Raw genomic sequence first — 284,911 nt, 5'->3', positions numbered from 1 at the left:
AATTGGTATAAGATCCCTTGCCTTTTCAGTGGGTAGGGGAGGAGCAGGTGGGAGGTAAAGAATTTGGAATTAATTTTTTTTTAATTCGTATTAAAAATAAATAATAAAAATTTTAACGGAGAAATTCTCCAGCCTCACTTATTTTACAAAGAAAATTAATTGGTTCAGTGGCACTCGTCTAATAAAGAGGAGACTATCCACTTGTAGAGAAAGAGAACTTGATGGACCCTTAGTGAAAATTGAAGGATAATTTATCACTTTTTCCTCTTTTTTTCATAATATGGCTAACGTGGAAATTACATTTTGCGTTGTTTCACATTTATAATTGATATATCGTTTGTCTCTTCAATGCGTGGAGAAGGGTGAGAGGAAAAAAAAATCTGAAATTCAAATTTTTAAAAGAAAAGTGTTAAAAAGGAATAAAATTCTTAAGAGCTATGAATGTTTTTATCGGTCTGCACCTGGTCCCTTGCCCTTTCCCTTCTATTTTCACCCTGTTGAGTGAAATGTATTTCTGTACCTTATTCTCTATATATGTACATTGCTTCTTTTGACCACTTCTGATGAGGATGCAATTCAAGTCTTATTGTCTCCTTTTGTATCCTAATTAAATGGCAATTTTCTAAACCTTTTACATCCCCCCTCACCCACAATGTGAGTTCTTCCCTTCTCTTTCCATCCTTTTCTTACATCAATACATAACAGAACTACTCCCAGACTTTGTCTAATTGGAATCTAGGGTTCAGAAGGGGCATACGTATCATCGTCCTATATTTGAATATCAGGAGTTGATAATCCCTCTTTTGTCCTTTATCATTGTGAATTTATATTTAGTTTTTTGGTTTGTTTCTTTTCACTTCTGTATTGGAACTGTAGAGTTTTTCTGCAGTTCTGGTCTTTATCTCAGGAATGCTTGGAAGTCCTCTATTTCATTAAGATTCCTTTTTTTCCCCAACCTTGTAGCATTATAATCAGTTTCACAGAATAAATTATTTCTGGCTGCCTTTGTTTTCTGGAATAATTCAATTTCAACTTCTCTACTCCTTCATAGCGCTATCATATGGGATCCTGCCAGTGACTCCTCAGTTCTTCAATTCTTTCTGATTGCTTGGCAGTATTTTTTTTTCCTTTGATCTAGAAGCTCTAGATTTGGATTATTCTGTTCCTGAAAGTTTCACTTTGGATCTTAAAGGAGGGAAAGGGACCCACATGTGCAAAAATGTTTGTGACACCTGTCAGATTGGCTAAGATGACAGGAAAAAATAATGATGATTGTTGGAGGGGATGTGGGAAAACTGGGACACTGATGCATTGTTGGTGGAGTTGTGAACGAATCCAACCATTTTGGAGAGTAGTTTGGAACTATGCTCAAAAAGTTATCAAACTGTGCATACCCTTTGATCCAGCAGTGTTACTACTGGGATTATATCCCAAAGAGATCAGAAAGAAGGGAAAGGGACCTGTATGTGCACGAATGTTTGTGGCAGCCCTTTTTGTAGTGGCTAAAAACTGGAAACTGAATGGATGTCCATCAGTTGGAGAATGGCTGAATAAATTGTGGTATATGAAAATTATGGAATATTACTGTTCTGTAAGAAATGACCAACAGGATGATTTCAGAGAGGCCTGGAATGATTTACATGAACTGATGCTGAGTGAAATGAGCAGGACCAGGAGATCATTATATACTTCAACAACAATATTATATGATGACCAGTTCTGATGGACCTGGCCATCCTCAGCAACGAGATCAACCAAATCATTTCTAAAGGAGCAGTAATGAACTGAACTAGCTATGCCCAGAAAAAGAACTCTGGGAGATGACTAAAAACCATTACATTGAATTCCCAATCCCTATATTTATGCACACCTGCATTTTTGTTCCTTCACAAGCTAATTGTACAATAATTCAGTCTGATTCTTTTTGTACAGCAAAATAACGTTTTGGTCATGTATACTTATTGTGTATCTAATTTATATTTTAATGTATTTAACATCTACTGGTCATCCTGCCATCTAGGGGAGGGGGTGGGGAGCTAAGAGGTGAAAAATTGGAACAAGAGGTTTGGCAATTGTTAATGCTGTAAAGTTACCCATGCATATAACCTGTAAATAAAAGGCTATTAAATAAAAATAAAAAAAAATGTTTGTGACAGCCCTTTTTGTAGTGGCAAGAAACTGGAAACAGTGGATGCCCATGAATAAATTAGGGTAGATGAATGTTATAGATTATTGTTCTGTAATGAAAGACATGGATGATTTCAGAGAGGCCTTAAGAGATTTACATGAATTCATGCTAAGTGAAATGGGAAGAACCAGAACATCATTATGCACAGCAACACAAGATTATACCATAATCAATTCTGATGGACATGGCTTTTTTCAACAATGAGATGATTCAAACCAGTTCCAATTGTAGATAGCTCTCTGATAAAGAGCTTTTATATCTCTTGCTTTTTTTTTTTTAAACTTGCCTAATTGGTATAACATTCCTTGCCTTTTCAGTGGGTAGACGAGGAGCAGGTGGGAGGTAAAGAATTTGGAATTAATTTTTTTTTTAAATTCATGTTAAAAATAATAAACTTTTTAGCGGAGAAATTCTCTAGCCTCACTTATTTTACAAAGAAAATGAGGTGCAGAAAGAAAATTAATTGGTTCAGTGGCACTCATCTAATAAAGAGGAGACTATCCACTTGTAGAGAAAGCTCTCTGGTAAAGAGAGCTATCTACACCCAGAGAGAAGACAGGGAACCGAGTGTGGTTCACAACATAGCATTTTAATTTTTTTGTTGTTTGCATTTTATTTTGTTTCTCTTTTTTTTTTCTTGTATGGCCCAATAATTGTATAAATATGTATATGTGTGTATATATATATATATATATGATTTTTTTAAGTGTATAAAGCCACATTTTTGATGTGTTCAATAGGCATTCTGTTATACCAACTTGGTGTAAATTATAGAAATGGTTTCTAAAAGGGTGTAAGTAATAGAAGTATCTTGTAAACTAAAAGGTACTAGGTATTGAATATGGTTTAAGTACTTTTACATAATCTATTGTGAAATAATAACAATTTTAAAAAGTTTCATTTTGGGGGTTTCTTTTAGGAAGTAACCAGAAAATTCTTTCTGTTTCTACTTCACTGTCTGGTTCTAAGAAATATGGGCAGTTTTCTTTTAATATTTCTTTAAATAGAATATGAAGGCACCCCAGGGTCTGCAGATGTCTCTGTCTCTGTGCTAGACTGGACTAGACAAAGTACTCACTGTGACTTTTTCTGGATTTCTGTAATGTTCCTCTGTAATGTTTAGAAATATAAAGTTCTCTGGGAGCCCTGGGGGGCTTCTGGGAGCAGCCTTCCTTTAAGTTCAGTGTAATAATCACTTCAAATGCAGCCAAGAGTTAAAGTCCAAATCCTTTATTGTTTCCATCGAAGTCTTGTCCTTCCTTGGGCCCAGTTAGCTTTCTTAGGGGCCTATCCCTCTCCCTGGTTCCAAGAGCTCCTGTCACTAGTCCTTTGCCGCTGCCAGCTTCAGCCTCTGCCCAGCACAAAGGTGGAATATGGAATGAATCTGACTCAGCCTCCAAGAGGGCTTGTGTTCTCTGACTTGTGAATCTCCTCATCTGAATCCTGGCTCTGAATCTCCCGAGGTGCATCCTGGTTGAGGCTCCTAGCTTATATATATGGTCTCTTAAAGGTGTGAATCTTGTGGACCTGTAGTAAGTACTAAGTACATTTAGAGAATTGTTAAGCACCCTGATAAACAATCATTGTCTCTATCAATTCCACTGACTTAGCACCTTGTAAGAATTCTAACAGATTTCCCTATCACAATTCCATTTGGTGAATTTGTTAAATATGTTTAGAGGAATTTGTGGATAGAAACTCCCCACATTGTTTCCCATTCTACCATTTGATTCCCAAGACCAAAATTAAGAAGTTTGACATCTTTAAAAGGCATAAACTAGTTGGAAAAAATCAACTTGGGAAGAATGAAGTGATTTGATCATAGATTAAATCAAATGGCATTGTGCTGGGATTAGAGAAAGAATCAGATGTACATCTAGATTTATTTATAATGACCCAGAAAATTCCACCATGAGTATTCCAGCAGCACATCAGTCTAATGCTTCCCTCCCTTTGAGAGTGGGAAGAATTGAGTTCCCTCTCCACTTTTGACCAGAAGACAACTTTATGAATTTTAAAATTATAAATCAAAACAGTCATTGGGTATCAGTAGCAATATCCCAGAACAGCATAGGACATAATATTCATTAAGAATTGACTTACCAAAGACAACAAAATTCAACAACAGCATCAACTCTTGAAGCCCCAGAGTTATACAAAAGGAGAACTTTTTGAAGTATCCCAGGGAAAATTATCTTGATGTAAAAAGCAAACATCAATCAAAACTCATGAAAATATGTAATTGTGGAAGTGTCCTAGATTGGAGAGGTGGTGTTCTTCTTTGTAGCAATTTTGTAGCAATGTTGTCTCAGGAACATCCTTTTCTAAAGCTAATAAATTCTAGCCAAGTAATTGATAATCAGCGGGGATGACAACAGATGCAGGTTTCTGAACAACAGTCCTAGAAGATCATAAATTTTTACCGTTGAAGAAAAAGAAGTCAGCTTTGTAGGGATTCAACCTGTTCATCCAGTTTGAGGTGGTAAAATGAACCTAGAGGGAGTGCTACATATTTATCTGCATTTATTTGTGGTATCCTCCATTAGCATATAAGCTCTTTAGGAGTAGGGATTGTTTGATTCTTTGTGGTTACATCTTCATTGTCTTGAAAGTAGTAGTCTCTTTTTAAAAAAATAAGTATTTATTGTTTTTTTATATCATCATAGATATCCCCATTTTCTGTCCCCACCTCTCCCAGAGACCCTTTCTATATAATGAATAGTATTATTTTAAAGAGGAAAAAAATTAACACAACTGACAACTTGGACTCTTTTTAAAAGAGTCCAAGAACATGTGTTATATGTAATACGCATGGACTTCCGAGTTTCACAAAGTGCTGAAGAGGTGGGAAGGGGGGTGGAATTTTCATATCCATTTAAATCTTATTTGATCTTTATAACTGTTACATTCACTTCTGATGGGGGTAGGGAGGAGATACTTGTTCTATGTACAATATCAATGTAGAATAAGGCAATCCTGGGTATCCAATTTGTCTTTCTGAATTCACTCCTTTAACTTTAAAGATAAGAGCTATTCAAATAGCATTATTCATAATGAATAAAAGACAAATTATCAAATGGCAGTAGTCAAACTTTATTTCAAGCATTTCAAAGATGAAATTATAAAGCTAAATTAATAACCTTCATAATCAGAATTTCTTACACATACATTTTTTTTTAAAGAAAAAAAAATCAGACTTCCAGTATTTTTGAGAACAAAATAAACAATTCAATTCAGGGCTGAAGAGCCAGCAGAGGACATAGAGAAAAGGAGATTAAAGATGTAGAAGGAATAAGAGTGTTTAAAAAGTAAAAGGAAGAGATAGAATCCAAAAGAAGAAAGGTGATCAGTAGGGGCAAATGCCCCAAAGACTCAAAAAAAAAAAAAAAAAAAAAAAAGACCTTGAGATTTAAGAACTTTGAACAACACAATGATCAAATATGATTCCAAATGACTGCTGATGAAAGATGCTAATCACCTCCTAATAAGAGCAGTGATGAAACAGAAGGAGACATTCTTTGACATGACAAGTAGGAGAATTTGGTTTTGCTTGACTATGCTTATTTGTTATGAGAGTACTCTTTTCTATTTATTTCTTCACCCTCCTCACCCAGTGAGATTTACTATGAGAGAAAAAAAAATGTTGGAAAATTTAAAAGATATATAATGTTGATACAATAAAGTAAAAGATCATGGGATCAAGTTGGAATCCTTTCAAATAGGGATTGTTTCTTTCACTGTATTTGTGCCCACAGCATGTAGCAGTGCCTGGTCCACAGTAAAAGAAGACTGATTTTTATCTTTTGGGAGGAGTTCCATTAGGCAAGTTAAATGGAGTTAATGAGGGAAGTGATGAGAGAGTTGTTCAACTTTTCAAGAAATCTAAGGGACAAAAAAGCTGAACTGTAGCTAGCTAAGATGGGAAGATCAACAAAATCAAAGAAGTAATGAGAAGGAAGGGGATGATATATCTAGAGAGAGCCTAATTCTTAGAATAAGATTACAGAAATGAGTGAGATTGGGAACAGAGGAATGGAGTTTTGAAGAGTGGAGGGCTGGAGGAACATGGGTCAAACAGTCTTTCTCAGAGTATTTGCTATAAGCATGGAGAACAGGAGTGAGGCAGGGGACTTGAATAAAGAAGAAAGAGTTTGTAACAATTACTCTAGGGTATGAAATAAGGAATCAATAAGATTAAAGTAAAATTTACTATCACTCCTAAAAACTATATAAATATTTGGAGAAATCTAGATTTAACAAGGTAAAATGGTATATTCAAGAAGATCAATTTGTCACTCCTTATTCATTATTCTGACTTGAGTTAACAGATCCATTACACTGTGAATAATCAGCTTCATCTTCCTCATCCAAAGCTAAAATGTCTGGAATTTCATAAGTCTCAGAAGATAAGTCAGTGATGGTAAAATCTGGCACCTGAAAGAGAAGAAACAAATATTAAAAGTAATGACAAACAAAAAACTGTAGAGAATGAAAACCTGTCTTACAAAGACAATCTATCTTTGAAACTTTCCAAATAAGAATACTTTCAAAAATTAAAAAATGTAATTTATTACACAAATATAGATTTTTATGTACCAGATTTTCTTAAAGTATAAAGCATTCCTATTGCAAATCTATAGTTATAGGATAAAAGGGAGGTAGTAGTTAGGTAGTTCAATGTAGAGTACTAGGCTCAAGTCAGAAAGACTCATTTTACTGAGTTTAAATCCGGCCTCAGATACTTATTAGCTGTTTATGTCGAGATAATTGGGTGCCAGATGCTTGGTCTGGAGTCAAGAACACCTGAGTTCAAATCCAGCCTCAGATATTTACTAAATGTGTGACCCTGGGGAAGGTCACTTAACCCTGTTTGCCTCATCTGTAAAATGAGCTGCAGAAGGAAATGACAAATCATTCCACTATCTTTGCCAAGAAAATACCAAAGTCACAAAGAATTGGACACAACTGAAATAACTGAACAAGAACAAGGATAAAAGTATCAGAGATGTAGAGCTGATTAAGACTGAAACTGAGTCCCTAATTGACTTGCCCAAAGTCAAAGTAATAATAATGGTTGCTAAGAGCTCTATGATTTTATCTTATTTGATTTTCACAACAACCCTGGGAGGAAGGTGCAATTATTATCCCCATTTTGCATTTGAAGATACTGAGAGAAACTAGAGCTTGTGACTTGCCTAAGAGCACAAAGCTAATAATGGAAGATCGATAATTTGAACTTAGTACTCATGACTTTTAGCACTGAGTATTAACTTGTTTATACCTTAAGGTAATAATGTAATAAAGTAAAGTAATAATCCCTAGGCAAACTTCCAGCAATTGCAGTCCTCTGAAACATATCCACAAGCAAACAGAAGATAGAAAAGGCCTTTAGTATTTTTTTAATCTGTCGTAAAGCTTATGAATGTTGTTCTATAGGAAAAACTCTTGGATAATCAAAACCTTACTTCTCCTTCAGACACAATTCTAATAATCTTGGTAATGTTTTCCCCATCCCCTAGCCAATTAGAAGAAGCTAATTCTAGGAATAATAGTAAGTGTACCTACCAGCACACTAATAGCACCAAGAAGTTATACATTAAAGAAGGCAACAAACCATTACATCTTACACAGTGGAAATGTAATAAATGGTTACTGGATTAATTATTTGAAAGCAATCTGGAAGAAGTTTAATTTGCTGACTCGGGGGCTCAGTCTAGCAGGTTGATCTCACAACTCTATTTTTTTCTCTTGATCATTTATTTAAAAGTGTCTGTTTGCTAGGCAGGCAAAATCCTATAGGGATAGAGAGTCTTTGCCTATGATTCTCAACATGGAATGCTCCAAAAGGCTCAAAGCCCTTCATGAAAGGCCCACTTCTTGGAGAAGCTGACCCTCTCTATAATCTCCAAGAACACCTGAAATAGTTTCAAAAGTCACCATTTTTGTACATAGGAAAACAGGTAGGTATTTAATGCACTAGATCAGTTGTGATTTGACCCAACTATTCTGGAAAATAATTATGCTAGAAAAGATTCAAAAAGTTCAATACCTCAGACCCAGTGATCTGACTGTGGGATTTATGCACTGCAGCGGCTAATGATAAGAAAAGACCTATAAAAATATTAAGAAATGTATGATTTGTTACAATACCACCACCACCCCACCAAAAAAAATAAACAAAATTCTATGACTAATGATTGGAGAACAGCCAGTCAAACTGTGTTATATGGATATGACAGAATATTATTAGAACACAAAATAGACCTTGAGGAATTCAAAGGAATATGGCAAGAGTTCATGAAATGAGACACACTGAACAAAAGACAGTCAAAAGTACAATGTGAACGCTACAACCTTAAAAAATAAGACAACTTTCAACAGTAACAAATCTCAAATCAAAAACTACAGGAAACATTGTTACTACCTTTAAAATATGCAATTTTTCTTTTAAGAAATGGAAAATTGTTAAAGATGAAAGTTGCATGTACATATCAAAATCACTCAGATATTTAATTTAACTATTTTCAATGACTTTTGCATTGTGAAGGATTCAGCTGGGAACAAGATGGGAATTGTCATGTGTTGAAACACAATTTTCCACAAAATTTTCAAAAAAAAAGTTAATTTCTCAGAAGAACCACTCAAATCAGATCAGCTTCCCGATATCCAGTCCTTGTAGACAATTAAGATCAAACAATGGCATCTAATTTATAGTTAAAGTCCCCAAAGGTCTCCAACAAAGCTTATTTGAGTATAAAGAAAAAAGTGGATGAGAAATTATACCCTGAAAGGAATCTATAATAGAAGCCCTTGTCTAGTCTGTCTTCAAAATAAACTTCCCTCCTTTATTTGCAGAGGTGTGGGACCCATATATGTTAGATGTTGAATACATTGTCAGACTCAATAGAAGTGTTGGTTAGTTTGTCTCATCGGCTTTTTTTCCTCCTTACCTCCCCCCCCCCTCATTCTGGATCAATAGATAGGGAAGGGGGTTAGCTGAGGCAAATGGGGTTAAGTGACTTGCCCAGGATCAAACATCTAGGAAGTGTTAAGTGACTAAGATCAGATGAACTCAGGTCTTCCTGACTTCAGGGCTGGTGCTCGATCCACTGTGCCACCTAGATGCCCCAGGAGAGATATATTTAAAACTGATATCAAAACAAAAGATTTAAGTGAAAATTGGGTTTAGAGAAATTAAAATTAAAACGAACTAACTTCGATCTCTCTATAAGAATCCTAAGAGGAAAATGCAATAAGTGATTATTATTTAAATGATTAGAATTGTGTAGCATAAGAATATTGTAGTATATGGTTTGAAACCCTGTCTTTAACATTTATTCCGTGTGCAGCTATGTAGTAAGTCAATGAAAGCAGTTTGGCCCTTTGTAAAATGGAAGCAGTAAAAGCCATAGAGCTTATCTCTTAGATACCAAATGATGTTATGTTCATAAAGTGCTTTACAAATCTTAAAATACTATGAAAATTTCAGCTACTGATACTAATTTAATAGCATCATCAATGAAATAATCAAACATGATTCCAGAGGAGTGCTATCCATATCCTAGCACAGAGGTCACTAATTCAAGATGCAGAATAAAACATGGTTTTGGACATAGCCAGTGTAGAAATTTGTTTTGCTTGAGTATGCATAGTTGTCACAAGGGTTTTGTCTTTCTTTTCTTTTTTTTTTTTTAATAGAGGGGAATGGTAGGATGAGAAAATCAATTTCTGATTATCAAAAATAATTAATATTCTTGAAGAAAGAGCTTACTTAATTCTTAAGAAGATTCTGATTCTTTCATATGCCCCAATTTCCTCTCAAATTCTGAAAGCAATAACATTAACTTTGGGTAGGGGAATCCTAAGTAGATCTTTAGGAAAGAGACTACTATTCTCCTTTCAAGTTATCCCACTTTTAACTGGAAGAATCAAAATTTTTTTGATAGCCCTATAGAGTATGAAAAGTGCTCTACATCTCAAAAAACTCACCATTATATTGCATTATTAAATTGACAAAAAAAAACTTTCCTGACAATAAAAAATAGTAATAATAGCCAACATTTATAGAATGTTTTAAGATTTGTGAAGCACTTTATACACTTTAATTTGATCCTCACAAGTGCTCTGTAAAGAAAGTCCTATATTACCCCCACTTTCCAGAATAAAAGAGGAGACTGAGAGTGAGGTTAAAAAGTGACTTGCGAATGCTCTGAGATGATCAAGCCATAAAAGACTGCTATTCTCAGCAATAATGAGGTTGTACATGATTCTCTGAAAGATTTATGATGAATAATCCTATCCATACCCAGAGAAGGAACTAATTGGGTCTAAATACAAATTGAAGCATTATCTCTCTCTTTCTGTGTCTCTCCTCTACTCTCTCTACTGTATGTGTCTCTCCTTTTCTTGAGGTATTTTTTTTTTACTTTTGTTTTTAAGGATGGGAGATTTGTTTTCTTTCATAACATGACTATTATGGAAATTTTTTGCATAATTTCATATGTGATTTCTTAATGGGAGCTGAAGATGGAGATAAGAGAAAGAATCTGGAACTCAAAAGTTTTAAAAACAAGTGTAAAAAATTATTTTTAATGTAACTGGGGGAAAATATTAAATTAAAAAAAAAAAGTAATACCACACAACTAAATGAAGCAAGATAGAAACCAAAGTATATAACAATTTTGTGATTTAAGTAATACAAATTTTAGAATTCTCATTATAAAAAAAATGAGGAAACAGATTCAGAGGTAAAGTGACTATCATTACCTCAAGGTTTTAGAGCTAAGAAATATTAAAGGCAGGATTCAAGACCAAGGCTTCTGTCTCCAGGTCCATTGTTCTTCCCATTATGCCAAGATTTTTCTAAACAAAACAATGGGCTACTCTCATGGTATTGTGCCTCCACTCTCTATTTTCCGTAAGTTCCCATTTTGTTCTCCTGTAACTACATTTCTACCTCATCCTCAGAATCAAATTGTCCTGTTATCTTCAGGAACCAAAATTCCCTTTCCCACTAGAATTTTTTTTTATGCCATCTCAGGAAACAATCATTTTCCCAGTACTGAGTCCCCTATACCTGTTGCCAGCTCTTTCTAAAGCCAGTCACTTGCCTGGACCTCTTTGCAAGTGGATCAATCCTCCATTCTTCACCTGTCTCTGTGTAAACAACCCTAAATTGTTAACACGGCATAATAGCCAGAAAGTCAGGCTTCAAGCCAAAAAGACCTAGGTTCAAGTCTCACCTTTGATATATGATGATGATGTAAACCTGGGCAAGTCAACTCTCAGTGTTGTTAGCAACTCTATATTACAAAGAAAGTACCTATTGGTAGTGGGTACTTCCTCATCTGGGAGTTCCCTATATTGATGAAATTTTAGATTTAGTCCCTATCCCTTATTCCACAGAGGTTAACTTAAAAGTACATAGACTCAGTAAGAGCTTGGGCATCACTGAAAGAACACTGCATTTGGAACCAATTGTTTTCAATTCCTAGTTACTTAACAACCTATCTGATTTTGGATCAAGTCACTTAGATCTCTCAGTTTCCTCATCTGTAAAATGCTCAACTATACGACCTTTTGGTTCTAATTCGTTTGATCCTTTTATCCTATGACTGATACTGTCGATATTTCCTCAGATAAGTCCTAATTTTAATCTCTTTGGGCCAATTGACTGAGATGTTTAAGCTACTTCCTAGAGAGATTGGGGTTATCTATGTCCACAAATACCAACAAAGTAGAGGTGCCTATCATCAGAGGCAGCAAGGTACTGAAGACCTGAATTCAAATGCAGTTTCAGACATTTTCTAGCTTTGTGACCCTGGTCCAAGTCATTCAATCTGTCTCTTGGTTTTTTCTATTGTAAAATGGGATAATAATACCATCTGTGGATCAAATGAGGTGGTTGTAAGTGCTTAGCACTGAAATAGTGTTTAATAAATGCTTATTTCTTTTCCTTCCCTCTTTATAGTTGACTCCTCTTCCCCCACCACCCCAGAAACCCAAAACATTAAAAGTGGTCTTCCCTGAAATATCCAGAATAAAAGGAGAAAGGAACTATCTACTTGGGTTTAAATAACTACCCTCCCTAAACTCATCACATACTCTCCTCTCAGTTAAATTATATTTACTTAATTGTACAAGTTGTGTCCCACTGAATAAAATGGAATTTCCTTGAAAGCAAGGGCAGCTTTTTCATTTTGTCTTTCTATGTTTTAGTACTGAGCACAAATTCTTTATATACAATAGGGCCTAAATGCTTATACATGCCTTGTTAGTCCATGCGATGTAAATATAGGCAGTCTTGGTCTTAGCCAGTTAGCAAAGATCTGAGGAAGAATTAATTTCTGGACTCATATCTGAGACAAAGCTAATCTAAAACCTAACTTCATCTCTTCACAATAAGATAGCATCCAGAGGATTATTTTACAAAAGCTGTTAAGTGAATACTGTGAATTTTTGGCATCTCCAGGTCTCCTCTTTCTTCACTCTGGAAAGTAAGTACTATTAGTCTTCCTGACTCTATGCCTGCCACTTTATCCACTGTGCCACCTAATGACCTTGAAAATAGAGATGATTTAATGGTTGTGGGTTTGTTGTTGTTGTTGTTTAGGGGAAGGAGGGGAAGCTAAGTGGTATAGAAGTTGTGGAATCAAATTCAACTTCAGAAACTTATTACCTGTGTGCCTTTGGCCATGTCTCAACTTTTCTCAGCCCCATTTATCCTCATAAAATTGGGATAATCATAGCATCTAACTATTCCCAAGACTGTTGTAAAAAAAGAAAAGAATATTTGCAAAGCAATTTTCAAACTTTAAAAGCTCTATTTGAATGCTAGCTATTATCATAGAATTCTAAGAATTTAAATGTTTTGCCCAGAGTCACATAGGAAGGTATGTGTCAGAGGCAACACTTGAATCCCAATCTTCAAGGTTTCCAGGCTATTTCCATATCTCAGGCAGCCAGGTAGCAAAGTGGACAGAGAATTGTGATGGAAGAAAACCCAAGTCCAATTTAAGCCTCAGCTCCTATCTATGTGACACGAGGCAACCAATAATCTCTCTGCCTCCAATTCTTTATCCATAAAGTGGAAACAATAGCACTTGTCTTCCAGAGTTGTGAGAATCAAATGGGAATATGAATTCCCATTTATTATGGAAGTGCTTTAAGAACATTAAAGCACTATATAAATACTATTTCACTTTGGATATCATCCCCAGAGAAGATGAGGTATTTTCTTGTGGCAACATAGCTACTGAGGGTCAGAAATAGGATTCAAAGTCTCCTCCAATCCCAGGACCATTAAGGGTTCAAAGTGAAGAAAAGGGAAACACTACATAAAAGGAAATTTCACTCCTGGGAGGAGACAGGAAACAAAGTGAGAGCTAGGTAACTTTAATTGTTCAGTGTTATTTAAGGCATGGAAGAGTGTTTGTTAAGAAATTGTTTTCATTGACCTTTGTCATGGTAGAAAAGGTAAAAAGCTAAAAATTGTATTCAATATTATTCATCTGAACTGCTGATCATTATCACTGATGCCTCATTACCTTGATTAGTGCACATATGTACCATTAAGTTGTTTTGTGAAAGCCATCATAATTTTTTACATCACTATGCTTAGTGTTTATGCACCATGGTCATTTGCTCACAATTTAAAGATAAGAATACCAGTCACCAGTCCCAGCCCCTCTTCTTTGTAATTTTTATTCAAGTAATTTGGCACAATTATTGTGTATGTATTTATGTGACGGAGAAGAGAGGCCTCTTCCTTTATACTATGATTTGGCCTTACAATTAGACTAGGAAAAACTAGAAGATAGAGTTTACAAGAATTAAGTAAAATTAAAATCATTCACCAAACTAAAGATTTAATTTTTAAAAGATTAACTTCAATTCTATCCGAAAGTTGCATTCATTCAGATATTCAGAGGTACATTCTTTAAGTTAACATTCTGGCAGGCCATAAAGATGAGTTTTTAGGATAAGGAAATCCAGTTACCATATTGGGTTTCCTTTGTGAATAAAATATTTAAAATACAAGATATACAGAAGCTTTAATAGCTTAAGACTTCACTGAGACTTTTGGGATATTATTTTTTTTTTTCCAGGAATCATAAGACACAAAATTTTGGGATCTCCATCAGACTTCAAAATAGGAAGTTAGACAGTGCACTGGATAGAGCACCAGCTCTAGAGTCAGGAAGGCTGCTTTCATTAGCCTAAACTTTTTTTTTTTTTTTTTTCCCCGAGGCAATTGGGGTTAAATGATTTGCCCAGGTTCACACAGCCAGGAAGTGTTAAGTGTCTGAGGCCACATTTGAACTCAGGTTCTTCTGACTTCAGGGCTGAGGCTGTATCCACTTCACCACTAGCTGCCCCAAGCCCAGACTTTCTGAATTCAAATCTACCTCAGACACTTAACTGTGTGACCAAGTTACCTAACCCTATTTACCTCAGTTCCTCATCTGTAAAAATTAACTGAGGAAGGAAATAGCAAAATACTCCAATATCTTTATCAAGAAAATCCCAAATAAAAAGTCAGACACAAATGAAATGAAATGATAAAACAAATCATACTTCAAGTGATTTTTTTTTTCATTTAAACAGAAGTACTGGTTCATCTTTTAAGCTCACCTGGCTCAACCAGGGATAAAGAAATCCGTTAACTTTATTAAAAATTGATGACACTGATTACCTGGTAATCTGATTTACTCTAACCCATATGAAGTACGTATTTGCATTATAGATACTCCTCTTTATTGGGGAATTTGAACAATTTACTGTGATGTTAACTTTAACAAATTGTCTCCTAGAAAGTAGATATTTGAATCTAATCATACATTCACCTAAACTTTCCAGGTTCTTTTAAGTTAGAAAATGCCCAAACTTTATCTCTTGACACTTGTATATAGATAGATTTTTTTTTAAATCCTTCACTGATTTATGAAAAGAACTGCAGGTAATTAAGAAAACTTGGATTCTCAATGACTATATATTCTGGGGACAAGTAAACAGAAAAACTTCATTGCTGGTTCTCTTTCCCTTGTTCAAAGCCAGATTAGTCTTCTGCTTATATAAAACAAGTTCTGCAGTTACAAGAAAAAATTAAACTAAAATCATTTGAACAGCAAAGTCATGAAAAACCACGAAGGTTTAATGTATAGTAGGCAAATGTTTGAGTTAAGATAATATATGCTACTTTTCTCATTTTCTACCCACTCACTCTCAGCTCCAGGCTTTATAGGTACAGCAGAAATCCAATCCTGCTTCCACATGCCAAATTCTTCACATATGTATGTTATAATACACATAATATATATATTATTTATATGTGTGTGTGTGTGTGTGTGTGTGTGTGTGTGTGTGTGTGTAATACACCTGAGCAGACATCGGCAGTTCATTCAACCATTCCTCATGACAATCTTTAGTGCTCTACCATTCTGAATATGTTCTAACTCAGAGGCTAACTTGGGGTCAAATGAACTTGAAAGAGAAAAAAGATCACATCTTTATTATATTTATTTTATTGATTGTAGCCTTATGAAGTTTATTTTATATTTATAAAACATTCTAACAAGGCATCTATAAGCTGCAGAATGCCAAAGCATCCAAGATAGAAAAAAGGTTAAGAACTCTTTCTCCAATGTCTTGGTCTCTTATTTGCTAGACTAATTCGAGATGAAAACTTCTCGCTACTAAGGAATAAAAATCAACTGTTTACAACTAGACCTGTGGGTTTTCTTTAAAAGAGGAAGACTTAAAAGGTCTTTCCAACTTCTACCAGTTGTTAGTGCCACTTTCAACATTACATGGTACATTATTTTGCTCTTCACATCTATCTCCCTGTAGAATGTAAACTGCTTAATGTTGGCACATCAATTCATGTTCTATTTTGCTCCTAAAAGTCTGACTTGGAATTTTAGTTTTTTATGCTAGCTAAAATATACTTGTTTATAACAAATTTGTGAGAGATACACTATTAGCCCCATCTTACAAGGGACAAAGAGGGTCAAAGAAGTCATTTGCCCAGTATCACTCAGATGTTCCTGACTCGGTCAGTACTGACAAGCCAAAGGTATTGTGCAGTAATGTCAAATTAAAATTCATTAAACTGTACATAAAGGATTCCTGAGAGTTACACATTGACTTAGAAAACCACATATCAACATTGCCTATGTTCAAATGTATTTTTGTTTCTTTTAATGTTTCACAAATACAGACTTAGGCTGCAATCTGGGCCTCATGATCAAAAGATCTATTATAGCAAATACAATATTAGACTTGGGAATCAGTAATAACTAGATTCAAATCCACTTTTCATTTATCAGCTGTATGTGAGCTCCTGAAGTAGTATCTTCACCTGGGTGGGATACAGTTGATGACCTCAAAATTTAACATTCCCTTCAGCTCTAAATCCATAATCAGCTCTGACCTCATAATTATCCACTAGACTGTATGTAGCTCCAGATTAAATATCAGTCTTATAAAATACACAAAACATGTAAATACTAGTCTGTATTTAATATCTAGTCAACATTAAATCCCTATTTAAAATACTGCTAACGATTCAAATGATAGTGGCTATCACATGAACAATTTGTTTTGTTCCAGTTCTGTCACCTGGGGGCTCAACAAATTTAAGTTTCATGTAAAATTCAACTTTCCAATTCAGAAATCTCTATTTTTAAGAAAAGGATGTGTATGAGAGAGTACTATTATATCTACACTTTGAGGTCACTTTGACATTCATTCACCCTGTCTACCTATATAAAATATCATAATGCCTTCCTAATTTTGACATGGCAGGCACCTGAAACAAGAAAACACAAATCTTGGAAGACTACTAGGAACAGAAGACAGACTGCCATTATTCATGAAAATGTTAAATAAGCACTAGTATACCTAAAGATTTTAGCCAACTTTTTAATTTAATTTTCCCAAAAAGTCAATGAGGAAGGTATCGCTGTATTACTCTAGGTCAGAAAACAGGGGCAGAAATTTACCCAAAGTTAATGGCTCATGAGTAGACTCTGAACCTAGATCTGATCCCACAGCAAAAATTCCTTGCTATTATATCATGCTGCCTTCTCTCCATAGTTAAGAGTTTTCATTAATCATTTTTTAAAAGAACCAAAATGTTTTCCAAGGAAGAAAGTCAATCTATTCACTGTTCATTATTTAATGGCAAGTTAGTTTTAGTCTTCCAGTGAAGATAGTGAATAGGTAATGATGAGTATTATTGAACAGAAATAGGAAATTAAAAATGAGTAAGAAATAATGAAGTAGAGAAGTGCTTAAGGAGACCTTAATTTCCATAAAAATGACTGACCCCTTACCACTCCTACTCCTGAATGAGATTAAGTACTAGAGTACTAATTAATTTCTGGAATTCCTCTCAGTACTAAGTCCCCTTCCTTTCTTTTTAGGATGCTAACTCCCCAATTCCAATGGGAAGTCAGGTTTGACATCTTCTTCCTTAGGTCTGAGTAAGAATGACTCATCAACCACAAAGAGCCCATCTCATAAATGAAAAGGTGAGGAAAAAGAAGTTAAGAAAGGGTCAGTGAGCTCTAGCCACAAACTACATTTGAAATATTTCCAACTTTTCATTTTTAAAAAGCATTTAAATAAGTTTTTAATATGTAGCTATTTTTCCTATAATTTAACCAGCCAACTTCATGCTTTAACAGGTATGTGGCACAAGAACAAATCTGATAAACTTGATAGAAGGCTAGACACAAAATACCTAGAACAAACAGGATGAATCTGAAGATAGATGCTAGTAAGAAACTTTTTATTAATTTTCAATATTATTGATAGAACAAAAAAATTTTAGGTCAAAATAAATTGTCAAAGTTCTCACATAAATGGAAGAGGAGAAAGAAAGAATTAAGAAACCCCAACCTAAAAAGGGCCCCAACAAGTTTACTAGTTATGGAAATCACTTTTTATGAAGGTTTATTTAATACAGTTGCTTAGCCAGAATATATTGTAGGGCTACTTCTAGCCCTAGCAAACCCTCAAGTAGTTGCACTGTTCAGGACGTTCTAATCAAACTTTGACATTCAAGTCTCCCTTTTTTGCCTATCAAAGAGAACTTGACAGCCAGCCAGATGAGCAGTGGAAATTCCCTGTGAACTGCCAAAACCATTTAAAATTTAAAATCCATCCTCCCATTCTTCAAGCAAGATTTAAGGCTGAGATTTCTCTAAAACTGAGAAAGGATGCGGCTCATTAGCTCTCCCCTCCCCAATGCAGCATGATACTTTTAACTTAGAAGAGTTATAGTGTCTAGATGGCAGAAGAAAATAATGTCATGTAAAAAGTTAAGCTGTGCTGCGTTCAAGCTGTTTATCCTCGTGGCTGGGTATCTCTCGCCATTGATTCTGGTGCTCAGCAATCCGTGATTCAGCTAGCTGAGGATAAAAGGGACCTACCAGCCAGTTGAGAGGAGTGTTGTTAACAAGATAATCCATCACATCATCTAAAGACTCCTTCATTTTCTGCAGCTGCCCTTTGCTGGAACTGAGGAGACCATCTGATACTTCCTTAAAGGAAGTGGCATTTCGAAATACTGTGTAGACTTCACCAGCCATTGCTCCAACATGGTGGGCTTGGTCTTGAATATTCTGGGGTAGTCCCTGGATACTGGACATAAGGGTAAGGCAGGTAGTCTGGAGCTGCTGTGTCAGGTTCTGAGCTATAGCTAGAGTCCGGGATTCAATATGCTAGGGGAGGGGAGAGAGAGAGAGAGGAAGAGAGAAAAAGAAACATAGCTCAAATTAATCTCCCATAGATCACTCTGTTATTTGGAGACATGAAAATGATAATACATATTATAAGGAATATATGATTACATATTATAAAGAAAGCCTGGACTTCCTCTTTAACAAATGAAGACAATAATCCATAGAGGAATGGAAATAAGCAGAAAGTTAGCTGTTGAGCCCATAGAACCATTATCTTGTATGTACAGAAGACCAAAACTAAGAGAGAAAACTCCAAAGTGGCAGCAAAATTACATGAACTTTTAGTATTAAAGTACACAAAATGCCAGAAAAGGCAATAGATAAATTAGGTTATATTTATTATATTATTTACTCAATAATTTTTAAATAAATATGACATCTTTGCTTTAGTCCAAGTTGTCATTTACCTCAGCACAATGGGATTCATCACTGTCATCATGTCCTATACTCTTCTTCAATTCCAGCCAAGAGAGATATAGCTTATCCTGGGCATCCTGTAGTTTTTGATTGGCACTATTAACATTCTTCCTGGCAAACTCGATCTATGTTGCATAGAAATAGAAACAGCCATGTTAGAGTAAAAATAGAACTATCATGAACTCAAGAATCTACAATCTAAAAGGTCAAACATCATGCTTATGAACTTTTAAAATGATTTAAACTAAGGTTAATTAATCCATTTATTTTCAATTTTGATTAGGGCTTTTTTTGGGGGGGGGGGGACGGGAAGAGAGAAATTCCATGTAATCTGAGCATAAATACAGTGGTTTTCTAATTAAGGGATATAAAGAATTTTAGTGTTATAAGAAGCCTTAGAAGTCTAGTCTAACTTACACTAGTGATGCAGTTGAGGACTCTAAGAGAATTTTATAGATAGGGAGGATTAATTTCCATTCCAATTTTATTTCTGCTATGCTTCCTCCTACCTGTATCTTCTGAGGTACTCAAAAGTACTTTACCAATCTAATATATTGGTAAAATAATAATCCATTAAATTTATCTCTATCATTTACATAGATTAAGGAGACACACAAAAATATTAGCATACAAAATACAAATTAAAAAGACATATATTGACATAAACTTGAAAAAGTTACAAGTTTGTCTAGAATAGTTTACAAGTTGTCTAGAATCATGATTAGGATTCATCAATTATTTGTAATATGCCCTATTCTACAGTTTAAAATTAAATTTGATAGAGTGATAACAATTTGATAAATATGTTTTAAGAAGAATACCATTCATTATCAACATATTTAACATTAACTTGGGTAAAAAATGTATTCCAATCCAGTTCATAACTATTTATTCCAATTGGCACAGAACAAGAGCATGTCATCTCTTTAAGCGACAGAAGTACCAATTGTACCAAAAAAAAATCTGATTAGCTAAACTATGTAACACAATGAGCCATTCTCCAATAGTTAAAATGGTCAAAAATAGGAGAAGCTGATATGCATGCAATCATGTTTTTCCATTAAGTGTTCCAACAAGTATTTAAATAGCATCTAAGATGTGCTAGCCTTTCCGAATACAAAAAAAACCCAAAAAACCCACAAAACTCCTAATACCTGCCTTTAAGAAATCTATATAATAAAGGTAATATGGGGAGGGGAAATGTAAAGGATCCCAGGTAGCAGCATTTGAGCTGAAATTTGCAAGAGACAGAGAGTCTAAGAGGAACAGAAGGAGGCAGGTAGGGGACACAATGGACAGATGAGTTGGGGAAGGCAGAGAACCTTTCATGCAGATACTGTGGGATGAATGAGAAGGAACAAACTAACTAAGCTTGGCTGGTCTGCAGCACATAAAAAAGAGGAGTGGACTGAGGCTAGATTGGGGCTAGATTATCAAGTGCTTTTAGCATAAGAAAAACTTTCTATTTGATCCTAGAGAGAACAAAGTTGAAAACAAAGTTACCCATGTTAGTGCTTCCATTCCACTCCTACTCTTACCCCACTCTCCCAACTAATTTTATTCATCACAGTCAGTGAACTTATTAAAGAAAGTTTTGGGGTTTTTTTTTGTGTGTGTGTGTGTGTGTGTGTTTTTGTTTTTGTTTTACCAGATTCACAGTGGAATGCAGTTGAGAAATGGTCTCTTGGCCTTTGTGTTTGGCTTCTTTAACTCTGCTTAAGGCCTGCTGGTAGGCACGTGAGCGGAGTTTGGTGGACAAAGATCCCAAGCGAACATAATAACTTGGTTTCTGAACCACATCAAACCCTTCAACTTTCTTTGCTTCTTTTTCTGAAATTTGAGATGGGGGAGAGGGAAGGAAGAAGAATCTGAATTAGTTTCACTATCAGTTTACAGGAACTGTGTATAATTAAGATCACAGGACTGAGATGTCACTGTGCCCTCATTTTAGATCCAGAAGTTAAATGACCATCACACTCACTAAACACAGGCCTGGAAACTGATCCTAAGTCTTCTAACTTTATAATGCCAACAAAAATGATACTTAGCATTTATAAAGCACCTATTATGTACCAGGCACTATGTGCTAAGCACTTTACAAATATTGTTTTATTTGCTCTTCACAACAATCCATTTAAGATAGATGTTATTATTATCCTCATTTATAGTTGGGGAAACGGTGGCAAAACTTACTGCCCAAGGTCACATTGTGCCCAAGAATAGTAAGAGATTTGCTCAAGCTAGTATCTGATATCAAATTTAAAACCTGACTCCAGGCCCAGTGCTCTGTCTAGTTGCCTCACTACACTAATAGTTTAGTTAGACTACTTTTTAATTCATAGAAATCACAGTTTACTCCTATTTTACTCCTCCTACTCCCCCCCCCCCCCAACAATTCAACTCTATTCATAAAATTTGGAGTTTTAAAATTATCCAAAACTTCTAAAAGAAGCTTCTCTAAAGTAGTACCAACAAAAGCTGACCTTACCTAGTTCCTCTTCAGTGAGTGGAAGATACTGATCCACAAGGAACTCTGACTTGCTAAGCGCATTTTCAACTCCATTGCTCACCATCTGTACCATGCGACTTCCCAAAACAGTGTTGATGCTTCCATTCACCACAGACTTGGTCATTTCCACACTGTCATTAACTGCTCCTTTTGTCCTGCCCACAACCCCATTAATAGTGTTAGTCACAGAATCCTTGGCACTGGTCACAGTCGTTGTCACAGCATCCTTTGCACCAAATACCGCACCCTTGGCATTGGCAACAATCTACAAGAGAAGAGGATTTGACTTCAAGTTCAAGTTCAATATACTTTTCCTAAGTATGAGAAGGGACATTAAACTAGGGCTGGCACACTGGAGGTCATGATGGGTAAGGCATGAGAGGAGACTTCTAAGCAGCCAAATTTTAAAGTTAGATTTAATTTGTTACTTTCCCTGTGGGTGACAAACCTACATTCAGAACTATAAAAGAAACTAATAGCTTTTTACCAGGTTTCTTCATCTGGAACCCTTGACCTTGAAAAAATTTATTATTTTGATGTTTTACATGACTTTATATGTATAACAGATATTCTATGTCTTATTTTCTTTTTTTTTTATTTTCTTTTTTATTTTTTTTATTTAATAGCCTTTTATTTACAGGATATATGCATGGGTAACTTTACAGCATTAACAATTGCCAAACCTCTTGTTCCAATTTTTCACCTCTTACCCCCACCCCCTCCACCCCCTCTCCTAGATGGCAGGATGACCAGTAGATGTTAAATATATTAAAATATAAATTAGATACACAATAAGTATACATGTATGTCTTATTTTCTCATCTGAGGCTAGACAGCCACAATTTGGAGTCATCTGTAGACTCCAGACTCCTTGAGATAACTAAAGTTAAGTCTTAGATGAGATTGAGGCAAAAAGTAGAGAAAAGAAAAAGTCAAGAGAGAATGTTGGAAACCCATATTTGTGAGTTTAGAAGTGCAACACCAGCAAAGTAGACAAAAGGAAAGAACTTAAGAATATGATGAGAAGAGAAAGGATGAAAGAGTGGTTCTAAATATCTTACTATCAAGATCAAGGAAGATGAAAGAGGAATAAAACACATTTTATTTAATGCAAGTGATTTTGTAAAAAAGCTAGTGGGCTTCCAGAAATTAAATTTCAAAGGGCTGAAGAATATATGGTGGGGAAAAAGCAGAGGCAATGAGCACAGGCCAGCTGGCCCTTAACAGTGTGCTTTTTATATTTCTATCATCCTAGTGAGTTTACTTTTCACAGGCCTGTACTGGCCCTTTCTAATAGTCCAAGAGCCAAGCCCATTAGATCCAAAATTACAAATGAGCTTTTAGTAAGAATTTGAACAATCTGTGCACAGAAAATACAATGTGTACCCTGCACAAATTTTGTGACCTTTTTTCTGCCTGTTCTGAGGTTTCTTATTTACTGCTAAATTCTGGTTTCTAAATTATATAGAGAATGTCAGGGAAGTGACCTTCATATGAGGAAGATATCATTTATTATGCTTCATTTGGCAGGGAAATCAGGAAAAAAAGCCTTCTTTCTGATATCCCATGAAAACTGAGAAATAGATATAATCTGGCTTGATAGGTTTGGGGTTTATTTTTCTTGGGTTTTAGGGTTTGCTTTTTTTGGGGGCCCCTGAAAACCTGTCTCATTTTATTACTAAAAAATACTTGGGATATTTGTGTACCTTAGAAAGGTCACCTGATTATAGGATTTCTTCATAGTGAGCGAGGGATGGGGGAAATCTTTCATGATCATTCTAAAGATTGTTAGAGGAACAATTAATCTAAAAACAAAAAATTCATCTAGTCCTCAAGACCTTTTTATCTATTTTAGGAAACACTAGAAATATATGGATCAAGAGATGCTCAAAATTATTAGGACAATACACTTTTAGACTTCAACAATGACTTGTGTGCTTATAAGGGCTTTTATTTCTGGCTTGTGAGTGGGGAGATAAGGATATAAATATCAAAGACAAGAGAGTACAAAAAGAGGTTCACAAGGGAAGCACTATTGTAATATTAGTAAATTTATGGAGTCATAGACAATCCTTTTCTGTTCTGTTCTTTGTATAAGAAAATGCAAATATTTATACAGTTCAAAATTTTTTAAAAATTAAGATTTGTTAAGAAGCTTATAAAAGATCATAAAATTAAGAATGGGAAGGAAGCTTGGAGTTCATTTTTGTACTGCCACTTCTTTGTTTTAAGAGAAAACATAACTAAACAGTAAAGAAATTTCCTAAGAACTTTGAGCCACATTCTAATCTAATCTAATCTAAGTCCAAATCAAGTCTTCTACATGGCAATAATACACAAATAAATATGTCATATAAAAAAATGGCACCCCTGGAAATACTAGTTTCATAGTGTGTCAGTCATATTTTTGTCAGGGAATAGTCAAAGTAGATGTGGCTTTCCTATTTAATATTTATATTTATCACTTAATACTTACTGTTCTTTGGGGACAAATAGAATGAAAATATTTAAAGCAAGTTTGTCACTGTTCCAGATAAGAGTTCTTGGACATTCAGTTTCACATGTTATTTTTTTCTTTTTAAACAAGGGAACAACTATCTTCTGTCCTTGATTGCAACACTGCTTACTTCTCCTTTTGACAGATCTTATGAATATTTAATATTTTCCCTTTAAATCTATTAACATTTTCTAAAAATACATTATTGTTGAACAAAAACAAAGTTTAAAGTTGCCGCCATTTAAATTGTAACTAACATATTTGAAATTACATAAGCAGTTACATATAAATTTTTTTTTCAGAGGATCCTTAGCCCAGAGTTTAATGTTCCCTCATTTCTTCTGCTGTTGCCAACCATCAGCCACTAAGTAAACAGGAATCATGGTCATCCACTATCTCACTGAATGGACCTCAATAAAGGTCCCAAAATAACTAAGATCCTGAAATTACACTACCACTGCCATTACAATGCTTGACCAAGAATATCAATTTTGTTAACAATATGACCTATGAGGCAGTGGTACCTGGGGCTTGCCCTGTTATGAGAGGGAGCCATGGAACTAACTGTTAGAGCTCTCTAAGAATATACAAGTAATGAGATTTATCCCCATAAGAGTAGGAGTTCAATGTCCATGTCAAGATGTAGAATGAGGAACTAAGTACTGTCCAAGTTGCTCGATGAAGAACTAGTTTCTTTTCTCTTCACCCCAACCACCCTGTAAAGACTTGACTAATAGGATATAGAAAGCACATCCATCTGAACTGACAAAGGTTACCTTATCAGTTGGCTGATTCAAAATGGGCAGTCTTTCTTCAATTCTATCCAATCCTAGACAAGCATAGTTGTTGGCAACTGCAACTAGATGGAAGAGTTAGTAAAGAGACAGTGTTGAGATGCAAGTTCAGATACAAAAAGTGTTGAGACGCAAGGTCAAATACAAAAAGTATTCATTGAACTTTCATCCAACAATTTGCTAAAATCAACTTTTCATAAGCTTCTCCCTCCCTCCCCTTTCCTCCTGACCTACCATTACTGTCCACCCCCACCATCCCTCCCTCCCATCCCAACTCACCACAAACACACAAGTTTATAAGAGAAAAGGGTTCTATTTGTAAGTCAGGAAAGATAGTTTAATTATCAAGAAAGAGAGACTATGCTAAAGTTTAATATTAGGTTTCATTAAATATCCTGCCTTACAGAGTTCAACAATATTACAAATTATTATCCTAAAGTTAAGTCAGTGTTCACTCTAAGTATCTTGCTCAAAGAATTTCAGAAATCAGAGAATTACTTACTCAGGTTTTCTCAAAATCCAGTTTTCCTAAGTCTGTTTATACTAATGTTACACCAGCCTAACATAAATTATTCATTTAAAAAGTAAAATTTTTTTTAAAAAAGCATTTATTAAGTGCTGTGTGTGGTAGGCACAGTGTTAAGTTCCTGAATATAAAAAAATGAAAACAAAACAAACAAAAAACCTGTCCCCAGCCCTCAAAGAGCTTCTATTGTAATGAAGAAGATGTGGTAAATCATATGTATGTGCACATGTATGCACACATACTCACACACACTGCAGATATTTTACAATTTACAATTACAATATTATAACTTATGCATATGCATATACATGTGTAGTAGTATTTACCATTTGCTATTTATTGCTTTTTTGAGACAAATGGAATGAAAATATTTAAAGCAAATTTGTCACTGTTTCAGATAAAATTTCTTAAGAGATTTGGTTTCGTGTGTGTGTGTGTGTGTGTGTGTGTGTAAATATATTAAAATATATGATAGTGAAAATACAGAGTAGATGGAAGATACTATAGAGGGCATGGCTTTAGCAACTGTGGGGTGAAGGGCATAGAATAGGAAAGGCTTTCAGCAACAAGTGTGTTTGAACTGAATCTCAAAGGAAGCCAAAGAATTCTAAAAGTCATGAGGTTGGGAGAGAGAACATTCTAAGCATGGGGGATAACCAGAGCCAAGGCCAGGTGACAGATGCTCCTAACAGTTTTGAGGAATAGCAAACGAGTCAATATGAGTAAATTGTGAGTTCCTGATGGGAAGTAAAATAAGCAACTTTTAAATGTCAGGAAATTCCCAAGAAGAAGAAATTAGTAAAAAAACAACAACAAAAATAAAACCTTCATGTGTATATGTACCACCTCTCTCTCCTCCCCAAGAACCTCACATTTCTCTAACATATGAAGCACTTTCTTCCCAATTCTTCAGTGGAAATAGGTGTTACATAAGTATTAATTTGAAATATATGTAAAACAGTGAGATGTCATCCTGCTAGTATATCAGTCAAGTCTGAATCTAAGTCTCTTGATTATGTCCAAAGCTCTTTCCAGAAGAACATATCGCTTCTAAGTAATGAAGAATTTTATGTGAGGGCTGAGAATAAGAAAAAAATAATCTAACTCAAGAATTATCATTGCCCAAGTTGACTTGTTTAGTACAATTCTTAACCCCTTCCTTCATATCACTGGAATTCATACAGTCTTAAGCACACAAGGACTTACTTTGAGGTTCCAATTTCTGGATGATGGGCAAAGCACTGGTCAATGCCACTGCAGTGATGGTCTTCATTCCCTTCTCTGCTATTTCACACATTGATTTGAGGTATGGGTGATGATCTTTTGTGCTGATGTAAGCAGATGACACCAAATCATAAGTTGAACTCACCAAGGGAAGGTTGGCCACTCTAGTTACCACATTCTGTGCGACCAAAATGGAGGATAAAAAAATGGTTAAGTCTTCCTAGGGAAAAAAAAAGCCTTCAGAGGGAAGAAGAGGAAACATATCTATTGTCTAATATCATAAGGACAAATAAGTAAAGATTTTAGGAACTCTGACCACTATGATGACTAACCACAATTCTAGGGGATTCATGATGAAATATGGTGTCAACTTCCTCACAGACAGCTGGTGGAGAAGGAAGATTAGATTTTTTTTTTTTGAGTCATAGACAATTTGAGAATTTGTTTTGCTTAACTATATATATTTGTAATAGATTTTTGGTTTTCTTGCTTTGTCTTCTGAGCATAGAAGGAAGAGGAGTTGGGAAAATTTGATAATAGAATTTAATTTTAGAAATACCTGTTGTTGATCAACTGCAACAGAAGCCATTTTAGTGTCTTATCTGTGGAACCTGCAAACAAAAAGCATTTGTTTTAAAACACCAGGTCTCTGCTCAAGATCAAGCTCAGAGGCAACCTTCAATCTTTAAATCTTTTACCTATAGCTTGGTTTAAACCAGTTTTCCCAACAGTCCCAATGAAGATTGAATTTTGAGGAACAATATGCAAAATACCTGGAAGGGCCAACATACTCAATCATGAAAGCATAGTCCCTGAAGTCTGAATAAGATAAGTGTTACTGTTAGGGCTGCACTTTTAAAAAAGGACTTTGGTAGTTATTTGAAGAATAGAGTGGACTGAGAAATAAAATTTAGGTAGTGTTAAAGGCACAAATTAAAGTAGGGTTTATGTGAGTTGAGATAGGAATGGTCTAGATTTAGCAATCAACAAGATTTGCCAATTGGTTGAATATGGAATAAGAGCAAGTTATCATTGAATTCTAGAATCCACAGTAAATCTCTCTCAATATAAGGAGGTATGTGTGCCTATATATGTATGTGTACACATACACACACACACACACACATCCTTAAAATTCAAGCTTACCAGGATGGCATGAAATTTAGGTAGGTAGTGTTAATTCAGAAGAGAGACTGACTCATTCTCATAAGACTAATAGCAAATGCATATCAAGTTCTTGGAATAGTTCAACAGGGCTAGAATATATGTTTTCCCATATTAAGATCAGGTTTGTGAAAAATCCGTTTCATTTGTTCAGATGATTCCAGAGATCACCGATCTCACATATCGACTGACAACAGTGGGGAAAATAGCTCAGGAGGGGGGGAAAAAAAAACTTAAGTAGGTGAAGTACACTTGAAGGCATTTATAATAGCTAAATAGTAAAGATTCTAGGATCTATAAATATAGTCCTATCTTCATCAAACTGTAACCATAAGGAATTAAATTCCTTCAAAAAAGTCATAAAATTAGTATTTTTTTTAAATTAACAGATAACAGATAAAACAATTTCTTCTGTTTATTTTCTGAGTTCTTTTCTGGATAGACTTAAGTTTTTCAGCTTTATTTTTATTTAAATACTCCTTGCCTTGTACTCTTAAGTTTATCATTCTCCATTTATATCATTTTTCCCATGTTTAATCATATAAATTAGGAACTGATAACAAAATATTCCATTACACTGATCTATGTTGCTTTTCTCATGGTATGTAATATTTATAATAGTCAAAAACTGAACTAAACAAGTGTTTTTCCTGCAAAGAGTAGATGCTTTCCTGCCATCTGGGGGAGGGGGTGGGGATAAGAGGAGAAAAAATGGAACAAGAGGTTTGGCAATTGTTAATGCTGTAAAGTTACCCATGCATATAACCTGTAAATAAAAGGCTATTAAATTAAAAAAAAAAAAAAAAAAAAAAAGAAAGAGTAGATGCTTATAACGGTTTGTTATATGTCCCAGGTACTCAAAGCACCTCCTCCTTTGCTTCTCTCCCTTGAGGTTCAATTTGTAGAATACACTATCTTCCTTAAGATTTAACTAACCTGACTAGAGAGAGAGGGTAAGAGAAAGGGAGGGGGGGGAAGGTAAGAGAAAGGGAGAGGGGGGGAAGGTAAGAGAAAGGAGGGAGAGAGAAAGAGAAAGGGAGGGGGAAGAGAGAGAGAGAGAAGGTAAGAAAAAGGGGGAAAGAGAGAGAGACAGACAGAGAAAGAAAAACAGAGAGAGAGAGAGAGAGAGAGAGAGAGAGAGGAAGAAAAAAAGAGAGAGCACTCTAGATATGTCTGTCTCTTTTTAATAATTGAGGGGTTGCCCAAATCTCCACTAACCTAAGGCTCCACTAACCTTTTTAACTTATGTCAGTGGGAGAACACGGTAAAGCTTTTGTTCCAACATTCTCTTAGAAGGTGGAATCTCAGCTACAAGGCTTGGGAGCTGTGTAACCCTCAGGGATGAATGAAAAAAATGATTCACTTTACTAAAGCACTTAGCAAAAGCAAAGGTATAAGACAAAAAACAGACATTTAAATTGCAAGGACAGATAAAAGCAACTTTAATGTTCTAACTATGGTCACTGAAACCATAAGACATAAAACATATAGACAGCTCAGGGGAGGAAAAACCAGTTTGGCTCGAGCCCTCTCCCTCCCCCCCCCTTTTAGACCCTAGACTTCGAGGATGGAGCGAGGTCTCCTTTTCCAAAACTTGGCATTTTCTTCTCCATTACAAGAATACTGATGCCCTCCCAAACTCTCTTCTATTAGGCAGTTTGTATTCATATTCCTAACGCTGATCCTGTGCATGTTTATTACATTATATGTGTATGACGTATATAGAGGATTAAAAAAAAGTTTGTATGCATCATTGATATGCATATGTATGCACACAGGATCACTGATATGCATATTTATGCATGCAGGATCCCGAAGAACACTTCTCGTGTGTATTTCACCCTTACACGTGTACTTATAGCACCCTCCCCACACTAGAACGTAGATCCATGACCAGTGGCGCTAGCTTTCTTCTGTATACTTGTGTCCCGGGCCCGGGAATTGCAGGAACTGAGTAACCGGGGGCCGAGAGCCACTTAAGCCTGATTTGCAGAACGGACAAAAGCCGTGCCCACGATCACTCCCGGCTCCCACACCAAGCGAGCCGAGATAAGCAAAGCCGGCTCCAGCACCACAAAAGCGGCCGCAGAGCGGCCTTTCGGGAGCACCCGGAACCTAACCTCCTCCCGTTTCCGAGAAACCCTACCCCTCCCGCCTCCTACCCCCGCTTCCCAATCGGCCACCGCCACCGTCAGGTTGGCAGCCGCGGAACCCCAGCTCCGAAAGGCGCCGCGGGGCCGGGGGCCCCCTCCCCGGCACTCACCTGCGGCTAGGAACGGGCGTCTGGCTGGCTGCTCCCTGCAAAGCGAGAGTCACCGGCGGCGGAATGTCACAGACCACCGAGGCGGTGACGCGCTCCCAAACGTAGGCTAAGCGACCCTCGGGCCGGCTAAATAGGTGTCCAGAGATCCCGCCCCTCCCCCGCCGCCTTCGCGAGACTTCCCGGGGGGGGGGTGGGGGTGGGGGTGGGGGCCGCCTTCCCAGCGGGAGGGGCCCAGGCCGGGCGGTTACGTCACTGGGCGAAGTCTCGGTCGCCGCCCTCGCCTTCTCTCTTCCCTCCGGTGCCCCAGTGTGTGCGCGTCACCGTAGTCCAGCGTGGGGGAGGGGGGGGGGTAGCTAAAGCTACCCTTGCTGCTAAGGCAGTGAGAGAAGCTTGAGGCGGCAGTCTCGGAATGGGCACGTTACACAAATCACGCGAAACCTCTCGGGTCTGAAAAAAACAAGAGGGCTGCGCTGGGGGAGCTCAAAGGCCATTGGGCAGGCGGCCTATTTAAACCAGTGATGCAAATGATGCGTCCCCGTCCTTGTTCCGAAGGCAATTATCATTAGTGCGCTGGTAAAGACAGGACCCTAGTGGGATCAGACTGATGGGAATTTTTGGAAATGAGAACAGATTTTCCCTTCTCCTGTTGATAAAAGAAGAATTGGCCTTGGAACTCTGAAATTTAAGTTTTCAAAGGCATTATTGATATAGTATCAATGATAATCACGCAGGTGTATAGATAATCCCACACCCCCAATAACTTTTTTTTTTTTTAATAAAAATGTATAGATCTGGAAAAGGTAAAAGGCCATCTGGTTTATCCCTTTCTTCCGGCTGGTAAATGTTTATTAAATTGAATTAGGCAAGATCTGTACCTAATTTATCCCCAGAATGATATTTTTGATCAATTTTATAAAATTTAATTTAAGCTTCACCTGGAAAAAAAATATGAAAGCTTTAAAATTTTGTCAAGACCTTGCAGTATTTTCTATGAAATATGTTAAAGGATGAAAAAGAAAAGAGTTCTTGTTATCAAGAAACTTAATGTATAATAGAGTATGTATACTCTATACATGTATACATGTATAATAATATATAATAATGTATAATAATAAAAATTTATAATTACAATAATAAATGTAAAATAGATTTGCAGAAATAAGTATGAAATAATAGAATATGATGATGATGGGGAAAGACACAAAAAAACTCAAGAAAATCTGAGAAGGAAAAATTTACTTTCAGCAGAGAGAAAGTAGAGATGGATTAATGTTAAAGGAAAAGGTTGGCACCTAAGCTGACTGACCTTTGCAAAAAAAAAAAAAAAAAAGATTCCAGATTCCAGGAGGCAAAGATAAGGTGTAAGTTGTTCTGTTTTCTGATGAACTCTTATGAATAAAGAGATAAGAGAATGCAAAGTGCAAGAAAAAAGTTTGACTGGAATACAAGTTGCTTGAATAGGAGTATTGGTTTTTTTTTTTTTTATACACATTTTTTTTTAACTTTTGATAATGTATAACTTCTCAGGAAGCTTGTAATTCTATTGTTTTTAATTTTTTAATAAAGTTTTTTTTATTTTCAAAACATATGCACAGATAATTTGACAACGTTGACCCTTGTAGAGCCTTGTGTTTCAGATTTTCTCCTCCTTTCCCCCACCTCCTCCCCCAGATGGCAAGCAATTCAGTATATGTTAAACATGTTAAAATATATGTTAGATCCTATATGTATAAACATATTTGTACAATTCTCTTGTGCACAAGAGAAAACAGATAAAAAAAAAGTAAAGGAGTAAGAAAAAGAATTGGAAGCTTGTAATTCTAAAGACAACCAGCGTTTAATGAGCATTAAATGATGAAAAGGATGTGAAGGATATGTTGGAGATGGAGAATTTTTGTTTGCTTTTGTTTTTAACAATAAGAAGGAGGAAGAACTATCAAAGGAAGATAGAACACTGTGAAAATTGAGGCAGAACCCACTAGTTCAGGGAAAAGGATAAAAGTATGCTTTTTTTTTTAGAAGGAATTCCCTTCTAAACTCATTTGGAATACTTTTCTTTCTTTACGGCGATTCTTCTTGCCCTTTCAGCTACAAAATATTTCTCTTATTTTCTGCAAAATCTCTGATTCATTTCCCCTCTCTGTAGGAGTCATGTTTTCTGAAAGCATTATACAACACATTGAAAATATAACATATAGTTGCTAGATTTCAGGATGAAACCCCTAATCTATTATATAGAGACTGTGTCTAGTTATACACTCCCTCTAAGTATGGATAACTCCCTGATCTTATGTAAGACCAAGGCCTCCCCATGCTATGAGTTGCTGTACCCTCCAAAATAAGCATTGGTGGCCAACCTGGTGTTGAACTTCTCTTCCACATGAAGCTAGGCTGGTCCTTGTAGCAAAAGTATATCATCTGTTGTGGGCCAGGAAGATGTCTTAGAGTTCGTGCTCTGATGACACAGCCTTCAAGAATATAAGAGTTCTTTGATTTTGCCATGAAATTCCAAAAGAGGTCTTTAAAAAAAATTATATAACTGTTTTTAATGAGGTTTTTTTATTTATAAATTTTATTTTTTAAATTTTTTTCCTCCCTCTCTCCACCCCTCCCCCAGATGGCAAGTAGTTCTATACATGTTAAATATGTCACAGTATATCCTAGGTATAATATATGTGTGCAGAACCTAACAGTTCTAAAAGAGGTCTTAATAAAGAAGTCCTTATAAACAACCTAGTTTACACACAACCTATTTTACTTTTTATCTGGTATGATGAGAAAACTGACCTCAATTTGAAAGTATAACCAGGGGTCAAACTTTTTAAATAGGGGGCCAGCTCACTGTCCCTCAGACTGTTGGAGGGCCGGACTATAGTAAAAACAAAAACTTTGTTTCATGGGCCCTTAAATAAAGAAACTTCATAGCCCTGGGTGAGGGGGGATAAACGTCCTCAGCTGCTGCATCTGGTCCGCAGGCCATAGCTTGAGGACCCCTGGACTGTAAACCATAAGCTTTCCAACAGGACCTATCTGGTTCTTTTTTAAGGGAGTTTGAATTTAACCAGAGAACCCACAATGGAGAAATGTTACAAACATATGTGATTTTGAAGTATAGAGGTCAAAGAGACATTAGAGCTCCTCCAGTACAATTGTACTCAATGTGTTCTGTACATTTAACTGAGGAAACTGAGGTCCCCAAGAAGAAAAGTGAATATTGTCCTCAGACACACAAAAAACTAGAACTAGGATATGAACCTAGATCCTCTCATGCTGTGTGTGTGTTTGTGTGTATCTGTCTGTCTGTCTGTGTGACTGCTGAAATTTCTTTCCATCCTAACAGATCCAGATATAGAAATCCCTACTGTTTGTGATGCAATATACTGAATGCAGTGGGTAGTACAAAGTCCCTGCCTTTAGAGAATCTATAATCAAGTTAGTGAGACAAATGATCTAAATTCTTCGTAATATTGCTCTAATCTAGATTAATAACCTTATTACCCTCTATTCCGTGTCATAAAGTTTCCATGCCAGCCAAACTGAACTGCCTAAACTTGTCCTTTACTTTTCTCTCTGCGTGGGACATTCAGGCTTTCTCCTATTCCTAGAACACACTCCTTCCTCATCTCTGCCTGTTAAAACCATTTTTTCTTTTTACAAGGCTCAATTTTGGTACAAACTCCTCCATGAAGACTTCCCTTATCCTTTCTCCCCTTCTCAAGTGAAAGTACTCTCTAGAATACTCTGACTGGATCTCTCTCTTACTTCTATTTTATTTTATAATATAATTATTTTATAATAGCTTTTTATTTTTCAAAATACATGCAAAGAATGTGGAAATTCATATAGAAGAATTGTGCATATTTAACTTTATTGGATGACTTGCTTTCTAGGGGAGTGGTGAGGGAAAAGAGGATGAAAAATTTGAAACATGATTTTGCAAGGGTAAATGTTGAAAACTATTTTTGCATGCATTTTGAAAATACAAAGCTGTTTTTTAAAAAACTGTAAAATATATAAAAATATATTTAAAAACTGTATACCAATTGCACCTACCTCACAGGGTTCTTGGGAGCACTACATGAGCTAATAAATGTAAAAAAATACATGTGAAGATAGTTTTCAACATTCATCCTTGCAAAACTTTGCGTTTCATATTTTTCTCCCTCCCTCCTCCCCTAGACAGCAAGTAATCCAATATAGGTTAAACACATTCTTCTAAATGTATTTTCATATTTATCATGCTGCACCAGAAAAATCAAATCAAAAAGGGGGAAAAATGAGAGAAAAAAACCAGCAAGCAAACAATAACTACAACATAAGTGAAAATACTATGCTCTGATCCACATTCAGTCCCCATAGTCCTCTCTCTGGATGTAGATGTCTCTATCACAAGTCTATTGGAATTAGTCTGAATCACCTTATTGTACAACATAATTATTTGTGCACTTTTGAGAGTAAGTGATTGAGGGCTTTATACTGTTTTTTGATTTCCGGGCTTTACCCAAAGATAGTCACTTGAGAAATCTTTGTTGAGTTTAATCTGACATGGCGGGAGGGGATGGTTTGTAGGCTTTTGGCATCTACTCCCACACCCTTACCTCCTTCTGAGCATGGGTAGAGCCAGTCTTTTGAAATACTTCCCTTTAGGCATTCCAATTGGCAGGGCTTTCCCTTAATCAAGGACCTGAAGCATCCCTTTGGGGGATGGGACTTTTTTCCAAGAATTGTCCAGGAAAGAACAATGAGGAGAACAGTTGCCCTTTGTCACTACCTTTAAGGGAAAGAACTCCAGCTTTCTTTCCAAGTCTCCTCTCCACCAGAACATAGTTGGCTCAGGGTGTGTCAACATTTTCTATTTGATCTGAATTCATTTAATTTTTTCTCTGCTTTGTGGGACTATAATAATATGTATCAATAAAAATCTCTTTGGTAAGAAATCCCACTCAATCAATAAATATTTATTAAGTTCCTACAATGTGCCAAGCACTATGCAGGTGCTAAGAAATAAGTGCAAAAAGAAAAAAAGAAGCAATCCATACTATCAAGAAGTTTGCATTATTTGAAGTTTTCTTGGCAAAGATACAAGAGTGGTTTGTCAATTCCCTCTCCTCATTTTACAGATGAGGAAACTGAGGCAAACAAGGTTAAGTGACTTGCCCAAGGTTATTCACTAAGGTCTGAGGCCAGATCTGAACTCACAAAGAAGAGCCTTTCTGATTCCAGGCTTAACATTCTATTCTCAGCACTACCCAGCTGTGCCTAATAAATATAGATTAATTAAAATTTTTGATTCACTAAAAATGTATTAAGCACCTACTATGTGTCAGGCACTGGGCTAAGTGCTGGGGATGCCAAAAAAAAAAAAAAAAAGGCAAAAGACAATTCCTGTAATGGGAGAGTCAATATAGAAATAAATATATACAAAGTGATCTATATAAAGGAGAAATCAAAAATAATTAAAAGAAGTAAAGCACTAGAATTGAGAGGGATTTAGAAAGGTAGGATTTTAGTTAAGATTCAAAGGAAGCAGGGGCAGCCAGTTGGCACAGTGGATAGATCACTGGCCTTAGAGTCAGGAGAACCTGAATTCAAATTTGACCCCTGACACTTACTATATCAAAAAAAGTGAAAATGCTATGTTGTGAACCACACAGTTCCCACAGTCCTCTCTTTGGGTGTAGATAGCTCTCTTTATCACAAGATCAGTGGAACTGGCTTGAATCATCTCATTGTTGGAAAGAGTTCCATACATCAGAACTGATTGTCTTAAAATATTAATGTTGTGTGTATAATGATCTCCTAGTTCTATTCATTTCATTTCAGCATGCTAAATTCTAAAAGAGAAAGTAGAAGAGAACCAATTATATTTATAGAGTTAAAAGGGTTTTTTTGTTTGTTAGTTTATTTGTTTAGATCACTGGCTTTAGGGTACTAACATTAAACTTCCTTAGTTTCAAAGAAAGCCGCATTCTACTGATATGCTCATTTTATATCTTAGAGCCCTCATTTATATCCAGAGCCCTCATTTCCATTAGGAAATGCCAGCATTCCCTTGTAGTTAAACTAACACAGTATTCTTAAGGACAAACAACAACCTCCTAAAGCAGACATCTTGGAGTCAAAAAGTATACACTTAATATGATCTAAATAATACAAAGACAACTTGGAGCTGTGGTACAATATTCCTTAGATCACAATCACATCATCCCCCCTTCAAACAGTGTTACTGAAATTACAGTCACATTACTAGTTATACTGCATTCCCAGAGTATGAGTATAAGGGGAAGGGGGAGATGGGGAACAACCCCAACAACTGGTTAATGTAATTGATTCTCATGAATTTTTTAAAAATGAAAATGTTCAAATTACTTTGATATGAACAACTAGGTCTGGTTTCTGTTAGCTTAAATTAACCAAAATTTAAACTCATCATTAATGCCTCATTTTATTTATTTTTAAAATTTTGCATTCCTAATTCTCTCCCTTCCACCCCTACTTATTGAAAAGGCAAGCAATAAAATGTCCATTATACATGTACATCATGTAAAATATTCCAATAATTGTGACTGAACATCAAGATCGATTAATCGACAAGGCCCAAAGTCTGAAAAAGGACCCACTGCAAAGATTCTAGGTCAAAAAGCAATCAGTTTGATTTGTAGGAGTGGAGAGGTTTTTAGATTGGTAAACTCTTTCATAGGGCTTTTTTATTTTTACATGATGACCTTTGTGCTGAGTGATCTGGTCTTCCTTCTGACAAGTAGGCCATAGATCATATTTGCCTGCCCTGGGTAAACTCAAGAGGTAGATAAAGCTAGTTCCCAAATTTGAGATCAATGACACATGATATAGTGAGTAAGAGGTCACTGGATTTGGAAGACCCTAGATTTGAATTCCAGTTTGACTACATGCTTGAGTATGACATTGAACCTCTGGAGTGGGGTTTAGCATCCTCATCTTTGAAATGAGCTCGTTGGATTAGGATCATAAATTTAGCTAGAAGAACTTTCTGCCTCTAAGTCTTATGATTCTATAAATTCAGTTCAAATCAATAATGCTAGTTAAGCACTAATTCTCTCTCTCTCTCTCTCTCTCTCTCTCTCTCTATATATATATATATATATATATATATATACACACATACATATATACACACACACACGTAGGTAGGTATACATATCAGGGATGATGAAAGTACTAATTTGCTGGACTGGAGATACCTCTTATGAAGTTCAACATGTACCCTGGCCCTTTCTACCTTTTTTGGCTCCCAATGACTGAGAAATTCCATCAAAATAATAAATTATCCAAAATGGGATGGGGAATGAAGATAGACTAGTTTTGCTTTTTTTAGAAGAGCCTTTATGATCAACTATAGCTGTTTAAAAAAAAAAAAAGATTTTTTTTTTTTTTTGCTAAACCTCTCCCTTCTTTCAGAGAGAATTTCTCTTCCTTCGCCTTCACACTCCCCAAATGGCAATTTATAGCACTAACACACAATAGATTGGGGAACTTCCCATAGAGATTGAAATAATCCCTGGTTCCCAATTCAGTAAATGCTAGATTTCCCAAATTTCCCATGTTCTATCTAGTGCTAGAAATGCAAAGACAAAATAACATGATTGTTGCCTTCAAGAAGACTGAAATATGGTGAGGAGTGAAACATGTTCACAAATAATTTTAATACAAGTCAGAAAATAATGAATTTCATAGAGGTCAGATGAATTTCTCCTGAAGTATTCAAGAAGGGAGGATTCATTTGTGCTGGGAAGGTAAGCAAAGGTATCATGGAGGAAATGGCACCTGAGCTGGACTTTAAAACAGGGGAAAGATTTCAATAGGGAGGGCTAGAGACTCTAAAAGAATAATTTATTTCAAACATGGTAAAAATTCATGTGCAAAGATAGAGTTGGGAGAGAGCAGGTTAACTGGAAGGTACAACGAGTAAGTAATTCAATTTTTCTAGACTGTAGAAAGTGCCATGAAGTCCATCCTATGGGAAGGTAGGTTAGAAATGTATTGATTGGTTTTGTAGAATTATATAATTTGTTACAGTGGATAGTCTCAATGACTATATTGGTGAATTAATGTTGGTGAGTCTTTGGGTTGTATTAGAAATGTAAAATTGAAGGGAAAAAAAAAGAAAGAAAAGAGCAATAAGGAAATTTAAGGAAATACACAGGAGAAACCAAAAAGAAAAGAGATGAAACAAATGATCACTTTGTTAGCAATTTGTTAAATTTGATATATACTTAAAACTGAATGTAATGAAATTTACATATTCTTATGCCATCTTTTTGTTGTTATTGTTTTATATGTGTGTGTGTGTATCTATCTATCTATATATGTTTTTGTTGGTACTTAATGATTTGAAGTAAAGACTCAAGTTTAAACCAAAACTTCTTAAATTTGAGGGATCAATAAAACTTGGCAATGATAAAAAGTATAAAAAATTCAGCCAAGTTTTAATTCTTTATCTAAAAATAAACAAGTACATCTATCTCAGTATGCAAATTTGTTTCCCTCTTTATATAGAATAAAATTATATCTATGCCAAAAATTGTTTTAAAATAAATTTATGATTTATTATCAGCAAACGTTTGATATGTATACCTATTTTATATGCCTATATACCCAAGGTTGCCTACAAGTTTCTCAGGCAAAAAAGGATTATCAGTGTAAAAAAATTTAAGAAGCCCTGGTTAGACCCTAATCTCTTGTGAGTCTCTGTGCCTCCAGTCTATAGCTTATCCAATTCATTTTTCATACAGCTAAACCATTCTTTAAAGAGAACAGCTAGGTGATGCAATGGATAGAGTGCTGAGCCAGGGTCAGGAAGACATCTTCCTGAGTTCAAATTCAGCTTCAAACACTAGCTATAAGACCCTGGGAAAAATCACTTAACCCTTCTTGCCTAAATTTCCTAATCTATAAAATGAGCTAGACCACTCCATTATCCTTGCTAAGAAAACCCCAAATGGGGTCATGAAGAGTAGTAGATTACAACTGAAACAACACACAGACATAAAACCCAAAACTTATTTTTATTGTTAATCTTTTGATTAGACAGTGATTTTATTTCCAGATAAATCCATCTTTTTCCTACCCAATAAATCACCCTTTGTAAGAAAGAGAAGAACATTGGCCAATGTTCAGCCAAATCAGAACATTAATCATATCTGCCAGTATCTGTGAATTTTTGTGATTATAATAATTATTGTTCATAATAATTATTGTTGTTGACACTAACAAGTATTTCTTTCACATAGAAATACTTGTTAGTGTCAACAACAATAATTATTATGATTTTTTTTGTGTTTTTCACATAACTCAGAAGAGTGATTTGGGACTATCTTGCTCTTAGAGTCTGAAGAGGAATTAGTTTTGCCTTACAGTTCTTAAAGAGTTATACACAGTTCAGGAAAGACATACTTAATATGAAGTGGTATGGATCTTCTAGGCTGCAGAAGCCCAAAACTAAAGAGTTAGATAATAATTAAATCATGTGTTGATGATTAAATCGAGAAGGGAGTTAGAACTTAAAGATTTGCAACTGATCACCTTACCCTCTGAATTGATAATTACATCTATTAGTTTTTCAGTAAAATCATAGATCAAATTCAGAGATGTTATATCTTTCCCAAAATTACTCATTCTAGTCTGTCACTCTTTTAAAGAAGAGGAATAGCTAGCTTTTTCAATCTTTCTCTGTGACCAAGGCAAGCAATATTTTTATTATATACATGATGCTTCTGTTAAAAAATGTATTAATCTTTAATTCTGGCATTTAGGCCCCACTCCTACCCCAATCTGTTTCTATTCTCATCTATTATTTCCTTCATATATTCTATGTATCAGTTTAACAGAACTTCTCTTTGCTATTTATTCTCATTCTGCTCTCTCCTGTTTCTCTGCTTATTTGCATATTGTAGTTATGAAAAAAAATCATTACTCCAAAATTAGTTTTCCAATCTTGGGGTTACACTCTGAAAAATATTAAATTCAGTGGAAGGATGTAAGGAGAATTCTTGAAATAGTCTTTATAGGACTTAAATAACAAATGAGGATGTGGTTAGGAAAATGACCTTTTCCCCATATAGTAGAAGTATCATCATATTTAGACAAGTCTACTATATTTGCAGAGTGAAAAATTAATCAGATCTAGTTTTAGTCATTCCTGAATGTGTTATTGCCTGTTTCCAAAATAATCATTTGAGTCATGCGGGTATTAATAGGATAGGTCAGACAGTCAATAATCACTTTTTAAGCTTCTATGTGCCAGGCACTGTGGTAAGTATTAAGGTTATGAAGAAAGACTCATAGTCTAAAGGAGAAAAAAAAAGATTTGAATATGTGGGTACAAACAGGCCACAAATAAAAATTGGAAATACCATAGGAAAGGTAATAGAATCAAAAGGATCAGGAAAGGTTTCTGCTAAAAGTTGGAATCTTACATAGGACTTAAAGGAAGCCAGGGAGGACTGGATACAAACATGAAGAGAGAGAAAATTTCAGGCAAAGGAACAACAAACGAAAAATGCCCACAGTTGAGAGATTGAGTGTCTTGTTTGAGGAACGTCAAGGAGGCCAGTGTCACTGGAAAGAAGGTGTATGTATGAGGAGGAAGACTATAAAGATAGGGATGGACGGGTCCATGAAGGTATTTGAAAACCAAGCAGATTTTATATTTGATTCTGGAGGTGACAAGTAATCACTGGAATTTACTGAGAAAGGGAGATAATATGCTCAGATCTATGGCGGATAGATGAATTAAAGATGAACTTGAGTTGGGAGGGACCCAAGTCAGAGAGACTTAACCAGCAGGCTATTTCTTTTCTTTTTCTTTTTCATTTAATTGCATTTTTTCCAATTACATGTAAGGAGAGTTTTCAACATTTGTTTAAGTTCTAATTTTTTCTTCCTTTCTCTCTCCTATTCCCTCTCCTCAAGACAGCAAACAATTTAATTTAGGTTATACATATACAATCGTGTTAAAGATATTTCCACATTAGCCATATTGCAAAAAAAGAATCTGAGCAAAAGAGAAAAGCCCATGAGAAAGAAATGACAACACTAACAGAGTAAAAATAGCGTGCTTTGATCTGCATTCAGATTCCAAAGTTCATTCTCTATCTGTGGAGAACATTTTCCATCAAGAGTCTTTTGAAATTGTCTTGAATCATTGTATATCAGCAGGCTGTTTCAATAATCCATTAAAAAAGGCCTTCACTAGAATTGGGACAACATCAGAGGAGAGAAAGATTCATATGTGAGAGATATAATGAAGGCAAAATTGACAGGATTTGGCATTACATTGAATATTGGGAAGTGAGGAAGAGTTATTAGAGAAAATATGAAGTGGAGGATGACAATTTAGCTTGTGAAACTGGGTGACTAGAAGCATGGTAGTACCCCCAATAATAAGGACGTTAGGAAGAGGGGTTTGGCAAAAAGATAAAGCATTCAGTTTTGGCTATGTTGAGTTCAAGATGTCTATAAGATATCCAGTTCTAAATGTCTAAAAGGCAATTAGATACATAAGACTAATAGTAAGGAAAGAGGTTGAGGCTGGACAAATCCAAGAGTCATCTTTGTAGAGATGCTAATTGAATCTATGGGAACTGAGAAGATAAACAAAATAGTATAAAAGAACAAGAGAAGAAGACACAGGATAGAAACTAAGGGGACACACACAGTTAGTGGGCACAATGTGAGTAAACATTCAGCCAAGGAGAATTGAAAAAGTATGGTCAGATAGACACTAAGAGAACCAGGAGAAAGCAGTGTCACTGAAAACCTAGGGATATATTAAAGAAGAGAGTGATTGATGGTGTCAAAGGCTGCAGAAGGAAGAGAATTTAGAAAAATTGTCAAGAAGGAAGAAAGTTGAAAAAAGACCATCAGATCTGGCAATTAAGAGATCATTGGTGATATTGAGAAAAGAGTTCAGTCACAAAAAGGGGAAGAACTAGGAGAGATCATTGTTAGGAAAATGTAGACAGACAATATAAAGGAGAAGAGAATGAATAACTAGTGACTGTATTTAAGTGAATATTTTTTTTTAAGGATGAGGAGACATGGGAGGACTTGTGGGCAGTAGAGAAGAAGCAGGGAAATATTGACATTAAATGAGAGTAGGGATGATTGAAGAGGCAATCTGCTGGAAAGGAAGGAATAGAACAGTAGATCAACTGTGCAGTTAAGGGGTTTGGCATAGCAAGGAGAAAGGCCACCTTTTCATTTGAGACAAGTATAAAGTACAATTCCTTAGTAGAGGAATTCATCTCTGAGTGGTATAAGATGAGGGAGAGGAGAAATTTTGACAAATGTTCTGAATTTTTTTAGTGAAATATGAGTCAAAATTCTCAGCTGAGAGAATGGGGACCTCAAATCATTTAAAATGTTTTTATTTATTGAAGTTTTTTTATTTTCAAAACATATGCACAGATAATTTTCAACATTCACCCTTGCAAACCCTTGTGTTCCAAATTTTTTCCCTGCCTTTCCCCTCACCCTTCTCCAAGACAGCAAATAATCCAATATATGCTAAACATATAATTCTTTTATACATATTTCCACAATTATGTTACACAAGAAAAATCAGACCAAAAAGGAAAAAAAAACAAGAAAGAAAACAAAATGCAAGTAAACTACAACAAAAAAGTGAAAATACTATGTTGTGATCCACACTCAGTCCCCACAGTCCTTCTCTCTGGGTGCAGATGTTTCTCTTTATCACAAGACCATTGGAACTGGCCTGAATCACTTCCCTGTTGAAAAGAGCCATGTCCATCAGAATTGATCATCGTATAATTTTGCTGTTGTTGTGCACAATGTTCTCCTGATTCTACTCATTTCATTTAGCATCAGTTCAGGCCTCTCTGAAATCATCCTCCTGATTGTTTCTTATAGAAAAATAATATTCCATGACATTTATACCATAACTTATTCATCCATTCTCCAACTGATGGACATTTACTCATTTTCTAGTCTCTTTCCACTACCAAAAGGGCTGCTACAAACATTTTTGCACATGTGGATCCTTTCCCCTTTTTTATCATCTCTTTGGGACACAGGCTCCATAGAAATATTGCTGGATCAAAGGATATGCACAATTTGATTGTTCTTTGGACATAGTTCCATATTGCTCTCCAGAATTGTTTAATCAGTTCACAACTCCACCAACAATGTATCAATATCCCAGTTTTCCCACATCCTCTCCAACATTCATCATTATCTTTTACTGTCATCTTAGCCAATCTAAGAAGTATGTAGTGATACCTCAGAGTTGTCTTAATTTGCATTTATTTCTCTGATCAATAGCGACTTAGAGCATTTTTTCATACGTCTAAAAACGACTTTTTTTTTCCATCAGGGAGCAGTTTGGGATTACCGAAAGAATGTAGAAACGTCCAAACAAAAACTAATGTGATCTCTTCAGCCTTCATTTTTGTATCCAGGATGCTCACCCATAGTACTTTTCTATGAAATGATAGATTGACTTTAGAAGATGCAAGTCATAATCTGATAGGCATTTATTGTATCGTATTTTAGAAATGAGGCCTTTATCAGAATCCTTGGGTGTAAAAAATTTCCCCCCATTTATTGTTTCCATTCTAATTTTCTCTGCATTGGTTTTGTCTGTAGAAAAACTTTTTAACTTAACAATCAAAATTATCCATTTTGTGTTCCATAATGTACTCTAGTTCTTCTTTGGCCAAAAATTCCTTTCTTCTTCACAGATCTGAGAGGTAGATTATTTTTGTACTTCTTATTTGCTTATAGTATTCTTTATGTTTAAATGGTGAACCTATTTTGACCATATCTTGGTAGAGGGTCAATGCCTTGTTTCTGCCATACTAATTTCCAATTTTCCCAGCAATTTTTATCAAATAATGAGTACTTAATCCCAGAATTTGGGGTCTTTGTATTTATCAAACGCTAGATTACTATAGTTATTGACTATTGTGCCTTGTGAACCTAACTTATTCCACTGATTGACTGCTCTGTTTCTTAACTAGTACCAAATGGTTTTGATGACTGTTGCTTTATAATATGGTTTTAGGTCTGATACATCTACGCCACCTTCATTTGCAGTTTTCCCCATTAATTCCCTTGAAATTCTTAACCTTTTGTTCTTCCAGATGAATTTTGTTATTACTTTTTCTAGTTCTATAAAATAACTTTTTGGGAGTTTGATTGGTATGGCTCTGAATAAGTAAATTAATTTAGGTAGTATTGTAATTTTTATTATATTAACTCTGCCTACCTATGAGCACTTGATATTTTTCCAATTGATTAGATCTGAATTCATTTGTGTGGAAAATATTTTGTGATTATGTTCATATAGTTCCTGACTTTGCCTTAGCAGGTAGATTCCCAAATATTTTATATTGCCTATCGTTATTTTAAATGGAATTTCTCTTTGTTTCTCTTGTTGCGGACTTTGCTGGTAACATAAAAATGTTGATGATTTGTGTGGATTATTTTGTATCCTGCAACTTTGCTAAAGTTGTGAATTGTTTCTAATAGTTTTTAAAATAGATTCTCTAGGATTCTCTAAGTATAATATCATATCATCTGCAAAGAGTGATAATGGGTTTCCTCATTATCTACCTTAATTCCTTTAATTTGTTTTCTTCTTTTATTGCTAAAGCTAACATTTCTAATACAATATTGAATAGTAATGATAATAGTGGGCACCTTGTTTCAAACCTGATCTTATTGGGAATGGTTCTAATTTATCCTCATTACATATGATGCTTGCTGATGGTTTTAAATGATGCTATTGGGATCTCAAATCATGCAAGACTCGAGGAGCGGTAATAAGACTTTTAAAAGCCACTGTGGTGGGATAGAATACACACAATGCTATTTCAACATTCTCAATCACACCAAATTTGGCATAATTTTAAGAAGGTAGAATTAAACTTCATATAATCAACTTCATCTTGAGATAATTAATAAGAACAATTAACTAATATGATAATCAAATGCAAAGGCATTATATATAGATTTCAATAGTAAACTGAATAATGAAGAGATTACTGACAGTTACAATCCTATTTAGTGTAACTACAAATAATAAAACATACAAGTCACTAATTATTAGTATCTATTAAAAATTGAAACTACTATTTAGTATGGTAGCTGATTTTTTAAAGATAAAATCTTAAACACTAATCTTGTATTAATGTGCCAATACCCATTGGCAAACAACAATTGGAGAAAGGATAAATATATTTTGGATATTACTGCCATAGAATAGTCTTAAGATTAAGAGCTTTCCTGAATGAAATTTAGAGATTATCTAGCATCTCTTCACTTTACAGATGAAACAACTGAAATCCAAAGGAACAAAGTGACTTATATACCAAAAAGAGCTAGTAAGCAGCAGAAATGGTAGTTGAGCCTAGTTCCTCTGAATATGAATTGAATGTTCTTTCCATTACACTGTGTTTTAAATGTACTGTATACAGAGAATATATAGCACTATGGAAACATTTATAAATAAAATGTGGCATGAAAATGTACATTGAGTAAAACTGTATTAAAATAAACCCCTATTAGTATCCAGATGTAAAAGGGATGCTCCTGGCATAGAGAGCAAAAGAAATTATTTTTTGGCTAAAGTTTATAAATATATACATATATGTGAATGTATTTTTGTTTTTGTTTTTATCAAAATGTAGTTTATATTTTGTTATGACCTGGAACTTTATTCTTCATTCTGTTTATTTGGTTTTATTTGTTGATTGTAATTAAGTTTATAATAGAAAAACAGGCTGGTAATAGAAAAAGTTTTGAAAAGTTCATAATTTATATTCACAGAAGTAATCTGCCTCTCAATTTCATGGCCAAACACGGACTATTCCTGGAATAGTTTGAGGGGCAGCATGCTAGTGACCCATTTGCAGTTCCATGAAGTGGTTCATTTAAATTCCAACTTCCTTTGCAAGGGAAGGCCTTCCAATATTTAGAATACCCTTGAAAGTCATCTGAAGAAAGCCAAATCTAATGTTTTCCCTGCTGAACCCTGCTATAGACTGTGTAGAGGTGAGCTACACTCATATTTATGGATACATAGACCATGTCTTTGACAACTGTCCTACTAGCTAATCCATTTGGCTGTTCATTAGGCCTTCTTAGCATTTCAGTGTGTTCCATACTTACCTGTTAAATTCTAACATGTACAATTTCTTGAAATACAATTGCTTAATTTATAACTTGTTTTCCAATGAAAGATAAAAATCAAGAATGAAAACATGTTTAGTCAAGGACTCAGAGTTAAGGCAATTTCATCACACATAGGAAAGCATTTTATATTATATCAAATTGTAAATCTGCTTTCAATAGTATTATTAGGATATTCAAGACCACCCTTCTCTTTTTACTACTCTCTTTTTATTATTAGGAGACACCCTATTTTCCAGAGCTAAGGCCCAGCAAATAAACTATACTCTGAGCTTAGCATAACAATCCTTTTTGCTCACCTTTTGGATGAACACTTTTCTAGCTAAATCACAGAATTGGCTCAAGTCATCCCTAGGTGGTCCCTGAGTTTGAATAAGCTCTTGCAGGAACTGTGTTCTGGTTAAGAAACCCTGCTATGAATAGACTTGTTTTTCCCATTAAGAAAACTTGCCTCATTGTTGCTTTTACCCCTCACTGACTGGCTCTTTTGCTAACTTCACTGCCTTGGGCACATATTACTAATTTCCCTCCTCCGATGGAATAAAGAAGGCATTTTGCTTTAACCTCCGTGAGCTCTGTGGTTTTATTTTATTTTATTTTTCAGAGTTAACAGTTGATTTAACCTGTGACTCTTTGGTCATTTATTTTCAGAATTTGACAGCATATATCATCAAATCAACAGCAAGCAGTTACTGTGAGCCTTCTATGTGGCAGGCACTTTGCTAAAGGCTAGGGATAAAAAAAAAGGCAAAAAAAAAACTTTCTACTTTCTTGGGGGGTGGGGTGGGGATCACAATCTAATGGGAGAGAAAATATAGAGATGGAAGTGTATAAACAAAGCATATATATAGGATGAAATGGGGATAATTTCAGAGGGAAGTTACCAAGATTAAGACATACTAGGAAAGGCTTCTTGCATAAATATCACTTAAGCCAAAACTTGAAGGAAGTTAAGGAGGTTAGAAGGAGATGAGGAGGGAGAGAAGAGTTCTGGGCATGAGGGACAGCCAGGGAAAATGTGACTCATATTCTCTAACTTTCAGAAAACTAACTTGAACCACACGGTTTGACTAGATTATCTTTACTGATCTTTGTTAAAATATCCGATAAATAGAAAATTCAATTGTTAAATTTTTATCAGATTTAAATCGCATCCACTCTAATCTCTTTAAATTTGCCTTTGCCATCTCTTCGTTTGAGCCTTTGCCATTAAGAAACTCCTGAAGCAATTTGGCTCTCTAACTTACTTGCTAATGAATGAGACATTGTATCAGATTTAAACTTGAGAGGAAATGGAAGTCAAACATCTTTTTCTTTAAAGATATTTCCTTATTTTGGGGGTCAGACTATCACCACAGTACAGACTGGACAAATTTCTTTAGACCAAGGATCACACTTCCCTCAGCTGGCAGCCAGCCAACTGATATCTCCTCATCTCTGAACTGTAGGAAAGGTACAACTTATCCCAGAAATCACTAGACAAGGGCCCAATTGCCTTCTGGGTTAATTTATACCAACAATATCCAATCAATAAATAAAAATTTATTAAGTATCTACTATTATGCCAGGCCCTAAGCAAAATTCTGAGGATAGAGTCATTAACCTGCAGGAGCTTACAATCAAATGGGGAAGTTAACAGCAAACAAATGTATATATGCAAGCTATATACAGAATAAAAAGGAAAACCGTTAACAGAGGGAAGACATTGGAAATATAAGAGGTTGTTTTGTGTTTATTTGGGACTTAAGAAAGATAGGAAAGTAAGTAGTCAGAGCAGAGAAGGAAGAGCATTATAGGCATGAAGGCGATCCTAAGAAAGACCTAGAGCAGCCACCAGTGCCACTGGATTAAAGAGTGGAAGGAGGGGGGAGGGAAGAGAGAGAAAGTAAAAGCAAAAGAAGACTGGAAAACTAGGAGACTACATAATGAAGGATTTTTAATACCAGAACATTTTGTATTTGTTACTGGAGGCAATAGGAAGCCACTGGAGTTTGTTGAGTAGTGGAATGACACGATGGGTCTCTAAAGAAAAAAATGTTTGACTTCCATTTCCCCTCAAGTTTAAATCTGACAAAATGTCTCATTCAATCAGCAAATAAGTTAGGAAACCAATCTGCCTTAGGAGTTTCTTAATATCATAGATTCATACTGAAGGAAGTGGAAAGACATTTAAAGAGACAGGAGAATCACTTTAGTAGCTAAGTAAAAGATGGATTGGAATGGGAAAAGACTTTAAACAGGCAGAGAACTATAATCCAATTACTTCAATAATCCATATATAAGATGATGCACTAGAGTAGTAACATCAGAGCTGAGAAAGTGGGATATTTGAGAGATGTGTAATGCCAGTGGCTGCTGGAGGTCTAACTCAGACCTGTTGAATGGAACTTTTCATATGAGCGGATGATGATGATACAAGGAGACTGAGAGGAAGTTGCTGTTCTCAGACCTCTCTGACTGAGTCTATTGTGTTGTCTGACCTCTCTCCTCTTCCCTCTGCCTCCAATTTATTTCATTCCCAATCCACACATGCCTGTGTAAATAAAGGCTGCTTTGCAACTCCTTCAGATGTTAAGATTCAAAGCTGTGAAGACTCTCCGAGAATTGATTTGCCCCTTCACCTAGACATAGTCCTTAATGTTACAAATGTGATACATTGGCTGTGGAGAATAGGAATGGAGAGAAATCTAAGATGATTGCTAGACTGCAAGACTGAGGGATTGGGAGGATAGTATTGCTTTCTACAGTGATAGGTTAATTAGGAAGGAGAGAGGCTGTAGAAGGAAAGATAATAAGTTTTGTTTGGGTACATTGAGTTCCAGATGTCTGCTGGATATTGAGATGTCTGAAACACAGTTGGAGATGCAAAAATAAAGATAAGCAGAGAGATTGAGGTTAGAAACATCAGCATATAAATGGTAATGCAATCCATGAGAGCAAAGGGGATCACCATAGAGGGAAAGGTGAGAGAACTCTGAGGGACATCTACAGTTACAAGATATCAGTTGGAGGAGAGTTCAACAAAGAAGAGAAAGACAACGTTGTCAGGTAGGAAGAAAGTCAGAATAGTAATTAAAAAAAACTGGAGAGCAAAGAGTATCAAGGAGGAAAAAGTGATCAGTGGTGTCAAAGACTCCAGAGAAGTCAAGGAAAATGAGGATCAAGAAAAGCCATAGGAAATCATTAGGAATTTGGAAAGAACAATAATGCAAGTCTAAGCTTAGTCAAATAACTAGTTTTCTTTCATTTGGGCTGTTAGGTAAAATTTTGAATATCCAAGAATGAAAATATTGGAGTAAAGTTAGGAAATGCTAAAAAAAATTATTGTACCTCAGAATCAATGCCCAAATCCATCTTTCTGGGCACATTAATGTGTCCTCACTATACATTTTACACCATAGAAGATGCTGTGAGGGTTACAAAAGAAAAAATTGAGAGTATCTGGCCATAAATAGCTTTCAATCTAGTTAATTTAATTTCATTGTTAGGTGAGTTTATGTGTATATGCTCAAGAATCTTATTCCTCGACACATATATCCCTTCTCTTACATACACACAATGGGAAAAAGCATTGTATCTAAAGTTAAGGGAATTGAGTTTAAATCCTGACTATTTAGTAGCTGTAACCTCTCTCGAGACTCCAATTTAATAAAGTCCAAACCAGTTTAATCCAGTGTAAACCAGTTTAATCCAGTACAAAGCAGTTCAAACCAGTTTAATCCAGTGAAAAATTGTGTAGTAAATTCAAGCCAGTTTACTCCAGTGAAAATAAATTCAAATTAGTTTAATCCAAAGCAAGCCAGTTTGAACAAATTCAATCTAATTTAAAAGAGTTCAAAAGAGTAAAAATCAGTGTAAAAAAATATAAATTAATTCAAAGCAGCATTGATCAGTTCAAACAGCAATGTAAACCAGTTCAAACCAATTTAAACTAGTTCAAACCAGCTAATACTAGTTTGAACTGGATTAAAATAGTTTAAAAAACATTGTGAATGGAGCTTAAGGCTGTATGGAGATTAACCAAATGCTAACAATTAGTCAGGGTACAGCCAAGATATTCCAGGAAAAGAGTAGATGTGAATATGGGCTAGTTCCTACTGCTTTATTCCAAATAGTGCACAGTGTATTCCATTTCCCCCAACCTTACAATGTCCCCATTCTACTATAGTGACATTTTCTCTTGGCTCACCACAACCAATCTTCTCCTGTCTGGAAGATATATAACAGTCTTATATCTCTGTGTGAAAATTATCCAGGCAGAAGGGCTATGGCATTAGCTACTGTGTTTACAAAATTATTAAATAAGCCATAATTGAGGATGTAATTTAAAAAGTAAAAATTACACCAAAACAAAAAAGGTTTTGCTTATAAAGAAAATAGAATGTGACTATGAAATTGAATTTCATGTCAATCAATAAGCATTTATTAAGTACTTCTTTATAATGCAATGGGGATGCAAAGTCAAATTGTCTTTGATCTCAAGAATCTTACAGTCTAATGGGGACAGCAACTTAGAATAATTTCTAAATATGAAAGAAAGACAATGAGATTAATCTCTATTAATAATTGTTAAGAGACAGAGTTGTATGGATGGATGTAGAACTGCTTTAGAACCAGGAGGACGTGGGTTCAAATGTTGCCTCTGATAGATACTGGCTATAGTAGCGTGTGACCCTGGGTAAAACATTTAACTTCTTATTACTCTAGGCAGCTATCCAAAAATATAGATTGCAGAGATGTTACCAAACTGCATACATAGGAAGGAGTTTCTTCACCTGGAAAGCCCCTAGGTCTAGTCCCTTTCCCTCTCCTAAAAGGATCATAGGTTTTTGTTTGTTTTGTTTTTTTGTTTTTCCAAATCCTATGGCAATTTAAAATTACAGGTGACCCAAAGGATGATGAAAAGACGAATGATAAAATTTTAGCACTTTCTCAACAATGACAGACATGAAAGGTACTATAAAAGACTTAATTGTGAAATGTATGACCAGAAAGAAATTTGGGACCCTCCTGTAGTGAGAGCAAGGGATAATAGACAGATAACTAAAGGATAACACAGGAAATACTAAAGGAACCAGAGGAAAAACTTCTAGTACTTTAAGTAGTTCTTTTTAAAGAAGTTTTACAAAGTTATAGATGAAAATTGCATAGGATAAGATGGGTCAGGATATACCCTGATGAAAGAAAGAACACCAAAAAGATAATTAAATCATCTAATTATCATATTAAGGATTTAAAATTAGAAGGAACCTTAGAATTCATCTAGTCCAACTTCCTCATTTTATAGATAAGGAAACAGAAATGGGGTGGGGATTTCAGAGAAATGAAATTATTCAATCACTATCACACAATTAGTACATGGAAGAGCTGAAATTTAAGCTAATGTCCAAATCAGGTATTGTCTGTACCCAGTCACTACTACCTAATTAACCCAAAGTTTTCATTTAGTAAATGGTTCATTGTAGATTATTTCCATGGATAAAGGACAAATATTTCTAATGCTTTTCCCCACTAAGGGTTTCAATGTTTGATTTATTAGCAAAGTCTAATTTAATCTTCTACTTCAGTGTTTTGAACTATCAATATTCAAATAGGTTAAAATTTTCTGATTTGAGTTTGAATCAAAGGTCTTCTATCTGAAGAATGTTTTATAGATAAAACAGGGAAGGAAAACTCACTTTCCTTTGATCTGTTCTTTCCTCTACCTTTGACCTTTATGTGAAGATTGCGTATTTTAAAATCAGCCAGAGTCAGGAATTCAGGTTAGGGGAAAATCATCAGTCTTTATTCTCAGTGAAGAAGGATCAGAGGTGGAAGAGAATGGGCAATAGCAATGTGTGTAGCTGCGTCAAGAAGCTAGCTAGAGCAACAGCCATACGACCAGGAGCCCAATCTCTCCCAGCTTCTCTTCCTGTCTCTCTCTCTTCCTCCACCCACCAAAATCGTCATTTCCTATACAACACATCAGGACTTGCACGGAGAATGGGCGGGGGCCATTCTTTATCCAATCATGTATATTAATAGAGTATAGCCCAATTACTATTTAGCCTCTCATACTCGGGACCTCAGTGCATCAACTCAAACCTCAGCCCATTACACCTTTACCATCCCCTATCCATGCTGGTTTACTGTATGTACTTCAACCCTACAGAACGTGGATCTACTTTTTTTTGAAATTATGTGAGTTAGCCATGATAGAGCTGACACAAGCCTCAAGGAGCAAGGAGTGATTTTTGGGAATAGCCTGTGTGACCTTAATTCAATTAAAAAAAAAAAAATCTGGCAGCAATGGCTCCTTTGGGTATGAATTTGGTGGAACAAAGATTTCTTCTCTTGCTCATGTGACTATTTCTGTATTACTGACAAGTCCTTGGCCCTGATCCTCTGCTATTACTAACTCTCCTCATGGCCTGAGGAAAATCCCCATCTAGTGATGGGGAAAGAAGAAGGAGTCATCAAATTTTGTGGGAGGTAATTTCCTTGTTTTTCATATTCACTTATCTTCATGGCTTACCTTGCTTCATAATTGAAGAATTCCCCTTTGAGAGTTTTTTTTCCCCTACTCAGAGAATCAGTCTAAGTAAATTAAACTCTATGTTCTTCATAACTAATTAGGAAGATTTTTTTTTAAAGTAAGTCCATATTGAGATAAGGAATGAAAAACTATAGCAAATGCCTTTGGTCTCAAGTCCTGAAGGCCTTATGACAATCTGGGTTTTTAACCCAGTAGTCCCCACCCCTAAGTGTGACTTGGTAGAACTGACCATCCACATAATGGTTTCTAAGTTTGTAACATATTTTATGGAATTTATATTCCAAGATCAGACAAATTTTCAAACTTTAATTTAGAAGAGGACTTGAGACCAAAAGCATCTCTTAAGTTTCTCACCCATTGGGTTTAACAGATTCATTTTTTTAACCTTACGAGAAATTGCAAAGAAAATCTTTAGATTCTCTAAGAGTAAAGGAAAATAAACTGCAGTTGTCCATTAAAGGGAAATTCTCCAAGTGGAAGGCAAGGTAAGCTGTGAAGATAAATGAATGTATCAAAATTCAAATAGTTCCCACAAAACTTGATGGCTCTTTTATATTATCTATCACAGGAATCTATAATTTTGGGTTCTGTTGTGGACATAAAGGGAAAAAATATGAGCAAGGGAATATGAGCAGACTGCAAAAGATAATCAAAAAACTTTCAAAGAAGAATCATAGTAATTTATGATAGGAAGAGGAGTTGAACTGGTCAGCTGTCAAGAGAAAAAGCTGACATCCAGATTACTCTCACAACTTCAGAAGAAAGTGAGTAAAATGTTCAACCTGTTTGGAGAATAGCATCAAGAAAAAGTATAATAGGAAGAGAAAATGGGCTGGTGAATGAAGCATGACAGATGGACAGCCAGAGTGATCTACTGGTACACTAATAATGTTGGGAGAAAATGACAAAGGCCTTCAACATGTTGAGTGGACCTTCTGTAGTGAATTTTTGAGAGAGCTTAAGCTACAATCACACAAGGTAGATGCATGAGTGATTTATATTCTTAGAGGGAACTCTTGAATTGATGAGATCACAAACCCATTTGAGTATTTTGTTAAGTGTATACTTGTGAGTCTTCTATGTTTAACATTTGTATGTGTATAGGAAATAAACACTTGTCCCATACGTGATTCATATTGTACATTTGATACTACCTTTTTATTTCCCCACTTTGAGGAATCTTTAGATGTGAACCTAAACCTAAATTTTAAATAATTTGTCCCCTGGAGGTTTAACAAACTGATTGATGAGTGTGAGAAAAGGATCCTACCCTTTCATGAGGGGCCAGACTCTCATAGGAGTGAATCCAGTCTAGAACAGAAGGGTCCTTTAGTGGTGAAAGGAATGGGCACAATACTTAGCCTATGAGGACTAGCAATAGCTCCATAAGATTAGATAAGAAACATAGAACTAGAACTGAGAGACCCTAAAACTCACCTAATCCAATCCCCTCATTTTACAGACAAGGAAACTGAATCCTAGAAAAGTTAAATCTTTTAACCAAGGTCATGCACACAATAAGTAGCAGAGCATGATTTGGTCAAAGCTCTCCTTACCCAAAGCCAGTATCCCATTTCCACTGTATCCCATTGCTTTCCTAGTTTGACATGGATTCCCTGGAAATTCACTGAAGACATCTAAGAGAGATCAGGGCTAAGGGTGTTCTCTAGAATTTTTCCAACTATTATATGAATTAATTTCGATAGTATTGTTTCCTAGGCACTTTCGTATAGGTACATAGTATATGAAGTGATTTGTTACATTCTGTCATTCTGAGTTTCCTTATGAAACCAGGATCCCCCTTTAGATATGTAAATCTTGGCTACTTTTAATCTGTCAGAGTGTTCTAGGTAATCTTAAATATGTGAATATAATTTAAGTTCTTATTCCAATCCAATCCTTATTTTTTATTCACATGCCACAAAAGTACCATAAGTCAAATATTAAAATATTTCATTAAAATAGAGAAGCAAGATAATTCATGTAAGACAACAATGTAATCACTCTACACACACACCCCAGATTCACAATTGATGTAATCTCCTACAGGAGATTGGGCAAACAACCATCTCAATAAATAAACATTTATTAAGTGCCTACTATGTGTAAGGGATTGTTCTAAGTGCTGGATAATGGATAAAATGGTACAAAGTGTTTTTAACATAAACATAAACTGTTCATTGTTAATGATTATTCAACAATTGTTCAGGCTCTCTACTAAGCAGAGAAACAAAATAAGATATATTTAAGATACTATCTTATACACATCAAATAAGCAAATATAATTAAATACAATAAAATTATTGAGGAAAGAAAGGGAAGTGATGAAGCAAGCATGCTATTTTATTGATGGTAGAGTTACATATTGTTGTAATCTTTATAAAGAGCAATCTTGCAACATACAGTAAAAATTGCATAACTGATATGTCCTTTGCCCCAGTGCTACTGCTTTTAGAACTATTACCCAAGAATTATACTGAAACAAAAAAGAGCTATACATTCAAAAATTATTTATTTTACACATATTAGGCACTTAATAAATGTTTATTTATTGAGATGGTTATTACTTTTATAAATCTGTTGATTTGCTATAGGTTCTGGTCATTCTTTTTTCAGATATAGCCACTAAAAAGATTTGTTTCTCAATTTCTTTTTATTACTTTGAATACATTGTTTTTGTTGTATATCTTCCCCCCCTTTTTTTTGTATAACCAAGTCCATCTATTTTGCTTCTAATTATTTTTTATTTTGACGAATAGATAATAGCATTCTTTACTTTTTTATTCCAATTTGCCAATTCCAGGAGAGTCAATATTATATACAAAGTCAATCTTTAACTTAAAAGATTTGAATTTTTAATAACTTAAAACTGCTCTAGAACTTTTGAAATATCTAGCATAAAGGAATGGTAAGACAAGAAGGGGGATATTTTTGGAGATTTTGTGTGTGTGTATGTGTGTGTGTGTGTGTGTGTGTGTGTGTATACATGTAAAAAGAAGACATGAGATTAAACATAAGAGCATATAGATAGATTGCAAGACTGGTAAACAGCTATGTGTTACTGTAAGCTTGTAATTGTACCATGGGCTCCAAAAATTGGGAAATTCTATTATGTAGCTGAAATGTATACATTTTTAACTTTTAAAAAATTCTAATAATGCTTATGAAGTTTTAAGTGTGTGACTAGAAAAAGAGATAGGGTTAGTAATGTAATAAGAGAAAGGAATAAACAAATGTATAATTTTTACTCCAATATTCATGAAATATTAAAATAATCAGAGGACGACTTCCATCATATTTGGTAGATCCTTTTTGGAAGATTTGTGGAAACACATTAACAAAACTGCCATTGGATGAGACACAAAAGGTTGCCATCTATAGCAGTGCAGGGAATACTCATAATGATAAAATCAGGCAGTTGATCAATAAACACTTATTAAATTCCTACCATGTTATAGGCACTATTCTAGGGACTAGGGATATAAGAAAAATCAACAGATAGTCCCTGCCCTCACTTTGCTCACAGTCTAATGATCACAGATCTATGGATATGCTAAAGTATTGAAAGATTAGAAGGACAATACTAACATTAATTTCTGTTATGACATTAAAAGTCCACAACATGTGAGCTGAGCTGAATGTGTAATCACAACCCTTAGCCTGATCAGAATTGAAGTCTCAGTGCCAAAGATGAGTTACTAAGTTATTCATGTGGAATATCATAAGACTCACAGACCTTGAACACTATTTAAGTGGATACAAAATTTAAATGGGAAATGATTCAAAACATTAACAAGCTTTTTCTCACGTACAATGGAGAGTTGTGTAAGACTGAAATGACCTAAGTTAATTTTTAACACATGACAGAGGATGTTGCTCAAGGAGATGAACTGTGTTATCAATTCTTATAGTAAGTAGGTCAAGCCAACCAGTGGTTCGACTTTTTATGTTTGCCTCAGACAGACGTTTTGATCCCTGAGGTTACCAAATGGCATTTACCTTTTTATGACAGCAATGAAAATCTTACCCAAAGTGCTATGCTCATCTGATTCCACTTTTCACAATAGCCCTAATTCAGGGGTATTCAGAAGGTATTGGAAGTCTAACTTCCTTAAGGAAGTGAAAGTGTTGCTTCAGCTTCTGTGATGTGAACAGTTAGGAACTGATATCCTTAAAAAGTTAAAGAATAAGATCCTGCCACAGGTTTAAGAGTAACTAAGAACCTGTCTGTGATACTGAAAATCTAGTCTGAAGTAAGAACCTAGACAGGTAAAGAAATCTGGACAAAGTTCTTCTGCAGAAATGAGGAGATGATGGGCCCTGGAAAAAAAAATGAGGTAGTCAGAAGTGTTCATATGTGAGCAGCAAACAAAGCACTTCAGCATCAGTTTCCTCAAAGTCCCTACATCCATAAGAAGCATCCTGAGACCATGGCTGAGGTGAACTGATTGTTGCCGTTTTCTTTCTTTAGAAGTGATACTTGCCTGTTCTTTTCCACTTCCTCCCAAGGGGAGAGCAGATGATAAATCCAAAGCATTCTTTTTTTCCTATTTACATTGGTTTCTAATTTGTTTTGAATACTTGTTTAAGATGGAAATCAATAGTTTTTTAGTTCTGTGTTTTGTTTTTATGAATACAGCATCTTATTTATTTTTAGTTGTCGTTTTTCCTATTTACATGGTTGGAGACATTATGCATCTTTTACAATGTCTGTTTCATTGAGAAGTATTTTACAGAAAGCTGGTGTTTAAGCCAAGAAAACCCATGATCAAGTTTCATCTCTGACATATAGATATGGTGGTGTGAACCTGGGAACTAAATTTAATTTCTGAGTGATCTGGGCAATTCTCTCAAGTGGGAGTTTCTGGGTTTTATTAGGAAACAACATTCTTCCAGGCACCTAAGTACAATCCCAGAGTCATCCCTGATTCTTTCCCCTCTCTCATCCTCCCTCCCCTACCCCTACCACATTCATTTAGTTGCCAAGGCTTGTTGATTCTATTAGACCTCTGATAAAGGTATAATATCTAAATTATATGAAAATCCAACACAAGTATGTAAGAATTTGAGCCATTCTCCCAAGAGATAGACAAAGAATGTTAAGTGGCAGTTTTCATGTAAAAAAAAAAAAAACTACCAAATTTCTAACACAACATCAATAATTAAAGAAATATAAAATTTTTAAAACTCTGAAATTTCACATCTTTTCCATCAAAATGGCAAACATTATAATAAGAGAAAAATAGATATTATTGGAAGCATTATGGGAGAATAGGCACATTGATGCAACTATGATGAAAACAATTTAGAACTATATCTCAAAAGTCATCAAACTGTATGTACACTTTGAATTAAGATTTTACTATTAGAGAGATCCTGAAGAGAAGGAAATAGGGGAAATAAGAATAAGTGAGTAATGATAAATGTTAAAAATAGAATCAACAAAATATTTCTTTAAAAATTCATGGGAAGGGGCAGGTAGGTGGCACAGTAGATAGAGCACCAGCCCTGAAGTCAGGAGGACCTGGGTTTAAATCTGCTCTCAGACACTTAACACTTCCTGTGTGACCCTAGGCAAGTCACTTAACCCCAATTGCCTCAGGAGGGAAAATTCATGGAGAAAAACAAAAAAGTTCAGAAGAGGAAGCAAACAAATAGGACAGTTTTTTTTTTTACTGCCTTGTTAAATTATATATACACATACATATGCATGCATACATGTATGAATATATACATGTGTATTCATATATGTCTATAGAGACAAATATATTTGTAAGTAAACTGTAATTAATAGTTCATAGTTTCTCATACTGCTTTTTTTTGTTTATTGCTTATTGAAATGTTTGAATTGAAATGACCACCTCATACCTCTCAGATTGCCTAAGATGATAGGAAAAGGTAACAATAAATGTGGGAGGGGATGTGGGAAAACTGAAATGCTAATGCATTGTTGGTAGAGTTGTGAACTGATCCAACATTCTGGAGAACAATTTGGAACTATGCCCAAAGAGGGATAAAAAACTGGATTTTGATTCAGCAGTCTCACTACTGGGTTTGTATCCCAAAGGGATAATAAAAGAGGTTTCTTATTCTATTAGACTTCTGATAAAAGTCCAATACCTAATTATATGAAGAACCAATAAAAATATTGTAAAAATATGTGCAAAAATATTGTAGTAGTTCTTTTTGTAGTGACAAGGAACTGGACTTGGCTTTTCTCAATAATGTAGTGATTCAAAGAAATCCAATGGGTTTGGGATGGAAAATGCCAGTCAAATTCAGAGAGAGAACTATGGAGGCTAAATGTGAATTGAAGCATAGTATTTTTACATTTTTATTTTCTTGCTGTAGTTTTTTTGTCCTTTGTCTGATTTTTCTTGCACAACATGATAAATATGGAAATATATTTTAAAAGATTGAACAGATTTAATCTATATCAGATTGCTTGTTGTCTTAAGGAGGAGGAAGGTAAAAGAGGGAGGGAGAAAAATTTGGAAGACAAAGTTTTACAGATATGAATGTTGAAAATTATTTTTGAATGTATTTAAAAAAATAAAATACTACTGGAGGGAAATACTAAAAATAAAGAGAAATGTTTTTGTCTGTTAATAATTAAATTCACAACAAAATAAATTCACAAGTCATACTTTTTAAAGACTTGAAGGGAGAAAAATCTAGATATAGGGAGAATAATTAACAAGTTGTTGCAAAAATCCAAGTTATTTCATAAGGTCCTGAATGGGAATAAAAAATAATGTATTCAGTGATGCTTTGAAGAAATAATCAATAAAATTCACATCCCCCAAACTACATTCTTATTTCATTCAAATCTTTACTTAAAACTTATGTCCTCTATTACGTCTTTCCAAAAAGAAATTTTATTGTCATTACCTAGGTTTCCTGTTATAACCTTCCCCTTTTCCCTCTCAGAGAGACTTAAATGAAAGATTAAAAAAATTAGGATTAAGATTTTAAAATTCAGCAATTCCTCCTCCCCCCCAAAAAAACCTGCTAACAGTCATCCATACCTATATATCCTAATCTCTTCAAAGGATATTTATTCTAATGTCTGTTTTGGGGGTCAATGTTGTACTTCATAATTTCATAACATTCAGTTTTGATTATTTTGAGCTTTTTATTCTTTTCATTTACATTGTCATTGTAAACATCGTTTGTTGGGAACAATTTTGCTTTACCTCTGGTATTGTGAGAGGATGACGGTGATTCCAGGAGACTGAGAGGCAGTTGCTGTTCTCCAACCTACTCACTGAGAGGCCATTGTGTTGTCTAACCTCTTTCCTCTTCCCTCTACTTCCAATTTATTTTCCCAGTCCACAAGCAACACCTGTGTCAGTAAAGGCTGCTTTGCAACACCTTCAGATGTTCACAGCTGTGGAGGCTTTTGGAGAACTGACCTGCCCTTGCAATGCACTTAGGCATGGTCCTTAACAATTGTTTTTCTGGATCTGCTTGCTTCATTTTGTATTAGGGTAAGCTTTTCCATACTTACCTATATTCATCATGTCCATTATTTCCTACAGCACAGTAATATTCCAAGACTTGTATACCCCATAATTTGGTTAGCCATTATTCTAACGGACAGACATCTCCTTGATTTCCAGTTCTTTGTTAACACACAAAGTTGTACTATAAATATTTTCGTGTATATGGAGTTTTTCTTTTATGGTCAATGATCTCTTTGGGGCATATGCCTGACCATGGAATCTGTGGTTTAAATGGCAAGGAAAGTTTAGTCATTTTATTCACATAACTTCAAATTGCTTCCCAGATTTATCGTACCAATTCACAGCTCTGCCAACAGTGCATTAGTAAACCTGTCATGTCTCCAGGTGGAAGGTAATTCAGAAGACAACTGGTTCAATTGAGATGTTAGTATGGCATAGGGGTGGGGTGAGGAAGTTCTGACTGCAGTAAGAAAACCTGGAATCTTTCATTTTACTTTCTGTGTGACTTTGGGCAAGTCACTTAAACTGCATGGGCTTTTTTTGTAAAATTAGGTGGTTAGTATAGCTGTAGTTTTTATGGGAAAGACTGGGAGAACTATTGACATGAAGTGAGGTGGAATTCTACTGAATCGATTTTACTTATATGACATTTCTTGAATAGAAAATATCCCATCAGGCACGATGCAAATTGGCTATCTACACAATTTTTGCCAATAATTTACGTCAAAATAAAGGCACACTTTCCCTTATGTCCCAATTCTTTTATGGCTACTAACATGTCATAATCATATCAGCTGACAAATATGAAGACAATATTAAATCTTTATCTTATATAAGCTAATTTTGGGAGCACATCTGAGTTACTATATATATGGTATATATGTAGTGTTCCTATTCAACCCATTCCTAAGATGCTGGTATAAGATTTGAGTTATTTAACTTAGAATTTTAGTCCTTTGAATATTACAATTAAGTACTTTGCTTTGATATCTGTTACTAGCTATATATTCTCAGTTAAAATCCTTAATTTCTCAATACTATGGCAATAATTAAACAAATAATGCATAGATTTGTGATGTCAGGATATTCTGTCATTTAGTTAAGATGAAAATTGTATGTTCTGTGTTAAGAAATATCAGTGTAATTTTTTTTAGAAGAATATCTTATGTTTGATCTTATAAGATTACTTTTGTGAAGGAGGTATTCATTTGAACAGTGCTAGAAGTATGTATCCATCCCAGAATCTTTTATTACAATTAAAGTTAAATCTGGCAACTTTTAAATGAATTAATTTTTGTATTAGAGTTCATTTTGTAAAATTAGCTTCTGTTGTAGATTATAGACAGATAGAGGTAGAGAGAGATGGAGATAGATGAGAGAGATGGATGATAGATATAGATAGTATATATATATATATATATATATATATAGAGAGAGAGAGAGAGAGAGAGAGAGAGAGAGAATATAGAAAGTTATAAAGTATGTGCATATATATGTATCAATATGGAAATTGTTCAATCAAAAATTGTGAATTCCCTTTTCTAAAAGATTCTACATTTCATTTTCTAAATAGAGACATGAGGTTTGAGCTAACTTTCATTAGTTTATCTGGTTACTGGTAAAGTAAATTTAAGAACCAATTTTGGGGGTGTGTGAAATGGAAAGATGAAGAACTTACAAGATAAGTATTGTATGAATTCTTCCCCTTTTTTGTTATTTCCCTGTGTCCTACATATACAGACATATTTACTTAATTAGTCAGCAACTTTTATCAGTATTTGACACTTATCAATATTTGACATTTATCGGTATTTAGTCTATTAGCTTGACCACTGTTGACTCAATTGTCTAAGCCTGAAGGCCTAAGCTAGAATCTTTCCATTCCAATCTCTCCAGATAGCAACAACCAATTAGATGCCCCACTAATGCTCTCTTGTTTGTGATGTAATCTCTTGTAACAAAATCTATAAAAGCTGTGTATATTCATTGACTTTTGAGCTCTCCTGTTGTGAATACTTTCACTTCCCTTTATCTCTCATAGCTGGACTGCCTGCCTCTCATGAGAAGTTATAATAAATAACTTTCTACTTTCTGCTTCAAGTGCTCTCTGAGTAATCAATTTGAGTAGGGGTCTTCTGTTTCCCACATAGGGGGTTAACTTATTTATTGCATTAAATACAAAATAAGAAAAAACAGCATAGAAAAAAAGAAAGACAGAATAGGAAAATAAAAATAAAACTGTCATGTATCCAGCAGGATATCAGGGAGGATTCAAACTATATAACAATAAATTTCCATTTCAAGAAAGCATATATAATAATAGAAGAAATTATATTCGTGAGTGTCCATCATTTCTTTGCTTCCTTATAGGTTGATCTTTTGTTCTCTGCTGCACACTTTTTAAATTTTATTTTCCCCCCTTTCATCCCCATCCCCATTTCCTCAAGCAGGCTAGTTAAACACAGATATATAATATATATATATATATATTATACACACACACACATACACATGCCTTTATCCATATATAAATATGCATCTAAAAGAATATTAGTGTGGCTAACATATAATATAGCTTTCTCTCTTGGTTGAATGTTTAGGTTTGACTTTTTCTAAGATCAATATTAATAGTTTGACTTTTTTTTCCTAAAAAATTCTACTCCTGATCCTTACTGTAATGTTTGTATATATCTCTTCTTTCCTATCCCTGCTAACTCGTCTACTTTAATTCTGCTCCTTAACTATTACTTAACCTCCCCTACTCATGGATCCCTCCCTTGTCTTCTTGCCAAACCCTTTGCTTCCCGGTTTGCCTATCCTTCCTCCCTTATTTCATTATAGATTTTGGAGGATGTATTATCCTTCATGGTATATATGTGGTGTTGCCTATTTAACCCATTCCTAAGGCGAATAGGTTTTCAAAACTACGAGCCCTCCTTCCCCTCTAATGCCTCTCTGTCTATTCTTTCTCTGTACCTCATTTGTATAACATAATCACTGTTTTTAACCTTTTCTACAGTTTTGCTTTTTTTAGAGTCAGATCATACTCAGCCTTGCCCCAATCTTTCTTTCTTCTCTACCAATTACTAAGGTCAATCTTAAACATATGTTATATATTTCCATGTAAAAAAATACAAAGTTTATCCATGTTAAGTTCCTTAAAATTAATCTTTGATATTGGTTATTATATGTTAAATTTTCTATTACGTTTGGTTTACAATCCTGAAAATTTGTAAGTTTGTTGAATGTCTTTTTATTTTTCATTCAGTATTATGGATAATTTGAATATGGTATTTTTGGTTGCAAGCTTAGTTCTTTTGAGTGCTAGTATATATGATTCCAGGACCTGAAGTCTTTTATTGTGGCTGCTGATAAATCCTGTACAATTTTAATCCAGTATATTTAAATTGTTTTTTTTTCTTGTTTGTTACAAATTTTTCTCTTTGATCTGGGGGTTTTGAAATTTGGTAATAATATTCCTATGTGTTTTCCAGGAAGGATCTCTTTGAAGTGGTGATTAGTGGATTTTTTGTATTTTTCTTTTTCTTTCATGTTCTATCACTCCAGGATATTGGCCAGAACAATTTTCTTGGATTATTTCTTGTATTATTGTGTCATAGTTCTTTTTCTGGTTACATCTTTCAGATAGTCCAATTATTCTTATATTTTCTCTTCTTAATCTGTTCTCCAAATTTGTTGTTTTCCTTATAACATGTTTCACATTCTATTTTCTCATTCTTGATATTTCATTTTGTTACTTCTTGGTCTCTTGTAGCTTCATTGGCTTCCTCTGACCTAATTCTAATTTTCAAAGAATTAATAAAAGATCTGAAGAAAGACCCCAAGCTGAGGATTAACCAGTTTCAAAGTGTAAATATCTCTAGGCTAATTGCACGGAAACACCAAATAGTGATTCCTGAGGCTAGCTGGGTTTAATGGTAGTCTCAGCAGGAATCACAGAAACTTTTCACCTCCCAGACAGTAGGATGAATCTGAATCCAGGAAGACTGAGGGAAACTTGCCAGGCCCAACTATACCACAGAAACTTGGCCTTGGGTAAGAGGGAATCAGTATACCCAATGAGCACAGGAGTAGTGGGGCAGGGATGCTGCTGGCTGTGAACACCTGCAGGAGGGGAGAGTTTTTTATTTGGGATTCTAGGTAAGAGGGGAGAGCTAAAGTAAAGCAAGAGGAACCATCTCTCCTCCCATAATTAGAGATGTTTACACTAATACTTCTCATTTAAAAAATAAAACTGACAAAGAAGAAAGAACTCAACTATAGAAATTTACTATGGGACTAGAGAAAACAGAAGTTCATCTTCATATGACACTGAGATTAAAAAAAAACAACTTCTACCCCAAAGAGTAACATTAAATGCCTCCTTGCCCAGAGAGAATTCTTAGAAATTTTTAAAAAAACCTTTAAAAATCAAATGAAAGAGATTGAGGGAAAAGTAGAAATAAAACAAAATAAAAACCATCCAAGAAAAATAAAAAGATTATGAAAAAGTCAACCAACTAGAAAAAAAATACAGACATTTTTTTCTTTTTTTTATTATTATTACAAAACATATGCATGAATAATTTTTCAAATATTGACCCTTGCAAAACCTTTTGTTCCAAATTTTCCCCTCCTTCCTCCCTTCCTTCCCCTAGCTGGAAGGTAGTCCAATACATGTTAAATATGTTAAAATACATGTTAAATCCAATATACATTGACATATTTATATAGTTATCTTGCTGCATAAGAAAAATCAGATCAAGAAGGCATAAAAAGAAAAACTGTGAAAGAAAACAAAATGCAAGCAAATAACAGAGAGAGTGAGAATGCTATGTTGTGGTCCACACTCTGTTCCCACGGTTCTCTCTCTGGGTATAGATGGCTCTCTTCATCACTGCACAAGTGGAACTGGTTTGAATCATCTCATTGTTGAAGAGAGCCACATCCATCAGAATTGATCTTTGTATAGTCTTACTGTTGCTATATATCTCCTAGTTCTGCTCATTTCACTTAACATCAGTTCATGTAGGTTTCTCCAAGCCTCTATGAAGTCATCCTGCTGGTCATTTCTTACAGAACAATAATATTCCATAGCATTCATGTACCATAATTTATTCAGCCATTCTCCAGTTGATGGGCATCCATTCAGTTTCCAGTTTCTTGCCACTACAAAGAGGGCTGCCACAAACATTTTTGCATATGTGGGTCCCATTCCCTCCTTTAAGATTTCTTTGGCATATAATCCCAGTAGAAACACTGCTGAATCAAAGGGTATGCACAATTTGATAACTTTTTGAGTATAGTTCCAAATTGCTCTCCAGAATGGCTAAATCCATTCGCAGTTCCACTAACAATGTATCAGTGTCTCAGTTTTCCCACTCCAACTCCAACATTCGTCATTATCTTTTCTTGTAATTTTAGCTAATCTGTGAGGTGTGTAGTGATAGCTCAGAGTTGTCTTAATTTGCATTTCTCTGATCAACAGTGATTTGGAGCACCTTTTTATGGGGCTACAAATAGTTTCAATTTCTTCATCTGAAAATTGTTTGTTCATATCCTTTGACCATTTGTCAATTGGAGAATGGCTTGAACTATTATAAATTTGAGTCAATGCTCTATATATTTTAGAAATGGGGACTTTATCAGAGCCTTTGGATCAGAGCCAGTTTATTGTGTTCCTTCTAATCTTGTCTGCATTAGTTTTGTTTGTACAGAAACTTTTTAACTAAATATAATCAAAATCATCTATTTTGTGTTCAATAATGATCTCTAATTTTTCTTTGGTCATAAATTCCTTCCTCCTCTATAAATCTGAGAGGTCAACTATCCTATGTTCTTCTAATTTGTTTATAATACATTCTTTATGTCTAGATCATGAATCTATTTCGACCTGATCTTGGTATATGGTGTTAGGTGTGGGTCTATGCCTACTTTCTGCCATACTAGTTTCCAATTTTCCCAGCAGTTTTTGTCAAATAGTGAATTTTTATCCCCAAAGCAGGGGTCGTTGGGTTTGTCAAATACGAGATTGCTATAATAATTGACTATTTTGTTTTGTGAACCTAAATGGTTTTGATGACTGCTGCTTTATAATAGTTTTAGATATGATACAGCCAGGCCATCTTCATTTGCTTTTCTCCTCATTAATTCCTTTGAAATTCTTGACCCTTTGTTCTTCCAGATGAATTTTGTTGTTATTTTTTTCTAGATCAGTACAATAGTTTTCTTGGGAATTTGAATGGTACAGTCTAAATAAATAGATTAGATTAGAGAGTATTGTCATCTTTACTATATTCACTCGACCTATCCAAATGCACTCGATATTTTTCCAATTGCTTAAATCTGACTTTATTTGTGTGGAAAGTGTTTTGTAGTTTTGCTCATATAATTCCTGATGTTCCCTTGGCAGATAGATAGATTCCCAAATATTTTATACTATTGACAGTTATTTAAAATGAAATTTCTCTTTGTATCTCTTGCTGTTGGATTTTGTTAGTGATGTATAAGAATTCTGATGATTTATGTGGATTTATTTTGTATCCTGCAACTTTGCTAAAGTTGTAGATTGCTTCTAATAATTTTTAAATTGATTCTCTAGAATTCTCTAAGTATACCATCATATCATCTACAAAGAGTGATAATTTGGTTTCCTCAATACCTACTCTAATTCCTTTAATCTCTTTTTCTTCTCTTATTGCCAAAGCTAGCATTTTTAATACAATATTGAATAGTAATGGTGATAGTGGGCAACCTTGTTTCATCCCTGATTGGGAATGGTTCCAGTTTATTCCCATTACATATGGTGCTTGCTGATGGCTTTAAACAGATGCTACTGACTGTTTTAGGGAAAAGTCCATTTATTCCTATACTCTCTAGTGTTTTTTAATAAGAACGGGTGTTGGATTTTATCAAATGCTTTTTCTGTATTTATTGAGATAATCATATGGTTTTTGTTAATTTGATTATTGATATTATTAATTATGCTAATAGTTTTCTTAATATTGAACCAGCCTTGCATTCCTGGTATAAATACTACTTGGTTTTGGTGTATTATCCTAGGGATTATTTTTTGTAATCTCTTGCTAATATTTTATTTAAGATTTTTGCATCAATATTCATTAGGGAGATTGGTCTATAATTTTCTTTCTCTGTTTTCATCCTACCTGGATTAGGTATCAGTACCATGTCTGTGTCATAAAAGGAATTTGGTAGGATTCCTTCATTCCCTATTTTTTCGAATAGTTTATATGGTATTGGAGTTAATTGTTCTTTAAATGTTTGGTAGAATTCACACGTAAATCCATCTGGTCCTGGGGATTTTTTCTTAGAGAGTTGATTAATAGCTTGTTCTATTTCTTTTTTTTTTTTAAATGGGACTATTTAAGTAATTTATTTCCTCTTTTGTTAATCTGGGAAATCTATATTTTTGTAGGTATTCCTCCATTTTACTTAGGTTATCAAATTTATTGGCATAAATTTGGGCAAAGTAACTCCTAGTTATTGCTCTAATTTCCTCTTTGTTGGTGGATAATTCTCCCTTTTCATTTTTGAGACTAGCAATTTGATTTTTCTCTTTTCTTTTTCTAATCAAATTAACTAAAGGTTTATCTATTTTGTTGGTTTCTTCATAAAACTAAGAATTGGTTTATTTATTAATTCAAGAGTTTTTTACTTTCAATTTTATTGATCTCTCCTTTTATTTTTAGAATTTCAAGTTTGGTATTTGATTTAGGTTTTTTAATTTGTTTTTTTCTTGCTTTTTTAGTTGCAAGCCCAATTCATTGATCTTCTCTTTCTCTATTTTATGCAAGTAAGCATCTAGAGATATAAAATTTCCCCTTATTACCCACAAATTTTGGTATGTTGTCTCATTATTGTCATTCTCTTGGGATGAAATTATTGATTGTGGCTATGATTTGCTGTTTCACCCATTCATTCATTCTTTAGGATGAGATTATTTAGTTTTCAATTACTTTTTTGGTATATTTTTCTCTGGTCTTTTATTGAATGTAATTTTTATTGCATCATGATCTGAAAAAGTGCATTTACTATTTCTGCATTTCTGCATTTGATTTTGAAGTCTTTATCTCCTAATATATGGTCAATTTTTGTATAGGTTCCATGAACTGCCAATAAGAAAGTGTACTCCTTTATGTCTTCATTCAATTTTCTCCAAAGATATATCATATCTAGCTTTTCTAGTAGTATTCTATTTATTTCTTTAACTTCTTTGTTATTTATTTTGTGGTTTAATTTATCTAGTTCTGAGACAGAAAGGTTGAGATCTCCCACTATTATAGTTTTGCTATCTATTTCTTCTTGCAACTCTCTTAACTCCTCCTTTAGGAATATATGTTTAATATTGATATTGCTTCATCATCTATGGTACTCCTTAGCAAGATATAGTTTCCTTTTTTATCTCTTTTAATTAGATCAATTTTTGTTTTTGCTTGAACTGAGATCAGGATGGCTACCCCTGCTTTTTTTTACTTCACCTGAAGCATAATAGATTCTGCTACAACCTTTTACCTTTATTCTGTATGTATCACTCTGCTTTAAATGTGTTTCTTGTAAACAACATATTGTAGGATTCTGGTTTTTAATCCAGTCTGCTATCTGCTTACATTTTATGGGAGAGTTCACTGCATTCACATTTACAGTTAAAACCACTAATTCTGTATTTCCTGCCATCTTATTAACCCCATATTATGCTTTTTTCTTTCCTTTTCCCCAGTATTTTACTTATGAGCACTACTTGCCTCAAGCAGTCCTCCCTCTTTAGAGGCCCTCTCCTTTTCTTATACCATTCCCATACTACTTCTGTTTTCCTTTCTATTTAGCCTACCCTTCCCTTTTCTCCTTTCCCCTCCCTCTGGTGAGAGAAACCAAATATATCTAAAATTCCTTCTTTGAGCCAAATCTTATGAGAATAAGATTCACACAACATTCATCACTCTCCCTTGTCTGAGGGTTGTACTGAAGTGCCCACGCAAGAGAAAATACAGGACAGCCAAAATATGAAAATTTAAGAGCATTTATTGCTAGCTAGTGACTGAACCCCACAAGAACAGAGAAGTCAGCGAATGAGTGGTCTCAGGGCCACATATTTATAGAAAGAAGAGAGAGACATCAAAATGTTTCTTGATATGTTTGTCATAATAAAAGGATTTCATCCTAGACAGAAGGCAAAGGTTATCACACTAAGGATGCCATTCCCAGATGGCACTAAGACAGTATTTCTTTATCTTTATCAAGTTGTCAAGGTCTTAAGGTTTTTGTAGGGCAGCACATCTGGGAGTGTAAAAATACCATCTTTATTAGGGGATGAAGAGCTAGTAACAAACTTCTAAGTACAGAGTTTCAAGATTATGTTTCTCATGGTTCCATCTGGGGTACTTTTCCACTTCAGTCCAGAAGATCAGAAGTGTCCTCTCTGCCATCTTGACTGCATCCTGGAAGTGATACAAAGTCTTAAAGAAGAAAATAATTCTTTGAAAAATGAAAACAAAAAACAAACTCTTGTAGTAAATATACATAGTCAAGCAAAACAAATTTCCTGCTGGCCATACCTGAAGTACATGCCTCTCCTTCATATTAATCCACTGACTCTCTGGCAATAAATAGGTGAATATCATTCTTGAGCATTGATCTTCTGAAAACATGATAAATCATTATGTGCCTTGGAGTTTTCACCTACAGTAGGATCTTTGAGTCAAAATGTTTGAACATTTGAGTCATTTTCTTAATATAATTCTAAAAGTCTGGAAATATAATATAGACAGACTGAAATATGGCTCCACAGAGAGAAATTCTGGTTAGCCAGGGGCAACAGGAGAGTTATGAATGGGGGTGAAAGAGTGAGGGTGGTGGGTGTGGATCAGAGCTTCACTTAGACTGAAGTTTGGACAAAGACAAACCACCTAATGAGAAATTTTGTCGAAGGACAGTTTTGACTTTTTCTAAGTTTTTTCAGATTGATTCACTTCAAGAGCAAAGTGAAAAAAGTTTTGAGTCATTATAAAGAGAATCAGATGGTCTATTATATAAAAGAAGTCCTATGACCCATTCGGGTCATAGAATGAATCAAGGGGTAAGGAGACACTGCTTCCCATCACTAAAATAGTATCTGCATCATCTTTCTCTCAAGCACAGAATCTTAAGAGCATGTGATAACAGACCTCAACTATTTTGTGGAGACAATTCTTGTTCAAGACTAGGCTGGACTAGGGACTCTGAAATCCCTAGGACCAACTATGATGTTCTGTGACTGAAGTAGTTAATGAAGGTGTTTTGCAGCCTCTGGTTTCCAACTACCAACAGGGGGCAGTGAAGCAATATACCTATACTATGGTTATAGGCCCCTAGTACAAGGGAAGGAGTTGAGGAAAAGAGGAAAATGGTGACCCAAGTGGTGATCTCCTTAAAAAAAAAAAAAAAAAAGAAAGAAAATTACCTGGGAGCCAGTTATACTTCTGTTACAATAATTTTAAGTGAATGAAAATTTTTAATTGTGTTAAATTTAAAAAAGGAAAAAATATTGTTTGAAAGAGGCAAAGGGAGAATCTGGAATTTAACATGAGGAACAAAAAATATTCTAACTCTTCCCTAAGATCAATGTGACTCTTTCCTTGGCACCTTGACACATTTGCTTCTCCCTGTCTATGTTTCCGTGGTAGAGGCTTCTTCATGCTGTTTCTCCCAACCCTTCTGGTAGCCATTGCCAAGATCTTTCATATTTTCCCAAGGTCTTTTGCTAAAAGAAAATACAAGACAACTTCCCTTCTATATTTGAACAAATTAGTTTCTGATAATGTCAAAAATGGGTTTTTAGGGGCTTAAAATATTCTTTTTCACAAAGAAAAATAATTAAATTAACATTTGAGGGATATAAAGTAACCCTCCCCTTTTACATGGGAACATTTTTTTTTTGAGAAATCATTGATCTCATTTATTTAGCTATGTTCTTATATCCTGAGAACTGAAAAAAAAATATTCACAGGTTTGAATGACCAAGTTTGAGTAACATAACCAACAAGATATAGAATTAGAAATTTTCTCAGTTGTTATAAATTCTCAGAAAACTCACAAAAGAGAAATTATGTGTCAAGGGTAGAGCACTTAAACATTTTTCTCCCTACAGGCCAAGAAAGCAAGAAAACCAGTGAAATAGTATTGGAGAATACTTAGCCTAATATAAACCCCTGGTCCCCATTCCTCTACATGGGAACAATTTTAAAATAATATTTTATATGCAAATACATGTAAAGATAGTTTTCATCATTCACTTTTGCAAAATCTTGTATTTCAATTTTTTTCTCCCTCTTCAAGAAAGCAAGCAATCCAGTACAGGTTAAGCACATCAGGATCATTAATACCTCCCCCCTCCCATCCCTCATTTTACAGATGAGGAAGCTGAAGTCCTGAAGAGCTATGTAGGTGTCTGAGGCCAGATCTCTGACTAGAATTTCGAGTCAGGGTATATTACCCTGCCTGTCTTGTCATCAGGCAATTTTAGAGCCTGACTTTAAAGTCCATTATTTGATTGTGTGTCATTTAAAACTGATAACAGGAGTTTTAGTTGAGGTACACCACAGAAACATTGACTTGTCTCTTTTTTTTAAAACTTGTTTTGTTATTTTTGTTTATAATCATCTTAAAATGAATAATCCTACAAAACAGAAACATTTTAAGTGTCAGTAAAACTTGGTCTTGACATGCATCTTTGTATTTATACTGAACTAACAGTATGTAAACCTACCAGCACCAGAAATTAAATAGTTATGTCAGATTTTCAAAGTCAAGACTGAAGGAGATACCTATGTTTTCTCTCTGCTTTACTAGGAATTCTAATTTGAACAATTGCATCAAGTCTAATCTTAGCTGCTTAATTTTGCCTGTCAGATTCCCTTTGTCCCAGGCAAATGGATGAAGAGGAGAAATTATAAAGTTTCTCTTTAAAGGTGATAATAGATAATGTTGGGAGAGAAAAAAAAGAAATCCTCAAAAGCTCATTTTCATTTCTGGCAAGCCATATTTAGGTATTCCAGGACTTTAAATATGTGTTATTTCATACTTGTACTGGCCCAGATCCACATCTTCAAAATTCAGATTGATCAGTCATGCAGGAAGGAAATATCTGAAACAGAGCTAGAATGTAGGTTGTCTAGACTCTAGACCTAGTGCTTTTTTTATATTACATGTCTTTAGAAGCCACTTTAGAGATATCATAGACCAACTCTGCTATTTTTTAGAGGAGGAAACTGCTTCACAGAAATCAGTTGATTTCATAAGGTCACCCAACAAAGCAGTGACAAAGTCTTTTGAGTTATACCCAGTGCCCTTGCCTCTACACTCTGCTAATTTATTAGATTTTGAGTTATTTGAATGGGAATTGTGTTTTTTTAATTAAATCTTTTTATTTTTCAAAACAATGGACAATTCTTTAACATTAGCCCTTACAAAACCCTGTGTTCCAATTTTCTCCCCTTTCTTCCTTTTCTCCCCTAGATGGCAAGTAGTCCAATATATGTTAAATATGGTAGAAATATATGTTAAATACAATATATATAAACATATATATACATATATTTATACAAATATTGTGCTACACAATAAAAAAGAGAAACAAAATAAAATGCAAGCAAACAACAACAAAAAGAGTGAGAATGTTATGTTGTGATCCACACTCAGTTCCCACAGTCCTCTTTCTGGGTGTAGATGGCTGTCTTCATCACTGAACAATTGGACCTTGTTTGAATTATCTCATTGTTGAAGAGGGCCACGTCCATTGATCGCTGTATAATCTTGTTGTTGCCAGGTATAATGATCTCCTGGTTCTGCTCATTTCACTTAGCATCATCATCCTTAGCACTTAGGTCTCTCCAAGCCTCTCTGTATTCATCCTGTTGGTCATTTCTTACAGAAATTTCTTACAGAAAGAAATTTCTTACAGAAATTCTCCCTTACAGAACAATCACATTCCATAACATTCATATACCACAATTTGTTCAGTCATTCTCCAATTGATGGGCATCCACTCAGTTTCCAGTTTCTGGCCACTACAAAGAGGGCTGCCACAAACATTTTTGCACATGTGGGTCCCTTTCCCTCCTTTAAGATCTCTTTGGGATATAAGCCCAGTAGAAACACTGCTGGATCAAAGGGTATTATGCACCGTTTGATAACTGTTTGAGCACAGTTCCAGATTGCTCTCCAGAATGGTTGGATCCATTCACAGTTCCACCAACAATGTAGGTGTCCCACTTTTCCCACACCCCCTCCAACATTCATCATTATCTTTTTGTCATCTTAGCCAATCGAAGAGGTTGTCTTAATTTGCATTTCTCTGATCAATAGTGATTTGGAACACCTTTTCATATGACTAGAAATGGTTTTAATATCTTCAGCTGAAAATTATCTTTTCATATCCTTTGACCATTCAGGAGATTGTTTTTAAAATATATTCATAGATAGTCTCCTTTCCATGTCAAATGTTTGTTCAATTATTATCATTGACTGACTAGTTAATTGTCTTATCGAAAGATATGTTTTGAGGTATTGTCTATAACTAATAATACTTTCTTTTTTAAAAAAATTCAATTTTATTTTATTTTCAGTTCCCAATTCTCTCTCTCCCAATCCCCCAATTCCTCCCTTCCTGACCCATTGAGAAGTCAAGACAACAAAACCCCTTACAAATATATATATATTTATATGTATATATATATATATACATATACATACAAAACAAATTTCTGCATTAGCTATGTTTGAAAAAAAGAAAAAAGGAAGGAAAAGAAGGAAGGAAGAAAAAAAGCTATCAAAAATGTTTCACTCTATACTCTGAGTTTATTAGTTCTCTGTCTGAAGATTGTTCGCATTTTTTTATCAGGAGTCCTTTGGAATTGTGATGGATCATTGTGTTGATCAGTTACTAAGTCTTTCACATTTGATTATCTTCACAATATTACTTAGATTGTGTAAAGTGTTCTTGAAGTCCTATTTATTTCACCTTGCATAAGTTCATATAAGTCTTACTAGGGCTTATAATGTTTTTAACAATTCCACCCAACTCATGGGTTAAAATAGAGGAGTTGGAATATTCTTGGCTCCTGATTGTTACTTTTCGATTTAACCTTTACCACCATCAGTCAATAACCTCTCTTTTGATGTTTATTCAATCCAAATTTATTACCAATCAAAATTCTTTTATCTATTGTTTATCAGTCTCTAAGATATTTCCTTTATTTCCTCAATGAGTTCAGTGCCTGGCTCAGTCTCTCTCCTCTCCAACTCCTAGCCTTTATATTATGGAAGTTCAACATAAATATTTATAATCCCTCAAACACTCTAATCTCACAATTCCTCAAATTACTCATTTCCTATGGTCTCTTTCTTCATTCCACTTCAGCTACACTCAAGAGATGTACTTCTATCTCTTGTATATACACTGCCCTTAATTAGATTATATTTTACTGAAGGGAAATGATATACCCCAGGATAAGTATACTATTGTTTCATGGAAAACTCTTCAGTTCTTAATTGCCAATAAAGCAGATTATTTAACATGGATGACTAATTTGACAGATACCTGAACTCTTTTTTCTTTTCTTAAGTTTTGGACTCTGTTTATAAATTGTTCATTTCTCTTGTGGGTAATAAAGCATAAGTGGATTTTTTTTGAAAGCTTTTTATTTTCAAAACATATGCACATTTTTCAACATAGCCTTGTGCTCCAAATTTTTCTCTCCTTCTCCCCACTCCCTCCCCTAGATGGTAAGCAATCAAATATATGTTATACATGTTAAATATATGTTAAATTAAATATATGTAAACATATTTATACAATTATCTTACTGCATAAGAAAAATCAGATCAAAAAGGAAAGAAAATGAATAAGAAAACAAAATGCAAAGGAATAACAAAAAGAGTGAGAATGTTATATTGTGATCCAAACTCAGTTCCCACAGTCCTCTTTCTGGGTATAGATGACTCTCTTCATCAAAAGATCATTGGAACTGGACTCAATCATCTCATTATTGGAAAGAGTCATGTCCATCAGAATTAATTGTTGTATAATATTGTTGTTACTGTGTACAGTGATCTCCTGGTTCTGCTTATTTCACTTAACATTAGTTCAAGTAAGTCTTTCCAGGCCTCCCTAAAATCATCCTACTGATCATTTCTTATAAAACAATAATATTCCATTACATTCCATAACTTATTCAGCCATTCTCCAACTGATGGGCATCCACTCAGTTTCCAGTTTTTTGCCACTACAAAAAGAGCTGCCACAAATATTTTTGCACATATGGGTCCCTTTCCCCATTATTTTTTTAATATTTTTATTAAAGATCTCTTTGGGAGAAAAGCCCAGTAGAAATACTGCTGGGTCAAAGGGCATGCACATTTTGATGACTGTTTGAGCAAAGTTCCAGACTGCTCTCCAGAATGGTTGGATCTGTTCACAGTTCCACCAACAATGTAGGTGTCCCACTTTTCCCACACCCCCTCCAACATTTGTCATCATCTTTTTCTGTCATCTTAACCAATCAAAGAGATTGTCTTAATTTGCATTTCTCTAGAACACCTTTTCATATGACTAGAAATGGTTTCAATTTCTTCATCTGAAAATTGTCTGTTCATATCCTTTGACCATTTATCAGTTGGAGAATGTAAAGCATAAGTGTTAAGATTTTGTTGTTTTTTTCCTCATAGGTGAAATCACAAAGACGTTCTTGGGTAGGGTTTTAGGAGGAATAAAAGAAAATATCTTGAATTTAGCATATGTTTAGGACTGTTAGCAAAGAGTACGCTTTTATCAAGAAGTAACAGAAAGCTGAAAATTTTCCATCAAATCAAGGCTAGAACAAAGTGTCTTTTACATTATCACAGAGAAAAGAAATGTAGCTACAACTTTTGATCACATGGAATTTACTCATTGAAGTAGATCGTGAGACATTTAAGACACAAAGAGCTAATATTTCTCCTAAAATAACCAAGTTGATAAAAATAATAACTTTTACAGACAGATAACTTGAGTAGGAAACAGAAAACATAACTTTTTTTTAAGTGACAATTGTTTTATGAAGAAAGTCAGTAGAGAACACAGAATTCAACTTATAAAAATTTAGTATCTCTTGATAGATGGAAGACTTATAGTCAATTTTTTTCAAATTGCAAAATTCTGTATATATAGGGCTGCTTTTACATGGTCTTTTATTTCTGTCCTTGGTTATCTTGACTTAAGTTTGGAATTAATTTCTCAAGTTGTACATTTGAATTGTTGACCACATGATGGCATTTGGGGAATATCTCCATTTGTTGATGCTAATGCCCTAAATTGTTATGTTACTTTTAGCTAAATGAGCATACAAAATGTTCCTTGGCCATCTTTTTAGATATTACAATTCACTTCAGGGCAGCACTTTTTTTTAAGCTTCTAGTATGTGCCAGGCACTGGCAATAAAACTATTTTTAAAATCCCAGTAGATATCAAAGGTTAGTCCAACCAATGGCTGAAAAATAATCTTTTCTAAGATACAACCAGCAAAGAATCAAAACAACTTTTTCTTGAAAACTTCCATTAAGGATATGAAAATAGGATACACTGACAGTTAGCTTCTCTGGATGCAGTCCCCTCATCTAGAAATGAGTCTTGTCAGTTAGTCATTAGGCCATAGCAATTTAAGTGGTCTCAGGTACTCACCAAATTACATGATTTCAGATCTTTTATTGCCCTAGACCAGCAAGCTACATCTGGGAATCTGGGATCAATCAAGTTGCATGGGAAAAGGAAGCTATATCAGGATTAAGGAAGCTATGTCAGAAAATCATTGGTAGAACCAGCAAATCAGAATCTTCTCTGCTACATTAAAAAGACATAGGAAGTGCTCAGTAAATGTTCATTAATTGTCTGATAAAAAGGGATTTATAAGATAAGATTAGGGACTCATTAATAAAAGACAATAATGTATAAAATAGCACAAAACAACAAAAGGTTGAGAAAAGATGGAGGTAAGGAAAAGTAAATGAAAATGAATACCAAGGAGAGTGGTAGAATTCTATAAGAATAATATCAGTAGCACTAAGGATCTAAATATTAATGGAAATAGCAAATGTGTTTTTTAACATCTAATATGCAACTGGAAGTAGCAATAAAACAATTTTTAAAATCCAAGTACCTACACTCTAAGAGCTTACATTCTACTGGACATGTTCATTCTAATGAACATAGACTACCATGAAGATGATCTCAAGTTACTAAATGGTCAATAAAATGGATTAATAATAATAACTAATAACTAATAAAAATAATAACTAATATATATTAGTATTTTTATTCTTTTTTATTTTTCTATTGTAGAGAAAAGAGAAGGGTCAAATAAAATTCAGGATCATTGCTCAGAATGGCTAAGACAATGTAATTGATGACAGAACAACAGAAAAAAGGTTCAAGTACTCTATTATTATTTGCTTCTGTTTTCTCTGCCTAGAACAACTTTTGGATTAGAAAGGGTCACATGAAAATGACAAACAGGGAATTGAAATGCAAGGTAAGTAGAGAATTAGAGAGGACTTAGCTGGTCTTGAAGAACTAAGTCATCAGTCCCAAATCAACTATATCCTAGGAAATTAAAAAAAAACAAAAACAGATAGATTTAATGGTCAATCAACTATTAATTATCAAACAACCACATAGAAAAGAATAATAAGGGAAATCATTTTTATGATGTATGTCTGATATATAGGACATAACCCAAGATACATAGGGAATTAACAAATATATAAGACCAAGAGCCATGGCCTTGTCTTCTTTGAGAAACTGTTGTAGAAATCAACTTGTTCTGAGAAAGGTCTGACTCAGATTTTCCAGGTGTTTCAGGTTTGGAAATAGAACAAAGGAGGTATTAGAAGACTATTTAACATTTAGTGAAAAGAGATTTACTTAATAATATCATGGAAAGGATATTTGTCAGGAACACAACCTTGATTCAGGGGGTATAGTACTCCCCTCCACATTTGCTATTGTGGCTTATCTACTCAAGCCAGTGCCAACCTTGAAGAACCTCTGACTCCCAAGAGAAGCTTTGCCAGTGGCTTAAGCCTTAGTTCCCTGCACCAAATGTCTTAAAGACAGTTTCATAAATTTTTAGGAAAAAAGTTTGAGTCTACATGTCAGGGCCCTTAATAAGTAGGTGTTACTTCTACTAATTAGTTATTTTTCTACTGGGAAATCAATTATCAGTCTCCTAAACTTAAGAGCTTAGTTACCAGACTGAAAATAACCATTTCTCAGGATCAATGTTTAATGACCAGAGGTTAAAAAAAAAAAAAAAGAGACACAAATCATAAAAGATAATCAAGGACTTGAGGCCTGTGCTGAAAATTCAAGGAAGAGCTTGCATTGTTTTCTTTTGAAGAAATTGCTTCAAGAAGAGCCAGAAACCTCTTCTTCCTTCTTAGAGCCCATAGAATGGGTAGCTCTTGCTGGCTCAGTTGATAATCCTTTTTAATACAGCCTTAAGTAATGGGGGCATGTGAAAACCAGAAGAGCTACTGGTCATACATGTTATTTATCAAAGGGTTGAAATATGTGTCCCTCCCCAAAGACCCAAAGAAGACATGTCCAGATGTATGAGAGGTGCTCCAGCTCAACAGGTCAAAAAGGTTCTCCTAACCATATGTTTGTTAGAAAGTACGATTCACTAGGTGGAGAAGAAGGAAAGAACGTACTCAGAAATAAAGAAGATATACAAAACTAAAGATGTTGATAAAAATAAGATTTATTTAAAAAAGAAAAATCACAAAGAATAAGAAAGATGCTGCAGAAAGGAAATATCCTTTTATTTTTTTCTAAATTAAAAATCGTATTGATATTTTCTATTTGACATCTGGCATCTATATTTTCAAATATGCTTCTCCTTCATGTCCTGTTCAGAGACCTTTTCTTATAATAAAGATGTAAAAGACAGGAAAAAAAAATTTTAATAAAACTAACTAACACATTGACCGAGTCCTGAATGATAATTCAGGGTTCTACAACCTCCTTCTCCCACCTCTGAAAGAAAGGAGGAAAAAGTATCCTTTATATCTCTTCCTTTGGACCAGGTTTGGTCAATATAATTTTATGACATTTAAATTTTTTTGTTATTTCCATTTCCATTATAGTCATTGTGCATATTATTTTCTTGGTTTTACTTGCTTCACTTTCTATTAATTTCACATATCTTCCATACCTCTCTTTATTCATCATATTCATTGTTTTATATAGCATAGTAATATTATATTCTATTATATTTGTGGACCATAATTCATTTAGTCATTTCCCTATCATTAAACATACATTTTATTTCCATATCTGTTACCACAAAAATGTTTCTATAAATATTTTGGTGTATATGGAACTTACATTTTTTCCTTCCTTCCTTCCTTCCTTCCTTCCTTCCTTCCTTCCTTCCTTCCTTCCTTCCTTCCTTCCTTCCTTCCTTCCTCCCTCTCTCCCTAACTTCCTTCCTTCCCATCCTGGATTAGTCCAAGTAAATTATGTCTTAAGTGTGAGTTCTTAGTAGTTTGAGTCCTCTATAGCAATCATAATGTTAGGATTATAATAGGAGATCTGGTTATTATTTGTGTTTATCAATGACTTTTGATATTACAGCTAAGTCTGTAGGAAAAGTCATTATCGGTGAAGATATTCAGATGACTCAACCATGGCTAGCTACATGGGGAAAGTCTTCTCAGGGTCTAGGCTTTTCCACTTAGAGGATTTTGAGCTCCCTCTTATGGTCAAATAGAAAAATAGTTGTGATTTGGCAATAGTTCAGTTTTCTAGTCAACCCTTTGTAGTGTATAAGGATTTTTTAAGTAAAGAACTGAAAAGATTATCTTGTCCAAACCATTTCTTTTACAGGTAAGAAAATGAAGCACAGAGAAATAAATAACTTGCAAACTTTAGTCCTCTAACTTCTAACAATACTCTTCCCACTGCAATTATATATACTCAAACACATTTATTTTTGTTTTATTTCAAAATATATGCATAGTTAACATTCATCCTTGCAAAACCTTGTGTTCCAATTTTTTTCTCCCTCTGTTCCCTCCCATCCCTTCCCTTAGATGGCAAGTAATCCAATATATATTAATCATGCACAATTCTTCTATATATATTTCCACAGCTATCATGATGCACAAGAAAAATCAGATCAAAAATGGAAAAAAAAATAGAAAGAGAACAAAAAGCAAGCAAACAACAACAAAATGGGTGAAAATACTATGTTGTGATTCATACTCAGTTCCCATAGTCCTCTCTCTGATACAGTTGGCTCTCTCCATCACAAGTCCATTGGAATTGGCCTGAATCACCTCTCTGTTGAAAAGACCCATGTCCATCAGAATTGATCATCCTATAATCATGTTATTGATGAAACATTGTTATATTTAAAGGAACCTTATAGACCATCTAATTCAGAGCTTCTTAATTTTTTTTCATTCACAACCTATTTTTACCCAAGAAATTTTTATGTGACCCCCGGTATATAGATATATAAAATAGATAATACAAATCAAACATTTACTGATAAAAGTTCTCAGCCTCACTGTTTTCTCCAGAGTCATTGAAATCTAATGGCAAGACAAAAATCAAGCTGCCTAATGATTGCCTGGGATGCAGTAGATGACCTTGGACTTTCTAATTAAGGTCTTTCCCCAGCCTCAGTTTATCTCAGGGATGCCCATTCATACCATGGCTAGTAAGTGTCTAAGGTTAAACTTGAACTCATGGAGATGAGTTTTCATGTCTCTAGACCCAGTATTCTGTCCACCACATTACCTAGCTGTCCCTTTACCTTATGGCCCTACTTAATTCATCTGTAGAAGACAGTTGTATTAGATGACCTTAAAGTTCCCTTCTGGAGGAGTCTGTGGTAAGGAGAAGGGACAGGAAAAAAAGAGACAGAGAGAGAGAGAGAGAAGGAAAGAGAGGGAGAGAACAATGTTTAATACAAAAGAATGTCATAGAATCATAGATCTAGGGCTAAAAGAAACCTCAAAGATCACTTAGTCCAAATTACCCACTTTACAGATGAAGAAAATGAGAATTTTTGGCATCCAGAGATCATCATAGATTTAGTGCTGGAATAGTCTTGGATTTGAATTCTTCCTGGAGTCGAAGGGTAAAGTTAAGGAGAATAAAAACTACAAAGTTGCTTATTTTATTTTCAACACATAAGACCTTTCAGCAACTCTATCACACTATTATAAAATCAGTGTTTACAAAGGATAAATGAATTTTGCATGTTTCATAAGTTGTATTACGTAAAATTAAAGTATATATTGTAGGCATGGAAAAAAATCTTGGCAAGTAAATAACTACCATAGATATTATCTTTGTTTTTCTTCTATTTGTTCATATCTAAATAGAACTTGCCTAAATCTGCCATATATAGAATGGTGGAAGATATCTTAGAGATCAGTCCCAAAGTGAAGCTCACTTTCTACAGACACTGTTATATGATTATGTGGCAAAATTAATAATTGATTCTAGGTCGTCTGACTCCAAGCTCTCATTTTCTCAGTGCCGCCAGAGAGGTGCCATTCATTCTTCTTCAGAGTAACGGGATCTTTTAGTATAAAAGTCAGCAAGTTCCAATATGTGCGCCAGAGAGCAAACAGCAGAAATTCTTCCTGAGGCATTATGTAGCTAAAACTTGACTTCTAATGCTTGTGAGCCAATATAATTTTCTCCAGTTTTACTAATCTCCCCCAGACTCCTCTGCCTTTGATCAGGTAATTGGCAAGAATATGAGGTGAGAATTTATCCAATTAGTTGATATTTACATCTTCTCAGTTCATTTATAACCACCAGGTGTCACTGGCAAGGAAGAGAAGCTGAGTTTTCAATCACTCCTGAACCTACATTGCTGCCTGTACATGTCCAAAGAATTCCCTCCATCCTCTCTTTCTATCTATAGACCCTAACAGCCTACTCCCCTTCTGGTGTGTGAATTTCCCTTCAAACTCAGTGTACTGCCTCAGGAAAAATGAACAATTACCTCAGCTTGCTTATATGAGTCTGTGACTATTGGCTTACCCTTTCAGATCGTCCTTTCTTTCATTCTTATCTTTCTTAAATGTGTTAGCTCTTAATTCATAGCTAATTTACATTGAAAGAATATAAATTGAGATTACAAATTCTCAATGATTTAGATTTCCTAGTCCTGATCTGTTCCATTTCCTTCCAATCTTCCTGTATGAAATCAAGTCAGTAGTGCTAACACATATTTGATAGTTAGCTATTTAAAACAGTTTTAAATGAGTAAAAAGGAAGAATTTATCAGCTGCCCTTTCCCTACCTAACTCTTAGGTCAGAGTCTGAACTCCCTCAACATCACTGAGATCTGGGAAGAATCACTAGATGGCATTAGTTATACTCTGTCTACCTGTCAGTTCTCTAGTCTTTATTGGACGCAAAACATTTATTGCAAGAATTTTAGTGTGGATATTCTTTAATTCCTCCAGCTATGTATCAGCTTATTCTTCGGAGAAGAAAGAGGTTACATGAAAAATAATAGCATAAAATTAAAATTTGTAAATGAGCTTAAATCTGATTAACATCCTTTACCATCTTTTTCACACACTGTTACCATTGCTGCAGAAACAGAAGGCAACATAAAACTGGTGAACCTGTTTCATGGATTGCCCTTATCCCGTTTCTGTAACTGTAATCCCAGTAACTGGAGAAAATAAAATATCTGCCCTAAGATATGGTAAGAGACACTAGAAAAGAAAGAGAAGAGGAAGGGCCTGCAAGGAGAGCACTGATAATTTCAAAGAACGGAAGGACTCTGGAGGGTTTTGTTTTCTTCTAATACAGGTAGATGATACAAAAAGATCCTTTCTTTACCTGAGAAACTTTTGGATTGGGCTGGTTTAATGCGAGACATCATGCATATATTTGGGTTGAAAGTACCAATAAAAAGATTCTTGACACTGTCTGGAGTTTCTGAGCAACAGTAGAATACTGAGTAAGATATTCAGAAAAGAGGACAGTGAAAAATAAAAGGGAATCTATATGTACAAAAATATATATAGCATCAATTGAGCAATGGTTGAATAAGTTTGGGTATATGAATATTACAGAATACTATTGTACTAGAGGAAATGAAGAAGTAGACTATTTCAAAGAGACTTAGAAAGACATATGAACTGAGACAATATGTGGAGAATAAAAGGGTTAATTGTCAAGGTACAGGAAAGAAAGGAGAATGGTAAAGCCTGGAAAAACCTTATTATTAGTCCCCAAAAGGCAACATACAGAATATGAAAAACTGCTATCCAATATAATCTGTATACAAATAATCTAAAGCATCCTAGATGAGGATATTTGAAGAGCAAGACATTTGTGAGCAAAAGACTACAGAAGACTACATTTTTACAATGGCACAACTGACTGAAAGGTATAGAGAATACAAGAGAACACTGTGCTTATTGTTTGATTAGGAAAAAAGCATCTAATTGAATAAAGTAAATTTCTATTTCAAAATCTCTCTTTCACAAAGTATCTCTCATGCATATGTCAAAATCATATGTAGGGGTACAGAGAGTGTTGATTAAGGACACCTGGTCAATTGAGTCTCCAATTCATTTGATCATGAACTTTTATCATAAAGAAATCTCTCCCATGAAACTAGGGATTAGGTATTCACTTTAGCGGCTTCCTGAGGCACATGCTTTTTTTAATTCAAAATTTTAATAGTGTTTTCCCCAAATACTTGAAAAGATAGTTTTCAACATTCACTTTTGCAAAGCCTTGTGCTTCAATTTTTTTCTCCCTCTCTTCTCCTGCCCCCCCCATCCTAGATAGCAAGCAATACAATGCAGTTCTTCCTAACATACTTCCCTATTCATCATGCTGCACACACAAAAAATCAGATCAAAAGGGAAAAACACAAGAAAGAAAAATACAAGCCAACAAACAACAATAACAACAATAAAAGGTGAAAATTCTATGCTTTGACCTTCATTCGGTCTCCATATTTCTCTCTCTGGATGTGAATGGTACTTTCCATCACAAGTTTATTGGGATTGAGACACTTGCTTTTTGAGATGATGATGCAACATCTGATTGGTCTATTTGAATCCCCTTAAGTAAAGAATTGTGCATGAAATGATTGGACAATGTAAAAAGGATGGACTTTGAACATAAAACTACTGAAATGATGTGTTTGTCTTTTTAGGCTCTTTTCTGATGGGACTCTTGACAATGCTTTCTCCTTTTTTCTGCAAATGGACAATGTGCTGAGCCTGAAATTGAACAGGAGGGAAGGAATGTGTTGGATTGCCTTTTAATTATAGAGTTATCTCATAATCTTCTATTTTTGTTATTATTATTTTGCAAAGCAATTAGGGTTAAGTGTCACATAACTAGTAAGTATTAAGTGTCTGGGGCCAAATTTGAACTCAGGTCTTGACTTCCAGATTCATTGCACTATTTAGCTGCCCTCATAAAGTTTCTCTTGGTTCAACTATCTCTCTGCAAGTGACTCCCAGATCTATATATGCAGCCATATTTTCCCTCTTAAGCTCTAGTCCTTTATCAGGAACAATTTATTAGACAATTTAATATAGATATTCTATAGGCATATTAAGCTCAATATGTTCAAAACAAACTCATTGCCTTTTCCCAAAAACGCCTCCCTTTTTCAGTTAAGGGTACTACCATCCTTCAGTTTACCCAGATTCATAACTTCAAAGACATTTTTGGCTCTTTCCTCTCCCTCAACTTCCATATCTAATCAATTAACTAGGCTTATCATTTTATATTTCCACAACATCTCTACTTTACATTCTTTTCTCTCCAGTCATACTATAAAGATAATCAACATATTTTGGGTCTTTATCTTTTCTCACTTGGTCTACTGCAAGAGCCTCCTTATTGGTCTCATTGCCTCAAGTCTCAGTCCCCTTCAGTCCCTTCTCTACTAGCTGTCAAATCATTAACAGGTCTGACCTTGTCATTCCTCTGCTCAGGAAGCTCCAGAGGCTCCCATTTACCTTAAAAAATAAATTCAGTTTTCCCTTTACCATTTAAAATTCTCCACAATTCAATTTTGCAAAGTAAATGCACATTCCTTTGCTTCATGTGCTCCACAGATCAAATTGGTCTATTTGTTTTTCCTTACATATGATATATCTCATCTTTGTGCCTTTCCATAGATTATTCGCCATACTTGGAAAGAACTTCCTCTTTCTCTTTCCCCCTTAGATTCCTTCACTATCTTCAATTTCAATTCAAACATCACTTTTTCTATGAAGACTTATCTGATTTTTCCATGCTAGTGCCTCTCCATACCCATTCTTACCCTTCTTAAAGGCTCAAATCAAATGATACCTCCTTCCCAAACTCTATCCCTTTCATTTTCTAGTGCCCTGTTTTATTTATTTGTATGTGTATGTGTTTTTTAGACACACCTATGACATTACTGGTACAGGAAGTTTCGAATGAGAAGACTGATCAGATAATTGACCAGTATACCTATTCAAATGACTACGAACTCTGAAACATAGAAACTCAGAGTTGCCTGGAGTTGTGGAAATAAATTAATTTATCATACATCTAGCATGAATACATCTATCTATCTATTTATCTATCTACTTTGCTTACCTGTGTCCATGCTATTCCCTCCACTAATAAAATATAAACTCTTTGAAGACAAGAATAATTTCATTTTTGTTTCTGTATTCCTAGTGCCTAAAACAGTGCTTGTCACGTGATAACCACATAATGCTTGTTAATGCTTGTTAAATGAACATATAAATAAAAAAAATTTAAGTGACCCCCTAAGTTTCTCTCTGAAACAAAGCCTCATAATTTTAACATCAATATTCTTTGGTGGATATTGCCTAACTATGAGTCAATTAAAGTAAGGAGTTATGCAGGAAAAGTATTGTGAAGGATATAATCAGAGGAATTACCCAGAAAAAGACAGGCTAGACAAGCAGTGAGAATAAGAAGCAACTAATAGATAACCTTTATGCTCCAATGGCATGCTTACAATTTCAGGAGAATGTGAGGAAAACTGTCAGCCTGTTAAAAAGAAAAAGAACTTTTATGGACCCTTTATGGGAAGATATAGAGGAGAGTTGCTTTAAGACAGATAAGAATAGATAAGTGATGATCTAATTGTTGTAGGGAATACTTACGTTGATGAGATTTGATTCATCAATTGTTGGAGGGGATGCAGGAAAACTGGGACATTGATGCATTGTTGGTGGAGTTGTGAACGAATCCAACCATTTTGGAGAGTAGTTTGGAACTATGCTCAAAAAGTTATCAAACTCTGCATGCCCTTTGATCCAGCAGTGTTACTACTGGGATTATATCCCAAAGAGATTATAAAGAAGGGAAAGGGACCTGTATGTGCACGAATGTTTGTGGCAGCCCTTTTTGTAGTGGCTAGAAACTGGAAACTGAATGAATGTCCATCAGTTGGAGAATGGCTGAATATATTGTGGTATATGAATATTATGGAATATTACTGTTCTGTAAGAAATGACCAACAGGATGATTTCAGAAAGGCCTGGAGAGACTTACACGAACTGATGCTGAGTGAAATGAGCAGGACCAGGAGATCATTATATACTTCAACAACAATACTAGATGATGACCAGTTCTGATGGACCAGGCCATTCAGCAACGAGATCAACCAAATCATTTCCAATGGAGCAGTAATGAACTGAACCAGCTATGCCCAGAGAAAGAACTCTGGGAGATGACTAAAAACCATTACATTGAATTCCCAATCCCTATATTTATGCCCATCTGCATTTTTTATTTCCTTCACAAGCTAATTGTACAATATTTCAGAGTCTGATTCTTTTTGTACAGCAAAATAATGTTTTGGTCATGTATACTTATTGTGCATCTAATTTATATTTTAATGTATTTAACATCTACTGGTCATCCTGCCATCTGGGGGAGGGGGTGGGGGGTAAGAGGTGAAAAATTGGAACAAGAGGTTTGGCAATTGTTAATGCTGTAAAGTTACCCATGCATTTATCCTGTAAATAAAAGGCTATTAAATAAAAAAAATAAATAAATAAATAAAGAGAGATTTGATTCATCAGAGCATTAGAATGTCACAGATGTGACAGATGATGTCATTATATCAAAGTCTTAATAATAACTTTTTATTTTCAAAATACATACAGTTTTCAACATCCACTCTTGCAAAACCATGTGTTCCAAATTTTTCTCCCAGCCCCTTCCCCTAGATGACAAGTAATCCAATAATCCTATATTGGATTAAACACATGCAATTCTCTAAAACATATTTCCATATTTATCAGGCTGCACAAGAAAAAATAGATTAAAAAATGAGAAAGAAAAAGCAAGTGAACAACAACAACAAAAAAAGGTGAAAATACTATGTTGTGATCCACTCTCAGTTCCCATAGTCCTCTTCCTGGATGCAGAAGGCTCTCTCCATCACAAGTCTTAGTGGAATTGTCCTGAATCACCTCATTGTTGAAAAGAGCCACATCCATCAGAGTTGATCATCATATAATCTTATTGTTGCTGTGTACAATGTTCTCTTGATTCTACTCATTTCACTCAGCATCAGTTCATGTAATTCTCACCAAGCCTTTCTGAAATCATCCTGCTAATTGTTTCTTATAGAACAATAATATTCTACTACATTCATATACTATAACTTATTCATCCATTCCCTAACTGATGGGCATCCACTCAGTTTTCAGGTCCTTACCACTACAAGGACTGCTACAAACATTTTTGCATGTGAGGGTCTTTTTCCCTTTTTTATGATCTCTTGGGGATATAATAAGCCCAGTAGTAACACTGCTGAATCAAAGTATATAGGCACAGTTTGATAGTCCTTTGGACATAGTTTCAAATTGCCCTCCAGAATGGTTGATCAGTTCTGTCATCTTTGCCAATCTGAGAAATGTGTAGTAATTCCTCAGAGTTGTTTTAATTCACATTTCTCTAATCAATAGTTATTTAGAGCATTTTTCATATGACTAAAAATGGTTTTAATTTCTTCATCTGAAAAATGTCTGTTCATATCCTTTGACCATTTATTAATTGGAGAATGGCTTGTATTCTAACAAATTTGAGTCAATTCTCTATTTATTTTAGAAAGAAGGGCTTTATCAGAACCCTTAGATGTAAAACATTTTTCTCAATTTTCTGCTTTCTTTCTGTGTTGGTTTTGTTTGTATAAAATCTTTAAAATTTAATGTAATCAAAATTATCCATTTTGCATTTCATAATGTTTTCTAGTTCTTCTTTGGCCATAATTTCATGATGAATTTGTAAACCTTAGTCTAAAGAATAATTTTAGATTTTGTGTGAAACATTCTCCTGGTTCTATAGGATAGTTTAGAACACATATTAAAACTATGAGACCTGCACCAATTATGTATAAATGATAACAATAACTCAAATTTGTATAGGACTTTAAAGTTTGCAAAGTTTTAATTCACACCATCCTATGGAAGGTTAGTTAGTACAAGCATTATCATTATCACTAATTACAGTTGAGAAAATTGAGACTCAGAGAAGAAGAATGATTTGCTCATGACCACACAGTTTATTTGGAGAGCATATAGTAGGAAACCTTTAGAGCTAGTGTGCTAGACTTCATGTTTTTATGGGTGGGAAGAGGAAAGAAAAAGGGATGAGAATAAACACTTATGTAACACCAAATATATGCTATGCACAATGCTAAGCACTTTACAAATACTAATGTAAAAACCCCAGAAAACCCCCATTACTAATTCATTTGATCCTCACAACAATTCTGCAAAGTAGAGACTGTTATTCACATTTTACAGTTGAAAGGACTCACATAACTACTAAAAATCTGAGATCAGATTTTAATTCAGATATTTCTGACTCCAGACCCAGGGTTCTATTTAGATGTACTACCTAGCTGCTCAGAAAGATCAAAATGACTTTTAAGTATAAACCACAGTCTGATAGTGATTGAATACTTTATCTAATAAATATTGTAGGTACCCAATCCAGAATCAAAGAGCCTGCAGGCTGACCAAAGTATTTTGGGAGCAATAATATGAAGTTTCCCTATTAGGATTCATGTCTGGTCAAGGCCAGCTAAGATTTGGAGTATAGCTGTTGGAGTATCTTTCCCTTTTGAGTAACTGGGAAAAATGAAGTGATTTTTGTGATAAAATGTGCATGGGGATGGGTGGAAACTGAAGAAAAAGAGAAGAGGGGCTTTAAAGCACAAGTGTCAATCACATGCCTATGGCATCATATATCAACTAACAACATTTCCAAGTACAGCAAATCAGATTAAAATCTATTTGGAAATACGTATACATACATACATACATACATACACACACACACACACGCACATACACATAAAGATACAGGAAAACAGACAATATTACATTTTAAAGGTAGATTATGCATCTGGCAGATATCCTTACACACATGATTATTTATGGATTAGGTTTCTCTTTCTGTTTGTGTTAGACATCAGTGCTGTAGAGTAATGGGAACCTAGGAAGAGGTCCTCTGAAGAATTTGCTTCTCAATTTTGCATAGATAGATGGCCGAGACAGGTAAGTCATCCTGAGCCTACCTGTCAGTCTTTGAGGTAGTTGGGGGAGTAATATGGGTCTATCCTGGAGTCAGGAGAACCCAATCTACTTACTAGCTGTGGGACCCAGGGAAAATCACTTAACTTGGACTTCCCCCAGTTTCTTCAACTATAAAATAGGAATAATAATAATAGCACTTACCTCCCAGAGTTATTACAAGAATCAAATGAGATATTTGTGAAGTGCTTAGCACAGTTCCTAGTACATGGAAGGCACTTCATAAATGCCTTAAAAAACTGTGGGAGGTCAACTCCCACTGTGGGACTGGCTACTAGTGCTAATACTATCACAAAGAGTAGACATTCATGACACAGAAGGGCACTCTGAGGGAATGACAGGATGCGAATTCCTGTATATAAGAATGTTAAACCACTGTCACCACCTTGAACACTACTCCCCCTCAGTCTGTGATGGGATTTGCCCAGGAGGCTGAAACCAAGGACCCTGGGAAAGAAGTCTTTTCCAGTAAATCAGCCCTACTTCTAGTTACTGATAACTTGGAGGAGAAAGGATCATAAGAGGATCACTTTTCACTCTAACACCAACTATTTACCAACTTCTACTGACAAAAAGTTCAAAAGCCCTAGAAATATCTTTGTTCCCCCACCAGTGCTCCTTGTTTTCAGCCTAGCTTTCACAGTCATTATCTTGGGAAGTAACATCTGTGAATATTCAACCCAGCAATTGCTGATGCTGTAGCCACAGCTACAAAGGAACTAGAAAAGAAAGTTTACACCACCAGAGTCCTTGGCATTATCAAAAGGTTCAAGAGCAGATTCGTGATTTTTATCAATGGAAACAACATTAAAGAAGATGCAGCATCAGCTGCTTTACTGCTGCCTACCCTCCTGAAGAGGATCGAATTTTTCCTTCTGACTTGAAGTTGAAACCTTTTCTGTGTTGTTTCTTCTATTAGAATTAAGCTTCTAAAAAGCAGGGACTATCCCTGTGATTCCTCTTGTGTCCCTAAAACTTAGCTTCGTGTTTTGTACATAGTAAGTGCTTAATAAATATTATGTTAATAAATAATAAATAAACAAATTGCTTAATAAATAAAAGAATATTAATAAAACATTAAAAAACACAGAATAAAATACATTCAAAAGGAAAACAAAAATACAGCAATTTTATTACTATGGGAATAAGTTTAATACATACTTAAAAAAACAAATTGTATATAACAGAAGTTCATGGTTTTATGTTCAGTATTTATTTTGGTTCTTTGTATGCTGAAATGTTTGTATTTGCTAATTTTTAAGTTCATAGTAAAGAAAGTTTTCAAACAAGAAGAGAAAAGAACTAACAACAACAAACAAACAAATAGCTGGAAAAAAAGAGAGTGAGGTAAAAGAGAGAGGAATAAGAGAGTGAAAATATAAAGAGAGAGAAAGAGGAGGGAATGAAAGAGGAAGAAGAGAGAGACTGATAGAGACAGAGACAGAGAATCAGAGAGAGAGAGGCCTTGTGTTCTCAACAGACCATCAACCACCAGTACCAAAGCTATTGACCACATAATTCCCATTGAAGTCAAACCCTCCCTAGCTGAACGTGTAACTGAAGAAGTGATTTTGAATGCCATTAGTGCCTGGTATTGATTCCATCCCAGCAGAGATTCACAAAGCCGGGGTCCACTGCTTATACAAAAACAGACCGAAATCTTCCAGATTACATGGCAAGGAGAAGTTAGTCCATAGGAGATCAAAGATGCCTCTACTTTCCACCTCCATAAAGGAAAAGAAAATAGGTTGACCTCTGACAATGAGGGGAAGGTCTCTTAGTCATTGCTGGCAAGAGTCCTTAATCTGCTGATCTTTCACCTGGAAAATAGTCATCTACCTGAGAGCCAGTGTGACCTCAGAAGGGGCCAAGGAACAGCTGATGGGTGTGTGCTGACTGACAACTCCGAGAGAAATGCCAGGAATAGAACAGAGGTCTATACACACTATAGATCTGACCAAGGTCTTCAATACTGTCAGTCAGGAGGCTTTATGGATTCTGATATGATCTTTGTTGTCAGTCTTATTGGCCTTCACTTTCATTATTTATGAAAAAGGGGGAGGTTAGATAAGAGGGCCTCAGAAGTCCCTTCTGACTGTGCCATGTTTTAGATAAAAAGTCTTGTCAGAGGTATATTCCTTTACGAGAAATGTGTTTGGACAATTTGGCCAATAGAACTTTTTCTGCTAATCACAAAAATTGCTGACATTTTCAAATCATATTTATTGAAACTGTAATAAAGAAATAGAATGTAACAAAATCAAAATATTGGCCTAAGTGGCTGAGGCACTGCGCCCTCTCCATTTCCATAAATGGTTTCTGTTCTTTGGCTCACACATTCATTTTGGGGTGAGTTCAGTCTGGCTTTTAGGTGATAGAGATTTGTCTCCTTTCATTTTCTGGTTCGTTATAGTCCTTACTTCTTGGGGAAGAATTACTTAATGCTGAGATTTATTTAATATCTAGGATATTTTCCAAAGCAGAGGTTTTGCTGGTAGAGAGCTCCATGTACAATATGAATCAAACATGGGACCACTGTTTATTTCCTATACATAAAAAAATTAGTTAACTCACTGAAGGTCTACAAACATATATTGACAAATAGAATTAAAACAGGATTCAGTAATTTATAACTATTGTTATATTTTCCTGGGAAGTTAATACTTAAAACTCAGGACATGAAGTGATTTGTCAGACTGCTGAATAGGCATTGTTATGTTTCACCTTGGCTCAGTACTGCTCAAATGACTCCGAACAAGAGCATGACTTTACGAAAGCCAGGTCAGAACTTGAGACTGTTCCAGCCAGTGGCCGTCTCTGACAAGAAGTAGTGGGGTAGTTGCTGGGACTTCACTGCAAGTGCTTAGGGCACTGATTAAAGACCACAGAATCTCTGGACTTCTCAGATCCACAAGGTCAAGTATAGATACATGCATCTCAAATTCAAATTTTGGTTACCTGTGATTAGGTAAAGAAACACAAAGCAGAAGACACAGCCAGAGCCCCAAGCTCACGTTCATCTAGCTGAGCCCTCCTGTTGTAGCTGCCACATGGGAGGAATCAATATGCTGCCAGGGTACTAGTACCTCTTCTGTCCTCCCAGTGAAAAGCTCCAAGGGTATTCACAAATCTGGCTGATGGAAAGGGAAGTCAAAGGCAAGTCACTGCCTAATAAAGGAATTATTTCATCATTCCCCAAGTCAGTCCACATGGTTCGCTAGAAAGTAGGCAGAGCAGCTTTTTATGATGCAAAGGATGAAGAAATTCCATGGCAAAAGGAGAACAAATTTACACATTTATCAAATTTCTCATCTGTCAAAAGAAGGGGCTGAACTCCATAGCATATAGGGGCCTTTCTAGCTCTACATGTATGATTCTGAGTCAATATATAGCACATATTGGGTCTGCACTTACTCTCGCAACCCCACTACTGGTGGGTTGGATCTTTATAAGTCAGCTTGTATTTGTTCAGTTATTCAGTCATATCTACCTTTCCGTGACCCCTTCTAGGGTTTTCTTGGCACACATAAAGAAATGGTTTGCTGTATCTTTCTTCAGTCCATTTTACAGATGAGGAAACTGAGGCAAATGGGGTTAAGTGGCTTGTCCAGGGTCCCACAGCAAGAAAGTATATAAAGCCAGATTCGAACTCAGAAAGATGGATTTTCCTAACTCCAGACCTAGTACTTTATCCACTGTACCACCTAATTCCCCAGCGCTTTGCTACTTCTCCCTAAAGTTTCTAGGGACAATCCTGAGGGATTGGGGTAAACTTAATGCAATCATTACTGAGCCTCCATCCAGTGTGTTCCATTTGAAATGTATCAACCAGTTCATATTTCTCTAGTATCACCTAAACAGTGATTATTTACCAGGATAAGCATGGCCATTTATTCTATCCTCAATACCAATTATCATCAATTAGTTTTTATGAAGGAACTTTTACTGGGAATATATAGTAATACTTTAAGTCTAAAAATATCTGAAACCAGGAACACACTGTTCTCTATCTTGGTTTAAATTTAAAGAGGTAGCTACTAAATATTTGCTTTATCAGTAAATAAATAATGAAATACAGCTTATTTGCTTTACAAATATTAAAGCATTTAGCATAGTGCTTGGGGTTTAATAAATGCTTACTCCACCACCACCACTACAACCCCTCACTTTTGGTTGTGGCACAGCCTACATGGATAAGTTGATTCTATGCTTACAGGATGAGTTATCTTGGCCATTAGGTCAATTCACTAATTTATTTTTTTAAAAAAGCTTTTCCAAATATATGCATAGATAGTTTTCAACATTCACCTTTGTAAAACCTTGTGTTCTAAATTGTTTTTCTCCCTCCTTTCCCCCATCCTCTCTCCTAAACAGCAAGTAATCCAATATTGGTTAAACATGTACAGTTCTTTTATACATTTTTTCACAATTATCATGCTGCACAAAAAATGATATCAAAAAGGAAAAAAAAGAAAAACCAAAATGCAATCAAATAACAATAAAAAAAGTGAAAATACAATGTTCTGACCTTCACTCAGTGCCCACAGTTCTCTCTCTGGTAGAGATGGCTCTCTCCATGGTCAATTCTTTTATGGACTGGGTCAAGCAGGTTGGTTCTTAGCATTGTCTCTTCACTGGTTTCACTGCAGTGGCTGTGACAGGCTCTGCTTTTGCATCTCCATTGCTAGACCTCAGGTGGATCTCCTTATTGATAGTCACAAAGGGATGTCTTGGTTTTCTCCTTCTCCAGTATTCATTTACCTAATATGAGGGAAAAAATAAGTGCACAGGGACAGAAGAATAGCAGGACTTTTCACATGACAGTTACAAGGCAGACAAGGAAATAAAGCTACCATTCTCCCCATCGGAGGTTTATCATGGCTCTTCCTCATTTGAAAACTTCGAAGGAAGGGAGCAATCCTTTTGACCACATATTCAATTCAAGCTCAGTACTCAATTATGAATTTTTCATCATCACAAAGTAAGCAGGCAGGAAATAGTGGCAATAACTCTAAATGCTTTGAATTAGGGATAAAGTATCCGTTAATCACCATCACATATTTCTTTTTTTTTTAAATAATTATAATTTTTTATTGACAGAACCCATGCCTGGGTAATTTTTTACAACATTATCCCTTGCACTCACTTCTGTTCTGACTTTTCCCCTCCCTCCCTCCACCTCCTCCCCCAGATGGCAAGCAGTCCTATACATGTTGAATATGTCACAGTATAGCCTATATACAATATATGACCATCACATATTTCTTAAAACAGGCTGGCCAAGCCTCAACTCAGATTGGCAACATACAAAGCATAGTGTATATCATTTAAGACTGGATAGCCCCCTTATTACATATTTTTAAAAATGTATTTACTGAAGGGAATAATAGTATACACATGCTTGGGTAGATCTAGTCCTGGTTCCTAACTTCTAAGGGGATAAAAAGCATTCCCAATTTTTAATTTGGTCAGTGATTCAAAAGAGATAATGACATTAGATAAGATATTATAACACTGAATCTTACTTTTTGTAATATAATGAAGGTCTTGGGACTATATACTTCCACAGTTCAGTGTGAATTTTGGTATATGAGAGAATAGCAATAAATATACTAAAATAGTATTTAAAATTAAGAAATGAAAAAATTCAAAGGCTTGTAGACTATTTAATAGTAAAACACCTACATATTGTGTTACTTTCAAGAATTAGAAGGTACTGATGTAAGCAAGCATTAGATAATATGCAGCATTAGCCAACATGCAAAGAGTCTTGGAAGTTTTCTCAAAGAAGTAAGTTATAGAAAATGCTTTTCATAGATGCAGGAATAGTGATAAGGTTTTCAGAAATCCTCTGAGTGTCCTCATGTTTGAAAATGATGAGTTTTGGCGCAGAGCAGAGAATTGTGGGAACCCCTTCTGGTTGGCACAGGTCCTTCATAAAAGGATTTACAAACCCAAAAAGTTAGACTGGCAAAAAGAAATTTATTGTTGGAACCGAGAACTCAGCCTTTGCTAGGGAGACTGACTTCCTCGGTAGCAAGTAAAATTTCTAGCAGAGAAATCCCAACAGAGAGGTAAAGAGGGATGTAGTCCTGTTAGGGAAATAGCTGAAAAAGGTAAAGAGGGGCTGACACAGAGAAGAGAATGCCTTCTGAGTGGGCAGAGGGTCCTCACAGGCAGCTATGCCAAGGGAGGTCCCTGGTATGATTCCTGTTTTGGGCCTCTGCAAGGAAGGCCCCAATTTACTCCTTTTTATAATTTGAAACTTTGGCTTGGGGCTGGGGACAGTTTGAGTTGAAATTAGATGGAAATCTTCGAATTGAATAGAAGTTTCAATTGAATGAGGTTACTGCTCCCAGGCCTAGATTTCCAGTAGAATGGGACAGCTTATGGGGAGTGGTCAAGACAATTTTCAGCTCAATTGAGGTAGATAGAAATCTAGATCTCCAGCTTGGGCTAAGTAGTAATGGTCCTGGACTAAAATAGTCCCACCAAGATAACAGAATGAAACCACTTTATCTTGATTCCTTTGACTCCCAGGAGAATTCAAGGAGTTTCTCTCCTTCAAGGAGTTCTCAAGCATTTACCCCAAAGTCAGGACAGTTTCAGGGTCCCCTCCCCATCAAAAAGACATGTTGATATCAAATTCTGGCAAAACCTCAGAGCCTCTTCAATGAGATCCACAAACACTTAAAAGACATGAGTTTAGCAATTCACATAAATAAAACAAAATATATGAAGAATGTATATGGCTGAAATTGTTGTCTGATAAGCAGCATATATCTTGAACAGACACTACAGATGGACAGTGAATTGGGCCTTGATTTGAATAGCAGAAGAGTGGCTTAGATAGTATTTGAGGAATACTATATTTTTAGTCATCTCATATTTCTACCTTATATAAAAAGTTATCTTTTAATATCCAATATTTTTCAGTCTTCAATGGTTCCTCAGTGTCCAACAGTATTCATTCAGAAAGAGCAAGATAATCTATATAGCTCAGTGATGAGCAAATCTGGGATTTGAACAAGACCATTTTTTAAAAAACAATTTCTTTTTCAAAAAAACTTTTTTTCCTATTTCCCTCCCTTCCCCCACTGAAAAAGAAAAAAACCAATATGTAGAATGGAACAAAACAAATTCCCACATTGGCCATGTAAACTGAGAAGGGCAACCTAGGAAGTTTAAATTGTCACCACCTGCCTGGGTCTTGCCAACTGCTTATGCTGTATCTGAAGAAAACAATGAGGTATCTGGTGGCTCCTGCATTCAGTAGTGCAGTTTCTAAGACTACCTATTTGTAAGTAAATTGCCCTTTGCTCAGCTCAAGGATGAAAGCAAATTTCCTGGTTCTAGATTTCTTTATTGCTTGGGAGGTTGAGGGTAAGGGATGGAGAGAGGAGGGTTGTAAAGGGATTGGATAAATATCTTAGGGTGTGATACCTAGAGAAGGTACTCTGATACAAATATACCTACATTTTCTTTTACTCCTATAATTTAGTGTTTCAAAAGTAATGTCCTTAGTAAAAGGAAATTTGATGAAGTATATACAAGGAGTAGGAAATTATGATAATTGCCAAATTGATAAGATTTAATTGAAAGATAAATTCTGGTTTGGTTGTGGGTAGACTATACTGTTGTCTGAACATATAAACAACAGATAATTGGCAATAAACTGCCCTTCAGATTCCTGGTGAACAGGCAGCTTGGCTAATACAGCATCTTCTACTGTATGAATGAATTGAGAATTAGATTGATAGGAAAAGGTCAGTTAGCAAGCTTTTTATTAAGGGGCTACTACATGCCAGACTCTGCTGAACTGATAAAACAAAGAAAGGCAAAAAATAGTTTCTGCTCTTAAGAAGCTCACATTATAATGGGAGGAGACAACAAGCAAAAAAACTGTGTATATAGAAGCTATATACATGTAAACTAGAAATAATCTCAGGAGGAATACTCCCATCATTGAGATCCTTGAATTAGTGAATTGCTGCAACTGTCAAATGAGTCTTTACTGATCTAAGATTGGAATCTGAATTCATCAGTATGTGAAAAATGGTAGGAGTACAATGGAAATTCCTCAGTTTCCCTGAATTGTTCTGCCTCAGTTTCCCTGGTAGCCAACCCCTCCCTTCTTTGCCCCATTGGGACTGAGAATTTATTCAAACACAAAGTCAAGTTGAGGATGCTAAAGGAAACAAATAAGGAATAACAAATAAGAAGTTTTGTTGCTAGAATAGACCCTGACCGGTGACTCATCAATAATTTGAGGACCATAAGACATGACAACCATTCAAACTCCCCTAGTTCATAGGGAGGGAGGACATGTTACATGTGAGACTTCTGAAGGGTCTCCTTCAATGGCAACTCTGAGAAGGAGGAGGAAGGTGAGTTAAGACAGGAGTATAAGATATAATTGTTGGCTCTGATACCTGTAAGATGTGTGGGTAAACTCATGGATTTTTCCACACAAGCTTCTGCAGGAGTATATTAAAAAGTTTAAACTGCTTCAGTAATCCTGAAGTTGCTCATTCACTGAGCTCTTTTTGGAGTTCACAGTATTATTCCTCACAAGTATCTGTGACAAGGAACTGCAACTTTTGTCATATTTTAAAATACATCAAGAATCTATTATTTTATGTACAGTACATAATATTTACAGTATCTCCCTGTATTTCTATTATATTAATATTTTAATTCTTTCAATGGATATTATATTACTTAAAACCACATTAATATAACTCTCAATGGTAATTTTGTTTTTCCTCCATATTTACACTAAGGATTATACAAGAAGCTCTGAAAGTCCAAAGACAACTTTTTTTTTTTTTCATGGCTACCATTCTGTGTATTCTTTTTTTTTTTTTAATTTAATAGCCTTTTATTTACAGGTTATATGCATGGGTAACTTTACAGCATTAACAATTGCCAAACCTCTTGTTCCAATTTTTCACCTCTTACCCCCCACCCCCTCCCCCAGATGGCAGGATGACTAGTAGATGTTAAATACATTAAAATATAGATTAGATACACAATAAGTATACATGACCAAAACGTTATTTTGCTGTACAAAAAGAATCAGACTCTGAAATATTATACAATTAGCTTGTGAAGGAAATAAAAAATGCAGGGGGGCATAAATATAGAGATTGGGAATTCAATATAATGGTTTTTAGTCATCTCCCAGAGTTCTTTCTCTGGGCATAGCTGGTTCAGTTCATTACTGCTCCATTGGAAATGATTTGGTTGATCTCGTTGCTGAGGATGGCCAGGTCCATCAGAACTGGTCATCATCTAGTATTGTTGTTGAAGTATATAATGATCTCCTGGTCCTGCTCATTTCACTCAGCATCAGTTCGTGTAAGTCTCTCCAGGGTCATTTCTTACAGAACAGTAATATTCCATAATATTCATATACCACAATTTATTCAGCCATTCTCCAACTGATGGACATTCATTCAGTTTCCAGTTTCTGGCCACTACAAAAAGGGCTGCCACAAACATTGGTGCACATACAGGTCCCTTTCCCTTCTTTATAATCTCTTTGGGATATAATCCCAGTAGTAACACTGCTGGATCAAAGGGTATGCACAGTTTGATAACTTTTTGAGCATAGTTCCAAACTACTCTACAAAATGGTTGGATTCGTTCACGACTCCACCAACAATGCATCAATGTCCCAGATTTCCCGCATCCCCTGCAACAATCATCATTATTTTTTCCTGTCCTCTTAGCCAATCTGACAGGTGTGTAGTGGTATCTTAGAGTTGTCTTAATTTGCATTTCTCTGATTAATAAAGACTTGGAGCATCTTGATAGGAGATATCCAATGGATGCGACCAGTGTTAGGCTTGACTACCTATCAGTTACAACCGTTATATGACATTTTAAGGGGAGACAGTGCTTTAAATTCACCACGCCAGCTTACAAAAGAAGCTCAAGAGGCTTTGAGAGAAGTTGAACTGGCTTTATCCAATGTGGTTGAAAGAGTCACTCAAAACCCTTGGAGATATCAGTTTTGCCACACAAGAGGCACCCACAGCAGTCCTTCATCAAGGACACAGTGTGATAGAGTGGGTGAACCTCCCAGCACAACCAGATCAAAGCCTTACACCCTACCCAGTGCTTGTGGCTAGAATTTTATTAAAGGCCACTAAGCGAGCAGTACAATTATCTGGGACAAGACCTGATAAGATATACACCTTTTATACCAATACACAAATTAATGTGTGTTGTGAGACCATCCCAGAGTGGCAAATTTTATTAGCCATGGCTCCAAATTTTTTATATGGGTCTCCATTAAAGATAACTAGACTATTACATAATTGGCGATGGACTCTTGAAGAAAAAGTTTCTAAAGTTCCTCTTCAAGGACCAACAATCTTCACGGATGCATCCAAACATAATATTTGTGCTGTGTACTCTCATGATCTAACTATAAAGAGAGTAGTCAGAACTCCTTTTCAGTCCACTCAGCAGAATGAATTGTACGCGATCATTCTAGCTCTTACTTATTATCCAGGAGACATAAATATAATATCTGATTCGCCTATTCAGTAGGTGTGGTACAAAGAATTGCCACAGCCCAAATAAAATTTGCAGCCTCTAATATATATCAGCTCTTTAAGAAACTTCAAGAGCAAGTGAGAAAGCATCCAGGTAAGATCTATATATTACATGTCCATTCTCATAGTGGACTTCCAGGTCCCATATTTGATAGGCAATTCAAAGGCAGATAGCCTTCTAACTATGTTGGTCAATACCCTTTGTTCCAAGAAGCTCAGGCATCTCATTCTAAATATCATCAGGCTGCCGAGCTTTACGTTTACAATTTGGAATAACAAAGAGGAAGCTAGGAGCATAGTAAAAGCCTGTACTGGCTTGCCTTCCTTTCCACGCTCCTACACTGCCCCAGGGAAGAACCCTCGTGGTTTGAGACCCAATGAAATCTGGCAAATGGATGTGACCCATTATAAATCTTTTGGTCGTCTGTCTTTCATCCATGTTGTGGTAGACACCTTTTCAGGATTCACTTTTGCAATGCCAGCAGCAAAGAGACAGCCAGTGGTCACTGAATTCCTCATACAAGCATTTGCCATTATGGGTGTGCATAAGCAATAAAACAGACAATGGTCCTGCTTATACTTGAAACATTTTGCACACTTTTGTGCACAGTATAAGATTTTACACACCACAGGCATACCTTTTAATCCTCAAGGACAGGCAATAGTGGAGAGGAGAAACAGAGATATTAAGACACTACTCCAAAAACAAAAGAAAGGGGGAGCCACAGGTAACCCTAGAGAACTTCTAAATCTAGCTCTTTATACTATTAACTTCTTGATTTTTGACAAAGATGCACTGGCTCCTGCTGACAGGTTTTATAACCCACGGAAGGTCAGTGTAGTCAGTGCACAGCTCCACTATCTTTAGATAATCGCCAGGTGATGTGGAGAGACCCAGAAAGTGGTGAATGGAAAGGACCAGATAGGCTAACTGCTTTGGGGAGAGGGTTTGCTTGTATCTCTACAGGTGGAGAAGGAATCAGATGGGTGCCAACGAGCCATATTCGCCTTGTCCATCGCAGAGAGACGGAGCAGACCTTTGAAACAAAGGAGAAGACCCAAGAAATATCGGGTGGTGCTGTTGCTGATTGTGCTCACCATTGAAAGAGCGTGGCAGTTATGGCGTTTGACTCATGGACATCAAAGATTGTCGGATTTCAAAACCCTCAGGAATCATTGGATTCTCTGAGACATAGGACTTGAAAACTCTCAGGAATCATTGGATTCTCTGAGACATAGGACTTGAAAACTCTCAGGAATCATTGGATTCTCTGAGAAATGATAAGACTGTTACAACACTTCAAAATCTGCTGGAATCATTGGATTCCTAACACATAAAAGACTTTTCAGGACTTCAAAAACTCAGGGGGATCATTGGATTCCTTGACATGTGAAACAATGGACAATAGATTGGTTTTGGACTATCTCTTGGCTGCTGAAGAAGGTGTATGTGTGACTGTTGTTTACATACCCACCTTCTAGGACTTCTGGTGATCTTTTCCAACACCATGTTGATTTATATTGTTTGCTATTCCGCTACTTGTGTGTACAATTCATGTTTGTTACACCACATCGAGCCTGCACTGACTGAGGGGAGGGTCATCCCTAATAGCCTCTGCGTTATTGCTGTGTGCTTGTGTAATACCTCCCATGCTGATGGGTTTGTGCATAATAAGACCCTTCAGCCCAGAAACCCTAGCAACCCCATTTCCCTTTGGTGCTTTTCATCTCCCTTCCTGAGATGTCAGGTAGGGCGTGATCATCTCCTTTTTAGTGCTTTCACCGCCTTTTCTGAGAAGTCAGGGAGGCTGTGATCACCTCCTTTTCGGTGCTTTCACCGCCTTCCCTGAGAAGTTAGGGAGGCTGTGATCACCTCCCCTTGGGGGCTCTGACCTCCCTGAGGAGTCAGGGATGGCATGACCACCGGTGTTCTAAAATAAAAGAAAGCGGGAAATGTAATGGGCTGAGGTTTGAGCTGATGCACTGAGGTCCCAAGTACATGAGGCTAGATAGTAATTGGGCTATACTCTATTAATATACATGATTGGATTAAGAATGGTCCCTGCCCACTCTCCTTGCAAGTCCTGATGTGTTGTATAGGAAATGACGATTTTGGTGGGTGGAGGCAGAGAGGGAAGAAGACAAGCTGGGAGAGATTGGGCTGGGTTCGAGACTCCGAGCTGCTGGTTGTGTGGCTGCTGGTCGAGCTAGCTTCTTGACTCAGCTGCACACATTGCTATCGCCGATTCTCTTCCACCTCCGATCCTTCTTCACTGAGAATAAAGACTGACGATTTTCCCCTAACCTGAATTCCTGTCTCGTGCTGATCTTAAAATACACGATCATAACACATATGACTAGAAATAGTTTCAATTTCTTCATCTGAGAATTGTCTGTTCATATCCTTTGACCATTTTTCAATTGGAGAATGGCTTGATTTCTTATAAATTAGAGTTAATTCTCTATATATTTTGGAAATGAGGCCTTTATCAGAACCTTTGACTGTAAAAATATTTTCCCAGTTTATTGCTTCCCTTCTAATCTTGTCTGCATTATTTTTGTTTGTACAAAAACTTTTCAGTTTGGTATAATCCAAAGACAACCTTAAGGACATAAAATTAATCAACCAACAAGCACCCATTAAGTGATTAATATGTACCAAGTACTATATCCCCTACAACATATCAAGTGGCAGAACCTCCTGATATCAAAGAACTTACATCCTATGGGAACAAAAGGATATAGCATGCATCTTGGGTCCTTTTGGTGGGCCACATGCTAGAACTCAACAGTCTGTTCAGGATACTGGTACCTTTGTTGGAAAACGATTGACAAATGAGATAGAAAGAACTGCTCTCTCGGGCTCTATATAAAGGATCAAACTCTCTAGAAGAAACATTCCTCTCACTTTTGAGCATATACCTTGGGGCTCTATCTACACCTACTTTGGACATCCAGTGGCAGAGGATTTCTGCTTTCTGAACCATTGCCTTACAGCCTATAAAGAAACATCGCAACAAGTATAGATAGTTTTGAGACTAGATTTCAAGTTTCCGCCTATCTCTTCTGCTTTGTGTGCACAAATGACCAAACAGCAATTCAGAGAGGTGAACATTTCCAGGCTTTATGAGTAGGAAATAAATAGCTGTCCTATACGTGACACCTACTTTGCATGTTGAATACCTTTTCCACAAGGAACCTAGTTAATTCCCAACTTCTGACCTCATCATTCAACTGAAATTTTGTTTCCAAAGATACCAGTGATCTTATGATGGAATCCTTGTCTATTTAAGCCCAGAGCTAGAGTGACCTTTTTGGAAGTTAGGTAACTTGTCCTTTCTCAATTTCTCTAAATATGCTATTTATACACCTGAAGTCTTGAATATAACTTTCAGTCTGTCCTATCTTTGCTGGTTGGCACCTTCATTATTTTGGTTCAATTCAACAATTATTTAGTGTGCAAAGCACACAGGCACAAAACATTCTGTGCAAAACAAAACCCATGCTCTGTAAGAAATTACATTTAATAGTTGCTGTGCAGTTTTACAATTTTGAGCTTACGTCAACATTATCCTTTGCCTTCCTCCCTTCCTCCTTTTGTTTCTTTTTCTTCCTTTTCCTTCCTTCCCTTCTCTCCTATAAGTGTCTGAAGAACTGGTACACGAGCCCGAGGAGGACGTCTCCTATCGCTTAGTACACCCCAATGGAAGATTGAGCTTGTGACACAAACTTTAATGGACACACCGGCATAGGGGGCAGCGTCCAGCGTCGCCGGGCAGTGACACGGAGATCTTGCGGAGCTCAGACACCTTGCTCGGATTCTCCGCACTTCTCACGCGCTCCGGGGGTTTGGTTTGGTTTTGTATGTACGTTTTGAACTCCAACAATTTCCTAGATAAGCTCTGTAGAACATCTATCTCTTTATTTCCAGCGGGACACGACGCCCCGGGAGACTCCTTATCCTAAACCTTATCCCAATTCCTTTTCTTTCCTCTCCTCCCCCTCCCTCCCTTTTTCCTCAGTCACGGTCCGCTCTCCTCAATCTGCGACTCTCCCCCCCCCCCGCGTCCGTGAGGACGCAGCGCGCAGGCGCCGAGGCCGCGCCCTCCCCCCCGCCCCTCCATCTTGAGGGAGGGGGGCCTCCACACCCTGCTGCGAGGGGCGTGTGCGCAGGCGGGCTGGGGACCGGAGTTTTGGGTTACAGCGGGCGGAGACTGGCCAGGCGGCGGCTAAGACCCGCGGAGCATCAGTCTCCCGGGAGACGGCGGCGGCGGCGGCGGCGAGGGAGCTGCAACCTCGTTCTCTCTCCCGTGGTCGCAGAGCCCGGCGGCGGCACGAGGCCTCCCCATGGATTCCCAGAAAGTGAGTGATGGGAGCTGGGCCGGGCGAGCGCCGCCGCATCCCCGCGCGCGGGGCTGGGCGGGGCGTGTATCCGCGGCCCGCAGGGTGTGCGGGGGGGTAGAGAGGAGAACCCCGCTGTCTGGCCCTCCTCCCTCTCCTTCGGGGGGCGGGGGCGAGCGGCCGGGTTCTCCTCCCCTCCCCGTCCCGGGCCCAGGCTCTGTAGGGGGCGCGGGGCCGGGGCAAGATGCGCCCGGCGAGCTGGAGGCGGCGGCCCGGGCTCCTTCATCCCCCTCCCCCGACTAGCGAGAGCTCCGTTAGCATCGCGGCATCCCGGGGCCGGGCCCGCCCAGCCCACGCCCTCGCCTCTCCCGCCGAACGTCGGGTCCTGTGCGGGGCACGGGAGGAGGCCGGACCCCACCCCTGCCCCCCGGAGCGCGCTGAGGAGGGTTTGGTCCGAGAGGGAGGGGGCGCTGCTTAATCCCGAGCTCAGGCTTTCTCGGCGAGGAGCGTCCGGGCCTGTGAAGGGACGGGAAAGTCCCCGTTCTGAGGTAAAACTTGTGCAGGCTGGACGGTGACCGAGGCCGGAGACCTGGGAATGGGCCCCCACGCCCGAACCCCCAGCATGTGACAGACTCGGCGTTTGCAGCCATCGGTGACTTTTCACCGTTGACCTCCGCACTCGTGAGGGAGTCGGCTGGACGAGTGCTCCTTATAGTGAAGAGCATCCCTAAACCCTGCGCTACCCATCCCCCCACCCCCAACCTCCCATTCCCTCCCCCACCCCCTCCGTCGGAGGGAGAGTCGGATACTGCTCATCGTGATAACGCTGCGGATAATGCTGTCCGTGTGAAACCGTGCTGGGCTAGGGGCTAGGGGCTAGGACAGTTATTATCTCATTTGATCAGACCTGGGAGGTGAATATACGAATAATAAACTAGCATTTATCAGGCACTTTACCCTTACTATTTTTTAGGAGCCTCCTTACCACCCTGAGAGGGAGGAGCATTAGTAAAAATAATTATAATCATGATGATAGCTGACATTTATATAGAACTTTGACAGAGAAGGAAACGGGTCCAGGGGAAATTGTGACTTGCCGACCAAGTCTTTGAAGAATACTTCAAATTGGCACTGTGGTCTTTTTGATGATAGCTGCCTCTTGCATATATTTCTTGTTAGGTTGTGGCTATAAGGAAGATCTAGCGTTTGAAGGGGTTTTCTAAAGTCATTTAAATTTAACCCCCTTAAAATTTTTGATTTGAGGTCCAGACAAGTCTCAAGAGCAGTAATAGCAGAGAGTTGGGATTTGAAATAGGTCTTCTGGCTCCAAATTATGCACTTTTTCTTCTACAAGATATTCCCTCTTTTAGAATCTTCCATTTCTTGCATAGCTAACATTTTATTAAGCACCTGCTAAATACTGTCATACAAAGTAAGGTGAGGGAAAGAGTATACACCTACCGCAGTTTAGTACTTTAAGTTTAACCAGTTTAAGTTGTTACTCATGTTTCTATAAAAACAAAGCTGCTTCATAGAGGTAATAAACATACCAAATCCTAGAGCTAAGATTAGAACCCTGGACTACAATCTCTCTGCTCTTCCCTCTGCACTATTGTGTCTTTCTTTAAATAGAATTAAAAGGGCCCTAATTCATACTGGATCAGGAAATCATAAGTTCCCTATTGTATTTTTTCTGTTTCTAATTCTTTGCCAGTATCTGTGCAATCATAGGAAATAAGCACTATTGACTAATGATTTTAACATTTGATAATTATGTGATTTTTTTTGCTTGAACTCCAGCTTATTTTAAAGTGTTTAGGGTATTGTATTTTAAAATCTGATAAAAACATATTTGAAGCCATTCTGTTGGAAGCTATAAATCGATGGAAAGACATGTTTAAAGAGTTTTTTTTTTAAATTTCAGGCTGTTAAAGAATAAGGTAGGCATGTGAAAACGTAAACATGTTTAACTTCCACATTTACAACGTAGAATTAATGTATGCTTGCATCTTCAGTAAGAAAGTAAGTAAGGGCACATTTCTGATTTCTGCTTTTTATGATTAATGACTAACATTCAAGTATGTTTCTAAATATTCCAGTTTTTGTGCTTTGGATATTTTTATGTCTTTAAATTTTAAACAGTAGTTTTGTTTTTAAACATAACTGTTTATAGTATCAAGTTACTGTAACTTTTTTAGATGAGAAATATTGTGACTTTAAGCGATTGATTATTTTATGCCCATTTTATGTCATCTTATCAGTTTGGATTTAAACAAGGAGAGATATATCTATAATAGTACTGAACTTAAAAGTTAAAAAGACCTGGATTTGAATCCTGCTTCAGACACCTAATAGCTGGGTAACCCCGAGCAAGTCATTTAATCTTTGTAGTCCTTATTTTCCTAATCTCTGAAAGGAGAAATTTAAAGCAATCTCGTAAAATCTCTTCCAACTCTAAATCTAGGATTTTATAAACAGTAAAATATTAGTAATTTTCATTTCAGCACTTTAATTGTGGTTAGCCATAAGCACCAGTTTATCATCATATTTTAGTATAGGAGGATTGAATTAAACTTTATGCATTAACAAACTGTACTATTTAAAAGAATATTTTATATTGTGGCATTAAAATATTTAATATTACTGGAATCTTTTTTTCCATAGAAATTATTATAGAATTATATTATATTCTAGAGTTGTTAGATATGTTTTTCTCTTTATGATTAAACAGGAATGTTAACATTTTGATGACAGATGCATGATAGAATGGCCATGAAGATATATCTCTTCTACTCTAGAAAAGTGAAGATTGTCAGTAGTCAAGCAATTCTTTCCAGTTAAATATTTATTTGGGAAGAAAAAAAATGGAAAGGGTGATATGCATTATAACAAGGATTTGATGTTAATATTCCTTTGGATTCTGCTTTCCTTTGGTGTGTGGCACATTGTAGATAGACTGTTAGAGAGAAACTTTGGAACGGGGAGTTTTGTTGTTCTTTTCTACAACCACTCCCCAAATGAAACCATGCCAAATTCACCTTTGCTCTTAGGTTACAGAGCCTCCCTTATGTTTTTAACAATTGGTTTCCTCGTAATAGAGGCAAATGAGGACTATTAAATCCAAATTGAAAGAGGATTGGAAGTTCTGACTCATGTAACTCCACTGCTCTAGTTATAGGATCTGAGGCTTAACTAAAGACAGTCTTACAGTAACAGGATGGCTGCTAGTCAGCAAATAGATAAGTCTGACCAGCTGCTTTTCTATCCTAGGAAATAATTTGGACTATGGTGTTATGTTACAACAGACACTGTTTGAACAGAGTCGGGGGAAAACTATCGTTTTCGATATATATAGCATCATGGATACAGACAACTTCAGCCTTAGCTTCTATACATAGTAGGATTTTCTTGAGTTTCTGGAACATATTCTTCCAGAAGATATGTTAAATATAGGTTGGCTTTGTTTGATATAAAAAAGCCTTTTCAATATATCCTTAAGTAAATTTGAGAAAATCACAAAGATCTATTTTCTTATGAAGTGAGGATAGAATCAGAGAATATTGTGATACTTGGAGGAATTTGAGGAATTACAGGATTTAAAGTTTGGCAACTAGGAAAGATTATACTTTAATTTTGTTCAGAAGACCCTCCACATGGGGAAATACAATGCTTTACCTTACTAAAGCTGTAGAAGCATACATTAGGGATCACTTGGAAGAAGGACACTGAAAGTATTATATGTGTCCCTGTTTTTTTTTTTTTCTTGAATCTCACAACAATCTTTTGGGGTAATAGCATCTACAAATGATATTAGCTTCATTGTACAGCTTGAGGAAATTGAGGTTACAAAGGTATTGAAGGCAAGATTTCTGCAGTACTGCTCTAACCATGTCTTCTCCTTCACTAAACTCCTTTTGTTCTTTGCTGCCTCCAGAATCAAATACAAAAACCCTATTTGGTATTCAAAGTGCTTTATAATCTAGCCTCCTCTCCTACATTTCCAGTCTTTTTTATAGTTATTCCTGCCATGTACAGTCACGTTGACTTTCTTCTGTTCCATAGATAAGACATTCCATTTCTTTGCTCTTGGCATTTTCTTACCTGTCCTCCAATCCGAGAATGATCTCCTTTCTTATTTTTGGTTTATTGAATTCCTTGACTTCCTTTTAAATTCTGGCTAAACTCCCCATCTTCTACAGGAAATCTTTCTTTAATTCTAGTGCCTTCCCTCTGTTAATTATTTTCTATTTATATCTTGTTTGTACATATTTGTTTGCTTGTTGCCTCTCCCATTTAGATAGTAGGCTCCTTGAGGGAAGGGAATATCTTTTTCCTCTTTTCTTTTTTTTAAATTTAATTTAATAATAATTAAATTTAATTTTAATATGCATAGTGTTTGGTATATAAAAGGATGCTTAATAAATGTCTATTAATTGGCTTACTGACGGAATCTGAATCAAAATCTCTCCTGACTCCAAATCTAGTGTGATAACACATTGGCTTTTTACTGAGGAGACTGAGATTTTTTGAATAAACTTCAAGTTTACAGTTTTTTTTAGCTTTGTCTTGATATCTTTTCTTTAAGTTACTCATCTCTTACAGATGTTTGAGAAACAGCAGGGATTATGATTTGCCTGGTACTCATTCTGCCTTGACAGCCATAAGCAAAATTGGGAATGGATAGGCAAAGTTTATTTTTGATCTCTTGCACTTTGTTGTAACTTCCCTCATTTTTCCTTCTCCCTAAATCTTTTTTTTTTCTTGTCTAGATGTTCAAGTATCTTTTTGATGTTCAAGCTCACATAAGCATACCTATGGAAAGTTTATCTCTAAAACAGAATTACTTTTCTTTGAATACTGCTAATCTCTGCTGTGTATAGCTGGTTAAAGTTAATTCTTAAGAAGGTATGAATACTTGCTCTTAGCAACTCAAAGTTAGTCCATTTCCCACAAAAATGATAAGATTTGTTTATTGGTCTCCAGGTATTATTTAGTATTAGTCCTTCATATCATGCTTTTTCTTATCTTTCAACCTTTTCCATTATGTGAGTGGATGCTTAGCAAAAAACTTTCATATTTGGGAGTATTGGTGAAAAGCTTTATCCACAGAAATGAAGTAAAATGTAGTTAGTTAAAAAAACACAAACCCACAAAAATTTCCTAGTTAATGACAAATAAAGCTACCTTCCTGAGAGGATGAGTTATGATGATAGTAACTGATAGTTTTATAATCATTTATGGTTACAAAACTCCACATAAATACTCATTTGAGCCTCATCACAATCCTGTGAGGCAGGTGCTACAGATGGTATTAGCACCATGTACAAATGAAGAAACAGATTAAGAAATTGTGTCTTACCCATGATCAGAAAGTATTTTTCATAGCTGGGATTTGGATCTTAGTCTTCTTGTTTTTAAGTATAGCAGTTTGCTATACTAAGAGTCATATACCAGGTGAATTGATAATGAACAGTGTTACCTACAAAATTTTTTATCTTTTTCATCTTCCTTTTTCCCTTCTTAATAGTAACCTTTCCAAGCTATTTCAACAACTTTAATTTTTTAAATATCCCCCCAATAAAATTGATAAAGATCTGATATCAGTTATTTATGCTTGTTGAGGATTTTGGATTGATTATACTTTGAATAAAACAGCAACATGAATTAAAGCTTAAGTCTGATCATGTCCCTCTGCTCAGTAAGTTCCATTGGTTCTCTATAGCCTCAAAAATATAATATAAATAATTTTCTCTTATCATTTAAAGTCTCAATTTGTCTTCTTTATTTAAAATACACTATGACTTAGGGACCAATCTTACATTACTCCCCTTTATATACTCTAGCAAGACCATCTTCCTTGCTACTGTTCACATGACTTTTTTTTTTGTTCTCTGTGCTTTTTCACAGGTTATTCTCACTGCCTGGAATGTATTTCCTTACCTTTGCCTCTCAGACCCTAGTCTCCTTCAAAGGTCATTCAAAGACCACCTTCTAAGTAAGGTCTCCCTGATTTCTTTAGGTGCTAGGGTTTTTCTAAGCATATTACTTAGTTTTTACTTGGGGGTAGAGAGCTGGTCATGGAGTTAGGAAGACCTCTGTTTGTCTTACATTTGACATGTACTATTTTATTTTATTTTTGCTATCCTGGACAAGTCATTTAACTTGTTAATATTTTAGACCCATTGTGTCAAACTCAAATTGAAATGGGAACCATTAAACCATATTTAAGGTTCTCTGTGTGTCACATATTGACTTAGTATACCACATATTTTTATAGATATTACATACATATATTATATATATGTATATTAGTAAATCTACACATTAAAATCAGAGAGGAATTACATTTTAGTATGATTCAGGTTATACTCAAGAGTGTGTATGTATGTGTGTCTGGGGGAAACACATGTGGCAATGTTTTATACCTGTTCTAGGCAATTCTATAAGACTATAAATTACAGAGAAAGGATTTTCTTCATCTGGAAACTCCATCTATCAATGAAATCATAAGTTTGGTCTCAATTCCTATATTTTGTATCTACTTATCTGAATGTGTTGTATTCCCTGCTACAATGTAAACTTATTGAATGCAGGGACTACATCATTTTTTGTTTGTCTTCTGCCAGGAATATAAAAGGTCTTTAAATGTTTGCTGATTGGAATGCAAGACCATTTTGTTAAAGTAGACAAAAAAGAATGGTAAGCATATGTGGAGGGCAGCAAAGTAGTGATGAAAGAATATTGGGTTAGCATGAAGAGATCTTTGTTCTAGTCCCAAATTTGTAACTAATTAATTGTATGACCTTCAGACTACCGATTAAGTTGTTATAAAGGAATTCCTTTATAACTGGATTGGATAACTCTTAAGGTATTTTCCAACTCTTGAGATTATAATTTAGAGAATTTATGATCTCATTGATGTAAGAATTTCTTCCAAAATAGCAAAACATTACTCTGATATACCTACATATCCTTGAAATTCTCTTGAAATTTCAGGGACCAAAGAATGTCTATGTCTTACTATTGATTCTTGCTGCTTGTCTAACCCATGTTCTTTTTTTTAATCACAGGTTACAATTGACTGATGATATTCCTTATAGTTCTTATTTATAATGCAATGAGATTTGCTTATACCTGCCATATATTAGATATTGACTAGTGCTAACACATCACTGGAACAATGTTGGGAATAAAATTTAAAAAAAAACCGGGTCTTTGAAGGAGAATCTTAGGGTCATTTTTAAAAAATGTGTTTCTTATAAAAATCATAGAACTAGGCCTAGAAGGGAATTCAGAATCTATATAATCCAACTCCATAATTATATAGATGAAGAATAAGAGAATCTTGGAAATTCAATGATTTTCCCAGGGCCACAGAGGTGGTGTCAAAAACAGATTTTGAATCTAGGTCCTGACTCAAGAAATAATGTCCTTTCCACTGTATCATACCTCCCAGAATATATTTGCTGGGATCTTCTATCTTTTGGATGCTTATGATACTCTTTTCAATTTTTTGCTTAGTTTGAAGGATCTTAAGGACATACATTTGGAGTTATAAAGAACCTAAGAAGTCATCTAGTAAAACATCTTCATTTTAGAGTAGCAAATTTAGGATCCAAGAGGAGGTGAAGTGAGTGGCCCAAAGTCACATGAGTAGTGAGTGGCCCAAAGTCACGTGAGTAGTGAGTGACTCATCTGGGATTCAAACCATGACCTCTGACTCCAAAGTACGAATTCCTTCTGCTGCACCAGCTGCCAATCAAGCATTCTTTATGCCAAATTTCCCTTAACTCTGCTGCTTCTTGTTATATAAAGAAATAGCACTCATAATCGTCCATACTCTTCTCTGTAAGTTTACAAATTCATATTCTAAATCAGTGTTGCCATTGGTTGTCATATCCTGTTTTTTGTCAATGAAGTCAAGCATTAATATGCTTTCTATGGTGGTTTAAGTCCTTTTGTTTTCATTGTTACAGCAATTGGTCTGCATCATTAAACTTTTATGTGAAATGCATAATTAGTTTTGTTGGACTTTTGGTGATGTTATCTAATAATAGGGATTCACATTCTTCAGTAGTATGTCCACTGGATCACTGAAAGTGGATCTGACACTTAGAGTACCAGTAATTAATTTAAAATTAATAAATTTAACGAAAACTTGATTCTTAGCACTCTTTCCCTCTTTTCTGGTATTTTGCCACTTATCCCTGCAGAAGTGGAAGGGATATACACAAGACTGAGGGCTATTTTACATTTTTCTTTGTTCATGGGTTGCCATGGCCAAAGAATTCATTACCAAGGAGCTAGACTGCTGATGATGAACTTCTCCTTATTTAATTCAGCTGTTTTTTTGGAAAGCACAAGCTGTCTGTTGCTGCTTGGACTGTATTTGAAATCTTTCCAGCCTGATAGAATCTGCCAGAACTTGAGCTCCTTTGGCAGAATCTTCAAGTCTCCAGAATCACCTCAGGGCATCAGTAGGACTATGTACATGGTTCCAAAATTATGTGCTTCTAAATTGCTTAATTTACTAACTTTTCATTTTCCTAATTTGTAAAATAAAGAGGGAAGCATTAGATTATCATCAGAATTCAATTTTAAAAATGTTAATATTTATGGGGCAAGGTAGATTTTTCAGAATAATAACTTGAATTTATATAGTACCTTAATGCTTACAAAACACTTTACTCACAATATTGTGAATTCATATGTATTAGATTATTACTTGCTTTTTTATTGTAGGCGAAATGACTTGCTCCTAGTCACGTAGCTAATGTAACTTTGATCCAGGATTTCAACCTAGTACTCTTCGTTGCAAGTGCAGTGCTATGTCTGTTATGCTACATTAGAGGTATTTCTTTGTGTACCACTTTAGAGGAGAGCCGGGGATTGGCCTGGCAGAAACTATTGGGTTCATAGTTTAAGGACTGAGGTAGTGGGAAAAGAAGCCTGTGTGTCATTGCTTGCTTTTTGTAGGATTTTTCTCTGCACTATCACAGATCTTGTGATAAGCAACAGACCTTCATTCCTTTCTTGAGCCTGCATCTTTCCTTCACTATATTTGGATCCCTGACACTCATCCCTCCATTTCTGCCCTAATACTTTCAAGTACATGTTTTATGTTTGGCACATTTATTAAAAATTTATTTTTTGATGTACTGTGCCCTTTTTATCTGGTCTTGGAAGTAGTTGCTCTCTTTGCCTCTGATGCTATTTCTTCCTGTGATAATGAAATTTTTGTGCATTTCTCCTTAAAATTTTTCTTGCTAATAGAACCACTCTGTATTTCTTTGAAATGGAGAATGTATGAGTAAGAAGGGCTCTCCTAAATAGGCATGGAAATGTCTAATTTTAATATCTATTCTTAAATGCATACAGTATTTTTCTCTTCTGTAGAATATGTAGAAATCAAATTGAAGGATTTTCTGAAGAATCATTAGAGTGATTTCTGTTTTTAATATGTGTTCTTTTTCAAGTCATTTATTCAAGTGTTAGCTGAAGGGAGGATATTTTGTATGGACATAGTTATATTTGTTGGGGTTATTTGTAGTATTTATTTTTTCCCTGATAATATATTGTAAGCTTTCTAAATTTATTTTATTTTGGCTCCTATTTATAAGTTTCTTGAGAGTAAATGACAGTTTTTGCTTTTTAGCTCTTTGTGCCTTGTATCTTAATACAGGAACTCAATAAATAAATTTTGGTTGAATTGTTTCTCAAGTTTCTGGTACCCAAAAGATCCAGTAATTTGAAATCCCATTCTAAATAATAGTATGATTTAATTCCTTTTGGAAGGAGCTGAGTAAACTGTTAAAGAGATTTGCTTAGATATGTGACTAAACTTTCCTCCATATTCATTTTTTCTACTAAATTAAATCAGTGAAGAAGAAATGTCTTATTTTTTTCTTTGTTCAACAGAAGTTGAGATGAAAATAGAGAATCTAAATACAGTAATACCTTAAAAGTCATTGGTTTCACATAAATCTCAGAGCAAAATAAATATTTCATTGATATTAGATTTAACATTTAAATATTTTTACAAGTCTTCTGATCTGATGTTCATTTTGGAATACCTAAAATAACTAGAGAAAGGATGATGTTGGATTATTGTACATTGATGTCAAACCCAGATAGAAAAGTAGGCCACCAAACTGTATAGAAATATGGATCCCTGTAGGCTATATATGACTGAGAAAACCACATTTTTAAAAAATTAATACAACAGCGCAATAATCAGAGAGGAGCTTTGGTTTAGTCTGATTCAGGCTGCACTCAGGAATTTTGTGAACCTGTATTTCACCTCTAATATAGTGGATAGTGAGCTAGTCTTGAAGCCAGGATGATTAGGGTTCCACTTTAGCTTCTGACACATACTGTACCTCTTATTTTGGATAAGTTGCTTAAAAGGGCTCAAGTCAATTCTTTTTGTCCCCTAGTTGCACTGGGGAGGTACTAGCCTGCTTTGGTACTGAAAATCCCTGTATTTTCCATTGAAATTCCATTGAAATCAAAGGTCCAAGTGTTTTTTTTATCCTCAAAAGAAACCAAAAAAAAAAAAAAAAAAACTAGTGAGAACTAGAATACATTCCATAGCTTAAATTTTGTATGTTTTACTTTGTATTGCTTTTCCTAATTTTAAAGTGCATAGTATGTACAGTTGTATTTGTATTGTTACTCTGGCAGTAGTTACCAACTGTTTAAGCTTCTTCTCAAAGTTAAAAAAGAAAGTCTCAAAATTGAAACGGACATTGTATTTATTCACTTTCATTCATCTACAAATCTTCTATATTTCCCTAAAGTTAAAACAATTTGGCAGTTGTTTCAGAACCTCAGAGGTAAACTATCTTTGTAATAAAAGAGAAAAGTAAATTGAAAAGGAGTTTTTAAGATAGAATAGGAAGGAATGTATAATTTACTAGCTAGTTATAGAAATGATCTATATGTTTTTTGTATGATGCTCATATTAAAAAAAGATGTTTTCTGGTTTTCATACTAGTATTAGCTGTAATAAAATTTGTTTTACAAGTTATCCAACTTGCTTTCTCTTCCAAATTGGCAAGACCTTACTGTAATTAGAAAAGCTTTTTTTGTCAAGAAGAAGATACTGGGTTGGCTTAAATCTTCCAAGAGTTACTAACTCTGTGCATCTGAATTCAGTTAGTTAATTGTGGGTAGAATTAAGCTGAGTAATTTCCTTTAGATTTTGTAGCTGTGAAATTAGTTAAAATTTTTATTGTTCAGTTGTTTCAGTCCTCTTGGACTCCATGCTACCATTTTGGGGTTTTCTTGGCAAACATAATGGAGTGGTTTGACATTTCTTTTTCCAGTTCATCTTACTGATGAGGAACTGAGACAAATAGGGTTAAGTGCCCAGGGTCACACAAGAATTTAAGTGTCTGACATAAAATTTGAACTCAGGTCTTCCTGCCTCCAGAGGAAGTGCTCTACCCAATGTGCCACCAAAATATTTACATATTTTTCCTAGTATCTGTTAATACTTTAAATGTGTTGTATAAATTGTAGAACATTTGAAGATTTGCAATGGAGGAAATCTGAAGAAGAAATTTTTTATTGAGAAATATTAATTCTACATTAGGGATGAAAAAAATCAGTTTGTACTTTTCAAAACACATCCATATATTGTTTATTGTTCCAGTTCATAGTCAACAAATTTTGTGAGGCTCGTAGCGAAGATATTATAATTCCTGCACTGGGTTCTTCTCCCAGCCCCCACTCACACTGGCAAGTCTGGTCCCCAGTGAGCAGCTGTTGCTTCTATTTGTCCCCTGAGAGTTCTAAGAGGAGTGAGGAGGTCTTTGATTTGCTGCTCACTAGTCTCTATTGCTTTCCCCTTTTTTGATACCAGTTAGTCAGGCAGACTTTATTAAGTTTTAGAACAGGGCATTTGCTGCTAAGGTCATAAAGTAAGAACAAATGATATTAACGTATTTCCTTGTTCTATTTCTCTTTCTCCCCCATTACCTGGAACTTGGTGGAATTTTAAAAATTTTATATATGTAAAAGAAGGGGCCTTTGGAAAATATTTCCCTTCAAAATGAGAAAATACAGTAAGAATTGTGGTAAAATAAGAATTAGAAAGTGAAGTTGTTTGGATTTGATTTTGACTTTCCACAATGAATGTTATACAGTAGTCCCAAATAAGTCATTTTCATTTTTGATATTGCTATTCATGGATATTTATTAAATCTTTTCCCCTTGGTGCTGTAATTTGTATTGGATCATAGCTTTAGATCTAGAAGGAAGCATACATTTGTTGATTATTCTGAAGCCTAGGAAACTTTTAAAAAAGAAAAATAATTGTCTGGATTTCACTTTTATTTTGGTACTAGCAAATGCTCTTTTTTTTCTTGGAAAAGAAAATTGCAAGCTTTTTCATTTTCAAAATACATGCAAAGATAACTTTCAGTATTCACTTTTGAAAAAAAAATTGTTCCCAATTTTTCTCCCTTCCCCTTACCCCTCTCTCCTAGACAGTAAGTAATCCAATATAGGTTTAAAATGTGCAGTTCTTCTATACATATTTCCACATTTATCAGGTTGCGTAAAAAAGAAAAATCAGATCAAAAAGGAAAAAAAGGTGAGAGAGAAAACAAGCAAACAACAATAATAAAAGTGAAAATACTAGGTTGTGATCCACACTCTCCATAGTCCTCTTTCTGGATGCAGATAGCTCTCTCCATCAATCTATTGAAATTAGCCTGAATCACCTTATTGTTGAGAAGAACCAAGTCCATCACAGTTGATCATCATGTAATCTTCTTATTGCTGTGTTCAGTGTTCTCTTGGTTCTACTCACTTCACTTAGCATCAGTTCGTACAAGTCTCTCCAAGTCTTTCTGAAATCATACTGCTCATCATTTCTTATAGAAGAATAATATTCCATTATATTCATACCATAACTTATTCATCCATTCTCCAACTGATGGACATCCACTCATTTCCCAGTTCCTTGTCACTACCAAAAGAGCTGCTACAAACAGTTTTGCACATTTGGGTCCTTTTCCCTTTTTTGTGATATCTTCGGGCTGTAGATCCTGTAGACATTGCTGGATCAAAGGGGTATGCATAGTTTGATAGCTCTTTGGGTATAGTTCCAAATTGCTCTTCAGAATGATTGACTCAGTTCAAAACTCCACCAACAAAATAGTGTCCCAGTTTTCCCACATCCCCTCCAACATTTATCTTCACCTTTTCCTATCATCTTAGCTAATCTGAGATATGTGTAGTGGTACCTTAATTTACATTTCTCTGATCTATATTTATTTGTTTTTTTGGCTGAGGTAGATAGGGTTAAGCTACTTGCCCAGTCATACAGCTAGGAAGTGTTAAGTGTCTGAGGTCATATTTGAACTCGGGTCCTCCTGACTTCAGAGCTGGTGCTCTATCCACTGCGCCACCTAGCTGCCCCATCAATAGTGATTTAAAGCATTTTTTCCTATGACTAGAAATGGCTTTAATTTCTTTGAAAATTATCTTCATATGTTTTGACCATTTATCAGTTGGAGAATGGCTTGTATTCTTATAAATTTGAGTCAATTCTCTCTATATGTTAGAAATGAGGCCTTTAGCAGAGCCCTTGAAAGTATAAAAATTTTCCCAGTTTACTGCTTCCCCTCTAATATCGCCTATATTGGTTTTGTTTGTACAAGAAATTTTAAATTTAATATTATAAAAATTATCCATTTTGCATTTAATAATATTTTCTAGTTCTTCTTTGGCCACAAATTCCTTCTTTCTCCACAGATCTGAGAGGTAGACTATCTCTTGTTCTCTTAATTTGCTTATAGTTTCACCCTTTATGTCTAAATCATTAACTCCATTTTGATTTTAGAGTTGTATGGAGTGTTAGGTCTTGATCACTTCCTAGTTTCTGCCATATTGTTTTCCAGTTTTCCCATCAATTTTTGTCAAATAGTGAATTCTTATCTCATGAGCTAGAATCTTTGGGTTTATCAAATATTAGATTGACTTATTGTGTCTTGTGAACCTAAGCTATTCCATTGATCAACTACTCTATTTTTTACTAATGGTTTTGATGACTTAGTTTTAGGTCTGATACAGCTAGGTAACCTTTGTTTGAATTTTTTTTCCCACTAATTCCCTTGAAATTCTGAAAACTGCAATCTTATCCTCAAATTTGTATTTTTTTAAAACCCAAGTGTGTGTGTGTGTGTGTGTGTGTGTGTGTGTGTGTGTGTGTGTGTTTTAAAACTTGATGATTTTCAGGATCCTGCCACCTTCATTTTCATTTCCTCTTTGTTCCTTAATAGATTTGTCCTGATAGAGCGAGCATCAGGGTTTCCCAGTTTGGGTATGTTTAACCCCCATTAAGCATAAAAATAACTTCCAGTGACTAAATCTGTGACATTTTGATTTCGTTTTAGTGTACTTAAAACTATAAGACGTAAGTTTGTTTTTAAAGATTAAAAAAGGGAATAAAACTGTTAATCCCTTCTTTTGAAATTCAAGGATTTGGGTAAATTTCAAGCAACTAAATATCTCAAGTAACGTTGCCACAGGAACTGAATGTTAGCTATATTTCAGTTTTATTAGTCATATACTTTAAGTGGAGGGTTCATCTTCAGAAGGTAATATTAAGGGTTTGAGAATTTTTTTTTAGTTAAAATATTATAAGGATTATTTATCGTGACTGTCATTTTTATTCAGGGTATGTTTTTATTTTTGTTCTAGGAAGCTCTGCAAAGGATTATCACAACTCTGGCAAGCAAAAATGATGAAATTCAGAATTTTATTGATACTCTAAATCATACACTAAAAGGAGTTCAGGTATGAATCTGTTAAAAACCACTAATATGGCACAGACTGAATGATATTCAGATCAGATCTATAAACATGGTCAACTTTAGGTTTTATTTTTAAGACTATCGTGTTTCTTATATTGTGTACTTCAGGTATATCAAGAATACTAGTATAGTATTTTCTATATATACTATGAAATACACTAATATGATATACATTTTGCTTTTTGGTATGATATCTTTGCTCTTTGATAACTGTATTGTGACTGTATCATTCTTTTTACCTGCTTGTTTCCATCTAGTAAAGTTTATTACTTTTAAACAGGCCAATTCTTCTAGCATACTTTTAGAATTAGATGAGGAATTTGATGGTCTTTATTCTATATTGGATGAGATGAAAGAAAGTATGACAAATTCTATCAAGCAAGAACAAGCTCGTAAATCACAAGAACTACAGGTAAGTTCATATAATATTTCAAAGATATAAAATATTTCATCCAGATAATTTTATGATCTATTTAATACTTTGAAAGCAAATGTGAATAAATTTAGGTAAAAGTATATAAGTATATGAAAAGCTTATTTTAAAATTTTCAAATTGCTTGGTATAATGTATAAATACTAATATGAAGATATGTGCTAATAAATTATTTTATTTTTGGTATAGTTATAAACATGTACACACTAAAATCTGTATATCTCTTAATCTGCCAATTGGAAATTTGCATCAGCCAACATTTTGGTATCTGTACAGATTCATATTTTGGAAACCAGACCATAGGCTTTGTCTTTGTGTGAGCCTTAATGAAAATGGGAAGTTAAATCATCTCTGGGTTCAGTCAAACAATAAATTCATAGGGGAAAATAGAATGTTTCTTTGTATAGTGAGTTACACAGTATAAAGAAGTACATGAGAAATGCAGTGTTTAAAAAGTAATGGTTGTTTAGATATGTGAGATATCAGCCATTTATTGAGTTTGTATAATATCATCAGTACTATATATATATTTCCTTTAGACATTAGTCCTGATCTGTATCTTGTCACTGAACCCAGATGGGTCTGAAGGAGAAAGTGAGGCAGGTGACTTTGCGTAGCCCACTCTCATTTAAATCCATCTTGCTTGTCATGGGCATCACTTCCCTGATGTCAAGATTTTCTTTGAGAACAAAAGACAAACATCAATAACTGTTTAGTTTTATTAAGGAAAAAAGTCTTTGCTATACAGAGTATATAGCTCATTGGAGAATGGAAGGAAAAGTCAATTGACTGTATTAAAATAAAAAACAAAATGATTTAGTTTTTTTTCCTCCGGAGAGTGAAATATGAAATATATTAAAAACATTGAACATAAAATAACATTAAATAAATAAGATTTACTTTATTTCCTTTTTAAGTACATTTAAATGAAAGAGAAGTCCAAAGACAAGAGAAAAGAGAGAGATAAGAGAGAAAAAAGGCAACATTGCCTGCTTACACACACTGCTTGTCCTCAGTGTGAGTATGAGTATTAGATGAGATAATCTCTGATATCCCTTTCGGCTCAAATATTTTATGATCTGCAAAAATGATAACCCCTTAATCCTTTACCATTTTAGATGCTGTAATCACCTCAGTTTTTGCCCTACCAAAACAGATTTATATACTCCCATGTTCATTTGCATGTCCTCTCTGTTCTCCAAAATTCCTGTCTTGCTTATTGAAAAAACTTTTCCTCTCTGTAATCCCCAGGTGACAAAAATTCCTTTTTAAATCAGGCTGTCCTCAGTAGTCATTAGGTCTAGCCTCTCTGTTAATCCCCAATAGCCTTACCTCACCTATCAAGCAGTCTAGTCCTCACCATTACTATTACCAATCTTTCTCCTTTCTACTTTTAGTCCACATTACCTATTGTCTGCTCCTTTGTCTGAGAAAGTAAATTGCTTGAGATGAAGTCACTTTTGAAAGAGGCTATAAGCTGCTGAAACAATTAGACAGAAAATTAAATCTGGTGCTTTTATTTGCAGTAGTGGCTAGGAGTAGCTAAAAGGCATTTAATTTCAGCAAACCTGCCATGGGCCAGATGAAATAAAACTAATGACCTTGAGCCTGATTGAGAATCAGTGGTCAACTGATTCTTCCTTCCATTCTCCAAATACCTCTAAACAGGTATATACTTCTGTTTAGAAAAATATTTTTCAGTTATCCTAGGTAAATTGTGTAACATTGTAATATACTATTATTATGGCTGATTTTTAATTGATTAATTTTTAACCATCTAGTACTCCTTAGTCCTTTGACATGTTGTTGTTTTTTTTAATTGTTACCAGCTGAGTTTAGGTTGGTTTAGAATGAACTACACATTGTTTTCTGAAATATATACTGAAGATAGTTGAATCTGAAAGGGGAAAAATTTTGCTTCAAATTCAGATGTTATAGTCTCCATAAAGTCAGAGTCAGGGAGGACCAGGGTTAAAGTTCTACTTTTGACATTAACTGTGAGACTCAGGGCAAGTCACTTAATTTCTGATTGACCCTAAGCAATAGAAGACCTTAAAACTATTTTTAAATTACAAACTTGTGTCAGTCTGCATTGATAAAAGAAATACTTGATTATCTTTATGCAGATGCTTCTCAGATCTATTTTTCCTACATTAACCTTTCTTCTGATCTCTCTTCTCATCTTTAGCTATCTACTAAATTCTTTTAACTACATGTCTCACAGAAATCTTAAACTCAATATATCCAGAATTTAATTTTCTCTCTCCATCTTTTACTTTCACACCATCTCTTGAATATGTCTTTTCTCCTCTTACTGCCTCTGCCATGGAACATTCCCATTTTCTTACCTCTTGTAGTATCCTTCTAGTTGGTTTTCCTGCCTCAAGTCTCTTTCCACTCTATGCCATGTTCCACAAAGCTATCAAAGTAACCTTCCTAAAGTGCAAATTTGACCAAGCCCTTTATAATCAGGCCTTCCCAACTTTTCCAGTTTTCTTACACCTTATTCTGGTTTTCTATTCCCTCACTTATATTCTGCTATCCAGTGACACTAATCTTCTTTCTGTTCTTCATATAAGAGATTCCATTTTCTACTTATGTGAATTTTCACATGCCTAGAATTTTCTCCCTTATATGTGCCTTCTGGCTTCCTTGTCTTTCTTCAAGTTTAAAATCCCTTGATCCTATTTAATTCTAATGCCTTCTCTATTAGATTATTTCCAGTTTATCCTGTATTTATCTTGTTTATATGTAGTTATTTGCATGCTATCTCCCTATAAGCTTGTGAGATCCTTGGGGGCAGAGAGTGTTTTTCCCTCTCTTTATGCAAGTATTTATTTAACCAATAATTTTTGACAGGCCTACACCAAACAAATCATAGATTTGGACTTTTCTTCTCTCATTCCCCAAAAATAAATGAGAAAATCTCTACTTGGTAGCTAATTCATTGGGATATCAGAAAATTATTGAATGATAGTTATGCAAAAGGTATTATATTAGATTTGAGTTTAAAAGGAAAAAATAAATTATTATTCCTATCATTAGCAGTTGTATCTGAGTTTAGGAAAAAAGTAAAAATACAATTCCTGCTGTCAAAGAATTGAAATTTTGAAGATTACACTATATGTAGACATCAAAAAATGTGTATCTGTAAATAAGTACAGCTTAAGATAGTTATTCTGCATAGTGAAAAGCGATTCTGGGTTGGTAAGTTTATTTAGAGAAGGCTTCCTAGAGAAAATGATTTTTGAGAAGGCCTAAAAAAAGGGAGGAACTTTGTTTGAAAGAGTGAAGGGAAAGGACATTCCAGGTGAAAGGCAATTCAGTATTGAAGATAAACAGGGACCAAATAAATTAGAATTCCTTGAATCGTCCTTGAAGCAAAATAGTAAGATAATGTTAATTCATTCTAACTCTAATGTAGTTTGTCATGATCTGGCCTTTGAGGATAACCCTTTTTAAAATATAGAGATAAAGATTTATTTTTACAGAAGATCAAGGGTTAGTAAATTATATTAACTTGTGTTAGTGAGGTAATATACGATAGTGGGATAGAGTGTCAGAAAGTTTTGGGTTCAAGCTTTGCTTCTGAGACATATTAGGTAGATGACCCTGGGCAAGTTACATATTTAGTACTTGAAGGGATGTTAGTAAAACCATATAGTCCAATGCTTTCATTTTGTAGTTGAGGAAATTTAGACTAATTGAAATTAAGTAACTTGTTCAGAGTTGTACAACTATAAGTGCTTGGGGTAGGACTTACTAAGTCTCAAGTTCAGTCCTTTGTCTGTTATGCCACCATAACCTCTTAGTGCTCTGGGAAGTTCTCTTAAGATTTGTGGAGGTGTCAACCTGCATTAGTACAGGGAGGTTATTTATCAAGAAGTGCCCAATAAAATCATAGATAACAGTCAGTCCCTATATATAATATAGATATAAATCGATAATTTTAGATTTTTAACTGCTCTTAGAAGTGTTGTTGTGATTGAGTATTAAGGTACTGAAACCTCTATAAATAGAAATCTTTAGCCCTTGCTTCATTAAGTGTTATACATATATCATCAGTCAGGTATAATTAAATTATCCAAAGTCTTGTGTTTTGACTAGATTTTTGGTTGAATTTTGTTTGGGTTAATCTTATTTCTTTGAAAGTAAATTATAATGAGAAAATGTGATTACTACTTCTTAAATTAGTCAGTAAACATTAAGTGCCTACTATGTACCAGGCACTGTGCTAAATGATGATATAAAAATGACGAAGCAAAAGATAGTTCTTGGACATAAGTTGCTTACAATCTAATAGGGGAGATAATGTGAAAAAAAGATACAAAGCAAACTATACATGATAAATAGGAGATAAATACAGAAAGTATGCCTTGATTTTTTTTTTTTTTTATTTTGGTGAGACAATTGGGGTTAAGCGACTTGCCCTGAGTCACACAAGCTAAGAAGTGCTAAGTGTCTGAGGCTGGATTTGAACTCAAGTCCTCTTGACTCCAGGGCAATCTCTAGCTGTCCCTATGCATTGAAATTAAGAAGGGCTAGGGAAAGCTTTCCATAGAAATTTGACTTTAGTTGGGACTTAAAGGAAGCCAGGGAGGTCAATAACATGCCAGCAGAGAGAACAGCCAGAGACAGTGCTCACAGCTGAGAGATGTGTGTCTTGTGGAACAACCAGGAGGCCAGTGTCACCGGATCAAAGAGTCCATTGAGAAGTAATATGTAAGAAGAGTAAAAATGTAGGAGGGGGCTAGGTTATAAAGGTCTTTGAATGTCAAATAGAGGATTTGTTTTTAATCTTGGAGGCCATAGGAAGTCATTGGAGTCTTTTGAGTAGGGGGTAGCATGATTGGAGCTGTGGTTTAGGAAAATCATTTTAATGATTGAATGGAGAATGTATTGGAGTAGGATGAGACATGAGGCAGATAGAACCACCAGCAGGCTATTATTTCAGTAGTGTGTATACCAGGTATAAAGTAATGAGAACTTGTACTAGAATGGGGGCAGTGTCAGAGCTGAGAAGTTGTGTTCAAAAGATGTTATAAAGGTGAAATTGACAGGTATTGGCAACAAATTGCTAAAGGAAAGGCATAGTGAGGAATCCATGATGACTCTTATGTTGCAGGCCTAAGAGACTGGGAGAATAATGTTGTCCGTTACAGTAAATGGGAAAGTAGAAGTTGAGGGAGAGTTTAAGGGAAAAGAAAATGAATTCTGTTTTGGACATACTGAGTTTAAGATGTCTGTCTATTGGATATCCAGTTCTAGATATCTAAAAAGGCAGTCGAAGATTTGAGATTGGAGGTCAGCAGAGAGATTGGGGCAGGAAAGGTAGATTTGAGAATCATCAATATAGACATGGTAATTAAATCTTTGGGAATTGATGAAGTCTCTAAGTAAGTTATATGAAGGAAGAAAAAAAAAAGAAGACAGAATTCTATGGGACAACTGTGGTTAGAGGCTGTGATCTGAAGAAGGATCTAGCAAAGAAGATAAAAATAGTGGTCACATAGGTAGAAGAAAAACCAGAAGAATATCTTGAAAATCTAGAGAAAAGAGAGAATTAAGGTAATTAACAATGTCAAAAGCTGCAGAGATAGAAGAGAAAAGGAATTGAGAAGTGACCATTGCACTTTACACTACTAAGAAATATTAGTAATTGGAGAGAGCAGTTTTGGGGCAATGATAAGGTTGAAAACTGGATTGTAAGGGGCTAAGGAGAGAGTGCAAGGAAAGAAAGTGGTATCATTTATTTTAGATAGTCATTTCAAAGAGTTTAGCTACAAAGGACAAAAGAGATACAGGACATTAGTGAAAAGGATTAAATAAAGGTTGTTTTTTTTTTTTTTTTTTTCAGAATAAAAGAGACACAGGCATGTTTATAGACAGTAAGAATTGACCAGATATGCATCAGAAAGGACAAGATCACTCATAAGAAAGAGGTCATGAGGAAAAACTTTATAATATGATCTGGACCCTGAAGCAAGGAAAAGATTTCAACAGGTGGAAACTTATAGATAGGAGGATAAAATTTGCAGATGCTTAAGGGTGGAAGAGATTAGGATGAAATTAGAAAATATTTAGTCATTTATTTTGACCACGTATTAGTGAAAAAAAGACTGTGCTCAAAAATTTTATTCCTTATACATCCTGAGTCTGTTATTTCTTTTATCAGGTTAGCATGCTTTATCTTAGTATCTGGAATCATGGTCATTGCATTGATTCTTAAGGCTTTCAAGTAGTTTCATAATATTGTTAATTGTATTAATTGTTCTTCTAATTCTTATCACTTTTCCTAAATCATTTTATATGTCAGACTAGGTTTCATTGAAGTTGTCTCTTTCAATATTTTTATGACACAATGCCATTGAAATATTATGATGTAATTTGTTTAGCCATTCCCCAATTCATGAATATCTTCTTAGTTTTCAATAATAAAAAGAGCTGCTATAAATATTTTTATGCATATGGGTCTTTTCTGTTTTACTTGATCTCTCCTGGGATACAGGCCTTGTAGAAGTATCAGTGAGCCAAATGGTATACACAATTAAGTGGCTTTTTGAAGTGAAGTGACTTGCTCAGTGTAATAGAAGGGGTAGCCAGATTGTAGATTCTGAGTAAGATGAGGAGTTTTGTACTTTAATTGAACATGGTGTAAAGATTTAAACTTGGAAAAAAATCTTGGAAGTGACCTAGTCCAGCCAGTCCTTTCACTTCATTTGTTGTTCAGTCATTTTTTCAGTATTGTCTCATTCTTCATGATCCCATTTGGGTATTTCTTAGCAGAGATACTGAAATGGTTGTGCTATTTCCTTATTTAGTTCATTTTATAGATGAAGAATTGAGGCAAAAAGGGTTGGCTTTCTCAGGATCACATAGTAACTGTCTGAGGCTAGATTTGGACTCAGGAAGATGAGTCTTGCTGACTCCAGGATGACCATTCAATCCACTATGTCACCCAGTTTTTTATTTTGTAGATGAGGAAATTGAGACTTAGAAAATGATTTACTGAACAGTCACATAGGTAGCCTCAAGGTTGTGGGGAACTACTATACTTTCTTAGCAGAGTGTAACCTGATCAGACCCCCCCTCTGTAATTAGTAGATTGCTTTGGTGGCAGTGTGAAAGATGAATTAGAAGGAGGGAGGGACTGAAGATAGGATGATCATTTAGGTCATTATAGCAGTCAAAAGATGTAATCAGGGTTTGAACTAGAGTGCTGATAGTGAGAATGGAAAGAGAAGATGTATAAATGTTTTGGGGGTAGAATTTGCAGTATTTTGGCAACTGAGAAGAAGAAGACAATGATTCTAAGACTGGAAGGGGATAGTGGGGGGATTAGTTTATTATAGGAGAAAAAGGGGAGGTTTTGGGTGAAAGCTGATAAATTCAGATATGAATATGTTGAGTTTTAACTTCTCACGAGATATTCAAATAGAAAGGACTCTAAGGTAGTTGAAAATATGGGATTGGGCTAACAGGGGAGGATAGAACTAGAAATAAAGGTAATTGAATTCTTGTGAGTGGAGATTGCCTAGGTAGATGTTATAGAGGAAAGAAAAGGCTCAAGAACAGAACCTCAAGGGATGCAAAGATTAGGGAATGGTAGGAAAAAGAAGAACAAAGTAACAGGAACTGGGAAGGAACCTTATATGAGAGGTAAAAGAATAACCAGAACAAAGCAGGGCTGTAGAAACCATGAAAGGAGAGAATGTCAAAAAGGAAAGAGTATGTAAATAGTGTGAGATATTGCAAAGGGGTCAGAGAGGATAAGAACTTTGAAAATGACCTTGAATTTGTCATTTAGTAGGTTATTGGTGGATAACCTTGAAAAAACAGTTTCAGAAGACTGATTGGAACTGAAACAAAATGTCAGGGATTAGAGAATCTTGAAGGCAGTGGAATTTTATAGGCTGCTGTTATGTGGATATCAGAAAGTGTTCATAATCCTTTATGGCTCTTAAATTGTTTTCATGTATGTTATCTAACAACCTTCACAGCATATTTATAGGGCAGACTGGACCTTTATTATTCAGGTTTTATAGATGCAAATAGACAAACTACTTCTCTGAGTCCTGAGTCATATAACTAGCAAATTTCAGAGCTGGTGCTCAAATGTAAGCTTTTGGTTCTGAGTCCAGAGCATACACACATACACACACACTCTCTCTCTCTCTCTCAAATATATTTTATTGCCTCAGTAACTGAGTATCAACTGCATAATAATATCAATATTTTCTTTTGTAAGTATAATAAATGATGGAAAAAATTTGCATTTGTTTATATTGGGACAAAATGTCACTATACCCAGGTTGTAGACATTTTAGAGTTTAATTCTAAACAGTATCATAATTTTATTAAAACCTTCATTATTCGTAGTGATTAAGATGTTCCTGGATAATTTTGCTTGAATAAAACCTCTGAAATGACAGAAAATGAACTGTGCTGTTAAAATTGGCTAGAGTTTTATTGCAACATGATGAATAATCACAATTCCATATGATACTAGAAAAATTTCTTATTTTTCAATTTTTTTCACTCTGTGTACAGAGTCAGCTTAGTCAATGTAATAATGCCCTGGAGAATTCTGAAGAGCTACTAGAATTTGCTTCCAGGTCACTAGACATAAAGGAACCAGAAGAATTCTCAAAGGTAAGAAAGAAAACAAAACAAAAAAAACCTTAAACCTAATATAGAAAAATAATGTAGAAATTTGGTTCTTTCCCCACAAGTTTGGACTGGACCCTTTATCATTAATGTTTAAAAATAAATTAAAACCACTAACAAACTTGGGATTTCTTGATAAGTATATAATGTTAATGTGCTTTTCCCAAAGCAGAATAAGTCTTTGAAGCCATGGACAAATTATATAAAGTTTCATTTTACTTTGACTATTTAAAATTTCAGATGACTAATCAAATGTCTTTGTTAGTAGTTTATTTTAAGAGCACTTCTCGGGGTAGCAGCACATTTTTTTGTGATACATAAACAACATTAATAAAAATGGGAATAAAAAATGAATGAAAGAAAATAGTTAAAAGCTTTGAAAATTTAATTTGGCATTCTTTGTAAGTTGTTAAGAAAATGTTTGATATAATGTACTTGATGTTTGTTAATGCTTTAGAACTATGAACTATTGGAATAACAATGATAACATAATTAAGTTTATATGTTTTATTAAAAAATGTAGACCCTATTTAAAATGTTTTAATCAGTCTTTCAAATATAAAAAAATAAGCATTTAGGTATATTTTAGTTCCTTAGTCTGATGTATAAATTTTTTATTCCAAAATTCCAATTAGGGTAATTTTGACATGTTTAGTTTTTGTATTATATTCAAAATTGAGTGATTAAAACAGTGAGCAATCTGTTAAATTGCTCAATTAGTAAAGTTCAGATCTGTTATTACATTATCTTGCTTATCAAGAATTCCCACATTCAACTTTATTAATTTGTTCAGTAATTTTTCTTTGTATATTAACATGTAGTGAGGAACATCAGATTAAAAAAATAACTTTTGAAATTGCACTGTCCAACACGACTATTCTGTAAAGTAAATTTTTGGTGAATTCTAGGGCTAATAAAACTTTCTGAGAAAAGAGAAATATTTAAAATATCCAATGTTTATTAATGCACTGATGTGGCCACTCTAACAAAGAAGGAAAACATGGAGAAGATCATAACTGCTTGAAACAAATGATTATCTGCACTAACATGTATAGGCCTTTACAATGCAGGAAAGAATTATGGAATATGAACATCATATTTAGAAGTATATATAATATCACATTTTATTATCTGCTATACTCCATTAATAAAATAATCTTTTAAAAAATTATGACATATTACTTCTGTTTTGAACCTCCTTTTTCATCCTTTTGCTGTCTTTTAAAATTAAGATATAAAAAGCAGATCCTATTTTTTGAGGCAGAAGTAATGAAATATTTAATTTTTTTGTCAGTTTAAGAGAATTATTTTTACTTATGCTGTGTCATTAACTTCTTAAACAGGAGAAGAATTAGGCTCAAGTTTAGCTTTTTACTATTGTCAAATAAAGAACTTGTTAAACAAAGGCATTAAAAGAGGTTATTAAAAGACACTCACCTGTGTAAAAAAACAAAAACCTTTTGTTTTGGAGGCACTTATCTGGCTACCTCAGTGAATTGGGAAAGAAGTGTAAAAGGTCCCAGAGTAGCTAAAATAACTCAATTAAAACTCATATACTTTAATAGGAATTTTTAGTGCCTATTTACTATTCTTTGACACACCAAGTTAGTGATCTTGGTTATCTGATTTTCTAGACCTGACCAAATCAGAAACAACAAATTAATTTAGGTGGAAGAAGGAAGAAAACTGAGTCTATTTACATTAGTAAAAAGTTATTGCAGATAGCTTGATGGGAAGAAGCAAACACAAGAAGTTATATTCAGAGCAGAGAAGAGAGCTTAAAAAAGTATAGATTTCTATGACTTTTTGTATAGTGACAAGTATTGTTTCTGTAGTCATAATTGTGTTGCATAATTATGTGGCATAAAAGTGCAGTAATGTTCATGATGATATATCCTAGCCAAAGGAGATAAATATTTTAAAATATTCTAAAATTAAGAGAACAAAGAAATATGCAACATATTTTAGAAAAATCCTCTCCCATCTCTCATAGTTAAAAACGCTAACATTTTTAGTTTAAAATGAATAGATTTCTTCAGTAATCTTTTGAATATTCTATGTAAATAAAGAAACCATCACTAAAATCTTATTGTGATGCTTCATCATGAGAAGTGTCTATAATTATATGAAACTTTGTATCTGTTTATGGTATAGACAGATAACAGAATCAGATATAAATAACCAGACATTTAATTGGTATTGTGATAGAATAAAGATTATTTTCTTATGTGTGTTAAAACTAGATTGGACTTATTAGAAATACTCAGAGTTTTATTTTTTATATATTTTGCAATTTTGATTTGAATAGTTCATACAAGCTTCTTCCCTTCCTTTTCTCCAAATTGTTTTAACTTGGTTTTAATATAGTTTAGTGTTCAGAATTATAGTTTAAATTTTGTTCTCTTGATTTTTCAATCTTATCCAAAGTACGAACATTTTATATTGAAGAAAAATGAGATTTTTAATAGAGAGATTTTCTAGATGTCCTTTGGCTCACACCATCAATAGGCCACTATTATATAGGAGTTGGACCTAATTTATTTGGATAGACCAAAAATTTTTTTTCATTAGCTTTTCCTAAGATGACCAGTGTTATAATGCTCTAGTTAAGCTGGTAACATGGTGTCAATCCTTTTCAGTTTTATTATAATTCCCAATTGCTTAAATGTTATTTTTATATACAATCTACATCTTTCAAATGTTCACCCTGGAGAGTGTTTTTACACAAGAATCCCCACATCTTCCCCTCCACTGTAAAACCTTTTTCACACCTCTTCTTTCCTCTTTCTCTCAATGTTTCCCTCTTTCTCAGTCCTTCAGTTTTTTTTTTGAAAATCATCCCAACACAATTAACTCACACTCATACCCTTTAAAAAGATTATTTTTATTGCCCCAATAATGATAAAGATTCAAGAATTATAAATATTGTCTTTACACAATGGAATGTACAGTTTAAGATTTCTCTTTTTTGCTTTCATTTTTATGCTTCTCTTGAATCCTGGGTTTGAATGGATTCTTTTTCAGCTCTATTCTTTTCTACTCTTTCCCCAATTAGGCAATTGGAGTTAAGTGACTTGCCCAGGGTCACACAACCAGGAAATATTAAGTGTCTGAGGTCAGATTTGAACTCAGGTCTTCTGACTTCAGGGCTGGTGCTCTATCCACTACACCAACTAGCTGTCCCTTGATGTAAACTTTTAAAATGAAATACTAGTAAAACGATTACAGCAGTATATACCACAGAATACATACTGTGACCAGATGGGATTTATACAATCATGGATTCAGTACTAGGAAAACTTATCAGTAAGATTGACCAAATTGATACCAGAACCAACAGAAATCAACATTATCTTAATAGTTATAGAAAAGCTTTTTGACAAAGTACAATACCCATTCTTAGTCAATGCCAGAGAGCATATGAATAAATGAAGCTTTCATTAAAATGATAACAGCAATATCTGTTTAAAGTAATCAGCAAGCATATGTAATGGAGATAATAAGGAAGCTTCCCAGTAAGATCAGGGGTAAAGCAAAGATGCCCATTATCACCACTGTTATTCAGCATTGTTCTAGATAAGCTAGCTAGTTACAGCAGTGAGCAAAGAAAAAGAAATCAGAGGAATTAGAATAGGCAATGAGGAAACAAAAGAATCATTCTTTTGCAGATAATACAATATTATACTTAATGATGAATCTACTTAGAAACTATTTAAAATAATTCAGAAATTTAGCAGAGTTGCAGGATATAAAATTAGTCCGTGTAAATCTTTGGGATTTCTATATATTACCAGCAGAGTCCAGCGGTAAAAGATAGAAAGAGAAATTCCACTTAAAATAATTGTAGATAATATAAAACACTTGGGACTCTACCTGCTAAGACAAAGCCAGGAATTATATGAATACAATTACAAAACATTTTTCATATAAAGTCACATCTAAACAATTGGAAAAACATTAATTGTTCATGAATAGACTCTGCTAATATAATAAAGACAGTCTATCTAAATTTATTCAGTGATATACCAAATTATCAAGAAATTATTTTGTAGAGTTAGAAAAACTAAAAGAACAAAAGGTCAAAAATATTAAGAGAATTAATGAAAAAATTGTGAAAGAAGGTGCATTAATTGTACTAGATCTCAAATTGTATTACAAAGTAGTGATCATCAAAACAATCTGATATTCACTAAGAAATAGTGATGGATCAATAGAATAGATTATGCACACATCACAAAATAGTTAATGACCATTGTAATCTAGCATTTGAAGAACTGAAAGATTTGACCTTTTGGAAAGAGAATGCAATGCTCAAAACATTTGCTGGGAAAACTAGATAATTGTTTGGGAGAAATGAATTATATACCAACATCTCACGTTGCATGCCAAGAAAAAATCAAAATGGGTACATGATTTAGACCATAAACAAATTAGGAGAGCAAGGAATGCTTTATCTGTCAGATTTGTGGATATGGAAAGAATTTAGTACCAAATGAGATAAAGGGCTTTATGAAATATGAAGTAGATAGTTTTGATTATGTCAAATTAAAAAGGTTTTACACAAATAAAACCAATGCAATCGAAATTATGAGGAAAGCAGAAAACTAGGGAAATTTTTTTCTTACAATAAGCATCTCATATAATAAAGGCCTCATTTCTTAAATATATAGAGAACTGAGTTAAATTTATAAGAATACAAGTCATCTCCCAATTGACTTGTCAGTTGTCAAAGGATAAGAACAGGCAGTTTTCAAAGAAATCAAAACTATTAATAGTCACATGAAAAAGTGCTTTAAATCACTATTGATTAGAGAAATGCAAATTAAAACAATTCTGGGATTCCACCTCACAACTATCAGATTGTTTGTTACGACAGAAAAGGAAAATGATAAGTGTTGGAGTGGATGTGGGAAAACTAGGAAACTACTGAATTATTAGTGAAATTGTGAACTGAGCCAACCCATTCTGGAGAGTAACTTTGAATTATTACCCAAAGGGCTTTAAACCTATACATGCTGTTTGACCAATCAATAGCACTATTAGGCCTTTTTCCCAAAGAGATTTAAAAAGTGGGGGGGATGGAGGACTTATTTGTATAAGATATTTATTGTAGCTCTTTTTGTAGTGGAAAAAAATTCAAAATTCTCATCATTTAGGGAGTAGCAATCAAATTGTGATGTATGATTGTAATGGAATAGTACTATGTTACAAGTAATGAAGAGCATGATATTTTTAGAAAAAGCTAGAAAGACATATATGAAGTAAGCAGAATCAGGAGAACATTCTGAGGCCAGCTCTCTATCTGCAGGGCTGGTGTTCCCTCTAATGTCTGTTAAAGCATTTTTTTCCTCTGTCTGTCTCTGTCTCTTTCTCTGACTTTCTGCCTCTTTCTGCCTCCCTTTCTCGCAAGCTGAATGGAATACTTACAGATTCTACCTTGGGAGGTGAATAAACAAAGTGGTTGAGTTGGTTTCATACTGGGTAATGGGAATAAGAAACATAATTTAATGACATGCTTACTTATCTAAACTTCAATTGTTTGTGGTGACCATTAGTAAGAATTTTAGATATGCAGCAAATTATAGGGTTTTGTTTTCTTATCCATTGTACAATTTTCCTCATTTTTTATTGAGGTGTTGAATCCATTCATATTCAAGGGTAAAATTGTAACATTTCTGTTTTTCTTCATTTAATTTAGGGAATGTAAACTAGTATTAAAATTAGTAAGATCTTGTTTCAAATCATGTCACTGAAACATAGGTAGCTGTGTGACCATGGACAATTCACAGAATTGTCAGCGTGTGTCCTTGTGGAATGAATTTTTACACTTACTACACCAATGAAATTTGAGGTCCAAATTGTCCTTTTAAAAAACAACAATAACAACAACAACAATAATACTCTTTCATGTTGATTTTCCCCCTCTCTGCTTGATTTCTAATGTTTTTGCTTATACTTATTTAATCATAGTTTTTTTTTATTTTTTTATTTTTATTTTTTTTATTTAATAGCCTTTTATTTACAGGATATATATATATGGGTAACTTTACAGCATTAACAATTGCCAAACCTCTTGTTCCAATTTTTCACCTCTTACCCCCCCCATCCCCTCCCCTAGATGGCAGGATGACCAGTAGATGTTAAATATATTAAAATATAAATTAGATACACAATAAGTATACATAATCATAGTTTTCTTATAGGTTCTTTCATACTTACTATTTTTCCCTTTCCCTTTTCCCTATTTTCCTTTTCTTATCCACATTTCTTAAGTTTATTTAAATTATTATTCTTTCACTATTCCTTATTAAACATTTTTTCTCTTTTTTCATACCAGATAGGAATATGATTCAGAATTCTCTTTATATATGCTACCTCTCCCTCCAAGCCATTTTCTTAACTTTGAGTAATATTCATTTATGATGTCCTTTTCTTTTTTCTTTCTTTCTTTTTTTTAATAGCCTTTTATTTATAGGTTATATGTATGGGTAACTTTACAGCATTGACAACTGCCAAACCTCTTGTTCCAATTTTTCCCCTTCTTACTCCCACCCTCTCTGCCAGATGGCAGGATGACCAGTAGATGTTAAATATATTAAAATATAAATTAGATACACTATAAGTATACATGACCAAACAGTTATTTTGCTGTACAAAAAGAATCGGACTCTGAAATATTGTACAATTAGCCTGTGAAGGAAATCCAAAATGCAGGTGGGCAAAAATATAGGGATTGGGAATTCAATGTAATGGTTTTTAGTCATCTCCCAGAATTGTTTCACTGGGTGTAGCTGGTTCAGTTCATTACTGCTCCATTGGAACTGATTTGATTCATCTCATTGCTGAGGATGGCAATTCCATCAGAATTAGTTGTCTTATAGTATTGTTGTTGAAGTATTTAATGATCTTTGGCCCTGCTTGTTTCACTCAGCATCAGTTCATGTAAGTCTCTCCAGGCCTCTCTGAAATCATCCTGTTGGTCATTTCTTACAGAACAATAATATTCCATAATATTCATATATCACAATTTATTCAGCCATTCTCCAATTGATGGACATCCACTCAGTTTCCAGTTTCTGGCCACTACAAAGAGGACTGCCACAAACATTTGTGCACATATAGGTCCCTTTCCCTTCTTTAGTATCTCTTTGGGATATAAGCCCAGTAATAACACTGCTGGATCAAAGTGTATGCACAATTTGATAACTTTTTGAACATAGTTCCAAATTGCTCTCCAGAATGGTTGGATATATTCAGTTCCACCAACAATGTATTAGTGTCCCTGTTTTCCCACATCCCCTCCAACATTCCACATTATCTTTCCCTGTCATTCTAGCCAGTCTGACAGGTGTGTTAGTGGTATCTCAGAGTTGTCTTAATTTGCATTTCTCTGATTAATAATGACTTGGAGCATCTTTTCATATGGCTAGAAATAGTTTCAATTTATGATGTCCTTTTCTAAAAAGTGTCATATCACTACTTCTCCTTCTTTGTTTTATTCTCCTCCCAATCTTTTCTGGAATTTTGTCTCTTGTTCATTGGTTCTAAGTTTTAGAGCTAGAAGGAACTTGTGCTAAGCAGGTTTTAAAATTTTTTTTTCTCTGTATACCTCACACAAAATAAGACTCTTTTCTCTGTTCTATTGATCTATTAGCATAGTGGCAAATTGTGTCTGATCTCACTTTATTTTTTGTTATTAAGGTTTTTTTGTACATTTTGAAGAGTTTTTTTTTCTTCTGATGAATTTATACTGGTCTATTATGCACTGGAAATTCTACAGGGGAATGACTACAGCTCATTTGGTGATTTCTAGTCTCCTGCCTCTCCATTGGTCTGTATGGAAGAGTAGTTTTTTGACTGCTGGGTCTTCTTTATCCACATAGTTGCTCATGCCCTGGTTGTCTTCTCTTTTTTTCCTACAGTTTTAATTAATATAATACGTATGTGGCTTATTACTTGTTGGTTCAATGGAGTAAAGTTTGTGAGTTACTCTACTAAAACATCTTATTCTACTATCCTGAAATTTTGGGTCTCAGTTTTCCTAATGTAAAATAGGAGAATGTTATGGGCCAGAACTTGAAATAAGGTGCTAAGTCAGTGGAATTGATAGAGACAATGGTTGTTTAGCATAGTGCTTAATAGTTCTCTAGTTCAGTACATGTACTTAGTACTTACTATAGTTCCACAAGATTCACACCTTTAAGACAGCATATATAAGCTAGGAGTCTCAACCAGGATTCAGTCGGGCAGAACTAGGGAAGACAGAGAAGTGGTGGCATTCCTCCTGCCTCCCCCACAGAAACCAAAACACATTCAGGAGAGGACCTCAAGAAGCTGGCAGAAGCAGAGAAGACAAAGGATTGGTGGCAGGAGCTTAAACTTTCAGAACCAAGGAGAGAGATAGGCCTCTAAGAAAACTAACTGGGCCCCAGGAAAGGAGACAAGCAAGACTTGGAAAGAGATCATAAAGGATTTGGACTTTAATCCCTGGCTGCATTTGGGGTCATTACTGAATTGAAAGGAAGGCTGTTCCTAGAAGTCCCCCAAGAAACCTGCTGCCAGAGAATATTATGTTTTAGAGAAGAATATTACAAGGGAAGATGGATAACTTCTAAGATCTTTGTAGCTCTTAATCTAAGACCTTGTGATCTTTCTCTTTAAAGTCATATAATATCAAATTCCTTAGAATAGAATTAACAATAATAAGTATGTAGTAGAGAACACAGAGTATGAATTAAAATTTATGTTTCATGATATGTTTGGAGTACTGAAGTGATTTTTAATCTATTTTTCAGTTTTATTAAATGAAATAAAATTAATAAAAATAAAATCATCTACTGACTTAAATCTTGTGTTTTACCTATGTTGGTTGGGTGGATGGATGTGCTTATTTCTTCTGTGCTTTTTGGATCAGAAAGCACTTAAAAATTAATTCTCTACATATTTGGGGGGATTTTTTTTCAGCTTGAGGCAAGGTGTGTTCTACAGGTATTATTTGATGAACTTGTTCTTTGGAGTAATTAATTTATAAAGGTATTAATTGTCACATGTGTTAAATAAAATAGTGAGCTATGGAGAAATTTAGTATTTTGCTTGGTTTGCATAGTAAATTGTATTCTTTAGTATAATCAAAATGAAAGTTTCCTTTTTACTAAAAGGTATAATTTTAAAATTTATCTGTTGAGTTTTAGGGAAACTGAAGTATATTTTTGAGATTGAAAAACAATAGATGACAAAAAAGAACATCATAGAAGGAATGAGCTTTTAGGGGTAATCCCTAAACCCTCACTTTACAAATTAGAAAATGGAGCTATAAAGAGATGACATGATTTGCCATAGGTGACACAGTATGTTTAATGGCAGAGTTATGTCTAGACTAGGATTCCATTTCTGGGCTAGTGTTTAGTCTACTACATCATACTTTATCATTATTGTAGTTAAACAAAATGTTTGCTAATTTAATAAAGCATGCAATGTTTTGATCTATAGTGAGTCATCTCTGAGAATAAACTGCCACCTCCAATTCAATCACTTGAAAATATACATACAGCTGAATTTTAGCTCATGTAATTTGTGAACCTGTAAAATGAATTTTAGCTCATATAATCTATGAACCTACAAAATGATTTGAAGACAGTGTTCATTTTAATTGAAATATTTTAAGCTGGTGCACTAACACAGAGGGAACATTATATTAGTCTTGCTATATAATTTTCCTTCATCTTCAAATGGCTTGTGTTGCTTAAGTGGTACTGCAAAATGGGAGTTAAGAATCTATTTAAAATGAACAAACATTTATTAATTTAGGAATAAATTTGTATTAATATCCTTTGCATTTATATCATATAAATTTCCTCCCTTAGCATAATGCCCCCAATACTTATGACAGTACCTGGCAAATAGAAGGCACTTAATAAATATTATTGAATAAATGAATGAATCCCACATAATTTTTTTAAAGCAAAGAGTAGGAGGAAAATTAACATGCACAAGCATTTTTTAAACACTATATGCCAGGCACTGTGCTAGGTACTGAGAATATAAAGACAAAAATAAAATAGGTCTTGTCTTCAAAAATCTCATGTTTTATGGGTAAATAACATGGACATAAATATGCAAATAAAATTATAAATAAAATAAATACAAAATGATTTTTAGTGGGGAGATCAGGAAATGTTCCACATGAGCATCATATAAACAAAGATTTGAAGGAAACAGGTGATCCTAAGAGGCAGAAGTGATGTGGAAGTAACTTTTGGTCATTGAGAAATGTGAAGACTGCGTATTTTAAAATCAGCCGGAGTCAGGAATTCAGGTTAGGGGAAAATCGTCAGTCTTTATTCTCAGTGAAGAAAGATCGGAGGTAGAAGGGAATCAGCAATAGCAATGTGTGTAGCTGAGTCAAGAAGCTAGCTAGACTAGCAGCCACACGACCAGCAGCTAGGAGAATGGAAGCCAGGCCCAATCTCTCCCAGCTTCTCTTCCTGTTCCTCTCTCTGCCTCCACCCACCAAAATTGTCATTTCCTGTACAACACATCAGGACTTGCACAGAGAGTGGGCAGGGACCATTCTTTATCCAATCATGTATATTAATAGAGTATAGTCCAATTACTATTTAGCCTCATGTACTTGGGACCTCAGTGCATCAACTCAAACCTCAGCCCAGAGGAGCAACAAAGATATAAAAACAGGAGATGCAGTGCACTATGTGAAAGATAGCAAGAATACCAATTTTGCCAGATCATAAAATATAAGAAGGGAAATAATGTATAATAAGGTGGGTGTGTAAGAGAGATTAAGAAAAAGTAGTATAAAACAGAGAATAAAGAAGTGCTTCAATAGGCAATAGTTTTGTATGGCAACAGACAAAACCACCAGATTACAGAAGTTCAGTTCAGATTTTGAATCATGATAAGTCAGTTTTCTATAGAATTCCAATCTCTTCTCCTTTACTAATACAGGCCACATGGGTCCTTCCAGCATTGTACTTTTTTTAAAAAATCTCTTTTTTTTTTTTTTTTTTTTTTTTTTTTTGGTTTGTTGATCATTTTCTTTTGATCTGCTGAAAGGTTACAAACCATTTTGTTCTTTCTTTTACCTTTTAAAGTATTGCTAATGATTTACTGATAAATATTTTAGATGACTCCCAGTTTCAGAGAGAGGAGAAATAAATAATTCTAGCCCTTGTTTGAGATACTTTATAGAAACAACACTAAGATACAAAGGAATAAATTTGGAAGAGGTTGACTAGGTAACAATTTTGAAGCACCAGAATTATAAGTGGTTTTGTGAATTTCTCCATTCAGCTTTTATATAAGGTCCATCTAGTTAAATTATCCCAAAGTATAAATAAAGATGTGCTTAGAGTCACTTATTGGTCTAAATTGCTATGCTGACCTCCATTTGAACTGATTTATCTGAGTCCTAATCTATTACTACAGATCTAATATTAAATTAACAAAAATTTGTAAGTTTATAAGAATATTTTCTCATAAAATTTTCTGATAACTTGGGTTTTGGTTAATGTTAACTAAGCTGCTACAGAGTTTGTATTCTAACTTTTCTTGCATGTTACTGCATTTGAAAGTTGCATGAAAGTACTAACTGCTTTCTTTCTCTTCCCCCTGACTTGCTCCAAGGCTGCCAGACAGATCAAAGATAGGTATGGTACATACTCTACATTACATTTTTTTAAAGTATTGATTTCAAAGTCAGAAATGAAACTCAGTTTTTTGCTCTATATTGTAACCTTAGTGGTTGAAATAAAAATATGTAGTTGTAAAATGGGGGATGATAGGCACCATCTTTAGATCTTCTTGGAATATCTAGTGTTTCTCTTCATCTTTAAAAGATTTGAGGAAAAAATGTGTTTCATTTCTGACGTATTTCCCATTTATGTTGTCTGACATATTATATAATTAATTTGATACAATCAATTCTTGATTCTCTTTTCTAATGAAGGGAAGAAGTACTGTGAATTATTTTTAAAATACAGTATTTGTCTTCAAAATGTATTTTTGTGCTTAAATTTCACATTCTGATAATATATAGGATTTTGAACATTCTTAGGAGAAGTACTGGTTTTCCAACATCCACTACCTCTAGGCCATCCCTTATCAACTTCTTTGTGCCTTTTCACTCTATGATGGGTGAAAGAAATTCATTGAATTATAAACTAGTGCCTTCTCTTTCTTCATGTGCATTTCTACTTAGTTGTAATTCATCTAAAAGAAAAAAGAGATAATAGAGATATTTAAATAGTTAGGACATTTTCTGGTAGTAGAACCAGGATTTGATAAAAAAAAAAAAAAACAACTTAGGATTCTGGTTAATAAGACTAAAGTTTTCTAGGAATTTTAGGAAGCAACATTTAAATAATATTAGTGGAAAGTAGAAAAAATCAGTGGACCTTTTAGATAATGATCAAGAATTGACTGTGTTATTGTTGTAAGCCTAAAATGTGTGCTACCCTATTTGTCCTTTTCTCTCTTTCTTTCTTTCCCCTCTTTGCTTTGAATTGTGGAATTCTTTGAAAAATATTGCTGTTCTAAGACATGTCCACCAATCTGTGATATATATAGGATAGTTTTTCTCCATTGAAATGGGCTAATTTTGCTAATCATGGACTATGTAAAAGAATTTTCAAAATCATCCATATATTAATTTTGATTGAGGAATTTAGTTTTCAATCCATATTATTTTATATTGTTAATAACAGGTTAGTTGTTCTCATGCCTGTAAATATTTACAATTATATATTCATTCCAATTTTTGTATTCACATTATTGGTTGTCCTTATAAATCTTGGCAGAACCAAAAAGAAAAGGTAGAGATTTATGTGTAAAGGATATCAGTAATCTATATCAGTGTTAGCTTTCTCATACTGCTGAACTTCCTGTCCCTAATGCATTGTTGACTTACAGCTGAAGATTATCTGGAACTGTAGCCTGACACTTGGCTACAAGATGTAGGTCAATATAGATATTTTCCTTTCTATACATGATCTTGTTACTATATAGTGTCTTAAGGACTTATATTTTGTTGACTACTATCCACTGGATGCAGAGCCCAATCAACACTTAACAACATTTGGACACTTATGGCCATTCCATGACAGCAAATGCTGAACTGGGAAAGAGGATGAAAAGGTGTTTGGCCCCAGTTCCTTGAAATCTTTATAGATATCTACATGGAAGCTGTTAAGGAACTTATTCTGAAGGTCTCAAGTGTTTTAACTTATATGATGATATGTGGGAATCAAAATCAAGGGTGGTTTTAGCCAGTAAGAATTTAGAATTGAAGCTATATATGAGAGGGCTTCAGCCAAAAGATTCATGAACAGAAGAATGAAGGGCATTTGTTCTATTTCTTGGTTGTTAACAGTGGCCAAGATCTAGCTATCGTGTTCACAGTATAGTTGGATATACTGTTGTTGGATAACAGTTGTTGTTATTAGTTATTATATTATTAGTACTTTTCATTTGGAGGGGACCAGCATCTTTGAATTTCTATTCTTAATAATGTTACAGTATTTTTGAAAGTTATACTCACAGTATATATGAAAGTGAAAAGGGAGGTACTGAAGATAAAAGTTCTTTTTGACAGGAACTGACAGGAACTCAAAAAGTTTCCAAAAGGCTATTTGGATACCAGGACTTCTGGCATCTTTATGCTCTTAAAAATTGTTATCCATGATGGTCAAACTGACAAAAAATATGTTATCGATTTAAGAGTTTACCTAATCCAATTACCATCTTTTATTTTAAATTTTTATTGATAATGCCACTTTTACTTCTGAATGTGTCCTACTTTGCTTTCCTTCCTGGTGACTCAGTTTCTTTGAACAAAGAATATAAAAGAGGAGAAAAAAGCAGTTTTTCCTTCTTTCCCTGCCTCCCTCCTTCCCTTTTCTCCTCCTTTTCCTCCCTCCTCTCCCTTACTCTCCTCTTCCTCCCTTTTCATCTTCTTCCCTCTCCCTCCTCCCCTTCCTCCCTCCCTTTCTCCTTTCCTCCTCCTTCCTTCCTTTCTTCCCTCCCTCCCTCCCTCCTTCTTCCTTTCTTCCTTCCTTCTCTCCCTCTTTCTTTCTCCTCTCCCTCTGTTCATATAAGGAATCATACCCTCACCATGGATGCTCTGCCCAAAGAAATATAAATTTTGATTGCCGATACATCACATGAGATCTTGGGCAGATTTCTTTTTTACTTTTTCCTACTTATTTATTCTATCATTTAAAAAAACCTGGGATAATTAGATCTTTTGCCCCATGTAGTTTTATTTCTGATTTCTTGAAACACAGCCTTGGAAACCCAGGCTTTGATCAAGCCCATTGGGATTCAAATGGAGCTACTTGACCTTGCCTTAAATCCAGATCACTCTAGCTCTCACTGATTGACCAATAATAGATCCCAGTCCAAGTCTCACTTGGTTTTTGTCTGGATTTTGTTGGCTCAGAGTATATAAATAACTCTGTTTTGGTAGGAAATCATGAGGGTTTTCTCTTCCCAGATAGTTTTTTTTTCAACTAGGTAAAATAGGCCATTTATTGCCTCATTTCTTACCTATTCATAATCAGTGAATGGGCATTGCCTCAGACAAACTGAGACCTGGGAAAGACCTTAGTTTAAAAAGGGCCAAGGTTTCCCACTGCATCTGGGGCTATCTCTAGTCATCCTGCTATATGTTTTGCCAGTAGACTCAGATGGCTCCAGAGGAGAGTGTGAGACTAATGACTTTGCATAGCTCATCCCCAACAAATCCAATTCGATGTCAAGTCAAGACATCACTTTTCTGATGTCTTAGATCCTCTTTGAGTAGGAAGGACAAACAACTTTCTCTAGAAAAAAAAAAGCCTGATTTTCTTTCTTTTTTTTTTTTTTTTTTTCTTATTTGAAAGAGGACTGCCCATGAACTTCCTGTTTTGTTTCTGCCTGATGGGCTTTTTTTGGATTTTATTTCATTTACACAGCAGGGATAATTGTTAGATTGTTAGATAGTTGATCAAACTTTTTCTGGTCATTAAGTCCTACTGTTATTCGGTTTCTTTGTTTTATTTCGAAGACATCTTTTTTTTTTTTTTCAGAAAACATATGAATGAGTTTTCTAGATGCCTATTGTTGACATTTTTACAATACCCAAATACCAAATTCATGAGACATTATTTCCACCAAGGAAAGAGTTGAGTCATGATCTCACACTTATATAATGACAGAGATTTTTCTGGAAGAATGTTTGAAGTGTTGGGACAGAGAACTGAGTAAAGATAAAGGAGATGTGAGGTAATAGATGATGAGTCAATATTCTAATGTTTATATTGACATAGGATATATGATAAGGGGAAGATGTGAGCATATACAGTTATTTTTACTGTATCTACTAAAAATTGTGTATGTTTTTCAAAGAAGACAGTTTTATTTAAGGGTTAAAGTGATGCATTTCTGTTTTAGCTGAGATCCTGGGTAGGCAAAAAAGACAGCAACTTAAGGTACAAGATATATTTCTTCCCACTAATAAAGATAAATTCAGTTCAGTAATCGTTTGTTAAATGCATACTATCTGCATGTACTATGTGCTGTGTTCTATGGCAAGAGGATATAAATAAGGATATAAGTAAGAAAAAGAAAGTTCACTGCATTCAAGTAGCTTTGCAAGCTGCATTACAAGACAGCAGCCAAAAAGAAGCTGGAAATGAGGAGATGGGCTATTTGGCATGAGGACAGGATGTTTTGTGGAGTTAAACCGAGCTAATGGAAAATGGAGAGTTAGATGAAACAATCAGATCCCAGTTGTCTTTAACGGAAAGCTTAGAGAAAATTATTCCCTACTCTCCAGCTCTCCAATCAGAGAGGAGAAAGAAGGATGAGGGAATTGAGAAGTTGTTTAGTATCCAAAACTTAGCATGATGGTGAGAATTCAGGTGATCGCATTTCCTCAATGGGGCATGATGTTCCTGGAGTGTTAATCAACCACACTATTGATTGTAGATGAAAAGTTGCAACTGTTTTTAGTGCCAGAAGATTCTTTTACTTTCTTGTCCTTTATAACAAAGATTCCAAGTTGCTATTGGACAGTCAGGCAAGGGATGGGAGTGCAATGTTCAGGCTTCAGAGCATAGGAATATTTGTCTTAATCCTGAATGAATAATGGAATTTGAGGGTTAGAGGTGGAGGTAAATTTGATAGAGAAATGTTACTAATTGGTGAAAGGTAATTTGACAAATTTCAATGGGCATTTATATTTGCAATTCTATTTTTAGTATGTGGAAAGCTATTTGGAAAAAAAGTAGCCATTGTTGTATAGTAGAAAGAAAGAAACTTTTAAAATCTATCTATCTATATTTATCTTAATAAAATATGCATATTTTAAAAAATATGTATAGATATAGATGGAGTCAGAGAGGCTTTAGTTCAAGTTTTTCTTCATTTATTTACTTATTTTTTTGCTGAAGCAGTTGGGGTTAAGTGACTTGACAAGTGTCACACAGCTAAAAACTATTAAGTATCTGAGGTCATATTTGAACTCAGGTCCTCCTGACATTAGGGATGGTGCTCTATCCATTGTACCACTTAGCTGTCCCATCTAGTTCCAAGTTTTTAATCAAGTTATCTTTTTCTCCTTTAATTTCCTCAACTATAAAGTGAGTTTGGAATAGTATGTATCTGTGGTCCTTTGAAGGATTAGATCTTTCATTATCCATTAAAACACTTCTCTTCCTGTAAATCACTTACTTCTTGTGTAACGGTAGGCAAGTCATTTGCTCTCTTTGGGCATGAATTTTTCCTTTTTGAATGGGGAGTATAATTCCTATTAAAATGGGGAGTTGGACTAAATGATCTCTGATGTCCTTTCCAATTCTAAGTCTCTTATCCAGTGATCTTCACATTCATTTTAAGGCATTACAAATAAACTGAGAGGCATATTAGTAGACATTTAAATATCAGAAACAAAGTGCTTTATATATATATATATATATATTTTTTTAAGCCTCATCATAGCTAAAACAGGTAAATATGATGAATGTTATCTCCTTACACATAAAGAAATGGAGACTCTGAGAAGTCAAGTGGCTTGCTCATAGTTACATATGAAAGTGTCTTGGGTGGGATTCCAGATCCCAGCACTCTTCATTATATCAGGCTGCTTTTCTTTACAATGAATTAAGCCATAATTAAAATATGAGGTTTAGATATAAAAATTATTATTAAATTAAGCCATAATTAAAATATATAGGATAAAACAATACAGTCTGGTATTAAGGCATGATATAGACAGTAAGTAATATTTTTTAAATGTATTCAACTTGTTCAATATAGTCAAGAAGTTCAAGTTTTGAAAATAATGTGTACTTTGTATATAATTTATCTATATAAAATATGTTACACATATATTTTACATGTTCATATATGTATTTTACAGTCTTTTATAAAGTTTATGCTTTTTCACAAGGTATATATGTTAAATGTTAAATGATACAGTTCTGTTTTTATAGTTTTGGTAATTCTTTTCAATGTGCCTTTTAAAAAATGATTTCTAAAAACACTAAGATTAGCTACTTCCTATGTGTCACAGATTGGTAGATATGAATTTATATGTAAGGTTTAATACCTTTTAGAACATTGTATTGTACCTCATCATTTTGAACTAAAATTTCTAAATAGTGTTAGGTTTGATGGGAATCAATGAAGATAATAAATTATTTAATAGTCTTCATTTATTCAGCCAGGTTTACTTTGACTGCTTTGCACATAGCATTTTCAGATGTCAAAACTACTTCAAAAAATACAGAAATTGTCTACCTATGACTTGATCCACTGTGAGAGCTGTATACTAGAATTCCATTTTATTGAGATAGTGCTTATCAGGAACCTGAGACTGAATTTGAATTCTAGATCCTCTTCTTGGTGATCTTGCCTTGGTCTGTTAAAGCATTTTTTCCCTGGGCTTGAAATTACATAATATAAAGACTATCTGGTTTAAATATCTCTTGATTTCAAGCTTTGATTCTGATCTGATTAGTTAAGTGGATACTTACATTTAATACTTTTTTGGTATTCTGGTTGCAGCTCTTCTTCATGCTTGGTTGAAAGAGTTAGCTTTCTCTGAATTCATCCTGAAAACTAGTTTATCATGCTTGTGGCAATTTATTATGTTCGGAAAAATGAGAATTTTAGAGAAAAATGTAACATTTAGAAAGTATTCTGGGTTTTAAAAGCAAAACACTAATTACAAGTCCAAATAAGGAGTACATTATTTTTCTTTCTTTCTTTCTTTCTTTTTTTTTTTTGGTCCAGGTTTTGATTTCAGTCTTTTTTATTTTTAAAATTTTTTAGCTTTTTATTTTCAAAATTCATGCATAAAATTTTCAACATTCACCCCTGCAAAACCTTGTATTTCAAATTTTTTCCACCTCCTTCTCCCACCCTCATTCCTAGACAACAAGCAATCCAATATATGTCAAACATATGTGATTCTTCTATACATGTCTTTACAGTTGTTATGATTTCATTCTTATAGAAGAACTGGGTAAGCTAATTCCCACTACCAATTCACATTGTGCACTGTTTTACAATTTATAGCTTTACAAAGTTGCCTGGGGCACTGAGAATTTAAGAGACTTGCTCAGATTCACAGAGCTAGTATGTGTGGGAGATGGGACTACATTATTATAACCTATTAATTAAAAAATCCATAGAAATTAAATAGATTCCTATCTAAATCCCATTTTTATATTGGATTGATAAGTAAGCCTTTTAAATGCATCTATACAGGTATTTTGTATATTTAAGATGCTCCACCATAGTCAGATCACATCTAGAATACAGTGTTTAGTTCTGGGCACCACACTTTAAGAGCAACATAAGTTGGACAGTGTCCAGAAGAGGGCAGCTAGAATTGTGAAGGGCCTAACTATTCATGTCATATTGGTTGAAGGAACTAAGGATGTTCAACTGGGGAGAAAGGAGACATGATAGTGAATTTCAAGTATCTGAAGGACTTTGAATTAGACTTGTTCAGTTTGACCCTGTAAGGCAGAGCCAGGAGCAACTGGGTGGATATTGCAAAAATGGAAATGTTTTGTCAGGAAAAACTTCCTAACTATTAAACTTGTTCAGAAGTGGATTATATTGGTATGTTCTTCCTCCTAGGAAGTCATCAAGCCAGAGGCAAAATGACCACCTGTTGGGTCTGTTATAGTGTGGATTCTTTAGATGTGGGTTGGATTATATGGCCACTAAAGTCTCTTCTAACTCAAATTCTATGATTTTGTGAAAGTCTCAAGTTTACTAATCCTTGCTTCTTCTTTTTAAACAATATAACAGTATTTTAATATCTTTAATTTTAAAAACAACCTTAAAATAAGATACTTTTATCTTAATTACAAAGCAGTACAATGCTATTCTACTTGTTGGTCACTTAACTCTTTCACATAGACCCTCTTACTCCTATTTGCCAAGCTACATTCTCTTTTGAGGGTATATTTTCATGTAAACTGATATTAGAAGACAGAGTATAAATAGAAGGAACTATTTGGTTATAATTTTTGACAATTGGGAAAAGAACTTAGACTAGCATTGTAAGATTTTGGTATGATTTAATTAAGTGGTAGACAGTGATTACTTATAAGCATATGAATTTTTATAAGTTTATACAATTATATATTAATTTTTGGTTAAATACATATATATGTATATAATTTAAAATATTGAATGAGATTACCAAATTCATTAATAAATTTTAATTTTTCTTCACATTAAAATTTTTTTTACAATTTTCAGGGTAATTTTAGAAAGAATTCCAAAGCACATTATTATTGGATATTGACAGATTTATCTTTGGAATCAGTTTCTGAAATTATTAGACATTTCTACACTTAATTCATTTTGTGAATTAATTTGGTACTCTTCCATGCTTTCTCCTCCTTTTTAACCATAATACTTTTGTGTTTGATATAGAGTCACAATGGCTTCAGCTTTTCGCCTTTCTTTGAAACCAAAAGTCAGTGATAACATGACTCACCTAATGGTGGATTTTTCTCAGGAAAGACAGATGCTCCAGACTTTGAAGTTTCTTCCAGGTAAAATTAATGTGATGTTCTTATATTAAATAAATTTTCTCCTCTTCAAGTTTTTCTGTAGTGAACAGCAATTTATATGTTAATCTGACTATTTTCATTTAGTTGGAAGAGTATGGGCAAAATCAACAATATGATCTTGTTGTTATTGTTGTTCATTTATTTCAGTTGTGTCCAACTCTCTGTGACCCCATTTGGGATTTTCTTGGCAAAGATACTGGAGTGGTTTGTCATTTCTTTCTCCAGATTCATTTTATAGATGAAGAAATGAGGCAAACAGGGTTCAGTGACATGGGTCACACAGCTAGGTCTGGCACTTTATTCACTACTCTACTTTTAATGTAGTGTTAATTTTTAAAATTTAATATTTTACTTTCCACACAATTATATATAAAAACAATTTTAAAATTTCATATCTTTAAACTTTTGAATACCAAGTTCTCTCCATCTCTCCTTTCTCTTTCCCCTCATTGAGAAGATAAGCAATTTGTTATAGGTTATATGTGTGCAGTCATGTGAAACACATTTCTATGTTAGTTGTGTTGTGAAAGAAAACGTTGACAAGAAAAAAAGAAAAATAAAGAAAAAGAAGGCTTCAATCTGCATTCAGATTCCAACAGTTCTTTCTGTAGAAATGGGTAGCATTTTTCATCATAAATCCTTCAGAATTGTCTTAGATCATTGTATTGTGGAGATTAGCTAATAAGTCATTCATAGTTGATGATCATGTTGTATTACTATTAGTATATACAGTGTTCTCCTGGTTCTGCTTTTTTCACTTTGCATCAGTGCATATAAGGCTTTTCAGATTTTTTTCTGAGTCCTGTTCATCATTTCTAATAGCAAAATAATATTCTGTCACAGTCATATATGACTTGCATAACGATTTAGTGGAATGTTAATTTTAAAATGGCAAAGGTATAGTAAAAAATTTTCCATTAAATAATTCATGCTGTTGTTGTATGCATTATTATTATTACCAAGTAACCAATTAAAAAATGGTTTGTGCTCAATCATGTAGTCAGAGCCATTAAAAAAGTTGGATATTAATGATACAGTTTTAAAAAATGTTTAATGGATGATAGTTCAAGAAATATGTATTTAACTTAGAGTTAAATAATCTATCTTTGGTTATTTTTGTTTTAATTGGAATAAAATTTGAAAGAGATGCTATTAGTAAGGCAGTGTGTATTAGCTTGAAAAAAGTTTTTAAATCTAGCTAGAGAAGTTGATTAAATAAAGTTACTTGTATAGATCTGTCTTACTTGCTGAGCCTGATTCTGAATAATTGGTTTTGTTTTAAAGCATTTTGACAGATTGTTTCTTTGGATAGTATTAGGGACTATGTGGTATAGTGAAAAGACATGTAGATTAGTGTCAAATATCATTTTACAGTTTGACTCTAAATGTGGTAGGACCAGGTATAAATCGCTGAACTTTCTGAGCCTCACTTTTCTCACTTATAAAATAAGGAAGATAAAATAAGTCTAAGTTCTATAAGCTGGAAAATGGTAGCAATAATATTATTACTACTTAATTAAATTAGGATTAAATGAGATGACTATAAGTGTTTAAGGGCTATTTAGACATTCATAGCAATAAAAGTAGTAGTAGTAGTAGTAGTAACAAAATTAATTATTATTATGATAATATCAATAAGTAAGCATTTATTAAGGATTTAGTGTATGTCAAACATCAGTTTAGGTGCTGGAGATATAAAGACAAAAAAAGACTCAGTTTTTTCTCTCAAGGAGCTTTCATTCTACGTGGGGTGACAAAATGTACATTTACAGGGTTTCCCACAAGTCCTAGTATGTTTTTAAACTTTTGTAGCTGGCTTGATTGTATTGGAGCAGCTAGATGACTCAATGAATAGTGTCAGACCTGGAGTTAGGAAGACTCATCTTTCTGAGTTCAGATCTGGCTTTAGACACTTAATTAGGTGTGCAACCCTGGGCACTTAACCCTGTTTGCATGAGTTGGAAATGGCAAAACACTCTAGTATCTTTGCCAAGAAAATGCCAAATGGTATCATGAAGAACCAGACATAACTGAAACTTAACTTGATTTGATTTATGACCTCTAAGAGTTACCTGGCTTTGTAAGTTTTAATCATTTAAAATTGCATTAAGACTTTTGGGACATTCCATATAAGAATATACAGTATAAATAAAATACAGAAAGATTACATAAATAAAGGAAGGTGGGCAATGACATTTTGATGTGATCAGGAAAGGCTTTATATAGAAGCTGGTACATGATCTAAGTCTTGAAGGAAGTGAGAGATGTTTTGAGACAGAAGTAAAGATGGGGTTAAGGTAAAATGTGTAATAAATGCTAATTGAAATTTACCCATTTATAAGTTTTTTTCAAAACAATCATTAAACAAAAATTCTTTAAGTCCTGAAAAATTTGAATTGATTCTCTATTCTTTTAATTAGAAAGCTGAATTTTGTCCACTATTGAAAAACTGCTATGTGTAAAATTCTTGCTTGACACATTCTGAGTAAGCAAATGAGCAGATTTTAAACAACTTAAGCTTTTAGAAACTTGTATCTGAATTCTTTATTTTGCATATGGTTAAGTCAGTTCACTAATTTATATCAATGCCTACAATGTGCTTGTCCCAATGGATGATATATAAGAATTTAAGACAGCCTCTGCTCAAATAGTTAAGGAGCTTGTAGTATTTGGGGAAAGGCAAAGATAATACACATGAGGTTGTTGTGTATCATGGTAGATTTATATACCTTGTAATAGTTATGTTCCACACAATCCAAATGTATGCATATATATATATATATATATATATATATAGATATATAGATATATAGATATATAATATGTAGTACATATTTATATATTGCTGAAGATCACATCTTTTGTACTTTAGCTAGAATTAATCTTTTCCTAGCATTCCTAGTATCCAATCAAATCTAATTTATACTGTTGAATATATGAAGCATATGGAAGAAATAGAAAAATAATCTATATCTTTACTCCATTTCAGCCATAGGGATGGTTACAACTAGATCTTGACACTGTAAATGTTTGATTTTGCTGATTAAAAATTGATATTCTCCTATCTGACTCCTCCTATCACACCACTTCTCTATATGCTTCATCCCTTCCACACTTGTTTCTTAAATCTCATGAAAATTTCCGTTCCCTCTGACTCTCAGTACTTTCTCAGGCTGTTGTCTGTACTCTGATTTCACTTTTCTCCTCCTCCAGTCTCAAATAAATAGATAGCCATTTCATCTCTACATTCTCCTCTGCTCTGGGGTCTCATGTCCCCTTATTGAGCTTCCACTTTTCTTTCTTTTTTTACTATTCATTACTTCTGATTTGCCTCCTACCTATCATCTACCTCCTCTGTTCCTGCTTCTGAACAAAAGCTGAAAAAAGTCTTGAGAAAGTGTTAGGAGTATTATGAATTCATGTAGCCAGGCCCCAAGTTAACCCTCATGCAATGAGCGAGTTCTTTTATTTCTCCCTAATTTATTTTTTTGGGCAAGAGAAGGAGGAAGGCAGTTGAGATTAAGTGACTTTTCTAGGATCACACAGCTAGTATCTGAGGCCAGATTTCAACTTCGATCCTCCTGACTTCAGATCTAGTGCTCTATCTACTTGCACTACCTAGATACCCCCATGAGTAATCTTTGATCTCATACATCACAGAAGCTGTTTCAAAACTCATCCCTCCTCAGGCTTTTTACAGTTATCCATCTCAGCTAAGAACCTTACTTAATACTTTACTGAAAAAATTGAGGTCATTCAATCTGAGCTCCCTCCTTTCCCCAAGTTTCTGTTATAGAAGTGGCATAGAATCTCTAGCAGATTTTAACATCTTTAATAATTCTCTTCCACATTTAAATTTTTTTTTACATATTTCTTTCATTTGTTTATTATATTATCCATTTAGAGCTTATCTTAATATAAAGGTGTGAGATGTTACTCTATACCCATTTTTCTCCAGACTGCTTTCTTTTTTTTTTTATTAACACTTTTTATTTACAAAACATATGCATAGGTAATTTTTCAATATTGACCCTTGCAAAACTTTCTGTTCCAAATTTTCCCCTTCTTCCCCCTACATTCAACATGTAGTCCAATACATGTTAATTATGTTAAAATATATGTTAAATCCAATATATGTATACATATTTATATAGTTATATTGCTGCACAAGAAAAATCAGATCAAGAAGAAAGAAAACAAAATGCAAGCAAACAACAACAGAAAGAGTGAAAATGCTATGTTGTGGTCCACACTCAGTTCCCACAGTCCTCTCTCTGGGCCACACTTAAATTTTCAACTTCCCCCTTAATTACTCTCTTCAAGTGTACCTGTCTCCTTCATTCCACTGTTCTCATCTCTCCACCCTTTTTGAGGCAAAGTTCTTTAAAAAATTCTCTACATTGTCTACTTCTCCTTTCACTTACTATTTAAACCTTTTGCACTTTGGTGTGTGATCTCAGAAACCACTCTCTCCAAAGTTACCAGTGAGTTCCTAATTTATAAAATTGAATCTTTTCAGTCCAAATCTTTCTCTACTTATCTGTTGTGTTTGACGTTGTTGACTACCATCTTCTGGAGACTTGACTTTCAGGTTGCTACTTCCATTCTCTCCTAGTTCTCCTTTTACCTGTGTGATCACTTCTCAGTGTCTTTTGCTGGCTTTTTATCCAAGTATCCAATAAGTATGGTTGTTAGTTACTGTTTTTGTAAGCTATTAGCTTTCATGATTTTAATTCTACTTTTTATGCACATGACTTTCAGATAAGTGCATTCAGTTTCAGTCTTTTCCCTGAGATTTAGTCCTATATCACAATATCCCTAAGAGCATTGAAAGATGAATGTTTCAGAGTCACCTTAAATTCAGCAAGTCTATAACTGAACTCATTGTCTTTTCCATTAAACTCTTCCTTGTTCCATACTTCCCTATTTTTGTTAAATGAACTATTCCCAGTGTCCCTGTTAAGATTCATAATTTTAACATTATTCTGTACTTTGTTCTCCCTTACAACACATTTAATTATAGTTCCCCAACTTGCTTTTTCTTCCTTCATGACATCTTTTGCTTCTGACCCTTTTCTCTACTCACACTATTACCATCTAAATTCAAGTTCTAATCTTGAAGATTATTGAAATGAGTTCCTGAATGGATAATCAGCCTCAAGTCTCTTCTTCCTTCAGCCTATCTTTAACAGTCCTGATAAACTGATTTTCCTTAAGCTCACATTTAACCTCTACTCAAATAACTCCAGTGACTTCTTGTTATCTTTAGGATAAAATATACTTTATCTTTAATTTTTAAAGCTACATGGACTCTTGACCTCTAGTCTCATTGACCTTTACTTCACTTCCCAATTGTACATATCTTATGACTTCTATCATTTATGTTCACATGCTTTTGGGTGACCAACTCATTCACTGCTTTCTCCATGATATTTGAAGGGATGCTGATACAATTCATATGTTAAGGTTTTATCTTACTGCAAGGTAAGGTTTTCATCTTTTCTGTTGAAGGTGTAATTTCCATATTTTTCCACCCCAAAAATTACAAATCTGGATTGAAGAAGTTGAAAATTAATTTCATTTTAAGAAATTGAATAAGGAGACCATTTTGCAATATTTTATTTTTTTTGGGTAGGGATTTGTGATATAGGTCGTACCTCTGCTACAGTGAACCATAGTTGCAAAAAAATTTTTATGACTTGTTACTGCAGATGTTTACAGAATACTTAGAAACACAAAATAGATTAATTTTGGCAACTTTGTAATTTTACTTTTAAAAATATAATGGAGTAATAAAGAAACCTGAGCCAAATGCTTTTCTTCATCATCATCATCTACTGGAAAATTAGTACCAGTGAAGTTATTTTGGCTATCTTTCATACTTTTTGCATGTTATTTTTACATTTTTCTTGCATTTTGAATCTGATTATTTGCATTTTAATGTTTATTTATATCTGATTATAATGTTGTACTGTACTAAACATAGGTTAGAGGAATAAATTGAATCTAGTTGTCAGAGACCTAACAAGCCCATTCTGTCACTTAAAATTTATGTATAAATGTGACATTTATTATGAGGAATTGATTAAAATGCAATATATGACTCTTGAAAATAAAAGATTATTAATGGTCCTTAATGTTAACATTCTATTATTTCTCTCATTTCCATATTAGGACTAATAATTTTTAATTTCTTTGAAATTATTTTTTAATGCTAAAGAATTGGATTGTCTTTAAAATTAAGTTTTATATAAAACATTTTGTATTAATGTCTTAATTCAAAAAAGTATCTTTTTAAAAACAATATTAAAGGAATTGGGATACTTATCTTAACTGAAGTTGCTCATGCAGTTTAAAAGCAGAATGAAAATATATATGTTTGAAACATAAATATTTGATTAGGATTCTAATAGCTGTTTCTTTTCTTGCAGTTCCCAAAGCTCCAGAGATAGATCCAGCAGAATGTTTGGTAGCTGACAATTGTGTAACAGTTGCTTGGAAGATGCCAGAAGAAGATAATAAGATTGATCATTTTATACTAGAATACAGGAAAACAAATTTTGATGGACTTCCACGTATAAAGGATGAGAGATGCTGGGAACTAATAGATTACATTAAGGGCACTGAATATACATTATCTGGTAAAGACTATACATTTTCATTTTCAGAAATCAGTTCATGGTAATCTCCAACTTATAATGAGTTGCTATAAAGGAAAGACTTAAAATTTAAAATGCTATATAAAGCTTAGTTTCAAAATATTCATTATCAGTGTATTTTTTCTGAGTATTTCTGAAGTTTTTAATTTATTTTTTATCTTCCTCTTTTATTGTGTGTTCTCTTTTATAATAAAAGGTACATTTTTTTTACTGATTTGTGGATTTATGATTGTTATTATTTCTTGAGATATATTCCCCATAGAAGTAGGATTATAGATTAAAAATATGATTACCTTCATGATTCTTTTGGTTTCTTGGCAGATTGCTTTCCAGAAGGATTTTACTAATTTTCATAGATACCATATAATCGTGTTTTTAATATTTTTTCCAACATACCACATAGTGTAATTATGTTCGATTAATTTTTACTCAACTGCTTTAATTTGCATTTCTTTAGTTGTTATTGAGATTGAACAAATTTTCAGATGTCTGTATATCTGTGTTTCCTAAGAATACAAATTATCTATGTATTTATACTCAGACCATTTATCTCATACATATTAGATATTGTCTATAGAGATTTGTCTCAGTTTTTGTGTGTGTGTGTGTGTGTGTGTGCAAATTTTGGATGTCCATTCAAGTCACTGTGCATTAAGCACCCACTGTGTACTAGGAACTATACTAAACACTGGGTATACAAAGAAAGGCAACAAAATAGTCCCACCTTGCATGGAACGAAATTTAATGGTGGGAGGAAGGGACAATTTGCAAGTATCCATGTACAGTATAAACATGATAAACTGGAGATAATCAATGGAGAGAAGAAACTTGCATTATTAAGAGGGATCAAGAAAGTTTTTTTTTTTTTTTTTTTTTGGTAGAGGGTAGGATTTTAGTTGGGACTTCAGGGAAGCCTGGAGGTGGAAATCAGAAAGGAGAGAACTTCAGACAGAAGAAATAGCTTGGGAAAATATATGTATTTGGGAGGGTCTTGCTTGAGGAACAATAAAGAAGTAAGTGTCCCTGGGTCACAGTGAAGGACAGTAAGGTATAAAAAGACTGGAAAGATAGGAAGGGACTAGATTATATCGAGTTATAAATGCCAAGGAAAATTTCATATTTGATATTAGAAATAATAGGGAGCCCATGAAATTTATTGAATGGAAGGGTTGACATCAGGAAGTTTAATTTAGTGGATGAGTTGAGGATGGACTGGAATGGGGAGAAACTTGAGGCATGAAGATCAACCAGTAAAGTATGTCAGTAGTCCAGACATGAGGTGATGAGGGTCTATATCAGGGTTGTAGTCGTGCCAGAGGAAACAAGGAGATGTATACCAGAGTTGTGAAGATAGACTTCACATCAGAACTTGGCAACAGAATACTTTGTCCTAGGGGGAGGAGGGAAAAGTGAGTAGTGGAGAAATACACTTAAGTTGAAAACTTGGGTGACCAGTAGGATGGTGATGTCCTCAACAGCAATAGGGAAGTTAGGAACATAGGAGGATTGGGAGAAAGATAATGAGCTCAGTTTTGGCCATATTGGGTTTAAGATGATCTGAAGTATTCGGTTTGAAATGTCTGGTGAAAAATTGGAGATGAGAGAGATTAGAATCAATAAATAGACCTAAGAATCATCACATAATGGTAATGGAAGTTGATGAGATCACTAAACAAAATACTATTGAGGGAGAAGAGAAGAAGGCTAAGATTAGAGCCTTGGAGGGCACTGACAGTTTGTGTGCATGATCTGAATGGAGATCCAACAAAGGAGACTGGAGTGGTTTGATGTGTAGGAGGAAAACTAGAAGAGAACAGTGTCAAAAAATCTAGAGAAGAGATTAAGAAGAAAAGGGTGATTGACAACATGTAAAGAAATCAAGGATGATGAGGATTGTGAAAAGACTTAGATTTGTCATTTAAGAAATCTTTGGTGACTTTGGAGAGAACAGTTTCAGTTGAATGATGAGGTCAGAAGCCAGATTACAGACGAAAAGCAAATAGCTTTCTTGAAGAAATGTAGCCAGAAAAGGAAGAAAATAGTAGCCTGTGATATGGATCTTTTTTTAATGCTATTTTCTTCTTTGTTGATATTGTCTCCAATTGAGGGTTTTTTTTTATAGGAGAAAGGAGATGTAGAAATATTAGTAGGCATTAGAGAAGCAGCCAGCAGATAGGAAGAGATTAAAAAGGTAACTGAGAGAATAGAGATAGTAGAGGAGATAACCTGTTGGAGAAGATGAAATGGGATGGAAACCCACCCTGAGTAAGATGTTCTTTACAAGGCCAAAATGAAGTTTATTTATTGTTACTATATTTTATGTTTTTATTTTCCCTTATGAATGGAGATCATTCATGTTCTTTCAGGCTTAAAGTTTGATTAAAAATATATGAACTTTTGGGTTTGAGCTTGCAACAAGATTATAGCAACAAGTCAACTCCTCAACACTAAAATGAGAACTATATATTTAACCTCCCAGACTTGTTGTGAGGATCAGATGAGATGATATTTGTGTGAAGCATTCACAGTGTCTGGCACATAGTTGCCACTTAAATACTTGTTTCCTTCTTTCCTATTTCATTGATTGTTAAAATAACTAATATGATGGTGATTTAAAGATTAATTAGATTTTATCTCTGGTTAGTGTAATGCTGTATTGTAGTACTTTATTCTTTGTATCTAAAAAGACCAATTTAGGTGGCTTTCATATAAAAATCTTAATGATAATGTCATTGTTGAGAAATCTCTAGTTATTCCTTTGCTCAGCATTAATGACCACCGAGTGCAAAGCACATGTCGACTAAAAAGTTCAATGACTTAATTCCTGTAGCCAGAGAGCTTTAGTGGTATGTAGGGAAAATGGGAATACATATAACTATAATGCAAAGTATAGCATGTAAGCACAGTGAGATAAATAAAAAGAACAAACTAATACTAACTTCAATGAAGTATGGAAAACTACATAAAACTGCCAGATTTATCATGATGTTATTTGCTTTTTTATATTAGATGATAATACTACTACACAAATATAAAACAATTTATTTTCTTCTCATTTCTTAATAAGAGAATAAGTTAATAAATAATGAAATGTTTGATAATGTACTTGACTTGGAGACTGAGAGGAAATGGTATGCTTTTGACTTTTTTATGAGATGAAACTTTCTCACTGTCTAAAGGGCAAAAGGATTGTATTTGTTGATAAAAACTTCTGTTTGTTAACTGAAATATTGCACAAATAACTTACCCTAAAATTTTTAAGAAAAAAATCTGATTGTTTATGTTCTTTCAGGGTTAAAGTTTGATTCAAAATATATGAATTTCCGAGTTCGAGCTTGTAACAAGGCTGTAGCAGGAGAATATTCTGATCCAATAACATTGGAAACCAAAGGTAAAATGAATAGCTACATGTGAAACAAAATTTCTGTGACTTTCTATAGTAATTTTAAGGTTTTATGCCAGAAAGTTAAGATTGAATTTAGGAATATATCAGACTTTACTCCATTTTTCTGTCCTATAATAAGCTCTTAGTAATAGATAGAGGGGCTTTTTTTTTTTTAATTTTACTGAGATGTGTGAAAGATGCAGAAATGACATTGAGTAATCTCTATGGGTACCTTAGTCTCATTTCACTGCAGAATGTATCTCATTAAATTATGAAAGGCCTATTATATAAATTGACTTGAATGCGATGAATGCCCTTACATGTAGCTTCCTTCTAAATTTTAGAATGTTGTCAATAAAAAGTTATAATTTAAAAAATATTTTTAAAAATTAAAAAAATAAATTTGTTTCCAAGCATTTTAGGCAATGATTATGCAATGTCTGCTAGCTTTGAAATTGTCATTTTTAAAAAATTTGAGATCTTTTGTTTTGTATTTTTTTCTATTCAGTGGGGTACCATCTCATTTGATTCTCACAAAAACCCTGGGAGGTAGATGCAAATATTATCCCTTTTATATTTTGAGGAAATTGAGGCAGTTAGCAGTTAAATGACTTGCTAAAGGTCATACAGCTAGTGTTTGCATCCAGATTTGAACTCAGATTTTACTCTACACCAAATTGCCAATCAATGGATTGGCATTGGATATATCTATCTATCTATCTATCTATTTATTTATCTATCTATCTATTTATCTAGATATATCTATTTCTATATCTATATCTATATATAGATATATATACATACCACCTAATTGCTCCAATAATGTTTAATAGCTCTTTCTAAAAATATTTCTTCAGTGTATGATTCAGAATTTCTTTAAGTGTTCTAGTGTACTATACATTACTTTATCTGGGACTATAATATTCCTTAACATGAGATGTTACAACCAGTACAAGAGAATAATTTTTATAACTGCTCAATAGATAAGGTTGCCCAAGGATTTCTGATTTTACATTAGGAGTATAAGGCTAGAGATGGAAATGAACTTGCAGTCAGTCATTCAGTTTCACTCTTTTCTCACCCCTTTTTTATAGATAAAACTGAGAGAAACTTTTAAAATCTTTGGTAGATATGCATTAGTTGCATTTACCCACAGGTTACAATTCTGAAACCCATTATTTTCAGATTTCTCCTAGTAGACTGTTGTTCAGTCTTTTTTTTTTTCAGTTGTTTGACCTTTCCTGACTTCATTTGGGGTTTTCTTGGAAGAGATACTAGAATGTTTTGCCAGTTACAGATGAGGAAATTGAAGCAAAAAGGGTTGTGATTTGCCTAAGGTCATATACCTAGGAAATGTTGGAAGCCAGATCGGAACTCAGAAAGATGAGTTTTCCTGACTCCAGACCTGGCATTCTACTGTGTCACCTTGCTCCCCCTATATTTGTATACTCAGAGCTTAAACAACAGAACTTGACACAAAGTGAATGCTTGATACCTATCTCTCTATGAAATGAAGGAGTGGAAACTAAATTATTTCTGATGTCTTTCCTTTGATTCTGTGTTCTTAAATATGTTGGACAAGGTGCCATTTGTCAGGTTTCATACTCTTGTCTTAGTGCCATTCTTTTTTCTACTCTCCTCAGTCAAATCTACATATACTTGCTCTGCCCTATAAGAATGGCAGGAGATGTGTCTTGTATTGTCATGACAACCCTCAAAATGTCTGTTATCTTCCCCAAAAGATTATCTATGAACTATCATAGATAGTTTATTACATTTAGTTTACAGAAGTTTCTTCTCACAGTGACTCCATGGGAAAATTAATATAAGCACCATGAGCCTCAGTTTCTGGATCCTTTTTTGTCATAGTAAGACCAATAGTGAATTTCAGCTCTCTAGACTTTTTTTTTTTATATTTGAAATTACAAACTCCTGAAACTATGTGTGTGTGTGTGTGTGTGTGTGTGTGTGTGTGTGTGTGTGTGCTCCTTTATTTTTTTTTAACAGTTTAACATGTTGTCTTAAAATAGCACTTAACTTCAATTTGGATAGCTCATCATCCCATCTGAACTTAAAAGTTGAAGATAACTGTGTAGAATGGGATCCAACTGGAGGAAAAAGTCAAGAAAATAAAGTGAAAGGAAAGGAAAATAAAGGCAGGTAAGGAACACTTATTTTTACTTAGATTTTTTAAAATTGAGATTTCATTGTTGTGAGTCTATTTTACTTTAATATTTCATGAACTAGGTCTCCTTTTCATATATGCAAATTAAATATGCATTTAGTTATTTTTTTACATTAATTTGTAGTGATATTAAGTCTTTATACTAATGGAGTAAATCAGCAACACTGCATGCCCACTGTGTGACAAGTACTGTACTAGGTAAGTATGATACTATTTTGCTAGGTATTTGAGTTTTTTGGTTCATGTCTCTTCATCACCCTTCATAACTTCCCTTTCTTCTGTTTATCTTTGCTGTTTATTTCCTTTTAAAATCTTTAAGTATTTTGCTTTTTAAGATTGCTTTACAGTTCAGACTGTTTAGAGCAAAGTTACTTGTATCATTCTCCCATTTTTGGATTTTGCAGTTATTACCCTGAAAACTCTGCAGTGAATAAGACACTATAACACATATTAATGTGATTCTTATTCTTAGGCCAATTGTAGAAGCAAACGGTATTTATAACCTTCAGGCTACATATCATAGTATTGTCACAAGTTGCTTGAATATTTTACAGATAGAGGTTCCTTACTCTCTGATATGAAAATAAATGTTGTTTGAACTGAGATAACCTTCTATAAATGCAGATTTTAGTTTTATTAGTAAAACAATGAAAATAGTTCTCTGGAAGGTGGCCATCAATTTTATTTTTTTGTAAATTTTACATTTTTTAAAAGTAGTGATATCAGTCTCTTAATAATTGCCTGTTTCTGTCTGACAGTGTCCATGTTACTGCACTGAAGAACAATAAAAGGTGATGACATGTATCTTTATGGTTCTAGGATTTAGTATGTCTAGCTTGGCTGAAAATGTTGCAGTAATTTTCTTTTTAACACTTAGCACTGTCTAGATTAATAAGCAAATGCCAATCCTAGCAGCCTTTATCAGCCAAAATAATGATCTAATGGATGTGTTGATCGATTGTTTTATAACTGCAGCTTTTGGTTTTGTAGTACAAAACTACATAACTAATTACTTTAAAATCTTATAATAGTTTCTTTTCCCTAAACCTCCTGATTTCTTGCATTCATTCATTCGTGCCTGGATTTTGATCATTGTTATTTCTGGAATGTCTTTTGTCTCATCAGTCAATGTATATAATATAGCTTTTCCTAGTATGTTAAATTTTTGAAAGATTAAAAAATTAAAATTTGAAAGATGAAAAATATTTTTAAAGTTTTATGTGGATAATATTGGCTCAGATGCAATTTTTCAGAACATAACATTTTTCAAAATAAAGGGACAATATCCTAGATTTCTAAAGAATAATTAAAAAACAAATCTAAAGAAGAATGATTTTCAAGCAAATTGCAACATATCTCTGAATTATTTGCAAGCAAATTGCAATATATCTCTGTGGTAAAACAGATTGTTATGTTTTTACATTATCTTGCCAGTTGATTTCTTTATTTTTGGTAGAAGATATTTTTCATTTTACAAATTTTCTATTTATAAATTGTTATAAACTGTTAAAGGCTGTTAGATTTCCTGGAAGATATCTAGTCTGAATTGGTCACAAATTTTTGGATAGCCAGAAATTAGCATTTCAGGCTGTATTATTTGCTCTTTTTTAAAAAACATTTTTGAAATGCAAATGGTTTTCCAAAATCTTTCTCTTCTGTTTTGTCTGCCAAATCTTGCTTAACATAGTTGTCTATTGTATGAAGTTAATTGAAAATGTCTTTAAAGAAGAAAACAAATCTGCTTTTTTTTGTGTCAGAAAGCAGAAACGGGAAACCTCCAGCATAGGTACACTGTGGGCAGAAGGATGATATACTGAAATGGGAATATTCTCTTTCCCTTATTTTCACTGAGATTAAGTCCTAATTCTGAGTTACATTTACTTTTCATGCTTTCCCTAATTTTGTTTTCTGCTGGTAAGTACACTGTTTTCTTCTGATTATCAAACACCACAAGCTTGTTCTTCATCTAATGCTAAATGAAAATTTACAATTGATTTGTATGATGTTGTCTCACTGTTATATTCTCGTAGTCTTTGAAGCTGAAGGTTTCTTAGAATTGTCATTTTCAATCTAGTGACTGTAAATAGAAGTTGTGATATCTGATTTATTAACATCTAACCTGTAGACATCTTGCATGTATAAACTTCTCATTGTATTTTGCATTATTTCTCCTTCCCCTTTCCTCAGCTGTTTTCCTTAGGCACTTTGACCCAGTCTACTTGTCGACAGCAACAAACTGTTTAAATTAGTGTCACATAGAATCCCATAGGGATTCTTTCCTCTTATCTTGTTCTTCCTCTCTCAGAAAATATGTATATACCCCTTTCCTTTTTCTTTTATTACTCATAGTTTAGTTAATTTTATCTTAGCCAGCCTTTCTCATGAAATATACACATCTTTTTAAATTCTCTTCCAATTCTTTATCACTTACCTTACTCAGCCATCAGTCAATATAGATTTATGAAGTATTAACCAGGGAATCAAAGAAAGGTAAAATATAGTCCCTACTCTCAGGGAACTCAGTATAATGGGGAAGACATGTGCAAGCAACTATTTACAAGCAAGATATATAATATAAGTTGGAAATATTCAACAAAGGGAAGGCATTAAAATTAAGGGGGATCATGAAAATCTTTTAAAAAGGTGAGATTTTAGCTGGGACTTGAAGAAAGCCAGGGAAGCCAGAAGGCAGAGGTGAGGAAGGAGAAATTTCCAGAAATAAGAAACATCTAATGAAAATGCCTGTGTTTGGGAGAGGGGAATGTCTTGTTGAAAGGATAGCATGGAGCTCAATGTCATTAGATTGGTGCTTATATACATATAGCAAATTATGTAGCAACAAGCAATCCTTAAAACAAATGAATAAATTAATCCTCATATTACCAATCCCAATTTAGATGAGGTACCAGGTTTAGAAAGATTAAGCAGATTTTCCTAGACAGGAATATCAGAGGCAAGACTGAGAATTTTTCACTTCAAGTCTAGTGCTAAAATGCTTTAATTTAATTTTGTTTAATTGCCTTGTCTGTCAGTAATATAATTATATGGTATTTGAGTTTTCTGTTATATTTTACTGTACTGATATATTGCAGACTAAATAGTCTTTATGTATTATGTCCTGGAAACCTATCAACCATTTTTTTCCATATAGAATTAAAATAAGAGACTAGGATGAAATTTATTTTGCTTCAGCTCTAGTAAAGATGGATTTAAAATTTTTATTTTATTTTTTTACATGTATATTAACTTTTTTAATACATATGAATCATGTTGGGAAAGAAAGATCAGAAATGGAAAAACCATAACAGAAGAAAAAAAAAAGTGAGCATAGCATTAGTTGCTATTCAGTCTCCATAGTTCTCTTTCTGGATGCAGATTATCAACCGTTTATAACAGTATTTCTTAGGAAAATGTATTTGAAGTTCTGGCAAACAACATATAGCCAAACTCCTTCATACTTTGAACTCATTCTGCTGCTTCCTTTTAGAATCCTTAGCTTCCTGTAGGGCTCTGCTTAGATTTCGCCTTATTGAAATCTTTATGGATCCAATAAATTGTTAGTGTTCTTTCTCTCCCTCTTTAAATTATCTTGTATTTAATTATCTGTGTTATATCCTCCCAGTAGAATGTAAATTTCTTGAGGTCAGGGATTGCCTCATTTATTGCTTTTGTATTATCTTTATAGCTTAACATAATAACTTGTAGATGGTAGACTTTAATCACTTTTTGTCAAATTGAATTAAATTCTTACAAGACAGCTAATGTTTATTAAGCACTTAACATGGACTATATATTACACATCTACTACACTGTGAAGAAGATATTATAAGGATTATCCCACTGTTACCAGCAGTATGCAACTAGTTCTTACTTAATATAAACTGACCCTTTCCACATCCCTCCTGATCAAAGTTTTGCCTAATATCCCCTCACTTTTGGCTCTTTGACCTTTTTAGCCAATGTTGAGCAGAGGACCCTCTGGCACAGGGCTGCCTTAACAACCTCACCTGCAGTCTGCTAGGAAATCAAATTTGCCTAATGCAATTGTCTACTCATATCAGGGAAAAGAGAAGCTGTAAAGCTTTTGATTGTTTTTTTTTTTTTTAAACATTTGGGTTGAGGTCAGAGAAACCTGCTACTAAACAGTAAAATAGAAATCAAGGGAATGCTGGGGTTTCAGAAAAAGAATCCAGAGGTCACAGCCCAGAGAAACAACCCAATAGTGATTCCATGTAGTTTACATCTAAATTGTCCAGGGACCCTTTTCCAACAATTTCTTCCTTCTAATACCTTGGGGTGTTGGTTCCCTTCTCCATTTCCTACCCCTAGGATCCACTGCTGTCACTTCCTGGAATAGAATCTCTGTCTAAGGCTCTAGAGTAAGCATTATTAAAATTGGTCGTAGAATTAGTTGATTGTTTACAGGGACTCCATGAACTTAGATGAAAAAAAAAACTTTATTTCAGTATTACTGGTTTTCTTTGTAATCTTATGTATTTTATTTGTCAATTTGAAAACATTTTGAGAAGTCCATAAAACTCACTAGACTGCCAAAGGGATTTATGATAAATGATATGATAAATTTCTTGTGAAAGAACTACTATATCAAACCCTGAAGTTACTATTTTATCATTAGGGCAGGAAGTTGGGTCAAATATATTTTTAGCACCCCAAGTTAAAACTTCAAACACATTTTCCCATTGAAACATTGTTAATTATAGTGAATTGGTTTTGTTATACTCTTAATATAGTAGGATATATAAAAGTGTTTATTAATACTGTGCTAGTCATTGAGGATACAAAGATAAAATAAGTCCTTCTAAGAGTTTAAGTTCTGTCCAAAAACAATATGGGCATATATTCAACTACATAATGATGTAATTAAGGCTTTTATTAGATGACATGGTCCAAAACATTTTTACCCAGAAGTTAAATCTCTGTTGTTGAATCTTTTTAGAATTAGCTAGGCTGGTGGAAGGAAGAGCCAGAAGGTGAAGTAAAGACAGCAACTGAGACAAACTCTTCTTGAAACAATTTTGTAATAATGCCTAAAATCAAATTCTAGAGCGCAGAATCAATAAAAGGTCAGGCTGAGACGTTTTTTCATCCTAAGAAAACTTAAAAGATCAGCAAGAAAGGTCTATGATACCTGAAAGGGGAGCTAGCCCAGAATACATGTAACAGCAACAGCAGCAATAGATTTTTTTGGAGTCAGTTGAAGAAGCAGCAGCAGCAGCATCTTAGGAAACTCTCAGCCTAGAAATGGTAAAAAGATTGGCCAAATATTAAAAAACAGCTTATAGAGGATCCTTTGATGATATTTGGTTGACAAGTCTGTTGCCCAATCACAGTTCTGAGTTGAGAGTAGTGCTTGTGGTTGGACGTGAGGGAACAGGGGTCTTAGTTGGAGTTCCAAGGCAGAGAGGACATTAGCACTTAGAGCTGTCAGAGAGCAGAGTACATAGTTATATGTGGTTCCAGAGCTAAGAGGAGCTCTAGCACTTGTGGCTACAGAGAAGCAGGAGCCATTCCTATGTAAAAAGCAGAGAATATACCACAAAAGTAGTGACCACACCTTTCCCCAGATCATACCATATTTGAAGCACCAAATTACAGACCACTCCACCTATCTCAAATTAGGTCTGAAAAGAATACAAAAAAGGATAAAACTTGAGATGTTGGTTTCCTACTCCAAGTTGAGCAGAGCTCAAATTTAATGTAAAGTTCAAAGTAAGAAGAAAGGCTGGGAATTATGAGCAAACACTAAAAAAGGAATTTGATTATAAAAAGCTACTACAGTGGCAGGGAAGATCAACACACACACTCTTGGAAAGAAAGACAGCAATGTGAAAAAAGCTATAACAAAAGCTCAAAGAAAATAAGTGATAATTGGCCCTAATTCTAAGAAGAATTTCTGGTAAAATTAAAGAAAGAACTTAGAGTCACAGAGGAAAAAATAAGAAAAGAAATGAGATAGATGCAAAAAAAAATATGAAAAGAGAATTAATAGTGTGGTAAAAGGCATAAAAAATACTGAAGAAAATAATACTTTTTAAGTTTAATAGACTTGGCCTAATGGTAAAGAAAAACTCCATGAAAAGCAAAACAGGCCGAAAAGAAACAATAAAACAAAGTTAAAAGAATGAAAAAAATACTAAAAAAAAATGTGAAACATCTTATTGAAACAAATAACTGGCCTTTAAAGTAGATCTAGGAGAGATAAGAATTATTGGCCTCTAGGAAAGGCATGACAAAAAAAAAAGAGCCTAGACATGATAAGTCAAGAAATTATCCAGGAAAACAACTCTCATATTTTTTTTCTTTTTCTTTTTTTTCATTTTTTTATTATAACTTTTTATTGACAGAACATATGCATGGGTAATTTTTTTTACAACATTATCCCTTGCACTCACTTCTGTTCCAACTTTTCCCTTCCCTTGATGGAAGGCAGTCTTATACATTTAAAATATGTTATAGTATATGTGCAGAACTATACAGTGCTCTTGAACAACTCTCATATTTTACAACCAAAGGATAAAATGGAAATGGAAAGAATCCTGCTGATCACTTCTAGAATGTGATTCCAAAATGAAAACTTCCCAGAAATATTTTAGCTAAATTCCAGAACTTCCAGCTCAAGGAGAAATATTACAAGTAGCCAGAAAGAAACAGTTCAAATATTATGGCAGTACAGTCAAAGTAGCACAGGATTTGAAGCTACATTAAAGGATTGGAGGAATTGAAATCCAAATTTCCAGAAGACAAGAGTTAGGACTATGATCAAGAATTATCTAGAGTGGAGGGAGAGAGAGAAATGAATATTTACTTATATGGAGGATTTTCAAATATTCCTGTAAAAAAGGTCAGAGATGAATAGAAAATATGATATTTACATACAAGATTCAACAGAAGCATCAAAAGATACTCATAAAAGAGATAAGGTACTCAATAAAGTTAAATTATGTGCATTCCTATATGGGAAGACAATACATGCAATTTTCTTTTTAATCTGGTCCAGAAAAATTGATTAATTGACTTAAACTTTTTTTTTAAAGTTTTAACTTCTAAATTTCCTCCCTTGTTCCCCTCTCTCTTCCCTAAGCTGGTAAGCAATTTAATGTAGATTATATATGTATATATGTATGTATATATGTAATTCTAAAAATTTTTATCATTATTAGGGCAGTTAGAAGTAATCTACATAGAGGATATGTACGTGAGTCAGTTATGTTGAAATAATCAAGGAATAGAAAAGGGGATTCTCTGAGAGAAAGAGGAAGGAAGAGGTAGAATGGGGAAAATTATCTTACATAAAAGAGGCACAAAAAAGTTTTTTTACATTGGAGAAAAATGTTTGAACCTCATTCTCATCCAGAATGGTTCATAAAGGTCAGACTACACTAATTTGTACATAAAAATCTGTTTTTCTTACTTACCAAGGAAATAGGAAGGGAAGAGTTTAAGAGAAAGATGAAAGGGAGGCTGGATTAAAAGAGGTAGTGGTACAAAACAGAACTTTGAAGAGGAACAGAATAAAGAGAGAAGAAAACAGGATAAAGAGAAATAGTAATAATAACTGTGAACATGAATAGGATGAACTTACCCATAAAATGAAGGTGGATGGCAGACTGCATTTGAAATAAAATCCAACAATACTTGTTTAAAAGATACCCACTGATACAGAAAGATGTAGATTTAAAATAATGAGATGGAACAGATTCTATTATGCTTCAGGTGAAGTAAAAAAGGCAGGGTAGCAATCATGATCTTAGACGATGCCGAAGCAAAAATAGATTTAATTAAAAGAAATAAGCAGGAAAATTATATTTTGCCAAAATGTATCATAAATGAAGTAATGTCAAAATATTTTACAGAGAGTTTCTATGATAAAGGGAAATTAATCAAATTTACAAAAATAAGAACCATTCCCCAGTTGATAAATGGTCAAAGGATATAAACAGGTAGTTTTCAGGAAAAAAATGAAAGTTTTCTATAATCATATGAAAAAAAATGCTCTAAATCATTATTGATTAGGGAATTATAAACTAAAACATCTCTGAAGTACTACATCATGACTATCAAAAATCACAAATGCTGGAAGTGATATGGGGAAATAGGTACATTAATTAACTTTTGATAGCATTGTGAACTGATCCAACCATTCTGGAGAGCAATTTGGAACTATGTTCGAATGGTTATAAAATTTGATCCAGCAATACCAGTATTAAATCTGTACACCAAAGAGATAAAAGTAAAAGAGAAATGACCTACATGTGCAAAAATTTATAGTAACGTTTTTTTGTGGTAGCAAAAAATTGGAAATTGAAGGGTTGCCCAGGGAATGGCTAAATAAGTTGCAATGTATAATTGTTATGGAGTGCTGTTGTACTATAAGAAATGATGAATGGGATGGGAAGACCTATACGAATTTAAAGGAAAGTGAGCAGAACCAGGACATCATTGTACATAGTAACAGCAATGTTATAATGCTGATCAGCTAAAAATCTTAGCTACTTTGATCAATATAATGATCCAGGATAATTCTAAAGGACTCGTGATGAAAATATTCACCTCCAGAGAAAGAACCAATGAGTTCAGGCCAAATTAAAGTATAATTTTCTCACTTTATTTTTCTTGCTTTTTATGATTTACATAATGTGGGAATATGTTTTGCTTGATTTCATATGTGTAATTGATGTCCAGCCTTCTCAGTGGTTGGGGAGGTGGACTAAGAAGGAGAGAATCTGGAACTCAAAATTAAAGAAAAATAAAATGGGAATAATCATGAAATAGTACATTGGAAATGGGGAGGAGGTAATGAGGAGAAAAAATAAGTTCTTTTTTTAAATTTTTTTTTATTTAATAGCCTTTTATTTACAGGATATATACATGGGTAACTTTACAGCATTAACAATTGCCAAACCTCTTGTTCCAATTTTTCACCTCTTACCCCACCCCACCCTCTCCCCTAGATGGCAGGATGACCAGTAGATGTTAAATATATTAAAATATAAATTAGATACACAATAAGTATACCTGACCAAAACGTTATTTTGCTGTAGAAAAAGAATCAGACTCTGAAATATTGTACAATTAGCTTGTGAAGGAAATAAAAAATGCAGGTGTGCATAAATATAGGGATTTGGGAATTCAATGTAATGGTTTTTAGTCATCTCCCAGAGTTCTTTTTCTGGGCATAGCTAGTTCAGTTCATTACTGCTCCATTAGAAATGATTTGGTTGATCTCGTTGCTGAGGATGGCCTGGTCCATCAGAACTGGTCATCATCTAGTATTGTTGTTGAAGTATATAATGATCTCCTGGTCCTGCTCATTTCACTCAGCATCAGTTCGTGTAAGTCTCTCCAGGACTTTCTGAAATCATCCTGTTGGTCCTTTCTTACAGAACAGTAATATTCCATAATATTCATATACCACAATTTATTCAGCCATTCTCCAACTGATGGACATCCATTCGAAAAAATAAGTTCTTAATAGTTTTTTAAATGTTCATCAAGAAAGATAACAACAAAAAAAGGATTTGGTAGGCTTCTTCTTGGATTATCAGACCCATCTTCAAGACTTGTCTTGCTTAGTAAAATAGTAAGATTTGCTTTATCTAATATAACTGTTGAGAATCCAAGATTACTTATATACCATTGAAGCTTTGAGATAGGAATCTAGTGGAGAATTTTTTTTTTCTAAGAAGGAGGGAAGGTTTAGATCTCTTTCAGAAAGAGTAGGCAGTTCCATATGTGGAAACTTTCCCCACTAATGCAGGTCAGCAACTCATCCATTTATAATCTTACAAATGAATCAGGATTTCTGTGAGACTGAGTGAGTTGCCTGTATTCCCACCTGTATTTGGCAGAAGTAGTACTTGAAAACAAGGCTTTCTGGAAGACACCAGGATGAGTATCTGCTATACTATACTACCTTTCTTAGTGGATGATATTATTAAAATGTTTTTACTTTAATTTTTCTTTGACACAACAATTGAAAACCCTCTCAATGATGTTTGTAAGGGAAAATGCTATCACTTTAAGTTAAGCACCAAGAATATAGAATTTGAAAGTGATGTTGTATAATCTAAGGTAATCATGATGAATAATACATTTTGAAATTGTTTGGAAGCATTAACAAATTTATTTTCTTTTTAATATTGTAGGCTTATATTTTTTGGATAATATCAGAGTTTTGGAAAGTTAGTAAGAAGGTAAAAAGTAAATTACATTGCTCCCAGAACTTTGAGAGATCTTAAATTGCCAGCAAACCGTTATAGAATAAAATTTAAGATGCTTTGCATCTTATTAGCTATCTGATTCTTAGGTAGAATATTTTCATCTTTCTGGGTCCCAGTCTTTTCATTTGTAAATGCTTTCTAAGGTTTACTTCAGCTCTACATTTTATGAATATTTTTTAGATTCTTATTTTACATGTTGCGTGCTTCTGCAACATGCAGGGAGAGCAGTTGTTTATAGTTGTTTTTTTTTTAACACCTTAAAATTAATTTGACTAAGAATTGCTTATATATATCCATAATGATAAAGAACCTGGTACCTTCTTACTTTGATGGCTCTGTTATCTCATCCATTTGTGCACTCCCTCTAATTGTGCAGGCAGCCATCGTAATGTCTTGATACATACCCAGTCTTATATTATTTATTTAAAATTCAATTGCCAAGGAACTGTCATTAGCTATTATTATTCAATTTGAAAGTGGAATTGCCAATTTTTTTAGTTTTGTTTTTCTCTTTTCTCATCTTGTTTCTTACTTCTTCTTTCTGTTACAAATCTAATCTTTGTTTAGCCTGCATGATAAGTTACTTTTACCTGCTTTTTTTTTTTTTTTTTTTGGAATGATTTTTATTTGGATGGTTATCATTGTTATGTTAACAATTCTGACCAACTAAAATGATGCTATAATGTTTTGGTATAACTGAAAACCTTTCGTGGAGAAAGTTTTATTCTGTGCTCCTGACATTTTGATATTTTATGCTTTATCAAGTATCCTTATCCTGGAACTTTTTTTCCTGTTCTGTTTTGTAGAAGTGGTACACCATCACCTAAACGTACTTCAGTGGGCTCTAGACCATCATCTGTAAGAGGCAGCAGAGATCGTTTTACTGGTGAATCATACACAGTATTGGGTAGGATAAAACTTCAGATTTCATCATTGTTTTAGATAGATTGGAAGCAGTATAGATAAACTAATGGGCTTTTCTCCCCGGTAAAGACCTAAATACTTGGATGTTGAATGTATAGCTTTTTAGAAATGTTACATTAAAAATTCTCAGATTATTTCATCTTTACATTTTATTCTCCCAAAGTGACTTAATATGTCTTCTTTAAAATATCACTTCTGGAAATTATACAGTCTAATACATGTTTACAAACTAATGTTCAGGTATTACTTAATTGAGTATGATTTTGCATTTGTTGATAGTAGAAGAGTTCTTTTGCAATTATTTGTAGGAAAATATAGTAACGAAAGTCAAATGGTTGTTTCAAGGGGGTGTTCTTTGATAGATATATTTAGTATCTATGTATTGCCATGGTTCTTGCCCTCTAATCAAGATTATGCAGCTAGAATATTTAAGTTGTATTTAAGGAAAACAAGTACTAGCAAGTTTTCTTCTGGAAGATTTTTATTTATTTTTTTTTTTTTTACTGTAAAAAGACAGATCCAAATTCACCTTCTTAATGTTTTGCAGGAGACACTGCCATCGAAAGTGGACAACACTATTGGGAAGTCAGAGCCCAGAAAGACTGTAAATCCTACAGTGTGGGACTAGCATATAAAACTCTGGGGAAATTTGACCAGTTGGGAAAGACAAACACTAGTTGGTGTATCCATGTTAACAATTGGCTACAAAGCACCTTTGCAGCAAAGCATAACAATAAAGCCAAAGCTTTAGATGTTATTGTTCCTGAAAGGATAGGAGTGTTCTGTGATTTTGATGGAGGTAATTACAACTTCATAATCACTTTTTTTCAGAGCAACTGTCTTAAATTACTTGTAGCTATATTTACATTACTACTATGGCAGGAAAACCTGCATCCTAGTACAAACTCCAAAAGAATGTGTTGGAAGAGTCACTTCTAGAGATGGCAGGAAAAGTGGTGAATCTCCCAGTATTCTATACTTATTCAAAAAATGTCTGACCAAACAAGTCTTTTTAATTCAGAGATGCTGCATGGCATGGGTGGGGAAAAAAAGCATTGATCTTGGAATAAAAAAGGATAGAAGTTTTAATTTCTGTGTTAACATTTATTTTTTGTGTGACCCTGAATCACTCTGGGCCTTGGTTTCTTCAGCCACAAAATGGAAATAACACAGCCCATTCTTCCCTTATAGAAGTCTTATTCAACAAATGCTTTGTAAAGTATAAATTGTACTAATAGCAAGCTATAAAATTTTAAGAGTTAAAAGATATTTAAGGGTTCATCTAGGATAGTCACTCATCCTGTGAAAGCATTAATTCTGTAGTCTTTGATAGACAATACTTTTTCTGAACCTCTACTGCTAAAGCACTTTCTGCTATATAATACAAACAAAATATAATAAGGGCTTAGAAACATGACTATAAGGATCAAAAGAGCCAGAAATGTTTAGGCTGATAATGAGTTATTTTCTACCTACTTCATATGTTTATAATTGTTGTTAATAATTCAGGCCAACTACTATGGTGCATATGCCTTAGTGTATTTTAAAGCATTACATCTATAGAATTTTTTTTCATGTTTTATTATTTTATTATTTACTAAATATCATTGGGCCAGGGTCAGGGATTATAGCATACATTGCCTGCATTTCATCTACTATGTTAATTTCTCATTTACTCACCCTTACTTCCTCCCTAGAGGGCCCACCTAAAATATACTGGGAAGGACTTAGCTTGAATTCAGAATCACCTCTTTACTTTCTCTCATTTCTTAGAAATATCTTTGCAGTTGTGTACACACCCAACTACCTCCCCCCGACATACACCCATACATACACTAAAGGAAGTTCTCAAGTTGGATTTATAACTTCAGTATAAGAATTGGCTCTAAAGTATGGGTGGGTGTAATATAGAACTAGGCACATTCTTTGCCAAATGTACCACCCTATCTCTTTTTGGAGGGGGAAGCACAATCTTTTGGGGGAGGGCTAGTGGCTACAATAATGACACAGTTTGAGAGATGGTAAATATATATATATATATATATATATATATATATATATATATATATATATATGCCATTTTCATCCTAACAGTTATTTGTAAGATATTCTCTTTTATATACAGGAAATAAATATAAAGTTATGTAAGGAGTAGAAGTAGTGACACCTAGAGGGAAATCCGGAAAAGGTCTCTTAAAGTATTTGAACCTTAAGGGAGCGAAGAATTCTAAAAGTCAGAGATGAGAAGTAGGGAGAGTATTCTGTCCAAGGAGTCACTCTGTGGAGACAGATGATGGGATGTCTTGTTTTAGGTAGGCTGGCAGTTCTTTAGGATAGTTAGATATATGATTCATGGGTGAGAAATGGGGTTCAAAATGTAGATTTGGAATTTGTTAGTTTGAAGTCATGAGATATATGAAGTCATTCTGATAGAGTAAATGTAGGGAGATGAGAAGGTAGAGGACAACTTTTGAGGGGGGGAGGAAGGCTAGGCACACTCTCAGAGGCCAAGAGAAACAAGAAAAGCAAAGGAAATAGAAGTACTAGCTTTCAAATGAGGAGAAATGGAAAAATACAGTATTATAAAGCCAAGGAATAGAGAATTTCAAAAGACCTAGGGAGTGGCAGTCAGTATCATATGTTCCAGAGGGGTTGAATATACCTGCATGCCAGCTAGAATCATAAAAAATAAGACTTTCCATCTTGTTTCCTTCCAAATGAAATAAAAAAACTTTTGAATACCTATTCTGTCCATTACTGTCCTAAGTGCTTAGGGGATATAATAATTAGTCAGAAAAATAGAAGACTTAATTTAAAAAAAATATTGTAAGGTCACAAAATGCAGAAAACATTAAAATAAGTGTGGTAATTTGTCAGGCATTGTCCATGGAAAAGGCATTGAAAAAATTAGATTTTAGTCCCAGCTCTGCCACAGATTGGCTTTGTGACTCTAGGAAACCTATCTTTTTAATTATCAGTTTCTTTATTTGAATAAATAGAAGCAGTGGATTGGATGATCTTGTCAAATCCCTTTTAGCGTGTATGTGTGTGTGTGTGTGTGTGTGTGTGTGTGTGTGTGTGTGAATCCTTTGTTGTTGTTGAATCATTTCAGTTATATTCAACCCTCCACGAATCCACTTTGAGTTTTTTAAGCAGAGATACTAGAATGTTTTGCCATTTCCTTCTCCATCTCATTTTATAGATGAGAAAATTGAAGGAAACAGGTTAAGTGACTTGCTCAAGCTCACTCAGCTCTTGTAAGGGTTTAAGGCTGGATCTGAATTCAGGAAAATGAGTCCTCCTTATTTCAAACCACTCTGCTTTATCCACTGTACCTACCTAGCTAACCCATGAATTCTTATAGTCATTGTTGTATTTAAGAAATGATCATTCCAACTCTAAGGATAATGAAAGGGAAAGTTTCATTGAAGAGATATTTTGGGTTTTGTTTGGTTTTAAGCAAAGATTTTAAATACAAGATTTAGATTGTTTGAGAATAAGGGGAAGATAATTTCAGTTCAAAATAAGATGAAAAGAAATGTGTTGGAAATAAGAATGTAAAGGGGAGGGTTGTGAACCTGGATGGTATATAGATTATGACAACTGGGTTTGAGTAGATGGTATCACTGTAAAGAAAATGATAACCTACCTAAATGTTGTACATGGTAACAAGAAGACTATATGATGATCAATTTGATGGACATGGTTCTCTTCAACAATGAGATTATTCAAACCAGTTCCAATTGTACAGGGATAAAGAAAACCATCTACATCCAGAGAGAGGACTGTGGGAGCGGAGTGGTTCACAACATAGCATTTTCACTTTTTGTTTTCTTGCATTTTATTTTGCTTCTCTTTTTTCTTGTGTGCCATGATAATTGTATAAATAAATATATATGCATATATTGGATTTAACATATTTCTGCCGTGTTTAACATATATTGGACAACTTGCCATGTAGGGGAGGGTGAGGAGGAAAGAGGGGAAATTGGAATATAGGGCTTTGCAAGGGCTAATGTTGAAGAATTGTTCATGCATATATTTTGAAAAAAAAAAAAAAGATAGTTGCATGGCTAAAACCAGGAGATAATTATAGAGGTCATTTGAGCTATATTGAGAAATATCCATTTAAATATCAAAGAAACAAACCAAATTATGTCATTTTTTCAGTTTCATTGCTTTAATTTATCTTCCTGCTTTGTTTATAAACACTTGTACTTGAATGTGAGTTTAGAGTTTGTGTTTAATTAATGAATTTTAACAGCCAAATCATATCAGATTCTTAGAGATTTCAGGTGCAAAAATTTACTCACATATTTTAGTGGTGTTTGCAACAGAAGAGTTGTTATTAATGTTCAAAATCTAAGCCAATACAATTTTTAGAGAAACAATTTTACAGTTATTATGTATTTAATTTCCAGTGTTGGACTATTAAACTTTGAGATTTTCCCCCTAATTCTTTGAGAATTGGGGTTGGGTTTTCTTTTCTGTAACTGATTTTTCTTTCTTCCTTTTTTTTTAATTTCAGGTCAACTCTCCTTCTACAATGCAGCCTCAAAGCAATTATTGTATTCTTTTAAAACAAAATTTACACAACCAGTGCTCCCTGGTTTCATGGTTAGTATTTCTATTTTCATTTGATAACTTTAAGAAAATAATGTGTTTTATTATTCAGTGTAATTAATCCATATTCTCTGTGGATATGTCTGTGAATGTGGATGCCTGTGTCTATGCTTAGTAGTAGTTTTTCTAATTTTAGATTATGTCAAATAGAATGTATCCCATAAGTAACATTTATATGTTTTTTTAATCAGATCATACTGATTTCAGCTTCCAGTTTTGGATGCTTCGAAAAATTCCTGAAAATCCTATTACAGCCTACCTGTTGCCATTTTCCTTTCTTCTCATTTTCTTCTAGTAAATTTTAAAATGTTAAGTCATCTTGGGTCTAGAATCAACCACAGTACCTTCAGTTCTGTCAAAAACTGTTCTCATTGGAATAGCTCATAATATGTTTCTTAACTTGCTTCTTGGCAAACTACTCTGTGAACTTTTCACCTATGTAAACATACCTACTCCTAGTTCTTGAGGTCTTAACCTTCTAACTGCATTTCTTCACAGTGTTTTTTTTTTTGTGGGGGGGGGAGGAGTATTACTAGGTTCTTTAAAGAATTTTTAAATCAAGTTTTTATACAAACAAAACCAATGTAGTCAAGATTAGATGGGAAGCATACTGAAATCAGCATGAACTGATAAAGAAACATATAAATGTCACTTATGGGACACATTTTATTCTACATAGCCTAAAATTTAAAAACTAATACTTTCAGCAGAGACAAAGGCATATATCACAGAAAGAGTGGATCAATTCCACCGAAAGTTGAAAAACAATTTTTACAGCCAGTACTTCTGATAAAAGCCTCATTTCTAAGATATATAGAGATTTGAGTCAAATTTATGAGAATATGCCATTTTCCAAGTGATAAATGGTCAAATGAAGAAATTAAAGCCCTCTATAATCATATGGAAAAAGTGCTCTAAATCCTTATTGATTAGAGAAATGCAAATTAAAATAACTCTGAAGTACTATCTTATGACTATCAGGTTAGCTAAGATGACAGGAAAGAATAATGACAAATGTGGGAAAATGGTAATGTACTGTTGGTGGAGTTGTCAACTGATCCAGCTATTCTGAAGAGCAATTTGAAACTATGCCCAAAGGGCTATCAAACTGTGCATCCCCTATGATCTAGCAGTGCCTCTACTATGTTTATATCCCAAAGAGAGCATAAAAGAGGGAAAAGGATGCACATGTGCAAAAATGTTTGTGGCAAGCCCTTTCTGTAGTGCCAAGGAACTGGAAACTGAATGTGGATGTCCATCAGTTGGAGAGTGGATGAATAAGTTTTGGTATAATAATGTAATAGAATAGTATTATTCCGTAAGAAATGATGAACAGACTGATTTCAGAAAAGCCTGGACTTACATAAACTGATGTTGAGTGAAGTGAACAGAACCTGGAGAATATTGTAGAGTTAACAGCAAGATCATGTGATGATCAACTGTGATGGACTTAGCTCTTTTCAACATTGAGGTGATTCAAGACAATCCAGAAAAAACTATGAAGATGGAAAAAAGCATACTATTCCTATCTTTTGTTGTTTTAATTATTTTGTTATTTTGTTGTTCTTGTGGTTTTTCCTTTTGTTCTGATTTTCTTTCTCAATGTGACTCTTGGAAATATGTTAAAAATTGATTGTACATGAGTTTGCTTGCTGTTTTGGGGTAGGGGATATAAGGGAGAGAGGGAGAAAAAGTTAATTGGAACTCAAAATCTTTTTTTTTTTTTTTCAGAATACTTGCAAAGACAGTTTTCAACATTGACTCTTGCAAAAAGTTTGTGTTCCAAATTTTTCTCTATCCTTTCCCCCCTCCTCTCTCCCCTATACTGTACATCAAATAATCCAATATAGGTTAAACATGTGCAATTCTTCTATACATATTTCTACATTTGTCATGCTGCGCAAGAAAAATCACCTCAAAAGGAGAAAAAATGAAAAGAAAAAAAAAACAAGCAAACAAACAGCAGCAGCAACAACAGTGAAAATAATGTTTGTGTTCTATATTCAGTCCCCATAATTCTTCCTCTGCATGTGAATGAAATTTTCCATCACAAATATATTGAAACTGCCTTGAATCACCTCATTATAGAAAAGAGCCAAGTCCATCACAGTTGAACCATCACATAATCTTGTTACTATATATAATGTTCTCTTGCTTCTACTCACTTCACTTAGAATCAGTTTAAGGCCTTTCCAGGCCTTTCTGAAATCATCCTGCTGATTGTTTCTTATAGAACAATACTATTCCATAACATTTATATGCCATAACTTATTAAGCCATTCTCTAACTGATGGGCAGTCACTCAGTTTCTACAAACATTTTTGTACATGTAGGTCCTTTTCCCTTTTTTATGATCTCTTTGGGATTCAATGATGGTACTGCTGGATCAAAGGGTGTGCACAGTTTGATAGCCCTTTGAGCATAGTTCCAAATTGCTCTCCAGAATGGTTGGCTCCAGGAACTCAAATCTTTAAAAATAAATTTTAAATCTTAATTGATTTTTTGAAATATAACTTTTATTTCTGAATATATCTTCTCTGTTCATTGAACCATCTCTTGTCACAAAAAAAGAAAACAGTTCAGCAAAAATGTGACATTCCCTCCCCATCCCAGATTAAAAGAAATCTTGACAATATCTGAAAAAGTGAAGTTTGTATATTAGGAACAATTTTGGTCATTATAACTTCATAATATTTCATTTTACAAATTCTTTCCATTTATATTGGTGATATTGTGTTTATTGTTTTCTGGGTTCTGCCAACTTCATTCTGCATAAGCAGTCATGTAAAACTTCCCATGCTTCTCTAAATTCTTTACATTCATTGTTTCTTATAGTTCAGTAATATTCCATTACACTTAGGTATAAGAATTTCTTTAGCTATTCTTCACACTATGGATATTTACTTTATTTCTCTTTGCTATCACAAGAGGCCTGCTATGAATATTTTGGTATATATGAAACTTCTTTGGAGCTTATATCTAATAGTGCAATCTATGTTCTGGTTACTTTAGGCTATCAGAGAATCTATGAAAAAAAAAACTACAGTTTTGTTTCCTAGAAGCAAACCCCAGAACAATAATCCAGTGTTCAGGCTGTCTTACTGGAGATAGTTATATAGAGTATCTTGGCCATTGTAAACCAGATCAAGCCAAAAGTTCTTGGTAGCTGTTGTTTTTAAATTGGACTGTTTTATGTATTGTTATAGTGCTATTATTTTTTTCAGTGTCTTCTTAAGTATGTTGTTGCCTAATGTTCCTTAAAACTCCAATGATATTGAGGCAAATATATTATATTAAAAAAGGCTTTTTTTTTTGGTAGGGGGAATAGGGAGAAGAGTTTTCGTGCATAAAATTCTATCACATGTTAAACTGCCTATCTAGCTTTCCTCGCATCATAATCATTAAGATTAGTTCTTCTAAACTTTTCTAGAAATTTGGTTGATTTTTGAATTCTTATTCTGTCATCTAACTTGTTAGCTATATATTGTGTAATTTGCAAATATGATCAGATATAAACTAAGGTTTATGATTTCATCTGTGTCATTCATTAAGATGGTGGTTGACATACAGCAAAAGTATCACTAAACTACAGTGTTCATGTATTTTTATGGGTTTTCTTGATTGTTGCTACTATTGTTTTGTTTTGCATGAATTTGATGTCAGACGAGTCCACTTAGATCATTAAAAACCCTAACTCTGCTTTCTTAATTTCTCTTTCATACAAGTTAAAACTTCAACTAGGTTTAAGTTTCTAGGAACATATATGTGTGTGTGTGTGTGTGTGTGTATGTATATACATAGCTTTTTTAAAATTCTTTTGTCAAATATAGACAGGACTTGTAAAATTCTATAAAAATAAATTTTTTAAAAGCATAAATATAGATTTGTCTGAAATTAAAATTTATAATATTGTGGGAATAATTTGAAACAATCTCATTGTTTGCCTTTAAAAAGTTTCTCATCAGCATAGGTAATAAGTCCTGTTTGTTCCTGTCAGTTGGATGACGATAGCTTGCTAGATGTCTTAAAGCATAAGTTGGATGACAGTTTTTTTTAAGAGATTTTGATTCACAAGGATTGTTCTAGGTGAACTCTGAATATAATTCTTTATGTCTAGAGTATTTTTTTTTCCTTTTTTGTGAGCAGCTATCTGCTAACAAGAATTTGCAGTATATGTGCTTTTTAAATAAAGGCTTTTGGTTAAAGTGAAGAAAGGTAATTTCACACAGTTGTTGATTTTACAAATTAGAGGCTTAGTAAAATATTTGTTAAAATGTCCTCAGTAAATATTAAAACAGCTAGTGACATAATTTATGTTACTAGTACTTAGTATTTCTTTAGAACAAAGGTTCTTAACTTTAAAAATAACATCCCTTTAGTAAGATGTTAAAACCATTTTTAGTATTTTTTTACGTTTTAAGCTCTAAATTCTATTCCTCTTCTATCTCTTCTTTCCCTTTCTTTTTCTCAGAGATGGTAAGCAACCAATATAGATTATATATGTGTAATCATATAAAGTATTTTCACATTAGTCATTATGTACCGTTTCTTAACTTTGTGTGTGTGTGTGTTATAGACTCCTTTGGCAATGTGGCAAAGCATGGACCTAATCAGAGTAATATTTTTAAATGTATAAAGTGTATAGAATTATCAAAGGAAAGAATTATATTGAAATGCAGTTATCAAAATATTTCTTTAAAACAAGTCCATATATCCTAGGTTAAGAACTCCTTTTACAATATTTTTCATCGTTTATAACTGATGTCTTACTTTTAACTTTCTATGTAGTTTCATTTTAAAATTCTTTTGACTTTGCTCTAAGCCGATTTACATTTACTAACCTGAAACACAATCTGATTGCACCTATATTTTATAATCTTTTTTAGGTCTGGTGTGGTAGACTTTCTTTGGGTACTGGATTGCAGGTTCCGAGTGCTGTGAAAACACTACAGAAACATGAAAATGGAATGAGTGGTTCAACTAGCAGTCTGAACAATGTTATGCAGTAATGTTACTTCAAAAAAATGTTTACTTTTCTTTTTATTTTGGTGTTTTTTTCTGTGCACAGATGCTTATGAACAATGGATTAACCATTTGGGTTTGCTGCCCTCTGCTGCTTTTAAGGCCTCGATACTGTTAACATTAAGCTTCTGGAATGAAGTATTAGCAGGAACCTACTGTGAAATTCAATAAGAAGTAGTTATAAAACTAGGGACTGGCTTTCTGAACAATAGATGAAGATAAAAATGACTTTTTTTAATTTTAGAAGAAAACTAATTTATCAGTTTTCTAGATATTTTGTTGGTTTTTCTGTTTGTTTATACGTAGGACTCCAAAAGCCAGGAATAACCCTGGTTAGGAAGGTTTACCACTTAATTGACTACAATAATTTTTCAACTTCCTGATGCTTTTCTTTCCTTAATTTTGTGATTCTTCAAAAAAGAAAGACTTTTAGTTCCCAGACTGAAGCTTTAAACATTTTTAGCCTTTAGAAGTTTTATAATATTTGAGACTGTTGGGAATGGCAAAAAGATTTTCCTACAGTAACTTTAACATTTTCTCCCTTTGAAAATGAATAGGGTTTTGATTTTTTTTCTCCTTGCTTTATATGTTGAATAAATAAGGCTGCTCTTCTTCCCCCTTCTCTCTTCTTTGTGAGTCTATTTAAACTGACAGTGGTGAGAGAAATTTTACATTATTTTTGTGACTTTACACAGATTAGACAAATTAATTGATAAACATTCTAGTTTAAGAGATTTAATTTGGTACTGGTTCCTATAATCTAGAAAATTTGTAACATTAGTGGGATGATATAGGGATTTTCCTCATCATGCTCTTACGTTCAACTAAACTTCTTTTTGTAGGTCAGTTTGGACAATGGATGGATTTTTAAGAGTTTTTACAGTGTTCTCTGGTATTATTTCCTACCAAGTTAAATCTGTAGTGAATTTACAATTGGATTTTGTTGTATTTTATTGATTTAAGGTTTTGTAGTAAGGTTAAAAAAGCATTAAACTTTGCAACTCATCAAACAAAATTATTTGTAAAGGTGGGAAAATAAGCCACTCTAATTCAACCTTGTATTTAAAAGAGGAGAGAAAAATTAATACAGAAAGTACTTGCCATTCATGCCTTTTTTAGGAATGCTGTACTTATCATTGTTCTTTACTATAAAATTATATTTATCCGAGTTCACTAATAAAATGGAAGTGACCTGAAATAGTTTAGAAAAAGAATCCACACCCTTCTGAAACAATTTATACCTATGATTATTTTAAATGAAAGAGACAACTTTGTGCGAGTTCTTTTGTTCCATTTACTTTTAGTCTAAAGTAGATACAACTCTTCAAGAGTTGATGTATATTTAATTGAAAGCATGTTAAACACTATTTTATTTAAAAATAAAAATTCTTGTCTAGTGAGGGCAATAAAAATTATAAGGCAAAGTAAACCTGAGATAAAAATCTCTGGGAACTCGAATCTCAGTAATTGAAAAAGTATATGAACTTTTTTTTAACCACTTAAAAACCTGAATATGTATTTTCCCTGTTTTTGAAAAGTTTTTTGTGGATTTTAAAAAATTTTTAATTCTCATTTCAAATACCTTAGGGTAGAAGAGTTTTTCCTCAAGGAAGCTACCTTCTCTTCTTTAAACTCCTCTGTGTTGATCACTAGAAAAAGCTCATGATGCTTTAAATATAGTATTCTCTCAATAAAAGCATAGTACTTACATGCAGGTGTTCTGTTTTACTCTATACAATGATTGTAAATGAAGAATATTATTCTATCTAGTGATGTATAGTAGCAGTAGTAAAAGATAATATTTGTACCACTGACCTGAAGTCAGATGGTTTTAAGGCTGTATAATAATAGAGCATGAGAAAAAGGATATTTTAAAATATGAACATAGATAATCCTAGTTCTCAAAGCACTTTTCTTCTGGTTTCCTTCCATTTCTTTTGGAAAAAATTGACAAGAATGTACTATGCTTAACCTAATTTTGAGGGAGTACCAGAGAAGCTTGAAACAACAAAGAATTCAGTTTCCTTTGCCAAAAGCAAATCCTAAAACAAAAATCCATTACTCAGTCTCTTGTTTATGGAAATAAGTGAGAGTATCTTGGTAGTTATTACACAGAAAAAAGCCAAAAATTCTTTTCTAATTTTTTTTATAAGAATGTCTCGTTATGGTGATATCATCTGGTTAATTCAGTGCCTTCTAAATTTTTTCAGTGCCCCAACACAGTTTTAATTGATGGTACTCAAGCCAGGGAACATTTTGTTATATTGCAAATAAAAATTTTTTTAAAGGATGGGTATGGTGAGAAGGGTTGGAGTATTTACAGTTCTTATGTATGTTAATGTCCTCATCTTGACACTCCTCATATCAAAATTATTGAGAGGAAAATCTTATAAATTTCCCTGGAAGAAGTTTACTATTGATAAAAACTTGTGTGATATCTAATTTCTCAGAGGATTTTATAATAAGAAAATGAATTTAGTAAATCCAAGATCCTATGTCTCCCTTCACATGTGTAACACTTACTATTATTACCTCTAGTATTACCATAAAATGTACAGTTAGGATTTTGCTATGCTTTTTTAAAAATTAAAGTTAAAAGTCAGAATGTGTCTGTATGGATCTTTTATGAGTTCTTTTTTAGAGCTCCTTTTAAAAGTGTATGATCATTCTGGTCTTTATTTTGAAAACTGAAACAAGATTGATTTCTATATTGGAAATGTATGGGAGATGAACCGAAATTAATACATGAGGCATTACTAAATTATGTTATTTTAGGATCCCTTAGCTCACTGAACCTTTAAATATCATTTCTGTTTTTAATAAATCAGAGAAAGAAATGTAAGGAGTTGCCTTAAGCACTTTAGATAAGAATCTTTTTAGATTGAAATTTGACACTCTGACCTATGTTATATTATTTCTAATACTGTGTGCAAGTATATTCCTGTGCAGTATTCCATAATTATTTATGTTACTTGCACTTTGTGAGTTAATGTAAATTGTTAAAGGATGCAATAGAAGTTCCAGATGCTAGAGAATGAATAAAGGCATTATTGAGGCATATATTTTTGGAGTTGGGATTTATTGGAAATTGTTATACTGTTTAGTTAAATAAACTGACTGTAGCATTATTTGAGTAAAATTCGGCTTGGTCAGCTTGAATACAAATATGTAATAAGCCCCAGTATTTTTCAAAGCATGATTCTCAAAAGTAACAAATGAATTTGCTTTTATTTACCCATTTACAAAATTGAAGCATGCATAGTATCTTGTGACTTATTTTGAGTAATCTTAAGTGTTTTTTTTTTAAATGAGAAATTATTTTTAATGTAACGATTTAGCTAAGGTTGATGTTTTATATCATTTTTGTTCACTTTTTTCATATAAAATGAATTATCAGTTAAATAATTTCTCTTTTAAAACAATATGAAATACCTAAATGTCTAGTACTTCTGAAAATGGAAAGAGTAGAATTAGATGCTATTATTATTATTACATTATAGTATTATAGAATTAAAACACTATTATAAATCATATGATACCAGACTAAAAAGAATTTCGATTTGTCAATTCATATTTTAGTGCTCTTTTTCTTTTTCTTTCTTTTCTTTTCTTTTCTCTTCTTTTCTTTTCTTTTCTTTTCTTTTCTTTTCTTTTCTTTTCTTTTCTTTTCTTTTCTTTTCTTTTCTTTTCTTTTCTTTTCTTTTCTTTTCTTTTCTTTTCTTTTCTTTTCTTTTCTTTTCTTTTCTTTTCTTTTCTTTTCTTTTCTTTTCTTTTCTTTTCTTTTCTTTTCTTTTCTTTTCTTTTCTTTTCTTTTCTTTTCTTTTCTTTTCTTTTCTTTTTCTAAGACAATTGCAGTTAAGTGACTTGCCCAGGGTCACACAATTAGGAAGTGTTAAGGGTCCGAGGTCACGTTATCTAGTTGCCCCTAATATATTTTTACAACATGCATAAGCTGGATTTTTTTTTAAAGATTCCATATAGGAAAGTACTTTCTGCATACAATCTTTTTTTTTTTTTTGTAGATAGCACAGATTTTATCTTTTTTTTTTATAGTAACTTTTTATTGACAGAATCCATGCCAGGGTAATTTTTTTACAACATTATCCCTTGCACTCACTTCTGTTCCGATTTTTCCCTCCCACCCTCCACCCCCTCCCCTAGATTGGCAAGCAGTTCTATATTTGTTGAATATGTCCTAGTATATCCTAGATACAATGTATGTGCACAGATCCAAACAGTTTTCTTGTTGCACAGGGAGAATTGGATTTAGAAGGTAAAAATAACCCGGGAAGAAAAAGAAAAATGCAAACAGTTTACATTCATTTCCCAGTGTTTTTTCGTTGGGTGTAGCTGCTTCTGTCCATCATTGATCAATTGAAACTGAGTTAGGTCTCTTTGTCAAAGAAAAATCCACTTCCATCAGATTACATCTTCATACAGTATCCTTGTTGATTTATATAATGATCTCTTGGTTCTGCTTATTTCACTTAGCATCAGTTCATGTCATTCTCTCCAAGCTTCTCTGTATTTATCTTGCTGGTCATTTCTTACAGAACAATAATATTCCATAACATTCATATACCACAATTTACCCAACCATTCTCCAATTGATGGGCATCCACTCAGTTTCCAGCTTCTAGCCACTACAGACAGGGCTGCCACAAACATTTTGGCACATACTGCATAGAATCTTTGGTTGATAATTGTTTTACATTAAAAAAAATTGCAAAATTATTGTAAAGCTGCTGCTCGGCTGAAAAGGTCCTTCTAAAATAGTAAGACAAATTTGTTTCATGTTTGAACAGAGTTTATGAAACTTTTAAAATAATTCATATGAAACCTTTTACATACATCTTCCCACCTTCTGGTGGTATCCAATTATTTTATGCAAATGCAAATGTTTATCCAGAATTCAGATACCAGAATATTTTGCCCCTGAAGTCCTGCCCAAGGCTGAAAACTTTCTCAGTCATAAGTGAAAGATTAAATAATTTTCATATGTATGTCAGTATATTAAATTTCTTTGAAAATCAGTTGTCAATATAAATTATCATCTCCTAGCTCTAATACCTATGGAATATTGGACAAGTTAGTTTTTTTCCCTAGTCAGTTTGTATAAAATGAAGGTATTTAATCCTTTTTAGAACTGAGAAAAATTGTATAAATCATACTTCACTCTTCATTTTATAAATAGAATACTCAGTCCCAAAGGGATCAAGTGACTTGGTCAAAATCACACAGGAACAAATGCCAGGGCCTATCTACATACTTTAGTTCATCAAAAACAAATTCAGCATTCTTTTCTTTTCATTGTACCACATGCTATAAGATTATTTCTAAGATCTCCTTCACATCTAAATCAGTAGTCTACTATTGTTATCTAAAAGATTCATTTAATCAAATCACTTTATTTCCCAAACAGTTTGATTTTCCTGTATAATAAAGTTTACAATTATATTTTAGATATGATACCCAGCATACATACAAAACCTCAAGCATATATAAATGTATATTTGAGAATATATTTATTATTACATCATTTGAATACGTTTGGTAAAATGTTATGAACAAATTTTGATATTTGGTCTTGGCTTTGCTATAATAGATATTTAGAAAATATTACTTATTAACAAGTTATTAAGATTAATAATCATGTGTGGGACAAAGTGAAACAGTAGCTAACTTTAGTATTATAGTCATAACTTGGGTCTTGCTTCCCAAAATTTGTGCAGTGTGGAAAGAGTACTGGACTTGGGATTCATGGTACCTGTGTTTGAATCCTGACACTATTCATACAATAATACCAACACCTATTCAACACTGGGTGATGAAAATACATTGAATGTGACATCAGAAATATGTAGATTTGCAACAAGGCTGTATCTGGATAAGGAAATGTTAATATTCTATACTTGGAATAGTAATCTAACTTTTCCAAAGATGAAGGGCTACTTTCAAGCAGATTTTGAAAAGTGCATTCTCTCTTGGCATTATTTTCTTTTTTTAATTGAAGCTTTTTATTTTCAAACTATATGTATGGATAATTTTCAAAATTGACCTTTGCAAATCCTTATGTTCTGAATTATTCCCTTCCTTCCCCTCAACTCTTTCCCTAGATGGCAAGTAATCCAATATATGTTAAACATGTATAATTCTTCTATACATATATCCACATTTATCATGCTGCACAAGAAAAACCAGATCAAAAAGGAAAAAAATGAGAAAGAAAACAAGATGCAAACAAATAACAAAAAGAATGAAAAGACTATGTTGTGATCCAAACTCAGTTCTCACAGTCCTCTCTCTGGGTGTAGATGGCTGTCTTCATCACAACATCATTGGAACTGGCCTGAATCATCTCACTATTGAAAAGAGCCATATCCATCAGAATTAATCATTCTATAATCTTTTTATTGCTGTGTTCAATGTTATTTTCTCATTCACTTCACTATACTCACTTCACTTAGCATCAGTTCATGTAAGTCTCTCCAGGCCTCTCTGAAATCATCCTGCTGATCATTGTTATAAAACAATAATAGTCTATGACATACATATACCATAAGTTATTGAACCATTCTCCAACTGATGGGCATCCACTCTGCTTCTAGTTCCTTATCTTGGCATTATATTCTTAGGTGATGGAGAAATGGAAAACAAATTGTAGATGTAGTTGAAACTCAAGAAAGATCTTAAATTTTTTTGAACATTTATTTCATTTTGATTTTGCTTTGTGTGCTTCTGCCTTTGTAAATCACTTATTACCTAAATCAAGACTTTTCCTATAAAATATCATCTATATCCATAATTAATGAATCACAGAATACTTCAGCAGCCATTTAATCTAATGAATCCTTGAAAATAATCTTTAAAAAAAAACATTGGACAAGGGAACATTGAATTCTTTCTTGAAGACCTGTGAGGGATAATCCAATACTTCAAGGCAGCACATTCTTTTTGGGTAACTCCAATTGCTGGTAAGTTTTTTCCTAAGAGTGATCCTAAATTCTACTTCTAATTATGTTCTTTGGGACCAAGTAAAGGAAATCTAATTCTTCTTCTAAAATGACAATACTTAATACTTCAATAACTCTAATTCTTCTCTAAGCTAAATATATCTTTTTCTTCAAATAGTCTTGATGACATCAGAGTTCCTTACCATCCTGATTCCCTTCCCCCCACACTAAAAAATTAAAACCACTAAAGTTTTTTATTGTCTTAAAACTTTTTGCTCCAGAAGTGGAAGAAGACTGGGGATTGTGTGATGGAGCTGCTTCTGAAAGCCATACCTCTGAAAGCAACCTAATAATGCATAAACTCTTTTGGCCACCATAACCTAACTTACTCATTAATCTTTCAGTTTACCAAAACACTCTGCCTATTTCAGACACATTTCACCATGTTTCCTCTAATTTGTACATGGGTAATTTGTTTTTACCCAACTGTAAAATTTTGCCTTAATCCCTGTTATATTTAACGTTATTTGATTTGGCCCAGTATTTTAGCTTTTTTCAGTGTCTTTCTGGCTATGATATTCACTATGTCAACTATCTTTCATAGCTTGCTTATCTTTATATTAATAAGAATAACATCTATACCTTTAATATTCTTATCAATTTCTTTATAAACAACAAATGGCAAAGTATAAATTCTTGGGTGCCTTAATCTGAATAATAACATGGGGGAATGATCGGCTTGCTACTCCTCTACACTGCACCAGCATAATTATTGTTGCAGTGTACAGCAGGAATAGGACTTTTACTGTCCACATTCAAGGTCTTGTTCTTTGTTTCTGTCAGAGTTTTTCTGCCCTGAGGCCATAATTAAGCAACAGTTCTCTTTCAGCTGATCTCTTAGCAAGGAGACATATTGAATATAAGTTTATTGCACCTTCTGAGATTCTAAACCATTGAAAACTCCACATGTTGACTCCACTGAGCCTTTTGCTTAAACCTCAAAATCTCCCAACATATTTAGTATTATGAGATTAAAACAGGCTGTGGGTTTCCCTGAGGATGGCCAGGTATGATTCTAGAATCAGATTCTTGCCAAAGCCAATATTTTTTTAAAAATGAAATTTTGTGCTCTGAATTATTTCATTCCTATCTCTCACCCTCCATTAAGAAAGTACATGTGCATGCACACATACACATTCTCACACTCAAACATAGTCAAGAAAAAAAATTCATTACTCTTATTTATATATTATATGTATATATGTGTATGCTTACCTCAGTTGATATTTAATAAGTCCACCAATTCTCTACTAAAGTAGAGAGCATGTTTCATTAAGAATCCTCTATAGTTATGGTTGATCATTGTGTTGGCCAGGATCCCTAAGTCTTAAAATTGCTTCTCTGTATAATATTGTTATTATACAAATTGTTCTTTTGATTTTGCTTACTTCCCTTAGTGTCAGTTCACATAAGTCTGCTCATTTTTTCCCTGAAATCATCTCCACTATCATTTCTTACAACATAATAGTATTCATCGCATGTATATTTCCTAAGTTGTTCAGTTATTTACCAAGTGATGGGTAGCCCCATACCTTTCAATTCTTTTCCCCCATGAAAAGAGCGCTATAAATATTTTTGCATATATGGATCCTTTTTCCTTTTCTTTGATCTCTTTAAGGGATAGACTAACGATGCCATCTCTTGGTCAAGGGGTGTTAATGATTTACTAGGTTTTGAAGCATAATTCCAAATTGATTTTCACAGTTCCACCAATAGTGAATTGATACACCTGTTTTCCTACAGCCCTTTCATGCAGCATGTACCGTGTTCCTTATGTGTCAGCTTTGCAATTTAATATGATGGATGTGAAGTCATTCTTCAAATTTGTAATTTGCAGAGTTGTAATTCAAAAAGTTATTTGTATTTCTCTGACAGTGATTTAGAGCATTCTTTAATCACTATTGATTGTTTAGATGTTTTCTCTAAATTGCTATTGACAATTTTCCTTTGACAATTTTCAAGTGGGAAATGACTCTTAAAAATTTGTTTAAGTTTCCTATATATCTTAAATAAGACCTTTAATAGAGAAATTTTCCACAAAGATTTTGTTCTTTTAATTTCCCAATTATCTTCCAATTTCAGCTGCATTAGTTTTTATTTATATAGCCAACACATCTTAGGTTGTTTGCTTCAAAATTTCTACCTTTGTCAGAATGGATCCTGTCAGGGAAGCCATATATAAACAAACACTTGCCCCCTACCATAGTTACTTAGCTTTTTGGGTCCTGATTGGGATGTTTGTACTTACAAGGAAAAATGGTCAATGATTTCCGGTATAGTGTTCTAGTATATTTTTTATCTCTCAAAAGTAAAAAAGGCTACACACAAAGCTCCAATGTTTTGTTGATATTTATAATCTCCCAAGTATGCAATCCAAGTGAGTAGGATTATTTTTTAATGTTGAGGGCCAGGAGGTAAGACTCCATTCCACGTTTTGAGTCTTACAGTAACTTGGCTCACTAAAACTCCCTTACTGAAATAGCAGAGACTGCTTGTTAATATGATAAATTAATAATCTAATGACTGGAGCAAAATGCAAACACTACTCTTTGGATTAAAAGCTAAACCTTTGAATTTAGAACAGGAAAGAATGTCCACAAAGAGACTAAAGGTATTTGGGAGAAAGATACCTGAGACAATGGTATAATAAACTTTACTCTGATGCAGATCTCAGTTACTTATATCTCTAAGTGACCAAGATCCAGGGCTTAAGGATTTAATCATTTACATCACAGTAGATTTTATTAGGCTATAGGAATTTTAAAAGAGTGTACTTTGCATCAAACCTATGAACATTTGGGGTATATGTCTCTGATCAATAAACTTCCAAGAGTCCGTATACAGGACTTCTCCGCCTGACTCCTGTATGTTGTCATATCCTTCATCTCACTACAGGAGCTGCTCTCCAACACTTTAACACATTGGGTACTAGTCTTTCACTTCTTAGGGATATTTATTGCCATTTTGTGCCAGTGAAATGTATCATAGATCATAACTGTGTTGACAGATTTCCAGTTATTTGAATTTCCATAGCCAAAATGCAAAATGCCTTTTATAACACCAACTGTTTCCTGATAAGTATGTGGAATCAATTACAAGCCAATATATTATTGCAGAATTCTAAATTCTGTTATTGTCTCAACAGTAGTGTGCTCTCTAAAGACTGAAGCTCAAGTTGCTGAGTTTCATTCAACTTCCGTAGCTTATAATGTTTTTCATAGTTATTCATCATAAACTTCCTTCTCAAGAAATCCAAGTACAAATAAGTTAAAGTTGGTTGGTTTAATACAATTAAGTTAACACACTGGTTCACCTAATTATAGTCTAGCTTTGGACATTGCAAATAATCTTTATCCATTCTAATGGCTTCACCGTTGCTTTGGACAGCTCAGATTCTGAGGCAGCTAAATGGCACAGTGAATAGGCTACTGGATTTGAAAGTCAAAAAAATCTTTGAGTTCAAAGCCTTCCTCAAACACTTTTAAGTTATATAAACAATGGCAAGTTACTTTCTCAGCCTCAATTTCCTCATCTGTAAAATGGGGATAATAGCACCTATCTCTTAGGGATGTTTTGAGGATTAAATGTGTTAACGGATAGAAAGCACTTTGTAAATCTTAAAGTCCTCTTAACATACACTAGCTATTATTGAACATTTGCTTTTTCCAAAGTCATTATATGCTGAAGTCATAGCTAGTGTTCTTACCTATCTCTGATGGACAGCATTTAACATGATGCTCATCAAAATATTACATAAGTAGAATGTTCTGTGTCCATATTTGGAAACTTCATACACAATCTTGAATCTTTTAGTGATAGTCTACTTGAAAACCAATAACTGGTTTGTGTATGGGTAATGAGTCTCATTGTTTTGATAATTTATTGGCATCTCAGATTTAACATTACAGACCTCCTTTCAACTCATAGTCAACTGCATTAATTCAAGTACTCAACCCTTCTTTTCTTAAAATACTAGCTTCCTAATTCTTCTGGTTTTTCCCCTCTCTAACAATTTGGCAAAAGAATCTTCCTAAGATCAATGCACAGATCTATGTAATTTTCCTCTTCAAGAACCTTTGACTTTTCAAATCTCCAAGATAAAATATGAACTCCTTAGCCTAGCTATTAAGGTCCTCCACAGTCTGGCTTCAAACTACCATTCTTGCCTTATTTTCACATTACTTCCCTTTACCTATTCTATATTCCAGTGAAAGTGGAGAACTGTTGCTGAAAATTGATCTTCCATCTCCTGTTACTTGCATCCACTACTATGTAGTAGATACATATTTCAGAGCTGGAGTTGGGAAGATCAGCTTACAAATACTGGTTTGATGCTTAGATCAAAGACTTATGTCATTTACCTTCTTTATATAAGTATACTTTTCTCATCTTCAGTTTCCTATGACAGCTAAATTATATTTGCATATATTACATATTCACCTATACATATATATAAAAATTATATTAATGGTAATAGCACTTACTGATGGAGTTGTTTTTCAGCCCCAATGAAATAATGGATGTGGCTACCAAGTAAACATAAATTTTCACATTTTATTTCTATGATTCACCTAGAATGTAAGCATCTTGAGGGCAGGAGAGATTTCATTTTTTTCCCCTTACAACTGGCAGTGTTTTTACACAACCTTATTAGGTAAGTTCTATAATTCTCTTTTTACAGATGAGGAAACTGAAATTGAGAGGATTCCAGAGTTCCAAAGCTTATAACTGAGATAGGCTTTGAACCGAGTTCTTTCCTGACTTTCACTATCCTGACTTTTCTATCCACTGAACAATCTTCTTGTATGCTCACTGCTTTAACTACAGTATTTTCAACACCTTATTTGTAAGGAATGCTCCTAGGGAAAATTACATTATTATTAAAATGATATAGTTTTCATATTAATCTAGCAGAGTAAAATTCTTTTCACATACCTTAGGGATTAGGCAGAAGTGTTATTATTTTTAGGTGAGGAGTCCAGAACCTATAGAGTTTGTGACTTATTCAAGATAAGACTACAAGTAATTCGTAAAGCTGAGATTAGAATTGAGGTCTTCTGATTCCCAGCCCATTTAGATTCTAACATAATGATTGTTTTTTAAAATGAACAACTTTACAATTTAAACATTTTTTGTCCAGTGGTGCACAATTACAAGAAACTTCATAAATTTTAGCGAATCACCTCTACAGTCCTAAAACTTTTCCCCGTTCCATCCTCTTTTTCTATTTTTTGATTCAATTAATAGATATTTATTATCAAGTGCTCTGATAAAAAGCCTAGTTTTTACCCCAGAGAGAGTCTATGGTGTAGATAATGTGAATAAATAACAACGATACAAGGCAGAAACTCAATTTTTGTGTTTTTGTGTTTGGGTTCCATTTTGATATAAAATTAAGATAATTTTAATTTGGCAATAATTCTTGGATTTCCATTTTGAAGGCTTAGAACTAATGACAAGAAAAAATGGCTATAAAAGTTAGAAGACGAGGCTCTTTTAACTTTAAAAAGAGTGACAATTTCACAAGAAAGCCTCAGGTAACATTTTTCATTCTTACTTAAAGACATGTTTTTTTTCCCTAAGTAAATTTACTCTTCACAGTAATGTAGATAATATATTTTACACATTTTCTTGTGCAGTTGTTATGTTCTCCCATAAATACTTTGACTCCTATGACTGGAGGAGAGAGTGAGGCTTATGATTGTGCAGCTGTCCTTAGAAATAGCTTCCTATCAAGAACTCTAAAATATACCCATTTACAAGAAAGGAATATGAATAATGTCCTTTTAAGACTCAAGAATAGGTTAGAAAATTTATTTTACATTCAACAATTATTTAGCATTTACACTGTGTCAAGCATATGGGAGGTATTGTTGTTAAGGATATTTAAGAAATGGGCAATATTGTCCAGAATGAATTGTGGACTAAGTGATCTCTAGAGGTCACTTCCATAATTCTTAAATTCATTGCTAATCTATGTCACTAGCTTTATTTACTTTCATTAATTTCAATAAATATCTTCACTTTGGCACAATATTTTCTAACACATTTAACTTGCTGGGTAATATCTATGTTTGTCAACTTGGCAACATTCAAGAAGTTGAAAACTTTCAGGAAGATTTTTTATGGGACATCAAATTAAAGCCTTAATCTTAAATAATATTTGTAATTTTTACTCCATAATGAAGTAGCTTGAAGGAAATTCAATAAAATATTGTATAATATCTTGAAACAATATTGTTAGCTTTGCTATAACTCTAACTAATGATTGTTTGCACCTCAGTTTCTGAAATAAACATTCTTGATACTGAAAATTTTCTGAACATGTGTTTTTTCCTAAGTAAACTTTTTTTTTTGCCTATAGTAATTATCATAGCTTTTTATTTACAAGATATATGCATGGGTAATTTTTCAGCATTGACATTTGCAAAACCTTTTGTTCCAGTTTTTCTCCTTCTTCCCCCCACTCCTTCCCCCAGATGGCAGGTTGACCAATATATGTTAAATATATTAAAGTTTAAGTTAAATACAATATATGTATACATGTCCAAACAGTTATTTTGCTGTACAAAAAGAATTGGACTTTGAAATAGTGTGCAATTAGCCTGTGAAGGAAATCAAAAATGTAGACGGACAAAAATAGAGGGATTGGGAATTCATTGTGGTGGTTCATAGTCATCTCCCAGAGTTCTTTTGCTGGGTGTAGCTGGTTCAGTTCATTATTGCTCTATTGGAACTGATTTGGTTCATCTTCATTGTTGAAGAGGACTACATCCATCAGAATTGATCATCATATAATATTGTTGTTGAAGTATATAATGATCTCCTGGTCCTGCTCATTTCACTCAGCATCAGTTCATGTAAGTCTCTCCAGGCCTTTCTGAAATCATCTGAAATCTGCTGGTCATTTCTTACAGAACAATAATATTCCATAATATTCATATACCACAATTTATTCAGCCATTCTCCAATTGATGGGCATCCACTTAGTTTCCAGTTTCTGGCCAGTACAAACAGGGCTGCCACAAACATTTTGGCACATACAGGTCCCTTTCCCTTCTTTAGTATCTCTTTGGGATATAAGCCCAGTAGTAACACTGCTGGATCAAAGGGTATGCACAGTTTGATAATTTTTTGAGCATAGTTCCAAATTGCTCTCCAGAATGGCTGGATGTGTTCACAATTCCACCAACAATGTATTAGTGTCCCAGTTTTCCCACATGCCCTCCAACATTCCACATTATCTTTCCCTATCGTTCTAGCCAATCTGACAGGTGTGTAGTGGTATCTCAGAATTGTCTTAATTTTCATTTCTCTGATTAATTATGACTTGGAGCATCTTTTCATATGGATGAGAATAGTTTCAATTTCTTCATCTGAGGATTGTCTGTTCATATCCTTTGACCATTTATCAATTGGAGAATGACTTGATTTCTTAAAATTTAGAGTCAATTCTCCTTTATCAGAACCTTTGACTGTAAAAATGTTTTCCCAGTTTATTGCTTCCCTTCTAATCTTGTTTCACTCCTGATCTTATTGGGAATGGTTCCAGTTTATCCCCATTACATATGATGCTTACTGATGGTTTTAAATAGATGCTACTGATTATTTTAAGGAAAAGACAGTAAATGCATTCTTCACAATATAGATAATAGATTTTCCACATCTTCTTGTGCAGTTCTTATGTTTTCCCATAAATACTTCCTAATGGAATCACAGGTCATCTTGACTTTTGCCTTGCCAATGCCTGGAGGAGGGAAACAGATGATTCTGCATCTGCCTAATTTCAATTCACATACAAGTCAAAATATCATCCTTGTGATGTCATTGGTCTTCTTTGGGAATCAAAGGCAAACAACAAATATCTCAAGAACATCCATTTATCTCTAGAATCTTATTTTTGTTATGCAACCCAACCACTTGCACATCATGAAAAGATATTATTTGCCCTTTATTCTCAGAAGACCATGAAAAGTTCCAAATTTGGTCCTCCTGCTGTCTGTATCCTAGTGACTCAGTGTTGCTACCCATCTTGGCTAAAACTCTCCCTATTAATCTCTACTTGCAGTTTTATCTCCATCTAGTTCATTCCTGCCATGCTTTGATCTCTGCCCTCTCCTCTTTCCTCCCTTTCTTACTGTGCCCTCTGGAATCATCACTTAAGATTTTATCATCTTTATATCTTTTCTATTTTGCATTCTTTCTGGTTTTCCTACTAAATATAAATGTTCTGAAAACATTGTAGATTCGTAACCTTGGAATCATCATTGACTCCTCTTCTTTATCCACTGTAATTCATTGTAATGTCTTGCTGATTCTCTTTACTACCATTGGATCTTTCTATTCTGCCAGAAATATCCTAGCTGAGGCAGTTTCTTATACTATAAAAGCTTTCTGATTAATGTTTCTAGTCTCTCTTCCAATACATCCTTCATTCTGCTGTTAAAATCATCTTCCTAAAACACAGGTCTTTCTCCTGCTCAAAAACCTTTAGTGAATCTCAATTACCTAGAGCAATGGTGTTAACTTTCAAGCCACAAAAATATTTAGTGTTCAGGGTCCAGATGAAAGTGCATTTTATTTAAATTTTTTTCTCATAAATTTATTATTCCCTGAATTTACACCAAAAAGGTGTGGAATGCTTACACTCTTAATCTTTTTAAAAATTTTTTAAAATTAAAACATTATTTTGAAAACATGCATAGATAATTTTCAACATTCACCCTTGAAAAATCTTACCTTCCAATTTTTCTCCCTTTCTTCCCCCATCCCACCCAGATGACAAATAATCCAACATATGTTTAACATGTGCAATTCTTCTATACATTTCCACAATTATCATACTGCACAAGAAAAATCATCAAAAAATTAGAAAACAAAACAGTGAAAATGTTATATTGTGATCTATACTCAATCCCCACAGTCCTCTCTCTGGCTGTAGTTAGCTCTCTCCATCACAAGACCATTGAAACTAGTCTAAAGCACCTCACTGTTGAAAAGAATCACGTCCATCAGAATTGATCATTTTACAGTCTTCTTGTTGCTGAATACGATATCCTCCTGATTCTACTCACTTCATGTACTGTCAGTTCATGTTTCTCCAGGCCTTTCTGAAATCATCCTGCTGATTGTTTCTTAAAGAACAATAATATTCCATAGCAGTCATATGCCATATATTATTCAGTCATTCCCCACTTGATGGGCATCCACTCAATTTCCAGTTCCTTGCCACTACAAACAAGGCTGCCACAAACATGTTTGCAAATGTGGGTCCTTTCCCCCTTTTTATGATCTCTTCATAGGAGAGACGCTACTATATCAAAGGGTATGCAGAGTTTGTTTTGTTTAACAGTTTAACTTTTTGCTAGGGAGTGTTTTATGGAAGGTAGGGCAGAGAAGGCAGAATTGTTGAAAAGTGAGTTATGTAAGAAATTCATTAAAATTTAAATCTACCTGTGATAGACATTTATATACACACACAAAGGGGTATGTGTGTTCACATCTATTTCTATGCCTTTTACATCTATATCATCTTCCCACCCGTCAGAGCACAAACTCCTGGAAAGTAAGGGGCTTTCTTATTCTTGTTTGTTTGTTTGTTTGGGGGGGGGGGCAGGTGTTTAATTGGGAACATCGTTTTGTGTCCCTTCTGTCTCCCAAGGGGGCTCCTCTCGGACCAGTTCCCTTGCCGTTGTTATCCCTGCCGGGTTTGAGTAGGACCTGGAGGAGAACTCAAAGTTCCGCTAGCTCTCGGATTCCATCCGACCCGGGACAAACACGCGGCTCCAGCGGTGGCGAAAACAGGCTACCGGAGGGCGGGGACACCGGCCACACGCCCCCGTTTGGACAGCTCCCGAAGCCTGAGATCTTTCTCCGGAGACACAGGCAGGGGGGCGGGGCTTCCCCCTCGGGCCCTCGCTGCGCGGCGGCAGCCCTTTCCAACGTCGGCGGCGTGGGCCGTAAAGCGAAACTGCCGCGCCGGCGTTCGCGTCCGCTGCCGCCGTGGCTCTCTCCGGCGCGCTCTGCAGGTAAGCCCGGGGCCGGCCGCCGAGCCGCGGGCCCGCCGAGCCCGGGCCGCCCGTTTTTCTCTCTTGTGCGTCCTCAGGGATCTCCGGCCTTCGTGGCTCTCCCAGCGCGCGGGGGGCGGGATCTCCGGGCCCTTCCTCCTCCCACCCCTCGCCTCGCGGCTCCCGGGGCAGGCCCGGCCCCTCCGGCGCGCTTCTGGCCCGCTTGGGGCTGTCTGGCCTCGGCCCTCTCTGGGCTCTGCCTCCGGGGGCCTCTGTTATCCTTGTTCCCGTCTTCTCTTCGCCCCTTTAGTAACTCACCCGCCGAGCGCCGGGAGGCGGGGGGGGGGGGGGGGGGGGGGGGGAGGGAAGGGGCGTCTGTATCACCTGAAGAAACAGCGCAGACGTTGGGTGTCTTCTCCATTTCCTCCCCTCCCCCCACAGACACGGACACAGACACGCGCGCGCGCACACACACACACACACCCCTTTTTTGTCCTTGTGTTTAATAATTAAAAATATTTCAAGATGCTCCAAACCCTGTTTACATCCCTCTCCACCAGGTGCGTGGACATACAGTTGGAGGAGCTGAACCTTGTCAGTATGAACACTCCTACTGTAAATGAAAGGAAAAAATGTTGTAGTTAAACAGTCAAATGAGACAAGCTCTTGCCTTCAAGGAATGTTACTGCGGGCGGTGGCAAGTAGCGCTTTTATTAAGAAACAAAGAAATCCATCCCGATTGAGAGGAAAGTGGTAGCTTTTGGGAGAATCAGGAAGGCTCTTTGATGTTTATATTAATAAAGATACTTTTTGAATTATTTGTCTCATTGATTTAACTTTTCTAGCTTATAGATATTTATGTAGGGCTAGTACACACCGGGCTTAAGAAAGCAGCTATAGGAGGGTAGCTTAGAGATTGGATGCCAGGAGACCATTAGGAGGTGATTGCAGGCAATCAGCTATATGAGAAGTGATGAAGTACTAAATTAAGATGGTTGTGTAGAGAAGAGGATAGATAAAAAAAAATTAAGGAATTGGACAACTGATGGCAACTGATTAGGTTTGGGAGATGAGGGATGATTTTAAAATGACTAGATTTGGATGACTAGAAGAATTGTGGTACCTTTGACAAAAATAGAGAGGTTAAGAAGGGTGTTTGGAAGAAACGAAAGATGGGCTCTCTTTTAGATATGAGTTTGAGATACTACAGGATGCTCAATAGATGTTTGGAGAGTAGATTAAGATAGATGAGGGATGGAGGTGTACATTTGAGAGTCATTTTTCACAAACTCAAAAGTTGAATTCATGGGAACTAATAAAATTCCTGAGAGAGAGACCTTTGAGAATGGAGAATAGATGTGATGACCAAGTTAGCATCCTGGATACCTTAGAATCAGCTGGAGTCTGGATAAGCAAAAGTCCTTGATCTTTATTCTTGGTCTTTAGATAATTGGATTGGATAGAAGCAGAATCTCCACGACCTTCCTTTTTCATCTCCCACCCAGAAGTGACCCTCCCTATTCTTACTCCACCCCCCTAGTCCCTCCTACAATTCTCTGTATACACCAATTATGGATCCAGTACAAGATAGTGGGAAGGGCCATTTTCTTAGCATATCCTTATAGAGTATTGTCCAATCAGTAATTAGCCTTAAGTGCTCCAGGGACTCTCAGTTCATCAACTCAAGAGTTTCTGCCCTTTACAAATAGGTAAAGTATAAAACTCTAGAACATGCCCACAAATAGAGATCAAGACTGGATGATGAATCTACACAGGAGACCAACAAGAATTGGTCACAGTCCTGGGTAGGAAAAAAACCCGCAAGATGGTTAGAAAGAGATAGATAGTGGTCAATAGTGTCAGGTACTGCAGAGGGATCAAGAAGTATGCAATCTGAGAGAAAGCTGTTGGTAACAGCAATTTCAGCCAAGTGGAAACAAATAGTTGTTTGTTTCAGAGGAGGAAAACTCGAGAGATTCACCAGAGAACTTAAAAGTAGGATTCACAAAATTTATGTTAATTTATACTTTCTTCCTTGATCGATTTGGAGAGGTAGACAAAAAATATGGTTCAGATTTAAGAAATAAAAGATATTAAAGCTTTATGCTTTCGTGTCATGAATACTTTTTTTAAAGAATATAGTTGGAAGACAGTAGATAAAGTGAACCCTTAAAGAGAACATAAGAAATGAAATATAATGTGTTTTAGCAGTCTTTATTTAGTCAAATTATTGCTTTGATAGAGGGAAGTTCTGAAATAATGTTGAAGGTGAGGGAAGAACTAACATTCAGTAATAGTAGCTTCAAGTTAACGTAGTTAAACAACTGATTAATGCTGAAAAATAGGAAATGGAAAAACAAAAACTACATTGATGTTGGTATTATACTACCTATTTTTTGTCCTACCATTTGTCTGTTACAAGCCTTTTAAAGAGATATTCACTTTCCTACACTAGTTACCTATTATGGACACTAGAGTTCATGAACTTTTGATGGTATATTCTGTACTCTTCCCTCAAGATTCTGTTATGAAGCTTGGAAGAGGGGAAAATATTAATAAATGAACATTTCCCATGAAAAAGTACCAATATAAGGGAAATGATGGTGTCGTCATATGAACAGGCAAATGAAACCTAATTTATACAGCGAAAATCTGTCCTGGAGGTGATGTAATTTTTTAAGGTATTGATCTTGAGAATAATCTACCATAATATCAATACTATACATCAATTTCCCCCCAGTGATTAATAACAATTGAGATTTTATAAATGATGTATCAAATAATACTAATTTTCTCATTACAGATCTTTATCAGAATAATCTACATATGTATTAATATCTGGTGGAAAATGATAAGGGAGTAGCAGACTTTTGTAAATGATTTTTGATAGCTTTTTTTTTTTTTTTAATAAAAGCTCTACTTACCAATGCCCACAGTAAAATTCCTTGAAGGCAAGAGCCTGTCTCATTTAATTGTTTAGCTACAACATTTTTTTTCCTTTCATTTACAGGAGGGATGTTAATACTGACATGGTTCCTCCAACAGTATGTCCACTCACCTGTTGTTGGAGAAGAATGTAAACAGAGGATTTGCACAACTTTTAAAGATTATTATACACTCATAATTGGAGAAAAGTGCTGACAAAACAAGTTCTTGCTATACTTTTTGCTGATTTAAAAAAAAAAAAAAGAATAGAGTAGAACTTAGCCTTAAGGGATCTCCTCCAGCAAGAACTCTTCCAAAGAAGATTTGTACATTTTGAGCAGCAAGATCTTTTAGAAGTCATTTATTTCAAACTCCTCATCTTACTAAGAAGAAGAACTAAGGCCTAAAGGGAGGATAAGTGATTTGCCCAAGGTTGTATGGAAACAGCAAAATCAAGATTGGAATTTAGATTTCTTATTTCAAATCCAGCAGTCTTTCCATCCTACCCTGTTGCCTAGGGACTGCATAATTCCCCACCTCCATCCCCTCCCCCCTCCCCCCTCCCCCCAAAAAAGAAAAAAGTCACTTCTTTTGTGACTCTCGATGAAACATTTACAGAAGGACATGGGCAAGAGTTACACAAAGAGCTGTGGATGGTTTATAATCTGTATTGCTAGCAGTAATACCCAAATCAGTTAATCTCATGGTTCCATTAAAGCATTAAATATACATTTAAAGTACTTGGATATTTGTTTTCTAGTATTTTGTTAATAAGATTTAGCTCTACTTTTTATCTTCTGCTTCCATAGTTGCTTAGAAATAACAGCAAATTTATATCATTATTTGCCTGTACTTTCTTAACTTGTGTAATGAAAAGAGCACTGGATTTGGAGTCAGGAGACGTAGATTCTGGTCCTGTCTAGGACACTTGCTAGATTTTGAACTTTTCTGAACCATAGTTTCCATTTGGAAATGGTGAATCTTGCAGCTTTATGATAAAGAAAATACTTTGTAAGCAAGTATTTGTCTCATGAACATGCTATACTGGTCTCTATCTTTGTGCTTTTTTTCCTGAAGATTCTTCCCTTCTTATCCATTGACCTAAATCTTCACTATCTATCCAGCCCTGACTTAAGCCATATTAGATCTTGTGGAACTTTTCACCAAACTGCTAGAGCTTTTCTCTTTTGTCACACAATGTAGCACTGTTATTATTTAAGCCATTGATCCTTATATAGTCTTGTGTTATTATATTTCCAACTGGATGGTAAACTGCTTGAGGCAAGGGATCATATTTTATACTGAGGCAGTTGTAGAATACCAAAAATATTTGGAATCGGTATGCTTGAATTTCAATTTTGCTTCTTTTTCTGACTGGCAAATACTTTGAATTCTCAAACTAAAAGTGACTTTTCTTATATTACAAATAGAAATATGGGAATTAAACAAGGATTAGGAAATCTAGCACCAAATCCTGGCTTTAATACTCTTTTAACTAGTTTGTGATCCAAGCCAATTTGAACTTTTGTTTTCCTGATTGTAAAGTGGGGATAATAATACTTACACTATCTCATAGAGTATTAAAGATAAAATTGAAAGTACCAAGGAATACCATGAGTATTTATACTTTTATAACTATTTGGGCATTTTGGGTAAGAGATGATTCATAAGAGCTTATTAAAATGATTTTGGTCTGCTGCCTCTTCTTTCTATTCACAGGGATAACAACCACCCCGAGTCTCAGGTTCTTCATTTGCTGATAACATATTTAGGTTTACACTTCATAATTTGCTGAGTGCCCTAATGAAATCATAGGCTAGGAATAGGGATTTGACCTATTATTTCAATGATGTAGGGCAGGGGTCCTCATACTACACCGAGGGCCAGATGCAGCAACTGAGGACGTTTATCCCCCTCACCCAGGGCTATGAAGTATCTTTATTTAAAGGTCCACAAAACAAAGTTTTTGTTTTTACTATAGTCCGGCCCTCCAACAGTCTGAGAGACAATGAACTGGCCCCCTATTTCAAAATTTGAGGACCCATTTCTAGGCAGAGAAACATACCAGTGAAGATCAATAACGTCTTTGCAGCTTATAGTTTAAGAGCTACCTTGAATACCAAGAAGCCAAGCAACAGGAGCAGGAATAGAATATCTGATGAATGATGTATGATTGAAAATCTATGTAGGCCCTTTCCCTAGTCTCCAGTTCATCCCCATCTCCAGGCAGTTTTTTTCCTTAGCAATATTTTGAGGTGATGTGATAAGTAAGAGTTAAGTCAGGAAAATGTTTAATATTAAGAAATTGTTTTAGTGCCATAGGAAGGTTAGGTATTATATCAATGTTTATAGGTGAGGGTATATATTTGTAAGGGAAGCACCCTTTTTATGACTATTCCTTCAATTATTCTTCCCTTTTCTTTATCTCTTGTTACTTTTATTCTGTTTTCTATCCACATACTTGGGCAAGTCTTCAGTCTTTACATTCATATAACTTTGAAGTCAACTGAAATATAGCAAAAGGTCAAAGGGAAAATATAAGCACATATTCTTCTATGCAAGAAAGAAGTGTCTAAGGATAGTAGTAATTCTATCACATGTCAAAGATCCTTTCCTCATTGACAATTGCTAGTTATTAGAGGCAAAATATCTCATGTAAATGTTCTTTAGATATATTATTTTGTTTACAGAAAGCAAGACTGTCGACTAATAGAAAATGATGAAAAAGATTGAATTACTTTCCAATGACAGCCCATTGAATCCTGAAGACAAATGAGTAAAATCAATAAAAACGTGATTTTGGCTCTTTTAACTCTGACAAGTTCAGTGTTTCTGCTATTTCAGTTATACTACTACAAGCACTATTTATCTCCAAAGGTAACTTTTTTTAATTTTTATTTTTATTGGAGACAATCTGTCTGTGTGAATTTGCAGTCTAAAAACAACAAACCTATTATCTTTGCAGCATCACAAAATTACCAGTAGTTAACAAAAGGTCTCGTAAAGGTACTTTGAAAGGAACTTTGAATCAGTTCTGTCAAAAATTGTCTGTCAATTCTGTCAAAAATTGCTACTTGATAAAAACTTTTAGATGTTGGTTTCATTTTGTACTATCAAAACAAATATTCAAGGTATCTATGGAGTTAAATCTACTGAACTGTCTAATGTTTTCTCTGGATTCCTCTATTTTAAGATTTGAGATTCTTTTATAGAGATTTCTTAATCTCATTAATGAAAATATTAAATTTATATAATTTATGAGATAGTGAATTTCTTTTCAAAACTTGATACTCAGTAAAAAAAAAAAAATTTTCAGATAGATTACCTGCTGGTGAAATGCGATGCTGCAATCAACTTTTACTAGCGGTCCTAATTATTTCATTAATAGAGATACTTTAGGAAAATCTTCTATAATTCAGAAGGAAAATCATAAAGTTGGAAAGGGATTGTCGTGTTCTGAGAAGTAGGTATAATCCTTCTGACATACTTAATAGTCTAAAAAGCTTGCAAATATCTTTATTCCTTGCTTGCTTAAGAATTTAAATTAAAAAAATATTGAGAGTATTTTTCCCCATGAGTTTTAATCTTAAATTTTTCTGTAGAAAAATAAAATTTATCTTACAACTAAGTTTTCTGAATGTGTCTGTGACACACCATCTGCTTTAAAGGGGCCAAAGCCATTGTAGCTGAAAATACTTTAATATAAAGTTTTTTTTATTGTAAATTTACTTTTTATGGATTTTTTATGTCAACAGACATTAACATTTAAGTATACAGAAAACACAAAAAAAGTGTGAAATTACAATATGTACAGCTTGGGTTTTTAAAGTATGTATTAATAAATATAACATGATAGTAAAACTGCCCTTCTTGTTCTTTTGAATTTCCTTTTCTGTATCTTTTTAATGTTTCATTGATACTTTTTTTTATTTTTGCTTTTCACATCATGGTTACTATCCACCAAATCTCCCTCCATACCCCAAAAAAAGTCCTCCCTAAAAAAAAAAGTTTAGTCAGACACAAAATATCCTCACATTAGCCATGCCTGGAAACATGTCTCCTGCCTCGCTAATTTATCATCTATTTACATTCTTCATCATCAGTTTTCTGAGCTATGAATGATCACTTTATTGATCAGAATTCTCAAGTTTTTAAAGATTATTTAAATTATGATAGTCATATAAATTGTTCTCTTTGTTCAGTTCATATCAGTCTTTCTGCAATTTAGATTTTTCTGAATCAACAGCATCATAATATTCCTTTATATTCATGTACCACATGTAGCAATCTTTTTGAGTACCTCCCCCAAATTCACACTCATGGGTTGTATTCTTCAGCAACTGTCCCAATTTCAAGACTCTTTTGGTCCCTACTCTTATGTATTTAGTAAGAATAGTATTACAGTATATTCCATAAATCTGGGATTTTTCCTTTCTTCTTGATGTCCACATGCTTCCTCACCCTGGGCACACTGCTTTTTTGGGGGATGTTCTGGACTGTCAGGGCTGAGTCTATACCCATTTTCTCTGTAAGGTCATCCTTCTTAGCAAGATAGTCGATCCACTGTAAGATGCCATTGCTTGAAGTGGGGAGAGAAAAGTCCTTTTCTTTTCCCTTCACCCGCTTGTTGCATTCTGGAAGAGGTACTAGTGATAGGAAAAATAATGTTTTCTTTTCAAAGAATAGGTTCTTTCACCAAAGCTGGCACTTCTTTGTCTGCTGGATATCTTGTTTTTGATGGATTTTTTAAAGCTGTTAAAGCTGGTTATTTTTTAAAGGTCACCAGAGATATGATTGATTCTTTACAAAAACTAGCTACCTATAATTCCATCTAATTTAAGAAAACTCACAAATCCTTTTATAAATGTTCATAAAGATTTTACTTAAAATTTTTTATTATGTATTTAACAATGATCAATAAACATGTCAAGATTCAAAAAATATGAAAGATGATTGATTACATAAGACATTTTGAACTTACATAATATATTTAAAACTGCCTCACTTAACTCTAGTGTTACAGGTAAATCAAGACATCACCCCTTGATATCATTGGTCCTTTTCAAAAAAAGGTAGAATGGTCACAATACAAAAAGAAAAGATTTAAGAAGCTAGTGACAGAATAGTTTTGTTTCTTTTTGCTTTTCTTTTCCCCTTCTGTGCATTTAAGAAATCTTTTTTATTTATTCTCTTTCCCCTATTCCCATTCATCACTACCTACTTGCCTACCTTCCTCCAAGTAGAAGTCCTCCTTTGTAATGTGTAGAATTAAGCAAAACAAATCAACACATTGGCCATGTCTAATCCATTATGTCTTATTTTCTCCCTCTGGTCTGTTAGATCTCTGCAAGAGGTAGTAGCTAAGTTTCATGGTCAGTCTAATGAAGTCATGATTTGTTTCTCTCTGCTTTGGTCAGACTTCTGGGGTTATTTACAGTCTTTTCCCATCATGTTATTACTGTGGTCATCTTGTAAAAGTTCAAAAAAATAAAAGAGTGTTCACTTCATTCATCATTTTATATGAGTGTTCTTATCTGAATCCACAATATTCAAAATTTCTTATAACAAAACAACTTTTAGTTATATCACATTTTGTTCATATTTTCTCCAAATTATGGGTACCTCATTTGTTTCCATATCTGTTATAACAAAAGGTATTGCTATAAATATCCTTATACATAAGAGTCCTCTGTCCTTGACTTTGGAATATGGGCTTATAGTATCTATTGTTTGGTCAAGGAGTATTTATAGTTAATAACTTTTGGAGTATAATTCTGCATTAGTTTCCTAAGTTGTTATAATTTAAAATTCTCTTAATTATTCATATTTTGAAATATTTTTATATGGTTGTGAATAGTATACATTTCTTTTAAAAACGTCCAGTTCATGGTTTTTGGCCATTTATCTGTTCAATGTTTATATAGCAACAGACTCTTAATATAGAAGAGAAGGAATAAATCACTTCTCATCTATAGTAAGAGTCTGTTGCTATATCAGGAATGCCTACATTTATTATCATTAATCCATTAAAATATTAAAGTATTTTCTTGGCTAAATGTGAAAAGCATTTATTGATGTAATTATGGACAGAGAAGGACACATAATCAAATTGATTGCTTAGTATAGTAGGCAAAATATTAAAAATTAGTCACTTAAGCTCTATTTCATCAACCCATTTCATCATCTGTAAAATAGGGATAATAATGCCTACCTGACAAAGTCTACTGACAGGATCAAATGAGATAATGTATGTAAAGTGCTTCATAGATTTTAAGCACTTTACATACATTATCTCATTTGATTTTTGATTTGATTCATAGATTTTAAAGTTATATAAATGTAAACTAGTATTAATAAAGAGAAATACTTAGCAGGTAATATATTTATAAATGCTTTTGACCTCTTATGATATCCTTATTTTAAGAAATAATAATTTTTCTCTTCTTTTCCTCTCCTTAAAAACTTAAAACTGGTTAGGAAATTAGGGAAACTGATGTATTTTTCTTAGGCACTTCTGCCTCACCCCCTGTCTTATTAATTCAGATTGAGTTGGAAATTATTTAAATAGTCCTTTTTGTTTTACTCCTTGCTTAAAATTACTGGACTATAATTTGCTGGTTATGTTTTAACTTTGAAATCCCTTATTCTGCTGGAATTGCCCTGGCAGTCTCAGTTTTTAGGATTATTTTTTAGAAACAAGCAGAAGTCAGACATCTGTTTTGGGACTGGCAGTCTCTCTGATCTGTTTCTCCAGTCCTGTTACCCCACTTCCTTAATTAGTATTTCAGCATTTTGATATCAGGCTTCTAATAGTTCTGGATTGTCTGCCTTGGTCTATCTGCATAATCTGCTCAGAAATCTGTTTCCTAGTAGCAGCTCCTGTTCAATCGAGAGGGGACAGGCGGAGCTACTCCAGGCCCCACTTTTTCCCCCTTTTGGAGTCCTTGACAGACTTGGGGTTCCCCTCTTAAGATGGGCAGCAGGACTGTCTTGAGTACTGCTACTCCCTATATAAGCAGAGGCTGAGTTAAATGCACAAATGACCACAGAACTAATTCATAGTGAACTGTCCATCTCAAACTGGATTCTCTGACTGAGATGCTTCCCAACTACAGAGGACCTAACATGACTGCAATAGGGAGCCTTTTGTAATGCTGATTAACTCTGGGGTTATCAGGAAGAGACTTGTCAACCTTGCTGTAAGTCCTTGCATTTTTCTAGTTTTATTTTGATTTATTTGTTTTACATAGGGTTGGTCAAAATTATGATGCTATTCTACCTATCTAGAGGAAGGTAATTCAGTGATTTAAATATTCAGAAGAGAGAAAGTATGGAATGTTATGCCACAGTTCTCTTTCATTGTCCTGACTCAGTTTCCCTAAATTGTCCTGCCTCAGTTTATAATTGTTCTGCTCAATCCTGCAGAACCATCCCTCCCTCTTAATCAGAATATTTGATAAGGATAAAAGATCTTATATTTTAGAATATCAGAATGCCTCTCTCCATCCCAAGCTATCAGAATATCAGATACAGTATTACCAAGATGCCTCTCCCCATATCCGGGGTGCTTCCCCCCATTATGTCATCTCCATCTCTGGTGGCTTGCTCCACACTGTCAGAGTCCAGTTCCCGCTCTCAGCACCCTGAGTCCGCCCCTGTCTCAGTCTACCCCCTGTGTCTGAGCCACGTGTATATAGGTCATTGAGAACTCACATTGTTTGCTGGATTCTTGGAGATGATAGTCTCATTCAGCCCTGGGACCAAACCATGGATCCATTTGGTCCCAGTAAATCTCTCCCTTTCAAATAAAATATTAAATACTCTCTAATCTCTATCTTGCCTCAGTTTCTCTGGCATTACAGTAAGTAAAATTCAGAGATCATCAGACTTTTTTTTTTTTTTAGCAGATTACTTTTAATATCTAATTCTTTTTTTTTTTTTTTTTTTTTGGTACAGATCTCCCTTTAATTTTTATTCCAAAGATTTCTTCTTTTCCCTTCCACTGTCAGTATTTCACACGATCTCTAGGATTCCATTATTTTTGTATCTTCCACATGAAACTATAAATTTGTTTTGTTTTTTCCCTCTCACTATGTTCATCAAGGGTCTCCTTTCCCATGTTTAACATCTTGCCTAGATCCCACAGATCCTCAAGAGTCTCTTGACAATGAAGAGTACACAAGCAGTATGGAAATAAAATTGGAATGATCATATTTCTTCCTGAAATTCAAAAGCTATTTTTGTGTAAGAGTTTCAGCATGTCTTTTTTATCCCCTAAGTCCCTTCACCTCTCTGATTGTCATTTTCCTCATTTAAAGAATGAAGGGGTTGATTAAAGTACTAGTACTCTCAACGTTAGGATCCTATAATTGCATAGGTTCTTTTTTGTTTTGTTTTGTTTTTGTTTTTGTTTTTGTATTCAGATGCCTTCAGTTCCTTCTCTGAGGATGGATAGCATTTTTCATCAGGAGTCCTTTGGGATTCTCTTAGGTCATTGTATTCCAGAGAATAGCTAAGTCATTCACAGTTGTTCATCATATAATATTGCTGTTGTGTGAACAATGTTCTGCTGTTTCTGTTCACTTCACTCTGCATCTGTTTGTGTAAATTTCTATTGATTTTTCTGAAATCAACCTGTTTGTCATTTCTTGTAGTATAATAATACTACAGTATAATAATAATATTCCATTATATTCATATACTACAATTCGTTCATCCATTCCCCAATTGATAGGCATTCTCTCAATTTTCAATTCTTAACTGTCACAGAGTTGCTGTAAAAATCCTTGTACAAATAGGCTCTCTTCCCCCCAATTTTTTTTAATCCCCTTGGGATATAGACCTAGTAATAGTATTGCTGGGTCAAAAGGCATACACAGTTTTATACCCTTTGGGCATAGTTCCAAATTGTTTTCTAGAATGGTTGGATCTGTTAACAACTCCACAAACCATATATTATTAATTTCTCAGTTTTCTCACATCCCCTCCAACATTTATCATTTTCCTTTTCTCTCATAATAGCCGATCTGATACATGTGAGGTGGTACCTCAGAGTTGTTTTAATTTGCATTTCTTTAATCAATAGTGATTTAAAGCATTTTTCATATGTCTATCAATAGTTTTGATTTCTTTGAACACTTCTTTATATCCTTTGACCTTTTGTTGATTGGGGGATAGTGGTATTCTTATAAATTTGACACCATTATTTAAGTATTTTAGAAATGCAGCCTTTATCAGAAATATTAGCTGTAAAAATCTTTCCCCATCTTTGTACTTCCCTTTTAATCTTGTTTGTGTTGGGTTTGTTTGTGTAAAACCTTTTAAATTTAATATAATCAGAATTAGCCATTTTACATTTCATAATACTCTATTTGGTCCTAAATTCTTTCCATATCCATAAATCTGACAGTTAAATTATTCTTTGTTCTTATTTTTTGCTTATAGTATCACCCTTTATCTCCACATCATATACTCAGTTTGACCCTATCTTCATATATAGTGTGAGGTCTATACCTAGTTTCTGCCACATTTTTTCCCTAGTTTTCCCAGCAATGTTTGTCCCAAAAGCTTAGCTTAGGTTTTTGGGTTTATCAATTACCAGTAAATTATTAATAGTCATTCATAGCAATGTATTGTATACCTAATCTATTCCACAGCTTCACAACTCTGTTTCTTAGCCAAATTGTTTTGATGATTATCATTTCTTAATATAGTTTGAGACTGTCATATTTTTTTCCATTGATTCCTTTAGATATTTTTGAATTTTTGTTCTTCAAGATGAACTTATTATTTTTTTTTTAGCTCTATAAAATCATTTTTGGTAGTTTGATTGGTATGGCATTGAATATGTTTATTAATTTAGGTAGAACTGTCATTTTTATTATGCTGACTTGGCCTATCTATGAGTAGCTAATATTTTTCTAATTGTTTAGATCTGACTTTATTTGTGGGAAAAGAATTTTGTAATTGTGTTCATGTGGTTCCTGGGTTTGTCTTGACAAATAGACTCCCAAATATTTTATGTTGTCTATAGTTATTTTAAATGGAATTTCTCCTGCTGCTGCATTTTGTTGGTAATATATAGAACTGTTGGCGATTTGTAATATATAGAAATGTTGGTGATTTGTTTGGGCTAATTTTATAACTTGCAACTTTGCTAAAGTTGTTAATTATTTCAAGTGATTTTTAGTTGATTCTCTAGGTTTAAGTCTACCATCATATATCATTTTCAAAGAGTGAATTTTGTTTCCTTACTATTCTGTTATGGGCCCGAACTCTGAACTTGAAACAAGGATTCTTACAAGGTGCTAATTCAGTGGAATTGATGAGACAATGGTTATCTGGTTTAGCATGGTGATTTCTCTAAGCTCAGTATGATTGATTTAATCTTACAACAAATAATGGTTTCCTAGTGATATAATGATTGGTTTATACTCAGTGTAAAGCATATAAACTGGGAGCCTCAGCTAGATTGAGGCAAAGAAGACAAAGCACTGGGGGCAAGAGCTCAAGCTCTCAGAACCAAGGAGAAAGATTCAATTCCATCTTCAGTCAGGATCCTGGTGGCTCTCCTGGAGGACTGAGAGGCTCAGATTCAAAGCTAGGGAAGAGAAGTGGACTGGAGGCTGAAGCACAAGCCCTTGAATTTAGATTTATTCATCCCATCTCACACCACCTTGGTGGCAGGGCTGTCCTCCTTAGCTTCTCCATTGAAACCAAGACTCCAGAAGGCCTCTAAGAAGGCTAGCTGAAGCCCTAGGCAAGAAGCCAAGATTTTGAAGGAAACAATAAAGAATTTGGACTTGTAACACCTGGCTACTCTTGTGGTGATTACTCTATGGAAAAGAAGGCTGCCCCCAAGACTTAAAGAAAAGGAAACCAAGAGCATTACACTATTCTAATTCCTTTAATTTCTTTTTTCTTTTGTTGCTATAGTATGACACTCAATAAAAATGGTGGTAATGGGCAGCTTTGCTTCACCCCTAATCGTATCATCATTACAGATAATGCTTACTGACTGTTTTAGATAGATGCTACTTATCAAGGAATGCTCCATTTATTCCTTTTTTTTTTTTTTTAATTGGAATGGGTGTTGTTATTTGTTAAAGGCTTTTTTCTGCAAGTGTTAAAAAAAACTTTTTTTTTTCCCAAAGGAGATTTCATAAAAGGAAATGCACATAAAATGCCAAACTAATTTTTAAGTAAAGATATTTAATTTTTTTTCTTTTTTGCTTTTGAAATTATAGAAAACAAGATCCTAAAATTTGTACCATTGGAGAAAGTAGAGAAAGAGCAATTCATTATAATTCAGCAAATACTTATTAAGTATTTACTAAGCTTTGTGTTAAGCAGTGGGTATACAAGGATAAAAAACCCAACACTATCTCTGTTATCAAGGAGTTCTAAATTGAATTTAGGAGTAGTGCATGTCCCCAAATAAATATTCTATAAGGTGGAAGGCAAGAAATGGAAAGATCTAAACATAAACCTAGGGGAAAATTTGAGGAATTTATGTCTGTTAGTAAGCATTTATTAAGGATTTACTTTGAGCCAGGCTCTTTGAAATGCTGGGAATATGATGCACAGACAAGATGTATACACTGTAAATTGGAGATAATTTCAGAGAGAAGGTAGTAACAATGTGGGGAAATGAACAGAAATACTGGGAAAGTCTTCTTGCAGAAAGTGGGATTTCATCTGAATCTTGAAGAAAGCCAGGAGAAGGAAGAATTATGAAGGATAAACATTCTAGTAATGTAGGGTAGCCATTGTAAATATTTGGAGTTAGGAGATAGATGGTAGTATTCAAGGACCAATAGGTAGCCACTGTTGCTGATTCGTAAACTTTGTGGAAGGGATAAAGTGTAAGAAGACTAGAAATGTAGAAATAAACCAAAATAATGGTAATGTTTAATGATGTTTAATCTTGAAAATAATGGGGAGCTACTCAAGTTTGTTGGATTTGGGGGTGACATATGCAAACTTATACTTTAAAAACCATTTTGATAGCTTTATCAGAGACTTGAGGCAGAAAGACCAATTAAAAAGTTCCTGCAGTATGCCATGCAAGAAGTGATAAAAGCCTGTGTGAACAGAAAGAAGGGGATGCTTATGAGTACTTTTGTGAAATCAGAAATGAATTTTGATAGTGGATTGGGTAGGTAGGGTGAGTTCAAGTGAGGAGTCAAGGATGACATGGAGACTATTACAAAGACTTTGTGACTAGGAGAAAGTGGTAAAGAGGGGAGTGTTTGTAGGGAAAATATATAATGTTCTTTTTTTGCACGCATTAATTTCTGATGCCTGTAAAATATTCGGTTTGAGATGTCCAAAGGATGGTTGGTAGTCCTAGGTTGGAGCTATGGATAAGGTTGGGTATTTAGATCTCAGAATTATCTGTGTAGAGATGGTATTTGAATTCAAAGAAGTGGATAAGATCACAGAGGAAGACAACATACATCCAAAAAGGGCAAGGACAGAAGGAAGGAAAGAAAGATTAAAAAAAAGCATTTATCAAGAGCTCACTATGTGCCAGACATTGTGTTAAATGCTTTGCAAATATATCTCATTTGGTAAATGTAGAGTAGTTGACAAGAAGAAAGTCTACCACTTCAGCTGAGATAATAAAAAAAGAGATAATGGGAGAATACCTCTGAGTGAGATTAATAGAGAAAAAGATGGAGAACAGTTTCCATTTTTTTTTTTTTTTTTTTTGGTGGAGTAGGAGGCTAGATCCTCAGCTGAGTTATTGAATTGAAAGGGTACTATGGGAGGCTTGAAGAGGAATAAAAAGATTCAGAATAATCCCTGTTGGTTGAGTGAGGTAGCCTGTTGATTAGGGAGCTGTAAAAAGTGCCTTGTTGCAGTGAGGACCCAGTTGAGATTAGGTAACATAAATTTGTAGTAGTCTCAGTCTTTGCTGTTCTTTCTAGTCTGTTTAGCAGCATGTGAGTAGGAGTGCTGGAGGTAGAGGGTGAGAGTAATCCAAAATTAGGATTTGGCAAGGTGTAATTGATAATAGGAGTAGAGGGTAAGGATTTTGAGTGTAGAGGGTAGTACAGAATTGCACCACTTCCGCAACAGGTCGAAACGAGAGTATAGAATAGTGTAGGCCAGTGTGGGGCTGATGACCTGCAAAAAAATAAAACCCAAAACTGAAGGATAGAGGGAATGGAAGTAATGGTGAGATAAAGAACAAACTTTGGGGTCATAGAGCACTTGGAAAGAGGGAATGACAAAAGATTGTGATCATATAAAGGAGTTTCATATTTCATGAACATGGAGATTCAGCACATGCTTTATTAAGATCAAGTCCATTTTTGTGTGTAACTGAGAAGTAAAGGGTTAAGTAATGTTAAATATATTGAAGAAGTGGGAAATATAGTATTTTAAGGAGTATTAGTATGTATGATAAAGTCTTTTAGTATAGAGAACCCCTCACTAAGCTCATTGAGGAAGGAAGGAGAATGTTCTCGAAGTGAGTGGCCATCAGGTTCTGGATTGGGTGAAAAATTTGAATAGCTGTATTTCCAAGAAAGAGAAGTTGTTGAGTGTTCAAGTGATAGAAGGGGAGAGTATGTAAGTGGCAATGAGAGACAAACACTTTTGACTTTACTACTAGAGACCACAGGATATATGTTAATGCTTGATTTGTTTTGCTGGATTATATTTATTATAAAAGAGGATATCTTTGTTTGGGAATGAATTAATGGGAAAATATTAAAGCAAAAAGTACAAAAAATTCAGAAGAATGCACAATTAGCAATTTTATTCTCAATTATGCACTTATAAAAAAGCTAACAAATAATTCTGTATACAGTCCTCTTTTTCTTTGTTTATTGAAATATACATAAATATTTTGTTGCTTGGTGACTAAGTTCATAATAAAGAAAAATTAAACTAAAAGTACAAATTAATAAATCTCTCAAATGTACTTATCTATATTTAACACATGTCAAAATATTTCAAAGGAATTATAGTTAGCGTTAGAAACCAACAGGCATAATTTATCACTCTACAAGACTTACCAAACATGGTTTTGGTGTTCTGATCTTGTGATAAGAATGAGAGATTTTAATAAAATAGGGGCAAGATATATTATTCTTGTTTTCTTCCTTTCTCTTTGGCAACTCCATTCTTATCTTACTTATTGGCTTGTGATTTTCTTCCTTAACATTTAAATTCTGTCATTTGCTCTCTTCTCACTTTAGTTTCTCCATTGGAGAAAAAATAAATTTAAACTATAATCTCATGATTAGTTCTAGAGTCATAAAGTTGATTCTAAAAATTGTAGCTCTAGTCTTGACTAATCTTTGAGTTCCAAATCTAAATCTCTAGTTGCCAATAAGATTTTTACATCTGGATATACTTCCAGCATCTTGAATTGGCAGTAGTCAAGCTTGTTTAATTCTATCCCTTTCTTCCATCTTTACTGTTTCTGTGTCATTACTTAGTTAGCTCACATGTTAAAAATATGATACTTGCCTCTCTTTTACTTCTCATATCCATTAAAGTACCAGGCCTTTTCAATTCTGCCTCTCTCATGTGTCTTCTCTATTCTTATTTCTGTCACCCTGGTTCAGTCTTTCATTATTATCTGCTTTTTTCTGTTATAATAGCTTAATAATAAGTCTTCCAACAAAGTAGTTCTTTGTCATGCCTTTTGTCTATTAAAAAAAAAAAAAAAAAAAAAAAAAAAAGCAATAGAAGGCCCTATTGCTTTCCAAGTAAAATTTCGGCTTCTTTGCTTAGCACTTGGATCCTTCCACAATCTTTTGTCAGTCCACCATTTTAGGCTTATCTTTTATGATTTCTTTTCATGGAAGAGATGAAGACATGAAGAAATAGTTGACTGGTTCTGTGAATAGAACAGAGGTCCTCTAGGCAGAAGTTTTATAAGTCATTTTTTAGTAATGTCTAGTTCTTTATGACACCATATGATGATTTTTTTCGTTTGCCATTTTATTCTCCAGTGGAATCAAAAAGATCTGACTTTAAATCCATCCTCAGACATAGATTGGTAGTGTAACTGAGCAAATCACTTAACTTTTGTCTATCCCAATTTCCTCATCTTAAAAAGTAGATAACTACCTTACTTGTTTGGATTGAATAAGTTATTTGTAAAACTTTCCATGAATTTGAAAGCACAATATAAAAGTTAGCTATTCCTATAAACACCTTCTCCTCCCCCTGCTCATATTCTTTGTTCTGTTTGGAATGCCCCCTTCTTCATTTTTGCCTGTTGAATTCCTGCTCCTACTTTAAATCCCAACTTCTGTGTTACCTCTGCCACTAGACATTCCCAAATATCTCAGATGGTTGATAACAGCCTTCAGAAATCATATAACGCTTTTGTTTTTCGACTTCTGTCATATAACATATTATCTATGTTTGTAACTTTCTTGCTAATTAGCAAGCCCGATGGAAGCAGGGATCATATCTTACTTAAACTTTGTGTTTCCCCCATTCCTTATATAATCAGCACTTAACTGTTTGGTGAATGGAAGAATAAAAGATAAGTCAATCTCCATAATAAAGACATAGTCTGTAATGTGGAAGTATCAGCATTAAGTTCAGTTTCTTAGTTTGCCAATCACTGGTAAACATAAGCTTGTTCAGGGACTTTAGTGCTTTTATACTCCACTATCTAGACACATCCTGATTTAAAGTTTTTCTTCTATTTTATATCAGTGTTCTCTGTTCTCTGATTGTAAACTCATAGAGTCCATGTGTAATATTTTTGTAACCATACTATTTTGCTTAGGACCATGTTTATGTGGGCATTTGCTAAAAATTTTTATACTAATGAATTAGTTTGTCAGATTTTTATGTTCACCTTGTACATGCCCTAAATGAAAGATGACTTACTATATCATACTATGTATGAACTTACTAAAAATTTTTTTCAAATATTTTTATCTTAGAATGGAGCTGGTTCATCAGGAGCCAAAGGAAGTAAAGTTGGAAACAATAATATACAATGGGTAAGTATAATAATGCATTTAATATATTAATGAACATTGTCACTAAGTTAAATAGAACCAAATAATAAATAAGGAATATATTCCTTACTTCCAAAGAAAGAAGTAATAAATGAATATATATCAATTTGTATAAACTCTGAAAATAACTTATGTTTACAAGAAACCCACCAAGTGTCATGAAGCATATTTCAGACTTAAAGTGTCCAAATTTGGGACATATTCTTACCTAATTTTTTATAAGTGAATTTAGTGATACCAGGTTTACCATTTCTGAATACATATATCCTAGTAGTGTGCATATGACAAAGCTTTTCAATGTTAATGACATAGTTCAATCTTTAATTTCTCTGCTACCAGTGAGGAAGAAAACTTTGGGATTAGAAATGGAATCAATCAGTCATCAGATAGTGATAAATTCTGGGTCATTGCTGATGTCAGCTAGAACTGAATTGTGGTTTAAGTGGTAAAAATTCAAGCATTTTGTTACCAAACTCTTTACCATATTTAGAGATAAACACATGCGTGTGCATCCATTTTAGTTATCTAACATAGCAGTTTTTTTTATCATAGGAATTCTCCAGGATTTTTTTGGTAAAAGAGGAACATAATATATTAGATATTTAATAATTTAATCTCAACTACATAAGACCCATATGATTAAATAGAATACTAGACATATAATGTACTCTGCCCAGAAGCAAAATGGAATAATCCAAAACCATATATAATTCTATATGGTAAGTTTGATGCTCACCAATGATATGGCAAGAGAAATAATAGGTTATATACCTATCTAAGCTATAGTACTTGAGACTTACCACATAATTTTTCTAAATTTTGAAAATTTGGATATTTTTCCAAGCTCTTAAGAGCTTATATGAATATACTGAAATAAGATGTTTAAAAAAGTTTTAATAGTTCCCATGTTTTGAAGAGAGAATCTTGGCTCACTTTATAATATAATTTACAACCTTCAAATTTTTTTTAAGTTATAAAAAATGTATATTCATTGATTTATTTAAAAGTCAAAAGTATTTGTCTCTTTAACAAAAAGGAAGGTAATATAATCTGTCATTTAGAGAAACCCCTTTGTCTCTGACTACCCAACAAACAAAATAGGGTGGGTATATTTCTATTTTGAAGATAAAGAAAATTGTGACAGCCCTCAGTTTTTGTTTGGGTCTTTCATTGTTCCTCCTTTAATTCCCAAGATCCCAGTCTCAGTGACTTCAAGCTCATATGCTGCTTTATAGTGCTTCTGATCCTTCTTAAACTCCTTTTAGCTTAGAATCCTTTTAGCTCTGGAAAGCAGCAAAAAAAATTTTGAAACTCTGACAGTTCACATACATCTCTGTGGCTGGAAATTGTTAGAATTGTTTCCCTGTGAATCCTTTAGAGAAGGTATCCCTTTATTTGTCATTCTTGAACTCCTGGACTCTCAGACCAGAGTGATGATTATGTTAATTTTAATTTTTAAATTTTTTTGCTTAGGAAAAAAAACAAAACAAAAAACCTCCAATAAAACAAAGGTGCAAAAAATGAAGTTCAGGTTTATCTGTATCTTCAGAATAAGCTATATCTATTTAAGAATGTTTTAGCTCAGGATATAATCTTAAGTCAATTAAAATCAGAAAACACTAATTTTCACTGTATATATGGAACTGAGCTAAAAGTATAGGATTAAAATATTCCAAAAAAGTCATGAAAATATTTACATAAAAGTCATTTTGCAGAAGAAAAAAGTATGATTCAGTCTGTACTCATACTTCATCAGTTCTCTCTCTGGAGATTGACATCATTTTTCATCATAGGTTCTTTTGAATTGTTTGGGATCATTGTCTTGATCAGAGTAGTCTAGTCTTTCATAAGACTTATAATGTTTAATGCTGTCATTTCTTTTTTCCAGTAGAGGGCTCTGTTGTCCTTGTAAAAGAGTACTTAGAAAAATGCTTATTAATAAGTTAAATTAAACGTAGACTGGTTTAATCAGAGACATTTTACATAGAAAATATAGACAATAGTGAAAACTTTTGGCATATTGTGGGGTAGAAATCCCCCCTTTAATAATTCTTTAATAAAAGGGTACAGATAATTAAACTGAAAGTTTTGAGAAGACATTCATCCCAGGTTTCTCATTTTGAGTTGCAAAATCTGGTCTGCCTTTGCCTTTTTCTTCTTTTGGTAAAAATATTCTTTTACTGAGAGATTAATTTGTATATATAGTGTCTTATAATCAAAATGAAGTGAAGATGTGAAATTAAAACTTTTTTGTTGTTGTTTCCCCAAACAGCGTGCAGTTAAGAAATTTCTTAAGCTAGCATCAAGCCAAGATATGCCAGTTTTTCTTATTGATCCTTTGATTCTGGAAGCGATTAATAGAGATTTTGATCAGGTTAAAAACTCTTCTTATGGCAGTGTCTTGGAATGCAAGTACTTATGTGCTAAAAGAGACTTTACTACATTTGCATTACTGGATCATTTATTGAAAAATGAGGTAAGGCGATTTATTTTTAGGTGTTTGGCTCTACATTTTTGTGTCTTTCATAAGAACAGGCTATGTCAGATATGTTAGTCATATATTAAACATCTATTGGGCACTGAGTGGTAAATGCTGAGTATACAAACAAAGGTTTTGTATCATATTGTATCAATATATCATATATATATATATATATATGATAAATTGGAAAGCATCAAATGAGAGAAATATTAATATTAAGGAGAAAAAAGTAATCTGGATGTAGCTCTGGAGAACAAAGAATAAGTAAACTTAGGTTCTGGGCCCCATCAGTTGGAGGAAGAGGAAAAGGAAGGGCTTCATTAGAGGGAATTGCAAAAGATATAATACATGCAAAGGACGCTGTGTTTCAAGGCAAGAAGTGGAAAGAGGAGCTTTTGTTGAGAATATGACAAAGGGTCTTAGAATGAATGAGGAGATGGGACACCAGATTGAGATGGCCCTGGTGAGGTGAGGTTTCCAGTTGATCAAAATGAAAGATTTAGAAGGCTTTACTGGTAGCATACTACTGCAACTAAAGTGTTGGGAGTGGATAATTGGCAGATTGAAAAAATTAATATAATGAAAAGTAGATTTACAAGGGTGTGTTTTCAGTATGAGAGGTAGATTACTTAGTTGGCAGAAGTTTTACATAATAATAAGTGGGCTAAACTTAGTCTATTAATAAGATAATCACATTATATGACACTAAACCATTTACTTGGAATGTTAGATGTGAAACACAGTAAGTTTTGGCACCTAGATTTGACCAAAGATGTTATTCATTCTTCAAAGCTTGGATGAATACAAACTAGGACTAGAAGATTTCTGAGATGGCTAGAGAATCAAACCTATGCTAAAAATGTCCCTATTTCTGTTCTGTAGATACTTTTGACAGAATTCAATTAATATTCTTTACATTTCTTCTTTTTATAATAGAGTTTGAGGAGAATTTCAAACATGTCAGTGAGTAAATGCTTATTTAAGTGACTGCTGTGTACCAGGAATTATGCTTAGCACTGGTGATACATAGAAATACAAAAGACCATCCCTACTCTGAAGTAGTTCTTAGTCTAATAGTGGGGACAATCTGCAAAAAACTATGTACTATAAAGCTATATATAAACAGGCAATAGGAGGATGGTACTAGAATTAAGTGTTGTAAAAAAAGATGATAGATGTGGATAAAGAAGATAGTTTTGTAGTAGACCTTATTTAAGATACTATACTAAATAAGAGGGGAAAGGAAAAATTTCATAGTAAATAGTTTCCATAAAAATGGGAGTATAAGAGTTGAAATAAATAACAAGTTTAGAGATAGTATTTTGCAGGGTATAAAATTAATACCAAGATGTTTTGGGAGGGAAATAGTATATGGGATATAAGGGTTGAAGCCAAAACATTTAGATAGGCATAGGAAAATTCAACTTTAAAAAGCAGTTATCAGGCACATAAAATTTCCAAAGCACTGTATGAGGTATCAGGGACAAAAATGAAAGCAGTCTTGCTTCCAGAATTTACATTCTCCTGAGACATAGAATTAATACTGTATTTTATAGAAATGGTGTCTAGAGAATCCAGTTGGTATAGTGAAAAGAGCAGTTCTCACTTTGCATCTCTCTAGCTCCTTACTAGTGTGTGACTTAGAGCAAGTCACTTAACCACTCTGATCTCCAGCTTTTCATCTGTAAACTGCAAGTGGCATAATAATAACAAAGAACTGAACTTACAGGACTATTGTGAAGTAAGCTTTAAAGCACTTTAGAAATACAAATTGTCATTATAATTGGTACTATTAACATCTGCCAGTTATTTTCTTATCTGTTTATTTGATTATTTTATTTTCAGGTCCAAATTCTTTCCCTTTTCTTCCCTTTCCTTCCTCCTCCCCCCATCATTTAACAAAACTTGTTACAAATATGTATAGTGAAGCAAAACAAATTCCTATGTGGCCTTATCTAAAAAAAAAATAACTAAAAAAAAAAAACCAAACCAAACCTCAGTCTTCACTCTTGAGTGTATTCCCTCCATCCAGAGGAAATTCTAATATGTTGAATTTTGAGCATTTTTTTTAAAGTAGGGAAGTTAAAAAGGTGGGGTGATGATGCTCCAGACCTGTGACTTTATTGGTGTTAGGAGATTCATGAGGAAACTGAATCTACTACTGCATATTAGTAATTGTTCTTCATCTTACAGTGTTATCAGAAATTGTTTAGGGAGCTGAGAAATTAAGTGAAGTTGCCTCAAGTCACAAAGCGCAGAATTGTAGTAGTAGTCATAAGGCTTCATTGTCATGATTCCAGTGCCCACTGTCTAGCCTCTATGTAACTAAATATAATAAAATATTATAAATAAATAAACTATGTAACTATGTATTAGTAACTAAATTTAGGCCAGCAGGCTTCACTTTAAATATTAATAGTAGGCAGATTGATGTTATTTTTACTTTGTGGTAAATTCTGAGGCACAGATTACTTGAACAGTCTATCATCCAGCAAGTATGATATACTTTCTATGTGCTAGTCACTATATATCAGGAATTGGGGATATCAATGCAAAATCAAGACAATCCCTGTCCTGAAAGAGCTTACATTTTGATGGAAGCATACACACAGTATTATTATAAATGCAAGTGTAAATAGAGCACAAATCATATCAATTGGGAGAATCATGAAAGATCTCTTCAAAGAGGTAGCACTTGAATTGTACCTTGAAAGAACTAAAGGGGTCCAAAAACATCAAGAATATTTCAGATACAGGGAATAGCTAAGAAACAAGTAGGTATATAATTAACCTGGAACGATCGGCTACAGCTAAATTGTAAAACATTTTAAAGGTCAAAAAGAGGAGTTTCAATTTTATTCAGTACAATAGGGAGTCACTCAAGGTCCTTGATTGAAACAACATGTTCACATCTGAGTTTTAGGAATATTATTTTGGTAGCTATATAGAGGATGGATGCAACCCTTTTTACCCCTTCTTCATCCCTTTCCTTGTACTCTGCAGTCCAGTTATACTGGCCTTTTTGTTACTTCTAGTGCATGATACATTTTTCCCCAATGCCAGGCATTTTGAGTGGCTGCTTGTCATGCTTGGAATTCAGTCATCTCTGCCTCCTGGCTTCCCTAAAGTCTTAGCTAAAGTCCCATCTTCTGTAAGAAGTCTATCCTAGTCCTTCTCCTTCTTGCTGCCTTTCCTCTGAGTTTATCTTCAATTTACCTTGTATGTCTCTTGATTGCATGTTTTCTTCCTTATTAAACTGTACACTCTTAAGGAGACAGGACTGTTTTTTTGCTTTTCTTGTAATCCCAGTACTTATTAGTACCTGGTTCATAGTAGACACTTGATAAATGCTTGTTGACTAATTCATTAAGTAAGAGATTGTAATAGAAGGCAAGTAAGACATAGTGAGGGTCTGAACATAAAATAGTTATGGTGTGAGTTGACAAAATGAGATTGAAGTGAAAAAATTTGATAAAGGATAAATCTAGTTTGGTAGATGATTATTATGTAGAGAGTGGGAATAAAGAACCAAGGATGACTTGTTAGTTTCATGGTTGTTTAGCTAGAATAATGGCGCAATGGTTAACATAAATAGAAAATTAGGAGGAGAGGTGGAAGAAAGAATTTTGTTTTGGATATGGTGAGTTTGAGATGCTTGTGGAAGATAAAAGTGAAATCCATTATTCAATTGGAAGTGGGGTTAGAAATCAGAAGAAAGATGAAAACTATACTTAGAGATCTGGTAATCATTCCTTTGGAGATGGGCCATAGGATCAAATGAATCAAATGTAGATAGAAAAAAGGAAGCGGCTCAAAAGTTAGCCCTAGAATACATATATGCATTGAAAGCAGGAAATGCTAAGGATACTGAGGATTGATTGGTTTGATTGATATTATCAGTAAAAAGTCATTAAGAAATGAACTTAGGCTTTATGTCAGAAAAAAAGATTCTTGTAATTAAGAGTTGTCCAGAAATAGAATGGATAGCCTCAGAAGGTGTTGGGCTCTGCCTCCTTAGCGATTTTTAGGCAGATGTTAGACAATCACTTCTTATATTATAACAGGGATTTTGGGTTTGTATGGCCATTGAGGTCTCTTTCAATTCTCACATTCTGTGATCTTGTTAACAAAATCGAGAAAGGAGAAGTTTTACAAAAGGAAGAAATGGTTAGTGATATCAAACAGTATGTAGGATTGAGGAAAGATCATTGAAATTAGTAATAGATTATTGGGGGACAGTGAAGAGAGTAATTTTAGTCAACTAGTGGGGAATGGAATTGGGTAATGAGTGGGAGATGAGAAAATGAAGGTAGTAAATATAGTTTGTGACCTTCAGATATTCCTTTACCTTTCTGTATATCCGGCATTTTGAAATAGAAGTAAGCCTAGTGTCTGAAAGATACCAGTTGTGTCCTTGGTAAAACTTCTCTCCCTTCCTTCAGTCTTTGGCATCAGTACTCTATCTCCTATCTCAGTCTCAAGGCTTCAAGGGTGGAGGATCATTTCGGTATGAAACAGTGAGGAATTCTTGAAATCACTTATATAGTGTAATTGTGTAAAAGATACTTCCTTGAGCTTCAGTTTTATGATCCATAAAGTGAAGATTTGGACCTTTGTTATCTCTTAAAATTTTGCTAGATAATATTTTGATCTCATGATTACTTAATGTATTTAGTAAACACCAATCAGATTTAGCTGTTCATCTTTGACTTTAGCTGAACCTTTAAAGGAAACTTCTTTGATTCTAGGAGAATTGGTTTCAAATAGCTGAGAGAATGGGATTCCAGTGCCTAAAGATTCAGAGCAAAGATCCCCGCCTAGATGGAATAGATTACCTCTCTGGAACTGAAATCCCCTTGCACTATATCCTCAAGCTAGCAACTCATGCCATTCACCTGGTGATTTTCTATGAAAGAAGTGGCAACTACCTCTGGCATGGACAGTTACGACTTAAAGGACACTCAGACAGAAAGTTTGTGCCTTTTCGGAAGTTACAGTTTGGTCATTATCCAGGAGCTTTTGACAGGTGAGTTCAATAGCATGAAAAAATGAGTAATGTTTGCTGACATCATTGCATGACTTTTCTTCATGTGTGGAAAAATGTTATATAAAATTAATGTTATCCAGTTATAAAATTCAAAAAATGTAGAAATATGATTATCAAATTAAATTCTAATGGTAGTCATGCTAGATCAAGGACACATAATCATGATTTGTTTTGTATAGGAAATACTAGCCAATCTCTTCATTTAAATATTTACTTTTATAAGGATGTATATCTATTTCATGAATTCCTTAAAATAGTAACAGAAACATTAATATTAAAATAGCTAGTGAAAGCATCATTTGAAAATGTGTGTGTGTATTTATATGTGCTCATCATATGAAAGCATCTTCCTTCTTTGAGGAAGAGCAGGTGAGTGGAGTTAGTGATTAGAGGAATTTTAGCCCTTTTCTGAAGAGGAAGACAAATACTTACTTTCCCCTTCATTTTAATAATATTAAGTTCTATAATTTCTGGGAGTTGTCCAGTTTGTGAGTTGTCCTTGCTCTTTGGTTCGTCGTCTTTGGCTTTTTCCTTGCTAATATAGTCTCTCTTCAAGGGCAGAAGAACAGTAAATTAATTTAGCCATCTGTTTTTAGTTTTTGTTTTGCTTTTTTTTTTTTTTTGCTTGTTAACAACTGTTATAAAGTGGGGAGAACATAAAATTCAATGGCTGCTAGCAGAGTTGAATTATAAATAGTTTTTCCCTCTCCATGCTTTGCCTTCCTTCAATTAACATCAGTAACACAATTGGCTTAATCATCCAGTCCATCTTTAATTCTTTGACTCTTTCTATCTTAGGGTGGGAGGCAGTGTTGTGAGATAGAAAGAAAATTAGACTGAGTCAGTTTCTAGTCACACCTGTGCTACTAGGTAGCTATGTGACTTGAACAAGTAATTTCTATCTCTGAGTTTCAGTATTCTTAAGGTAAATGTAAAACAAGGGGGCTGGACAAAGTTGCCTTGGAGCCCTTCTAGCACTAAAAGCTTTTATCGTGCTTTAAAGGGGGTTAGCTAGATGGGACATTTTCACTTATCCTAGTATCTTGAAACCAATTTTTCTCTCAGATATTATTAAAATAATTGAGCAGCTTTCCACTTTAATCTAAACAGTGGGAATTGTGGCTAAAGATTTGAAGGCTGTGCCAGCTTCATAACAAATTGGAGCAAAAATGTATCTCATTTGCTTTGTCCAAATTAATGTCTTAAGTCTGAAAATCTAAGAGGTCCCCAGTTGTCATTTAGAAGTGAGAACAATATTTCCTTTGAAAAATAGTTATATTAAAATCCAATACCCATTCCTACTAAAACCACTAAAGATTATAGGAATAAATGAACTTTTTAAAAAATGATCAGTAGCATCTATTTGAAACCATCAGCAAGCATTTTGTGTAATGGAGACAAATTAGAACTATTCCTAGTAAGATCAGGAGTGAAACAAGGCTGTCCACTATCACCATTGCTATTCAATATTGTATTAGAAATGCTAGCTTTGGGAATAAGAGAAGAAAAAGAGATTAAAGGAATTAGAGTAGGTCATGAAGAAACTAAATTATCACTCTTTGCAGATGATATGATAGTATACTTAAAGAACCCTAGAAAATCAACTAAAAAACTGCTAGAAAAAGTTCACAACTTCAGCAGAGTTGCAGGGTACAAAATAAATCCACATAAATCATCAATATTTTTATATATTACCAACAAAGTCCAGCAGCAAGAGATACAAAAAGAAGTTCCATTCAAAATAACTATTGAAAGTATAAAATATTTGGGAATCTATTTGCCAAGGGAAACTCAGCAACTATATGAGCAAAACTACAAAGCACTTTCTACACAAATAAAGTCAGATCTAATCAATTGGGGAAAAAAATCAAGTGCTCATGGATAGGCTGAGTGAATATAATAAAAATGACAATGCTGCTTAAGTTAATTTACTTCTTTAGTGCCATACCACTCAAACTCCCAAGAAATTATTTTACAGAACTAGAAAAAATAATAACAAAGTTCATCTGGAAGTACAAAAGGTCAAGAATTTCAAGGAAATTCATGAAAAAAATGGCAATTAAGGTGGCCTAGCTGTGCCAGACCTAAAACTGCATTATAAAGAAGCAGTCATCGAAACCATTTGGTACTGGCTAAAAAATAGAGTAGTAGATCAGTGGAATAGGTTAGGATCACAGGACAAAATAGTTAATAACTATAGCAATCTAGTGTTTGACAAACCCAAAGACCCCAGCTTTTGGAATAAGAATTCACTGTTCGACAAAATCTTCTGGGAAAATTGGAAACTAGTATAGAAGAAATTAGGGCTTGACCTACACTTAACATCACATACCAAGATAAGATCTAAATGGGTTCATGATTTAGACATTAAGAGTGATATTATAAGCAAATTAGAAGAACAGAGGATAGTTACCTCTCAGATCTGTGGAGAAGGAAGGAATTTGTGATCAAAGAAGAACTGGAGATCATTATTGATCACAAAATAAATAATTTTGATTATATTAAGTTAAAAGTTTTTGTACACAAAACTAATGCAGACAAGATCAGAAGGGAAGCAATAAACTGAGAAAACATTTTTTACAGTGAAAGGTTCTGATAAAGGCCTCATTTCTAAAAATATAGAGAATTGACCTAAATTTATGAAATTCAAGCCATCCTCCAATTGATAAATGGTTAAAGAATAGTAACAGATAATTTTCAGATGAAGAAATTAAAACTATTACTAATCATATGAAGAGGTGCTCTAAATCACTATTGATCAGAGAAATGCAAATTAAGACAACTCTGAGATAGCCCTACATACCTCTCAGATTGGCTAAGCTGACAGGAAAAGAAAATGACAAATGTTGGAGGAGATGTTGGAAAACTGGGACACTGATACATTGTTGGTGGAGTTGTGAACAGATCCTATTCTGTTCTGGAGCCATTCTGGAGAGCAGTTTGGAACTGCTCAAAAAGTTATCAAACTGTGCATACCTTTTGATCTAATAGTGTTTCTATTGGGCTTATATCCCAAAGAGATCTTAAAGGAAGGAAAGGGACCCACTTGTACAAAAATGTTTGTGGCAGCCCTTTTCGTAGTGGCTAGAAATTGGTAATGGAGAATGTCCATCAGTTGGAGAATGGCTGAATAAGTTATGGTATATGAATGTTATGGAATATTATTGCTCTATAAGACATGATCAGGAGGGTGATTTTAGAGAATCCTGGAGAGACTTACATGAACTGATTCAGCTAAGTGAAATAAGAAGAACCAGATTATTGTACATGGCAACATCAGTATTATACAATGATCAATTCCAATGAATGTGACTCTTTCCAACAAGGAGATGACCCAACAATGATCTTGTGATGAAGAGAGCCCTCTACACCCAGAGAGGGGACTGTGGGAACTAAATGTAGATCACAATATAACATTCTCACTTTTTTTGTTGTTCGCTTGCATATTTTCTTACTCATTTACTTTCTTTTTTTTGCTCTTATTTCTCATGTGCATCAAGAGAATTGTATAAATATATTTATACATATGGATTTAACATATATTTTAAACACTTAACATATATTGGATGCTTTCCATCTAGGGGAGGGGGTGGAGGGAAGGAGGAGAAAATCTGAAATTCAAGGCTATGCAAGGGTCATTGTTGTCAAATTATCCATGCATATGTTTTGAAAATAAAAAGCTTTAAAATTAAAAAAAAAAGAAAAGAAAAATAGCTATATTTATGGGATTTTAAAGTTTTGTATAAAATTCTTTAATTTATTGTATGTCTTCATGGTCATTAGAAGATATGTCAACTTTCAGCCAACGTGGCTACATGAATGAGGGCAATAATGTTCACTTCCCCTTTAAAACCGAAAATTGCACCATGCCAATTGATCAAAAAATCCAGTAAGAAACTTCTTATACCTTAGAACTGCACACAAAGTCAGCTTAGAAGTTTACAGGTGACAGGAAAAAGCTAGCACGAACTCAGCAACAGTTTCCTACTGTGATCAGACAGGGACCTAACTATAGCCTGCATCTGTACCTGGAGGCAGCAAGAGAAAGCCTCAGGATGATCAGAAACCCTCAATGAATACCTTAGAAACTACAGGGAATAACCAGTATCGTCACAGTAGCACTTTCAGTTCTTAGCACCCTGTGATAAAATTCCTTAGAAGGCCCTAAAGATATAAAAACAACATTTAAAAAAAAAAAAAAGATATAAAAACCTTGTTTGGGGTTTAGTATCAAAAGTTAAATCCCTTCTATTGTGTTGTTAAATCTTTTCACGTTTACAGATTCAGGATTGCTGAATTTGCTTCAGATACTGAAGGGCTTATATATGAAACTAAAAACAGACATTTCTCTTCTACTTTATTTTTCACATTTGACAAAATTCTGATAATGGGAATTTTTTTTAATTGATAGAGTTCTAGTATCAGACTCTGAGATATGACAGTTTCCAAGGAAAAGAGTTGTTCATTTAAAGAAAAATAGTGATTTCCTTATGTTAACCGTTTTAATCAGAGTTCAAGAGTTGAATATTTAACTCAGAAAGAACCAATATATTTTTCTTGCTTTGAAGATGTAGAGTTTTTTTCTGGTTCTAGCCAGATTTTAAAATGACCAGTTTAATAAAAATATTTTGAAAAATTGGGTTCAATTATAGATTATTTTAGATGAACAATAATAGCCATTACCCTGAACATTTATCCCTTGTGCTTGCCTTCATCTTACTCCCTTCCTTTTTTAGGTGCAGTCTACAAAGACATGCTCATAGATAGGAAACATCTGCTTCCAGAAAGACATGATTTTGGAAAATTTGTTAAAGCTTAGGCCCTTTATTTTAAAACGAGTTCATTCATTCATGAAATAGTATTAAAAGTTTACTATGTTAAAAAAAAAAGAAGAAGAGGGAGCAACTGGGTTGGGCAGTGGGTTGAACACTGGCCCTGGAATCAGGAGGACACGTCACACTTCCTAGCTGTGTGATCCTGGGCAATCACTGAACCCAGTTGTTTTGTGGCTTTTTTTCCCCTCTCCCCCCCAAAAAGATTCTATTATATAAAAGTTGCAGCTTAGTGGTCAGTGGATAAAATGCCAGACCTGGAGTCAGGAAGACTCCACTTTGTGAGTTCAAATGAAGCCTCAGACACTTACTAGCTTGGTGACCCTGGGCAAGTCATTTAGCTCTGTCTGCTTCAGTTTCCTTATCTGAAAAAGCTGGAGAAATAAATGACAACATATTCCTTTATCTTTGCCAAGAAAACCCCACAGAGGGCCACAGAGTCAGATCGGACTAAAAATGACAAGAGTATCACCCCTGTGCAGACACTGCAACACGAAGAGCATTAAATCTTTGGTTGGAAGACCTGTATTCAAATTCCATCTCTGATGCCTCTTGAATTACCTTGGACTAAGTCATTTAACTTCTCTGGGCTTCTTATTTATAAAATGGGGGACTTGGGCTAGGTAATCTCTAGTTCTTTCTGTTCTAAATCCAGAGTCAAAAGTCAGTAAGCATTTATTAAATGTTTACTATATGCTAGACATTGTCCTGGGTGCTGGGCATCAAATAAAATCCCAGCTCTCCAGAAGTTTACATGCAGGTGTATAGTGTGCATTCTATTGTCTTCAGTTAATCAACATACATTCTTTAGACATCTGGTAAGTGCTGAGTGAGCAAAACTTCAGTTTGTAGGAACTTGGGCCTTTGTAAATCTTCAGACAGAAGCTCTAGAAGGGCAGAAAAATTTGTGTGAGGATGTGTTAAGATTCTTACAAGGTGCTAAGTCAGTTATCTAATTTAGCGTGGTACTCAACAGTTCTCTAGTTCACTAATGTACTTAGTACTTATTAGACTTCTACAAGATTCACACCTTTAAGAGAATATATATATAAGCTAGAAGCCTCAACCAGGGTTCAGTCCGGGACATTCAGAATTCAGAAAGGACAAGCCCAGTCTTGGAGGCAGAGACAGATTCATTCCATTTTCCACCTTTATGCTGGCTGGAGACATTCGGAGAGAGCTAGAAACAGAAACTGGCAGAGGCAAAGGACTAGAGGCAAGAGCTCTTGCAACCAAGGAGAGAGATAGGCCTTGAAGAAAGCTAATTGTGCCCAATGAAGGAGACAATACTGGAAAGAGAAAATCAAGGATTTGGACGTTAACTCCTGGCTCCATTTGGGGTGATCACTCTGGACGGAAATGAAGGCTGCTCCCAAAGTCCCCCAAGAAACCTGCTCCCAGAGAACATCACAATTTAGAGAAGAACATTACAATGATGATTTCACATGAATCTCTCAGATGTGGGAATAGAATTCATCACTCTGATGGCCAGTTCAGCATTGTGCTCCGCTCCAGGTTACCTCTCTTCCTTATTGCATTAATTCTAAGTTTCTAGAGCTAAAGACATTCTAAGCAGCTTTCATTCAAAGGAAATTGATGACTTTGTTTTTGTCAACACTGTTAACTTCCTAATGAAACCTGAAAGAATATTTATTAGTACTTGCTATTTTAAAATTTACTCATACAAAATACATAAATCACATTCATTTTGGGTATAGATTGTCCTTGAGTTGTTAATTTGTAACTAAGTTGACAATAGTGAAAATATTTTTAAGATGTCCCATTTTTGCTGATGTTTTTATATGTTAGAAGAAGATGCAGTTTAATTGTTCTTAGCACAGTGTTCTGGTTCAGAATCCTATCTTAAATTTTATGTTTTCTCCTCAGGCCAGAATTACTACAAGTTTCTGTTGATGGACTAGAAGTACAGATTCCAAAGGACCTTACCCACTTTCTAGAGGAAGTACCCCATTCTAGGTTTATTGAATGTAGGTTCAAAGAAGCACGTGCTTTCTTTCAGGTTAGTGACGTTCAGGAAATATAACTTTTGAAATTTAAAATAGGCTTCAAGTTTATGAAAAAAAGCCAAAGAAAACTTCTATCAACAGAATTGTTGATTATTAAATAGTCTCTTTGGGATATTTTGTTTTAAGGAGAAAGGGTGGCTTAACTTTGAAAATGTAATTCTTCAAGGAATAGTTTGCTTCTTTTGAGTCCCTTTTTGGGGGAGTAAGGGAAAGTTCATTACTTTTATTTAATACCTCAAAACCATTTATTTTTTTCTGTGTACTTCTCACATGTTTGAAGCAGAATTTTAGAATAGAAGAGTTAGAAAGAACCTTAAGAAGTCAAATAGTTCAACTTGTTTCCAGGTAGGACTGCCTATTAATTATATGTACATAATATAGTCTGTTCTGTTTTTAAAAATGTCAAAGGATAAAAATTCTCCTTTGGATCATGGCATCATGCAATATTACAACACTTTATGAATAAAATCCCCTCAAAGGAATGATATTGAGAAATTAATTCTGAAAATCTTGTACTGTTTAAAGATAAATAAAATATGAGGATGATCCTTTTGATCTTTATTCTTTACTGGTGTTAAAGGCTTATAAACTGAACTCCAGGAGTTGACATGTAGTAGAAGTATTACATATAGACAAATCACTCATACAGCCAAGTTTGTTGAATATATGGGCTTCCTTAATCCTGCGTGATCTTCTAAATAGGAGGGGTAAATGATATTTAGAAACAGGATTTTTTAGCATTCAGAAACCAGGATGAAGACTAGTGCTATATGTCCTATGCCATTTGCAGATGACCTTGATAAAGTCACTTCACATTTTCTACTTTGGTTTCTCCTGTTGAATAAAAACCCTGCCTTTGTAAAGCTATTAGTGATTTTCCAATGAAATATGCTGTTGAGATACATACACACACAACATGTGCATACACACACAATTTGCATCAATTTTATGGTTTATCTGCTTCAAAATTTTAATACCAATCTAATTTTTTTCTATCATCTTAACATTTTTCTTGACTTTCTCCATATTCCATTAATAAATGTAGGTCAGAGAATGTAAACTGATTATATTAGTGGCTGAAGCAAAATGTTTGGATTAGCTTTCTCATTTTGAAGCTACCTTTGAGATCTGTATCTAAACAAAACCAGATAAAATTTCAGAAAACAATAATATATTTAAAATCTAAATTATCTAGAGATCATTAGCCATTTTTGGATTGCAATGTTTATTACAGCACCTAATGACAGAGAAAACACATAACCATTGCAAATAGCCATTTTTTGTTTGTTTGTTTAGTTTTGTTCAAATACCTTTTGGTCAGAATCTTTAGCATCTATTATGGGCCAGTGCTAATTGACATGTATGACATGAAGTATTTGATGAAATTCTTTCTAGTAGTGCCCTAGAAGGGCATTCCATGCTGAGGAACACATCAACAAATGATGTGTATCTACTACACTTAAGGTACCATTTAACTAGTTATTGTGACAAATAAAAAGAAAGGGTATGTCAAGCAATTTATAACCTGTTGGAGAAGGTGAAGAGAAACAACGAAATAATTATAATTTGAGACAGAATGTGAGGAAAAAAGTGATATGGGAGTTTGGCCATACTGTTAGAAAGCTTAACTTATTAAAGAACTATTTGAAATTCCTATCCCTTTGGGGAGCAAGAATACATAAACCATACTGTTCATATAAAGTTACACAGTGGTGAACAAATGAGCAAAGATATCTTTGTGGGAATAATATTCCTCCAGAACAAGTGACATCTCCAATTGTCTAGGCTCATTACATTCAGATAGATACAGATATATATACACACACATACACATAGCTATAACTATTTGGGAATCTATGTAAATATGAATATACATAAATATATCTATATCCTTATGTATATAGGGCTCTCTGTAACAATATATTCTCTGTCTATATGTGGAAAGGCAGTATAATATATAAGGTATTCTGTAATATTGAGAATTCACGAAGATAATAAGGTTTTGAATTCCAATGTATTTGCAGTCTTAATTTTATTCAGATTTTAATGGAAAGCACTTAGGAAGCATCTGAAGAAAGGAAATGAATGATGAATGAGAGCAGATCTTAATGTAACCATTCTAGTTGGATGTAGTTGGTTTTGCTTTGCTTTGCTTTTTTTCCCTCTTAAACAAAATCAGTATGCAAGATAGTAATGTTGCCTAGAGGATTCTGTTCTTGACAAAATCAAGTCTGAGCCTTGCATTCATTCATTCTGCATCATGTCCATTTGTGCATGAAGATAGGCCCACGACTCAATATTTCCCTTTTTCATTTTGTGTAGTGGCATTTCTGCTATGATGTTCCATGCCATTTTTATCTTTACTATACTCTTAATTTTTCCTTTTCTCTGTCTTTGCTGTCTTCAAAACTTTGATTGGATTGCCCCAGGTCAATTATCTAATTAAAGTATTTGTATACTACTTTTAACATTTGATAGTAGCAAGGAAATTTAAATAATTCTGCTGAATTTCTTAATACAAAATAAACGAACTAGGGTAGGGGAATCTAATAGGTGATTGAATTTTTGCTTCCCCCCTCTCCCCACATCTGATTCTTCATTATCTCATTTGGGGTTTTCTTGATAAGAATCCTGGAGTGATTTGCCATTAACTTTAGCTCATTTCACAGATGAGGGAACTGAGGCAAACAGGATTGTGATTTGCCCAGGATCACACAGCTGGAAATGAATGAGGCCAGATTTGAACTCACAAAGAGGATTCTTCCTTACTCCAGACCCAGTACTCTATTCAGTGCACCACCTAGCTGCCCCATATTAGGTATTAATCATTAGTAACTTTTGTTGCCATTATAGGATTACCTTTATTTATTTATTTATTTGTTTATTTTGCCTTTTTGAATGTGTGTCCACAGTATAGTGTCATACACAGACTTTAAAACATATTTGTTCAATCAAATGAGAGCTCAGAAATCATCTCTTCCAACTAGTTCCTAAAGTCGAATCCTTGGGACAACATATTGGACAACTAATTATTCAAACCCTATTTGGAGACCACTTAGTGAACTCACTACTTACCCTCTTTTCAACAGGAGAACTTTTCCATCAGAATATAATTTCTCAGACATCATGTAAATTTATTCTTGTGCCTGTGCTAAATTCAGTAGTTTATAGAGCTAATTTTTTGTGCTAGACACTGGTAATTTTATTGGTGTAGGACAGTCCTAGGGAGGGAATCCCCTCTTCCAATGAAAAGTTGCTGCAACTTAGTCGTCAGCACTAGTTGTCTGAGACACAGATGATTTTACTTGGTGTCACACAGTTAAAATGTTTCTAAAGTGGGACTCAAACTCAGGGTTTTCTAACTTTAGTTTTAAGTGCAATCCTGTTTTTATTTTAGGATAGATCCTGAAACTTTTTCTTAAAGCTGTTATCAATTAATTTCCTTAAAAGATTTTAAAGTGGTGAGGGCTGGAGCTGGAGCTTCTAGAGAAGACAACCGTTACTCATACAGCATGTATGGCATCCACATTGTTCAAAGCTCTGGCCCTACATAATCCCTTGCTACTGTTGGATGAGAAGACCTCCACTTCTCTGTGTTGGTGGTAAAGTGGATGATCTGAACCAGAGATTTGAGTCACTTGTCCTATATTATAACTTGAGAAGTAGATAATCTTCCAAATACCTTGATTTAATTTCTATACCTGCCCTGAATATTTCATCACTTTCAGGTATCCAGACTCTTTATCACTCTTGTCAGCAAGGAAAAAATCAGATAAACTAGTTTTTTTTTTTTTGTTTGTTTATTTTTCTTTCTTCTTTTACTCACCGCACATACTTAATCTTTTTAATTAGACCAATAAAGTAAGACATTTTCTTTTTAATTATAAAATAAAAAGGTAGGGTAATGCCCTTTGTAAATACAAAAGTTATAGTTAAATATTTGTTATTCTGCAGAAGTACCATGATGACATCTCTGTGGAGGCAATGATGTTTCAGAAGAATGCAAAAGTATTGTTACACCTGGCAGCTGCAACATTAAAGGATTTGGGAGTCCGATTTTGGCTCAGCAGTGGGACTTGTCTTGGTAAATTTTTAAAACATTTTATTTGGCTTTTTTCTGTGAAAAGCCTCATACTTAAAATGATGGTATGTCAGATTGTGTAGATTTTCAATTTCTGATTCTAGAGATGGTTTTTTGAGAGAAATTTAAAAATAGTTCATGAATATTGAAAATATCCGATTTCTAATCAGAGAAAAGAAAGTATTTATTAAGTACCATGGAATGATTTCTGCTTGGATTTTTCCAGAAATGATTATTAAAAATTTATGTCACAGTGAAGAACATAGTTGTGTTTATAGAAAAAGTATAAGTACTTTGTAAGAAAATTCATATGTGCCTACATAATTCTACTGTCTTCTATTTAACATTTTTAATTGCTTCCTTGAAGATAATCATGAAAATTTTTCTTTGTTCATTTAAAACACACTTTAAATTACATTAAAATTTCAAGATAAAAGAAGGTTATTTAAAATGATAAGGCAGAGGAATAGACTGAGGATCTTTCCCACCATTTCTAGGACAGTAATGATAAGATAGTATAGCTAGCATTGACTTAAAATGCCATACTATTGTCTTGGTTGTATAAAAGGGTCTTATTTTAGGTAGAGTGGGCATGATAGAAGAAGAAATATTCAAAAGAATTAGAAGGAAAATAAGTTAAAATTTGGCCTTTGAAATAGTATCTAACTTACTAATATTCAAGAAGATTCTTTGATTTAATTTTAATGAATTTTCATCAGAAACCATTTTGTTGTAAATAGATTAGAATTAAATGTATGAAACAACCAAATAATTGGTGAGCCACCAGACAAGGTAGAAATTAAATGATTCAATAAATGTTTAAGCAAAATAGCTTCAGAGAAACCTTCAAGGTCAGGATGTCTCATGAATCTATTAAAATCCTACATCTTGGGATTTCTGTTTTGAGGAAAAGGAATTTGAAAACTGATTATTTCTGTGACTTAGGTTACTCCATACCCAGCCCTCTACTGAATACTCTAGAGAAGAAAGCCTGAGGAGTTTTTTTTTTTTTGAGAATAAGAGTGTGGGATGAAAACAGACTGTATAGGAATTAGAAGCAGCAGCAGGATCCATTTACCTATTCAAGGGCAGGATTTCTCCACATTTCTAGAATAATGCATAATTTAAAGTGAACCTTACACAATTCTTAAAATTGTTACTGATATCTGAATGTCAAATAGTTAGGTAATTATCTAGTAAACTGTACTTTTTGAGCCCTATCTCTATTTACACTCTTCTAAGTTTGGCAAATTTTGACATCAAAGTTAATTTTGCTCTAGGCATCCAAGAAACTGTTCCTATTTCTTTCTTTGTCACCTCCCAATGATTTCATCATTTCTCCACCTCTTCCAATAGTTCTCACCTCCAAATGAATGCATAATGATGTGTATCTTACTTTCCTTCTGCATCCTAATCTTTGGGGTTATGGTAGTACTAAAAAAATTCCATGTGTATTATATACACACGCACACGTTATGTGTGTATATTTAAAGAAACCCATTGAAAAATTTTAGGAAAATATACAAACTTTCCTTTAGACTACTCTGTTTTGCATAAATCTCAAATTTTTGCTTCACTTTGTAGTATTCTTTAAAATTAGGTATTTTAAAAAATTGTCAGATTTTTTTGACATAGCAGCTTGGCATTCAGACATATCTGACTCTTCATAACCCCATTTGGAGTTTTCTTGGTAGATTCTGGCATGATTTGCCATTTCCTCTCCATCTCATTTTACAGACAAGGAAACTGAGGCAGACAGGTTTAAGTGGCTTGCCCAGAATCACACAGTTGAATTAATTTGAGGCTAGATTTGAACTCAGGAAGAGTACTGACTTTAGACAATGAAGTAAATAAACAAAATGTGACATAGTAAAAGTGTAGGATTTGGACCCATGTTTAAAACCTGGCTTATTAGGGTGACTTTGGTAAGTCATGGAACTTCTCTGAGCGTTTTTTTTTTTTTTTTCTTTATCTGTCTAGTGAAGATTGGATTATTTCCAACATCTCTTCCAAATTTTAATACTATGATATGGCTAGTAACACTGGAACAATGACCAAAGACTTATGTGTACTGCTTTTTGACATATAAAATAAGAATTACCAGTTCCTTGTCTTCGTTCTATCAGTCTTCAGTTGGCAGCAAGTGTTTTTAAATTAAGATTCTGAAGGCCCTTTATACTTACAAATTCCTGGTTCTATGCAAGAAATTTATTTGTTGTTTAAAGTGGTTTTCATTTTCCTAACTAAATATTTTCTTGCATTGAATTAAAGTGTCTTGTCTGCAGTTTACCAACAAACCAAGTTATTATAGATTATTACACATTATGTTTAGGGCCAAATTATCTGGTCCACTGTGTCTCAGGCAAGAAAATCTCATAATCACAAGCAAGTCTAAAATTCAGAGAGAGAGAAACATGATCTTATGATGAATATACTACAATGAGTCCATGAAATGGTCTTTGGTTTTAATTGATATTATAAGAAAGAATTAACTACAGAAAGAGAAAATTTCTCCTTTTTGGAAAATATACCAACCTTATCAACATAAATCCTTTTTGTGAGCAGAACCCAGCATCTCCAAAATTAAGAGAGAGAGTTTTTTGCTTATTTTTTCTTATTTATCAACAGTATAAATCTTTTTTTTTTTTTATTTTTTTTTTTATTTTTATTTAATAGCCCTTTATTTACAGGTTATATGCATGGGTAACTTTACAGCATTAACAATTGCCAAACCTCCTGTTCCAATTTTTCACCTCTTACCCCCACCCCCTCCCCTAGATGGCAGGATGACCAGTAGATGTTAAATACATTAAAATATAAATTAGATACACAATAAATATACATGACCAAAACGTTATTTTGCTGTACAAAAAGAATCAGACTCTGAAATATTGTACAATTAGCTTGTGAAGGAAATCAAAAATGCAGGTGGGCATAAATATAGGGATTGGGAATTCAATGTAATGGTTTTTAGTCATCTCCCAGAGTTCTTTCTCTGGGCATAGCTAGTTCAGTTCATTACTGCTCCATTGGAAATGATTTGGTTGATCTCGTTGCTGAGGATGGCCTGGTCCATCAGAACTGGTCATCATATAGTATTGTTGTTGAAATATATAATGATCTCCTGGCCCTGCTCATTTCACTCAGCATCAGTTCATGTAAGTCTCTCCAGGCGTTTCTGAAATCATCCTGTTGGTCATTTCTTACAGAACAGTAATATTCCATAATATTCGTATACCACAGTTTATTCAGCCATTCTCCAACTGATGGACATCCATTCAGTTTCCAGTTTCTAGCCACTACAAAAAGGGCTGCAACAGTATAAATCTTTAAAAACATTTTTTTAAGTCCTTATTGCAGTTTTTTGCTAGCATTTAAGAGAGTATTGCCTTTTTTTTATACCAGTCATCATTTGGTCTAATTATAGTTCTACCTAAACTCTATAAACAGTTTAGTGAGGAAAAAGTATTTATTAAATGAAGGAGGGAAACAAATCATTTTTGAGAAGAATCCAGTGATAGTTTTCTTCTTCACTTGTCAGTTAGCTATTCTTCCAATTCAGTATAGTACTCACAAATTAGCCCACATTCATTAATTGCCTATTGTTTGCGAGGCACTATTTTAAACTCTGGGGATAAAATTAAAAGCAGAAACAATCATCCCTTCTCTCAAAAGAATCTTGCAATCTAAGAATATACAGCATATAAACAAATTATATATCGGATAAATTGGAGATAATCAACAGAGCACTGGCATTGGGAGTGTGGTGTGTATATGTGGGTGCATGCTTGTGTGCATCCGTGTGCGTGCTGGGAGAAAGGTGAGGGAGGATCAGAAAAACTTCTTGAAAAAGGTGAGATTTTATCTGAAACCTGAAGGACTCAAGAGAAGCCTTTTTAATAATATCATTGTTAATTAAAATTAGCACTTTAGTAGTAGTATTTACTCTAGACTTGTAATTTTAAAAATTGAAATAAAATATCCTTTCTGGAGAGTTTAAACCAAATTAAAAAATAACTATTGTACCTCACACATATATAGGCAGTTATGTACTGTTTGGCTTGGAGTAATAGCTTAAAAATTTTTTTAATGACAGTAATGAGATATTAAATGTTATGGAACTCAAGTGTTATGAAATTAGTTAGGAACAGTGGTTAATATTGTATCAACTCCTTACATTTTTTTTTCTTCTTTTTGTTAGGCTGGTATCGGCAGTGCAGTATTATTCCTCACAGCAAAGATGTGGATTTGGGGATTTTTGTACAAGACTATACATCAGATATAATTACAGCTTTTCAGAATGTAGGACTTCCGTTAAAACACAAGTTTGGAAAGGTCAGCAATGATTAATGTCTTTCACTTCTTGATAGTGTACTTAAAAAAATAAATTTACATTTGGGGACCCTAAACCTGACTGAAAACATGCAAATACTATATTCATTATCACTTTGCTGTGGTTTGCATAATTGCAACTTATCCTTTCTGTTTTAAGAATAACAGGAAAAACTGTTTTATCTATTAAAGATGAAAATATGAAAAGGATCTTGAACTCTATTACAATGGAGTTAGTAAAGTTGCATAGGTGTCATAAATAATAATTTTTACTTTTATATTAGATTAATGTTGAATGCATTTTATTCATAAAATAATTAACAGGTTCATTGTTCTAGAACTGAAATTGTTTATGGTTCTTAGAGCTTAAACTTACAAACTGCCAACCGTAGTTGGCAGTTTTTCATTACCTTGGGGGAAGAGAAAGGGAAGAGGTTGAGCAAGGGAAAATTATTGGAAAGGGAAGGAATGGTTTTTTTTCTTTCTTTTTTGGTTCTCTCTGTAGGTTACAAATTGAAGCTAGTGACAATAGGAAAAGGACTAAATTTATTTGTTGGTGTTAGGTGTAGAGAGACTAGGGAAGAAGAAACACAAGAGGAACAAGAGAAAGAAAGATCAAAGCCCAGTTACAAAAAAAAAAGTCATCAAACCCCAAATAAAACAATTATACTCCAGCAAATTAGGAATTCAGGCAACATCTCATTTCATTTTTCACTTTATATTCCACTAAGTCAAGATAAAATACATTTTCTGTCACCAAGGAGTAAAAGTTGTCATTTAAAAGTAAAAATTATACATTTCAAAGTGCAAATTGGTCTCCCTCCTAGAAAGAAAGTAAATATGCTTGAGGAATTCCTCAATACTCGCAGAATCTTCAAGAGCAATGATGTATTCCTTAGAAACTTAAAACTAAGGGCCAAAAAAGAAAAATGGTTCTGAAGATGCAGAGGATAGTCCTGCCTTTTGTCAAGAAATTAGAGAGGAAAAATGTCACACAAAAGGAGAAAAAAGAACATCTGGACATTGGTGCTGAAAAGCAACTATAAAGCTCTTCCTGAAGACAGAGAGTCAGATGCTTTGAAGAGGAAGCTGCTAAGAAGATAGTGTTTATCCATAGATATCAGGTAAAATAGAATCTTAGGAAGAAGAATGTTGACTTCTTGGTGGGAGTCATGGGACAGCCACTTAATTGACCTGATTATAATAATAAAGAAGTCTGTTGCTTTCCCAGGCCATACATATCTCTTGGATAAGACAGAGAGCCTACCAAGACTTAATCAAAACAATGATGACTACACATCTACTGATTCAGTTAGGCACACATGATGCTGGAACTTAAAAAACATGACTAAAGGTTGCAGAGTCCTGTATACGATAACTGTAGACTTCGGGGCTGTCAGTTATGCACAGTTTGGTAAGGATATATTTTCCTGGGAACTTGAAAACCTAATACAAAAGGCTTTAAGTGGAAAAGGAAAATAGAGCGAGAAAACTGCCTATATATGGAGTAGCTACAGCATGGGAAAAATAGCTGAGGTACACAGAACTTGACAATAGGCAAAAATAAAAGAAAGAAGGTAATAAAAGCTATAAGTTCGAACATCTATATATATGCAAATACACAAAGTATGGTTAACAAATTGAGTAAACTAGGTATCCCAGCTTGAGTAAACTTTGATTTATTATCTCTGAGACTTGATGGGATCATACTGTTGATAGGAAAAAATTTTTAGAAGGCTATTGTTCAAAAGAAATAGGACAGATAAAAGAGGTACAAGACATTATTTTATTTATTCCTGTTAAAAACATATCTATTAAGAAACCTTTTCCAAAAAAGTAGGGACACAAAGTGGAAAGCTTTAAGGGGAAGAGCAATAGTGGTAGAAATTGAATAATAATGCTATCAGAATGTAATTACTACTACTGCTAGCTAACATTTAGAGGGCCTGTTATGTAACACATGCTGCAGTAAGTGATTTGTAAATATATCATTTAATACAACAACCCTGCTACCATTTTCCCTAATTTACAGAAGAGGAAACTGATGAAAACTGAGTTTAAGTTACTTGCCCAGAGTCACACAACTAGTAAGTGTCTAAGACAGGATTTAAACTCTGGACTTCTGACTCCAAACATCTGGTCAGGAAGAGAAAATAGAGGAATTTGGAAAGCATCATAAGCCTGGCACAGAGTTTTGATAGTATTGAAGGACTTCAAATATTTGGACACTTTCTGAAATTCCAAAATAGTGCAGATAATAATTTTTCTCCTTGTTTTAATAAAGCCATGCTTCAAAAGATGAAATCAACAAGAAGAAATTTTATTCTGGACTTGATATTCTCCAGAAAGGAGGAATTGGTTGTCAAGGTACAAATAATGGGAATTTTGAGTGAAAGTGATCATTCCATCCTAGAATTTGTAATAAAGAAGAAGGAGTCAAAAATAGTCTTATATGTATCCTAAATTTTTGGAGAGAGGATTTTTAAGGTTCAGAGAAATGGTAGGTAAGATTCCATGGATCAAAATTCTGTTGGGAAAGTCAGTCCAGAGCCTCTCAAAAAATATATTCTAAAGAAACAAGCACAAAAACTCCAATTCCATTGAGAGAGGAAAAAGATTCATTGTCTAAAGTGATTGGTAATTATAGTAGACCTACAGGAAACTTACCAACCAACTTAGATTTTAAGAGCCAGGTACAAAAGATAAAAGCAGAGCAAGTAATGGATGATGAGTACAGAAGTATGGCATGATTCTGGAAGAAAAGCATTAAGAAAGCTCTTTGGATGAGAAAATAGTAGCCAGGATTGTACTATTATCAGGTTGGAGGAGATAGACAAGGGGTGGGAAGAATAAGGAAAAGTGGGAACGCTAATTATTGAACACCAAACGGAAGATTTTATTTATTTGATCCTGGAGATAGAGACCCATTCGAGTTTGTTGAACAGGTGAGGGACATGGTAAGACCTGAGCCTTAGAAAGGTCATCTTGACAGCTGAGTGGAAGATGCCCTGGACAAAGGAGAGACTTGTGACAGGCAGACCCACCAGTAGTAGGCTTTGCAATAATTCAGGCAAAAGAATAATGAGGACTTTCACTAGAGTGGCAGTTTCAGAGAAAAAAAGAGAGGCTATGCAAGAGATGTTTTGAAAGTAAAGTCCACAGGCCTTGACAACATATTGGATGGAGGAAGGGAGGTTTAATGCTAGAGAGTGAGTTGATACCTAAGAACTGGAGGATGGTGATTTTCTTGACAATTACAAGAAAGTCTGAAACAGAAGAGAGTTTTGGGAAAGGATAAATTCAGTTTTGGACATAGAGAGTTTAAGATATCTGCCAGAAATCTAGTTTGAGATGTCTAGTAGTAAGTTGGAAATGATAGGCAAGAGATCAGCGAGAGAGGTTAGGGCTGGATAAGTAGATTTGGGAATCATCAGCATAGAAATGATCATTGAAAATGATGAGGTTCAACAAGTCATGAAGATGGGGAGTTGTCTGGAATGAATTCACGGACTTGAACTATCTTCAGGTCAAGGGACAAAGCTTCAATAGAAGCTTTATTATGATACTTTAACAAGCAGGCAGAGTTCCTAAATAAACTTACAATTAACAAGGGGGGAAGTGGGACCTTTTATGGGAAAGGATCCAAAATAAGGTGTATGAACTATGTTAATTGTGTGCATGAGCAAACCAATTGGTGGTTATGGCCTTCCTGTCTATACAGGAGAGCCTCAGTAGTTGATATCTGTAGCTTAACCTTCAGATTGTATAAGGTAATTGTGGGTGTCAGTACAAAAAAGTAGCTCTTCTTATACAAGACAACTTCACAGGTCAGCTTACTCCTCACTGGGCCCACTTACATACTGGATTATTGTCAGGGACATGGTATTTTGCTAGAATCCATTCATTCCATTAAATTTATGAGAGCAGATAAGATCACAAAGTAAGAGGGAGAAGAGAAGAGGACCCAGGACAAAGCCTTGTGGGACAGCCATAGTTACCAGGTGTCACTTGGAAGAAAATCCATCAAAGAAGACTGAAAAGGAGTGATCACATAGGAGAACCTGGAGAGAATAGATTCATGGAAATCTACATAGAAGAGAATATCAAGAAGAAGATAATTGACAGTGTTAAAGGCTACAATAAAGTGATGAAGAATGAGAATGGATAAAAAGCCTTTAGATTTAGAAATTAACAGTTAATTTTGGAGAGAGCAGTTTTGAATGCTAAAGTCAGAAGCCATATTAGAGAGTTGAGAGGAAAAGTATTTTAAAAACAATTTAAAAGAGTTAAAGAGGAAAAGAAGTAAAGGCACCTATTGTAAATTTTGTCAAGGAGTTTAGCCACAAAAAGGAGGAGGAAAAATAGGATAAGAGGTAAGAGGAAGGATAGATGAAATGATGATAGAGGGATAGAGAAAATATGATTGGATATCTTCATTTGTATATGAAGAGAGGTTGACCTTGGTAAGATGATATAAAATGTTGAGGAGTGGAGAAGAGGGAGCTCTTGGAGAATGGCCTAAATTTTTTCAGAATTTTGATAGAATAATATGAATTGAGTTTACTTCAAAGTTGTAGAAGTTTCTGAGTGTCATTGTGGTAGCTGGAGAACCTGGAAGTGGCAATGTATAGTGCAAGGAATATTTCAACTCTTCTGCCTTAGCCAGTATTGAAAAGAGTGGCCAGGGACGCTACGCTGTGTCATCGGTTGGGAGGTAGGAAAAGATTTAAGGTGAAAACAAATTTCTTGCCCATGGAGCAGGCATTTTCAAATTCACAGGTAAGAGGTAAGTGGGATGGGGGTATTAACTTTAGCAAATCCTGTGATCTCAGGAAAACAACATAGCTTCTTGAAGAATAGTTCATGACAAATTAAACTAATTGCTTTTTCCAACAGGGTTAGTGACTTTGTACATCAAAGATCACTAACCTTGTAGAGCTAGCATGTTACTAAATGCTAACTAACCATGTATACTTTACTTAATCTTTTTAGGATGTTGGGTAAAGTTGATATCGGAGTGTTTGTAAGTCTTAAGTTACTTTATGAATGTGATTATTATTGTTTGTGATGATCATAAAGATTTATTTGCTAATGATTTTACTTTTTAAGGAAAATGTAGGGGGAGGTGGTATTTTGTTTTCTTCATATCTATACTTAGTCAAAAGAAAGTGCTAGCATTTGATATTTAATATTCATTTTGAAAAGGGAATATAAAACTAAATAGTCTAGGCAATTGTTATTTGTTTATTCCTTTTCCAGTCAAAATCTCCCATTTTGTTTGTAGGTAAAAGACAGTTTGGAGCTATCTTTCCAGGGAAAAGATGATGTGAAACTTGATATTTTTTTCTTCTATGAAGAGACTGATCACATGTGGAATGGAGGCACTCAGGCCAAATCAGGAAAAAAGTTTAAGTATGAATTATATTTTTATTTTTTAGTAGTTTGTGTATATACATAGTAAAAAAAAAAGATGATGAAACAGTACTGACTACCCAAATAACTGCTCACTGTTCTAATGAAAAAGCTCTTCTCCATAGCTCTGGCTTGAGTCCACACATATTCTCTTCCCAAGTAAACTAGTATGGGAAGAGGGACCTTCTTTCCCTAGTATAATCAAGCCCAATTGTTTTAATATGATGATTCACCATGCCTCATAGTCAGTGTGTCAGAGAAAAAGAGCAGGAAACTCAGACATCCAAGTTAATTGTCCCCAGTTACTAGAGCCCCACGTTCCATCCCTGCTATACTACCCATCCTTATCCAGCTGGTCTCAGGCGGAGGAGACCTTTCTATCCTCTCAAAGGTCCTTTTCTTCTCCCACCAGCATCCTCCCACCTAAGAGAGGCAGGGGAGCCAGAGCTGCTCAGGATGAGCCAGATTGGGTACCATGTGATGTGCAATCTTGGTTTTGTCTTGTAATGCTGTCTCATCTGAGAGCTATGACTTCCTCTTGTGGTCCCTGGAAAGCAGACCAGGCTAACTTTTTAAAGCATTGTGTTCAGCTTCTGGATGTGTTAGTCACCAAACATTTATTAAGTTCTTCCTATGTGGTAAGTACAGAGAAAGGAGGAAACAATACGAAAATAACAAAATATTTTGGAGCTGGAGACAATGATGGAAGAGAATTCCCCCCCCCCCACCTCCCCAAAAAAAGTTGCTATTTTATTTCCCAAATATATCCAATAAACTGAATTTCACCTTACCACAAAAAGGCCAGGAATTAACTAGAGAGGCATGTAAATGTAAATGTAGGCAGAAAATGCCCAAAATTTGCCTAAATAAATTAGGAATTTATTTAATTGGAGCCTGGAGCAATTGTAATATAACTTAAAACTTTATCTAAAATGAACTTCCTAAAGCCAAATAGGTGGAAACCACATAGACCCTTAGGGCTTTGATATTGCTCTTACGTTTAGAACAAACTAGTTATTGCATAAATTGGACTAAATGACTGTGAGGTTCTGAGATTCTTGCTCTTCCTGAGACTGCTCTCAATTCCCCTGTAATGCAGCCTTGTCTCCCACTTTTTGACTTGGAGGTCTTATGAAGGCAAATGAACGAGAGTCAAAAACTCCATGTGAGTAAGTAGTGCTTGTGGTGGAGCAGAGTAGCTGACAGTGCCAACTACCCCAAGCCAAACTTGGGGAGTTCTGGGGCAGAGTCTTCTGCATTCTGTTTCCATGCCCCACCACTACAAGGCTAGGTTTTTCTGCAGATTTGGTTTCTTGGGAGACCCTTTTTTTTTTTTTTTTTTTTTTTCCTTTTCACTGCTACCAGCTGTGAAGCTGGAAAAAAAGCACAACAAATTTTGGTAATTTACTTAAATGAGTATTCTTTCAAACTGACTTTTCTGCAACAGTGCTGTATTTCCCACTTTGTTTATATGTTTGTGTTTTACAACACAACATATGGGTCATTTCTTAGGTCTTCTTAATTATATCTCTCAATTACTCCTGTGAAGCCAGTGCATAATTAAAGAATTTTGAATGCATATGATGTACTTAGTACATGTGCATACAATATACAGAAACTATAGCTACATTATATGAAGAAGTTTTTCTCCTAAAGGAGGGTTTTCTTAACAGATTATTAACTACCTTGTATTTTTATGTGTTTTTCAAAGCACACACGTATTGTGTCCAATTTCATAGCAATTCTATGAAATGCAAAAAGTAGATATAATTTCACATGGAGAAAGAAACTGCAGCCAAATCCCAAGCTCACAAAGTGAATCAGTGATAGATCTGGGTCTATAATATGGATGTCATCACTAAACTTTGTCTAGTTTCTGAGGGACAGATTTAATTGCAGTTATCTAAATTTATCCTTTTATAACCCTGTTGTCAAACTTTAAACTTACTATCAGGTATAGTGTAACAAAAAGAGCTGCAAATATAAATTAAAACCAGATTGTGAAGGGCCTTGAATGTAAGTGTTTAGAGATCAGATTTTTTCTGGGAGCAGTAGAAGGAGCAATGGAAGGTATTTGCATTAGGAAGATTAATCTGGTAACAGAATGTTGCATAGATTTGAGAGAAAAAAGATTGGAGAGACTACCTGGATAGTTATAAGACTATTGTGATAATCCCAGTGGAAAGTAATGAGTACTGTGTCAATGGAATAGAAATAAATGAACAAATGAAAAGAGTAAGATGAATACAGAATGCACCTTATTTGGCAACTGAATGTCAAATAAAGAAGAGGGAAGAGTAAAAGTAACTGAGTTTTGGAATCTGAATTACTGAGAGAATAGTGGGGCCAACCAAATTAGAAAATTCAGGAATAGGAATGGGTATTTGGAGAATAATAATTAGTTTGAATAGTAGCGGACATCATAGTCTTGTATGAGCTGGCACCTTCTCAGAAATTCTTACTGGTTCTTCTCTTTTTCATAGACAATTGGAAATGTATCTAATGATACTCTTCATGCTATTTTTTTCTGTGCAATTCCTCTGTGTAATGTGCTCTAGCCTACTCTTTCCTACCATGCTTCTTTTGATTGCCCTTTTGATGATACATATTTTAATTCTTCAGAGTCTGATATAATTTGACTCACAGCCATTTCTATTTCAGAAAAAAGCTTGAGATTAAAAGCACTTAACAGTTTCTCAAAGGCAATCCAATACACACTTCTCAATCAATAATGTTTGCCCAAGATCTGTGTACTGATAAAATATGGGTTGTCCACACAACTGTATAATATAACTTTAATGATAGGAATTATTAATCCCATTTTCTCCCACGTGAATAATTGAATTGGTATTTTAAGAAGGGATAACTGGTCTTTAGTACCTTATTCCCAGACTATTTTCCTTTCTAGTTGGTCTCTCTTCAGTGCATCTTCTACTCAGCTATCAGATTAGTCTTCCTAACATGCATGTTCCATGTCACCTCCTATCCTTCTTTCCCCCAGCCCTATTCCTTTGACTTAGTGACTGGTTCTAATTTTAGTCTTTTCCTGTCTACTGCCTTACTATCGCTACTGCTTCTTGCAGATACAACCCAGGTCTCTTTCATATCCCCTCTTTTGACTCTTGCCATTCCCTCCAGCTACCATCCTATATCTATTTTACGTTTCAAAGCCAAAGTCCTTGAAAAAACTGAGTTCTCTTCACTTCTTATTTACGACTCAGCTCTTATTCACTGCTCAGCTTAAAACTGCTTTCTCTGAAGTTATTGGTGATCTTCTAATTGTCAAATCTGGGGACCTTTTTTCATTCTTCATCTTTCTTTACTTTTTTTGCAACAATTGACATTGTTGACCAATTTCTCCCTGAATGTTTTCTTTCTTTGGGTTTTTTGTGAAATTACTTTTTCTTGGTTCCTTCTCTTATCTATCTGCTTACTCCTCAGTCTCCTTTGCTGGATCGTTATCCAAAAGCCGTTGACTGTGGCCTCAAGTAGACCTCAAGATTTTACCCTGGGCCCTTTACTCTTTCTCTGTGCTCTTTTTCCCTGATCAATTCCTGTAGGTTTAGGTTCAGTTACTGCTGTACAAGTGATCCCAGATCTTAATATTTAGACTTAGTCTTTCTTCTAAGCTCAAATTCTACATCACCAGCTATATAGTGAATATTTCAAACTGGATATTCTATAAGCATCTCAAACTCAACATGTCCAAAACTGAAGTCATTATCTCTCTCCATAAGTTTACTCTTCTTTCAAAATTTCCTATTTCTTTGAAGAAAACTGCTATCTTTCTATTTATCCAGGTCCATAGCCTCAAATCTTTACTTTTATCCCTTATATATTCAATGAAATGCCAAGTCTTATTGAATTTGCCTCCATATTAGCTCTTATATTTTATATTTCCTTTAATCTATTTGCCCAACCATCCTGATTCAGAACCCCATTACCTCCTGTCTAGACCATTGTCTCCTAATTGGTCTCCTCTGTAATTAATTCTCTCTATATAAAGTGCCAAAGTAATATTCCCAAATTAGAGGTCTGACCTCATCATTCCCCTGCTTAAACTTTAGTAGTTCTCTGTTACTTCCGGTGTCAAATGCAAACTCTGTTTGTCATTTAAATCTGGTTCCAGATTTCTCAGCCTCGTTACATGTTACTCCCTTTGACTTTCTTGGTAGTATAGATGAATTGACCTTCTTACTGTTCCTTAAACATGGCATGACACCCCCCTGCTCATCTCCATTCTTTTTCACCAGCTATTTCCAATGCATCTCTTCACCTCTCTCTTTTGGGATTTCTAGCATCTTTCACAGCTTAGACCATGTGTTACCCCCTACAGTAAGCCTTTCCTGATCACTCTTGCTGTTAGTGTTCTCTTCTTCCTCAAATTGTCACTTATATATACCTATCTGAATGAATACATGTTGTATCCATCCAGTGAACTGTGAGCTCTTTGAGGGCAAAAGCTTTTTTTATTTGCATCTAGAACATTTAACATAGAGCCTTGTCTGTACTAGATGCTTAATAAATGCTTGCTGTATTAAATTGGATTTAATCTTTTAGGCAACAATAATTATTCCATTTTAACAGTTTGCCTTTCTATCTGCTAGGGAGTCCAAAATTTCCATTTCCATGAATGGCACTGAAATTTTTCAGAGAGTAACAGACTACCAAAAACTTACTTTTGTAGAGAAAAAACTCTTGAATTGAATTTTCTTTCAGTTATTTTTAAAATTGACATTTAAATGTTTTTCTTTATAAATTCCTTATTTCTCAAGAGACTACATTTATTCCATTATATACTAGGTCTTTTTTTTTTATATACTAGTTTTTTGTTTTTTTTTTTGGTTACTCAATTGTTTTATGAGGCTTTGGAAGCTATCACAGAAAATGAGAAATTCAAGATTCTGCCTTATCTGAAATTAGTAGCGTCAGCTTGATGGGATGGAACAGAACAGGTGGATATTCTCCTGACAAACAAAATGAGCCATGCCATTAATACATTAATACATGTACAGAGCAAAACTGGGAGTGACAAAAGGTGACTCAGTGCCCTATCTTATTCCAAGAACAGACGTGTGATATGGTTTCTTTTTCTTAGTTCTCAGCTGGGCTTGTCCATTAGCCATCTGCAGCAACATGGGAAAGTACTCCCTGCTTTCTTGAGGACACTTGAATGTTCTCATTGCTGGGATTGACTTGATATTCACCTAAATCTGAAGGGGCACTGGCTAGGAGCCAATTTTTCTTTGGCAGAGATGCTGAACTGTTTACTATCAGATGATTCCTTTTTACATCTGTTTTTATTTTCATATTGCCCAAAGAAAAAGAAATCCACCATGTTTTAAAGCTTTCTAACCTTGTATAGTTAAGGGACTCAGTGGATAAGGAACTCAGGGCTTGGAGTTAGAAAGATCTGTATTCAAATTTAACTTAGGACACTTATTAGCTAATCCACTGAAGAAGAAACTACTCCAGTATGTTTACCAAGACAGCCCCATGAACCAGTATAGTCCACAGGGTCATGAAGAATCAGACTTGACTTATGTTATTGGCATTCAAATACCATTAGTGAACATTACTTTGCATCAAATGGAAGATAAACATTTTTCAGTAACTGTTATACAAGTTGCAGTCTTACACTCAAAATATTAAATATGGCTTTTAAGCTTTAAAAAAAATTAAAATAAAAATAAACTTATATGATTCATGACAGTTTTCAAAAATATACCTACCTCCCAAATTTTTTTAAGTTGCCCTTTCAATGAAATAGTTTACTGAAATTGTGTCAGAGATGGATGCAGTTAATCTATCTTTAATGAACACTTCCTTGTCTGAATTAAAGATCTTCTACAGCTATTTAGGGGAAAATTATAAACTTAGAAAATGCACATAGCATTTATCCAAGTATTAGTTTCAATTCAGCATGCATTTATTAATTTAGTGCCTCTGATTTGCAAGGAGTAGTGCTGGATAATGCAAAGATAAAAACAAACAGACCCTGCACTTGGGAGAGAGGTTGGTGCTAAAACTGTATAATTCTTGAAGTACATCTAAAGCATGATATTTCAGGGTAAACAAATGGATAATTTTGGGAATCAAACTTGATCTAAATTTTAGAATTCCTAAGGTGAGGTGAAAGTAAGATAAATTAGGCTACATGAAATGAAAGTGTACTTTTGAGTATATTGAGGTTCTTTACATGGTAGATTGGGCTAGTAATTATTTTTAAAAATTGGCATACAGGAAGGAAAAAACTTAATTTCCACTCTTGAAGTTTATTACCTGAAAAATTAATTGTTTTCTCATTTAATTCTATTTTGTCACAGATACCTGTTTCCTAAATTTACACTCTGTTGGGCAGAATTTGTAGAAATAAAGGTCCGAGTGCCCTGTGAAATTCTCAACTACATTGAAGCCAACTATGGCAAGACCTGGATGATTCCTGAGAAGACTTGGGACTGGAAGAGCTCCCCATTTAATGTGCAGCCCAATGGGATCTGGCCTGTTGCTGAATGGGATGATGTTATTCAATTATACTAAGTCATTGAACTTATTATTAAACAAGATATTTCTCCTTGTCAAAAGAACTTCTTAAATTTAATATTTTTATGTTATAAAAATTACTGGGTTTTTGTCAAATATTCTTACTTAAATGGAAGGAGAAAAAAAAGATTCAGATGAACAAAAGTATTTTTAAAAACCAACCCAGACCTCTAGCCAGGTGACTTGGTATCTATTTCTTTATTCTTTAAGACTAAAAGATCAAGGATAGTGATTAGAAAGTCATATTTTCAGGTGTTGGTATTAAGTTGCATGGGGCAGTTATATCTCAGGAACGATGTGTATGAGACCTATTCAGACTCTTTAAAAAAAGGCTAAAAGCTTTTGTGACTGTTTCTTAAAATTCTAAAGTATAATTTAGTTAAAATTGAATGAAAAGGTATCCATCTACTAATAAATCAGTCCCTTTCTTCTCCATCTCTTAGTTTAGTAGTTTTCTAGCTTTCAGTTAAGATCTCTAGTTTCTAATTATATTTCACAGATTCCCTTTCCTCTTAACAATTTTTAGATGGTCTTTTATTTATCATCAAGTCATAAATTATACATATTGTTTGTTCTTTACTGATCTTCCAGGAGGAATTCTCCATCTTTATGCCAGTCAGCTAGATGTTCAGGTCCCAGTTTCCCCCCTTTATTGGTCTCCTCATAATGTCTTGAGAAATCTTTTTCTGTTCCCAGGATGTCTCTTTCAATCTATTATGTTCCTTAACTTAACTCTCCTGAACCAGACCTATTCTTAGCCAAAGTCAAAAATAATACAAGATTTAGATGGCAAAGGTGTTCTTTACCCAAGTTGTTTTAATTATCTGTACTTTTTTGTTGGTAATGTTGGTTTTTAAATCCAACATCTGAGCTAATGTTCTGTTAGTACAAGTAGTTGAAAAGTGATTATATTAGTTCCACTTTGTATTTTCAAACAAATTTTAACATTCCTTATATTAGCTTCATACCCTCACCCTGCCCTACCTCACATATAATTGGCAGGTGGGTACATAAGTACATAAGTAGGAGGAGAGGGAGAAGAGAAAGAGAGGATGATTTCCCCCTCACATTCTCTCCCTTCCTATTCCATCCAGTTTTACCTGAACAAAATTAAGAGACAGAATATAATACAAGCATGAGATCCCAATTTAGTAGTAGTTTCCTGAGTTAAAAACAGTAATTCAGTTGTTAGTGCTTTTGACAAATGACCAACCACAAGTAGAAAGCATGGATTTTCAGAAGTGGCTCATTTTTTTTTTTTTTTGGACTTTTTGCTAAGATTATTCTCTCTTCATGAAACAGATTGATCAAATTATCCTAATTGATAGCTAGTTCTGTGTCTGCTTTCATGAGGGGTGAAAACTTTGTCATTTCTAATATGAAGGAATTTATAGTCTTACCTTTAAAATGGGGTGGAGGGGTTATACTATCCATATAATTGAATTCAGAAGCTGGTTAATTAATTATATTTAAATTTTCTGACAGCCCCATAACCAAAAGTTAAACATTTCAGCCATGCAGAGAAATATTCACTATTCTGTCACTTAGGGGGCCCAATATTTCCTCAATAGAACTAGATAAAAAGTGAAATGTTGAAATACAGACACATATATTTATATATTAAGAATAAAGGATTTTCAACCATGTACAGAATTAAGTGTTTATTTACTAATTATTTCATTTTGTCAAAGTCTGTGGGTATTCTGCTGTATTAATGAAATTGATGTTTATTTCTTCTGAAAACATTTATTACATTGTGGTTTTGGACAGAATTTTAATATATGTTGTGTTAGATGACGAATAAAAAATTTACAGTATCTTAAAATTTTCAGCATTTTATGTTTTGCTGTTTCATAATTAAATCTTGTTGAAATAGAGATGTTTGACAACTAAAAAGTACTAGGGAGATAGCAACAGTTGATATTCAAAATACACCACATAATCATGGCTTCTTAAGCTTCACAAACAAGCAAAACCAAACTGTTTAGTCCAATTTTCCAATTAATTTTATTTAGAAGTACTTCTCCTTATTACTGTGCTATAAGAAACGATCAGCAGGATGATTTCAGAGAGTCTGAAATTTTGAAGTGATGCTGATCTGAATGAAGTGATTAGAACGAGGAGATCATTGTACACAGCAACAACAAGCCTATATGATAATCAGTTCTGATGGACCTAGCTCTTTCCAGTAATGAGATGATTCAGGCCAGTTGCAAAGATCCTGTCATGAAGAGAGCTATCTACACCCAGAGAGAAAACTGTGGGAATTGAGTGTGGACCATAACATAGTGTTTTTACTCTTTTTGTTGTGATTTACTTGAATTTTCATTTTTTTTAATCTGATTTTTCTTGTGCAACAAGACAATTGTATAAATATGTATGCCTTGGGTATTGGATTTAACATACGTTTTTGCCATGTTTAACATATATTGGATTAAATGCCATCTGGGGGAGCGGGTAGAAGGCAGGGAGGGAAAAATTGGAACACGAGGTTTTTCAAGGATGAATGTTGAAAAAATTATCCTTGCATATGTTTTGAAAATAAAAAACTTCCAAAAAAAAAAGTATTTTTCTTATATCTCCATTTGAGAAAAAGCATGGACTACCTGGAAAATAGCTTTTGTTACTATGACTTACCCGTTAACAAATAAGGCTGTGAGAGGCCGCTGTGGGGTAGTGAGAGGGCCCCGTGATCTGGCATCAGATGATCTTATTTCAAATCCAGAGTTTTATACCTACTGGTGTAATCTCTCTGGCCTGGTGGAGGCGGAGCTGCAAGAGAGGCTGCTTGCTCTTCATTTCAAAGATGACCGATGACAGCACAGGGCAATGTCTTGCCTTGTGTGTGAATTGGGTTTAAGTGAGGCAGCTCCCTGTCTCCTGAGGGCATTGAAGTCTGGTGGCAGGACACTGGCCCCAGGATAGGTGGATCACCTTGGCCCCCTCAGTGTCTGACCAGAGCTCAGCGCCCGCTTCAGCACCTCCGTAGCATTGGGAACAAGCTGTTCTCGGCTGTCCATTTTGCTTCTACAATCATTTCCAGATCTAAATCTTACCACGGTCATACAAACAGGTCCAGATAACTATCACAGCAAAAATGCTTGTGAAACCTCTCGAGCGCCAGCAAATGGCCTGCTTATTTTAGGTAACTCCAGATGACCTTATATTCTAAGACAAAAATTCAAAATTTTAAAATGATCATATTTGACCTTTATTAGATTTCAAAAGAATAAAAGCCCTTTCTGTATTTTAGAGCATTTCGGGCTTACTATTCTTCCAAGCAGGGTTTTTAAATCTTAAAAGTTTAAAGTCTTATGCTAATGCTACAGTCTGGTTCTATTTGAGAATAAGTGTGAGAATGGATATGGTATCATAGAATACATGGGCCTTGAGGGTCAGAAAAACCTGGACTAGCTCTTTTGACAATTCACTGAACAGTTCACTTAATCTCTGAGCTACAATTTCCTTATTTGCTAAACAGGGATTATTACTCTTCTTCCCTCTCAGGGGTATTTAGACACTTTGTAAAGGAATGTAAGTTATTTTTATCATTAAAAATGCCTTTGCATGACAATATATCACTTAGGCCAGTCAGCTATCATGTCATAATGTCAGAGATCATAAGTCATAATCTATTGGATTTTAGGATTTAAAGTGACTGTGTGTGACAAAGTCATACAAGTTGACTAACTGACATGGAATCTGAGAATGCAATTCAGTGATAGTTTTAAGTATTTTATGAAGTTTTATAAAGAAATGCTTTTTTTTTTTTTGGTCTGTTTATTTTTAGTTCTGTTAACATTCCTTCTATTAACATTCCTGAAGCTATTAATTTTTTTCAGTTAGTATTTTTGATGATTCCCTTGGATTTTTAAATTATTCATCTATAAAAATAACATGGCTTTATATCTCTTATTTATTGTTACATTTTTAATTTCTTTTGTGTTATTGCTATCGTTACCATTTCTAGAGTAGCCATCCTTGCTTTTCTATTAGATAAGCTTGGTTTTGGCTTTAAGTTTTGCAGCATTTTGGTAGGGTATATTAGGAAACAATCACCTTTATTCTCATTTTTAGAAAGCACAAAACTACACCCACGAGAGACAGTGACTTGCACAGTAGTACAGCTGAGCTCCTTTCCACAAAACACCAAACAGCTCTAGGAAATGCAGTAGATGGAATACTAATGGGGAAATCCAGAAAAAAATCACAGTGAGTCTCTATGACTAGTCCAGCTCATCCCAGGAAGACAAGTCTTTGGGCATAGGACCGGGATTGAGCCAAAATATGCCAGGAACACAGTACTCCAGCACCTAGGGAGAGATTGCTTTAGGACAAGGATTTTGGCCGAATAAAGCAAAAGAAATATTAAAATAACAAAGAAAGAAGTCTTTATTCTCAAAATTATTTTAGCATTTTCTGGTGAGACTCAGAATCAGTAGAAAAATGTATTTACTGCTAGTGCCATACTGATGACTTTTTTAAAAAGCTGGAGCCAAATGCAGCTGGGTAACTTTGACCTGAAAATACTTCCAACTAAAATCAGCTCTTCCATCCCAAAAGTCTCTAATAATCAAATAGTAGACTGGCATTAGAATAAAATATGAACTTCTCTGGTCCTTCATGTTTGGGCTCCAACCTATCTTTGAGACATTTCATATTATTCTCTCCCTCATGCTATGTTTTATACACAGTGGTTTACTTTTCTCCTTAATAATATTCCATCTCCTGCCCTTTCTTTACATAGTTTGGGTTGTTTTTTTGTTTTGTTTTTTTCCTTTTCTTATAATGCCTTCCTTCCTCACCTCTGGCCCTTGGACTCCCTAGTTTGATTCCCTTCAAAATTCAGCTTGACCTCTGCCTCCTGCAAGAAGTCTTGCTTAATTTCTCCAGTTTTTAGTGCTGTCTCCTCCCATCCCAAATAATTTTTAAATATTTATTTGTGTGGGTGTGTATGGGTGTGTGTATATATGTATATCTCAATTATTTGACAAGAATTTATTAAACACCTGTTAGGCACCAGTTGCTGTGCTATGTATCTTAGGGATATAAATAGAAAAGTGAAAGTCTGCCTTACATTCTCCTGGGGGAAGAGGGTATTGCAGATGCAACATGTTCACAGATAGAAATAGGGTATTTCTAATATGAACAGATAGTAATTTGAGTAAGACTAATAACTTGGGAAGTCAGTTGTATATCCTCAGTGAAAAGCAAGTTTCTGGTGACTAGGAACATTTTTAGTTGTTTTTCTATCTCGAGCACTTAGAGTAGTACTTTGTATATTGTAGGTATTTAATAAATGCTTGGTGAATTGCAGTAAATTGAATTTCAATTCAATTTAAGTTTATTGGTTGAATTAAATGGCAATCAAATTAAATTGAAAGGTAGCACTTTGTATTCTCAATGGGTCATTCAAATATAACAGCCTAAAAAAAAATCAAAGGTTTTTTCTCTAAATGAAAAAAAAAATTTGTGTATGTGTGTGGTGTGTGTGTTTATATTATGTATATGCACATTATACACATGCATACATACATATTGGTTCTGCTCACAAACATTTCTGCTACTTATGCCTGTGCTAAACAGTGGATTAGCTTTTTATCTTGGCAGGAACACTATTCTGGCTCTTAATCTTCCACATTAAAGATGATTACTTTTCTTCTGTCATATCTAGTATAGGGATTAAAAATAATTTCTTCCTTGTTTTTCTAATTTTATAATGATGTAAGCTTTTATATTGAAGTCATTTATTTTGGAACTCATCATAGTATATGGTATGAGGTTTTGATCCAAACATTTTTTTTGACACTATCATCCAGTTTTTCAGAAGTTTTTGTCAATGAGTAGCTCAGTAGCTAAGGTCTCATATAACACTAAGTCACAAGTCAGTATGTTATATAATACCTCATCTGTTTGGTTGATTGACTTCTTTTTATTTCTAAACTGTGCCAAATCATTTTGGTGATTGCTGCTTTGTAGTGTAGTTTAAGATCTGGTACTGAGGGGTCCCTTCCCTCCCAGTTTCCCCTCTATTATTTCCCTGTAGATTATTGACCCTTTGTTCCTCCAGATGAATTTCATAACTTTTTCTATTTCTATAAAATGATCTTTTGGTAATTTAAGTAGTATGTCACTGAATTAGTAAATTAGTTAGCATTATTATTTTAGTTGTATTGGTTCTACCTCCTCATGAGAAATAATACTCTGAATCATTTAGGACTGTCTTTATGTCTGTAAATAGTGTTTTGAAGTTGTATTAATATACATATTACTTTTTAGGAGTCGGTCACTAAAGGAAAAGACAGGAGAAGAAAATAACTAGAATATGGAAAAAGTGTTTTGAGGACAAGAAGGTTTAGAACACATTTGTAACAAGAGGAAAAAGATTAAAATATATATATAGAGAGAGAATAAAGATGAGAATAGTCAATAGGACAAAATCACAGAAAATTGGAAAGGCTCAAATGGAAGAGTTAGTCTTTTCAAGGCGTTGGGCCACTTCATTCTTTGGGAGGATGAGAAGATTGATTTTAAGCTATAGAGGGAGGGAAGATGAATAAGCTGATAACAGATAGACTTTTTCACTTAAGTAGTAAAATAAATTATTTTCATAGAGAAGAGAATGAAGATTTTTAAGGACAGAGAAAGTTTAGAATAGTCATCATGGGGAGTGTGAAGCAATAAAAGCTGAATAAAAAGATTATCACAGTTTCCTACTAAATTTTGAATAGGATTTTTGAGAGAAGCCAGAATCTTCATAGCTTTTCAAAAAACAACAACAAAAGAAGGAAAAAGGAGAATAAAATTGACTTAAGTAATATAGAAAATCAAGATAAGAAATAGTGCTAAAGGAAAAGGAACAATCATTTATCAAGTGCCTACTGTGCAATAGGCTTTTCAAATATTATCTCATTTAATACCAATGTAATTGAAAACAAAAAGTCTTAACTTTAGCAGAAATTATCAACTACAAAGTAGGCTCAGAAAGTTTTTGAATTATTGAAGAAATGAAAAAAACATGCAGATTCAAGCCATAGATTTGGAGGATAGATCAAAATAACAACTCAGCATTATTCACATTTCATAAATCAAAGAATCTGAATCATTTTAGAAAATTCTGAAGAATTAACAAAATCCAGAAATTAAAAAAAAACAACCAAAAATTCAAGTCTAGACACTCTCAAATATTCAAATGGATTTGTCATCTCATTCATTTGAGAATTCCTTTTAGTGATGCGGACTGCAATATATTCATGACTATTTGTCTGGGGTGGCTCTCCTCTGTGTCCTAAAAATTTACCTCATAGGATCCTCCCAACACGTTGGAGTCTTTCCTTGTTATCTCTTCCATCTTTGTGATATCAGTTATAAACAAAATTAAATCTAACAACACTTAAGCCGTTCCTCCACAACCATACAACAAGAATACTTCTAGCAGGGCTCCCACCATCCACCTGTCATCCTTCACTCTCAGTGTGTGACCACCCCTCCATTTTCTGTCATGTAATTCCTGAATGACTTCTTTTACTTCTGCCCTTCAGAGTTCTTGTAGTTATGTTTCTGCTCACTCTCATCAAAATAAGCCCGTTTCCATTGCCCACTTTGGAAACATTGGTATTCCAGATCGCTGTCATAGATCAACGGAAGTAAAATGTTGATATTGGAAAGATGGATCTTCACTGTTTGGGGAATTTTGAAATAAATGCTTTGTAATTTCCTGAAAGTAATAGTATTGTTGGACATATCAGTGAACAATAATCAATAAACATTTATTAAGGGCCTGCTAAGTGCCTTTTTAAGTACTAGACAATGTGTTAAGCACTGAATATACAATTATGTAAAATACAGTCCATGCCCTCAAGAGGTTATTTAATCTAATGGGGGAAAACAATACACAAAAGCCAGCAGAGCTTGGAGATGGTGGGGATGACACATGTTTCTTTCAGACCTTCTCTGCAACCCTCAGACTAATTATGAAATCCAGCCTCTGAATTAGCTCTGGACCAGCAGAACTTGCAGATGTTGGAAGTTCAGCAAATTATCAGCAGAAGATAATTTCGAAGATCACCAGAAAAGGTCTGTTTCAATGGGAAACGGGAGGGAGGCAGCCAGCACAAGCAGCTGAGTACAAACACCAGCACAGACAGCACAGAGTTCTGGTGTAGTGACTCTACAGGGAAGTGAAGTCTCCACATGGCAGACAATTTATGGGAAGGAATCTACAGCAGCAGTGTTGCCACTCTGCCCTGGTTGCAAGCCAGTAGATCAGCAGAGAAGTTATAAAACATCCAACACAAACACAAAAGGTAGAGTGAACTCCAAAATGCCTAGAATCTCAGGGGACCTGGCCATACCCACCCAGCACCAGGAGTGAATCAGCACTGATGCAGGACACCTGTGGCTGCTTATAGAGGAAGCTTGGAAAACCTTGCCCATGCTAAAGGTAGACCTTAACTTTTAAAAAAATGAGTAAAAAATTAAAGAGGACTAACGAGAGACAGCTTCTATGGTGAAAGAGAAGAACAAATTTCAAACCCTGAGGAGACTAAAGGCAGATAATCTCCAGATGAAGCCCCAAAAGGCAATATACTCTGGTCCTCATCACATCAGGCTCTCCTAGAAGAAATTTTAAAGGATCTTAAAAGAGAGGTAGAAGAAAAATGGGGAAAGGAAATGAAAAATTTGCAAGAGGGTTTGGAAAAGAATATATCTCATTAAAAGATAGCTTTGATAAACGGGAAAAAGAAAACAACTCCTCCAAAAAACAGAATTTGTGAAAGAGAAAAAGGAAATAACTCCTCAAAAACACAGAATTTGTGAAATGGAAAAAGAAAATAACGCCTTAAAAACAGAATTTGTGAAATGGAAAAAAATTCCATAGAACAAAACAAGGCATTTAAAAATTCAATTAGATAAGTACAAAAAGAAGTTTAAAAAGCAAATGAAGAAAATAATTCACTAAAATTTAGAACTGAACAAATGGAAATGAACAACTCAATGAGACAGCAAAAATCAGTCAAGCAAAACCAAAAAAATTTTAAAATAGAAAAAATTTAAAATACCTAATTGAGAAAACAATCAACCTGGAAAATAGATCTAGGAGAGAAAAAAAAATTTTAATTATAGCTTTTTATTTACAAGATGGGTAACTTTTCAGCATTGACCCTTGCAAAACCTTCTGCTCCACCTTTTCCCCTCCTTCCTCCCACCCCTCCCCCAGATGTCAGGTAGACCAATACATGTTAAATATATTAAAGTATATGTTAAATACCATATATGTATACATATTCATACAGTTATTTTGCTGCACAAGAAAAATCAGACTTAGAAATAAGGTAAAATTAACCTGAGAAGGAACTCAAAACTGCAAGTGGACAAAAACAAAGGGATTGGAAATGCTATGTAGTGATTCACACTCATTTCCCAGAGTTCTATGGCTGGGTATAGCTGGTTCTATTCATTATTGAACAAATGGAACTGATTTGGCTCATCTCATTGTTGAAAGGAGCCATGTTCATCAGAATTGATCATCATATAGTATTGTTGTTGAAGTATAATGATCCAGGAGAGAAAACCTAAAGATTATTGTACTCCCTGAAATACAGGATGAAAAAAAAGAACCTAGACCCTATCTTTCAGGAAATCATCAAAGAGAACTGCCCGATATCATAGAATCAGAAGGTAAAATGACCATTGAAAGAATTCACCAAATGCCTCCTGAAAGAGACCCCAAAAAGTAAAACCCCAAGGAATACTGTGGCTAAATTTTAGAACTATCAGACCAAGGAAAAAATATTACAAGCTGCCATAAAGAAAATTCAAATACTGAGGAGCCACAATAAGGATTACTCAGGACCTAGCAGCTTTCACTTTAAAGGAGCAAAGGGCCTGAAAGCTGATATTCTGAAAGGCAAAGGAACTTGGAATGCAACCAAGAATAAATTATCCTGCTAAACTGAGCATTTTCTTTCAGGAAAGAAGATGGACATTCAGTGAAACTGGTGGATTCCATTTATTTTTGATGAAAAGAGCAGAGATAAACAAAAAAAAAAAAAATTGGCCTCCAAATATAGAACTCAAGAGAAGCATAAAAAGTCAAAAAGAAAAAAAAAACTCTTGAGAACTGTATTTCTGTTATAGCTATATACAGAGAGTACATGTATAATCTGATTTTACTGTTATAATATAAAAAAGAAACTAGAGGTGGAAAGAGGATTGTAACAGAAAAAAAGGTGGAAAGTGGAGGTAAAATGAGGGAAATTACATCGCAGGAAGAGGAAAAGAAAGCATATTATAATTGCGGGAAAGAAGGGAGAATGATGAATACTATGTGAATCTTACTCTCATCAGATTTGACCCAAAGAAAGAATACTAGATAGATTTGGTTTCAACTTCTCTCACCCTGTATAAAAGTGGGAGGGGAAAGGGGAAAGGGAGTAGGCTAAATAGAAGGGAAAGCAGAAATAGTAGGGGAAAGTTATAAGAAAAGGGGAAGGCCTGGAAAGGGAGAGGACTGCTTGAGGCAAGTAGTGCTCATAAGTAAAATACTGGAGAAAAGAAAAGAGAAAATTATAATTTGGGGTTAATAAGATGATAGAAAATACAGAATACAGATTTAGTAGTTTTAACTGTAAATGTGAATGGGGTGAACTCTCCCATAAAGCATAAGAGAATAGCAGACTGGATTAAAAGCCAGAATAGTACAATATGTTATTTACAACACATTTACACATTTAAAGCGGAGTGATACATACAGAGTAAAAGTACAAGTCTGCAGCAGAATCTATTATGCTTCAGGTGGAGTTAAAAAAATCAGGCATAGCCAATCTGATCTCAGATCAAGCAAAAGCAAAATTTATCTAACTAAAAGAGATAAGGAAGGAAATTATCTCTTGCTAACAGGTACTGTAGACAATGAAGCAATATCAATATTCAACATATATGCACCAACTGGTGTAGCATTTAAATTCATAAAGCAGAAGTTAAGAGAGTTGTAAGAAGAAATAAACAGCAAAACTATAATAGTGGGAATCTCAACCTTGCTCTCTCAGAACTAGATAAATCAAACCACAAAATAAATAAGAAAGAAGTTAAAGAGGTAAATAGAATACTAGAAAAACTATTTGGAGAAAGTTGAATGGAGACAGAAAGGAGAACACTTTCTTCTTGGCAGTTCATGGAACCTACACAAAAAGTGACCATATATTAGAACAAAAAGACCTCAAAATTAAATGAGAAAGGCAAAAATAGCAAATGCGTTTTTTAAAAATCATGATGCAATAAAAATTAAATTCAATAAAGGGCCAGGGAAAAATAGATCAAAAAGAAACTGGAATACAAATAATCTCATCCTAAAGAATGAAGGAGTGAAAAAGTAAAACATAGACACAATCAATAATTTCAATCAAGAGAATGTCAATAATGAGACAATATACCAAAATTTGTGGGATGCAGCCAAAGTGATAAGGGGAATTTTTATATCTCTAGATGCTTATTTGCATAAAATAGAGAAAGAGAAGATCAGTAAATTGGGCTTACAACTAAAAAAGCTAGAAAAAGGACAAATTAAACTCCCCCCCAATCAACTACCAAACTTGAAATTCTAAAAATAAAAGGAGAGATCAATAAAGTTGAAAATAAAAAACTATTGAATTAATAAATAAAACTAAGAGTTGGTTCTATGAAAAAACTAACAAAATAGATAAACCCTTAGTAAATATGATTTAAAAAAGGAAAGAGGAAAATCAAATTGTTAGTCTTAAAAATGAAAAGGGAGAACTATCCACCAATGAAGAGGAAACTAGAACAAGTATTAGGAGTTACTTTGCCCATTGTTATGCCAATAAATCTGACAACCTCAATGAAATGAAGGAATACCTAAAAAAAGTACAAATTGCCCAAATTAACAGAAGAAGAAATAAATTACTTAAATAGTCTCCCATTTTAGAAAAAGAAATAGAACAAGCTATTAATCAACTCCCTAAAAAAAAAAAAATCCCCAAGACCAGATGTATTTACATTATGAATTCTACCAAACATTTAAAGAACAACTAATTCCTATATAAACTATTTGGAAAAATAGGGAATGATGGACTCCTACCAAATTCCTTTTATGACACAGACATGGTACTGATATCTAAACCAGCTAGGATGATAACAAAGAAAGAAAATTACAGACTAATCTCCATGAATAGTGATGCAAAAATCTTAAAAAAATTAGCAAAGAGATTACAGATAATCATGCTCAGGATAATACACCATAATCAAATAGGATTTATACCAGAAATGCAGGGCTGGTTCAATATTAGAAAAACTATTAGCATAATTGGCTATATCAGTAACCAAATTAACAAAAAACATATGATTATCTCAATAGATGCAGAAAAAGCATTTGATAAAATCCAACACCCATTCCTATTAAAAACACTAGAAAGTATAGGAATAAATGGACTTTTCCTTAAAATAGTCTGTAGCATCTATTTAAAATCATCAGCAAGCATCATGTGTAATGGGGATAAACCATTCCCAATAAGATCAGGAATGAAACAAGGTTGCCCCCATCACCATTACTATTCAATATTGTATTAGAAATGCTAGCTTTGGCAACGAAAGGAAAAAGAGATTAAAGGAATTAGAGTAGGTGTTGAGGAAACCAAATCATCACTCTTTGCAGATGATATGATGGTATACTTAGAGAATCCCAGAGAATCAACTAAAAATCTATTAGAAATAATCCACAACTTTAGTAAAATTGCAAGATACAAAATAAATTCACATAAATCATCAATATTTTTATACATCAGTAACAAAATCCAACAGCAAGAGATACAAAGAGAAATTGCCTTTAAAATAACTGTTGATAATGTAAAATATTTGGGAATTTATTTGCCAAGGGAAAGTCAGGAACTATATAAGCAAAACTACAAAACTCTTTCCACACAAATAAAGTCAGATCTAAACAATTGGAAAATTATCAAGTTTTCTGGGATAGGTTGAGCGAATATAATAAAAATGGAAATACTCCATAAAGTAATCTATTTAGTGTTATACTAATCAAACTCCTAAGAAACTATTTTACTGACCTAGAAAAAATAATAACAAAATTCATCTGGAAGAACAAAAGATCAAGAATTTCAAAAGAATTAATGAAGAGAAAAGCAAATGAAGGTGGCCTCGCTTTACCAGATCTAAAAGTATTATTATAAAGCAATGGTCATCAAAATCATTTGGTACTGGCTAAGAAATAGAGAAGTTGATCAGTAGAATGAATAGGTTAGGTTCACAGAAAAAATAGCCAATGACTATAACAATTTGGTATTTTATAAACCCAAAGGCCCCAGTTTTTGGGATAAGAATTCACTATTTGACAAAAACTTCTGGAAAAATTGGAAAACTATTTGGGAAAGTGACGACCCACACCTAACACCTATTAAAAATATTGAAATTGGTTCTGATCTAACAAAGAATGATATTTAAACAAATTAAAGACTGGATATACCTTCTCAGATTTTGTGGAGTAATTTGTGACCAAAGAAGAACTAAAGATCATTATTGAACACAAAATAGATAATTTTGATTATATTGAGTTTTTGTACAAACAAAACTAATGCAGACAAGATCAGAAGGGAAGCAATAAACTGGGAAAACATTTTTATATCCAAAGGATTTGATAAAGGCCTCATTTCCAAAATATATAATTGACTCAAATTTAAAATAGTTCAAGCCATTCTCCAATTGATAAATGGTCAAAGGATATCAACAGCCAATTTTCAGATGGAGAAATTGTAACTATTTGTAGTCACATAAAAAGGTGCTCCAAATCACTGTTGATCAGAGAAATGCAAATTAAGACAACACTAAGATACCACTACTGTGAAGATCGTGTATTTTTAAATCAACAGGAGTCAGGAATTCAGGTTAGGGGAAAATCGTCAGTCTTTATTCTCAGTGAAGAAGGATCGGAGGTGGAAGAATTGGATAGCAATGTGTGCAGCTAGTCAAGAAGCTAGTCGACCAGCAGTACAACCACACTCGAGTCTCTGAACCAGGCCCAATCTCTCCAGCTTTCTTCTGACTCTCTCTCTACCCACCAAATCGTATTTCTATACAACACATCAGGGACTTGAGGAGGTGGCAGGGACCATTCTTTATCCAATCATGTACATTAATAGAGTATAAAGCCCAATTATATTAGCCTCACTACTTGGAACCTCAGTGGCATCAACTCAAACCTCAGCCCAACATCTCCGGCTTTCTTTTTATTTTAAGAACACAGGTGGTCAAGCCACCCTGACTCTCAGGAGGTCAGAGCAAGGAGGTGATCACAGCCTCCTAACTTCTCAGGAAGAAGGTAGCACGAAAAGGAGGTGATCCAGCCTCCCTGACTTCTCAGAAAGCGGTAAAGCACTAAAGGAATAATCAACCTGAACCAGAGGGAGTGAAAGACCAAGGAAATGAATTGTGGGTTTTGGCTGAAGGGTCTTATTTCACAAACCCATCAGCATGGGAGGTAACACAAGCACTAGCAATAACGCCGAAGTTATTAGAGGATGACCCTCCCTCAGTCAGTGCAGGCTCGATGTGGTGTAACAAACATAATTGTACACAAGTAAGCGGAATAGCAAACAATATAAATCAACATGGTGTTGGAAAGATCACAGAAGTCCTAGAAGGAGGGTATGAACAACAGTCACACATACACTTCTTCAGCGAAAGATAGTCCAAAACCAATCTTTGTCCATTGTTTCCATGTCAGGGAATCCAATATCCTGAGTTTTGAAGTCCTGCAAAAGTCTTTTATGGTTAGGAATCCAATGATTCCAGCAGATTTGAAGTGTTGTAACAGTCTTATCATTTCTCAGAGAATCCAATGATTCCTGAGGGTTTTGAGATCCTATGGCCTAAGAGAATCCAATAATTCCTAGGGGTTTGAAGTCCAACAATCTTGATGTCCATGAGTCAAAAAGCCATAACTGCCACGTCTTTCAATGGTGAGCACAATCAGTAACAGAACCAAGATATTTCTTGGGTCTTCTCCTTTTTCAAGGGTCTGCTCCATTCTCTGCGATGGACAAGGCAAATATGGCTCGTTGGCACCCATCTGATTCCTTCTCCACCTTGAGATACAAGCAAACCCTCCCCAAACAGTTAGCCTATCTGGTCCTTTCATTCACCACTTTCTGGGTCTCTCCACATCACCTGGGATTATCTAAAGATAGTGGAGCTGCTCGATGGACACTGACCTTCCTGGTTATAAACCTTCTCGGGCAGTGCATCTTTTTCAAAAAAAGGAGTTAATAGTATAAAGAGCTAGATTTAGAAGTTCTCTAGGGTTACCTGTGGCTCCCTTCTTTTGTTTTGGAGGAGCGTCTTAATATCTCTGTTTCTCCTCCCACTATTGCCTGTCCTTGAGGATTAAAGGTATGCCGTGTGTGTAAAATCTTATACTGTGCACAAAAGTGTGCAAAATGTTTCAATATAAGCAGGACCATTGTCTGTTTTATTGCTTTGCCACACCCATAATGGCAAATGCTTGAGGGAATTAGTGACCACTCGGGCTGTTCTTTTGCTGTGGCATTGCAAAAGTGAATCCTGAAAGGTGTCTACCACAACATGGATGAAAGACAGACGACCAAAAGATTTATAATGGGTCACATCCATTTGCCAGATTTCATTGGTCTCAAACCACGAGGGTTCTTCCCTGGAGACTGTGTAGGAGCGTGGAAAGGAAGGCAAGCCATACAGGCTTTTACTATGCTCCTAGCTTCCTCTCTTGTTATTCCAAATTGTAAACGTAAAGCTCGAGCAGCCTGATGATATTTAGAATGAGATGCCTGAGCTTCTTGGAACAAAGGGGTATTGACCAACATAGTTAGAAGGCTATCTGCCTTTGAATTGCCATCAAATATGGGACCTGGAAGTCCACTATGAGAATGGACATGTAATATATAGATCTTACCTGGATGCTTTCTCACTTGCTCTTGAAGTTTCTTAAAGAGCTGATATATATTAGAGGCTGCAAATTTTATTTGGGCTGTGGCAATTCTTTGTACCACACCTACTGAATAGGCTATCAGATATTATATTTATGTCTCCTGGATAATAAGTAAGGGCTAGAATGATCTCGTACAATTCATTCTGCTGAGTGGACTGAAAAGGAGTTCTGACTACTCTCTTTATAGTTAGATCATGAGAGTACACAGCACAAATATTATGTTTGGATGCTTCCGTGAAGATAGTTGGTCCTTGAAGAGGAACTTTAGAAACTTTTTCTTCAAGAGTCCATCGCCAATTATGTAATAGTCTAGTTATCTTTAATGGAGACCCATATAAAAAATTTGGAGCCATGGCTAATAAAATTTGCCACTCTGGGATGGTCTCACAACACACATTAATTTGTGTATTGGTATAAAAGGTGTATATCTTGTACTGCTCGCTTAGTGGCCTTTAATAAAATTCTAGCCACAAGCACTGGGTAGGGTGTAAGGCTTTGTTCTTCTTGTGCTGGGAGGTTCACCCACTCTATCACACTGTGTCCTTGATGAAGGACTGCTGTGGGTGCCTCTTGTGTGGCAAAAATGATATCTCCAAGGGTTTTTGAGTGACTTTCAACCACATTGGATAAAGCCAGTTCAACTTCTCTCAAAGCCTCTTGAGCTTCTTTTGTAAGCTGGCGTGGTGAATTTAAAGCACTGTCTCCCCTTAAAATGTCATATAACGGTTGTAACTGATAGGTAGTCAAACCTAACACTGGTGCATCCATTGGATATCTTATCAATTTCTGAAAATCATTCAATGTGTTTAACTTTTCTGTTCTTAAGAGAGTTTTTGAACTGTAAAGCACCTTAGGGTATACTTCATATCCTAAATATTGAAAAGGAGCATGTCTTTGAATTTTCTGGTGCTATGTAATTTTGTAATTCCTTAGTGTTTCTATGGTCTTTTGTAGACATGCCTCTAACATTTGTTCCTCAGGTGCACATCCCTCATAATAATCTAATGTAATAGCATAACTTTTGGGAATGCTTTTTCTTACTTGGAGCAAGACAACAACAACATACATTTGACACATAGTAGAGCTGTTTTATTTCCCTGTGGCAAAACTGTCCATTCATTCTTTTATAAGGCTCATTAAGTTAACGCTGGGCACTGAAAAGGCAAATCTTTCATATCCTTCTTATCCAGAGGGATAGAATAGAAACAATCCTTAATATCTATGAAAGAGGCATTCTCTAGGAACTGAGTAGGAGATGGAAGTCCAGGCTGAAGAGTTCCATAGTTTCCATCTGTTCATTCACTTTCTTAAATCCATTAACATCCTCCATTTTCAGATTTCTTTTTCACAACAAACATTGGGAATTCAAGGACTTAGAGAAGGTTTTAAGTGTCCTTGGTCAACTGTTCCTGTACTATATCTAATAAGGCCTGAATTTTATCTTTATTTAAGGGCCACTGCTCTATCCACACTGGTGTATCAGTTTCCATTGGATGAACAGGAAAGTGTTGGCAGGCCTTCAACAGCAGCCCTGCTTAAAAACCAAGTACTCATTTTTAACCCTAATTGCTGTAAAACGTCTCTTCCCCACAGATTGATGGGGATTTTTCAACTATAAAGGAGTAAAAACTCCTGTTTTGCCTTCAAAAGTCCATCTCATAGGGGCAGCACTAACTTCAGCTGCTATTGAGCCTCCCTACCAGACATGTAGGTGTCTGCAAATCTTTGGCCAGCTGGCACCTCTAATGACCTCCGATCTGCCAGTGTTCACCAATCCTTCCAATGGAAGGCCATTTATTTAGATTGTGAGCATGGTGGTCAGGTTGTTACAGCTGCTGTCCAGTAAATTGCTGATTTTGTGATCTGGAATCAAAATCTGGGTGACTATCACAGGCTGCTTATTAGGATTCTGTATGAGTAAACCTGATGCTACTTTTCTCCTGGGTTGATAAGTCACACATTGTCTGCCTGTTTGGTGACTGGGATATTATCTACACATTCCCCAGTTTCCCACATCAGTATGTGGATGGACACTGTTTGTACGTATCTCAGGAGGTAAAATGGTCAAACCTACTGTGCCTGGAGGTAAGGGATCCATAGGCTGGAGAGGAACGGTTTCACCTCTCAGGGGTATCTCAGTTGTCTCAGCTGCATACAACTCTATGTAATCCTTTTCTCCCATCAGGTTGCTTCCTGGCTGATTGATTGTGTAATCCTTTCTGCCATCATATGGCTTCCTGGCTGATTGGTCATATTGGGGTATTGGCGCTAGGCATCTCTGGGTGCACCATTGGCTGCCATCATGCCCAAGTGTTTTTTGCCTGGGCCTGGGGCTGGGCCCCTCATCCTGTTTCCCTGAACCTGTTAATTTGAGGCCCAGTGGAAGCCTCTGTTGCATTTTGGACATGGGGTACTGTCTTATTCTCCACCCTGTTTTCTCACTCTGCCTCTGTACTAACATTGAGCTTTCAGATGCCCTACTTTACCACATAAAGTATTGATGTTCTCTCTAGAAGTCCTTGCCGGAAGGGACCCTGTCTACCCATGTTGGGATCTTTGGAAGTCTGCATCATGTCTGGCTATAAAGGATTTGTGCCCACTGTGGCAAGGCCTTATGAGCTCCTCTAAAGGAGCATCCTTGGGCATCCTAGTATAATCCTTCTGCACACCTCATTAGCATTTTCTTAGCAAGTTGCCTTATTAAAACATCTGTTGTTGGATTTTCCCATTAGTTTTTGTGATAGCAGTCTCAAACGTCCCACAAAGTCAGCAAGGGCCTATCTGGCCCTTGTGTTATTTTTGTGAAGGCCTCACCTTTGTCATTTTTTTAGATCAAGCCCACGCTTTGATAGCATTAACAGAAATTTGCTCATTGTTGCCTGAATAATTAATCTGGTTGACGTTTGCATTGGACCTATACCTTGTAGTAGGTCATAGGTGATCGAGCATGAACACATTTTGACTATTTTGTTGGGCTTATCCTACAGAGCTCACTATATTCAGAAAGCTACATGTAATTTTGTCCAGGTTCTAGGCATACCCTGTTATAGATTTCCAGTCATCAGAGTCAAGATTTCAAAGCTAATTTGTTAACAGATCTTAAATCAGTGATGTAGCCCCAAAAGAGTGCAAGCTTTTCAGGGTCTTTAATGATTTCTACGTTAAAGGGCGATTCCGACTTTGTTGACTGGAGGATTAGACTGGGAAATTACAGGAAAATAAGTGGCTGAAGCTCCGACGTCCACACCCTTTTCTTTGGCCTTCATTAAGCCCTCTTGCAGTCTGCTCATGATTGGATACTGGGGGATGCTGGGGGAGTGCTGGTGCTGTCACTGCCCCACTGCCCTCCTCTCTCCATCCGGAGGGGTGGAGTTGGTGGAGGAGAGTCAATCACTTGCTCCTGGGGTGGGGCTGGCTGCCTTCCTGAGGGGAAGGTCACCACACCTTGCTCACTTAAGTCTCCATGCCCTGTGGGGATATGGTCATTAATCTCTTCATTGTCTTCCTCTTTAATATCATGGCTAATTTGAGGAGTAGAAGGAGCCAGGGGTCTTTTCTTTCTTCTAGGGATAGGGTTTCTTAGTGCTAACTGAAATATATTGTATAAATAAATGCCTCATGGAAATTGAATGAGGGACCACATTCTCTGAAATGCATGGACATCTCTTCTTGCCAACCGGACCAGTTATTCTCAGAGATCTGTCCTCCTCTACAAACCAAGGGGAGATGCAGTTTAATATACCCACAAATCCCTATCTGTTCCCAAGTTATAAGTAACCATGTATTTCTATCAGCTTAACATGCTTTCTTACCCACTCTTGGTGGGTTAGGGGGGATGGAGATCTTAGCTAGCATTTGTCCCATTTTAGCCAAAAAGATTACTGGTTTAGTTTTAAGAAAATAAGTTCCTTATTTGTCTATTAACAATATACCCAAGTTCCTAGTCACCGGACTTCTTCATCCTTGGTTCCCACCTTAGCAAATGTGAAGATGTATTTTTTAAATCCAACAGGTCAGGAATTCAGGTTAGGGAAAATCGCAGTCTTTATTTCAGTGAAGAAGGATCGGAGGTGGAAGAGAATCGGTGATAGCAATGTGTGCAGCTGAGTCAAGAAGCTAGCTCGACCAGCAGCTACACAACCAGCAGCTCAGAGAACCTAACCCGGGCCCAATCTCTCCCAGCTTCTCTTCCTGACTCTCTCTCTGCCTCCACCCACCAAAATTCATTCCTAACAACAATCAGGACTTGAACGGAGAGTGGGCAGGGACCATTCTTTATCCAATCATGTATATTAATAGAGTATAGCCCAATTACTATTTAGCCTCAGGACTTGGGACCTCAGTGCATCAACTCAAACCTCAGCCCATTACACACTACACACTTCTCAGATTGGTTAAAATCACGAGAAAAGATAATGAAGAATGTTGGCGGGGATGTGGGAAAGCCTGGGACACTAATACATTGTTGGTGGAACTGTGAATACATCCAACCATTCTGGAGAGCAATTTGGAACTTTACTCAAAAAGTTATCATAATGTGCATACCCTTTGACCCAGCAGTGTTTCTACTGGGATTATATCCCAAAGAGATATTAAAGAAGGGAAAGGGAAGGGACCTGAATGTGCAAGAAATGTTTGTGGCAGCCCTCTTTGTAGTGACCAGAAATTGGAAACTAAGTACATGCCCATCAATTAGAGAATGGCTGAATAAATTATGGTATATGAATGTTATGGAATACTACTGTTCTGTAAAAAATGATCAGCAGGATGAATACAGAGAGGCCTGGAGAGACTTACATGAACTGATGGTAAGTGAAATGAGCAGAACCAGGAGATCATTATACATGCATCAGTAAGACTATACGAAGATCAATTCTGATGGCATGGCTCACTTCGATAATGAGATGATTCAAACCAGTTCCATTTGTTCAGTGATGAAGAGAGCCATCTACACCCAGAGAAAGGACCATGGGAACAGAGTATGAAACAACATAGCATTCTTGCTCTCTCTGTTGTTATTTGCTTGCATTTTTTTCTGTTTTTCTTTTTCTTCCTCCTTGATCTGATTTTTCTTGTGCAACAAAATAACTGTATAAATATGTATACATATATTAGATGTAACATTTATTTCAATATATTTAACATGTATTGGACTATTTGCCAGCTAGGGGAGGGGGTGGAGGGAAGGAGGGGAAAATGTGGAACAAAAGATTTTGCAAAGGTCAGTGTTGGAAAAATTATCCATGCATATGCTTTGTAAATAAGAAGCTTTACATTAAAAAAAGAGAGAGAGAGACAGCAGAAAAGGGAAGGGGAAGGTATCCAACCAGGAGGCAGAGAAATCAAAGAAATCCCCAAATTATGAAGCTTAGGAGAGAAGTCTATCTTGAACCTCTTCCTTAAATGAAGGTTTTTGGAGTTCATGGCTCCACCCTCCAGGGGAAGAGAGGGAAAAGAGGCATGAATACTAAGGCTGATTCAGTCTTTCAGGATGATATTCAGTTACTTATAGTTGTGTCCAACTCATGACTTCATTTGGGGATTTCTTGGTAAAGGTACTGCAGAGGTTTGCTATTTCCTTTCCAGCTCATTTTACAGATGAGGAAACTGAGGTAGACAGGCTTAAGTGACTTGTCCACAGTTACACAGCTAGCAGTCTGAAGTCAAATTTGAACTTGGGTCCTCTGACTCCAGGCCCTGTGCTCTCTAGGTTTGCCAAAGATTAGGTTCTTAGAGAAGTCCCTAAGTAGTATAGCCAGTTGGGAAATGAGTTCATTAGAGTATCCATTTAGATGCACATTGAAACCTTTAGATTTTTTTTAGATAAGATTTTTTTGGTTTTACTTTCCTTAAATTTTACTTTTCTTAAGTCATGATCTTTCCTATGATAATAGGCAGGCAGAAGAGTTGCATTCAAGTTCTAGCTTTCCTAATATTCCTGTGACTTTGGTTAAATCATTTAAGTTCTCTGGGTCTTAGTTTCTTTTCTAAAAAGGGAGGAGGCTGTGCTACATGACCGAATCTTAGGTGGATAAGAGTCGTTCAAGATGACCTAATGTTTTTTCCAGCTCTAAATCTATGATTCTGTGACCTATCATTGCAATGATCTGAGCTACAGGAGGTAATTTTTAGTGATAAATGTTTCTGGTATATGGTAGACAATAAGGTTTCCTTATAGAATTAATAATCTGATAAAAGAGAAGGATTCTATATAAATTTCTGTCAGCCTTCCCAACCTAAACATATGCCCCATGGGGCCTCCAGAAAATGCTAATTTCATTTTAGGGCCTAGAAAGCCCAGGGATTTGGAGAGTCTCAAGATTTATGTCTTTGAATTGGGATTTGTAAATGGGAAAAGATGAGGGGTAAGGCAGCTTAGGGGCCTGCTCCTTGATCCTGTGATGCCCCAGCAACAAACTCTCATGCACCAGAGCCTGGTTCCCTGACATGGATACGCCTCCCATTCCATGAGGAGGTAGGATTTAGAGCTGGATGGGACCTGGGGGGGGGGGGGAACTCCCCCACCACAACCCGGAGGCAGGTGGTGTCTCTGGGGTAACCAGGAAGGTTTATTAGGAGTCAGAGCTGGGGAGGAGCAGGAGTGAGAAGTGATGAAGGCTGATAAGCCTGAGCTCCAGCACCCTGTTTGACTTTATTGGGAGTGGAGGGCAATGAATTAGCTTTTGACAACTGGAACTGTTCTTATCAGTCCCAGGCAGCTTGTCATGAAGCTTTATCACCAGGAACAGTCAGTTGGATTTACCTTTTTACTGATGAGCCGGGAGTCTGGGGAATCACCTAGGAATCTGGCCTGGCTCCTTCACACTCACCAATCTCCTCTCTTTTCCTCAGTTTTACCAAATAAAATGGAGCAGCTCTAATTCATAGGCTGGGAGGAAGAAAGGTGCGGCTCCAGCCCCAAATTTGGTTCCACCCTGGTGTGGTTGCTTAGTTGCCCGGCTCCCAGCAGCCCCCCTTCTTGTGTGTCCCCTCCCCTTCTTGACCCTTTCCATAGGTACCCAGATACGGTTCTGAAAAGGAATGACAAACAAAAAGCACTCCAAGCACTTGTGTCTACAGCTCTCAAGCGCATGGTCAACATTTGCTCTTGGGGCCCACTCAGTTCTGGTACCCGGCCCTGGATTCATTGCTAGAGGGGGAGGGATGATGTGTGGGCTAGGGGAAGGCCGGGCAGTCTCTGTCTTCTTCAATATCAGAGGAGAGAGATTTATTGTGTGAAAAATACCTGCTGCTCCAGGGATGCTTTCCTGGCCTTTTTCAGACATTTTCCTCTTTTTTTCCTGAGAGGACTATTTGCTTTGGACAATGTATGGTTGACAAACACAGAGGTTTCACAAGACACAAAGGCATGGAAGCCAAGGGAGAGGGGCCGAGGGAGCTTTATTGTCTGGTTGAGAAGCAGAAACTACCCTTTGGAGGGAGGAGGAGGCAGGTGTTTTGGGTCCATATTTAGCTTTGGGAATAGTTGGGGGGTTTGGGGAGAAGAAGGAGAAAGCCATGAAATTCATAACAGTTTGTATGGGTTTTTTTGAGGCAAAGGAAGGAGCTCTAGATTTGGAGTAAGAAAACCTGAGTTTGAATCTTGACTGCCATTTACTAGCTGTGTCCATGGGCAACTGACTTCAGACCTATTTCCTCAGCTGTAGTCTATTTTGCACCTGCTGCCTCCTCCAATTTCAACTACATGGAATAAAATGCCCAGCCAGCTAGTGTGAGGCCGGATTTGAAATCACTTGCCTTCCGACAACTGACAGCAAATAATGATGTAGTTTTAAGAGGTGCAATTCTTCTAAACATATTTTAAGCCAAGTCTATCACAACTGATCACATCATCTGGTTGTTACTGTGTGTGTTCTCTTGGTTCTGATCACTTCACTTCTTTGCTCTCTCCTTCTCCCTTCCCCTCTTCCTCCCTCTCTCCCTTCTCCTATTTCCCCCCATCCCTATGTTTCTCCCTTCTCCTGCTCCCTATGTCTCCTCTCCTTTGCCTCCTCTCAATATACAACCAGTTGTCAAGCCTTGCTGACTCTATATTCTACATTCATACCTTTCCCTTTCATCCCCGTCTCCACATTCACATAATCATCTAGTTCAAACCTATCATAGGAAGTGTTGCAGTAGCCTCTTGACTGGACTTATTGCTTCTGGTCTCTCCTTTCTCCAATCCATCCCTGACACTACCACCAAAATTATATTGCCATCCAAGCTAGAGTGACCATATCACTTGCCTACTCGAGAATCTTCATTGGGTCCAACAAAACAAACTCCTCAGCGTGGCATCCCAAGCCCTTTGCAATCTGGTTTTCATCTGCTTTTCCAGTCTTACTATATGTTCCTTTGCATCTTTGGGTTCCTGGCAAACTAGTCTACTTGCTATTCTTTGTGTATGACATTCTCCACAAACAAGACACTCCATCTTTCAGCTCCCGGCATTCTCTTTGGCTGTCATCCTTGCAGAGACACTTTCCTTCCACTCTAAGTTCCCTTACTTCCCTTTAAGTCTCAATTAAAATTCCACCTTCTACTGGAAACCTTCCCCAATCTTTCTTAATTCCAATGCATTCCCTCTGCTAATTAATTCCTTTTTGGCCTGCGTATAGCTTGAGATATCTATCTTGCTGGCTGTCTTGCTATCTGTCTGTAGGTCTATCTATCTATCTACCTACTTACCTGTCTGTCTGTCTATATATCTATAGACACACACAGGCACCAGGTTTGCACATTGTCTCCCCCATTAAATGATAAGTTCCGTAAGGGCAAAGACTGTCTTTTGCCTTTTTCTACCTCCAGTGCTTAGCACAGTGCCTGCCTGACATATAGTAGGTGTTTAATAAACATTTATGGATTGAGTGATTGTGCCTTTGCACAGGCTGGTCTTCACAATCTAGAATGAACTCTCTCTTTAGCTTTTCTCCCCTTCGAATTCCTGGTCTCTTTTAAATATAACACAAGCAGGGCATGATGATGCATTCTTTCTCTAAGGAGTGCTGGAGTTCCGGTCTTTAGTGGGTTATACCAATTGAATATATGTACAACATTCCCTGAATTAATATGATGAACCCCCAGAATCAGGAGATCACTAGGTTGCCTGTGGAGGGGCAAAATCGTGACCTGATAAGAAATGGCCTAGGTCAGAGCTCTCATGTTGTTGAGTAGTGGGACTGACCAGTGAATGGTCCCTGCAATTCCAGCCCAGGAGAGATAAAGATATTTAATCTTTAAAAAAGAGCAAAAATACACACATACAACTCAAATGCCATTTCTTCCCAATGGTCATGTCCTTCAACTGGTAGTTAGCTTTATACCTCACAAAATCAGTTGGTATTTACTTCTCAATGTATGTGTTTTATTTCCTTTGAAGAAGGTAAGATCCTTGAGAGCAGGGAGCTTTTCTTTTTTTCTCATTGTATCTCCATTCCCCCATCCACTTAGTACGGTACCTTTCTTACAATAAGTACTCAAAAAATGTTTATTGATTTTGTTTAATTGAATGGCATTGGGAAAGCTTTATGTGGCTTTAGGGAACAAAGTTCAATTAGGCTGAAGCAAAGAGTTTAAGTAAATTGTAGAACAGGGAACAATAAAAGATAAAGCTTGGAAGGGCAGGGTTATATATTAAGAAGATCTTGAATTCAAGGGGAAAAATGTTTGAATATAACTCTGTAGTCACTGGAGATTTTTAGCATGGTCACAACTGTGCAGAAATGTAATTTGACTAGCAGAAATAGACAAAATGAAGATAAAACCAGCCAACCAATTAGAAAAGGCTATTAGGCAGTTAGGTGAGACAGTAACTACAGTTCTGGGAGGGAGTCAGGACAATCTGAGTTCAATTGACTTCAGGTACTTATTTGCTGTGTGACCCTGGGCAAAATCCTTTACTTCTGCCTTCCTCACTTTCCTTAACTATGAAACGGAAATAATAATAGTTCCAATTCTTGGAGTTGTGAGAATTAAATGAGATATTTGTAAAAAGCAATCAGCCTAGTTCTTAGTTCATAGTAAGTACTTAATAAATTATTATTATGATTTTCCTCCCTCCCTCCCTTCCTCTTTCCCTCCCTCCCTCCCTCCTTCCTTCCTTCCTTCCTTCCTTCCTTCCTTCCTTCCTTCCTTCCTTCCTTCCTTCCTTCCTTCCTTCCTTCCTTCCTTCCTTCCTTTTTTTCTTCCTTTCACATAGATTAGTAATGTAAACTTATGCTAGGATGGTGGCTACAGGAATAGAGAGAAAGCAACTATCAGCCTCTCTATTTTACAGATGAGAAAACTGAAATCCAGAGTTTTGTGTGAGCGATTCACTCAAAGTTATATACAGTGTAGTTTACTGTAGTAGCAGCAGGGAAAGAGCCCACAATTTTGGACTCATCCCAGTGTTTGTGCACTGTGGCACTAAACTAGATTGCAAGGAAGTGAGCAGATATTATTATTATTATTTTTAGAATGTGAGCTCCATAAGAGTAAGGACTGTTTTGCCTTTGTATTTTTATCCCCAGAGTCTAGAACAATACTAGGTACATAGTAAGCTTTCCATAAAAAAAATGCTTTTTCATTCATTCATCTAGTCAAAAGATTGATTGGAAAAGTGTTTTGGAATTAGGACTGAAAGTGTCAAACAGCTGATTAGGTGCAAAAAGTGAGGGATGAAAAGAGTGTCAAAGATATTACTGAGATTTAAAACGAGATCAGATAAATGATACTGCCACTGATTAAAAGTGAAATTAGAAGAAAATGCCGGTCTGGAGGAAAAGATAATGGGTTCGTGGGCACAGTGTGAATTTGAGGTCCTGGAGGCAAGTTGGTGAAGATGTCCTGTAGGCATTTGGAGATTTGTTTGTGGAGCTCAGGAAGTTTCCTCCCGGTTGGAGATATTGATTTGGGAGCCATCTGCGTAGAGGTGGCTGCAGAAATCATTGGAGTGAATGAGTTTGCCAAGGAATAGTGTAGTGTGTTCTCAGGCCTTTTCAAAAAACTGATGAGCCCCCTGATAGCCCTAACTGGTTCAGCTTTCATTTGGGGCCTTCTCCTGGCTAATCTAGACAGATCAATTAAAACCTGCAGAGCCAGGAAATAGCCATTGGTAAAAGCTGAATCCTTTCCTCCCCTTCCAGCCAGGAGCTATTCACCCTTCCTTTGCCTCCTCCTTCCAGGGAAGCTTCCCGGGCTAGCCAGAGCCTTGCAGGTGCAAACTCTCCAGGGGGTGGTGAGAGCAATGAATAGTAAGGTCTTTAGCTCAAGCACACTGAGGCTGTTTAGCGACCACTGGATAATCCCCCCCTTAATCGGATTATGTAAATTCCTACTTCAACACCCTTTCCTCCTTACAATAATTCTCCCCTTTCCCCTTCCCCCTACTCTTCAGTGTGGGATAGCTGTTCTTGGGTTGGAGGAGGAGAATGGAAGGGGAAAATGTCCATTTTCGATATATTTTTACCTGGAAAAAGATGAGAAGAGGCAGAAAAATTTAATGGGGAAATTGTGGCTATTGGGAACCAGTAAAGGCACAGGATAATAGTACTTAAAGATTCCCTGGCTGGTTAGGGAAATCACTGGTTTTCCAGAACTGTGTCCCGTACATATGTAAATTTTTACAAATTTAATATTGAACATCAGTGCAACTCATTAAATATGCTTTGTAACTCGTTATAATTTCAAAATGTAAAAGTAATATACCAATTTTTTGGTCATCCCTCAGTCTCCAGGATGCTTAATTCCATTCCTTCTTTTTTTCACTATTCTTTTTATGTGGTAGAAGTTGGTATGTGTAGTAAGCATGTTAATAATATATTAGTGTGGAGGCAGCTGAGTGGCTCAGTGGGCAGAGGTATCTGGTATCAGGAAGGACTGAATTCAAATCCAGTCTCACACATTTACTAGCTGTGTGACCTTAGGCGTGTCATTTAACCATGTTTGCTTTAATCCAGAGAAGGAAATGGCAAACGTCTCCAGTATCTTTGCCAAGAAAATATCCCTTGAACAATATTGGTTGGCTGTGGTCTCCTGAGTCATGAAGAATTGGACACAACTAAACAATAAAAGTTAGTATTTTCTGTTTCTGCTTTTTTTTTTTTTTCCCCAATTCTAATTCGTTACAAATGTCTTTAGAGTTTGAAAAGAATTGTGGAGGCCACTGAATTTAGCCCCTTTATTTTACACATAAGAAAAATGAGGGAATTCCAGAAATATTAAATGACTTGACCAGGATTGTACAGCTAGGGGGTGTCCACGGATGGTATTTGAGCCCAGGGCTTCTTGCATCCAAATCCAGAGCTCTGTCTACTATGCCATGATGATGTCTTTTGATTCCTTATACTCTAGCATGTTAACTTGCTCATAATCCCTTCTATTAATTTATCACATTTTAAAAACATTCCCCTATAATTAAAGAGGGAATATATATATGTTAAAGTATATATAGTTATATATATATATACTATATATATAAAGTATATATAGTATATATAAAGTATATATTTATATGTATATATACTTTATATATAGTCTATATAAAGTCTATATAAAGTATATACAGTATATATAGTTAAAGAGGGAATATATATAAAGTATAGAAGCAGCCCATCACATTTTTGAATAGTTCTAATTGTTAGAAGACCTGCATTTGCCTCTTTCCAACGTATTCCAATTTTGTTTTTTACAATTACATATGATGTTGCTATGAAAATATTTAAACAAATAGCTGTTTTTCTTTTATAAAAAACACTTTCAAGATATATTATCTACAATGCAATTATTAATGCATTTATTATATTATTAATACAAAGTACATGATTCTTTTAAAAATATACTTTTGTTGATATGCTTTTACATGACCCAAATTTCCCCTGGTATTCCTCCCTTCCTTCCTCCCAGAAATTCATTCCATATAACAAGGAATATTTTTAAGGGACAAACAAAAAAGGAAGAAGGGGAGGATTTAGCAAAATTAATCAATATATATTTTTAAATAATAGCTTTTATTTTTAAAATACATGCAAAGATAATTTTCAACACTCACTCTTGCAAAACCTTGTGTTCAAAGTTTTTCTCTCTCCCTTCCCCCAGCCCCCTACCCCTAGACAGCAAGTAATCCAACATATGTTAAACATGTGAAATTCTTCTATATCTATTTCCACAATTATTATGCTGCACAAGAAAAATAAGATTAAAGAGGGGGAAAAAACGAGACAGATAGAAAATGAAAAGCAAGCAAACAAAACAAAAAAAATTCAAATACTATGTTGTGATCCACATTCAACCCCCCAAATGCGGATGGAGATGGTTCTTTCTCTCCATCGATGACAAGTCCATTGGAATTGGCCTGAATTACCTCAACTAATCAGTATCTTAAAACGAGTCTGAAAACATATCTGATATTACTTCTACTTTTGCAAAGAAGAGGAGATGTCTTTTCATTTCTCTTCTTTTAAGTCATACTTTATGTTTTTTGCAGTGTTCACTTTTGATTTTTTGGGAGATAGAGTTATTCTTTCTGCTTACATTGTTGTAGTTATTGTGTATATTATTTTCTTGGCTATACTTATTTTGCTTTGCATCAGCTCATATACATTTTTCTATGCTTCTTTGTATTCATCACAATCATCATTTATTATTAGAGCACAGTATTATTCCATGATATTCTTATACTACAATTTATTTAGCCTTTCTTGACGAGCATCTACTTTGTTTCCAGTTTATTGCTCCCACAAAAATGTGCTGCTATAAACATTTTAGTATATGTGGAAACTTTCTTCTTAAGTCACTTCCTTGGGATACCTGCCTAGCAGTGAAATCTCAGGCTCAAAAGATATAGACATTTTAGTCACTCTTATTTGCATAATCCCAAATTGCTTTCCAAAATAGTTATATTGATTCACAGCTTCTCTAACAATGTAACAGTGTAGTGTGCCTAACTTCCGCCAACACTGATTATTCCCAGTTTTTGTCTGTGCCTGATCATTTTTGTAAGTTTTATTGATTGCTATATAGCTCTTCAAAAATATTATAGAATTTATCATTTGCTGAGTAATAAATGAGTCTATATGTCACTCTACAATCCTCTCTAGCATTGTTATTATGTTTAATTACTTTTACTACTTTTATGGCAAAATTTTGCTTTAATTTTCATCGTTTTGTTAATTCTTTGACATTCCATATATCTGTTGTAGATTGCTATTTCAAACAGTTCTTTATATATTCTAGATGTTTCTATAACATTTTTCTAATCTCTTGTTTTTCTTTCTCTAAATTGCATTGTTCAACAAATTTCTGAAGTTATAATGTACGTAAGCAATCTATCTTTCCCTCAACAATTCTTTGTTAAACCAAGAAAGTTATTTTCACTCTACAATTAAGATAAATACAATGTTTTGTTTTCTAACAATTTTTATAGTTTATTTTTAGTGTTAACGTTTCAGCACATCATCAGCATGGACTTCAGTGATGTATTTTATCATAAAATTGCTAAATTGTCAACCAATTTCCCCATGAACAAAATCAAATAATGAAACTTTCTCTAGTCTTTCTTTTCTTAAAAAAACAAAAAAACAAAAAACAAAAAACACATTTTATTGATGCCGTTTGTTTTTATAGCCCAGAGATTTAGGGGCAAAACATTCTCTGCCTTCCCTCCAGATTGATCCCTCCTCATGACAAAGAAACAATTCATCACGATGACCACATCTAATATTGTGTACAATATTCTGCTATGTTATCTTGGTTTTTAGTTTCTATCTTTGTTTCAAAGACAAATCTTTTATATACTTATATATAATACATATACACACAAACATGTGCATAGACAAATAATGCATGAATATCTATTGTATGCATTCTACCCATTGTTCTCTCTCTTTCTCTCCCCCTCCATCCCTCTCCTCAGTGCCAGATAATTTTGGTGATAGTTTTTTTGTAATATCTTATAAAGTCTAGAAGTGAAGGATCACCATCACACCCCATCTACCATTTCCTTGACATTATTTACTAGGTTTTTTTATAAATTTTATTTTGATACAAAAGACAAACCCAAACCACTCACAATGTAAATTCCTGAAAAGTTAAAACAAGACAGCTTAAACGCAATTACAACACATAGTACATATATACTTGTAATTAAAGAAAATAAAGTGTGTGCTTTTGATTTAATCTATTTGCTTTTTTATATATTAAATTTTATTGATTTTAACCTAGTTCTATGAAGAATGAACTTCCTTGATATTTTGATTAATAGTGCATTAAATATATAAATTGATCAAGAGAGTGCCATCTTTTTTTCTATATTAATGAAATTCATCTAAGAATGATGGATGTCTCTCCAATTATTTAGATATTCATTTATTTAATTGTTATGGCTGTATTGTTATCTCTGTATGGGTCTTGTATTATTCTGGGTAAATTAATTCCTAAATATTTATGGTTTTCATTGATATAAATAGGATTCCCCTTTGTGATGTATTCTTGATTTTTATTGTTAGTAATGAGGAAGCAAATTATACTTGTAGTTTTATCTTGTACTCTGTGACCCTGCTGAGTTCATTTATCATATATATTTTTTTCTTTTTTTAGTTTAGTGGTGCCCATAAAAGAGTTCAAACTTAAAACATGGAAATTTGAGTTGAAATCCAGTCTCTATCAGCTATTAGCTGTGAGACCTTAAGCAAATCACTTAAATTTTCTGAACTTAACTTCATCTATAAAATAAGAATGATGTGATCTATATTGCCAGCTTCAGATATATCAAAAACTTTTTAACTTTAAAATTTACATCACTGCTTCAAGGATCTTTGATTTCATTTGTATGAATGCTTCCTTCTCCAAAATAGATTATAGATCTAATACATTTTTCTGAATTGCTGTATTAAAAAAAACAAAAACCAATCACCTGGTGTCCAAATGTTTTTGAAATCTCTGAATTTTCCTAAGCTGATCCTCCACCATTAGATTCATGGTCCATCCCCTGGTTAGTAGTCAGAGTCTTTCTAGTCTGTGGGAACTGCCAGATCATCCATTCCCCGGGAATCATCCTCAAGAACTCAGGGTCATCTTTACTTCATATTGAGGTGGA

The 284,911-nt window shown here is 34.6% G+C and overlaps 3 protein-coding genes across 15 annotated transcripts; 2 read left to right on the top strand and 1 right to left on the bottom strand.

Annotated features, from left to right (window-relative positions):
- Nucleotides 1-5,260: 5,260 nt before the first annotated feature.
- Nucleotides 5,261-30,470, bottom strand: PLIN2 (perilipin 2). 2 transcript variants are annotated; one of them, XM_003762157.4, is made up of 9 exons: nucleotides 30,331-30,470; nucleotides 27,463-27,514; nucleotides 26,886-27,081; nucleotides 25,136-25,218; nucleotides 21,842-22,127; nucleotides 21,002-21,183; nucleotides 19,344-19,478; nucleotides 18,625-18,915; nucleotides 5,261-6,622 (listed from the first exon to the last, which is right to left on the bottom strand). In XM_003762157.4, the coding sequence occupies exons 2-9, from the start codon at nucleotides 27,490-27,492 to the stop codon at nucleotides 6,488-6,490; spliced, it is 1,338 nt and encodes a 445-aa protein (XP_003762205.1). In that variant the 5' UTR covers nucleotides 27,493-27,514; nucleotides 30,331-30,470; the 3' UTR covers nucleotides 5,261-6,487. The 2 variants fall into 2 exon arrangements, with proteins under 2 accessions (XP_003762205.1, XP_012398835.1); XM_012543381.3 differs by lacking the exon at nucleotides 5,261-6,622 and having other exon boundaries at nucleotides 17,953-18,915.
- A 74,507-nt stretch (nucleotides 30,471-104,977) lies between these two features.
- FSD1L (fibronectin type III and SPRY domain containing 1 like) lies at nucleotides 104,978-185,199 on the top strand. 5 transcript variants are annotated; one of them, XM_031961444.1, is made up of 14 exons: nucleotides 104,978-105,104; nucleotides 119,796-119,891; nucleotides 120,189-120,320; nucleotides 128,892-128,993; nucleotides 140,649-140,671; nucleotides 148,959-149,080; nucleotides 155,530-155,739; nucleotides 159,050-159,148; nucleotides 161,173-161,302; nucleotides 162,086-162,118; nucleotides 172,375-172,475; nucleotides 173,040-173,291; nucleotides 177,021-177,109; nucleotides 182,002-185,199. In XM_031961444.1, exons 1-14 carry the CDS (start codon nucleotides 105,090-105,092, stop codon nucleotides 182,122-182,124), a joined length of 1,527 nt encoding a protein of 508 aa, XP_031817304.1. In that variant the 5' UTR covers nucleotides 104,978-105,089; the 3' UTR covers nucleotides 182,125-185,199. The 5 variants fall into 5 exon arrangements, with proteins under 5 accessions (XP_031817304.1, XP_031817281.1, XP_031817294.1 ...); XM_031961421.1 differs by having other exon boundaries at nucleotides 104,998-105,104; nucleotides 172,378-172,475; XM_031961440.1 differs by lacking the exon at nucleotides 104,978-105,104 and adding an exon at nucleotides 119,320-119,415.
- A 3,484-nt stretch (nucleotides 185,200-188,683) lies between these two features.
- On the top strand, nucleotides 188,684-253,154 carry FKTN (fukutin). 8 transcript variants are annotated; one of them, XM_031961399.1, is made up of 11 exons: nucleotides 199,102-199,178; nucleotides 202,168-202,514; nucleotides 204,773-204,959; nucleotides 218,006-218,065; nucleotides 220,356-220,559; nucleotides 225,314-225,591; nucleotides 232,332-232,464; nucleotides 236,426-236,555; nucleotides 240,754-240,887; nucleotides 246,169-246,296; nucleotides 252,623-253,154. In XM_031961399.1, exons 3-11 carry the CDS (start codon nucleotides 204,855-204,857, stop codon nucleotides 252,834-252,836), a joined length of 1,386 nt encoding a protein of 461 aa, XP_031817259.1. In that variant the 5' UTR covers nucleotides 199,102-199,178; nucleotides 202,168-202,514; nucleotides 204,773-204,854; the 3' UTR covers nucleotides 252,837-253,154. The 8 variants fall into 8 exon arrangements, with proteins under 8 accessions (XP_031817255.1, XP_031817269.1, XP_031817274.1 ...); XM_031961395.1 differs by lacking the exons at nucleotides 199,102-199,178; nucleotides 202,168-202,514 and adding an exon at nucleotides 188,684-189,111; XM_031961391.1 differs by lacking the exon at nucleotides 202,168-202,514 and having other exon boundaries at nucleotides 199,105-199,178.
- Nucleotides 253,155-284,911: the final 31,757 nt, after the last annotated feature.

This window comes from Sarcophilus harrisii, chromosome 1, assembly GCF_902635505.1.
Source record: "Sarcophilus harrisii chromosome 1, mSarHar1.11, whole genome shotgun sequence".
Taxonomy (NCBI): Eukaryota; Metazoa; Chordata; class Mammalia; order Dasyuromorphia; family Dasyuridae; genus Sarcophilus; species Sarcophilus harrisii.
Note: the sequence above shows the minus strand (reverse complement) of the source record. Positions and strands in the feature narration are given on the sequence as shown.

Excerpts from the sequence above, each read along its gene's own strand:
- PLIN2 (XM_003762157.4), bottom strand. The coding sequence starts at position 27,492 with ATGGCTTCTGTTGCAGTTGATCAACAACAG. Across the intron at positions 27,082-27,462 it reads TTGCAGTTGATCAACAACAG|AATGTGGTAACTAGAGTGGC; the intron begins GTATTTCTAAAA and ends TTGGTCGCACAG. Across the intron at positions 18,916-19,343 it reads ATGAATCCCATTGTGCTGAG|CATATTGAATCCCGGACTCT; the intron begins GTAAATGACAAC and ends CCCCTCCCCTAG.
- FSD1L (XM_031961444.1), top strand. Across the intron at positions 140,672-148,958 it reads GCCAGACAGATCAAAGATAG|AGTCACAATGGCTTCAGCTT; the intron begins GTATGGTACATA and ends TGTTTGATATAG. Across the intron at positions 161,303-162,085 it reads GGAAAGGAAAATAAAGGCAG|TGTCCATGTTACTGCACTGA; the intron begins GTAAGGAACACT and ends TCTGTCTGACAG.
- FKTN (XM_031961395.1), top strand. The coding sequence starts at position 204,855 with ATGAGTAAAATCAATAAAAACGTGATTTTGGCTCTTTTAACTCTGACA. Across the intron at positions 232,465-236,425 it reads AAGCACGTGCTTTCTTTCAG|AAGTACCATGATGACATCTC; the intron begins GTTAGTGACGTT and ends GTTATTCTGCAG. Across the intron at positions 246,297-252,622 it reads AAATCAGGAAAAAAGTTTAA|ATACCTGTTTCCTAAATTTA; the intron begins GTATGAATTATA and ends ATTTTGTCACAG.